Source organism: Microtus oregoni, unplaced genomic scaffold, assembly GCF_018167655.1.
Source record: "Microtus oregoni isolate MIOR12 unplaced genomic scaffold, Mior012 000011F_ref0000422, whole genome shotgun sequence".
Taxonomy (NCBI): Eukaryota; Metazoa; Chordata; class Mammalia; order Rodentia; family Cricetidae; genus Microtus; species Microtus oregoni.
The window spans coordinates 43,077,246-43,365,603 of NW_024543070.1; the positions used below are offsets into that span (position 1 = coordinate 43,077,246).

Consider the following 288,358-nt stretch of genomic DNA (forward strand, 5'->3'; position numbering starts at 1 on the left):
AAAGTGCACTGCATCCAAGTTGTAGCGTAACTGATGGTCAGTATCTCCCCGCCTCTCTTCCTCAGAAGGGTTTCGTCGATGAGACGCTCAATGACAGTAAATCTTAATCATAAGTGCCGACTGAAAGGCAGAATTTCCACAGCCAGTAAGAATACCGGGAGCTTTGGAAATTTTAACAGCAGAATCTTGCCCCTAAGTGAAAATTGTGAACAATGATGATATTTTGGGTGGTTGCAGTCTTTTTGTTTTAGCCAACAGATCATTGAAGTTTGATTTTAGGAAGGGAAAAATATTGTTTAGTTTGGAAATACACATTATTGATTGATGATAACTGATACAACAGGGTTATCATTTTGTTACAGGTGATTAATAGCCATCTAGAAGACAAGACCAAGTTGTACATACAAAAGTCTGAACAGAAAAAAATGGAGTTTATTGGCTTTCCCATAAAAAATGAGTTAAAGTTCCACTCATTTATTCAATAGACATCTCTTGGACTGTTAGTGTGCAGCCTTGGTTGAGTAAGTAAATTAGTTCACCCACATTGAACAACTCAGAATTGTCCGTGACTCCTGCTCTAGAGGTATTTGACACCTCTGGCCTCTGGCACTCATTCATATATCACCCATAAATGGACATAATTAAAAAAAAACTTTAAAAAAAGACTGGAGCTTTTTCATTATTCATGTTTATAAATGAAGGCCAAGATAGTTCAGCCCTCATAGCTATTGTAGGGCCGTATGACACTACCCTTCACTTGTCAGGCTTGCCCCCCCCCCCCCAAGCTTTTTTTTTTTTTTAAATCCAGCAAAAAAGTGATGGTATGTGACCAGAGCTGGTCTCTGAAAGTTTTATTCTGGGAGTTAGGGCTGTGGATGTAACAACATAAGAGCATTTGCCTAGAATACTCAAGGCCCTGGGATCCCATTAAATAAAATGCTGCAGATCCCCAAGTGGCTGCAGCTGCAGAAAAATGCTGCAGGTCCCCAAACATCCCAGGCAGGGATGACACAGTTCCCCAAGTGGCTGCAGTAGGCCATGAGGGGCAGCAAGTCAAGTACCACGAGGAGAAACAGACGGATGGACATGCCATGAGACCTGCAGATGTATCTCATGATCCTGAAAAGTTGTAAGTTACATTTTAAATGCCATATTCTATAACATTGGACAGGTTTGAAGGATGCCTGTCCATCTGAAATACATCTCTGTACCAATCTAACTAACATGACTACAAGCTTGACTATTATGGATGATTATCTATTAACCTATATTTCTTAATTATACATTAAATGAGTTGGGCAAACACAATACCTTAATCAAGATCAGAAATACATATACACAGTATAACAAAATTGACTTTAAATTTGGATCAATAAACCAAGATCCATACCAACGCAAATCTCTATAGCATAATCCCCTTTAAATGTTAACAAACATTTATAAACAATATTTGGGTATTTGGGCATAGTTCTCTCCAAACTGATCCCTGTTTTTTGTTGGGCGAAGTATTTTTGGGGGGTTTTCATGGAGATCTTTCATGTTGTCTTGGTCCATCAAACCACATTAGTCTGGAAGAAATCCACAGGTTCTCATCCTCTGTGGAAACAAAAGCAGAACCTCTTTTCTAAAGCAAGAGATCCTTAGACTCAAATTTTGATGTCAAGATACCTTTATGTTGGTTTAACTTAGCAGTCCATAGAATGAAATGTCTCTCTGTACTTAGATCCTTCATGTTAAAAAAACTCAAAACAGAATAATATACATAATCCAGACTCTCTGTGTATATTCCATCTTTATGCATCTTACTTTTCTTACTCTATTACTTTTTCTACAAGTTTAATATTTATTTATCTTAATTCCTTTAATCTGTGACTGTCTGTACTCTTTTATATTATATTTACTGTCTCTTTACACTGTTTCCTCTGTCTCCCAAACCTACTGTGACCCATTTAGAGTTCTTTTCCATCTGGATTTTTCTCTTTTGCATATCTGTAATTCTTTGCTGACCAGAACCACTTTTTTTTTAATGATACATGGGCGTGACTAGGGACAATGTGGCCCTGCCTGCTTGCTCTGCCTAATCCAGCATGCCTGAGGCCTGTTTGCTGCCTCTGAGAGCCAAGCACACTGCCCCAGTTTTAGGTACACAGTGGGTCTGTGTCTCCATTAAGCAAGTTGTAGAACTCTGCTCACAGACTCCATTTAAATGCTCAGCCTCCTGAAAGAGCCAGAGTTCGTGCTGGCAGCATGGCCAAGAAAGCTGCCATTTCAAAATTGTCCCCTCTTTTGCTCTGCTACCGCTGAATCATGAAAACCTCTCCTAAAGGAGCCTCGGTGTTACGCTGTGCTTAACTTTGCTTTGTTTGTTTTTTCTTGCCTGGAATTTCTTCCAAAACTCTCTCAGGTTTTAAGTAGATTTTAGTCAGATTTAGTAGAAGGGCTGCTTGTTTGTTCCTGGTTGCTCAGCCCCAAAATAATCACACAGAAACCATATTACTTGCAATACTGTTTGGCCAATAGCTTAAGCACATTTCTGGCTAACTCATGTCTTAAATTAACCCATCTCCATTAATCTGTGTATCACCACAAGGCTGTGGCTTACCCGGTAAGGTTCTGGCATCTGTCGCGGGGCGGGGCGGGGGGAATGGCTACTCCTGACTTTGCCTTCTTTCTCCTAGCATTCAGTTTAGTTTTCCCTGCCTAGCTCTGCTCTACCCTATCACAGGCCCAAAACAGCTTTTTTTATTAACCAATGGTATTCACAGCATACAGAGGAGAATCCCACACCAGGTCTGGGTTACTTTACTCAAGATTTTTTTTTCTGGTTCTGTCCCTTTGCCTGAAAATTTAAAGATGTCATTGTTTTGTTTTGTTTTTGCCAATGAGTAGTAATCCATTGTGCAAATGTACCACATTTTCTTCATCCATTCTTTGGTTGAGGGCTATCTAGGTTGTTTTCAGGTTCAGGATATTATGAATAATGCTGCTAATAACATAGTTGAACAAATGTCCTTGAGGTATGAATTGGTATGAGTATGCCACCTTTGGGTATATGCCTAAAAGTGGTATTGCTGGATATTGAGGTAGATTGAGTTCTAATTTTCTGAGAAACCACCACACTGATTTCCAAAGTGGCTGTAGAAGTTTGTACTCCCACCATCAATGGAGGAGTGTGATAGAGGAGGGTCATCTGTCTATTTGTTACTTTCATTGGTTAATAAAGAAATTGCCCTGGCCCTTTGATAGGACAGAAAATTAGCGAGGTGGAGTAAACAGAACAAAATGCTGGGAAGAAAGAAAGTGACAGACGCCATGATTCTCCGACCCGAGACAGACGTAAGCTAGAATCCTTCCTGGTAAGCCACTATCTCGTGGTGCTACACAGATTATTAGAAATGGGTTAAGCAAGATATGAGAGTTAGCCAAGAAGAGGCTAGATATAATAGGCCAAGCAGTGTTTAAAAGAATACAATTTGTGTGTTGTTATTTCGGGTATGAAGATAGCCATGTGGGAGCTGGGCGGGAACGCAGCCCGACGTTCCTTCTACAAATGGCGCCCAGATGTGGATAACTGAATCCACAGAAAGCCTGAGCAAGCTTGGGGAAGAATAGAATAAAGCATGTTTTCTTGGTAGCAGCAATTTCTCGGGTCTGCTCTGCTTGCTAGAGGCAAGCAAGCGCTCTCATCTAAGAGAGGCTTCAGCTTTAGCTGCAAAACCCTGCAGCTCTTTTAAGGGGTCCTGCCATGAAACACTTAAACGGTGTTAATGAAAAGCTGAATGCATGCTTTTCAGTTTTCAGCCGTAGCAGGAAAAAAGCTGCACTGTTTTAAAATGCCAGCTTTCTGGGCCACCTGACAGGGCAAACTCTGACTCTTTCAGGCAGGAAGTCCAACTGAGTATGGTCTGTGAGCAGAATGTTGCAGCTTGCTTGCTGGCAAGGACCTTGAAATGCCATAGAGTTGTGGCAATAAAAATGGCTCCAGTGGTACCTCAGCCATGAGGCTAGAAAGCTAAGGAATGGGCTGGATCCAGCTGTCAAAGCCACGGCTTTAATCCTCTCTATAAAGACTCATGTGGTCAGAAAAAGAGAGATATACAGTAAAGAAAGATTCAAAGACAAAGAAAAGTTCTAAATGGTTTACAGTGTGTTAAAAATATATGTAGGCTAAAGGTTAAAGTTCTTAAAGCTAAAAAAAGAGAAAGAGAGTAGTTGGGTGTGGTGGTACACACTTTTAATCCCAACACTTGATAGGCAGAGGTAGATTGACCTCTGTGACTTCAAGGTGTGGCAGGATACACCTTTAATCCCAATGCCTGGGAGGCAGAGACAGGCGGATCTCTGAGAGTTCAAGGACAGCCTGGTCTACAAAGATATTCCAGGACAAAGATACACAGAGAACCTGTCTCAAAAAATAAAAGTAAAAATAAAAGAAATAGAAGTTAAAATAAAGCCGCATAAAGATGGAAAATATACAGAGAATCTTGATACGTATGCTATTATGCTCTCTTTGAATTGTTTGAATGCTGAGGAAGGAGCAACAACTGCTAAAAGATATTTGTTTATAAATGCAGCTGAACTAATAATCCAAGATAGATATTTTGAAAATACCTTGACTTCAAAATTTGGATCTAAGGTTATGATACTTTGGAAAAATTCTTCTTTTGTTTTCACAGAGGATGAGACCCTGTGGATTGCTTCTATCCCAATATGGAATGATAGACCACACCCTCCTGAAAGGTTGCTGTGAACACCCTCAAAAAATTACTTCATTCAACTGGTGACTGAGATGTATCTACCACATAGGTTTTACCATGAAAGACCTAAATGACAGTGCCCCCATACAGCAGGAAGCAGTTTGGAGAGAAAAAACTGTGCCCATATTCCCAAATATTGTTTATAAATGTTCTTTTACATTTAAAGGGGGATATTATATAGATATGAATAATTTGCATTGGTATAGATTTTAAGGTCAATTTTGTTATATGTATTTCTGATACTGATTAAGGTATTGTGATTGTATAGTTCATTTTAAAATGTATAATTAGGAAATATAGGTTGTTAATTGATAATCATCAAACTTGTAGTCATATTAGTTAGGTTTTCTAGATATATAGAGATATATTTCAGTTAGATAGGCATTCTTCATATCTTTCAAAGACTAGAGAATATGGCATTTTAAATGTTTTAATAACTTAGGGCTTTTCATGACAATGAGACACGTCTGCTCCTGGCAGCCCCAATCTACTTCAAGAGGAAGATGGGCATCAAAGAGGCTCCTTATGGAGTTGGTTAGCCATTTGGGCAAGAAACTGCTCTTGCCTGAACTGATGCATAAACTGGACACAAAGAACCTACAGAGAGAGGACTGCTGAACTTGACTAAAGGTGAGATGGTCTTTTGGGGTTCCTGATTTATGAAAGAGTCTACGAGACATTCTGCAGGACACAGTAGATAGTGACTGAACTGTCTTTGGAATTCCTGCTTCATGGAAATGTCTGCTGGATACTATGGGCCTGTAGGCTGAAGATGGATGCCCCAAGAGTGCAGAGGAACTTTGGGTGACTGTCCAGGCAGCGAGATGTCTCTGTCATTTCTACAGTTTTAAAAGTTGCTTACTTCTTGTTTGCTTAGGTAATATTATATCCTCTGGAGTCTTTGATGGAGTTGAAGAATGGATAGTTATAGTTTTACTTAGTTATGATAAAAGATAAAATAGATATAAATATTATAATTGTAATTCTTGCTTGATAACTTTTGTTATATGTAATTTTACTATGTTAAAGTGAAAGCCTTTCTTTTTTTGTTTAAACAGAAAAAGGGGAAATGATGGAAGAGAGTCATCTGTCTATGTGTTACTTTCATTGGTTAATAAAGAAACTGCCCTGGCCCTTTGATAGGACAGAAAATTAGGTAGTCGGAGTAAACAGAACAAAATGCTGGGAAGAAGGGAAGTGAGACAGACACCATGATTCTCCGACCCAAGACGGACATAGGCTAGAATCCTTCCCGGTAAGCCACCATCTCGTGGTGCTACACAGATTATTACAAATGGGTTAAGCAAGATATGAGAGTTAGCCAAGAAGAGGCTAGATATAATGGGCCAAGCAGTGTTTAAAAGAATACAAGTTGTGTGTTGTTATTTTGGGTGTAAAGATAGCCGTGCTGGAGCTGGGCGGGAATGCAGCCCGCTGTTCCTTCTACAGGAGTGTTTCCCTTACTCCACATCCTCTCCTGCATAAGCTGTCATCATTGTTTTTTGACCTTAGGCATTCTGATCAGTGTGAGGTGGTATCTCAGAGTTGTTTTGATCTCAGAGTTGTTTTGATTTACATTTCCCTGATGATCAAGGATGTTGAGCATTTTCTTAAGTGTCTTTCAGCCATTTGAGATTTTTCTGTTAAAATTCTTTACTTAGATCTGTACCCATTTTTTTTAACACTGGATTACTTGATAATTTGGTGGCTAGTTTCTTGCATTCTTTTATACCTTGGAGATAAGACCTTTGTCAGATGTGGGGTTGGTGAAGATCTCTTCCCATTCTGTAGGAAGTCATTTTGTCTTGCTTACCATGACCTTTGCTTTACAGAAACTTCTCAGTTTCAGGAGGTCCCATTTATTAATTGCTTCTCTCAGTGTCTATGCTACTGGTGTTGTATTTAGGAAGTGTCTCCTGTGCTAATGCATTTAAGGGTACTTTCCACTTTCTCTTCTATGAGATTCAGTGTAGCTCGATTTATGCTGAGGACTTTAATCCATTTGGACTTGATTTTTGTGCATGGGGATAGATATGGATGTTTACATTTTCTACATGTCAGCATCCAGTTATACCAGCACCATGTGTTGAAGATGCTTTCTTTTTTCCATTTTATATTTTTAACTCCTCTGTTAAAAGTCAGCTATTCACAGGTGTGTAGGCTACTATCAGGGTCTTCAATTCAGTTCCATTAGTTCGCCTGTCTTTTTTTATGCCAATACAATGCTATTTTCATTACTATAGCTCTATAATAGAGCTTGAAGTTGGGGATGGCAATGCCTCCAGATGGTCCTTTACTGTAAAGGGCTGTTTTGGCCTTTACACTAGTTTCTCGTGGTGCCATAGTCCTCTTTATGTTTTTGAGTGTATTTTTGCCCTGTTGTCTACCTGTCTCTTCCTTTAATTGCTACAGGTGAAGTCTGTGCTTCAGAGGGTCCCTCTTCCTCTAATTGGTGTAGTTGTGGGCTGTGGCTCCATTGAACCCCCCTTCAGGTGCTGTCAGAGCAGAGTCTCTGGTGATTGCTCCTCCAGGTGCAAGCAGACCCAAGGCTCAGGTGGTCCCTCCTCGAGGTGCAGATGGGGCCACTGCTCTGGTGGTCACCCCTCTAGGTGGACGTGGTGCCACTGGTGTGGAACAATGGTCTGTATTCTGTCCATTATCTTTTAAATAAACCTGATTGGCCAGTAGCCAGGCAGGATGTATAGGCAGGACAACCAGACAGGAAGTAGAGGCGGGTCAATGAGAACAGGAGAATTCTGGGAAGAAGGAACTTTTAGTCTGCAGTCCTGACCCAGCCATAGAAGAAGCAAGATGTGACTGCCTCGCCTAATAAGGTACCAAGTCACATGGCTAACATAGACAAGAATAATGGGCTAATATAAATTATAAAAGTTAATAAGAAGCTTGAGCGAATGGGGCAATCTGTTTATAACTAATGTAGAACCCTGTGTGATTTCTTTGGTACTTAACGACTGCAGGAACCAGGCAGGACAGAAACCCGGATAACAGTGCCATGGTTCAGTAATTTCTTCTCTAGGTATAGAGGGGGATGAGGTTCTTGTGGTTGCTGCTGCAGCAGGGTATCTCATATTGAGAATGGCAGTGGATACTGGCTGGGGAACAGGTGCTCTTTACCAGAGGAAGTACTTATGATAACTTCTGGAAGCCACTGCTGTTGTCTCCTGGTAATTGCTTGCTGTTCCTGATGGTCACTTGGCCCTCTGATGCTCTCCTGGGCAGGTTGCTTGAGCCCCTGACACTCTGCTAGGCAGGCTACTTGGGTCTCTGATGCTCTCCTATGTGGGTTGCTTGGGCCTCTTTGTTTTTAAAATCAGTATACAAAGTAATGGTTTCATTTGGCATTTTCATACATACTTTGTCTTTTTGGTCTTCCTCTCCCACTTTCCCAGCCTCCTCCTTTGATGTGAGCATACAAGTATTATACAGTAAACATACAGCTGACTGATCTATAGTTAGATCCACGGGAGCGTACACTTCATATGGAGAACCCAATTTGCAGAGCTTCAGGAACATTTGTCTCTTAGATGGTCACTTTCAATTCTGTAGAAATCTTGTGAAATCATGACATTTTCCCCTTCTATAATAACCCAGCAGTGTATAAATCATTCTTTAAATCTGACTTTTTCTGTACTGGTAAATGGATGACTTCTCCCACACTACAGGGCTCTCTCTGGTGTGAAAGTATTCAGTCAGCCAAACATTTGTTCTCATAATCAAATCTACATAAAGCCTGTCCCTCACAAATATCCTACTGACAGGGCTAATTGACAAGGAAGGAGCCCTAACTCACTTTTACTGAGCTGAGTGACAGTAAAAGGTCTGGGTGATCCTGAATTCTCTAGCAGAAGATTCAGGAAGGTGTAATTTACTGGCCTTTTGATCTATCCTAACATGCTATTAATATTTTTGATTTACCCTTTACCTTGGTTTCAATTAACATAAGATCATAGCCCAGGAAATTAACTGTTTATGTTTTCTTTTTCTTCTCCTGGATACAGAAAAAATGCTTGAGTCACTAAAACAGCTCCAGAAGAAGAAATTTCTTCTTACCTGGGTGCTGGCAGGTACCCAACTAGAGCTGGAAACAAAGTCTCCATAGAAATTCCTTTTAACTTAGCTAGCTAGATGCTCATGCAAATCAAGTACCTTTGCCTTCCTCCCAGCCACCAGAGAAGTGCTCAGAAAGTCTAACAGCACTGCTGCATTTTCTACAATTATTAATGACAAACTTATAGCTTAATTAGTTAAACTTAAGAAATGTAGTTAGTACAAGAAAAATTCTTAAAGTTTTATATTGATTCTTAATTAACCCTCCTGGTATCTGCCTGGTATCTCACAGTCACACCCCCTCTGAGATGCAAGGCGCTTCCTTGCCAGATTCACCAGGTTTCTGTGATTCTGTGAAATGCAAGCTTGTTAACTTTGTGGGTATATAAACTAGAAATCATGTGGGTTGGAGAAGAGCAGTGAAAGAATGATGAACAGCAAGGAGGAACATCAAGAGGAAAACATCATGAGAGCATAGAAATAATAAACGAGACATGATAAAAGACTTATGTGAGCTAATTTATTTTATTTACCCTCAGATATCCGTAGCCAGTTTTCAGCTGCTATAGTGATCCTTATGAATTCTGAGAGGTTTAATGGGCTTAACCCCAACATAAACCTTGATACTTCTTCCAGCTCCTTTTGCTTCTTGTCACATAGTCAATTGCCCTTTCCCCTTCTCCTCAACCCTTCTTTAAGACTTCTTCCCCTTCCCTTAGTTCCTTCCTAGTTTAATGGTCTATACACACAAGAACACACACATAAAAATTAAAATTGAGGATTCATCTGTGTTGTGGTTTAAATGTAAAAATTTTCCTACAAGTTTGCCTGTTTGAATACTTGGTTCTCTTTTGCTATTGCTATTTTAGAAGGTTATGGAACCTTTAGGAGCTGGAGCCTCTGGAGGATGTAAGCAACTGGGTTGGACTCTGAGTACTTTGTAGGTACATTGGGACCAACTGCCTCGCATTCCTGATGTTGTCTCCCTCAATTGTTTGTCTGGCATTCCACAGCAGCAACAAGAACAGTAACTAATGCAGCGTGTGAAAGTAAATGTGCCATTTCTGACTCTAGGCTACTTTGTTTAACATAACATTTTTTTCCATTTTCCTGCAAATGTCTTATTTAAGACTGTGCTTATATTTTTCTTAGCCATTTAATAGTTGAAGGTTATCTAGTATGTGTCTTTCCTTTTTTTTTTTATTCTGAAGAGACTAGCATTAAACATGGTTGTGCAACTATTTCTGTGGCAGGACTTGGGGTCCTTTAGGTATTTACTCAGCCGTGGTACAGTTGGTCACTGACTTCCATAGTGACTGGACCTTATCCTCACCATTTTCTGTCGTCTGTTTCCTTGGGGTGGAATCTCAGTGATTTTGATATTTTTTTCAAGACAGGGCTTCTCTGTAGCTTTGGGGCCTGTCCTGGAACTAGCTCTTATAGACTAGATCTGCCTGCCTCTGCCTCCCAAGTGCTGGGATTAAAGGCATGATCCACCACCATCTGGCTCTTGATTTTCATTCCAATGATGACTAAGGATGTTGAACACTTTTAAAAATGTTCACTGGTCATTTGTGCTTCTTCTTTTGAGAGCTGTCTGTTCGTCAGCCCATTTACTGATGAAAAGATTTGAAGTTATTCGTTTTGTATTTACCTTTTGCAGGTTTTCTTTTTAAAAGATGTCCTAGATTTCAGGCCTGTCTGAAACATGGCTGGAGAGGATTTTCCTTCACTCTGCTGACTGTTTTCTCCAGTCTACTTTTTTATTTCATATATTTTTATGGGTCAATGTCTGTGGTTGTAACAGCATTCCTATTTGTTATGCAATGCAGAGTCAGGAGTGATAGAAACTAACAGGGCTTTCCCAATGATGGCATTTGACCCTTATTCCAAGTCTTCTCCTTGCAGTGCTGGGGATGAAGTGAGTCTTGTGTAGGCTCTCTGCCATTGAGCTATACCCCTGCCCAAGTAGCAAACCTTAATTAACAATTGAAAAACAGGACGTGTATAGAATTTAGTCTGTAAATATTCCTAAATGTGAAGACTGCTTGAGTCCAGTGCCTGTCTTCCATCTCAGACCTCCGCAATTTAAGTGCAGATAACACTGGGGCCTAGTAGCTTGTCTAAACCACACAGAGAGTATAGTGAGGTGTACAGATAGGTACACTGAGGATGTTTTCCCTGGCCATGGAAACAACATGATCTCAGGCATGCAACATTAGTTCATGGGGCTATATGTGTGAAATTACACTCTATGTATGTTCCACCATTTTACCAGGAAGACCTTTGGGAGGTGAGAATAATAGTAGTGGATAGAATTTAAGTTCCTCACTTGAACACTTCCACAGTGGACTCTCGAGGGGCAAGATAAGGAGTGCAAGGTAGTTTTAGGCTCACGGGGGAAGGTTCTTTGCCAGGTCAACAAATGGCCAGAAGTTTACTTTTGCATTTCATTCAGCATATGTATTAGTTATGTTTTTGGAACTGAACTTAGGAAAAACAGACTTTGCAAGTGGCATAGAGTGGGTTTCTATCTTGCATCACTTGCTGCTTTTGACTGAGGTGGCGCCTTAGCCTCATGTCTGCTCTGGTGTGGGTCTGACAGAGCCTATTCACACATCAGCCAAAAACCAGTGCCTTCCATACGTCTAGATTCAGGTGCTCTGTTCTTCCTGACAGATGTTTCTCCATCACCCTTGCTCCACAAAAACAGAACAAAAGCACATCCCGAGTCAACACTTTATATTATGTCACAGGCAGTGGCTGGTGGAGGGCTCATGGCACAGCCTACTTGAATGGCATCAAGATGTTCTCAGGCTCGAATTACAGTACCAAAATGTGCAAGGGTATTTCTAGATGCTTTTATACGATTCACTGTTCTGAATAAATAACACACACTCACACGTATGCAATGCACACGCACACATGCACCACACGCATACATACACACACGCATACATACACACACATGCACCCACACGCATACATACACACACACATGCACCCACACGCATACACACACACACACGCATACATACACACACACATACACACACACATACACACACGCATACATACACACACACGCATACATACACACACATACATACACACATACATACACATACACACACATGCACCCACATGCGTACATACACACACATGCACCCACACGCATACACACACACATACACACACATGCACCCACACGCATACACACACATACACACATGCACCCACATGCATACATACACACACATACACACACATACACCCACATGCACCCACACGCACACATACACACATGGACAGATGAAATCTAAAGAGAAACTCCATGAGATTTTATTAGTACCATTATTGTATTCTTTGGCTTTATGTATTATATAGGTAAAAATTAAAAAAGGAAAATGATTATAAGAGGGAAATATTTTGTACAAAAATACAATGTTTTAAAAGCTCTTTAAGTATATTTCATATCATTACTAAAAGGTGTCCTATATATCTTTACGTCTTCATATTCTTCCTACCTTTGGGATTTCAGAAATGCACGGTTTACACAGAGCCTGGAACTCAACAACCATGATAGTCTTTTTCTGATTGGAGCATTCCACATTCAGGAATATATAATTTTCATAAAATGTATGGTTAATGGCTGAGAAAAATCTATGTGATTCGGTCCATTTGCACACTGGAAATCAATGTATCAACTTGGGGAAGCATTTTAGCTCCCTAGTCCTTGGGTCATAGTGCAGTAGTGTGTCCATTTGTTTTCAATAACTGGTTTCAGTGTTTTCCCCATCCAATCTGGTGAGAAAGTGATGGAATTAGAAAGGAGTCTCCTTCACCTTTTGGAGGCTTCTGAAAACATGTTCCTGCTGTTACATCACACTGTGTTATAATGTGGATGACGGTACTATAAGAGAAAAATAATGATGGGTGTTAATTTGGTTTGAGGAATACATTTTTTTATCACTTAAAACAGGAGGAGTCTTTAGGAAAGACATCATTCAAAGAAGAATATTGGGAAGTTTTTCTTCAGATTAAGTAAAAGTTACATTTCATTTGAAGGGCCAAGTCTAGGGAGTACTATTCCCTACTCAACTCCCTCATGAGCAAACAAGATAAACATACAGTGCCTGGTTGTTATCGTCAACTGTAATCCTGTGTTTAGCAATCTGTGCTTCTGCCTGCAGCTAAGCAGACAGTGTGTTCCTTATTTGATTGCTATCCCTAGCACTCACACTATTTAAAACATCAAAAGTACTCAGTACCTATCTTGAATGTGTATATGAGTAATTTGAATCCCAGTACTTCCAGAAATAATGTGAACAAAGTCTAATTAGGTTTCTTTTTACCCCTAATTAGCAAAATTAGTTTTATTGAACCCTAATGCACAAATTTATGAAGATTACTGATGAAAGTAAACTTCAGTTGACCTTAGCATATTTCTTTTTAATTTTATTTTTATAATTGAATATGAGTGCTTTGCCAGCATGTATGTCTTTGCACCACAGGCCTGGTGCCTGCCAAAGCCAGAAGAGGGCATCAGATCCAGTGGAACTGGAGTTACAGATGGCTGTGAGCCACCATGTGGGTGTGCAAATCAAACCAGGGTCCTGTGCATGAGCCATCTCTATAGTCCCCTTAGTATATTTTCAAAGTTGTGTCATAAGGTCCAAAAATTGCTACCCACATTCTTAGCATTCCTTTCCCATGTCCTTCATCTGCCACCCTGCGCTCAAGAGGGTCATGTAGTAAATGAAGTTTTAGATAGCGTCTTATGAAGCCAAGGCGAATTGCCACAGAATTCTTTGACATAAGCATGTTGAAGACATGCAGACCATAGCCATCCACTGTACTAGCACAAAGAATGGCCTATACTAAATGTTCAGTTAAGTACTGTAGATTAACTGGTTCAATTCAGTTAGGTACTGTAGATTAACTGGTTGAATTCAGTTAAGCACTGTAGATTAACTGGTTGAATTGGTAGGATGTGGATGTCTACATTCCCCAAAAACATCACATTGGAGCCAAACGAATAATTAATAATAATTAATTGGCAATATTATAAACTGGTGAGTCACTGTTTCTCCATGGAGGTTGATAATCCTGCTGCTAAGGCAGCAGAAGTAGGTTGGAAACTCAGACCCGAGAGCATGTATTTAGAGACTTTCTTGCCACCTCTCCCCTTTTACAAGACCAGAGCCCTTTAGCTCCATCGTAAGCCATGAGGCTGCTTACCTGCCTCCCTTTCCTTCTCACAGATGAAGTTATTGATTTCATCACACTGGAAGTCATTCCACTGCCCAGCATAAATCAGCCCAGCACAGTCTTCTCCTGGCCCGTGGCCATTGCCCCAGTTGTCTGGCTGTCCAGCTTTCCAGTTTCTTTTAACAAAGCAGAAAAGGGGTGTTATTGACACAGTATGCAGAGGTTTTGTTTGCTTAAGAACACCAGAGGATTGCAAAAGCTTAAACCCGAAGCATACCATTTGTTGCGGAATGAACAGGCATCATTTAGAAAGCAGAGCACACTTTCATTTAGCTGTTTGCAGAGGAATGTGAAGTGTAGCTTGGCCGTAAAGACACCAACCCAGTGAGCCTCATATTATTGCAGAGGGGATGAGTCCTTTGACATAGTGGGATGAATGGCTTTTAGCTTTGTCCAGCAATGTGGATTTCTGGGCATGGATCTATAGTTGAGCAGGGATAATATGTACTCTTGGGATATCTCACACAAATGTATATGCACATAGCTCTTGTGAGACTACACAGGGACTGTGGACATTGGTGTGTCTTGTCTCTGATATGTCTAAGGGTTGGGAAGAGAAAGTGAGAGCATATTGATGCACACTTACAGAAACCACAACCACAAACAATTGGCTGTGGCTGTGGCTCAGCTGGACTTGGCTGACAGCTTCAGAAAACAGTAATTTAATATTACTGAAAATTACTCAAGCATTTCTCTACTTCTCTTGGGAAAGAACTTTTCATTTCATTTATCACACACACACACACACACACACACACAGATACTGAGAGATGCACTAGAGAGCACACACATGTGCTATAGTGTATGTGAAAGGAGAGAACAACTGGAGATAATCAGTTCTCTCCTTCCACCATGTGGGTCACAGAAACAAATTCAGGTCATCAGAATTGGTGGCTGTTCTCTTTAATATACATTTTATTCAAGTCTACCAGTAATGATGAAAGGGAACAATTCTGATTTTATTTATATGATTTGATATCTCTGATTCCCAATTGTATAATGATGTATTTGATAGTCTTGATTTTTCAGTTAATTGTAAAAACTGTATGTGTACACACACACATGCATGCATCTACACCCAAATAAACCCATGTGTATGGTTTATTTGGACTAGAGGACCTGCTTAATTCAATTCTCTTGCGTTTTCTTTTACACCATTTAAAGTCATATAGGTAAGAAGGGCTGAGAACTTACTAATTAAACAGAAAGGGAGCCTTTCTCAACTGGGTTCCTCAGATCCTCAGAATTCTTTATAGAGTTATCAAGGATTTCCTTGTGACTAAAGGCAGCACAAACTCTGTGGTGTCCAGAATAAGTGGGAGACAGTCCTATAGAATGAGCACCTGGGGTCCCAGGGCATCTCTGGAAAAGCTAAAATCCCATGGGACAGCCAGAACTATATCGAGAGACACTGTCTCAAAACAAAACAACAGCTGGGCGGCGGTGGCACACGCCTTTAATCCCAGCACTTGGGAGGCAGAGGCAGGCGGATCTCTATGAGTTCGAGACCAGCCTTGTCTACAGAGCGAGCTCCAGGACAGGCTCCAAAGCCACAGAGAAACCCTGTCTCGAAAAACAAAAAACAAAAAACAACAACAACAAAAAAAAAAAACTAAAAAAAAACAAAAGCACTTAAATAATTTCAAAAGGGCATATGCATCTGCTTTGGAGAAAAAGGGTAAAAGGAAAGTTGTGTACTAATTCCCACGCCAGGCAAGGCCTGGGATGGTACCAGAGCCACTAGCTTCTGGTACTAGAGATGTTTAAGATGAGTCGTGGCAGTCCTTCCTGTAATTTTGGTAGAACTCAGCCATGAAGCCTCTGTTCCTGGGTTGTTTCTGCTAGGAGACTTTGATGGCCATGTGAACCCCATTTGTTAGAGTCTGCTCAGCCTACCCATTTCTTCTTAAGCCTTAGTGACTTGTTTGTTTCTTGACACGAGTCCATTCTTCAGCTTTTGGTTTGTTGGTGTACAGTTGTTCATAGTAACGGTTCACAGTGGTCTCCAATGACTGTGGATCTAGAAACCACTGCTAGTGGGGGAGGAGGGGAGTGGGGGGAATGGTTCCATGCTTGAAGGCCTCATGATGCGAGACGAGGAGGGCAAAGGCTAATTCAAGTATCTGAGAAAGCATTTATATACGGTTGGGAGACCCTGATATGCTGAAGGCTCTTTCCATTCCTTTTTCTTTTCCCCTGGGACAGGACTTTTCTGTGTAACAGGCCTGGCTAGCCTAGAACTCACTCTGTAGACCAGGCTGGCCAGAACTCACAGAGATCCATCTGCCTCTGCCTCTCCAGTGCTGGGATTAAAGGTGTGTGTGTGTGCCACCACTGCCTGACAAGCCTGCTTCCATTCCTAAGCCATGACAGGGAATATTCTTGTAAGATGCTGTGTGTGGATCTCTAACTAAGATCCTGCACATTGTACAAATTCTAGGCATAATATTCCCCAACACAGTAGCATTTTACTGTGGTAACAATCACGACTGTGTCAACAACAGAAATAACACCAATACCCACAGCCAGTATTTCTCCAGTTCTTCCCAGGTGACAAGCTTTATATTAAATCCCCCCCCCCCGTGTGTGTGTGTTAGGAAATCACATTTAAGCGGTATTATCATAGTCCCTTTGTCAAATTCATTTTATACACGGGGACATGAAGATTTTATGTGACTGAGGTAACTCATAGGGTGTCAGGTCCAGGCAGGCCTGAACCCAGTGCTTATCCTGTATCTCCCCTCTGGATGGTACCAGCCCTTTCTCTAGTTTATGCAGTGTTTATTATTATTATTATGTCAAACTAAGTTACCCTTTGGTCACTGAAATCTCATAAAATGTCTGCTTAATTTATCCTTACTTTTAGAATTTGATCCTGGGGAGTTTTCCATGTATACATATATTCCTATGGGTAGAAAAGGAGACACAGAGACTTTGTAGTGGCGAGAGTACAGGAGCGCTCTCATGCCTAGAGGCTCCAGGGTGACTATGGTTGTGATGTCATACCTCTCAGGAACCAGGGACCAATACTAGTGCTTTCCTCCCTATTCACAAAGTTCTTTCTAGATCCCAGGCAAAGGAGCAAAGGGTCACCTTTGAAAGATGGAGCACTTAGCAATATTCCAGCTCAGTCAATCCCACATGAACCAATAAAGTTTAAGTTTGAATTTCGTAGTCAAACTAAATGTTTCTTCACATTTACGGCAGTGAGAAAAGTGGGGAGCATCTCTCACCTCATTAAAAAAGATATCCTGACTTTCTTGACTGCCAAAGAAAGAGCTTTGCCTTTTTCCTTACTAACCTCTGCTTCCCAGTCTTCCTCCAAGCGATCACAGCACCCAATTTACACATCAACACGCACAGCTGTGTGGAGTCTTGTATACAGCATCCCTACCACACTGGGTGCTTCCCTGAGTGCCACTGTCTCCCAGAGGCAGGCACAAGAGAGCAGACAGAGAGAAGGCTGGCAGACAAACACAGGTGTACCTACTCAGCTTTGGGGCAGACCTAAAATCCTCAGATGGTCCACTTAGGAATTTGTCCACATTTTACCCCTTTTGGAGATGGCCTTTGATTTTACCTACTTTCTCTCATGTTCTTCACGTGGAGGAGATTAAAAGTATAGAACTGTAAGGTACAGTGATGCAGTTCTGAGCTAGCACTTCAGTGCTGAAGGCAGAACATTTTAAGTTCCAGGCCAGTGTGGATCACATATGTAGTACGACCCTGCTCAGACCTGGCTGTTCCTATACATATTTGAGACTGTGTGGCCTCTCTGTCCATCATCTCAGTCCCTGTGCAACTCTTCAGCTACCTCTAGTCTTACCTCAGTGCATAGAGACTACCTCAAACTGGACTCCTCCCCCATGGCACAGTAGCTTCTTGTGATGTGCTGCTATTTGCCTGACTTCTTTGTCTCCAGCAAACTGAAGGCCCCACAGAGATTCCCGTTAATAGGTCCTTTACTTTTTCTCCAGAAGAAGCAAGCATGTTTTGAGAAAAGAGGTAAAATTTGAGTTGGTATAGTTTAGTCAGCTTTTAACCTGTCAAGGGTGAACATTATCAGATCCTCTGTGCGGTGCACTTGGATTTCCTATGATTAGGAGATCTACAACTTTGGAGGAGGTCAGAAGCCTAATCAAGGCTGGGACTTCCCAGAACTCATAAAAATGTTTGGGTGAACACTGACATTCGGAAAGGCTTTGGGCTTCATTATCCTTTCTCTTAATACTCAAAGATGACACTTTGTCAGAAGTGCCCTACTTGACAGCATAGTGACTGTCCACCAGGCTTCTCTATTGGGAATAGACAACTAGTACCAGCAACATAGGCCCTTGAGAGGATGGGATAGGATAAAAGGTCATTAAGGGAGAAGTTGTAGGAAATCAGGAAAGAGTGAACACAGTCTAGAAATTTTGAGAACTCACTTGTAGTCAACAGGCGTCCCATCTAGCCATTTCCACTCGTTTTCGTGCTCAGAGTCTGTGAGGCCGATCCAGTGGCTATCTCTCCCCACTGTCTGTTTTTTTATCCATTGCTGAAATAGAAGTCAGGAAGGTTTGTTTATTGTTAGCCCACACAAAGAAAGTCTTGTTTTTTTGGTAAAATTGACAAAAGGCAGTTCTCAGAGTTTTTAATAGCCCTTGCAGTACATTTTGTATTATGTTTATTTTGTGGGCACTGTTTTCAGGGGCTTGGACCTTCTGGGTCAAGTTTAACAAGTGATAGTAATGTCCTTAGAGTTTCTAAGGATGACTGCTGAGTGTCCTGTTTCCCAGCAACCACTCATTCATGAGCTTCTACCAAAACTGATGTATCAAAGACAAGTTGCTGAGCAGTTGTTTGGGCCCTGGCCCAACTGCTGATTTTCTTATGCTTCCTCAGTTACTAAAAAAAAAAAACCCAGATTTCAGGGTTGTGTCTGATGGAGATGGTTGTCAGTCAAGTCTTAGCTCTTCTTTTGCCTTTTGCCTTGTGAGAAGAAGCAGTGTACACACCTATATTCCCATCCTTGAGGAATGGATTCAGGGAGACAGTCATAGGTTGTAGGCCAGCTTGGCTTATACTACAAATTCCAGACCAGCTAGGATAACATAGCAAGGCTTTGTTTTAAAAAACCAAGGGGGAGAGGATGGCAATTATAAGGTTTATATTGCAGGGTTGTTATGAGGTTTAAAAGGGGGACTTGCACACAACAGGGGCTTAATAAAGGGCCACTATCATTGTCACACACAGGCCTTTACCAGTTTCTGAATCAACAAATCTGGTTTGTGGCCCTCACCACAAGCCAGCTCTCTCTCTCTCTCTCTCTCTCTCTCTCTTTCTCTCTCTCTCTCTCTCTCTTTCTTCCCCTCTTTCTCCTGTGTGTGTGTGTCTAATGGCAACTCCCCCTTCACTTTTCTACTATACTGAAATTCTCCAGAAAGCCACCAGGAGGCGCTATATATCCATAGGCTTAAGCATCCTGACAGTGCCTATGCTCTAGTCCCAGTCATGCCTGCAAACTGCAGCCTTCCTTGTTTATGAGGCCATGGATTTTGATCTCTTTGACTCCCTAGGATGCATGCAATTTCCAGGTATAACTGATCTCTAAATTATAATATTCTCCAACCAAGTGTGCAGCTAACATACCTGTTCCTCCCTTGAGTTTATGAAAGCAAGATGTGACGACTTGTCTTCACAGAAAAGCTTAGCATCCTCAAAAATTTCTTTTTCCATCGAAAAATAGTAGCATTTATTTGTGAAGTTCTTCCAGTGAGGGGGGCAGCCTAGAAATGCAAAGTTTTTACATAATTGATTTAAAAAACACAGAAAGCACTCTTCATTTCCTCAGCTGTGTTTTAAGATACCAAAGGGACAGTATCATGCCAATGGAAGCCTGGCGTCCCTGGGCGGAACCTGTAAACTGTAGAGGACACAGTAGTAAAAACTATACTACAACCTGTAAAGGTTTGACTGGGCTTTTGTTTTTTTTTTCTGCACCAGGATCAGACTTTATAATGGCAGAATGAAGAAAGTGGTATTGGCTCTGATATTGCCAGTTTTGGATCAGCTACAGCCTACAAACTAGTGCATACAAGTGTTCAGATCCAAAGTTCAAGTCCTGGGTCAGCATGGCAACGCACAAGGCTCAGTTCCTAACTAATACAGAGTTTTGCAAAAGACTTAAAGGGATGCAAAGGCACCACAACACCTTAAGTAAAACCTGAGTGTGGGCATTGCCAAAGAAACATTGTCTGCACACTGGGAGAGTTAACTGATGGACAGTCTGTTTCTAGGGAGAAAGATGGTCAGAGAGTAACCAGTGCAGGATGTCTGGAAGCAAGTGTTTGGGGTGCATGTGTCTTCTGAGGGCCTGGCTTACCTAAGTGACTAGAGACCTGATAATATCTGGGCATATACTCGGGACCTGAGTGATAGCAGTGAGGCATCAAAGGGGACACACAGGGCCCCTGATGCTAAGTGTAACTAGGGGACACATGAAGGTTAGTTTAGCCAAGCATACACACTGCCCTGTTTCTTCCCCAACACTGGCTGAAAAGGGCCATTTGGACTTACCATTGGTCTCTGATGCTGGAGTTGGCACGTTCTGCAGAGCCAAGGGTTCCATTGCTCCTAAGGGGCCTGGGGGGCCAGGTGGCCCTTTGGGCCCAGGTATGCCTGGAACCCCTGGCAAGCCTGGTAGTCCCCGAGGTCCAGGTACGCCAGGCTCGCCCACAGTACCCTGCAGTCCTTGGAAGCCAGGAGGGCCCTGGGGTCCAGGGAGTCCATCCTTGCCTGGTGGACCTGGTGGACCTGGGTCTCCATTAGGCCCTTGAGGGCCAGGCTTCCCTGGGGACCCACGGGATCCTTTGGAGCCCTGTGAGCCTTTGGATCCTTTGCTGCCACGCTCTCCAGGGGGGCCTACTGGTCCAATTGGGCCTCTCTCACCCGCAGGGCCAGGAGGACCAGGCTCTCCCTTCTCTCCTTTCTGTCCCTTGTTGCCAGTTGGTCCAGGTGGTCCCTGAGATCCTCTGTCGCCTTTTGGACCCCTGGGACCAGGAGGACCTAAAACATAAAAACGAATATATGAAGTCTGTTGTGAGGGTATATTTGCTTATATAGCCTACAATAAAAAATTTAACACATAAACATAGGCATTAAGGAGTGCTTACTATTTATAATGTATTGTTAGCCTCAAGGAGTAAGACAGAGTAAGAATCAGTTCACCCAACATCTTCCTCTGGCCTCCATATGTGTGCATAGCTGTGCATACATGTGAATACACTACACACACACTACATACATGCCTACAAAAACAAAAAGATTAAGACACAGAGATAAACCAGGTGAACACACAAGGAGGAGATGGCCATCTGCAATCTAAGGAGAGAGGCCTTGGAAGAAACCAACCTCACCAAGACCTTGACTGCAGAGCTATGAGGACAAAAATCTGTTCTGGCCGGTTTAAGTCCATGCAAAGCAATACAATGATGTACTGGTTTATTTTTGTTTTTAATTAATAAGCCTGCCCTTTCTGTTCACAGTATTTATGATGTAACTAATGGTGTTCACTGATAAGATCCACGATGATACTGGCACTAACATGCTTGTCACTAACAGAAAAGGCATGCATTTCTCTCTTTTTTTCTATGAGTTTGGTCTTTGGTTTCCTAAGCCCATCTAGACCTCACTTTATCTGGCAGCTTTACTCAGGACTTTTACCAAATGCACTTGCCTTACTGCCAAATCACAGAATTCTAACATCCTCATTCTGTGTTAGGAGACATCAGAAGTAAGAGACTTCTGGGTAATGGTGACCTGCCTTGTGTTACCTCATTCCAAGAAGTAAGACTTCCCAACCTATGTGTTAGGTGGATCCTGGGTCCATCCATGGAATGGCTGTAGAGACCTGCTTTCCTAAGTCTGACATTTAAGAGTGGGTCCACTGATCCCTTCTGCAATCTGAGTTTTCTTCTCTGAGCACATTATCCAACCCATGCCACTGAGGGATGACTAGAAAGGCCTTTTATTTCCATCTGTATCTCCTTAAAGTAAGTTAGTGCCTGTCTGGGCAAAATGGCATCATAGAGGCTTACACTGGGGAAGGTGCCAGAGAGTTCCCTGGATTGGGTGTATTATTGTAAAGTTCTAATTTAACAGGCACATAATATATAACTTCTCAACCATGTGTTTCCTTCATAATATATGTTAAACCTCAGGAAATCCACAAAATGAAGATCTGTTAGAAAATCTACTCACTTTAGTAACACTTTATTATCCTTCTTTTCTAAACTTTCATCCAGTGATTAGTTTCTCAACTCCTCACTCTAGGGTTTGATACTCTACTGTAAGCTTCAGGAAATGAGTTTATCTGCAAGGATGGTGTGGCTCTTCAGCCTTATCTCTCAGCTCAGTTAGACTTCTTTTGAGTGTTCCCCAGCTCCAAAGGCACACAGCTCATACCTAAATCTAAGATCTCACTCATATGGGGTAGCAGCTTTTTATTGCTTATTATTTCTGGGTAGGATGTTTATAGAGTCTAAATGACCCCAATTCCCCAACTGGACATGGCTGAATGTCCTCAACTAATACACACATAGACAGACACTGACTTTTTTCCCCCCAAGAGGGCATCATACATGGGTTCCAGAGCCAGCACAAAACACCAAGAGATGCTAGTTTCTAAATCACACAAAGGAAAGGAGTGGATACGGGTATGTGGTGCAAGTTTTTGCTTTTAATAAAAATCTCACTATCAATGGATTCCCAAGTAGGTTAGTATAAAACCAAGTCTTTTCTTGTAAAGCACTGCACTTATCCACAACACACAGTTTTACAGCAAAATTAAGCTTAGTATCTGTGATTATGCACAAACTGGCAGGCACAGAATAGTGATGTTCTCGATCACAGCTGCCTTCACTTTGCAAAAACTGCCTAGGAGCAGGTACTCCCCAAGATGCTGAGTTACAAGATGTGTGCTCCATTGGTAAGAGGAGTCATATGATAAACTTTGATGACTAGACAAGCTAGATGTTTACTTTGCTTGCTGATTAAAAAATTGATAAAAAGAGCCAAAGCTAATTTAAAAGACTAGCATTGGCCCAAGAGATGTTTTTCTCTGAGATGCTAGTGTCAGTGTCAGCCTCTGTAGCTGTTGAAATAAAAATAAAATAAAACAAGGAGCTGGGGACATGGCCATAGATGGCCAGCTGTGCAAGCCTGACCACCCGAGTTTGACCTCTGAAAACCATGTTCAAAGGCAGCTGCAGTGGCTTGAACGTGTGGTCACAGCTTTCGTGCACTGATGTCAGTGGCAGAGAGGCAAGCGCATCACCCGGAGGCTCACAGTCACACTAGTCAGTCATGACACAACCTCAGAGGAAAAGAGAACCCTCCTCAACAGGATGGAGAGCAGGAGCAGATTCCTGACTTCCCCGTGGAAGCTGTGGCACATTTGTACCTGTATGCAGGCACACATATATACATATAAATAAGCAAAAACTAAATGTTACCTGTTCCTACTCCCCCCCCCCACATAAAATGAGAAAGTATTGCCAGATGGTGGTGGAGCACACTTTTAATCCCAGCACTCAGGAGGCAGAGGCAGGCAGATCTCTGTGAGGTCGAGGTCAGCCTGGTCTACAAGAGCTAGTTCCAGGACAGGCTCCAAAGCTACAGAGAAATCCTGTCTCGAAAATCAAAAAATGAAAAACAAACAAGTAAACTAACTAAAAACAAAAGAAAAAGGGAAATATTTATGAGTATGTATTCAGAAACTTGAATGTCGAGTCAAGAGTGTTGTATTGTGCGGAGGCATATGGATGGCAGCGCAGAGTGCAATTTCAAGGCTGAGTGGGTTCTCTGACTTGAGATGTTGAATTGCCAGGATACAGGCAAAGCTATCACAAGCTCCCCAAGTGCATGCAGACAACTAACAGCAGGGTCTGAGCAATGCTTCATTTGCTCTGTCACTTTGTAGCTCCCAGACGTCAAAGACTTAGGGGCTTTAAGATACTGAATCCTCGGACGTTAGATTGTTTTTTATCACTGTCCCCTTTCTGCTTTGGCATATCAATTGCAGACTTTGAGAAGTGCCATCTGCTCCTGGATCCTGCTTGAGCCAGTTTTAAACATGACTTCCAACAAAACTTCTGTGTGACATGAAGTAGAGACAAGGCCTAAGTTTTGTCTGTCATCCATATTCTTGGAGACATGATGTTAAGAACCTAGGGTGACACAGTGCTTGGGGGCCGAAAGCAGGACTGCCACAAATTTGAGGCAGTGGTAGGCTACACATTTATTCCAGTTTATCCTGGGACACAGTATAAGATTCTGTCACAACAAAGAACCCTAGTAGAAGACTAGAAGATAGACTAGGTAGAAATAATAAAGATACAATAATGCAGCTTTCTTCATATAAAAAAACTACTTTGATTGTAATTAACTGAATTTATTAATCACCTATGTGTTAACTTTCTGTTACTGTAGCAAAATGCTTGAGATCATCAACTTAAAAAGAAGAAATATTTTATTTTAGCTTATGGTTTTGGAGGGTTTGGTCCATGACTAACTGGATGGATATCTTGCTTTTGGGCCTTTGGCTGGTAGCACATTAAGTTGGGAAACCTATGGAGTAAATGATTTACTTTATGGCTGAGATTAAAAAAGAAACTGGCATCTCACAACAAAATCCCTTCAAGGTCAGGGGCCAAATACTTCCTGCCAGGCCCTACCTCTTCAACATGCTACCACTTCCCCAAAACAGCGAGGACTAAGCCTTCAAAACACAGGCCACTGGGGAACATTCTGGATCTAAACTATAGCAGTGTGTAATAAGCAACTGTTGACTTAGTTTTACCAAGGTGAAAAAACATGTGAAAATTAAAAACGAAAGAAAACAGATAGTTTGGCATGGTGGCACATGTCTTTAATCGCAGCACTTGCACGCAGGTCTCCGTGAGTTAAAGGTCAGCTTGGTCTATACAGTGAGTTCCAATACAGCCAGGGCTATGTAGCAAGGCCCTGTCTCAAAACAAAACAACCACAATGACAATCCCAAAAATAAAATAATAATAAAAGTATATGATAATAATATAATAATAAATAATAAAAAAGCAATAGATACTATTTGACAATCTTTCTGAAGAATTATCCTGAACTTGAGAGTTGACTTCTAGTTCATGCTAACTTCTTGTTCACAGAGAAGGGTATATTTAACCCATGGTTTCTCACCAAGTGACAATATCTGCTTCATAAACTTCCAGCTTCCCTCAAGGATGCCGAGGACACATTCTGGCTAGGGTTAGTGTAGCATGAGGGAGAGAATAGGAAGGCCCTGTGAGAACCTAAGGCCTCATATTCCATCAGCCCTGAACGTGGCATTGTTTCCGGATCTTCCAGCCTTGCTACTTACCCTGCAGAGCTTAGTTCAAGGGTCAACTCCTTATCCAAAAATCAACTGCTGGAAGTAAATTCTTCATCTTTTCAACCTTGCCAAATGTGTTGCTCTCTGAAGTCAGCATAGGTACCAGGCTACCGTTTGGGGAAGCCTGAGCCTGGGAACTAGCACTGCTATCACTTGCCAGCTGTTTGAAGTTGGAACCGTTATTTGGGCTTTCTATGTTTTAGACCCCTCTCCTGCAAAAGGAGAACACTAATGTTTCCCACCTTAAGGAAATACAACTATGAATATGGACCATTTATTTGAAGGCCCAGCAGCATGACCAGTACCCGAGTGTGATTCACCTCCAGGTAAGGCTCCAGAAGCCAGCAGGAAGGACTTATGGACTCAATGCCACATTAACCCTGTGTGCTGTGAGACCTCTCCTTATGCACACAACACTGTTTTGTTGCCACTGAAATGTGTTGGCTGTAGGTATAGCACAGGGGAAATCTTCCCTAGAAATTGAATCCACCATCACACAGGTGCTATTTCTAACCCAAGCTAGGCACCTCACTCCATACTTGCTCCTACCTCAACTGAGTCCTCAAAGACTGAAAGGTGCACACAGATGAGGGGAAAGTTCCTGGAGAAACAATTTGGTACTCAAATGCTGTCTCATTTCATACTCATGAAACTTTACTATCTCAGGAGGGCTGAAGGGAAAACATCAGATTATGTAGAAGGTACAAATGCTACGGGCAGGGCCTAGCCTGGAGAGGAACAGCTCTGGGGAGAGCAGAAACTTCCAGTACGGCAGTGTGCATGCAAGGCCCTTTGTGTATGGAACCTGGGATAAAAATCTTCATGTTATTTGTAATCAAAGGAAAAGAGGCTCCTTAACAAGAGTTTTGGTTGATAATTGTTATTGCCAAAGGCCAATATATGACTACCTACTTTTTCCCTTTTATCATGTTATTTTATATTTTTTAATATTTATTTATTTATTTATCTATCTATTTATTTATTATGTATACAATGTTCTGTGTGTATGCCTGTAGGCCAGAAGAGGGCACCAGACCTCATTACAGATGGTTGTGAGCCACCATGTGGTTGCTGGGAATTGAACTCAGGACCTTTGGAAGAGCAGGCAATGCTCTTAACCACTGAGCCATCTCTCCAGCCCTATTTTATTTTTTAATACAGGGTCTTCCATGTAGCCTAAGATGGCCTTGAACATTCAGTCCTAACTACCTTGGCCTCCTGAATGCTGGGATTATAGACATGTACCACTTCAGTTTCTGCATCTTGTTGAGGGTGCTTCAGGTGGCTGACCAATTGGCACATGACCTCATTAAAGGCGTGTTAATAGAGTTTCTTGGAAATTATCAAAATATTTTGAACTCACAGAGGCAGAACTCACATAAAGCATAAACCAATTTAGCAGCTTCTCCATGTTTATGGAAAGAGGAAGCGGATGGGATGAAGTGGGCATGTGTAGAAGGAAGCACGTGTATCCAGAATCAGGGTGCTTTCTCAGCCTCTTGTTATCTTAGTACCTGCTTGGGACTGCTGTTCTGGAGGGCAACTGAACACAGTTAGCTATGCTGACAGAGGAGGGTTAGACTTTCAGACTTGCCTGAGCTATATAGTTAGATCCTGTCCCCCACAAAAGAGTGGGGATCTGTTTGGTCTTGTCTACCAGAGAGCAGGATCTTAGCAGATCTAACAGGCTCTGTTCCATTGGTGCCGACATGGTGCTGTTCCCAGGCTCAGTCAGGTTCTGGGTGGTTCTATCATCTTTACTTACTGTGGAAGTTTTGTGTTACTAACAGAATTGTTGAAAAGGGTCCTGCCCTCTCTCACCTGTCACAAACAGGTGCTTTTTATAGTTAATCATTCAACAAATGTGGCAGATGCTCCTTAAGGTGACCACCAGTGATGGATACTGTGGTAGTTTGAATGCAATTGGCCCCATAAGTTCATGGGGAGAGGCACTATTTGGAGGTGTGGCCTTCTGAGGGAAGGGCGTCACTGTGGAGGAAGGTTTTGAGGTCTCATATATGCTTAAGCTTCGCTCAGTGTAATACTGAGATCACTTCCTGTTGCCTGCAATATGTTAAACTCTCAGCTACTTCTCCACCACCATATCTGTCTGCATGCCACCATGCGCCTACCAGGATAATAGACTGGACCTCTGAACTCTAAGCTGCCACCTCAATTAAATGTTTTTCCTTATAAGAGTTGTTGTAGTCATGGTGTCTCTTTATAGCAACGGAAATCCTAAGACACATGCCCTAGGTGTCACTTTCTCTTTAGTATGACTTATGGGACTTGCTTCAAACCAATAATACATGGCAAAGGTGACAGAAAGTCACTTCCTTAATAGGTCATGACATTAAAGGCTCCATCTTGGTAGACTAGACAGAGACAGGCTTCTTGCTGACTTTGCAGAAACTGAGCTATTATGACATGGCTGCCTGGCCAAGAACATGTCACCTTCCAGGAGCTGAGGGTATTCCTCAGATGACAACCCTTATGTTCAAGACAACAAATAGTGCCAAGAGCCTGAGGTGACATGGAAATCTACATCTTCCCAAAACAGTTTCTGATGAAGTCACAAGTCCTTAGGGAGCTGGCAGCATGGGAAGGCCCCAAAAGATGGCCACTGCATTGCACCAAGACTCTGGCGAACAGAAACTGGGAGATGTTCTGTGTGTTTGGCTTTACCTTACTCAGGTATCTAACCAGAAAACGACTACTATCAATGTATCCACCCAAATGTGCTACAATCCACCTGTTTTTCTACATTTTTCTTAACAGTGTCAATGCCCAATGCCTTGGTAAAATCTGGACATGTTGTTTCCATTCTACAAGTTTAACTAATCTGTCAGTGTAAGGAAATAAGATTAGGCCACCTGTCTCTTTTTTAGTGGACTCATTGTGATAGCGACTTTCCTGAAAGCTCACAAATTATCTTCCTCTATTCCCTTCTTAAACTTTTCTCAGGCTTAAAAGTAGACCCAACTAAATATAGTGTGTTAAGTCTACCTTTTATACCCATTCTAAAAGTCAAGAATATGATTACTTGTCACCCATCTTTGGAGGCTTTAAAATTCTCTTGAGGTTAAGTTACCAAAGGGGAAGCATCTACCTGGTCTTCTTTGTGTGCCTTAGATAATTGAGCACAGCATCCAGTATCTGGCCTTCTTTGTAAGCCTTAGATAACTGAGCACAGCATCCAGTATCTGGCCTTCTTTGTAAGCCTTAGATAACTGAGCACAGCATCCAGTAGTACTTTTTTGCATTAAACCTATGATGGCAGTTATTGTTGGAAATCAGCCTGGATCCAAGTCATTGCTTCTACAGCATGGATGCCCGGATGACAGTAAAGTTCATTTTCTATGGTAGTGACACCTTTTCCATTTTCTGTGAACTCACAGTTACTGTGACAATTGTAGGAACCAGCCATGATAAGCTAAATAGAAACAGACCACCCAAAGGAAGTTCTTTACTTCTAACCATTATCACCTGCTAGAGTAGAACTCGGCCATCGATAAGTTTAATAGAGGCCTGAGTCTCAGTAGTTTACCCTGAAGCAGGAAGGATCATTACCTGAGCACCACCCAAGAACAGACCATCCAAAGGAAATGCATAACGTTCCAAGTTCCAACCACTGTAGATAGGATTACCTGCCAGCACACACTCACCAGGACACCCTTAGACAAATGCCAGCCAATCAGGGGTCCTGGACCTCAGAAACCCCTCACCCCTACCTTTACTACTATAAAAACCCAGTTCTAACTGAGCTCTGGGCTCTTCGTTTATTCCAATACATTGGACATGTGGAGAGATCGAGTTTACAAACTTACATAAAACAAAGACTCTTTGCTTTTATATATGGGACTGGGTCTCCTAGTTAGTTTTTGGGGGACTTCATGGATTTGGGCATAACCATAATCTTTCTACCCTTCTACTGGTGAAATGTATAAATAGGAATACCTTAGTTGTAGCCTGAAGACCTGGATGAATTAATCTTGTTTTCACAGGAGCTCAAAATATACAAGGCACTGAAATAGCTCAGATGTTGAGAAAATCCAAAATCTTTAGTACAATAAACTACTTAATCACACATATATACACCACCCTTCCAGATATGGAGCTTAGCTCTCCTCCTTCTGCTGACTTACACATCAAGAATGGAACATGGCAAAAGGAGGTGTTGTGTAACACAGGCTAGTTTCACCCTCTTAATGTGGACAAGAATGCAGACCTTCACTCCTGTTCCTCCTGTCTTTGCCTCTTTAGTGTTGGGATTGCAGGCACTACTGCTAAGAGTGTATGGCTTCTGAGGTGAAGTTACAAAGTGGTTTTCATTTTCCTCTCTTCACTGGACCACTTCAGAGAAAGGCAGCTTCCCTATTGTGACAACACTAAGAAAATTCACTTGGTGATGAACTGAGTTTCCTGCTGAGGACCATGTACGACATGTTAGAAGTAGATGTCCCACACCTACCAAGCCTTCAAATGACTGTCGCCTCAGCTAACACCTTAAGTGCAAACACACACACACACACACACACACACACACACACACACAAATAAAAGGACCAGTCAGCACCAATCTACGAAGCTGCTTCTGAATTCCCAATCCATAAAACCTGTTACATATTATATATTTGTTTTAAATTGTCAAGTTTTAGAATAATTTGTTTTGCAGCAATAGATAACTGACACAAACCCAAATTTACACTTACCTTGTAGAATTGTAAAATTTTTGATGAGCTGACCATGCTTTGAGTCAACCAGCTTCATCTCTTCCATAATCACTGATAAGTTGGCCACTTCAGTGTCTAACCTTGACCTCATCATGTCTTGCTGTGTCCTGAGAGAAACAGAATCTAAACGGATATTGACCAGTGTGTTATTCAAGGAGGTCAGGTCATCAGTGTGTTTAGTTAAGGTATCTGTGCAAGTGGTCCTGACTTCATTCAGGTTGCTGGTCAGCGTCCGCAGGTGATGGGCTGTGTAGCTAATATTGCTAATGATATTCACAATATCTGTCTCAAAGACCTGAAAGCGTTCCTCTAGTTGGCTGAACTTGATGGTTGTCCTGTTCTCTGCATCCTTGTGTAAGTCCTGAAGGTCTTTCAGGTTCTGTTCATTGGTCTGTGAGATAGTGGTGATGTTGTCCATCTGACTTGTGAATGAGCTGAGCTGGCTATTCATCTCCTCCAGGGTGTCATTGTTGGCTTTGGCTAGAACAGAGTTGTTGGCAGCCAATGTCTGCATGCTCTGCACTTTCTCCTTTAGCCAATCTGTGTCCTTCTTGGCTTGAAGGAAAACTTGCTGCAAACTTTGGAAGTCATTCTTAATTCGCTGGATGGCTTGGCTTGTGTCGTCCACAGAGCGCTGCAGATTAGTGATAAGGTTCCTCTGCTGTACTTGGGTCAGGTTCAGGTTGTTGAGGTTCATGATAACCATGCTCTGAGAATACATTTGGTTCTGCAGATTGCCCTGGAGCACACTGGTATCTTGTTGCAGATTTGTGACATAGCCATTATATGCCTGGAGGGTTTTGTTGACAGTGGTGATGAGGAAAGAATTATTCTGCAGAGTTTCTTTCAGTTGACTCTGCCTGTCCTCCAATGAATCACCACTTGCCTGTAACTTCTCCAGTGTATCTTTGTTCTTGCTTGTTTTTTCTGTGATCTCCTGAAGCTGTTGACGCAGATCCAGAATATCTGATCTGAAGGTAGAAAGTTCTGAGTTGGTGCTTATAGCTTTCTTCCCAGTTTGGTCCCCTGGAATAAGAGATGTTTGTTACTTAGACTGGTGGTAGAGAGATGTTTAGGTGAGGCCAGAGACCCAGATATCAGCCAAAGATATGGCTCAATGGATAAAGGCATTTACTGACAGATCTGACAACCTGAATTAGTTCCCTGAGCCTACATAGTGGAGGAAGAGAGAAGATGCCCATAAGTCATCGGTTCTCTGACGACTACATGCATGCTGTGACATATATATGCCTCCCACCAAACAAACAAAAATAAAAATAATCTTTTAATAAGATCCCATATACTTAAATGGTAGTACTGTCTTTTAGATGTAAAATCTGTGGTACATGCAGGTTAGGCTGAATATTACTGAGAATCTATTTAAAATGGGGCTTTAGAATCAGCAAAGGGGTTCAGCATAGGACTTACAAACTTGGGTGGACACTTTTTTCAAAGACAGAGGGCGATTTACCAGATTCTAGGATAGCAGGCAGGGTGTACTTATAAGAAAACAATCTTCCAGATTTACCAAAATTCTTTATACTCAGTGGGTATTTAATAACTTGGATGCTAGAAATTACTGAAAATTTTCAAAAGCAGAATCATATTCATAGAATCTTAAACACCATTTAAACCAAAATTCATTTTTTTAATAAGTGAAAATAAACATCAAGAGACCAAACAGGCTATGATGTGGGAGTCTTATGTTTTGAGTTGATTTCATTGGTTAATTAATAAAGAAACTGCTTGGCCTGATAGGTTAGAACATAGGTGGGTGGAATAAACAGAACAGAATGCTGGGAGGAAGTGAGGCAGATGCCATGCCTCTCCTTTCCAGGGCAGACGCGATGAAGCAAGCCGCCAGGTCAGACATGCTGAATCTTTCCCGGTAAGACTGGTGCTACACAGATTACTAAATATGGGTTAGGCAAGATGTAAGAATTAGCAATTAAGAGGCTAGAACTAATGGGCCAAGCAGTGTATAAAAGAATACAGTTTCTGTGTAATTATTTCAGGACATAAGCTAGCCAGGTGGCTGGGAGCTGGGTGTCAGGAATGTAGCCCGCAGCTCCCTTCAACAAGGCTAGAATCTTTTACATTAAAAGTTATGAGGCTGGAGAGATGGCTTAGCAGTTAAGAGCACTGGCTGATCATCCAGAGGTTCAATCCCCAGCACCCACATGGTATCTCACAACTGTCTATAACTCCAGTTCCAGGAGATCTGATACCTTCACACCAGCACACATAAATAAAAAGCTTTAAAAAAGTTAAGTCTGTGGGCATAGTTTAATCCCAGCATTCTGGAGGTAGAGGCAGGAGAATCTATGAGTTTGAGGCCTACCTGATCTACACAGAGAATTAATTCCCAACAATGTGCCTATACAGTTTAAAATAATTCAAATTAGTATTTTCTGAGCAGTTGACCAGAGAATCTCTGGTAGATGCTACTTAACGGCTCTTTTCCATCAGGATTGGATGTAGATTTTATATGATGCATGAGATTTTCAAGGTGGGAGTCCTTACCTTTAAAAATGGAAATATTCAGCCAGGCAGTGGTGGCACACACCTTTAATCCCAGCACTCGGAAGGCAGAGGCAGGCAAATCTCTGTGAGTTTGAGGCCAGCCTGGTCTACAAGAGCTAGCTCCAGGACAGGCTCCAAAGCTACAGAGAAACCCTGTCTCGAAAAATCAAAACCAACCCCCCTCATGAAAATATTAGAATTAAATGGCAAGTAAAGACACAGCATGCAGCAATAAAAACCCTAAATGCATTACCATTCTGAAAAATTGTTATCACTCATACAGATGACATACAGTGGAACCCTCCTTTCAATGGCTCTCTCTTGCTGTAGTTTACCTAATTTTTTCAGGTCACTTTCCACTGCAGTGAGCTTGTCATTGTAAGTCTGGCGAGATGTCTCCATGCCACCTGTGACATTGTCCATTTTCTCTACAACTAAGATTTGGGAAAAGAACAGATTAGTTGACTTATCTGCTCGCGCTTGTTTTTCAATTCTAAGATGAGTTAATTTCATTACAGAAGAAAGCAGATTTAAAATGAGAAGCTGAGATCAAATATGGAGGAGACTGTGTGGTAGCGTGAATATAATTGGCCCCCCATAAGCTCATGGGAAGTGGCACTACTAGGAGGTGTGGCTTTGTTGGAGTAGGTGTGGCCTTATTGGAGAAGTGTGTCACTGTGCAGGTGGGCTTGAGGTCTCCTATGCTTAAGCCATGCCCAGTGTTTCAGTTCACTTCTTGGTTGCCTGTGGATCAAGATGTATTAAGTCTCGGGTCCTTGTCCAGCACCATGTCTACTTGCATGCCACGATGTCCATCCATGGTAATAATGAACTGAACCTCCGAAACTATAAGCCACCCCAATGAAATGTTTTCCTTATAAGAGTTGCCATGGTCATGGTGTTTTTTCACAGCAATAGAAACTCTTAGACAGGCTGTTCTTTAGATAAATAGCTAGCAAAAAGCCAAGTGATATAACTTATGGCGTACAGACCTTATATCTGTAACCTTTTTTTGAAGCTGTAGAAAGGGTTTGGACTAATTTCTAAGTTTTTTATGTGCTGGAGTACTCTGTTATACACTGAATCCCCTACTGTAATGCATTTGTTATTTTCTACATGTGAAGACATATAGCACTATAATTATTCAAAAAGTTATATGACTTCTAAGCCTCCCTAATGTTCCTTGTGTGTGGGAACTCCACTGGCAAAGGACTGGCTTAGCTGGGTGTGGTGGCACATTGGAGCTCTTCTTCCATCTACAATATTCACCCGTTTTCTTCTTTGTTTTATTTTGTTTTTTAACTGAGTGTCTTTTTAAAACTTAGTCTTGCTAGCTCTTTGGGAAACCTCAGCTGAGCAGCACCTTGTGGAATTCTCTAGGACAGTAGCCCATTCCTTATTTCAGGACACTAACACTGTTTACTATGATCTTTGACAGGTCTTTATTATGACAGAATTATGTCTGACAAACCCACTGTAAGTTGAAGATATCCAAAACATTCTAGTTGAGTGACCCAGCATGCAAAGTGTCAGTCATTCAGCCTCATGCTCACAGGTGGCAGAGCTGTGGCTTCAGCTACTATCCAGTGTAATACCCATCACTAGTCTGGAAAAAAACACATTTCAAAGTACAGTTTTTCTATTGAGTGTGTATTACCTCACGTGATTATAAAGTTGACAAACTATGGTAAGTTAAGGATCATCTGCAGCTATATCCAGTTCTTAGTTTAGCATGTAGTACTTAATTAATAGTTATTGTGCCATTTATTTAAATAAGTGAGAATTTGCTAAGGTCTAGGAAATCTAGCTGAGCTAGACTGTAGAGGCCAACATACAAATCAATTAACCAGGGAGCCCCCAGTATGACATTTTATTGAATTATTATTTCTAAAACTGCCACACAGGAGCTGGAGAGATGACTCAGTGCTTACAACTGAGTACTCCTGCAGAGAACCAGAATTCAGATCCCAGCACCCATGTTAAGTGGCTCACAACTGCCTGTTCTAACTTCGGCTCCAGGAGATCTGACACCCTCTTCTGGTCTCCAAGAGAACTGCACAAATGTGCACATATCCAGCCATATAATTAAAAAACAAAAACAAAAAACAAACTACTATGTGGACACAGAGGTCCAGTTCTATCTTGAGTTTGGGATTGTGTGATAGGCATACATGCTACTGAATCCCCCCAAATCTTGTAGAACAAAATACATTTTATCAAAGCTAAATTTTTAAAAAATGTAGAAACTGAGCTTAGACTCAGTTCTGACTGTCAGATAAAAACATATGCCTCATTCTGTCCTCAAACCACACAGGATCTCAAGCCCTGCCTCCTTCCTGGAAGCCAAAGAAATCTGAAATATGCTGACAGGCGGTCGTTTCCCACCCGCCCGAATTTCCCTTCCATTTTAGTTTATAAAAACACAGAACTGTTGGGGACAGATAATTCAAGTGTACTTAGGATAAAGGGAATAATATTTTCATGAAGGAGGAGGAGAAAAAAACTGTTAGTTTGGTTTTCAATAAGGAAAGGAAATAATGTGTGCTACCCACAAGTGTTCGAGAACTAGCCCTGTGTGTGTGTGTGTGTGTGTGTGTGTGTGTGTGTGTGTCTAAAAATAGCACCCTGGTATAAAGCTGCAAGCTGTAAGACTGCAAGGCTGGCAACACGTGTTCACAGAAACTAGAGGCTGACAGGGATTCAGAGACAGCACTGCACCAGCACACACCATCTCTTCAGGTTTCCCCTAATTTATAGCACAAATTTTCAACCAGAAGCATAATGGCTGAGCTTCTGGTCTCATCCTAGAAATTCCAAGTCTATACAGATCATTGTACAATAAAAACGAGGCAGCACAAAAGGGCCATCAACATTCCGGGCGTTCATGGGGCCCCTCATCCTAATTTTCAGATAACACCAGTCTGCCAGTGCTCACACCCCAGGAACACTCACTTCCTGAGGTCTACCACAGCACACTAAACTTTGCCTCTTACTTGAGCCTAAGACAGTAACAACAGCCTCTCAGTTTTTATGGTATGAGTAAGAAACTCCTGGTTGTGTATGTGTACTGTACTGTCACTGCGGTCAGTTCCTCTCCCTCCTGGTTTACAGACTAGGAAATTGAGTTGTAGAGATATTCGAGAATAACCCAGAATCATGCAGCTTGTAAGAGAAGAAATGAAACTTCAGAGGATAGGAGATGGAACTCTAAAATCCATGTCTTCTTCAACTCCACACAGATTTTTTTTTAATATTTCTTCCTTTAGTCTGATTTCCTCTAATTAAGGAAAATCCGTAAAGGAAAGCAATCTTCATTCTATTTTTAATTATCATCAACAGATGTTTATTATGCATCTGTCATAGTATAAATATTAAAGATAAAGAGACAGGCCATGGCCTCTCCTGGAGGACGGGCTCCCACCTGTTGTTGAAAAATGCAGGAACAGAAATCAACATCAACAGTTCCTAGGAATTCTAGGATCAGCAGCTACACAGCCTTGGAACCTATCAAAGAAATTTCTACCATTAACACTACCTCAGGATTCATGACTGAGCAACACAAAGTCAGGAGGGCAGCACCCCAAGTTCTAAGGGGCTCTACAGTGTGGTTTGAGGTATTACCGCACCCCCAGTTGTCCTCAATGCTGGCAAACTTTAGCAGTCAAGTATCAGACAAACCAAGGTCAAGAACCCTGAGGGACTGGAGACTTTCTGACTCAGATTTGTGCCTTTTGTCATTCTAAGCATCTTAAGAGCCTGCTGGGCAGAGCAATGGGATAGTATTTCATGAGAAGGGAATGTTCTGGAAGGAACATGACTAACTGAAGAATTTAAGAGATGATTTAATCCCAGCATTTGGGAGACAGAGACAGGCAGACTTCTGTGAGTTCGAGGTCAGTCTGGTCTACAGAGGGTGTTCTTAAGAGCTGTTACAGAGAGAAACCCTGTCTTGAAAAACCAAAGTGAGAGGGGTTTGGGGAGGATGCCTTTCATGTAAGCTTATGATTAATGATATAGAGTCTAGGGTAGAGGATGTACCAAGTTGCGACTGTTCAAAAACACGTTTCCGCAATATAACCAACATGTTTCACGGCCCTAGCCACTATACAGACCACGTCTGAGTGACTAAGCCATCCTCCAGTTTGCTCAGCAAATTCTCTAGCTGAGTCTTCAAAAGATTCTAACACGTAGCTATGAAAATAACATAAAAGGAGAACCGAAGAACAATTTTGAGGAAAACAGTGTAAACACAGCCTTTGCCAGTCCTGCTAAGAGAGTTTCGTTTCCTTTCATGTGTCCGGAAAGACCCCTGGACTACTTTGACTGCATATTTCTTCTTTATTGAATGGAGAAGTGCTTTACTAGACATCAAAGAGGGGTCTGTGAAGAGAGAACTGGGGTTTATCTTTCTGCCTCCTACAACATTGGGGTCTTCAGAATCTTATCAGCAAGAAAGAGGAGTCAGACACATGAAGAGAAAGTACATCTGGAAAATGTTAACTTTGAGTTCTTTAAGGCTGGCTTTGGTGACCAGAAGTATATATTGTATCCTTTAGTCAGCAGAAGCCGGAGGAATGGAGGCACTGAAGGAGGGAAAAGAGTGGCAATGTCACCTTACTCCCCAGATCTCTTTCCCTTCACCCTGGAATGCTAGGTTTCTGGGTAGTGCTCTGAGGAACAACACTCCCCTACAAAGACACTGGCTCAGAGGTTCCTTGGAGTCTGTTCTTTATCTTCAAAGAAGCCAGTTCCTAACCATCATCTGACCATCCATCCAACTACCCACTCATGTAGCTAACTTTCCTGGGTGTCTAATAAAGAAGCCCTGAGTTTTAGGTACTAGTGAGAGATTTCATAAATAAAAGGCAGCTTTAGTAGAATCCTGTAGTTGGTGTTAACCCACATAAGCCAGACAGACTAGCCATAATGATATGATTTAATGGAACCTAAAGTGGAGAAAGTTAATTGTGGGAACAAACACTGTGGGAGGCTCCACTCAGGGGCTTCTGGTGAGACATGTATCAGAGACATAAGCGGCAAAGTAGTCATTTAGGTACAACACAGTCCTGGGACCACAGATCAGCGATCAAGCGCATGGATATGCTAGAGCTATTCCAATGTGGTACGGAGATGGAGTGAGACGATAGCTGGACTCTTGGCTTTCTGTGTAATTCCAAAGCCATAAATCTTATCCTTTCCAGCAGAGGTAAAATTCACAAAGTGTACCCATGAACCCCCTCTGCTCTCTCTTCTAGCAGTGAATTTTAATTCCCATGTTATCACTCTGTACTGAGCCCTGACATTCCTTAGTGAATGACTGTTTTTGATCATCTTCAGCACAGTAGGAAAGGTCATGGTCCCGGAAAAAAGGGGGCAGTTTGAATGACTGGGACATAAAACACACCGTTAGGTTCTGACCCTGCTCCTCTGTCCAGCCCTCGTGATTCAGCAGTCTTTTAAACCGCAGCCTCTGTTCCTTCATGATGAAATAAATTCATCATAAATGGATAAAGTGACCAGGCAAATTCCTAAATTCTCATCGCCCCAACTCATCAATCAATATACTCTGTATGATAACTTTTATTTTCCATAGAGATGAATAAATACAGTAAGCAATCAAGGAAGAGTGAGTAGGGAGACACTGTAGCTTGGGTCCAAACTGACATCTTTGCTCATCCCAACTAATCTGAAGAATGGCATGGTGGTTACTGCCTTACAAAATCAACCTCCAGAAGTGATGGTTTACATCTGGGCTACAGCACTAAAGGGGATGGGACTAACACAACACCTAGTGGCAGACACTTACTGGGAATTCATAATTGTATTAAAAAATAGGTATGATCATGATAACTTGGACTGATTCCTAAGTCAATTCTAATTCAGAAGCACTGAATTCAACCGGGCCCTCTCAGAAGCCACAGTGAGGGTGCTGGGGGATTTATCAACTGGGCCCTCTCAGAAGCCACAGTGAGGGTGCTGGGGATTTATCAACTGGGCCCTCTCAGAAGCCACAGTGAGGGTGCTGGGGATTTACAGTGGAAGGGAACTCGCTCCCTGACTTTATCTTTCCTAAACTGGCCCCACAAGTTAAGGACAAGGACAGTTGGTGCAGTAATTCTGCTGGGTTAATCTGTCAGTTCTGAGGTCTGTCAACAGTTGAGGAGACCGTTAAGACAATGGTTGGAAGGTGTGACCCTCGCTTGCTTCTGTGCTACAATCAGATACCATGTCTGTCTCGTGTTATTGTGACAGGCCAGGCTTCAATGTTTGCCTTCCATACAAGGGTTTATGCAGTTTGTGTTTCTTAGTTATGACTCCTTCTACCCATGATCTCTGAAAGGATCATGGCAGCAGCGGTGTGTGGTTGGGACCTAGTTTAGTAGGTCTGGAAGATTTGGAGGAAAATCTCCTCTACCTTAATCAGACATAGTAGGCCTAACAGTTTATTAAGTTGCTTATAAGTTTAATTTCTATGGGGTAATTGTTTTGTTTTCTTTACTGAAGTAAACATGCTTTAGAGAAGAAAAGTGCATCAGTTGGTCAATCTCTGTATAGCCTGTGTGCTGCTTATTCTCCTCTGTCAGCAGCACTTTCCCGGGCCTCTTAGAGACAAAGAAGATGAAAAAGAAGAAAGAAGAAGAAGAAGAAGAAGAAGAAGAAGAAGAAGAAGAAGAAGAAGAAGAAGAAGAAGAAAACAAGGAAAAGGAAATGGTTGAAAAAATAGGAAAAAGCAACATGGAAAAAAGAAAAAAATCTGCCTAACCTAGAAAGGACTGTCATGATTATGAAGTGAATCAAAACTGTCCCATCCATAGCTAATATCTCAGGACACAAAAATGGAATTCATCATGTTAGTGAGTTTTACACAGGAGTATCATAAATATAATTCAACGGTCCTTCCCAAGTTTTAGGTCCTTGGATTTAACCAACCTCACAATGGAAATACTTGGGGAAAATGTATTTGTATTGAACATATACAAATTATTTTTGGCATCATTCTCTATGTAATGAGGTATAGCAACCATCTACATAGCATTTATATTATATTGGGTATTATAAGTCATCTAGCAGTGACATAAAATATATGGGAGGATGTATACATACTAACAATGGAAGCCCTGAACTAAAGGGAAGACAGCATTAAAAGATTTTGAGATCCTTTGAGGGGACAAATGACCTAAAATTAACTCTCTATGGATACAAGGGCCAACTGTACTTCTTACTTCCAAAGGTGATGTTTTTAGCATTTAAATTTCAAATCCCTTTGCTATTTGGAAAGCAAACAGAAAGAGTGCATACTTACCTTTATATCCCAAAATGGCTACTGTGATGGTTAGCAAGGCACACAAAATGTATAATAATATGATTGAAAACTTCAGTGCCCAGTTATTTTTACATTTGGTACACTGTGTTCCTTCTTGAATACCTGTAAGAGAAGTCAGATAAAAAAACATCATTTCAAACAGTTTCTTCGCTAAAGCACATCTTAGTTACTTTTCCTGATGCTGCAAGTGTGAGCTCTGACAAAAAGAAAGCTAGAGAAGGAAAGGTCTCTTCTGACTGGCAGCTCAGGGCTACAGTCCATGGCTAGAGAAGGAAAGGTCTCTTCTGACTGGAAGCTCAGGGCTACAGTCCATGGCAAGACAGCCAGCCCCAGAGGTTGTCCCACTGCACCCAGTCAGCTCATTTTCTCCTCTTCTCACACTCCAGGACTTTCAGGATGGGTCTTCCCAATCAATGAACGTAATCAACATAATTCCCCCCCCCCCCCCCCCCGTGGGGCTAAAAGACCTCTCACTAGATATTCCGGGAAGCTTGTCTCTGAGATGACTCCAGATTCTGTCAACTTGACAACACTAGCCAGGACAATGAGTTTGGATTTAAATAACATAAGTAAGAAGAGTTTATCACATGCCTTTCTATACCATGAACATATTTTCAAATTAAACAAACTCTCCACTGCAGCAATACAAGCCCATCCAATATTATATCATATTGTCATAGTTACATCCAATACGATTTTAAAATAACACACAACTTCAAATCACACTCCACTATGATAATCAACCAGGTTTTCTTTTTTATTCTTTTTTTATGTAATAGATTCCAACTGCAGCCTCCACTTCCTCCAATCCTCCTAGCTTTCCCCCCCTCCAACGCTCCCAACTGGATCCACTGCTCCTCCATTTCCCTTCAGAAAATAGCAGCCTCCCAGAGATAGCAATCGAACATAGCCTAACAAGTTACAATAAGACTAGACTAGACAAACCCTCATGTTAAGGCTGGATAAGGCAATTCAGCAGGAGGAAAAGAGTCCCAAGAACAGGTAAAGGAGTCAGAGGTACCCCTACTCCCACAAACACTCAAGCTAAACAATTACAGCATGCACACAGAGGTCCTGGTGCAGACACGGAGAGACTCAGACTCTGTGAGCCCCTAAGAGCCTTGCTTAGTTGATTCTGTGGGTCATGTTCTCCTGGCATCCTTGACCCCTCTAGCTCCTACAATCCTTCCTCTCCCTCTTCTGCGGGGTGCCCCAACTTCCGCCTTATGTTTGGGTGTGGGTCTCTGCATCTGCTCCCATCACTGCAGGGAGAAACCTTTCTGATGATGGGTAATCAACCATTTTAAAAATTACATATGTTTACTTACTTGTATTTGTGTCTCAGTGCTGTCTCATGTCTACTGCTGCCCTAGCGATTGGATCTCCAACTTAACTAAGTACTATAATACAAACTGCTCAGGTGGTTAAACTAAAAATCTCCACAGTGTGCCTCTACTAATTCTTCAATATATGAGTCCCTGCTGATCTTCCTGTAGGGTATTTTCACTACCATCTTTATTTATCACCTAGCTTCCCGATGTTCACTGGCTTCCAACCCAGTACAAAGTTCTGAGCCGAGTCCTTTCTGGGTAGCATCTGGAATCCATAGAACAAGCTACAAGGAGGTACAGTAGTGACAGCATATGCGCCATCTGACACATACCACAGCCAGGATTATGACTTGAGCTGGCCTCTGCAAGGTACCATCTCTGCACTACACCATGATCTCTGCTCTGCACATTCTTTCCATTTTCACTGTTACTGTCTTAGTGTGAGATCTTTACCCTCCATTCCCACTGGAATCCAGCCTCACCCTCTACTAAAATATTGCTGTCTGCATGTATTTGCCAAGAAGGAAAAGACAAAAACAATTTTAATGCCCTACCCTTAACTAAAAGATGAACAAACAAATGAAGACAAACATATACAAATTTCAGCACAAAGTCTCTATAATCTGATGGTTTAAGATAAAATTGGGCTATTGCGATGGCTCAGCAAGTAAAGGCACCTGCAGTTGGACCTGATTTTGACCCAGGGACCACATGGCAGGAGACCCTACTGTGACTATTACAGCAGTCCTCTGCCCTCCACCTGTGACCGCATGGCAGGGGACCCTACTGTGACTATTACAGCAGTCCTCTGCCCTCCCCTGTGCATATGCATGTGTGCATGAACACACACATGTACACACGCACACAAGTACACACACACACAAATAAACTGAAATTACTTAAAATAAAACAAAAATCAGGAGAGAAAGAATTATAAGTAGACCTCCAAGCATGTCCCATTCCATGTTGAGGAAGAAACATTGCTTTGGTGGCAACTGTAACACAGGGGAATGACAGACAGATGGATCTCTGAAAAAAGACTGGATGCAACTGAGCTGCTAGGGGTGCTATTCCTTTGAGTTTTGGGGCTTGAGGTGTCTAAGGCTCTCAACACTTTTCCAGAACCTTAGAAGAACCTTGGGAGATTTGGTCGGGCAGAGTATGACGGACAGTGGAATCTGGGAGCTTAAGGGGGGCACAGAGGTCATTTGGCCAAGTGTCACTTTGTTATTGATAGGGAAACAAAGGCCAGCAAGGTGAAGCAAGATCAGAAGATGCATGCCCCACCCAGACACTACCACAGGCACCTGTCCCTCCTGTCCTTCTCTGTCTGTATGCACTCTGTAGCACTGTGTTGTCACTGGGCATCTTTGCATGTGGGATACATGAAGATCTGCTCCCAGACAGCTGCCACAGGTCCACATTCCAAAGAGCAGGGGCACTTCCTGGCAGTGTGCACTTCTCATTGCTGACTATCAGCGTTAATCAACAGCAGATGGCACTGCCTGGCCTCCTTTCCACTTGACCTATTCTTTAGCTTGTTTTTTCTCTCCCTCAGGAGTCTTATTTTTAATAAGAATTCTGCTTTATCTTTCCTTCTTTGCCCTTCCCTGGGATGACATCTGGCTAAACATATAGATGCCTACTACAAAGAGGCCCTGCTGGCTCCTGGAGCTAGGGGACCCCTTCCTCCTTGAACCTAGATAACCACAAAAAAACCTAAACATTTGAGAGAGATATCCCCCTGTTAACAGCCTTTGTAGTGTTTGTTTACTTAGCATTACTTTCAAGAGACTAGGGACTTTGTTCCCATGGGGGCTGGGAGAAGCGCAAGAAAAGCAAGGGGAATCAATCTACAGAATGCTGTGCATCAGAGATTTCAGTTCAGAAAGTGGAGCAAAGTTGGCCTGTAACACCAAGAAATCTAACTTCTTGAAAAACCTGGCCCAAACAGCATATTTATGATGCAGTTGCCCACAGGCAAAGGCCCTTCAGGGTCCATGCTTTCCCATTGGCTAGCTTCTTGAACTACCACCCACTGTAGTCCATTCTTGGCTTATGATTTAAATGCATTTTGCAGTGTTCAAGTTTTTATTATTCAAAAACCTTTGAGGCCCCATGAAGCCAGAATCAGTCTGGTAAACTTGAATAGCCCAACAAAGTTAAGAATAGACTGACCACACTCAAAAGTTTTCTCTGTTGCCCTGTTTCCCATAACACATATTTCAAGTAAGAACTGGATGGGGTGGGGCCAGCAAGCAGGGGGTGGTTAGCTGGTTGTAGGAATAGCTGACATGCCCCAAAAAAGCCAGTACAAAGGGCCAGAGGAATTCATCAGTAAAGAGAATTCCTTTCGGCTATGGTTCTCCATAAAGAGCCCTCCCACGTTTTGTGGTCCAGGCTCCAAACCAATCTGTTTTTCCAAACTTTTTTGGAAGTGGGGGGGGGCATTCCCTTTACTATTGTGTTTGATTGTCATGTATATCACCAAATATAGGCTTGTCCATTAAGAGGGACACACACTGATTGAGCATCTTCCACAGTGGGTGCATGTTGGCACCATGGGTATAGTGGAACATTCTGGGCCATCTTAAACACCTCAAGTGTCTATTGCTAGGCAGTGTTATCATTAAGACCATGTGCATCACATAGCTGGTAGATTGCAAAATCTCAAAGACATCAGTTTTGATCAGAGATTTGAAGTGACCCTATCACATGGTTTCTGTAGTTACTAATCTATTGCCTGGTGGCATATATTCCCATAAGCCCAGGAGAATGACTTGGCTCTAACAGTAAAATTTATGAGTCAAATAAATACCTATACATACTTATAATTGTCCTCCACAGCAACAAAACAAAGTTAACATTCTGGCTAGCTACTGCTATGAAATCACAAAAGGTTATAAACCCTACGCTTTCATCCCATAAATAATTAGCTTGTCCTTATTACACAAGCCATTTAGTATGTGGTACAATATGGATTTTGTTAGTATAATTCTTTTTATTACTAAGTGATTTACTTTAATAAATATGAATTCTAGTGCTGGACACCTTAGCATGCCAAGATTCTTAAGTGACATGAGGAATGACAAAAATGGGACAAGAATTTGTAGTGCAGTTACTTTCTGTATAAACAAGTTCTCAGTAATTCTATTCATGAAAGTATAACTAGATAGGAACAAAGAAAGATTTAGAAAATAGTTTTATGAGTAAACCATTTCACATTCATTGTGAATTTACTGTAACAGTCTATGCATTTACCAATAGTATAGTTTCTATTTTTTCATATATACATAAAAGAAGGACAGTGGTTCTAGTTTGGATTTAATTTTTTTAAAATAATCTTTTATCATTTTACATACCAATCCCAGTTTCCTCTCCCTTTCCTTCTCCCACTCCCTCTACCTCCCACCTATCCCATTCCTCATCCACTCCTCAGAGAGGGTGATACTTCCCATGGGGAGTCAACAAAGTCTGGCACATCACTCTGAGGCAAGATTAAGGCCCTCTTAATCTTGGAGGGCCTCAATTTGGAGCAAGGTATGCCTCCAAAGAAAATGGACTCCAAAAAGCCAGTTCAAGCACTAGAGATAAATCCTGGTCCCACAGCCAGTTGGCTCCATAGACTGCCCCCAGCCATATAACTGTCACCCACATTCAGAGGGCCTAATTTAATCCTAAGCAGATTTCCCCACTATCAGTACAGAGTCATTGAGCTACAAGGAGCTCAGGTCAGCTGTTTCTGTGAGTATCCCTATCATGGTCTTGACCCCTTTTGCTCATATTATTGCTCTTCCCTCTCTTTAACTGGACTCTGGGAGTTTGGTCCAGTTCTAGCTGTTGATCTCTGCAACTGCTTTTATCAGTTGCTGGATGAAGGTTCTATGATGACAATGAAGGTAGTCATCAATCTGATTACAGGGGAAAGCCAGTTCAGGTACCCTCTCCACTATTGTTAGGGACTTAGCTGGGATCATCCTTGTTCCCAAGAATTCCCCTAGTACCAGATTTCTTGCTAGCCCCATAATGGCTCTCAGAATCAAGATATTTCTTTCCATGCTCTTTCTCTCCCTGTCCTTTCCCCATCTTGACCACCCCATTCTCCCATGCTCTCCCCCCCCGTTATGATATAGATATGAATAATTTGCATTGGTATGGATCTTGGTTTATTGATACAAATATAAGGTCAATTTTGTTATATGTTTATGTATTTCTGATCTTGATTAAGGTATTGTGATTGTGTAGTTCATTTAAAAATGTCATGTATAATTTAAAAATATAGGTTAATAGATAATCATATATAATAGTCAAGCTTGCAGTCATGTTAGTTAGATTTTCTAGATGTATACAGATATATTTCAGCTAAATAGGTATTCTTCAAATCTCAGAGACCTTCAGAATATGGCATTTAAAATGTTTAAGAACTTAAGACTTTTCATGACAGTGAGATATGCAACATGGAGGGTCCTGTTTGTTGTTGGGTTTTTGTCCCGCCAGGCCCCCCAGCTGTATAGTCCCAGAGAAAATCACACATAGGCCCATAAATTATAAGCTGATTGGCCCATTAGCTCTAGCCTCTCACTGGCTAACTCTCACATCTTGATTAACCCATTTTTCTAGTCTATGTTAGCCATGTGGCTTAGTACCTTTTTTCAGTGGGGCAGATCATATCCTGCTACTTCGGTGGTCTGGGCAGGAGTGGAAAGAATCAACTTCCTCCTTCCCAGAATTGCCCTGTTCTCATTACATCATTTCTACTTCCTTTCTGGTTTTCCCGCCTATATTTCCTGCCTGGCCAATCAGTGTTTATTTGAAACATGATTGACAGAATACAGACAATTCTCCTGCACCAGAGACACATCTCCTGGAAGCACAAGCTACTTCAAGAAAAAGATGGGCATCAAAGAGATTCCTTATGGAGTTGATTAGCCATTTGGGCAAAAACCTGCTCTTGCCTGAACTGCTTTACTAGACAAGCAGGACATGTAGAGAAATGACTGCTGAACTTGCATAAAGGTGAGATGATCCTTTGGGGTTCCTGCTTCATGAATGAGTCTGTCATTTCTAGAGTTTTGGAAGTTGCTTACAATGTACTTCTTGTTTACTTAGGTAATATTATATCCTTCTGGAGTCTTTGATGGAATTGAAGGATTTATAGTTTTCTTTAGTTATAATAAAAGATAAAGTAAATATAAATATTATAACTGTAATTCTTGCTAGAATTTTACTATATTAAAGCTTTCCTTTTGTTTAAACAGTAAAGGGGAAATGATGTAGGAGGTCCTTCTTTCGTTGTGCTGCTTTCATTGGTTAATGAAATTGCTTTGGGCCTGTTGATAGGGCAGAACTTAGGTAGGCAGGGAAGGCAGAACTGAATTCTGGGAGGAAGAAAGCAGGGTAAGAGATGCCATGGACCTGCTGCCAGAAATAGACATGTTGAAACTTGGCTGGTAGGCCATGACCTCGTGGTGATACACAGTTTAATGAAAATGGGTTAATTTAATATGTAAGAGTTAGCCAATAAAAAGTTAGAGCTAATGGCCAAGCAGTGATTTAATTAATACAATTTCTGTGTGGTTATTTCAGGGCTAAGCTAGCTAGGTGGCCAGAACAAACAAGCGGGCCCTTCTCCTACACCCTTATGCTCTTGTACACTGTAAAGATTTGTCACTCATATTGGTTTAATAAAACACTGACTGGCCAGTAGCCAAGCAGGAAGTATAGGTGGGGAGACCAGACTAGGAGAATTCTGGGAAGAGGAAAGGCAGAGATGTAGTCACCAGCTAGAGAAAGAAAAATTAGAGTACCTTACTGAGAAAAGGTATCAAGCCACATGGCTAAAAATGGACAAGAATTATGGGTTAATTTAAATTGTAAAAGCTAGTTAATAATAAGCCTGAGCTAATAGGTCAAACAACTTATAATTAATATAAGCCTCTGTGTATTTCTTTGGGACTGAAGAGCTGAGGGACCAGGTGGTACACAAACTTCTGTCTACAAATAACACCCAAACATTTGGTAAGAATTTCCATATAAAGTCTGAGAAAGCTTTGTAAAGGGGGGGGGGATTCTAGACAGACACAGAATCAAGCTCAGCTTCTTGGTAACTGTCTTACTTCCATAGGCTCTATTTACTGATGGCGAGCAGAAGCATGACTCCTTTAAGAGAGGCTTCTTGACTCAGCATTAGCAGCAAAAACCTTGCAGATCTTTTAAGAGACCCTGCCACCAAACAATTAAATACCAGTATCTCCACTATGAAGCTAGACTTTCAAAAAGTTAAGGAATGTGGTGGAGCCAGTTGCCAAAGCTGCAGTTTTAATCCTAGTCATGTCTCTTAGCAGATTAAAGACTCTTGTGGTCAGAAAAAGATAGAGATATACAATAAAAATAATTCAGACAGAAAAAAACATATCAACAGTTTACAGTGTATTTAAAAATATACTTAGGCTTGGGACAGGAAAAAAAAGGAAGAGAAAGTCTTTAAAAAAGAAAAAGAAATAGAGTAGCCAGGATAGTGGTGCACACCTTTAATCCTAGCATTTGGGAAGCACAGGCAGATATATCTCTATAAGTTTGAAGCCATCCTACAGAGTGAGATCCAGGACAGCCAAAGCAACACAGAGAAACCCTGTCTCAAGAAAAAAAAGAAAAAATTTTTTAAAAGAAACAGAGTAAAAAAAAAAAGCCATATCAAGATAGAAAATACACAGAGAATCTGGATACTGTGTTGTTTTTGAGGAAGACAACTGAAGAAAGAGGTACAGTATTTTTAATTTTGATTATAAATACTGCTGGATTAATCCAATCTATATATTTTGAAAACATTTGGACTTCATAATTTAAGTCAAAAGATATGTTACTTTGGAGAAGAGGTTTGGCTATTGTTTCCATGGGAAATGAGAGGCTATGGATTCATTCTTGGTTAGGAAAAATAAGTTTTGATCAAGCAAGACCCCCTGAAAAATCTTCAATGGGAACAGATGGCCCAGATGATCCGTTTCAGAGCACCTCTTTTGTAGTTTCTTCTGATTTCTGCATCCAAAACAACTTCAATGCTGCTGGTTAAGATTGTCAAGCCTCACAAAATACTCCAGTCAGGACTTGACCATAATTCTAATATTTCTTTGGGTCCCCATAAGATTACCAGTGCTCCCAATCAGCAGGAAGTAGCCTAGAAAACCACACCCACATTCCCAGAAAATGGATTATGGCTATTTGTCTTTGTTTAGTGTGTTGGTTACAAGTTGTTATGGATAGTGGTAAGAAAAAAGCTAAACAAAGGAGATTAGATGCAGGGGTTTTGTTTTTTAAAGAAAGGAGAAGAAATGCTGTGGGACAATGCTCTTGTACACTGTAAAGATTTGTCACTCATATTGGTTTAATAAAATGCTGATTGGCCAGTAGCCAGGCAGGAAATATAGGCGGGGCGATCAGACTAGGAGAATTCTAGGAAGAGGAAAGGCAGAGATGCAGTCATCAGCCAAATGCAGAGGAAGCAAGATGAGAATGCCTTACTGAGGAAAGGTACCAAACCACGTGGCTAAACATGGACAAGAATTATGGGGTAGTTTAAACTGTAAGAGCTAGTTAATAATAAGCCTGAGCTAATAGGTCAAATAGCTTATAATTACCATAAGCCTTAGTGTGTTTCGTTTGGACTGAATAGCTTTGGGATCGGGTGGGACAGAAACTTCTGTCTATATCCTTTACTTCTCCTTTCCCCCTCCACTTCAGCCCTACTTTCTCCAAATTTCCTTAGGAGACATCAGGGAAATGCAAATCAAAATGACTGTCAGTCAGTCAGAATGGGTAAGATCATAAACACCAATGATAGCTTATGCTGGAGAGGGTGCAGAGTAAGGGGAACACTCCTCCATTGCTGATGGGAATGTAAACTTGTACAGCCACTTCGGAAATCAGTATGGCGGTTTCTCAGAAAACTGGGAATCAATCTACCTCAAGACCCAGCAATACTACTCTTGGGCATATACCCAAAGGATGCAGACCCATACCGCAAGGATTTGTTCATTTATGTTCATAGCGGCATTATTCATAATAGCCAGAACCTGAAAACATCCTAGATGCTCCTCAACCAAAGAATGGATAAAGGAAATGTGGTACATTTAAACAATGGAGTACATCTCAGTGCTAAAAAACAATGACATCTTGAAATTTGCAAGCAAATGGATAAAACTAGAAAAAAAAATCCTGAGTGAGGTAACTCAGAACCAGAAAAGACAAATAATTTGGTATGTACTCACTCATAAGTACATAGTAAATATAAGCAAAAAGCCTACAGTCTACAACACCAGAGAAGAAAGGAAACAAGGAGAACTTTAAGAGAGGTGACATGAATCTCCCTGGAAAAGGGAAATAGACGAGAACTCCAGGCTTTAATTTTTTTAAGAGTAAGTCATATTTGTTTTAAGATTTATAATTTATACCCTGTCTTTTTATAAACAATTGCTATAGGCAGAAACCAGATATAATGGTCCTTCTTAGAATATAGAGTGTCTTCCAGAATGTAGTGTCTTAAAACAACACCATTTTTTCTCTTTGTGGTTTTTACATAAATTTATCAGATGAACTATCCACAAATGTTTTCAGTTCTGAGCAGAAGACTCTGTTGGCTGCAGAGGTCAAACATTGTATCTTTGCCACACACTCTTCCTGGCTGGTTCCTCCATCTTGGCTGCATTCCTGGTTGTTTCATTCAACGGCACAGAATGAGTGGATGACAGAGTCCAGCAGTCCTGACAGCTCTGTTATCTGGACTACTATGCAGTGTCCTTCTGTGATTAAGCCCTGAATCTTTGCATGAAAAGAACCCAAAGCGATTTGGCTCCAGCTTGGGCCTTGAGAGTCTGCCACACAATTGAGACAGGCATATTCCATGCACATACTTGGATAGAAGCTCTTAGACATTTTTTTTTTGGGCTTGGTGCAGAGTTTGTGACTGTTTCAAACACAAGCAGGAATTGCTAAGAATAACTGCTATTTCTGAGGACCCGATGTGCACCAAACTCTCCCTCCTTGTTGCTTACAATTCCTCTAATACCCTACAGAGCAGGAGGATTACCCTCAGTATATACCCTTTAGAAAATTAGATGGTCAAACAAGTAGAGTTTCCCAAGTCATGTCACAGAGCTGGGATGTCACACATTATTCAAGCTTATTTATTTCTAGAAAAAAATGAAAAAAAAGAGGCAAGATTAAGGATGTCTAACTAGTTAAATTGCAGGGACTGTCAGGTTAAACGTGAATGACAAGCATTCTGTCAGAATAAAGCAGCACAGAACATTTTATGTGTTGAGAGAGAAGCTTTCTCAGACGTGAGCAAGAAAATTTAGTCCCTATTAACTATGACAGGGCCCAGGCTTCTGCAGGCTGTAATTCTATGTCATATGTTAACATACCTGAGCAGCAAGTGAGGTAATTCCACCCTAAATAAGTGCTCATTGTTCCACAAGAGTGAGGATTGGCTATGGAAGTCTATGTGGCCAAGAAGCCTTGTTGATCTCTCATAGAGAATAAGTCCCACTCCAAGGGAAGTGGTAATATGGGAACAGGGTGACCTGTGGTGGGAGAAGGTAACTCTAATTTCAAGGCCAACTATGAGGCATCTAGGGGCCTCCAGAAATTTAGCCTAGAAACCAGACCAACTCAGTTGCCTTAGCATGTTTTCTTTCAAAGTTATACTACACTGAAATAGGAATCTCAAAGAACATCCTCCAACTCCTTTATCTATGTCCATAGCATGTGCTGACGGCTCAAGGCTGCAAGAAACAAACATGCACAGTTAGCAGAGAGGTAAAGGGAGGGCTTACAACTGGTGATTAAAAGACAAATTACCTCCAGTCTCTTAATCTGAAAAAAGAAAAAATAAGAACAGGGTACATGCTGTATATCAGGCACCAATGATAAGAATGGAAGATCCTGGGCTCCCCCAACAATATGCTATTCATCTAATCTCTGGCTCTGATATTTACCCTTCTCTTCCTAAAGTATCCTTTCCATCTGCCAAATAAATCCCTTCTGACTAGTCAACTGCCTCCTCGGTGAGTCCCTTCCTAACTCACTGGCATCCAGCGCTGCTGGGTCTGAGCCCTTACCGTCAGCTGCATGTGCACATCCACACTCATTTGTGTGTCTCTCAAGTGATTTAAATGCCATCTTCAGGACCTCTCCTTTGACAGGAATGGGGACTTAATTCTTTTCTTTACTATGTTTTTTTTTTTCATTTTTCTGAAAAAACAAACAAGCATTCTCTGGCACCTTGCATAGAATGGGACTGCACTGAGTAAGACTGGAGTGAAGACAGTGAAGCAGGGGAAGGAAGATGATTCCTGTCAGTCCCACTCCACCTTTGTGCCTGTCTTTCAGGTGAGGCCTGGCAGGGTGACTTCACTGTCCTGTAGGCATCCTGGGAAACGTGCATGAAAGGGAGCATTCATTTCTTTTGTTTTGTTTTTTCAATTTTGTTTCAAACACAGTGAATAACTTAAAACATAAAATTTGCTGTGCATGATGGTACATTTCTGAGGTCCCTGCTATTTTGGAAGCAGAGGAAAGACGATAGAAAGTAGAAAATTCTCCTTTGGTATTGGGAGTTCAAGACCATTCTGAACAACTTAATGAGATCCTGTCTCCAAATGAAAGGTAAAAGAAGGGCTGGGGATATAGCTCAGTAGTAGAGCAATTGGAAAGGCAACATTCAGATACTCTGTGTGCACCAACCCCCCACCCAGCTTGGCTCCTCCACCAGAAGCTGGCTCTGTGGCGGGGTTGGGGAAGGAATGTGAAACAAGGCTGGAGACCCTTCTCAGATAATGTCAATGCGAACATCTCATTGTGACTTCATTTTCTACATTCAGCATTCGGCATTCACAAAGCTTAATCTAAGGAGGCAGAGAGGGTGACATGAAAGGCAAGGCCCCCCACTTGCTTCTAGTGTTGTTACTTTAAAAAGTGTCACTTTGGGCAGCTTAAGGACTAACAAAATTATGACAGGGCACACAGCTGAGCAGGATCAACCTGCTAATTATCCCCTAATTATGGGGGATGGAGGTGCTCACATCAAAGCCTGGAGCTGCTCTCTCACACCACTCTTGCTTTCTTTTTTGGTGTGTGTGTGTGTGTGTGTGTGTGTGTGTGTGTGTGTGTCTGTGTGTGTGTGTGTCTCTGTGTGTGTGTCTATGTGTGTAAACGGAGGCCACAGGAAGACATTGAGCATCTTGCTCCTTCCAGACAAGTGTCTCACTGATCCTTGACCTCAGCTTCACCTGGCCAGTGAGCTGCTGGAATCCACCTGTGCTGGGGTCACTGGACCAGACAGCCAGGCCTGTCTTTGCTTGAACAGCAAATGCTCTTACCCACTGAGCCATTTCTCCAGCCCTACACATGTTTCTTTGTAGACCAAGAAAAGCAGTATTTTGATGAAAGGGTAGGGGTTCAATATGAATGAAAATACAGTGATCCTGACAGACATTTCTCATTCCTCTAGGAATAGGTTTTTGGTTTCTTTCCTTCAATAGAAAGGATGCTTAAAATTGAGAAGAAAGGAGCCAAGACAGAGACAGACGCTATGGATAGTGTCCAGTCTATCCCGAACTAGACATTTCTTGGTTCAGAAACTTAACGGGAAACTAGTCAGCCAAGTTCAAATACCCAAGTGAGGAAAACTGGCTAAGCAACCATGGGGAAAGTACAGCTTTGACTCCCACAGGATGGTCGCCCAGTTCAGCCACATAACTGCTATTAAAGCTGAACAAAGGGCAGACAGAGGGAAGAAGTTTTTCATGGGACAGATAATTATGATTTTCAAGACGAAAGAATAAAACTAGAAATTAAACAAAAAGCCACTCAACAGAAACACTAGAAGGCACACAGCCAGTTGTAACGGAGTGTCAAGTAAATGAGACCAACTTGACTTACTAAATTTTTCACACCAAAGAGATTCTTCCTAATAGTTAAAATTTAGAAATGTGTTGAAAAATGAGATAAATAAAAACATGCTTTTGTATACACATACGTGACTTTCTTCAGTTAGGGGTGTGGCAGGAATTACATAATACTGAATGGTGACAACCTACTGTTTGTATGTGTTCACAGTTCCATGGTCCTGAAATTTACATACATACCTTGAAAATGGCCTCACTGAGTCTGTTTCTACCTTGGAAATGGACATACAACTTATAGGAGTGGTATGGGAAGTCCTTCTGTTTATGTGTTGCTTTTATTGGTTAGTGAGTAAAGAAACTGCCTTGGCCCATTGACAGGGCAGAACTTAGGTAGGCAGGGAAAACTGGACTAAATTCTTGGAGAAGGAAGGGGGGGGGGAGAGAGAAAGAGAGAGAGAGAGAGAGAGAGCGAGAATGGAACTGCCAGAGTCAGACATGCCAAAACTTTAAGTGAGCCACTGCCAAGTGTTGATACACAGATTAATAGAAATGGATTAAATTAAGATGTAAGAGTTAGCCAATAAGAAGTCAGAGCTAATGGGCCAAGCAGTGATTTAATTAATACAGTATCTGTGTAGTTATTTTGGTTCTGGGCGGCCGCAATGAACAAGCGGCCTTGACCTCACTGAGCATGTTTCTACCTTGGAAATGGACATACAACTTACAAGAGAGCTTTTGCTTTCTGGAGAGCTGGTTGTTAAACATTCGCCACTCAGACTAGTGCAACTGATCTATAGTCAAGAATCCCTCTGTTGGGGCTGGGAGCCAGTTCATTCTGAGCTCGATCCTCAGAGCCAACATAAAGTGTAAGTCCCAAGTCCTGGTCTCTGCCTCCATCTTTGGAGGCCCCGATCTCTGGGCCCACCAAGCCTTGACCCTCCTCGTAGCTTCCTGGTTTCCCCAAGAGTGCAGGAATCCCATTAAACCTGGATATTTTTTTAATTTGGCTTGTTGTGATTTGGCTTGATTGGGATTTTTCTTTTTTGCGTTGGCAGAGAGCTTGCGTTAGGAAAATTCCTAACATAAAAAAGCAAGTTTTATAGTGTGTGCTTGTGATTTCAGTGCTGATAGGCAGGGGAGGCAGATCCTGGAGTGTGTGGAGAGTCTGACCTGGCCTATTCAGCAAGCTCCGGGCCAGTGAGAGACCCTGTCTCAAAAAAAAAAAAAAAAAAAAAAAGGTAAATTGCACCTTAGAAATGACACTTGAGGCTGATTCTGGCCTCCACATACACGCATGTACACACACACACACACACACACACACCCTCTAAAGAAGTACTTCTTCTAAGGGGTCCTTGACAATAGGATACCCGGGGTGGCCTTGGCTTAGCAGATGTGGCTTGCCTTAGAGAACTTCCCCAATTACCCAACCCTATACTTGGAAAAGTGACTCAAGCTTAAGTCCTATTGAGGACACCAGTGGTGCTCTTTTTACAAAACAAAGACAGCACATTTTAATCTCCTGCCTTGACACACAGTGCCACAGTCTGAAGAAGAACTAAAAGAGAAGGGCTCAGAGATTCCCAGCATTTCCATTCCTAAGCAAGGGTTAAACTTAAGTCTGGACTTTACAGCTCCTGGTACTATGCAATGCTTCTTCCTCTCGGAAGGCAGTTGTGTTAACGTGAGAAAGCTAGTCAAGACAAACCAGCATGCAGAAATAAAACCTATTGGTTGTTCTACAGCTGCCTAACACCTCCAACACCACTGCAGGGAAACAGCACCCAATAGACAACACCTAGCAAAGAACATGCATTACAGTCAGAGGGAAAACCCCACTCCCCACTCTTATTATGGCAGTGCTTATAAAATTCAATGCTAGTTTACGATGGTCCACCAAGCCTACTGTGTGATCACACACTACATTTTAGCTGCAGGACTAATACACACAAGTTGAACTTTGTGGTTGTGAGCTTGGTGAAAGGCCTCCTTCCACTCTTGCTTACTTCCCAAGAGCACAGCACAGCTGGGCACAAATCATGTAAGAGATGTGTTTCCCAGGCATTGCTGGGAAAGCCAGGCTCGGGGTGGGGGGTTTTGTTTAGGAAGCTGCTATATGGGTTCAGAACAGGGTGAAAGGGGCTACAGAGACTAAAATGTTTCTTTTGGGAAAAGAGCAGTGTTGTGATTATCTAGACAGGATTTTAGGAAAGGAGAGTTGTGGCAATGAGGATGAGAGACAGGGTCACAGAAGCACTGGGATAGTTAGACTAGCTGTACACTTCTTTTCACCTTTTGGTGTTACACATGCGTGGACAGGTGTACAAGTCTCTGCAGACACACAGAGGTCAATGTTGTGTCTCCCTGTCATTCTTCTTATGTATATATGTATGTGTCTGCTTGTCTGTGTACCACATATATTCAGTGCCCACAGAGACCGGAAGAGGGTATTGGATAACTTGGAGACAGTTACAGGTGTTAGCTGACTAACATGGGTGCTGGGAACTCTAGGCATTTAGAAAATCAGTAAGTTCTCTTAATTACCTGTTTATTATTACTTTGTTTTGCAAGATAGGGCTTTTCCATGTAGCCCTGACTGTTCTGGAACTCACTCTGTAGAGCAGGCTGGCCTCGGACTCACAGAGATTCATTTACCACTGCCTCCTGAGTGCTGGGATTAAAGGCGTGCGCCACCACTGCCCTGTTGCACTTTTTTTTTTTTTTGAGACAGACTTCTCACTTGGCACTCATCAACGTGGTTGTATTGCTTGGCCAGCAAGCTCCAGGATCTTCTTGTCTCCCTTACTACGGCCCCTTCAGTGCAGACACATGCCATGATGGGTAGCTTTTACTTGGGTTCTGGGGATTGGGATTCAGGTCCTCATCCTTGTGGAGCAAGCATTTTCCTCACTGGGCATTCTCCCTAACCTCCAACAGTAACGTTTTATCCTAATAAGCCAGAGATCTATGTTTTGCTTACTGGCACATAGAAATGATGCCTACTATTTTTTGAGCCAGTTTTAAAGAGTAAAGAGGAAAGGAAAGAAATGTACCAACAGTCATGTAAAAATCCTTGGACATGCAAGGCCCAGTGAATCAAGGCAGTCAGGTATAGATATGAGTACTGACCTAGTATCTCATGGAGAATTCCAATACTAAGGTTGTACTTGCTTTTGTTTGGTGTGTGCATATCTTCTGGGAATTGAACCCATTTGCCTGTGTGTGTTGGGCAAGTGTTCTACCACTGAGCTGAAGCCCCAGCTCAGCACTAAGATTATATTTCTATTACACCCGGTTGGTGAACTGGGTAAATTTCCTCTCTCACTGTCCTTTCAGCCAGGTACCCTTTAGAAGCCTTACACAGTACCCTTCTGTTTGTGTTTCTATTCAGAGGAACTGAATTTAGACAAAACAGTATTCATTTATGGAAAAGGCATGTCCCAAGTCACCTACAGTCACTACCCTCCCTTCACTTGCCTTAAAAAATAAATACCCAGAAAATAATGAAAAGAAACCAAATAGATACCATCAACCAATTTATTCATTCATTTACTTATTGGCAGAAAAAGGGATCAACCCTCTTCCCCCAGGCTTCAGATATGTGAGGCAAACATTTAACTACTAAATCACAGCCCAGCCCTGATGTCCCTAATAACTGTTGTAGTATACTGTATTTTACAGTAACTTTAATTGCATTTGTTTTTATTAAGCCACTTACCACCATCTGGAATTTAGTTAGCAAAAGCTAGGAATGGATCATCTAAACCTAAATTGGTGAAGTAGAACGGACATGTTGGAGGATGTTCTTTTTTTTTTATTTTTTTTTCTTGGGAAAAAAAATTTCTGCCTCCTCCCATCCTCCCATTTCCCTCCCCTTCCTCCCACTCCACTCCCCTCCCCCCACTCCTTTCCCCCTCCCTCTCCAGAGCTAAGAGCAGTCAGGAAAGTCCAAGGTCCTCCCCCCTCCATCTAGGTCTAGGAAGGTGAGCATCCAAACTGACTAGGCTCCCACAAAGCCAGAACATGAAATAGGATCAAAACCCAGTGCCATTGTCTTTGGCTTCTCATCAGTCCTCATTGTTCAGAGAGTCCGGTTTTATCCCATGCTTTTTGAGTCCCAGTCCAGCTGGCCTTGGTGAGCTCCCAATAGATCAGTCCCTCTGTCTCAGTGGGTGGGTGCACCGCTCACGGTCCTGACTTCCTTGCTCATGTTCTCCCTCCTTCTGCTCCTCATTGGGACCTTGGGAGCTTATTCCGGTGCTCCAATGTGGGTCTCTGTCTATCTCCATCCATCACCCAATGAAGGTTCTATGGTGATATGCAAGATATTCATCAGTGTGGTTATAGGATAGGGCCATTTCAGGTTCCTTATCCTCAGCTGCCCAAGGCACTAACTGGGGACATCCCCCTGGGCACATGGGAGCCCCTCTAGGTTCAGGTCTCTTGCCCACCCTAAGCTGGATCCCTTAATTAAGATATATGCTTCCCTGCTCCCATATGGATCCTTCCTTAATCCCAACCATCCCAATTACCCAAGTTCCCCCCATCCTCCCCATCTCACATTTCTCTCCCCATCTCCCCTTACCCCTATCCCACCCCACCGCCAAGATCCCAATTTTTGCTCGGCAATCTTGTCTACTTCCCATATCCAGGAGGATAACTATATGTTTTTCTTTGGGTTCACCTTCTTATTTAGCTTCTTTAGGATCACAAATTATAGACTCAATGACCTTTATTTATGGCTAGAAACCAATTATGAGTGAGTACATCCCATGTTCATCTTTTTGGGTCTGGGACACCTCACTTAGGATAGTGTTTTCTATTTCCATCCATTTGCATGCAAAATTCGAGAAGTCATTGTTTTTTACCGCTGAGTAGTACTCTAATGTGTATATATTCCACACTTTCTTCATCCATTCTTCTATTGAAGGGCATCTAGGTTGTTTCCAGGTTCTGGCTATTACAAATAATGCTGCTATGAACATAGTTGAACAAATGCTCTTGTCATATGATAGGGCATCTCTTGGGTATATTCCTAAGAGTGGTATTGCTGGGTCCTGGGGCAGGTTGATCCAGAATTTACTGAGAAACCGCCACACTGATTTCCAAAGTGGTTGCACAAGTTTGCATTCCCACCAGCAATGGATGAGGGTACCCCTTTCTCCACAGCCTCTCCAGCAAAGGCTATCATTGGTGTTTTTGATTTTAGCCATTCTGACAGGTGTAAGATGATATCTCAAAGTTGTTTTGATTTGCATTTCCCTGATCGCTAAGGAGGTTGAGCATGACCTTAAGTGTCTTTTGGCCATTTGAACTTCTTCTGTTGAGAATTCTCTGTTCAGTTCAGTGCCCCATTTTTTAATTGGGTTAATTAGCCTTTTAAAGTCTAGTTTCTTGAGTTCTTTATATATTTTGGAGATCAAACCTTTGTCTGTTGTGGGGTTGGTGAAGATCTTCTCCCAGTCAGTGGGTTGCCTTTTTGTCTTAGTGACAGTGTCCTTTGCTTTACAGAAGCTTCTCAGTTTCAATAGGTCCCATTTATTCAATGTTGCCCTTAATGTCTGTGCTGCTTGGGTTATACATAGGAAGCGATCTCCTGTGCCCATATGTTGTAAGGTACTTCCCACTTTCTCTTCTATTAGGTTCAGTGTGTTCAGACTGATATTGAGGTCTTTGATCCATTTGGACTTGAGTTTTGTGCATGGTGATAGATATGGGTCTATTTTCATTCTTCTACAGGTTGACATCCAGTTGTGCCAGCACCATTTGTTGAAGATGCTTTCTTTCTTCCATTGTATACTTTTAGTTCATAGGTTTGTGGGTTAAAATCCGGGTATTCTATACGATTCCATTGGTTGACTTCTCTGTTTTTATGCCAATACCACGCTGTTTTCATTACTGTAGCTCTGTAATAGAGTTTGAAGTCAGGGATGTTAATGCCTCCAGAAGTTCCTTTATTGTATGAGATTGTTTTGGCTATCTTGGGTTTTTGGTTTTTTCATATAAAGTTGATTATTGTCCTCTCAAGATCTGTGAAGAATTTTGATGGGACCTTGATGGGGATTGCATTGAATCTATAAATTGCCTTTGGTAGAATTGCCGTTTTTACTATGTTGATCCTCCCAATCCAAGAGCAAGGGAGATCCTTCCATTTTCTGGTATCCTCTTCAATTTCTTTCTTCAATGCCTTAAAGTTTTTGTAAAATAGATCTTTCACTTCCTTGGTTAGAGTTACCCCAAGATATTTTATGCTGTTTGTGGCTATCGTGAAAGGTGAAGCTTCTCTGATTTCCCTCTCTGCTTCCATATCCTTTGTGTATAGGAGGGCAACTGATTTTTTGGAGTTGATTTCGTATCCTGCCACATTACTAATGGTGTTTATCAGCTGTAAGAGTTCTTTGGTGGAGTTTTTGGGGTCGCTTATGTACACTATCATATCATCTGCAAATAACGAAAGTTTAACTTCTTCCTTTCTAATTCGAATCCTTATTGATCCCCTTATGTTGTCTTATTGCTATTGCTAGAACTTCAAGCACTATATTGAGAGGTATGGAGAGAGTGGACAGCCTTGTCGTGTTCCTGATTTTAGTGGGATGGCTTTGAGTTTCTCTCCGTTTAATTTGATGTTAGCTGTCGGCTTGCTGTAAATAGCTTTTATTATATTTAGGTATGTCGCTTGTATCCCTAATCTCTCCAAGACTTTTATCATAAAGGGATGTTGAATTTTGTCAAATGCTTTTTCAGCATCTAATGAAATGCTCATATGGTTTTTTCTTTCAGCTTATTTATATGATGGATTACATTGATACATTTTCGTATGTTGATACATTTCGTATGTAGCTTTGAAAGGCTGCTATTTACTGACACTGATAATACAATCCATCCAAAACACAGCATGTGGCGATTCAAGGACATACTAGAGTTTGTGCCATGGGGACATTTAATATTGTGATACTGCATCTCTGGGATGAAGCCTACTTGATCAAAATGGATAATTTTTCTAATGTGTTCTTGGATTCGGTTTGCCAGCATTTTATGAAGGATTTTTGCATCGATGTTCATGAGTGAGATTGTCCTGTAATTCTCTTTCTTGGTTGAGTCTTTGTGTGGTTTTGGTATCAGAGTAATTGTAGTTTCATAAAAGGAATTTGGCAATGCCTCTTCTGTTTCTATATTGTGAAATACATTAAGGAGTATAGGTATTAAGTCTTCTTGGAAGTTCTGGTAGAATTCTGCATTGAAACCATGTGGTCCTGGGCTTTGAAAGGCTGCTATTTACTGACACTGATAATACAATCCATCCAAAACACAGCATGTGGCGATTCAAGGACATACTAGAGTTTGTGCCATGGGGACATTTAATATTGTGATACTGCAGTGTCATGCTGCTCCAGAAATTGGAGGGGAACTTACAAAGCAGCCCTCCTGGGACCAGGTCAAAGCCACATAGGAATGCAGACATTGGGAGAGCATGCACAGTCTCCCTCATTTTAAGTTTCCATTTTGATGAAAAATTTTTGTGCAGTGCTATTGAATAAATACAAATTCCTACATCATATTGATTATACGAGCCCATGTTACTTATCAAATGTAAGCTGTGTTTAATGTTACTGATTTTCATACTCTTCTTTACTCACACCACACGTGGTGACAGATTCTCAATGGCAGGGACATGTTGTGGTATCCCGACCCTTGCTTTCTGACTCTGATGTGAAGAGGAGACATCTGCAGACTAGTGTAGGTACGAAGGACCTGGCTGGACAGGGACAGAGGTAGTTCCTGGCTACACCGATGAGGAGTTACACCAGTTCTTTAATGGGGAACCAGGCCTAGAGGCCCACTATGTGTCCTTTATCGTTTACTGTATATAATTATGCACCGCAACCATGTGTGCTTTGCATTCCAGGGCATGGAATCAGTCATTCTCAGCAGATCCCTCTATTGATGTCTGTATTGATGTTCATCTATCTGAACCTTAGTAGAATGGGTTTCTATGACCCTAATCCTGAGCCCAGAGTGAACAGCAGCCCCCATGGAAAGCTGTCTCTTGTGCTCCACAGTACATCTGTAGGTGACTAACTAGCAGACATACTGGATATATATTGTTTCCACTACCATAAGATGACAACATGTGCCAACATACAGGTTGATTACTGCTTACCTGAAATGCTTAAAACCAGAAGTATTTCAATTTTTCTTTTCAGATTTTGGAATATAAGTATATATTTAATGAGATATCTTAGGTTTATGACCCAAGTCTAAACTAAAAATTCATTTATATATTTTCATACAATATTATTTTAATACATCTGTGATTGGGTCCAATACATGAGGCTAGATATGGAATGTTCTACTTGTGGCATCATGCCAGTGCTCAAAGTTTCAGAATTTGGAACATTTAGGATTTCAGGTTTTTATATGAGACATGTTAGGTGTAAATCTTTGTACACGGTGTTGCTATAAAGTTTTTGGATGTCATGTTAAATTCTCTGGTCTTCCTTGGAGTCGGAATGCCTCTTGCATGATGACTTGGAGAGTTTGGGATTCTAAATACTTAAGCCTTAGGTTATTGTCTGAACTCACTGGGCTCATATGTGTTCTTGTGAATTACAGGAATTGGGCAGTGTTCAAAGGCAATGAAAAGCCTAACACAGAGGGTGGATTCTTGATGACTTATAGCCTTTGATCAAAGAGGCTGAACAGATCTTGCATATACTACATACTCCGGTATCTTCAAACATACGCAGCATAACTTTTAGACAATAATGGTATCTATCTTGGGAATAGTATAATAATATTTGAAGAATAGGACTATACAATGTTAGGCAACTGAAGGATATCTTTAAACTCCATTTTCAAATGGGCAACTTCCCTTAGCTTTGAACAAAGGCAAACCTGCTAGTGTATCTGACATTGCAAGGACAGCCCATAACTGACCGTGACTAAAGTAATCTAAAGCAATAATCAAATGGTAGCTAGGACCTCACATTAAAAAACACCCACAGATATACATTTAGACTCAATTTCAGGAGATTCATAGGTGCCAAAAGCCACCCAAGACTCAAGGGTCAGAACTTACTTCTCAAGGAAGTTGGGGGACTATCCAAATCCTTTTCTCGTCAGCATTGACAGGTCCTAGGAGATTTGCTGGCTGCACTGACACTCCTGACATCCCACAGTTTGGGGCAATTCATTCATAAGCATTTCCTTTCTCTCCTTTCTTTCTCATAATTGCCTGGTCTAACTAATTCATGAGGCCTTGGTACCAGTAACTAGTTCAAAACAGCAGTAACTTAGACATAGCAGGTGTATGCCATGTTACCTACAATGCTAGCTAAGGAGTACTACTACAGAAACTATACAGGCCAGAGCTGCAGTCGATGACAGAACTAGCCTCTCCCCCCCCCCCCGCCTCAAAAAAGGGGAGGGAAGAGTATAGATGCAGACATGGGGGAAAGTTCATCTGTTGTTAAAATCAAAAAGCATAATTCGCTACTAGAGGCCCAGATGTTCCCTTAAGAGATGTCCTATTTAAATCATCTTAAAAAGTTGGCAACCAACAGCAGGAAGAGCAGCTATATTAACCAAATGTGTAGTGTCCCTTCTCACATCTGTCATAATCTGGATCGTGTCCCTCTTTCCAGAACTTTCTCATTCTCAGATCCAGAAGGCCCTGAACTATCTGCCACAATGCTGACCGCATCCGCTCAGTGATGTAGGAGTGTCTTCGGTTTTGTGTTGATTTTATTGGTTAAATAAAGAAACCGCCTTGGCCTTTTGATAGGACAGCAGCTTAGATAGGCAGAGTAGACAGAACAGAATGCTGGGAGAAAGAAAGCAGAGTAAGGCAGACGCCATGAAGCTCTGGCCCGAAATGAATGTAAGTTAGAATCTTCCTGGTAAGCCACGACCCTGTGGTGATACACAGATTCCTAGATACGGGTTAAAGCAAGAGGTGAGAGTTAGCCAAGAAGAGGCTAGATGTAATGGGCCAGGCAGTGTTTAAATGAAATGAATAAAGTTTCTGTGTTATTATTTCCGGGGCTAAGCTAGCTGCACGGGAGCCAGGCAGGATGAAAAGCAGGCCTACTCGCCGTATCACTACAGCTCAGCTCTTCCATTCCAACCATATCAGCTTCCTTGCTGCACCTTGAACACAGCAGACCAGTGACCATGGGACCCTTGCAGTTATAGGTTCTTTTAGTTCCTATACATCTCCTATGCAGGTATTATATACAGTTCCTGCCAGCTTTTCCCCCCAGGTTTCATTCTGATGAGATATTCTCAGACAGGCATTCCCTGGCTACTCTTTGAAGGCAGCAATCTTATTGCCTATTTTCCATTTCTTCTCCCATGTTAGTTTTCTTCATTGCTCTTACTGTTATTTAACATACTGACTATTTTATCTATTTGTCTCCCTGGCAGCAGCAGGTCTGTGCAGGCAGGATTCCTGGTATGTGCTCACTTATGTACACCTAGAGAGAGGTTACTGCATGATCAGAAATTCCATCCCACAGGACTGCTGAGTTATATATGTAACCCCCAATCCAGGAAAAAAAAAAGCACAGGATATATACTAAACACTGCTGGACATTTCTTATTCATTTACTTATCTATGTATTAATGTGTATGTGTGTATGCTGGAGGTGGGGGTGCCCATGGAAGTCAGAAGAGGGCTTCAGGAACTGAGGATATAGGTGGTTGTGATCAGCCTAGCGTGGGTGCTGTACCCAATGGGGTCCTCTGGAAGAGCAGCAAGCTCTCTCAAATACTGATTATTATTTTCAGCTTGTAATGTTTCTTATTTTGTTTCAAACTTTGTGTTAAGCCCAATGGTTATTACTACATCCAGCTGATAGACTAGGAGACTGAGGCCCAGAGTAAGTTACCTGAGAGTCCACAGTCAAGGTTGGTAGCACCACAATCCCAGTCCAGATCTGATTCCACGATCTGTGTTCTTATTCTCCTGACATTTTGTTGCAAATCCTGGGATAGGACAGGGGCAAGTTCAGCCAAAGGAGTAGGAGGTGAAGATTAAGGAGCCCAGAATGGAGCTAGCACTTACTTATAGTCATGCATGAAGTTGAAATGATGGAGGTATTCTGTTTACTTCCTAACTTGTCCAAAAAAATCTGATCAATCCTGCCAATTAAAAATGTGTTTTCTTGACCCCAGAAAATCTTTGGATTAGAGACATTTACTTGAAGCAGTCATTCCATCATAACAGGAAAGAAGCAGAGCAGGGGTTATTATAACAGCTGCTTTCATGCCCCAAACAAGGTTTGGCTGTTTTTGGCCAGTTGCACTGTCGTAAGAGTTGGCAAGAAGCTGACAGACTGCATGAGTTTCCTTTTAAAAGACGATTTTGCTTCAGAAAAAAAAAAAGAAAAGAAAAGAAAAAAGAAAGAAAGCAAGCAGGCTGTGTTATGTAGCACGCAAACCATAGTTCCTCAGCTGTTCCTCTGTTCTCCTGGGTTGTCTACCTTTATCCAGGTTTCAATTGTGACATGTTTTTGAAGAGCATAAAGAGGTCTGGAATTACAAAGACCTCAGTTAGAACCAGAATCACCTATAGGGGCTGCTTGCACATCCAAACCGCAGTGTTTGCATCTGCAGGGTTATTTATTACAAGGACTGGGGGAAGACATGTAGCAAGAGCAGAGTAGCAGGTGGCGAGAGTGTCCACTGTGATGACATGGTCATTGCAATGAAGTAAGAGATCCAAAAGCAGCAATTATGCCCCCCTTACACAGGCCTCTCCTGAGCTCATCCTCAGTCTCCATGCAGACAGCAGAGATGTTTTAAACTTGTCACTTCCCTTCAGAACCATAAAGCAGATAAGACATAGATCAAGGACAGGTGCCAGTGTCGGGTCCAATAAGAGAAGAGGACTGGGTTGGGGTCTGGAGCTTTGCTAGGCCTTAACTGAAAATCCTATAAAAATTGAAAAGTCCTTGGCTGCTGAGACCTGGCAGTGCCAAGTTGAGCCCTCCTGGAAAACCAGGGCTAAGCAAGTGCTTGAAACCATTTCACTGCTAATGGCTTCCAGATGACAGAAGAGCAACTTGTGCAGGATGTGTAAGATGCAATTGACATGTACAAGTCCAAAAGGCTGGTGCCCTTCAGCTAGGCTGCTGCCTCAATTCAGAGCCCCTGTGAATGGGAACGGGAATCCCTGCAAACTTCTACCATCACCACCCCCGCCAGCCCCCGACTGAACCTAGCAGCAGGAAGTGGGTTATGGCAGGAATGTGAGTCCCAGAAGCTGCTCTCTGACCTTCCAGCTATTCTCAGTATCCAGGTCTGAGCTATGCAGGAGCCTGAGGCCCAAGGAAGAGGAAACTCACAGAGCACAGCTGGGGTTTTGGACCCAAGAGAAGGAATTCCATGCCACTTCTGGCAGCTTTGTAGACCTATTTTTTTTTCTTTTTTAATCTGAAAAGCTTTTAATTCTGTTTCTTCAGAGCTGGAGGCTGGAGCACTTGCCTTACAACCAGAGAAAAGGAAGCTGCCATGTAGCCTAAAAAAGTCAGGACATGAGTCAAAGGGCAACCACAGCCAATTGGTAAACAGTAACACCCATGGGCTGAGCCTCGGAGGGAATAGGATGGGAAAATATAGGTAAGAGATGGGGGTACTACTGCTCCATGGTGAGGGCTGTGGTCTAATTCAGGTGCTAACACAACCCAGATTCTAAAGGCGAACTCAGCCAATGGGAGAGGGATGATTTGTATAACAATGACTAATCCAAAGGGATATTTCATATCTCTCTCTTGCTGAGTATAGGCCAAGTGTGTCCCACTAGACTGTAAACACACAGCACCACTATCAGCTGACGGGATATAAAGGAACAGCCAACTGTTCAGTGATGACTCAGAGCTTTCAGTGTCTGCTGATTTTCCCAGAGGGCATCCTGCTCAATACAGACCAGGCTACACCAAGCTGATGGTTCATTAGAATACAGTCTTTAAGTCAATATGAATTTAAAAAAGTAATAAATAAAAGTAGATGGATACATGGCTACTTTTAGTTGTTTCACTATCAGACAGGTGCCAAGGCTCCATAGAGGTGGTAGAAAATGCCCAAGTCTTTTACTTGGGGAACCAGAATCACATGCAGTTGTCACAATGGTCTTTTAGCTAACTGAACAAAGTTGTACAGGGCACAGAGCAGGAGGGAAGGACGAAAGCAAAGTAGCAACCAGCTCCTGTCCTCCAGGCAGCTGAAAAGGTCTTTGTGATTCCCTAGCAATTATTAAAAGTCAAAATCAAACCTTAAGCATAATTTGCACATCTTTCCAGAGACAATATCCGAAGTGTCAATGGTGTGCTGGGGAAGGGAAGGTGGAGAGATGGCTCAGCAGTTAGGAACACTTGCTACTTTTGCAGAGGACCTGAGAGTTCAGTTTCGAGCATGCATGTCAGAAAATTCACAATGGCCTGTAGTTCCAGCTCTAGGGGAATATGATGGCCTCTTCAGGCACCTGCACATATGTCTCTCTGTCTGTCTGACTCTCTCTCTTTCTTCTTTCTCTCATACATACATATTCTCTATCTGTCTCACATACATGAATGAAAAGAAAAATAAATCTTTTAAAATAGTGTACTAGGGTTAAAAGTTCACCTTAGTTGGGGAACACTTTGCCTAACATGCCCAAGGCCCTGAATTTGAGCCACAGCATGGCATAAAAAAAGTCACTGAGAAAATCTATTTCTGCCTATACATACCAACAACCCTAGCAACTGATGGGCTGAGGCAGGAAGATTATGAATTCCAGACTCAAAGAAACCCTTTCTCAAAGTTCCAATCATGATATGAAAACCTAGCACAGTGGAAACTTCCTAAAATATGTGAAGGTGAATCTAATGAGCTCTTCTAATAATGGGGGATACTGAGTTACAACTGGCTACCTTTTGTCACCCAGCGAGGCTTCCAATAGTGAAACTGGGTTACATTCAATTGATCTGTTGTCCAATGGGATCCTAAACAACCCAGGCTGTTGCTACAACAATGGGAAGCACTCTGCAAGCAGGAGGGCAACAATAACACAACTCACTGAACATGGAGAAGTCAAGCTGGTACCTTCGCCCCTATGTTCTAGTATCTTGGTTCAGGAAGATACTCTGCAGGCTACCAAAAGAGAAATACAAACACCAACCCAACCACAAAACCTTGACCTACAATCTGACTTGCCCGCAAGGTGTGCTGGGGCAATGGTGGCACAGAACTTGTGAGAGAAGCCAACCACTGTCTGATTTGACTTAAAGCCCACTCCAGGAGACAGAACCCATACCTGACACTGTTTTGGTAACCGAGAACCAAAGACTAGATAGCCCAGAGACCTATGGTAAAACCAAATACTACTGGTCTTAAAACTTACCAATAAAATGATTCCTCATGATATTCTGCTATGCTTATAGATCAGTGCCTTATTCATCATCAAAGAAGCTTCCTCCTGCAGCAGTCGGGAACAGGTACCAGACACTAACAGGAGACAGAATCTAAATGAGATTTCTCCGTCAAATCCCTCCCCTCAGAGCTCAAGGAACTCACAAGAGGAGTTGGAAAGAGAGAATAGAGGACACCAGGAAAACAAAGCCATCTGAATTATCTATGCAAAGTAAAAGGACACCTGAAAACAACGCCCTCTGAATTATCGAAGCCAGGTCCACAAGAACTCACAGAGACTGAAGCAGCAAGCACAGGGGCTACAGGGGTCCGGACCAGGTCCTGTGTATACATTATAGCTTTTATCTTAGTATTTTTATGGGACTCCTGAGTGTGAGAACAAGTGTATCTCTGACTCTTTTGCCTGCTCTTGAGACTCCTTTCTTCCTGTTGATTTGCCTTATCCAGTTTCGATGTGCTGGTATTTAATATATTTTGTCATGCTTGGCTGTTACCTCTAGTGAGAGACATAAAGGGAGTGGATCTGGAGGGGAAGGGAACCGGGGAGGAAAAAGGAGGGGAAATTATAGTCAGGATATATAGTTTGAAAAAGGAACCTATTTTCAATAAAATGGAGAAAAATCTCTGCTGCCTTATGTTTTCAGCACCTTTTGCTATGACATTACCTACTTAGTTCCAACTTATTGCCTCCTTCCCATCCTAGACCTTTAACCCTTGACTCTTGCCTGCCATTCCTTCACTTACTGCACATCTGCAGTCTCCTTATTCTCTGCAGTTGTATTTCTTCTTTCTGGTTTGTTCTTTTCACCCATCTCCTGAGACCCTTATACTAAATTGACAGAAATAATTCTGATGACCCTTAGTAAAGAATGGAGTGACCCTTGTGTATGTATGGAGAATTCCAAGTATGCTGTCTTGACACAGAGTCACTGGATTCTAGTCTGGAGCTGAATGGGCCAAGCAGTCTAAATACTTGAGATGTATTAGGACAAAAAGTTCAAATAGGCAGAAATAGTCACATGTACTTGAAACAGGATCTATGAAACCCAAATATTCTCCAGAAAGCAATCAAATCAGATGAAACCCACCAGAGGAGGAATTAAGGGGGAGCATTAAAAGGAACAAAGGGCGGAAGAAAAGACCCAACCCCTGAGTGATCATGGTGGATTCGGGTCAAAGTTCAAAATACTAAAACTGTTTCTAATGTTTCACAAAGCACCCTCTGGCACCTCACAAATGATTTAGAGCAAAGTGCTCTGCTCCTGAGGGGGCCCACAGATCGTCATGCAGGATGGTTCAATCCAGAGATCTGGGGTTATCTAGTAAGGAAGGCGGCAATTGAGAGGTCAGTCAGGCAGTGACGTGGGTCATTTGTCACTCTGACATGTGAGCACAGGACAAGAGCCAGCAGATTGCTTAGCTTGCAATACTAGAACAGGTAGGCATTCAGGCACCCACACAAAACCACAAAGGAGAAGAGAGAGATGTATTTTCATAGGAAAAAGCAAAGATTTCTACCCAAAGACAAGGCAAGAATATTATTATCACTTAAAAGAATACTACTTTCCTCTGACTTGGGTTATTTTTAGCAACATGACTTAGAATTGATGCCTGATACATTTTGTCAAGTCCTTCTCCAGTCTGAATATTTTTGATAGTTCCTGGTTTTTATAGTAGAATAAGGTACCTTCCTGAAGTCACCTACCTCAACTGTGTACCTTCATTTTCTTCTTGTGTCCCTCAGGTCAGCTTTGGAGACTCTGAGCTGCCAGGAGACATGCTGCTACCTTGTGCAGTATTGTCAATGCTGTCCCTAATACATGCTTGCTTAAATAAACTGTACCCATCCTCTAAAGAGCCTCTCAAAAGCCCTCACTCTGATTCTATGGGGCCCCCTCTCCTATACTCTACTGCACCTGAACACCCTCCTAATCAAGCTACTTACCTCTCATGGAAAAAGAAATTAAAGGGTGTAGTTTTCTTTCTTCCTTTGTTTTCAATTGAGCCCAACATTTTTCTCTGTTCCCCTCCCCACCTCTTTCCCCTCCCCTTCAACCTTCTCCCAAGGTCCCCATGGTCCCAATTTACTCAGGAGATCTTGTCTTTTTCTACTTCCCATGTAGATTAGATCTATGTATGTCTCTCTTAGGGTCCTCATTGTCTGGGTTCTCTGGGATTTTGATTTATGGGTGGGTTTTTCTTTACTTTATGTTTAAAAACCACTTATGAGTGAGTACATGTGAAAATTGTCTTTCTGGGTCTGGGTTGCACTACTCAAAATGATGTTTTCTAGCTCCATCCATTTTCCTGCAAAATTCAAGATGTCATTATGTTTTTCTGCTGTGTAGTACTCCATTATGTAAATGTACCAAATTTTCCTTAACCATTCTTTGGTCAAGGGCATTTAGGTTGTTTCCAGGTTCTGGCTATGACAAACAATGCTGCTATGAACATAGTTGAGCACACGTCCTTGTGGCACGATTGAGCATCCTTTGGATATACAAAAGTGGTATTACTGGGTCTTGAGGTAGGTTGTTTCCTAATTTTCTGTTAAATTGCCACACTGATATCCAAAGGGGTTTTACCAGCTTGCATTCCCACCAGCAATGCAGAAGTGTTCTCTTTAACCTACAACCTCTCCAGCATAAGTTGTCATCAGTGTTTTTGATCTTAGCCATTCTTACAGGTATAAGATGGAATCGCAGAGTTGTTTTGATTTGCATTTCTCTGATGACTAAGGATGCTGAACATTTCCGTGTCTTTCAGTCACTTTAGATTCCTCTGTTGAGAGTTCTCTGTTTAGGTCTGTACTCCATTTTTTATTGGATTATTTGTTCTTTTGATGACCAATTTCTTGATTTCTTCATGTATTTTGGAGATCAGACCTCTGTTTGATGTGGGGTTAGTGAAGACCTTTCCATTCTGTAGGCTGTTGTTTGTCTTGTTGACTGTGCCCCTTGCTTGACAGAAGCTTTGCAGTTTCAGGAGGTCCCATTTATTAATTGTTTCTCTTAGTCAGTGTCTGTGCTGCTGGGGTTCTATTTAGAAAGTGGTTCCCTGTGCCGATGCGTTCAAGTGTACTTCCCACTTTCTCTTCTATAACGTTCAGTGTGGCTAGCTTTATGTTGCGGTCTTTGATCCATTTGGACTTGAGATTTGTGCATGGTGATAGATATGGATCTATTTTCATTCTTCTACATGTTGATATCCAGTTATACCAGCATCATCTTTAAATATGCTTTCTTTTTTATTTGATATTTTTTGCTTCTTTGTCAAAAATCATGTGTTATAAGATGTGTGGATTGATATCCAAGTCCCTGATTCGGTTTCACTGGTTTTCCTGTCTGTTTTTATGCCAATACCAGGCTGTTTTCAGTAGGAGAGTTTGAAGTCAGGGACTATGATGCCTCCAGATGTTCTTTTATTATACAGGATTGTTTTGGCTATCCTGGGTTTTTTGCTTTCCGATATGAAGTTGAGTACTGTTATTTCAAGGTCTGTGAAGAATTTTGTTGGGATTTTGATGGGCATTACCTTGAATCTATAGATTGCTTTTGGTAAGATTGCCATTTTTACTATGTTAATTCTACCTACCCAAGAGCATAGGAGATCTTTCTACTTTCTGGAGTCTTCTTCAATTTCTTTCTTCAAAGATTTAAAGTTCTGGTCATACAAGTCTTGCACTTATTTGATTAGAGTTACTGCGAGATATTTTATGCTATTTGTGGCTATTGTGAAGGGCGATGTTTCTTTGATTTTTTTCTCAGCTCTTTTATCATCTGAGTTCAGGAGGGCTACTGATTTTTTTTTTTTGAGTTAATCCTGTATCCTGCTACATTACTGAAGGTGTTTATGAGTTGGAGAAGTTCCTTGGTAGAATTTTTGGGGTCGCTTATGTAAACTATCATATCATCAGCAAATAGTGAGAGTTTGACTTCTTCTTTTCCGATTTGTATCCCCTTGATCTCCTTTTGGTGTCTTATTGCTCTATCTAGGACCTCAAGAACTATATTTAATAGATATGGAAAGTCTTGTTCCTGATTTCAGTGGGATTGCTGGGAGTTTCTCTCCATTTAGTTTGATGTTGGCTGTTGGTTTGCTGTATATTGCTTTATTATGTTTAGGTATATTCCTTGTATCCCTGCTCTCTCCAAGACCTTTATCATGAAGGGATATAGTATTTTGCCAAAAGTTTTTTTGGCATCTAATGAGATGATCATGTGGATTTATCTTCAGTTTGTTTATATGGTGGATTACATTTACAGATTTTAGTATGTTTAACCATCCCTGCATCTCTGTGATGAAGCCAACTTGATCATGTTGGATAATGGTTCTGATGTATTCTTGGATTCGATTTGCCAGTGTTTTATTCAATATTTTTGCATCAATGTTCATGAGTGAGATTGGTCTTAGTAATGTCTTTCTGTGGTCTGGGTATTTGTAGCCTCATAAAAAAAAGTTTGGCAATGTTCCTTGTGTTTCTATTATGTGGAATAATTTGAGCACTATTGGTATTAGTTCTTCTTTGAAAATCTTGTAGAATTCTGAGCTGAAACCATCTGGTCCTGGTTTTGTTTTTTTGGAGACTTATAGGTCTATTTAATTTGCTTATCTGGTCTTGATTTAATTTTGATAATTGATATTTATCTAGAAAGTTGTCCATTTCCTTTGAGTTTTCCAATTTTGTGGAGTACAGGTTTTTGAAATATGACCTGATGATTCTCTGCGTTTCCTCCATGTCTGTTGTTATGTCTCCCTTTTCATTTCTGAATTTGTTAATTTGGATATTCTCTCTCTGCCTTTTGGTTAGTTTGGGTAAAGGTTTGTCTATTTTGTTGATTTTCTCAAAGAACCAATTCTTTTTCTCATTGATTCTTTGTATTATTTTCTTTGTTTCTATTTTGTTGATTTTAGCTCTCAATTTGATTATTTCCTGCCTTCTAGTTCTCTTGGGTGAGTTTGCTTCTTCTTGTTCTAAAGTTTTCAAATGTTCTGTTTATTCACTGGTGTGGGATCTTTCCAGCTTATTTATGTAGACATTTATTGCTATGAAATTTCCTCTTAACACTGCTTTCATTGTGTCCCATAAATTTGAGTATGATATGTGGTCATTTTCATTGAATTTTAGAAAGTCTTTAATTTCTCTCTTTATTTCTTCCTTGACCCATTGATGATTCAGGTGAGCATTGTTTAAATTCCATGTGTTTGTGAGTTTTCTGGAATTAGTATTGCTGTTGACTTCTAGTTTTAAAACATGGTGAACTGATAAGATACATGGAGTTATTCCATTTTTCTTTGTATTTGCTGAGGTTTGTTTTGTTTTCGAGTATGTAGTGAATTTTTGAGAATGTTCCATTAGGTGCTGAGAAGAAAGTATATTATTTTTTGTTTTAATGGAATATTCTATAGATGTCTGTTAAGTCCATTTGAGTCATAACATCTGTTAGTTCCATTATGTCAATGTTCACTTTTTAATTTGTGCATTTTTTTCCTTCTTTGGGATTTGCTGCTATGAGACCATCAATTGTCTGTGTTTTTGTTGATGTAGCCAACTTCCTTAGGTTGGAGTTTTCCTTCTAGTATTTTATGTAGGGCTGGGTTTGTGGCTAGGTGTTGGTTAAACCTGGTTTTTTCATGGAATATCTTGTTTTGTCCTTTTATGGTGTTTGAATGTTTTGCTAGGTATAGTAGTCTGGGCTGGTATCCGTGGTCTCTTCATGTCTCCATAACGCTTGACTAGGACTTTCTGGCTTTCATTGTCTCCAATGAAAAGTCAGGTATAATTCTGATAGGTCTGTCATTATATGTTACTTGGCCTTTGCAGCTCTTAATATTCTTTCTTTACTTTGTATGTTTAATGTTTTGATTATTATGTGGTGAGGGGACTTCTGTTTTTTGATCCAGTCTATTTGATGTTCTATAAGCTTCTTGTATCTTCATAGGCACGTCTTTCTGTAGGTTGAGAAAGTTATCTTCTATGGTTTCGTTAGATATATTTTCTCTGCTTTTGAGTTGAACAACTTCTTCTTCTATACCTATTAGTCTTAGGATTGGCCTATTTTGGTGTCCTCTATTTCCTAGATTTTTTGTGTTAAGCTTTTTTTAGATTTAATGTTTTCTTTGATTGATGAGTCTATTACCTCTATTGTATCTTCAGCGCTTGAGATTCTCTCTTCCATTTCTTGTATTCTGCTGTTCATGCTTGTATTTGTGGTTCCTGATCATTTTTCTCATGATTTCTGTTTGTATAATTCGCTCGGCTTGTATTTTCTTTATTGTCTCTATATCAGTTTTCAAGTCGTGAATAGTTTCTTTCATATGTTTGATTGCTTTTTATTGGTTTTCCTTAAGGGATTTGCTGATGTCTTCCAATTTTTTGTTTGTCTTTTCCTCCATTTCTTTGAGGAAATTTCTCATTTCCTCTTTAAGAGTTTCAAACATTCTCCTTACAATATTTTTTAGGTCATTTTCTTCTGGTTCATCCATATTTGGTTGTTCAAGTCTTGCTGTTGTAGGGTTTTTAGGTTTTATTGCCGTGTTGCTCTTGTGGTGTTGCATGTGTTCTTACCTTTCTACTCATCTTTTCCTCTAATAGGTATGTTTGGGGCTGTCAGTGATTATGCTGATTTATCTTCTAGGTGCTAGTGAATCCAAGGCTCAGATTATTGTTCATCATGGTACAGTTAGTGCCATAGTTCTAGTTACCCCTTCAGTCACTCTGTGTTCCTGGAGGTCGCTCAATGCTCCTGGGCTGTGCTCCAGTCCCTTGGAGTTTGCTTTCTTAGGCCTGCTCTAGTCTAGCTTGTCAGCTTTTACCTGTTTCTATGAATCCTGTTCTGTATCTGCTCCTGCAGAGGTCTCTGGCTTGGAGTTAGTCTGCAAAGATCTCTGGCTCCCATTTACTCCCTGGAGTTCCTAGGCTTGAGTGTGCCCAGACCCGCAGAGGACCTGGCTCAGGCTTACTCCCTCAGAGGTCCCAGACTCACACTTGGACCCACAGAATTGTTCCAGGTTCCTGCCCATTCCCTTTGATGTCCCAGACCAATGCCCAGACCCATAGAGGTCCTAGCTGAAGCCTACTTCCTCTGAGGTCCCAGATTCACACCCATATCCACAGGAGTCCTGGCTTAGGTCTACTCCCTTGAAGGTCCTAGATTCCCATCCAGACCCTCAGAGGTCTCTCAAAGTTGTAGCTTTCTTCATTCACTAGCACCTAACAGAGTAAATAGCCCAAATGTATGCCGGCTATTCATAAGCATTCATTTAAATTTTGAGGTTGGAGGGAAGGCACAGTGGTTAAAAGCTGTTCTTCCAAAGGACCCAGGTTCAATTCCCAGTTCACATGGCAGCTCACAACTGTCAGAAACTCTAGTGCAAGGGAATCTAACACCCTTATACAGACATACATGCAAGAAAAACACAAATGCATGTAAAATAAAAATAAATAAATCATAAAAAATTTTATGTGTAAAACAACACACACAGAGAGACACACACCACCATCATCACCACCATCACCACCTACTGTAGTAATAAGGGCAGCGGGGCTGCGTCCCCAGCACCCCAGCTTCCCACACGGCTAGCTTATGCCCGAAATAACAACACACAAACTGTATTCATTTAAACACTGCTTGGCCCATTCTCTTCTAGGCTAATTCTCACATATTAATTTAGCCCATTTCTAATCATCTGTGTGTAGCACCCCAAGGTGCGCTTACCGGGAAGATTCTAGCCTATGTCCATCCTGGGTCGGAGCTTCATCCCGGGAGCGGGACATGGCGTCTCTCTCAGGCGTCTGCTCCCGAGAGGAGAGCTGTGGAGTCTGACCTCACTTCCTCCTCCTCCCAGCGTTCTGTTCTGTTTTCTCCACCTACCCTAACTATGTCCTAACCAATAAAATGTGCCAAGGCAGTTCCTTTATTAGCCAATGACCTTCCTCCATCAACCTACCACCACCATCATGATCAACACTTGTATTTATGGAATTATAAATTCTAGTTAGGTCCCTTGCCACAAAGTTTCTGAACATGCTCAGAGTAAATACAGTAAAACGGAGTAACCTTTAGCCCAGAATTAAGTTTTGAAACTCAGCAATGGCTTTAAGTACTAACAGACATCATTCCTATTCACATCAGCTTTCAACTCAGGAAGGGATACATGTTGGCACAAGAGGACGCTTGTGATAAAAAGGAGAGGTTGGAGAAAGACGGGGGCAGAAGGCCTCCTTCAGAGGCACCTTCCTAGCTCCCTGTTTTGCCAGGCAGCTTTGTTTAAAGAAAGGTATTTTGCAGGTACTGGCATAAGAAGTGGAGCCTTTTGTAAGTAGCGAAATCAACAGAATAAGTCCTAGATGAGGACAGGGAAAGGGAGAGTATTTAATTCAGTTTTACCGAGATGTAACTTCCCAGATGATGTGGGACTCTCCTCTGCATGAATGTGTTTTATTACCATTGGTTAATGAATAAACCTGTTTTGGCCAATGGTTTAGCAGAGCAAAGCCAGGCTGGAAATCCAAACAGATAAATATATATAGAGAGAGTTGGCAGAGCCAGGGAGACACCATGTAACTGCTGAAGGAGAAGGATACTACCGCCAAAACTTTTCTGGTGAGCCATAGTCTTGTGGCAATATATGGATTAATAGAAATGGGTTAATTTAATATGTAAGAGCTATCTAGAAATACACTCAAATCACTGGCCAAGCAGTGTTGTAATTAATACAATTTCTGTCTGAGAGGCTGGGAAATGAATGAGCAGCCTGTCTACACCCAAACTTCATTTTCTAGTAAGTCCAAAGTAAAATTGACAGAGAGGAGAGGAACATCAAAATGCCACGTGTTCCATACATTCTGTATTGAACTGAAACAGTTTATATTCATTCAGAAAAGTAATCACTCAATTAAAAATGCCAAAGCCTCATTATTCAGAAGAGTTAGACAAGCATATAGGTCTGTTATTGGCTATAAACAAACAATAAACTACCCTTTCACTATGAGGAACAGATACCTAGGAACCCAGGGTCACCTGTGAAATGCCCTGGATCAAGTTAGAGTAGTATCTTGATTATCACAGACCATGGACCATGTGGGTGAGGCTGGCATTACAAATGACCAGAAAATCAGGTTTACCAGGTAAAAAAGATACTGTGTCCAGTGAAAAACGTACCCTTAAATAATTAAAATTGCCCTTATGTTTCTTACATGATTAAATACTGGCCAGACACACTGATGCCCCCTTTCTCACTTCCAGCGCACAAAGCCAAGAGCACAGGATTAACTGGCCTCATGTGTATGGTCTGACCTGCTACTTAACATAGGAAAGTATTCCAAGATGGAGCAACTGTATTCCAAATGTTCTGAATCTCACCACACTGAGAAAGTGTTCCTAGCCTGGAAACATGTGGATGAAGGACTCGAACAGGTAGAAAGGCTGGAATTCTGAAGTAACCCTTGTACAATGAGATCCAACCGTGACGACCCCCTCCTTATGTGAACGGTGACATGGTAGAAAGAATGAGGCTCTAGCTTACAAACCAACATTTCATCTCTCTTGAGTCCCGGCCTCTCTTCTTGTGATGCAGGCATCATTACAACCCTATGACCATGCTATCAAATAGGGTGGACAGACTTTCCCAAGGGTGTGTGTTGGCTCAGCGATCCTTTGCTGGGGAGGGTGCCTGCAAACAGCACACACTCTCATCTGCCGATCTGCCTCATGAAGGCAATCCTTGTACACAGATACTGTGGTTACAGCTGTGCAGGTCCTCAAGTTCAGGATTGGGAAGTTCATTGTTGGAGCACACCTTGGCTGTTAGCCTGACCTTTTATCAGCATTGAAAGTTAATTTTTAAATAAACAAGCAGTTTCCACAATATAAGATGGGAGCAGTGTTAGTGAGAAAGAAGTCATACTACAGCCAGCGTGAGTTAGAGAAACGGCATGCCTGAAACAGCTGTGAGCTAGTGCAACGCCTCCCTCAGTCATCTCGGCATTGGGAAGGATGAGAGAGTAAGGAGAGTCAGGACTACCAGAATCTGAGGCAAGCTTGGGCTACAGAGTGAGATCCTGTCAAACAACCAAAAACCAAAATAAACTAACAAAAAACTTGAGATGATCATGAATTCAAGATCAGCCTGGGCTACATGAAACCCTGTCTCAAAACAAAAAAATCCTTGATAAAATGCAAACATGAAAACACAAGCCCAGCTATCCTAGGTGTGTAACAAAAGTTATATTATATTCCATGTGAAAGGAAGTCAAGACAGAAACTAAAAACCAAGAGACAGATAAACGTTTGAGCTGCTGAGCAGATGTATGCACCCAAGTGCTAGGTTGTGGGTTCTCTGACACCATCACGTCACCTCCAAACGCCAGGGCCACATTCCATGTGCGCAGTCTACCAACTTTTGTGGCGAGAGATCCAGGCAGCATTTATAGCTCCAGTCATGCGTGTTACACATGAAGTTCTCTTTCTTATATAATGTGAGGCTGTGGTCATGCTCATGGCAAAGCTAAGATTGGGTTGTTAGACTTGTATCTGGAACCCAAAACTGAGAAAGAGAGGAAAAGACAGACACACACACACACACACACACACACACACACACAGAGAGAGAGAGAGAGAGAGAGAGAGAGAGAGAGAGAGAGAGAGAGAAATTCTTTAGAGTTGAACGATCAGAAGAGCAAGATGCCTGCCATCTGCCATCTGCCACAGGGGTAACTGACAAAGGTTGAGGCACGTAGCTTCTTCCCTGTAAATTACTTGAAGGGCTGTCTATGTCTGTTTTCTTTTGGTTTTTAGGACATAGGGTTTTGCTGTTGCCTAGGTTGACCTCAAACTTCATACTCCTGCCTCAGTCTCTCCAGGGTCAGAAGTATATGCAGACGTAGCATAATTAATAAAAACCCAGAGACAGATATTGGGATTCAAACTGAAGGTCAGAAAAGCAACAGTCAGCCACTGGTTCTTACCTCTACCTCAGTCCAAAATGGTGATCCTGCCTTCAGGAATCTCACAATAAGACCATGTCTGAGAGCTGCCTCCTCCTGTCTTATATTCATTCCTCTTTAGTTCTGGGATTAAAGGTGTGCACCATTACCACCCAGTTTCTATGACAAACTAGCGTAGCTAACTAGGATTAAAGATGTGTGTCACCACTACTTGATTTGTAAGGCTGACCAATGGGGCCGTTTTACTCTCTGATCTTCAGGTAAGCTTTATTTATTAAAATACAAATGAAATATCACTAAATGCAGGTGCCATTATACCTTGTGAGAAAGTTGTTTTCTTTGCCTTCTATTGGTTCATACATGTTCAATACTCTCTCTCACACACACACATGTATTTAGTATGTATGTATGTATGTATGTATGTATGTACTGGTGAGTTGGAGTCATGGGCACCTTTATTTCAGCAACTCCAACGCATTCCCACATATCTTGAATAAGTTTGGCTACTTCAATGTTCGAATACTTTTGTGGACCTCTGAGAACTTCACAGGATTTAATTGCCTTTGATCTCACCAAATCTTAAACAATTCAAATTTCTTAACTCTCTTTCTCATCTTCCTCTGGTGGCACTTGTGGATAGGGGCTCTGCAGCACCATGAAAAATGTCCTGAATCAGGCGAATGAGTGGCAGCTAGCTGGGATATGGGCAGCCTTCAAGCTGCCTGCCTCAATTAGCAAACAACTTTCTTATAAGATCATCATTCAGAGACATGAGGTAGGGTTGAGAGTACCAGAAACTTGTCATTGGATTCTGGAAGTATCACGAGAGAAGCTTCACAGGGCAGAGATTCTGTAAGAGTGCAGGCGACTTTGATTCCAGAGGATCAATGGCTACTAATAGGCTAAATAACAAATTCACAGAATGAAGGGAGAGATTTTGTTTAACTCGGGAAAACACATCTACAATAAATCTTACCAAATGGACAAACATGATGAGCTAGGTCACAGGAAGAAGCCAAGAAAACAAAATGTCTGTTGCCCCCAGCACCGTCTAGTTCATTATCAAAATTCAAATTGGGGAAGTAAAGGGGCAGGGAGTTCCAGTGAACACCTGGGCTGTGGCAGCTCCCAGGGAGGCTATCTGCTGATTTAAGTGGCAGGCACCTTGGAGGAGACTCTGAGTTAATTATCCCCATACTTTCTCAAATGAAGGGAGTGGTATTCTGTATGTCTAAGTAAGATAATTGGACTCTGTCCCATGACAGTCATATGAAAATGCATAGTGTTTTTGGGGGCATTATAAGCTACGGTCACATTAAAAAACAGTATCCCCGCCGGGCAGTGGTGGCACACACCTTTAATCACAGCACTTGGGAGGCAGAGGCCTGTAGATCTCTGTGAGTTTGAAGCCAGTCTGGACTGCAAGAGCTAGTTCTAGGACAGGCACCAAAGCTACAGAGAAACCTTGTCTCAAAAAAAACCAAAAAACAGCAGCAAAAAATACTATCACCTTCTTTATAGGCATAACATAGTAATAAGTCTTTATTTTTTTTATTTTTTTTTAAGATTTATTTATTTATTAAGCATACAATGTACTACTGGCAAGGAAGGTACCAGGTCTCATTACAGATGGTTGTGAGCCACCATGTGGTTGCTGGGAATTGAACTCGGGACCTCTGGAAGAGCAGCCAGTGCTCTTACCCTCTGAGCCATCTCTCCAGCCCATAAGTCTTTATTTTTAAAGCACTTTAATTAGACCGAACTCTAAACACATAGTTTAACATGACACTTTTTTATAAGATAGAAAAAGAAAAGAAACTTTAGAGGCTATTTCTTGCTTCATGATGTTCTTTCCCACCAGACCAGGCCTGAGGTAACAACCTCCACAGGAGCAGGTACTAGGGAGCGACCACTGAGGGAGCAGGACCACCAGAGACCTCTGCTGGTCCATGCACAACTCAGGGACCTCCAAGGGAGCAGGTCCGAGCCAGAGAACTGTGCAGGACTGGGCCCAAGTCAGGGACCTCTGCAGGAGCAGGCCCAGGCCAGGGACATTTACAGAAACAGGCTTGAGACAACAACCTCCACCAGAGCAGGCCAAAACCAGCAACCTCCACCAGAGCAGGCCTGAGTCAACAATCTCTGCCGGAACAGGCCCAAGGTGTAAGTGGCCCCAAGTGACCCTGTATTGCAGAGCAGCCTCAGGGAGCACCGAGTGACCTCTTGGAACCTTGAACATGGAGTGCCCTCTGGGGTGACTGTAACAGTGGGCCTGACACCATAAGGAGCAACCATTTGAGCCTGGGATCCACTGGTACCTGGAAGATTGATCAGCGATAACAATCAGAGAAAAATATGGGTAGATAAAATAAGAACACACTCAACACCACAAAGAGCAATACAGGACCAATAACAACGAGTGGCCCTACAACTGCAAGACTTGGACAATAAAATATAGATGAAGCAGAAGAAAATGACCTAAAAGTAACTTTAGGAGAATGTTTGAGGCCCTTACAAAGGAAATGAAAATTACCCTCAAAGAAATGGAGGAAAAAAACAAAGAAAAAAATTGGAAAAAAAATCAACAAATCCCTTAAAGAAAACCAAGAAAAAGCAATCAAACAGATGCAAGAAATTATTCAAGACTTGAAAACTGAAATAGAGACAATAAAGAAAATATAAACCGAATGAATTATAGAAATGGAAAGTATGAGAAAATGATCAGGAACCACAAATGCAAGCATAAACAGCAGAATACAAGAGATAGAAGAGAGAATCTCAAGCTCTGAAGATACAATAGAGGAAATAGACTCATCAGTCAAAGAAAACATTTAATCTACCACAAGCTTAACACAAAAAAATCCAGGAAATATGGGACACCATGAGAAGACCAAACCTAAGAATAATAGGTACAGAAGAAGGAGAAGAACTCCAACTCAAAGCCTGGAGAAATATACAGAAAATATATTTAACAGAATCATAGAAGAAAACTTTCCAAACCTAAAGAAAGATATGCATTTGAAGATATAAGAAGCTTACAAAATACCAAATAGACTGGATCAAAAAAAAAGTACCCTCACCACATAATAATCAAACATTAACATATAGAATATTAAGACTACAAAGGAAAAAGGCCAAGTAACATATAAAGGCAGTCCTATCAGAATTACACCTGACTTCTCAATGGAAACAATAAAAGCCAGAAAGTCCTGGTCAAGTGTTATGCAGACATTAAGAGACAACAGAAGCCAGCCCAGACTACTATACCCAGCAAAACTTTCAATCACCATAGACAGACAAAACAAAATATTTAATGACAGAACCAGATTAGACCAATACCTAGCCACAAATCCAGCCCCACACAAAGTATTAGAAGGAAAAAAACATCCACAAAAACACAGACAATAGATGATCTCACAGGAGCAAATCCCAAAGAAAAGAAACACACACATACACAATGACATTACCAACAACAAAAACTAAACCAACAGGAACTAGCAATCACTGTTAGTTAATATCCCTTAATATAAATGGACTCAACTCATCAATAAAAAGACACAAGCTAACAGATTGGATATAAAAACAGAATCCATCCTTCTGCCGCATACAAGAAACACACCTCAACCTCAAAGACAGACATCGCATCAAAGAAAAGGGTTGGGTTAAAATTTTCCAATCAAATGGACCTAAGAAACAAGCTGGTGTAGCTATCCTAATATCTAACAAAATAGACTTCAACATAAAATAAATCAAAAGAGACAAAGAAGGACATTTCATATTAGTCACAGGAAAACTCTATCAGGAGGAAATCGTAATATTGAACATCTATGCTCAAAATACAAGGGCACCCTCATATGTAAAAGAAACACTTCTAAAGCTTAAATCACACATTTAACCCAATATGCTAATAGTGGGAGACTTCAACACCACAATCTCACCACTGGACAGGTCTGTCAGACAGAAAATAAACAGAAAAATAAGGGAACTAACAGATGTTTTGACTCAAATGGACTTAACCGACACCTATAGGACATTCCATCAAAACATATAAAAGACTATACCTTCTTCTCAGCACATCATGGAGCCTCCTCAAAAACCAACCACATACTAGGTAACAAAGAAAACCTCAACAGATACAAAAATATTGGAATAACCCCACGTATCTTATTGGATCACCATGGCTTAAAATTAGAATTCAACATCCCTTCATGATAAAGGACTTGGAGAGAACAGGGATACAAGGAACATACCTAAACATAATAAAGGCAATATACAGCAAACCAACAGCCAACATCAAACTAAAGGGAGAGAAACTCCCAGCAATCCCACCGAAATCAGGAACAAGACAAGGTTGTGCATTCTCTCCAGATCTATTCAATATAGTTCTTGAGGTACTAGCTAGAGCAATAAGATAACAAAAGATCAAGGGGATACAAATTAGAAAAGTAGATGTCAAACTCTCACTATTTGCTGATGATATGATAGTTTACAAAGAGATTTCAAAAATTCTACCAAGAAACTTCTACAACTCATAAGAAATTTCTCCAACTCATAAATACCTTCAGTAATGTAGCAGGATACAAGATGAACTCAAAAAATCAGCAAATGGGCTAAGAAACATCACTTTTCACAATAGCCACTAGCAGTATAAAATATCAAACAAGTGGAAGACCTGAATGACAAGAACTTTAAATCTTTGAAAAAAGAAATTGAAGAAGACACCAGAAAATGAAAATATCTCCCATGCTCTTGGGTAGGTAGAATTAAGAGTAAAAATGGCAATCTTACCAAAAACAATCTACAGATTCAATGCAATGCCTAACAAAATCCCAACAAAATTCTTCACAGATCTTGAAAGAACAATACTCAATGTCATAAGGAAAAGCAAAAAACCCAGGATAGTCAAAACAATCCTGTGCAATAAAGGAACTCCTGGAGGCATCACAATGCCTGACTTCAAACTCTACTACAGAGCTACAGTACTGAAAACAGCCTGGTATTGGCATAAAAACAGACAGGAGGGCCAGTGGCACTGAATTGAAGATATCAATCCAACACCTACAAACACTGATTTTTGACAAAGAAGCAAAAAATATCGAATGGAAAAAAGAAAGCATATTCAACAAATGGTGCTGGCATAACTGGATATCAACATGTAGAAGAATGAAAATAGATCCATATCTATCATCATGCATAAAACTCAAGTCCAAATGGATCAAAGACCTTAATATAAAACTAACCACATTGAGCCTCACAGAAGAGAAAGTGGAAGTACACTTGAATGCATTGGCATAGGAAATCACTTCCTATATATCACCCCAGTAGCAGAGACACCAAGAGAAACAATTAATAAATGGAACCTCCTGAAACTGAAAAGCTTCTGTAAAGCCAAGAGCACGGTCAACAAGACAAAACAACAGCCTACAGAATGGAAAGAGATCTTCACTAACCCCACATCAGACAGACGCCTGATTTCCAAAATATTTAAAAAACTAAAGAAATAGGTCATCAAATGAACAAATAATCCTATTTTAAAAATGGGCTACATTCCTAAACAGAGAACTCTGAACAGAGGAATCTAAAGTGACTGAAAGACACTTAAGGAAATGTTCAGCATCCTTAGTCATCAGAGAAATGCAAATCAAAACAACTCTGAGATTCTATCTTACACCTGTCAGAATGGCCAAAATCAAAAAGTGCCAATGACAACTTATGCTGGAGAGGATGTGGGGCAAGGGGAGCACTCCTCCATTGCTGGTGGGAGTGCAAATTGATACAGCTGCTTTGGAAGTCAGTATTGTGATTTCTCAGAAAATTAGGAAACAACCTACCTCAAGACCCATCAATACCACTTTTGGGTATAAACCAAAAGGATGCTCAATTATACCACAAGGACATGTGCTCAACTATGTTCATAGCATCATTGTTTATCATAGCTATAACCTGGAAACAATCTAAATGCCCCTCATCCAAAGATGGATAAGGAAAATGTGATACATTTACATCATGGAAGTGCTACACAGTGGGAAAAAAAAACAATGACATCTTGAAATTCACAGGTAAATTGATGAATCTAGAAAACATCTAATTGAGTGAGGTGAGCCAGACTCAGAAAGACAATTATAATAAATAATCACTCACAAGTGGCTTTTAGACATAAAGCAAAGTAAACCAGCCTACAATTCACAATCCCAGAGAATCTAGACAACAGTGAGGACCCTAAGAGAGACTTACATGGATCTAAACTAAATGGGATATAGAGAAAGACAAGATGTCCTGAGTAAAATGGGGAGCCTGGGGACCATGCGAGTGGGAAGAAGGGGAGTGGAGAGGATATGAGGGGAGTGGATGAAAATGTATAGCTCAATAAAAACAATAAAAAATAAAACAGAAAGATTAAAAAACCAAACAAACCAATGCCTCTAGAGGGCAGATGGGATTTAATTTGGAAAAGAAAAAAACCTTTCAGACAGTAAGGACACATCACTTTCCCAATGTCCTCCAAGTTGATTTTATTTTTATAAAGTCAGTCTGAGTGAGCTGGAGATAGGGGTAGAGGAGAGAAAGAATTAACAAGAAACCAGATAGAAAAAAGTCAGTATTTGCCCCTTGAGGAATGGAGCTTACATGAAATTGTGTCGTCACAAGCACTGGGTAGTATATTCTTTTTTCAGGCTGTCTTTTCAAGACGCTCACTCTAACCTAGTTTTTTCAGCCTTCCTAATGCTGAAAACCTTTACCAGTGTTATAAATTATAATTTGTACATCTGTGTTTTCCAGTAGTCCGAGACAACCCTTGTGATGTGCAAGGGTTGCTTGACCCCAAAGAGGTTGCGACCCACAGATTGAGAATCACTGCTCTAGACTAACTATGTCCAAGGTGTGTACTATTACTGAGGACCAAAAATGTCAGTCATCTAAATAAATACAGGTGTACTTATTTAGACCAGAAGACTAAGATACAGTCACTGCCACCTTGGAAGCCAGAATGGTATTGGTACACAGCTTCAATACTTACAGGATGTCTGTGGACCAACACATATGTAGTCCCTAGACTCTTGTTAGATGCACAAGCTCAGGCCCCTCCCCAGACCTGCAGCTCTTGGATCTCCACTTCATCCAGTCCCATGGCTGAAAGCAGAAGGGTCATGAGGATAAGAGAGACCTCCAAGTCTCTGACCTCTCACTTTTCGAAGACACAGTCAAGGCTTAGAGAAGTCATACACTGACTTCTCAGACACAGTCGAGGCTTACAGAAGTCATACACTGACTTCTTATCAGTCACATCTGGAGTAGACATTCCATGTCACAGAAAAGCAACAGATATGGAAACCAAAAAGATTAAATTTTGACATTCCCTCCTTCTATTTCCTCAAGTGTGGAAATAAAGATGCTTATTTCCCCAGCAGTATAACTGCCATTTCAACAGGTATGTAAAGTGCCCCAAACTTTAATCTCTCACATTTTTATGCACTGCATTTGGTAACTTCTAGGTGCATATAGGTTCTAAGAGGGGCCAGGTATATACCCTATGAAGCTGGAAATGTTCTCTAATAGTGACCTAGTTAGCTGGGGAGATATAGAATAACCATATCCACTGAAGGGCAGGACACCACATAGCTGCCCAAATTCTCCAGGACTGTTGTCTATGCTTTTACGGGTCCCTGGGTGTTTCCAGCTCTGTTTGTTCACACAGTGACATGCCCATTCCAATCAGTTAACTGGAAGAGTTGTCCAGCTCGCTGCCTTTTATTGCCAATAAATTTCAGCCCCTTAAGCACTGTGGCCGTAATTATTTGTTATTTCTTTTTCCAAAGGGGTTAAAGTATGACCTGATTTTCAAAACACGTCTCTTGTATCAGGGCAAGAAACTAAATTCATTGAGGTGTTTACCGCACAGCAGCTACTGAAGGAGTGGCTGACAAAGCAGTGACTTAAACCGAGGCTGTTCACTTTTCTTTGTTTAGTCACCTCCTTTGCTCCCCTCTTTCTCTCCCCCAAAATCCATCCTAGTGGCAAAGATTCTATTTTTCTTAAGACCAGAGAATTATCTACTTGTAGGCTAAGTCTTACAATTAATCTTCCACCACTTAAATACTGCGATTTTCCCATCTCAACTGCAGAGACAGCAAAAGGCTTCAATGCCATGGACAGTGCAGCCCTTTAGTGACTTCATCCTATGCAATGTTGAGAATCAACCCATGCTGTTAGCTGACATACAACCATAGACGGCTCTTGTTCACAGCTATTAAAAATATTATGTTGCAAGAAAATTTAGATCCTTTGTCAATAGAATTGAGAAGCTGTCAAAAAACCTTTTTTTGATGACTATAAACACTGAAACTTTGGGTGAGCTTTCACCACCCTGCTAGATTTATCAGAGAGGCTCTCCTTACCTCTGACAAAACTAACACCATGTAAAGAGAATCCTGTGTAGGACATTGTTTGGTTTGTTTCTCATTGAAAAAAAGTTCATACAATATATTTTGATCATGCTTTCTTTCCTAATTTCCAGTTCTTTCCTGATCCTCTGCACATCCCTACCCACCCAACTTTATGCTCTTTTCTTTTCCTCCCTTTCTTTAAGAAACAAACACAAACCAAACAAAGCAAAATGAGACAAAAAGTTTACAAAAATAACATTGAGTCCATTTTGTATTGGCCAACTGCTCCTCTTTGGTTTTGAGGCAACCTCATTATGCAACCTAGGCTAGTCTTAAAGTCACAGCCCTTCTTGATCAGCCTCCTGAGGGCTAGCATTACAAGTGTGTGTGCCACCACTGGCTTCTGGCTTTATTTCTTATTCTACCAAGAAAGATTCAGTTCAGTCAATAATTCCCTAACATTGAAGGCAGACATATGTCTTTTAATTTTTCTCCTCCACCCTTTATTAAACATAGATTCTTTTCTCATACAATGTAATCTGAACATTTCCCCCGCCTCTACTTCCCTCAGTTCCTTCCGGCCTCCTCTCCCATTTGGATCCACTCTCTGTCTTTTATCAGAAAAGAGCAGGCTTCTAGGAGAAAACCACAAAATAAAATGAAAATTATGATATCAAAGTTAGATAAGTTAAGTTAATTTAAAAAATAAGAGCCCAAAGGAAGGCACAAGAATCAGAATCCACTCTTTCATGCATTCAGGAATTGCATAAAGTACTAAATAGAAAGCTGTGGTATATATGCAGAGGACCTGTGCAGCCCTGCGACTGTTGCTTTAGTCTCTGTGAACTCACATGAACTTTGCTCAGTTCCTTAGAGAGCCTTGTTCTCCAGGTGCCTCCACCTCATTTAACCAATTCCTTCTGCCTCCTCTTTTGGGGAGTTCCCTGAGCTTTGTACGGAGGGATTGATGGAGACATTTTGTTTAGAGCTGTATGTTCCATTGGCCTCTCTCTCTCTGTCTCTGTCTGTCTCCCTGTCTCTCTCTGTGTCTCTGTTTTGTCTCTGTCTCTCTGTCTCTTTCTGTGTCTCTGTCTTTGTCTCTGTCTCTCTGTCTCTGTCTCTGTCTCTCTCTCTCTCTCTCTCTCTCTCTCTCTGCATAACGTCTGGCTGTGACCCAGTCTCTTTCACCTCATTTTTCCTATCCTCTAGTGAAGAGACTAATAAACTGTAAAAAATGGTCCCAACAGGACAGCAGGAAGGATGAGGAACAGAAAGAATTGGTGACAGGCCATGCACACAACTGGCCCTTTGAAAAATAAAATCAATCTTAAATAATAACTTTAAAGTTCATCAGAAGTTCTCCATTTCTTCAATGACAAGATCCAGCAAACTACATATCATAGTGCTTTATTAGGGTCAAGAACTACCTCACGTTAAACACAGGCCTTGTAAAATTGAGCTAGAATAGTAATTTCCACCAGAGTTATTTATATAATGTTGGACAAAATCTGCCTAATTGGATCATCTGTAATGAATCTTTTGGCCATTAGTCTTTGGTGTGGGAGGTCCTTCTGTCCATGTGCAGCTTTCATTAGTTAATGAATAAAGAAACTGCCCTGGCCTGTTGATAGGGCAGAACTTACATAGGTGGGGAAGATGAAACTGAATTCTGAGAGGAAGAAAGCAGAGTAAAGGAGACGCCAGAGCAAGACATGCCAAAACTTAGCTGGTAAGCCACTGCCAGTGATACACAGATTAATAATGGATTAAACTAAGATTTAAGAGTTAGTCAATAAGAGGCTAGAACTAATGGGCCAAGCAGTGATTTAATTAATACAGTTTCTACGTAGTTATTTCAGGGCTAACCTAGCTGCGTGGTTGGGATGAGCAAGCAGGCCCTCCTCCTATAAGTCTTAACATGGAATCTGCAGTGGTTTGAAAGAAAATGGCTCCCAAAGGGAGTGGCACTATTGGGAGGTGTGACCTTGTTGGTGGAGTGTGTAACTGTGGGGTTGGGCTTTGAGATCTCTTTTCTCAAGCTTCACTCAGTGTGATAGTCAGTTGACTCCCTGTTGCCTATGAGTCAAGATGTAGGACTCTCAGCTCCAGCACCACATCTGTCTGCGTGCCACCACGCTCTCTGCCATGATGGTAATAAACTGAACCTCTGAACTGTAAGCAAGCCACCTTCCCCATTAAATGTTTTTTTTTTATAAGACTTGCCATGGTCATGGTGTCTCTTCACAGCAATAAATTACCCTAACTAAGACAACACTATAGTAGTGAGTAGTAGCCAACATTGGGTTCTGCTTATGTTTTTATACATGTATATGTCTCCCCCAAGTGCCAATCAAACTGTGATGCTTCTAGAGCCCAGTGCTGGTACACTGAAGAAGTTTCATTAAACACCTGTAACACTGAACCCAGAGCTCAGGGTGCAGAAATGACTAGATAACAGCTGGTGGTGTGTCAACTAATGAATGGGACAGTTAAGAAAGAGTTTACCCAGAAATTGTCACATAAAGAGGAGTAGACAGAAACATCAAGAGTAACAATGCAGCTAGAAGAGTCCACGTCTGTCCTCCCCCAGCCAGCATCAACTTAGTTACATTTTCAACAAGGGAAAGACTTTATCTCTGTCTACACTGTTCTTTATTTGCCTCCTGGACTTACTCCCCTGTACTGGAGAGGGCTCATGTTCCTGCCAGCCAACTAAAGCATCCCGCATTATACTCACATTTGAAAAGCTCTTAGTTCAAATCAGCTCCTTAAACAACACCCCACTCAGAGGACCTAAGCCAGGGGAGAAGTGAGACAACCTGGCTGCATTATTCACAGTTCAGCTTGAAGGTGTAACCACTCACCAAGGAGTCTAGACGATAAGTTTGTGGGTTATGTTAATCATGGGGTTGACAAAGGTTGGAATTTCGGCCAGTATAACTTTGAAAAGAAGTTATTTCAGTCTAGACCAGAAAAGAATGTGTGATTTTCAGGCAAAATTAGGGGAATGTTGAAAAATCAGAAGAAATAAGAGAGTTAGCCCCTTATCTCTTCGATTTGCATCTAAAGAGCCAATCAACTGCAGACTGAAAAATATTTGAAAAAAAAAAAAAGAGTACCTGTCCTGAATACATCCAGACTTTCTCTGTCATTATTTGCTACACAATATTCAGATTACTTATATTATAAGCACTCTACATGGGATGTGTTTAGGTTTTATACAAAGGTTGTTATTTTATATAAGGAACTTGAACAGTCAGATTTTGGAGGGGTCTTGTGAGGGGTCTTGCAAACAAACTGTCATGGATATTGAAGGACAACCATGTAACACTGACATACACATCACACACACACACACAGACTCAAACAATCAAACATGTTAGAGAGTACTATGAAGAATTTTTAAAAGGTTTAAAATACAAAAATGGAAACTTCAGGTACTGTAATAGCATCCTCCACTTATAAATCCAATGCCTGATTTTCTACTAGCTCAGAACGACCCCCTCCCACTTCCTGCTCCCGACATCCCCAACCTTTGAAGATCAAGCCCAACCCTAAAGACTGAAAACTGAGGAGGAGGACTGGATACTTAGTACAACACTTCTGAACAGGCCAAAGAATATGGGCATTTCACCCACGGTTAAAGCATACTCCCAGATCTGCTCACAAATGCCAATCCTAAAACCTCATCTACAGCTTTGGAATGACTGGAGCTTTTTCTCATTTCTATTCCAATCTAGAGCCCCAAATAAGATCTTTTCAGGATTTTTTTTAATATTAAAAATCACATGTCAGAAATTATGTTAATTTTCAGAAATTACAACCTGCTGTTCACTCTGGCACAACATGGGCCTGGGCCTCTCCTTCTCTGAGAAAGCACAATGCTGAACCTGAATTAAATCTTTTAAAGCAGAAAATAATCTCTGGGACTCAGATTGGCATTTATTTTTATTTTTATTTTATTTGCATTGGTGTTTTGCCTGCATGTATGTCTATCTGAGGGTGTCAGATCTTGGAGTTACCGACAGCTGTTGACTGCCATGTGGATGGTAGGAATTGAACCTGGGTCCTCTGGAAGAGCAGTCAGCACTCTTAACCACAGAGCCATCTCTCCAGCCCCCCAGATTGGCATTTTTATGATATTCCATTAACCATTTTAATGCACAATGATAGATAGTTCAGCAAACAAGTAATAGTAGAAATGGCTCACTCCTTTGGTGACTGCCCTGTTATCTTTTTCTGCTATTTTCTTATATTCTTTTTTCAAACTTTTTCTTTTATTCTTTTCTCATGTGTCGTATCCCCACATTTCCCCTCTCTTTATTCCTCCCAGCACCACCCGCTCCAGATCCACTCCAACTGTTTCCCTTAAAAAAAAAATAGAACAGGCTGCCCAGTGATGTCTATCAAACATAGCCTAACAAGTTACAATAAGACTAGGCACATCTCATTTCAAGACTGGATGAGGCAATCCAGTAGGAAGAAAGGGTCCCAAGTGTAGGTAGAAGAGGCAGAAACACCCCCTACTTCCACTGTTGGGAGTCCCACAAGATCACCAAGCTATACAACCATAGATGTATGCAGAGGATCAGAGTCCATGTTTGTGGTTTCAGTCCTGTAAGCCCCCGAGTCCTATAGGTTGTGTTTTCCTGGTGTCCTTGACCCCTCTGGCTGCTACAATCCGTCCTTCCCACTTAAGCGGGGCTCCCCAGGCTCTGCGTAGTGTTTCGCTGGGGGTCTCTGCATTTGCTTGCATCAGTTCCTGGATGACACCTCTCTGATGATGTGTAGACTGCCCTGTTTTCTAATTTCCTTTTTATAGATATAGTAGTAGGCCACAGAATGCACTGGAACACACTTGTGGGACAGCAGATGGCTGTCTGTCAAGAAGTATATACTGTGGGCAGCTGTGTGTGCACTGGGAATAGCTCCTTTTACTTTGACTTTGTTTTAAGACAGGTTCTCACTCACTGTAAACTGCCCCATCTTCCAAGTAGCTGGAAAACTTCTTCATTGAAGGTGCAACATGCATTTTTAGAAGATTTATTTATGTTTGAGTGTTATATATACATATATCTATATATATAATATATATATATATAATCATATGTGCCTGGTGCTTGTGGAGGTTAGAAGAGGAGAGATCCCCTGAACTGGAGCTATAGACGGCTGTGAACTGCCATTAGGGTGTTGGGAACTGAATGCAGGTCCTCCGGAAGAGCTCTGAACAGCTGAGCCATCTTTCCAGCCCACAATATGTTTCCATGCCAGGTATGCCTCCTGTACAGACTTTGGATCCTTTTCCAAGATATAAATCAGGGGTGGGTAATGAGTACCAGGGGCTCCCCAGTGACACGTACTCTGTTGATTGGAAGAAGCAGCCTGTCTTTGGGGACATTTGCAGTTCATCACATTGTGAGGTCAGAGGCAAGGATGTCTATTTTTAATCCCCAGTTTCCCACCTGGTCAAAGTAATCAGACACAGGTTTTAGACCTTTCCAAGTTTAATGAAAATGTAGGTGCTTGGAGATGGAAAGAGTTATTCTCTGTCTGAACACAGAGTTCAGTATCATTCTTGAGTTTATATGGAGTAAGTCCTTTGGGGGGAAGATCCTGCAACTGAGTATCAACAGGAAGGATCATTTACAGTTTCTATAGTGTGAATAAAGCTGACTTTGTATCATCAGGAGACCTATACAGAGACATATATGGAAACAAACTTGCTACACCTGGCAAGCAGAAGGTAGAAGAACAAAGAAAGCTAAGGGCCATCTCTGGCGAGAACACATTTGAGGCCTTTCATTGGGGTCTAGGGACCAAAAAGTACTGGACTTCCAGTGAGCAGAGCAGCACTGGAGCATTCCTGCCGATGGCGCAGATGTTTCTTCCGAGTCAACTACGCGGAGCGTTCCCTACCTATAATGCTCACAAGTTTCCCACAGCACAGCAGCTGTTGAGCATGTTTATAAAGACTTTCAAAATCACTGTCTCTGTATTGGGTTGTACTACAATCCAAATTTGACAATCCTGGCTTTTCAATATCCATGACAATTAGTTTAAGCTACAGTATTTCAACTGCATGACAAACTGGCACATCAGTGAAACAGTTCTGTGGGTAGGAATGCTTGCTGTGCAAGGCTTACTACCAGAGTTCAAATCCACAGTGGAAGGAACCAACACTCAAAAGTTGTCCTCTGACCTTTACATACAAGCACATATTCCTGTTCAAGTGCATATGTGTGTATGGCAGACAGACAGACACATCTCATACACATAAACACCCCGGAGTGTTTATAGGATAGAATGTAGTTTATAAACTGTACTATAATCTGATAAGATACATAGGACCTGCTATTTGTATCTGGCCAAATGTACTCTATCTTTTCAGTAACTGCCATAGCTTTTGAATCAAAATGAAGCAAAACACTGCGACACATACCCACATCAGCTTCATGTATCTAAGTTCCTGTTCACACAATGCTTTAACTCATAAAAAAGGGCCAAATTTCAAAGTATAATCAGCCCACTGCTTCCTTTTCAAACATTTGAGGGGTTTTGTGTGTCCACCTTCAGTCACAAGTTCACCGCAGATGTAGTATGCCAGGTCAGTTTTCAGTAACAGCTGGGCCCTGATGCCAAGCCAGAATGCACTTAGCCCATGGGTTACATTGCTAGTTCATCTTGATCAGTTACTTCCCTTCCAAGATTAAACAGCTTTGAAAAATATACTTTGTTACATAACCCCGGGGTTAATGCCTTTATTCCTGAGATCTCTGCCAATGAGAAGAGGGCTCAAGTTCAGCTTCTTCTGATACATTTAAGGGTCCTGTTGTGAGGAACAGTACTCATGGATGACTGCCCGAGAGATGGGAAGGACACCTATTCCTCTCCTACCCTCAGTCAAATTCCCACATTAAGCCAAACCAACCAGAGCAGCAGGCGTGGGCTGAACTGCTCTGGCTTGAGCAGAGATGTTTTTACTGAGTTACACTCTGGCAGAGTGCCATTGGCTTGCACAGGGGGACATTACAAGGAACAGGCCTATAAAGTTGCTAGTGTGTGGATACTGTTGAAGATATTTCCACTGTATCCCACAAAGAGACTCTGATGAAAACCAGGAGAACTCTCCCTTGATTCTTCCTTCTAGAAGAAGCCAGCTTCTCTGGAGCGATTGGCTTTCATCACCAAAGTGCAGTGAACTTTCTATTTCCCTTTTGGTTTTGGACTCTAGGAAGTTCAGGACTTAAGTTTCCTCTCATCTCTAACAACTGTATGTGTACCATATATGAACCATTCATGGTTTTACATATGTCTCTTCTCACTATTTCCTATACTTCAAATGTCTTTTTAAAACTATCATTGTATATACTTAAGGTATACAACACACAAATTTCTTCATATACTGTGTATTTCTATAAATTCCCTGAGATCTTTTGAAAACGTATTTATTTAATTGTTGCGCTTGGAAAAGGCTCCTACGGATCCCTCAGTTTGCTTTTCCATCCCTGTCTTTGCCACTATGTCTCATGGATCTCTGATCCCATCACAGTGACTCCTACAATTCCTAGACTAAATCAAAGGGATGCATTGGGTACTTTCATGCTGTTCTGTGCCTTCCATGAAATGTTCTCTGCCTGGAATATTGTTTGCCTGCCTTTATTCAAGGAAAATTCTGGCAGATTCAGAGCCTGAGTCTATGTCTCAGTTTGTATCTGCACTACTAATATAATGTAACACTTACTATATGCTACAAACCTCACACGCCTGGGTCCCATAGATACACAGCCAACTCACAGAACATTTGGTACTGCTGTGAGATGCAACCCTGCAGCATTAGGTATGATCCCAGAGCTGCCCGGCAGCTTTTCTTTGTGCAGAAGAATTCCTATATGCTATGAATGGGAATTGATTCTCCAAGGATGTCAACCAAGTGGAATTCCTAATTAGTATCTTCACTGAGATGCTGAAAAGTAGCTTGTGCTATACATGTAGATAGCTAGCCCCATCCTAACCTTTTCTGGATAAGCTGAAACAATGCTTTAATCTGTGATGAAGACAAAGATGATGACAAAAAGATAATTACTAGGCCTAGAGCAGCTTCCTTCTAGAAGGGAGAGCCCTATACAGCCATACCCCTATCCATTCTCACTCCTGGCACTAATAAGCTGCCCCTGGCATTGCCATCCTCTTCCCTGATTATTTGTTCTTTCCTTAGTTCTCTATAGTCCTTGTCTTTTCTGCGATGCTTCATTTACATAATGCTGGCCAATCCCAGCACTCTTGCTAATATGAACTCTATTGCTAATAAGAACTGTTTGCATAGATGTCATTTTTTTCCATTCAAAATTGCAGCGCTATCACATATGTGTACCTTTTAACAAATAATACTAAAAAATAAATGAAGTAAATAAATCAGGTGCTTTTGGTCCAGCTACCTGAAATAGCATTGATATTCTTTTCAAGAATCTTCAAGCACCTCAAAACTAGAAAGAAAGGAAGGCAACAACAACAATATCCAAGGTAGACTGTTCCTGAGGAATGAAAGACCTGAAGATAATCTCTATCATATGTGTGTGTGTGCATGCACGTGTGCGTGTGTACATGTGTATATATATATAACATATATACATACATACACACATAAAAGTTATATAGATATAGATAGATAATTATATGTACACACTTGCATGTGCATGCACCTCTCTCTCTCTCTCTCTCTCTCTCTCTCTCTCACACACACACACACACACACACACACACACACACACTGAATCTAAAATATCTGTTGCACAATGTAATGGAACATGAAAATGGCACTGAAGTGTTTTGAGGCACTGTATGAAAATGTAGTAGGGGAGCAATTGCAGAGGATGTTCATGCAGTGCGTGCAGCTCTCTGCTCTGGGTTTTGAGCATTTGTTTCTTGTGTTATTGTTTGCTTTTTCTTGAAACATCACAGAAAAATGAAAAAGGACTGTCACTGTCTCAGTAAGCAGACAAAAATCCAGCTCTTCCCATTTCCAATTGGATGTGCTATGGCCTAGTCAGACACTTTCCCTTGCTAAAGGCCACACAGTGAGTCGGCAGCAGAACCAATGTATGATCCCCAGCCATCTTGTTTCCCCCAGTGCCAGGCCAAATGCATCTTGGTAGTCATCAAACAAAATCTATTACAAATAGAAGAATATATGTCAGTCTGCTTGTTTCCATGTCGATGCTACCAACTCAGATTTAAACAAACAAACAAACAAAAAGCAAAACAAATACACATGCCACATACCAAAGGCCTAACTAATTTCACATAGGTTCAAGCAGGCGAGTAACGGGTACGGGGAGAAAGACACCAAACTTGCAAAGAAAACCTCCATCTTTAAGCATGACATCTGATATTTGCTCTGCCCAACCTGATGGAGGAGCCTCACTCCTCTTTATCATATGCTTAAAGGAAGGAGATGGAGTAAATGAAAGCCCAGCCTGGAACAAGGCAGAACAATCTTAGAGCCAGACCTGAGGCTCTGCCGAGGAATAGCAACTGGCATGTGGTGTGTAACAGCAAAAAGACACTCAAAGTTTTGTCCACGGCTCCTTAGCACTTGGATAGGAGATACTCATATTTTTGTAGTTGACTGAGGAAGGCACAAGGCCCTCCAAACGGTTGACCAGTTGGGAGTGTCATGAGAAAGACAAAAATATCAGTGCCCTAGAGTTTTAATTCTGAAACACTGGGCCTGAGCAATCTTTATTTTACCTTTCTCTCTCTCTTTCTCTTTCTCTCTCTCTCCTTCCATTTTTAGGAAGTCAAGTATATTCATGGTCCTGAGACATGCACAACGCAAGGAGACACTGGAGAGCACTCAGTGTTCTTGGGTTTATGATTGCCTTTTTAAACAATAAAAACATAGATAATAATCCTTCCCCCAAAAATGTGGGGTTAAAAGTTTAATCTGAGTTCAGGGTACATGCATTCCAAAAGGGTACTGTACTTTGGGAAATTACTCACCTAGAGTTTATATAAACTTTTGAAGAGATTAGAGTTGGCTGACAAATTGGAGCCAGAACACGTTTACATTTAAGGCTTAAAAATATAGATTCCACTTACAGAAAGAAATAAGGGGTGGAGGAATCACCCGTGATCCAGTGTTTCTTGTTAAGAGAGCAGGCCCCATTTAGTGTTAACCCATCCCCTCAAAGCATGTGGAAGATGCCAATCCCACAGTTGCCCCTCTCTCATGCCCCTCCTATCACTCTTGAAAAGCACATGTCACATCTGCTTGCTATCAGCATTTATCTCGCAGCATGAGTCTGACTCACTTGGAAAACTCAAAGCACATGTTTATCCCCACTGAGGAACCAGCCATTACTATGCAATTTACAGCCTCTGAGTCCCAGAGCTCACGATGCAACTGCAGAGCTGGCGAGTGAGGCTTGTGGCACTACAGCTGGATTAGATCACGTTTCTACCAGCTTTGTAAAAGGAGAAAGCTTCTTTTCAGCCTCTAATGATGTCTCTTGTCACCTCCCACCCAAATCACAACCAACCCTCTCCTTACCTAGGTCTGGGAAAGTGAGATGTCGCAAAGCCTTTGTATTTGGGAGGGAGAAGGCAACAACCATGGAATAAGTTCAATGCCTTTTGGAAACAAATGGCATCTGGCAGCACGCAACAAGTTCTGGTCACACCACCAAACCAGCATGCTCTTCTCTCCAAATCCCTGCAGTCTCAGGTATGGGTCTGACTTGACTTTTTCCCCCCTCTCTGAGCTTCTCTCCACCACCCAATATGACTTCAAGAAGCTTCTCTAACAGCAGTGCTAACCTAGGCTCATGTGACCTACCGATCTAGATCACTGCTTTAACAATGCAAACCTAGCTTATTAAGGGCCTAAACAGCTATGTTCCAGGTTAGAAAGAGAAAAGTCACCAATCATAACATTCTGCTTTGTTTCGAGTATACTCTGCCTAAATTCATGACCAGTCACAGTAGATGTCACAGTAGATGTCTCTGCGTGGATTAGGAAAAGCTGTATCCTTCCAATGTATCAGCTCATCAGAGGCTTTCTTCAGGACAAAACAAATGCACAAACAAAGGCACCGATTCTGGCAAAAGTCCATAGATGAGTTACTTATATACCAACCACATGGACTCTACTGTCATTCCTGTAATACAGGTAGCCCCTTAGTCAAGATTTTCTGTTCTGCAATTTTAGTTTCCTATAGTCTCAAAGTATGACATGGAAAGTTCCAGAAATGAATGTTTCCAATTGTGTAGTATGTTAAGCAGTGAGATAAACATAAGTTGTGCCCAAGACCCGGTTATCCTTTGTTCTCTGTGTCCATACTGTATATGCTACTCAATCATCAGTCATTTCATAGCCACTTCTGTTATTAGGTCATTCTGTCATATCACGATAGTGCTGTCCTCATTATTTAATAATGGCCTCAAAGTACAAGAATTAGAGGCCTGGTGTGCAGGTTTTTGTTCTTGCTTTTGTCCACTTGACAGAATTTTGGGTCATCTGAGAAGAGGGAATATCAACTGAGAAAACAGACAAGTCTGTGGAGCGTTTTCTTGACAAAGATTGATGTGTGGTGCCTCCCTAGGCAGGTAGTCCTGAGTTGTATAAGAAAGAAACCTGAACAAACCACGGAAAGCAAGAGTGGCATCTCTCCGTGCTTCTGTTTAAGTTGCTGACTGCAGGCTCCTGCTCTGACTTCCCTTCATGACGGGCTGTAAACTGTACTGTCTTCTCCAATTTGCATTTGGTCACAGTGTTTATCAGGGCAGTAGAAAGTAAACAAACAAGGACAGCTGGCAATTCAGACAAAGAGGCAACAATGTGCCTCTTTTAAGTAAAAACATGTAAGTTTTATGTACATATATAAAAATATAGTAGATATAGGATTCAGTGAAGTCCAGTTTCTGGTGTCCACTGTGGCCCTTGTGAGAAGGACTCTGCTCAGCTGCCTCTACACCATCTATGAGACAGAACTTCATACTGTGCTGAGACTGCATCCTCCCCCATCCCTCCCAGGGCCTTATTTAATTCTGTGCACCATTAAGAGACCAGGACATTTTCTACCTTTTTTTAATGTAGGGTTGGATGAATCCACAAATTGAGAAACTATAGAAGTGGAGGGATGACTGCATACCTCTAAATTCTTGATTTTATCTATTACCTTTTGAACATAAATTAGCTGTGTAGCCAATGTTGCTACACAAAGCATACTTTTGAGTGAAATTTATTAAGTAAGTTTAGATGTAAATTCTTATCCTAACTATAATTTTTAAGTGTTCTGAAGGTTGAATTATTTTTGTTTTTCCAGCTGTTCAATGAATTAAAATGTTGCTATTTCTGTCTTGTGATGATAGCTGGCCCAAGTTTGGGAGGGGTAGTTAATGTACCAACCCTGCCAAATTTTAATCAAAATCAATTTTTCTTTCTTTCTTTCTTTCTTTCTTTCTTTCTTTCTTTTCTGGAGGTCAGGATGGGGTGAAACAGTCTCATTATGTGGCCCAGGCTGGCCTGGTATTCACTATGTAGCTACCCAAACTCCTCAAACTCATGACCCTCCTGTGCCCACCTCTCATATACTGGGATTACAGGCTGCCACACTGACTTTACAGAAGTCTTTTAAAGTCACATGTCCCTCCCCTTTTTTTGCCTTAGGTTATGGCCAAATGTACCTGGTCAATTCACTTAGCCAGACAGTATACTTATACCCCGGAACTTTAGAAGTTAGAGATAAAAGAGTGAAGATTTGTCCATTTAAACAGCAACAATATCATTCCACCTAGCCAGGAAAAAGCACAGTATGTCAGGGCTTTCCAGAAACAATAGTGTCATAGTCAAATATATATATATATATATATATATATATATATATATATATATATATATATATTCTGTTTTGGGATTATTTTGGTGGATAGCTTTGAACTCACAGAGATCCACTTGTCTCTGCCTCCTGAGTACTGGAATTAAAGGTATGTGCCACCACTATTCTGGACTTAGAATAGTTTTCAAAAGGAAGAGAAAGGCCAGTGTGGTAATAACTCAGTTTAAGAAGATGTTTACTTACTGAGTCTAAACAGCACAAAAAGGAAAGAGGTAATGAAGAGCTAGTCCATATGTCTTTATCCAGACCCCAACCCTATTCTAGATCCATGCAAATCCTTTGATCTTGTCACCCATCTAATACAGCATAAGTCCAAAGCATTTTTGGGCCACCCAAATGCATCAGGCTACCCTGTTAGCAGCTAACATCATTATCTGAAAATCAAGGTCTACCAAAAACAACATGAAAAAGTCCAAACCTAAAGAACTATCCAGAAAAGGCACAGTTGCTTCTGAGGCTGGCAGGGGTAGTGGCTTTCGACTATGTGGGCCTGGACTATTATCTTGGATGACGTGGATTACCAGCCTAAAAGACACAGATGCCTAATGACAGACCTGCTGCATGAAGACCAGTTAACCTACCCGAGCAGGCACTCTTCAACCGAAGCCCGCTGCACTGCTGTTCCAGCTAGTGGGCATCTTTGCTTGTCAAATAAATCAGTCTCATACGAGGCTATGCTCTGCCTCCTACATCATGTCATCCACTAACCTACCAAAGTACCAAATACTTACTGACTTCCTTTTAAGTGTCAGACCCGGGAAACGGAATACACATGGTCTCCACCATTTCTTAAGCTTTCTATCTTAGTATCCCTTGGGATGTTATTTGCAAGAGTTTTCATTTGGGCTACAATATAGGTATTTTGAGGGGAGAACTGCACTTTGTTCTGGTATCAGCTGTTAACTTAGCAGGTCTATTAACTCTGAGTCGATGTTGAATGCTTAGGGTAACTCGGTTCATGCTTCCCCTTGACTATGAGCACAAGAAGGAGTTTTGGGACAGACGTGGGGTGAAGACAGTGATGGACACTTGGGAAATCCATTTCATCTGCTTCAGAGTACTTGGCAAAATCCCAACCTATAGCAGCCCTAATATTTGGCTCAGTGTTTAGGCTAACCTGGGCCAGAGGATGCAGCTGGGGAGTGGGTGGTGACTGGAGGCAGTAAGAATATATAGTATATAAACGATTGATCCTTTTCTCTCTATGTATCCACAGTGCCACCCAGCTAGAACAGCAAGGGAGCAATAAAGCAAGATGCCAGAGTTAATAGGTATCTAGGAGAGTGAAGGGTTAGGTAATTCTGACCTGGATAACCTCTGTGGACTGTGTAATAAAGCATTGGTGTGCTCTAAAAATAATGAAGCAAGACAGCCCAATTGCCATGATCAACAGTGCACAGGGTGAACAGGCCCCTCTAGGCTGTCAGAAGTTCATGCACTATGGATTACCAACAACATATAGTTAAACATGCAATAAAACATAAGGGCAAGAGGGTCTGGAATATGCAGGGGAAATGAGCTATTACTCCTCTGGCATGGAAAGGTTATTGTATTTCACGTATGATTTGACTATGCTTCAGAAAAGCCATGTCAGCTTTCAACGGTGCATTTCCTTTCTTTTAAAATTAGGTTTCCTGAAGGGTTATTTTACCCCAGGTACTTTCTAAGCCAGAGTACTTTTTCAGCTGCACCATTCGCACCTGAAGGACACATAGAGTTCTCGGGAACACTTTGTGCGCTGTCAGCAGTCAACAACCAGCGGTCTGAGGTGCTGCAACCCTGCAGTGCAGACCTGAATCTGTGGTGGATGCTTATGCCATCTGGAATGTGTCTTCAGCTATCATAGAAGTGCCTAAGCACATGGCTCTAGGTTATGCAACCTTAAAACATGACTGTGTATTTTAGGATGGGAATGTTTGCCATTATTTATTATTATTCTGGTAACATTTACTATTTTGGAGGTTTGGTATTTCTGTTTTAAGAAATAACAATTTGAGTGTATGTTTTGTTTTCCCCCCTTTTTAGAACTAGCCTAACCTCCTTTTCTCTGGGTTTTGGGAGAAAGCAGCATCTGGGAACATATGGTCCAGCTTCCTGAACAATAAACTTACTTTGTTAGGATGAATTCTTTATCACTAGTGAAATTAAGTCTGGACTAATTAATCAACAGTCTACTACTTTTCCCCAGCATTGTGACTTATCTCCATAAGAATACCAGTCTCACCTGTGCATGGCATTTGGTAGAATCTCATTACAGCATCAAAGTCAAGAGCCACAGGACAAGTAGACTCTGCCTTTTGTATGAGTAGCTCCTGATCAGGATCCACTAGATCATCATACACTCTTTTTAACACTCTCTGTTCTCAGAGGCACACTGCAAGCTTCTTGGGACTTAGGTATTTAAAATTAATTATCCATGAGTATAATCAAAGACTTTTATCTGCATCATGGTATCCAGCACTCAGTGTTACGGGAAAGTCTGCGGCAGCACTGTTTCCCATCCGTCCTTCCAGCCCTGCAGCATTATTGTTTCCAGAGTGGGGCTACGACCCCTTAATAAACACCTTAAGGGAATATGCCGAGAAGGGCATGGTACTAATGAACCCATATGAAGCATGGCTTGTAGCACACTCCCATCTCTTTTTCTTCAAGACATAGAAACAGAATATATAAAAATATAGCTGGGTTACATGAAGATTAGTGAAAGCCTGAGAGTAACATGGCTTATGGAGGACTTTTACCTGGCAGAAAGTGTTCTAAGACAAAAGAAAGATCAAGATGAGGCAGAAATGATGGGCTCTGGATCTGACTATGGCATCGCAACAGGTTATATTCTCTCATCTGTAAAGGAAAGCTATGGAAATAGTCGGTAACTTTCAACCCCTCTCCCAGCACTTTTGTGCCTGATCCTGTAAGTTTATTTTGCTCCACATTATATCTAGAAGAATCATGACAGAGGACAATGACCATGCAACAGTATAAAAGAAGGTACTTCTGACAGACACGGCAACCATATGAAAGGATGACTTCTATCGTCTCCTCTACTGCAGTGTGGCATCTGGCAGAGATTCAAAATATGAAGAGTCTGGCCTTGTGAGGTGTTCAGTCTTCACATAACAGCACATATAGCAGGAGCTAAAGTGGAGCTGACCCATGTCAGTCTCCCACCACCCACCTACTACTCCCTACAATACCCCTTGGCCCCATTAAGCAGTGAATGTGTGTTCTCTAAAGCACTGTAGAGGGTTGGGTGTACGCAGACAAGCAGGAGCTGGAGAAAACACAGGGTCTAAAAAGAGTAAGTAGTCATGGCTTCTCTGATGCTTTAGGATGGTTTAGTACAGTCACCGTAAGTTTCTGGCAATAAATTTTCCACACTTCTCCATCAAGAGTTAAGTTACTATGTCCTGTCAAAATGAAGGTTTAGCTTCTCAGCTGTAGTCTCAATACTCAGAAGATTGCCAGTCTCCCTGACAAGACCTTTCAATACTTGGTTTTAAAGGATGTTAAGAAATGAAGGGCAGATCTCCAACATATATAAAGAACTCAAGAAACTAGACATTAAAATTCTAAATAACCCAATTAAAAAATGGGGTACTGAACTGAACAGAGAATTCTCAACAGAAGAAGTTCAAATGACCAAAAGATACTTAAGGTCACGTTCAACTTCTTTAGCGATCAGGAAATACAAATCAAAACAACTTTGAGATATCATCTTACACCTGTCAGAATGACTAAAATCAAAAACACCAATGATACCTTTGCTGGAGAGGTTGTGGAGTAAGGGGCACACTCATCCATTGCTGGTGAGAATGCAAACTTGTCCAACCACTTTGGAAATCAGTGTGGCGGTTTCTCAGGAAATTCGGGATCAACCTGCCCCAGGACCCAGCAATGCCTCTCTTGGGAATATACCCAAGAGATGCCCTATCATATTACAAAAGCATTTGTTCAACTATGTTCATAGGAGCATTATTTGTAATAGCCAGAATCTGGAAACAACCTAGATGTCCTTCAATGGAAGAATAGATGAAGAAAGTGTGGAATATATACACATTAGAGTACTACTCAGCGGTAAAAAACAATGACTTCTCGAATTTTGCATGCAAATGGACGGAAATAGAAAGCACTATTCTGAGTGAGATAACTCAGATCCAAAAAGATGAATATGGTATGTCCTCACTCATTAGTGGACTCTAGCCATCCAAGAGAAGCTAAATACTAAGGTGAACCCAAAGAAAAACATATATAGATCCTCCTGGAAATTGGAAGCAGACAATATCACCAGGTAAAAAATGGGAACATAGGGAGGGGACAAGGGGAGAGGGGAAGAGAGAAAGGAGAAGGGAAGGACTGGGGAGAGCTTGGGGGAGTGGGATGGTTGAGATGGAGGAAGGACGGATATAGGAGCAAGGAAGAAAATATCTTAATTAAGACAGCCATTTTAGGGTTGACAACAGACTTGGCTCTAGAGGGGATCCTAGGTGTTCATGGAGATGTCCCCAGCTAGGTCCTTGGGCAGCAGAGGAAAGGGTGCCTGAACTGGCCTTGTCCCATAGCCACACTGATGAATATCTTGTGTATTCGTCTGGCAATGGATGGAGATAGAGACAGAAACCCACATTGAAGCACTGGACTGAGCTCCCAAGGTCCAGTTGAAGAGCAGAAGGAGAGAGAAAATGAGCAAGGAAGTCAGGACCACAAGGGGTTGGTCCACCCACTGAGACAGTGTGCCTGATCTAATGGGAGCTCACCAAAGTGAGCTGGACTGGGTCTGAATGAGCATGGGATCAAACTGGACACTCTGAATGTGGCTGACAATGGGGGCTGACTGAGAAGCCAATGATAATGACACTTGGATTTGTTTCTACTGCATGTACTGGCTTTTTGGGATCCTAGTCTGTTTGGATGCACATTTTCCTAGACCTGGATGTAGGGGGAAGGGCCTTGGGACTTCCCACAGGGCAGGGTACCCTGTCCTCTCTTAGGACTGGAGGGGGAGGGAGGAGGATGAGTGGGGGGTGGGAGGGAAATGGGAGGAGGGGAGGAAGTGGAAATTTTGAATGGTATTATTTATAAAGCAATTTAAAAAAAGAAATGAAGAGCAGAAGCTTTCAATGGCCAGCTTATTAAAGACCCCGAAGAAGGCAAGTGAGAATGACATCAGTGGGATGCAGTCATGATGGACTCAGCGGGCTCTCAGATGGACACGGAAGATCAGAAGCCATTTACCTGTTCATAGCTTAGTGTGTACACTTGTGAACACAAACCGTTTAAAATATGTGTGGCACATGCCTGTAATCCTAGCTCTCAGGAGGCTGGGAGAAGAGGACTGGAAATTCAAGGCCAGCCTGGGCTACACAGTAAAATCCTGCTACCCAGCTTGTAGTACATGGTGAAAAGCTGTTTCCAAACAGACAAAAAAACAAACAGCACTTGGGATACAGCTTAGTGGTAGACTTCTTGCCTAGCTAGTGCAAGATCCTAGGTACAATCCCCAGCACTCCAGCCATACGCCCTCCCTCCCTCCTCCCCTCCCTCCCTCCTCCTTAGAAATAAACAGGCTCTGACTTGGCCCCCTTTCCCACCACCTATTTGCTCCTGGATCGGCAGCACAGATGCACCTGCTTGTACCCCACTTGGGTTGATCTTTCTAATGAACACTGGGAACTATGACAAACAAAACTCTAACAGCAAAAGTGGGAAAATTGGGGTGAGTAACACCCATTAAGCTCTCTCATCACAGACTGTACTAATCTTGGAAAAGAAAAGCTAATCACACAACTTTACAACAGTGAATGAAGCAAAATGTGTCTGTTGGGAGCACTCACTTTCAGTGATTCCTTACTGTCCAGCTTTTTGAAATAACAGGTTTGACTGAAATTATATGCAATCTATTTCCTTTGGTTGTATTTTTATGTGAAAATGAAATAATAAGTAATGAATGAATGAATGAATGGAGCTGAGCATTATTAAATATTAAAGTTATAACTCTATTACTAAGCCAAAGTGAGGAAATGATTGGGGAAAAGTGAGAGAAAAATTATTCTTCCCCCAAATCATCTTTTACAGTATTTACTGTAAAAGGTCAATACTGTGTCCATGGCCAAGGTTGCCAGGTAATTAAGCAGCCTCTGAAGCTCCTGTGGCCACGTGAAGAAGGATAGGGGCTGACTGTCTGCTTGCTCTCATATATCCGAGTTATTAGAAAAGAAGTTGGGAAAAGTTTTCTTTGGATGCTTGGGAACTGGACAAACTGCAACATCTAAGCCAAGACATCTTTCTTTTTCTCAAATGTATTCTTGGTTTGTTTAATCTAATTTTAAGGCAAAATTAAGATCACTGAACTCATCAGAAAGTGAAGCATAACATAGAGTCCCTGATGCTTTCATCTTCAACATGACACCATCGCCACGTGAGTGTGATCCAGTGATGAAGAGATTGCTACTTGAGCTTCCACAATGTCTTTTGATCCCTTGAAATCTGTTTATTCTCTTCAACTTAACCGGTTCCTGTGGTTTTGGTTGTTTAGGAGAAACTGCTTTTGGGAAGATGGAGCACAAACAAAATGGTGAAGCAAGTGTATCTTTCCTGTGTCTACATATAAGATGGTAGAAATAACTGAAATTAGCAGTACAGAATTCCAAACGGCTGTTTCATATGACTGAGATATTACCAATATGGTAGCAAGAAGCAAGAGTTCCAGGGGCAAGAATGCAACAAGAGAAGGGACACAGCTGAAGAGTCAGAAGCCTCAAGGCCTTTTACAGAAGAGAACTGGATAGGCTGAGGTGAGACGGAGTTGGGGAGGCAAATCAGAACTTTCCACACTGCATATCTGTGACCCATTCTATGGCTGCCATCCCAGTGGTCATCCTAGTTGAAAAGCCATGTACTTACATAACTAATGTTTCACTCAGCTGTCCTCGCACCACTTAAAATGCATGTGTGGCCTCATCTTTTGGTTTGAATATTTACATGGTAATACAGGCAAAAAATCCTTTGTGGAAAAAGCCTTGCTTTATGATTTCCTGAACTAATTTGCCCTAAATTGCTACCACATTGGTAATATCTCAGTCATATGAAACAGCCGTTTGGAATTCTGTACTGCTAATTTCAGTTATTTCTACCATCTTATATGTAGACACAGGAAAGATACACTTGCTTCACCATTTTGTTTGTGCTCCATCTTCCCAAAAGCAGTTTCTCCTAAACAACCAAAACCACAGGAACCGGTTCAGTTGAAGAGAATAAACAGATTTCAAGGGATCAAAAGACATTGTGGAAGCTCAAGTAGCAATCTCTTCATCACTGGATCACACTCACGTGGAGATGGTGTCATGTTGAAGATGAAAGCATCAGGGACTCTATTTTATGCTTCACTTTCTGATGAGTTCAGTGATCTTAATTTTGCCTTAAAAATTAGATTAAACAAACCAGGAATACATTTGAGAAAAAGAAAGATGTCTTGGCTTAGATGTTGCAGTTTGTCCAGTTCCCAAGCATCCAAAGAAAACCTCTCCCATGCTTCCTCTTTCTCTTGTCACTTACATAATTATCTCCTTATTCATTGCTGTGCCCCAGACCCTAAAACTTCTGGATTGCACAATGAATAAACACCAGGCACTGTGAGGGACGACTGGACAAGGACAGTGAACATTGGCTAATTATACCAGTTGTGCTGATATTCATGGCCTGGGACCACTGTAGCGAAGCTACACCTTTGTAGTAAGTCTTTTGATTCCACAGATGTGGTTCCAGTCAGGCTCAAACTTGTCAAGGGAAGCATGGGTGGGGAACTTCTTGAGGCTGAGCTATACCTACCGTGTTTCAAGGTTGAGATGGGAGCCTGAGTGAGATGCTCATCCAAATTGTTTTAAAGGAACTTTTTATTTGACGATGTCCTAAGCAAATACTATAAGAGTATGGAAAACCCTCAAGAAGAGCAAAGATGTCTTGAAGAATTTTAACAAGCAAGTATATTGATCTCTAATGAAACAGAATCAATAGAATACACATCTACACAGAAGGACATTTACTATGAGGATTGGTTCATACAATTACAGAGTCCCACGAACTATATTTTGATACGTTGAAGACTAGGACAATTGTTGTTTGAGTTCCAGCCTGAAAACCAATGGACTCAAGACCTTAGAAGAACAATGTTCAATTATGGTCTGTAGACTGGGGTTGGGAAGCGGTGAGAGTTGAGGGAGTGGGGAGTGTCTCCATGTAGAGTCATTCTTACTCAGCAAGGGGAGAATGTTCTCAATAGATTGCAAGAAGCTTATCCATACTAGGGAAGGTAGTCTGCTAATTCAAAATACATACTTTATCAAATACAAGAATAATGTTCGACCATATTATCTGGGTACCCCATAACCCAGGTAAGTTGACAGAAATTTAAAGATCAGGAGAAGCAATATAAGAGATTAAGGGCATCAATGACGACAGGGTGCACCGTCATTACAGCCTTATCTAAAGACAACTACCAAATCTCGGGGGGGGGGGGGGGGGGGGCGGGGGAGTAGGGCTTGATATTATGCTTTCTGGAGAAAGTTATTCTTCTTGAATGTCTTCTGCAGTGGACAGCTCCGACTCCAGGTCAGCTCCTTTTGGCCTCGTAGGCCTTAACTTCCTACATCTTTCTATTTTTTAAAGGCTCTGGGTAACTCCTGTATGCAGTCAGAATTGCGAAACTCTGCACATAAGGAACACAATAAATAGCTGGATGAATGATGACTACGTCTCATTAACAGAAGGAATTCAGAATGGAAATGAACTTTTGATAATGCTTGATTAGAATGTCAATGGTTAAGTCAACGTCTTTGGCTTTTGACAAAATGTGACGCAGTATCCCAGGGAAAATATGGGTACAAAGCTCAGTCTCAGCTTTATCACACTTCCTTAGTACAGCAATTCCTTGGACAATATTATTAAAAGACAGTACAGGACAAAACTCCTGATAAGACTTTGACAATTCCTGTCTCTCCCTCCTGACTCAGCGGGCAGGCATGAGTAGGATCTGGGCAGAAACGGCCACCACACGTGGAGTTCCACATGAAGTTTCTGTCTCTTGCATTTCCTTAGTACTCTGTGATTGCTAGATTATAACAAAAACTCCTATGGTTCTAAACTCTCTCTCTCTCTCTCTCTCTCTCTCTCTCTCACACACACACACACACACACACACACACACACACGGATGTCATACTTCTAACTTGGAGGATTATGTGCACACACACACACACACACACGGATGTCATACTTCTAACTTGGAGTTAATTTATAGTTGTCTTAAACTTGAAACATTCCAGGAAATTCAAGTATTGTTAAATATTGAGAAAAGAAAAAAAAGGATGGGGTGGTGGAAGAGAGGGAAAAAAGAAATGTACAATTAGTTTTTAAGTCAAATTTCACTGAAAGAAAATAGGCATAAACTCATTAATGTATATAGAGCCTTTGAGGAAATAGTTTTAAAGCACAAGATACTTCGCACTGACATAGGTGTCAAAATATACAATGCAGAAATGATGGTGGCTGAGTGTGGAGGCTCATACCTGCAATCCCAGCTCTTGAGGAGTGGAGTTTGGTGGGCTGCTGTGAGTTTGAGACCTAGCAGTACTACATAGTTCAACACTGGCCAGAACTATACAGTGAGAATATTACCTTAAAAGAAAAGAAGCTGGGCATGGTGGAGCAAGCCTTTAATCCCTGCACTCAGGGAGGAAGAGGCAGGCAAATCAAAGTTCCAGATCAGCCAGGATTCCAAAGTGAGATCCTATCTCAAAAAAACAAAAACAAAACAGGGACTGGAACGGTGGCTCAGTGGTTAAGTATTGTAGAATATTAGTTTAAGATATGAACTTAAATGAAGTTACATTCATTTATGCTGTGGAATATTTAAGGATGCACAGAGCCTTTATTTCTCTGAACCTCAGTTCTTACCTCTGTAAATCAGGGGTGAAATATGCACCCCTGCCACCCTAGCATTTTTCTGAGGATATGATTCACAAGGTGCCAGGCACACCGCAAAATTCTGAAAACCATCGTTTCTGTCAGGTGTTTTGGTACTCTTCTGGCTTGTTAAGTGGCGGAGCATGTTTATAATATTTGAAAAACTGAGTTGATTAGACCTGCAAACTCTACTATTGCAAGGAGACAAGTCAATGAATTTTCTGATTACAGACAGAAAACAAACAGAAGACGGAGGAGAGAAAAGAAGGCAGCCTCAGGTAAAGACATCAAAACTGAAAGGATGATGTATAGCTGAGTTGTTCTTATGTTTGCTGCCACATCTATCCCAGACTTGCAGCTGAAGGAGCTAGCAAGCTCGGAACCCTAAGGAGCACAGGAAGGAAGAGCAGAAAGAGCAGCCAACAAGTGTGTTCTCCTTAGGGCAGCCTAGCAACAAAGGGAGAAGTGCTGACAGAGGTAAATGGATTTCTTTTAGGATGATCACATTATACATTTTTATACAGTGTGCTTTCATTTCAGAGATGGTGGGAACTAATGCACCACTAATCTAAAATTTAACTCCTAGCAGAGATGAAAAAAATCTAACTTGCTTTTAAATACCTCATAGATATCATATCAAACACACTAAACTGTTACACTTCATTCTGTTAACTGTATTTTATTAATTTAGTTACTATGCAAAGTAATGGAGTTTCATTACTTATACACACACACACACACACACACACACACACGCTTTGTGCTTGTGTCCCTTCATCTTCCCTCCCAGCTTCCTTCTGCTGGTCTTTTACTCTCTGCAAATGCTGTCTTTTAGCTAAACACCATGAATGAACTGTGGCTTTCCCTTCACCCTTGGCAGCAGAGCTCATCTGAGTGCTATGGTGAGGAGGCCACTGGGGTGTCACAGAGAAAGACCAGAGGAGACTCAGGATCTTTACTGCTGCCATAACAACACCATGCACACCCTGCTGCCAAAGGAGACCAGGAAGAGATGGACCTTTCATACCTGCTCATCAATAAAGCCACAACAAACAGACCTCAGGTAGATACCAGAGGGCACGCAGGAGAATCTGGCCTTCTGCCACCACTTATGTAGTACGTAGTAGTATTGAGATTCTGTTTCTCTCTCTTCTAATAATCTCAGGTGTAAAGGGGGATGCCACAATGCAGATTTCAAAACAATATAAAAATATTCTATTTTAGAGCTGGGCATGGTGGTCCACACTTAACCCCAAAACTTGGGAGGCAGAAGGAGGCAGATCTCTGTGAATTCTAGACCAACCTGGTCTGTATAGTGAATTCTAGGCCAAGGAAATGGGGATACAAGCTCAGGAGGTGATGTGGTGGTGTGCACCTGTAACCCATTATTTCTATGGCAAGATGGGAGGCAGAGACACACAGCAAGCTAGAAGATAATGGGCCAGTACACTACATAATGACAGAAACAAGACAGCTACTGCCTCAACAAGGTGAAAGTGGGCACTGACTCCCAAAAGTTGTTTTGTGGTCTGTACAATGCAATATTGCTGGCAACACACCCACCCACCCGTGCATGCACATACACATACACACACAAACACACACACACACACACACACACACACACACACACGTTACTAATATCAGAAATAAGACATGCGACCAGTATAGCTTACACAAAGGGGATGGTTCAGGGGCAGAGTGATGGCCTTGAATTTGTGAGGACTGGGTTCTAAACCCAGCAGTACAGGAGGGAGGTAAATATTAAGAATAACTCTATATGAAGAACTTTGAAAGTCTAAGTTGTCTTTTTTCTCAACCACAGCCCACTCACTATGAAATAAGATGAATTAGTCATTTTAAAACTGTCCAAAAAAGAAACAATCTACCCACTGACAGATGAATGGTAAATAAAATACAGTTATGTGCATATTATAGAATATTATTCTTCCTTTAAAATGGAAAATTCTGACATGCTATAAAATGGGTGAATCTTAATTATGTTAAATGAAATAAGTCAATTAAAACAGGAAAATATGTATAATTTTCCACCTGCACCATCAAATTAAGCAAAATAAGTCACCCCCCACAGAGCAGCTTATTTCCCCTTTATTATGGAAGCGAGGGGAGAGAGGAAGTAAAATAAAAAAACAAATAAAATATAACTTATATAACTATTTATAAACAGATGAGTAAATAGTATCTTATGTTTCCATAAGATCTCAATAAATGATTTTCTAGTCATTATACTAATATACAGTATAAGACAATGATCAAGTAAATGTTTTTTAACAAAAAAAAAAAAATGGGACGGGGTGCTGGAGAGATGGCCCATCAGTTAAGAGCACTGGTTGCTGGTCCAGACAACCTGAGTTTAATTCCCAGCACCCAAACAGCAGCTAATAACCACAATGCAACTCTAGTTCCAGGGGCTCTGGTGTCCTTCTCTGGCCTCTGCCAATACTGCACACATGCAGTGCCCAGATATACAGGCAATCAAAACACTCATAAGCATTGCATACAAACACGACACATAAAATAAAAATAAATATTTTTTAAAATGTTTAAAATAAATTCTCAATTTTTTTTTTTTTTTTAGGGGATGGAGATGTAGCTAAGCTGGTTGAGTACTTGCCTAGGGTGTACAGGCCCTGGGTTTGATCTCAGGTAGAACATACTCAGTGTTGTGGCCATGCCTGTGATCCGACACTTGGGAAGGGGAGGCTAGAGGATGAGAACATCATGTTCATCTGGGGCTAGGTTGTGAGGTTGAGATCAGCTGGAGACACATGCAATCTTTCCTCAAACAAACAAAACACATCGTTTGAATGAAATGTTCCCACGGTATAATCAGAACAAGCAGATCAGAACATGACAACAAAAACTCTTTTGAAAACAGTCTGGTATTGGCATAAAACAGACAGGAGGACCAATGGAAACAAATTGAAGACCCAGATATCAATCCACACACCTACGAACACCTGATTTTTGACAAAGAAGCAAAAATATAAAATGGAAAAAAGAAAGCATATTCAACAAATGGTGATGGCACAACTGGATATCAACATGTAGAAGAACGAAAATAGATCCATATCTATCCATGCACAAAGCTCAATTCCAAATGGATCAAAGACCTCAACATAAAATAAACCACACTGAATCTCACAGAAGAGAAAGTAGGAAGTACACTTGAATGCATTGGCACAGGAGACCACTTCCTAAATATAACCCCAGTAGCACAGACGTTGAAAGAAACAATTAATAAATGGGACCTCCTGAAACTGAGAAACTTCTGTAAAGCAAAGGACACAGTCAACAAGGCAAAATGGCAACCTACAGAATAGGAAAAGATCTTTACTAACCCCACATCAGACAGAGGGCTGATCTCCAAAATATACAAAGAACTCAAGAAATTGGTCATCAAAAGAATAAAAAGTGGGGTATAGACCTCAGAGAACTCTCAACAAATGAATATCAAATGGCTAAAAGACACTTAAGGAAATGCTCAACATCTTTAGCCATCAGAGAAATGCAAAACAACTCTAAGATTCCATCTTACACCTGTCAGAATGGCCAAGATCAAAAAACACTGATGACAACTTATCCTGGAGAGGATGTGTGGTAAGGGGATGTGTGGTAACACTCCTGCATTGCTGGTGGGAGTGTAAATTGATACAGCTGCTTTGGAAGTCAGTATTGCGATTTCTCAGAAAATTAGGAAACAACCCACCTCAAGACCCATCAATACTGCTTTTGCGTATATATCCAAAGGATGCTCAATTATACCACAAGGTCATGTGCTCAACTATGTTCATAACAGCATTGTTTGTCACAGTCATAACCTGGAGGCAACACAAATGCCCCTCAACCAAGGAATGGATAAAGAAGATGTGGTACATTTACACCATGGAAGTGCTAAACAGCGGGAAAAAAATGACAACTTGAAATATGCGGGCAAATGGATAAATCTGGAAAACATCATATTGAGTGAGATAACCCAGACCCAGAAAGATAAATAGAATCTGTAGTCATTAATAAGTGGCTTTTAGACATAAAGCAAAGAAAAACCAGTCTATGATTCAGAATCCCAGAGAACTTGGACAACAATGAGGATCCTAAGAGAGACATGCATCGATCTAATCTACATGGGAAGTAGAAAAAGACTAGATCTCCTAAGTAAATTGGGAGTGTGAGAGGGTAGAAGGGGAAAGGAAGGGAGGACAGCGGAGAATGATATATAGCTTAATAAAAACAATAAAAAATAAAATTTTGAAAAACAAAACAAAAAACAAAAAACACAAAGGCTGTGCAGAGAAGTCTGGCAGAGCGAGAGGACTCAGGAAGGAGGACTCATCCATCATTCCACACACACAGATCTTTCTCTTTCTGGGATCTCCTATTTCTAATTTTTTCTCAGATAAACTAGAACTCCTACAATTCAAATGTGAAACTGGCCTTTTATATACGTGTCTTCATCCCCTAAAGGGTTCCATGCAGGGATCATTTCATCAAACACAAAAACAAACAAAAAACAGTAAAGATCAAACTAGGATAGTCTGGGGAAGTAATTAACACATGGTCCTTTGAGCCAGACCACAGTTGTATAGTATCCTGAAGCTCGCTGCTGTCCCCACATCACTAGGCTGTTTTGTGCCTGGAGTGGGAAGTAGATAGGACAGAGATGCTAAAACACTGTCACAGAAGTGACTTCTGGGGATCCCTGTCATCAGCAAGTTCCAAGAAACAACTGGTCATTGCTGTAGCAATTGATCCCTCATGCATCAGGAGAAACCCCAGCAGTGTTAGATCTCCATGGAGACAGAAAAAATGAAAACTTCCTCGAAATTTGCTGGGGTACCTCCATCCTTTCATCTTTCTCTAATAACTCTAAGTCAGACTTCAGAAGTCTGCCATTTTTGTTCCTGAGGACGACGGCCCTGCCCTGCACCATGTTTGTGCTACTCAAAGCCTTTGAATGCCATGACAGCAAGGTAGGGAGAGGTGGAGATCAGAGTAAGAAATGGCAGCATTCAGAGTTTAAGTTCTGGGTTGGTCCCAGGTTTCTGCAGCCAAAGGGCCAGGTTTGCTTAACCTCTCCCATTTCCCTACTTGGAAAAACTCTGTTAATAACTATCTGTCTCACACAGCATGCAGAGCATTGGACATAGCAGGTGTGAAAGGACTTTGTAAGTATATGAGCCAAAAAGACAATAGTATTCCTCAGTATTGCCAAGGTCAAAGGACAAAAGCCTTGCCAAGTTGTATAAATTAACAGAATACATGAAGGCTAAACACCAAGTCCAAAAATACAATGGAGAGGGAAAAAACCAAAAGTCTACCATTCTAAAAGGTCCTTTAAAAGTCTTTAAGAGGAAAAGGGGGGGGGGTGAGCCATGGTGTAGAAGCAGATTGCCTGGAGTTCACTGCAAGTGTGGGCTGTATCATGAGTTCCAGGCTAGCCTAAGATAGAAAATAAAATGTCTTCGGTGGGGGGTATCCCCAAACTTTGAAAACCAAGGGAGTGAAGGGAGAAGTAGTAGTAGCTCTGGATTGCCTCCAGATGTAGAAGGTAAATGTATTAGATCTTTGTAGATTGTATAATTTAGCAAATGGCAATAAAAGAGTACCTCCACTAATTTGTACAGCATATAATTCTTACCTCCTGTATGTTCTGACAGTTTTTAGCACTTCTAGCTGGGGATAAACCAATTCTTAAAGGCAGAAAAGTCACCACTGGAAGGAAGCCTTTAATAGGCAAACTACCCACCCAAGAGCCAGACCTCTCCTATCTGGCCCTGTGACACAGGAAGCAATAATCCCTCTGTCTTTACTCCTACCACCATCAAGCATCAGGCAACTACACATCAGACTCACACTTTGGTGTCTGAGGCAATCAGACTAGATAATCCTCCATTACTTGCCCTGCCTTGCATATCTGCCTTTTTGTGAAAACCACAACTCCAAGTTGTCTAAGACTGTGTATTGTAGAAATGAGCTTGTCTCTAGAGCTGAATTATGAAAACTCTGCAATAATGCCACAAGCATATACTTTAATGAGAAACGAGATGACCTGGATTCTTTCTGCCTAGTAATAAAAACCAAGGATGTTTTATTAACAGTCCATCTTAGTAGAGAGCAGATGGGAAACATAATCAAAGGTATTCACGACTCTCCTGAAATGCTTTACTATTTCCTATGACTGTCAGAAACTAGATCCTGAAGCTTTTGGACTTTCAAACAAGGGGCTTTTGTTTCCCTTTGAGGCCAGTGGGCCCTTCTTAGATCTTCCACTACAGCTTGCTTTTAGCACAAGATCTTGTAGTTGAGGAGACAGAGGTGAATGGAAAGGAATAAAAGGAATGCAGGAGAAAAAGGGATGTGTAATTAGCAGAATTACATAGGAGTCTTCTGTGCCTTTAATTTAGGAAGTCAGTGATTTCAGTCAGCTTCTTTCCAGTATAACACACGGCATCTGCACCCCATAGACTCTGCCACCCAGACTGAGGCAAGTCTTCACTTGGTCAGAGGCTTAAGTGACTCCAATGACTGACAGCTGACTGAAGTCTCATTTAGATATTCCTGTCTCTCTACAAATTAACTCTGAGCACCTGTAAATGTTTCCAACCCCCTGCCAAATGAGGAGCCAAAAGATGGTTCCATGCTTGGGTTTTGCCAGCTGGGTGGAAGCTAATAATTCTCAGTACTCTAGCAAGCAATCCGTGGGGCAAACGGAGCTGGCTGTCCCAGGCCAAGTACAGGTGATACAGTTGTTTTCCCCTTTCCAACACAGCCCAGAAAACCCTTTAGTTCCCTTCACTTGGCTTGTGAGCACAAGACTTGTCTTTGTTATTAACTATTACTTTTATGTGTGTGGGTGTTTGACTTGCATATAAATCTGTGCATCTTGGAGGCCAGAAGAGGTCAGATTCCCTGGGACTGGAATTACATACACACCCTTGTGAGCTGCCTTGTGGGTGCTAAGCCTCAAACCTGGGTCCTCTGGAAGAACAGTCAGTGCTCTTAACCACTGAGACATCTTTCCAGCCCCCACACAGCCTTTTTGATACACATGGGCTAGTCTAGTTACTCCAGCTCGTAAGCAGGTGAACTCTGTCAGTGGCCTTTGTTCAGCCCACAGATAAAGCCTTGGGGATGGAGATGATTATTGCTCGGACTATGCGCTGTCACCAGTAGCTTTGTAGCTAATTTAGGCCAGGTTTTGTTTCATTGTGTGTGTGGTATAGAATATGTACACTTTGGTATGAGTGTGTACACATGTGCAGGTGGGTACGGGAGTGATGGGGGTGTGTAGAGGCCAAAGTCTGGTGCTGCTATCTACCTTGATCACTCTCTACCTTATTTTTTGAGACAAGACCTCTCTGAATTTGGAGCTCAACAATTTGACTAAGCCAGCTGGCTGAACAATGAGCTCCAGGGATCTCCCTGTCTTCACCTCCAGTGATAAGATTATAGATGCAGCCCCCCCCCCAAGCAACTTATCTTTACATGGTACAGTGATGCAAACTCCTGCCCTCAGGTTAAAGAGTATGAATGGGGAAGCTCTTCACCAACCCAGCCGTGACCACAGCCCCTTGAGACAAATTTTTGTTGTCATTTTAAAACTTCATTATGTATTGATTTACAAATTTATTTGGGGGATATGTATGGCATGTCAAGCTGATTCTCTCTTTTCATCTTGTGGGTCCTGGGTATTGAACTTTCAGATAGGCTGGCTTAGCAACAATCACCTTTTAACCATTTCTCTGACAATTTTTAAGATAAGATATTTAGCTTACCAGCAGCATTCAAAACTCTTGATTTCCACGGGCCTTTTCTAGAATCAGTCACAGTTCCTACTTTCCTTCCTAAGCCTTAGTTTAATTTCCTCCTCCTTATCCATCTCTTAACCCTCATAAAGTCAGATGTGTAATTCTCTGTGGGTGGAGCCACCTACCTAACACTGAATGTTTTTAGGTGCCAGGTCATGTGCCAAGAACCAGAGATAAACAATTGTATATTTTTTTTATGAGGAATTCAAACAAGGAGAAATCAGTGATGAAAATACAAAAATTCTACCTTTTCCAATTTTACTCTTCTCCTGGAAAATAACTATTGTTAAAAAAATCTATTTTCTTACTGAGTGTCACAGTGTATGACTTCAATCCTAGCACCTAGGAAACAGAGGCAGGCTGATCTCTGTGAATTCCAGGCCAGCTAATTTCTATAACTAAACAAAATATATGCAGAGACTCTCTGCATTGCATCCTACATATGCACTCATGGAAATGTGGGGTGAAGTGTGCACATTTACAAATGCCTAGGTGCCTATTAGCATATCAGAGTGGATGCTGGTCACCAGGTTCTCCCAGCACGGCAGTACTATTACAGAGTCCTGTCTCCTCTCAGCAGTTCACTCCTCACCCCTGCCCCTGCTCTAAACCTGGTTCGGGAGGATAGAGCACTGCAGAGTCTTCCAGACACAACAGTCTCTCTTCCTTGGGAGAAAATTGTGCTGCTAGAAGAGATGAAAAGATTTTGTTGCTATTGTTTCTTGTCAGTGTGTAGGTGGAATACAGGGTCTTGTGGGTAGCAGCACTGAGCTACATACCCAGACAAGAAGAATATATTCAAAGTCATGTTTAACACCATCTTATAGAAAACTACTTCTTTCATCCAAATTGTATGAAAAAGTAACGGACTTCGGAATGGCATTTATAGCTGCCACTAAAGCAATGTTCAGAACACCATCTTCTAATGAAAATATATTATGTAATGTCCTTAATCATTTTTCTATGCAAAATGAAAGTTCCATGCTAAATTTCATGGAAGATTTAAATTGTGGCATGAACTACAAGTGACCTTTTTGCCTTAAACAGTCCAGCTAGCCTGATGGCTCTCCGAGCCCTATCACAACAGATACCACATCATAGAAGAGCAGAGTTTGTAGTGGGTCTTACATCAGCCACAAGCCCGTCTCCATCCAGACCTCTGTTCACAGTAACAGTATATAATTTAGGAAGGCAGAGATGTGATCATAGCTCTTGCCCCCACACTGCTATGAAATTCCAGTTTTTATGTGCAGGAAGCTCCATGTTGATCTTGGCATCCCTATGGGTTAAAAATCTTGTTTAAATGTTGCAGCCTTAGAATAAATAGATTTGAGGTTTTTCTTATGTTGTTTCATAAAAGGTTTCTGCCTGATTATTTACAGATGCTGTTTCTGAGAAAGCTGAAAATAGTCTCACTATGAACACTGAAATTTGGGATCAAGCTTTCCTATTTGATTGAGTCCAGCTCCAGGGTTGGCCTGCTAAATATTGCGACTAGGATGTCTCCTAGTGTCTTGGGGATTGAGGTGTCTATTGATCAGTTAAAGAGAGGCAATGGGTCCACCAACAACCAGAAGTCAGTGTGGGAAATGTTATGTCATAGATGAGCAAGGCACACTGGGACCCACATTACTGGCAGAAGAAGAGGCAGAAGTAGCCAGTCTCCAGCATTCTTACTTCCCACTCCACTAACTGATGTTCTATTCATAATGAACAGCATACATCAAATAATCTATGAGTTTTCCTTTTCAAGTCTGAAGTTAGCCTTTGTCTCAAATAGAGACCTGACCTTGTTCTTCAACATCTCCAAAGACCTTTGCAAAGCCTTAAGTGTGTGGAGTACAGTGCAACCCAGAAGGCCTTACCATTTCCACAGCCCAAACCCTTCAGCTGAGGCAGACATTCTGTGCTCTGGTGCAGGCTTTCGTGGGAACTGGACTCTGGAGAAGCACTGTGTCTGATGCAAAGGGCTCTTGTTCTCATATGTGCTCCCTCTTCCTCCATCACTCAAGGAGTATGTTGTTGTAGGAGCTCTGGGCTGCTTTCCTGCCACCCAGCTCCCAGCTGCCTGGTTAGCTTATGCCCCGAAATAACAACACACAAACTGTATTCATTTAAACACTGCTTGGCCCATTAACTCTAGCCCTTACAGGCTAATTTTCATATCCTGATAAACCCATCTCTAATAATCTGTGTAGCATCAGTCTTACCGGGAAAGATTCAGCATGTCTGACCTGGCAGCTTGCTTCATGGCGTCTGCCCGGGAGAGGGGAGCATGGCCTCTGAGCTCACTTCCTCTTCCTCCCAGCATTCTGTTCTATTTACTCCTCCCACCTATGTTTTAACCTATGAGGCCAAGTCAAGCAGTTCTTTATTTTTTTAACCAATGACCTTCCTCCATCAGTATGTGGTCCAAAGAATTTTCCTTCCCATCTCTTAGGAATCTTTAATGTTTTCTTTCAAGACAAGCAGTAGTAACTGGAGTAACAGTTCTATTGGGAAGGGTTACAGAGAATGAAGTACAGTCTACACACATTTAACTAGGAACATCTTGCCCTGGTAGTCAGTGACATTACCATTTCTGACACTAACCTCTCTGGATACATCAGGACATGTGGATGAGCAACGAAGATGCACTCAGGACAAACAGCGGCCACAGATCACAGAAGGAAAGACTTTCCCATGTGATTTACAACTTACAGTAACTTTGGTCTTGTGTACGCATTCAGAAGATCGCTACCTAAATTCTTATTATATAGGTTCTTATTCTTAAAGAAAAATGAGAGTAGCATTTTTCATTTTCCAGGGCACTTCTCCATAGATTCCCTTATGCTGTTGTCATAACTTTTAACACCCAGGCTCAGGGTTAAGCAAAAGAAGGCACAGAGCAGTCAGGTCACTTGTCCAAGGTCGCATAGAAAGGAGAAAAGTATGGCCTGCCTCATCTCTTCCTTGTATACTGCCACTGTTCTTTGTAAAATATACCGTGGCTGCTATGGCATGATTTATACAGATGGTCTCTGGCTTGCCAGCAGTTCAGTTCAGGATTTGTCAACTTCATGATGTGCCCATCCAGCTATTCTGATTTGTACTTTTGATCTAGTACCCAAGAGGTTAGATAAACTTTGACGCTTTGTTATAGAATGGGCTTTGTGGTAGATAATTTTACCCAATGGTAGGTGAATGTAAGATTCTGTGTACATTTGAGATGGGTGAGGTAAAGCTGTGCTGCTTGTTAGGTAGATTAAATGCATTGTCAGTTCACGATGGGCTTATCCAGATGGAATGGCATTGTAAATAGTGCCACATCTGCCCATTATTTTATTGATTCTCAAAATATTCTGAGGATATAATTAAAGAACTAGAAATTATACAGATTGCTTAGGAATAGCTATGAAAACATTTCTAACATGGTGTGGCCAGGGTGGTTATGGAATATTATGGACACGGAGTACCTGTCTCCTTTTATACCTTTCCAAATCCTTATTCTTCGGGGTCTTGCACTTTGAGGGCTTCTGACTTTCTTTATTATTTTTATTGAGCTATATATTTTTCCCACTCCCTTCCCTTTCTACCCTCTCCCATGGTCCCCAGGTTCCCAATTTACTCAGGAGATCTTTTTCTACTTTCCATGGAGATTAGATCCATGTATGTCTCTCTGAGGGTCCTCATTGTTGTCTAGGTTCTCTGGAGGTGGTTCAATGGTTAAGAGTGCTGTCAGAGAAGGAGTTCTGGTGGCAGCACTCATACTGGGTACTTAGTAAACATTTGTGACTCCATAGCCTCAAGGCATCCAGTGTGTCCTTCTAGCCTCTGTGAATAACCGTAAGCACACTTACAAATATACACACACAAATAAAAAATTTAAAGTCAACTCTTTTACCAATAATGCATGTTCTATTAATGGTCACTAAAATGAAATTCTATTTAACTTAGAAAAAAGATGAAAAGCAAAACTCTCCTTCTCTCTTGCACACACGAACACATACACGCGCGCGCACATACACGTGTGTGTGCACAAACACTTTGTAGGCTTTTTCTGAATATTAAGATGTAAGCAAGCAAAGGATTCAGAATTCTGCCCACTTCTTAAAAAAAATCTCAGTATATTTAACATCTGGATCTTAGCATTATATTAGCAGCTCTCCACACATAAAGTTCACGTCTTGTCAAAACACAAAAAGTGTTGAAAGATAATGACTTCTCGTTTTGATGGTTCAGCCTAAAGAATGTCCTGGAAGTGCACTCTCATCCTGAAAACATACAACAGAAATTTAGAGTGGCATCTAGACTCTTCATCTTGTATGCAGCAATGTCCATTTCTGGCAGTCAGACATTGTTAATAACTGCTCACATCATCCCTCTCTTTTTCCGCATGTCAGTACTGTCTCTGGAGAGAATTTAAGTCAGAATCTGTGCCTAATGCATATGGTATGTCAGCTACAAAAAAAGTAATAATGTCTTGGCCATCAGTTCTTAACACTACTTCTTGGCTAGGTTATTTGGCTCCATTAAAGAACCCTGCTTAGATGTTAAATTTCTGTTCTATGTCACCCTGATGACCTATAGGGAAGCTAAAGCAGGGTTGAACAGCGCAAACTTGGATACCTTGATGTGGGAAACTATGATATTTGGGGGAAGCTGCAAGACGTATACTTTGGTGAGTATGTTTAGGCTGAAGGGACAAAAGTAGAACTGGTAGGCTGACTCCAGAATATCGACCACAGTACAGCATGAGGACAATGCATCGTATACAAGGAGTTGAGGCAACAAGGGAGTCCCAACTCAGTGACAGAACAAACTCACACAATAAGAACGTTATCTTAAATTAGATTATTCAGATATGCAAATTGGGAAACTGCTTAAATTTAAATCATCCCAAGTAAACAGCAATTTAAGTGCTATTGTTATTAGAATTATTATATTAGAATATTAGAAGTTGTCAGCAAATTATTTTGGTTTGAGTGTTACTATATATTTCATATATGGTGAAAGGATTACAATATGTATAATTCCAATGAATAGAAGCACATTAAAACTTTTAAAAATATGCTCAAATAAACCATCCTCTTCCTGGGGACTAGAGAGGAGGGTTTCTCAGATAGTAATCTGATAATTTTATAGGTAATAAAGGAAAACTAGTACATAAATATAAACTTGGTCTAGATATTGCATTTCTGCTCAATTGGTATTTGCAGGCTGTATGTCTAGCCCTCCAAGGAGTCATTTGAAGCAAAGGTCACTCTTAAGGGCATCCCAAGAATGCATGCCGACTTTCTTTAGACAGCCACAGAAGAACATGGTGTTGCTCTCTGATGCTTTGCTATGTGTTGTCCTCTCATCCATAGCAGGTGAAGTGTCTTCGGATGAAGGTTCATGCTTTATACTTCCGTTGTATGTCTCGTATGGCAGACAGTCACCAATTTAATTATGTAACACATATACAGGAGGTACCTGTCAATTAGTTGGCTTTGCCATAAAAAAGGTAAATAGCATCAGATATATCTTTTACATATGTCTAACACATTATTGAGGAAAAAAAAATCACAAGATGAGAGCATCTATTAGGCAACTGACAAGAAGAAACCTCAGAGGTGGAAGTGATAGAGGAAGTGGAGAGAGAGAGGCAGCAGACACTGAGGAGAAACCATGGCCCAAATCAGGGCCTCTTTTTCCAGAACCCTCTATTGTAAGAAACAGCTCCATTAAATACTGATGCTAAGAGAGTAAAGGAAATTAATTAAATTCTAATCCTGTGTTCATAGTCATTCGTCTAATATAGGCTATAAAACATAGAGATCAAGGCCTTCCATCTGAGCCAGCGCAGATGTGGTTACAGCTGGAAGGGATCACAAATGATCCAAGATAAAATATCTTCAGGGTGACCACTGCACACCACACTCTTATAGCCTCGGGGTGACCACTGCACACCACCTCCCTATAGCCTCGGAGTGACCACTGCACACCACCTCCCTATAGCCTCGGGGTGACCACTGCACACCACACTCCCTATAGCCTCGGGGTGACCACTGCACACCACCTCCCTATAGCCTCGGGTGACCACTGCACACCACACTCTTATAGCCTCGGGTGACCACTGCACACCACACTCTTATAGCCTGGGGTGACCACGGCCCACCACCTCCCTATAGCCTCGGGGAGACCACTGCACACCACACTCTTATAGCCTCGGGGTGACCACTGCACACCACCTCCCTATAGCCTCGGGGTGACCACTGCACACCACACTCTTATAGCCTCGGGTGACCACTGCACACCACACTCTTATAGCCTTGGGGTGACCACTGCACACCACCTCCCTATAGCCTCGGGGTGACCACTGCATACCACCCCCCTATAGCCTCGGGGTGACCACTGCATACCACCCCCCTATAGCCTCGGGGTGACCACTGCACACCACCTCCCTATAGCCTCGGGGTGACCACTGCACACCACCTCCCTATAGCCTTGGGGTGACCACTGCACACCACCCTCTTATAGCCTCGGAGTGACCACTGCACACCACACTCTTATAGCCTGGGGTGACCACTGCACACCACCTCACTATAGCATCGGAGTGACCACTGCACACCACCTCCCTATAGCCTCGGGGTGACCACTGCACACCACCTCCCTATAGCCTCGGGGTGACCACTGCACACCACACTCTTATAGCCTCGGGGTGACCACTGCACACCACACTCTTATAGCCTCGGGGTGACCACTGCACACCACACTCTTATAGCCTCGGGGTGACCACTGCACACCACACTCCCTATAGCCTCGGGGTGACCACTGCACACCACCTCCCTATAGCCTCGGGGTGACCACTGCACACCACACTCTTATAGCCTCGGGGTGACCACCGCACACCACACTCTTATAGCCTGGGGTGACCACTGCACACCACCTCCCTATAGCCTCGGAGTGAACACTGCACACCACACTCTTATAGCCTCGGGTGACCACTGCACACCACACTCTTATAGCCTCGGGGTGACCACTGCACACCACACTCTTATAGCCTGGGGTGACCACTGCACACCACCTCCCTATAGCCTCGGGGTGACCACTGCACACCACCTACCTATAGCCTCGGAGTGACCACTGCACACCACACTCTTATAGCCTCGGAGTGACCACTGCACACCACCTCCCTATAGCCTCGGAGTGACCACTGCACACCACACTCTTATAGCCTCGGGGTGACCACGGCACACCACCTCCCTATAGCCTCGGGGTGACCACTGCACACCACACTCTTATAGCCTGGGGTGACCACGGCACACCACCTCCCTATAGCCTCGGGGTGACCACTGCACACCACACTCTTATAGCCTCGGGGTGACCACGGCACACCACACTCTTATAGCCTGGGGTGACCACTACACACCACACTCTTATAGCCTCGGGTGACCACTGCACACCACACTCTTATAGCCTCGGGGTGACCACTGCACACCACACTCTTATAGCCTCGGGTGACCACTGCACACCACACTCTTATAGCCTTGGGGTGACCACTGCACACCACCTCCCTATAGCCTCGGGGTGACCACTGCACACCACCTCCCTATAGCCTCGGGGTGACCACTGCACACCACCTCCCTATAGCCTCGGGGTGACCACTGCACACCACACTCTTATAGCCTCGGGGTGACCACTGCACACCACACTCTTATAGCCTGGGGTGACCACTGCACACCACACTCTTATAGCCTCGGGGTGACCACTGCATACCACCTCCCTATAGCCTCGGGGTGACCACTGCATACCACCTCCCTATAGCCTCGGGGTGACCACTGCACACCACCTCCCTATAGCCTCGGGGTGACCACTGCACACCACCTCCCTATAGCCTCGGGGTGACCACTGCACACCACCTCCCTATAGCCTCGGGGTGACCACTGCACACCACACTCTTATAGCCTCGGGGTGACCACTGCACACCACACTCTTATAGCCTGGGGTGACCACTGCACACCACACTCTTATAGCCTCGGAGTGACCACTGCACACCATACTCTTATAGCCTGGGGTGACCACTGCACACCACCTCCCTATAGCCTCGGGGTGACCACTGCACACCACCTCCCTATAGCCTCGGGGTGACCACTGCACACCACACTCTTATAGCCTCGGGGTGACCACTGCACACCACACTCTTATAGCCTGGGGTGACCACTGCACACCACACTCTTATAGCCTCGGAGTGACCACTGCACACCACACTCTTATAGCCTGGGGTGACCACTGCACACCACCTCCCTATAGCCTCGGGGTGACCACTGCACACCACCTCCCTATAGCCTCGGGGTGACCACTGCACACCACACTCTTATAGCCTCGGGGTGACCACTGCACACCACACTCTTATAGCCTGGGGTGACCACTGCACACCACACTCTTATAGCCTCAGGGTGACCACTGCACACCACACTCTTATAGCCTCAGGGTGACCACTGCACACCACCTCCCTATAGCCTCGGGTGACCACTGCACACCACACTCTTATAGCCTGGGGTGACCACTGCACACCACCTCCCTATAGCCTCGGGTGACCACTGCACACCACACTCTTATAGCCTGGGGTGACCACGGCCCACCACCTCCCTATAGCCTCGGAGTGACCACTGCCCACCACCTCCCTATAGCCTCGGGTGACCACTGCACACCACACTCTCATGCCTCAGGGTGACCACTGCACACTACCTCCCTATAGCCTCGGAGTGACCACTGCACACCTGTAGCAGCGTAAATGAATGCAGACAGATTGTAAAACATATACACAGCTTTAATGGGGAAAATAGACTTACAGTACCACGGTTCCGGTGGAGAACAGGAAGCAGAAGGGGTGGCTGGGCGCACGCCCGGCAGATTTATAGGTAAACATTTGCCTGAGGCAGACACGCCCCCTAAGGCTGGGCTTACCCTACATCTCCCCCTTTTGTCTAAATAAGACAGAACTAAACCAAATACAACTATAAACAATAATAACAAATAATAAATATAACAAACAATATTGAGAACAAAAGTTTTGTTAAACATTTTATCTCAAGGAGTCTAAATAATGTAGAGAGTAACTACAATTATATAATCTTTAACTCTATCAAAGATCTGAGAAGGGAATAAATATTACTTAACAATCGAGAGATATCCAAAATGTGCAACAATTGACAGAGACAACTGACTACCTGGGCAATCATCCAAAGTCTCATTTGCAATGTTGAGTCAACCAACTTTGGCTAAGGCCTAACATAACTGACATACCATTATTAAAGGCAAGGAACTTTCTTAGAACTATCCTACCCTGTCTTGGCAGGATAAGACAATCCTGTTTTATCCATTTAGGGATATTTTGTATCTTTGTTAAAAGTTGAGGTATGGGCTTTTCTTAACCCAAAGGCCAGTTTTGCCAAGAAGACAAGCTCCCAGTGGAGTGTCTTTGGTGCTCAACGTTCTCTCGGGAGTAGAGTGGTGTCACCAGGAGTGATTGTAGCTCGTTGGCACAGAATTTTAGGTTAGATTAAAGGTCATTTTCTACAGCTCTTTGAAGAGGCTGAAGATTATACTATCTATACTAAATATAAACTCTATGTATCTAAAAGACCTGATTAACCTAAAAATAAATATGACGAACTATAATTCTCAATACCTATCTAACTTGAAGACTAAAAGAATAAACAACTGTGCAATATATGAAGACAATGATCTTCAACTGTAAACAATGTCATTACATATCAAATGTAAGCAATGTTATTACATAAATAGTATCAGAGGTAGAAATGTACATTGTGATATGGTAGATATATCAATACAATATAAGCATACTCTTGTACAAAAATAGAGGTAGGAACACTCACATTCAATATTCAATATATCAATATACAGGAAACAGTACCAATACAATTTTCTAAAAACAGTAAGTCACAAATACCAATCATCCCATCAAACCAGTTAATCCCCCCCCTTTTTTTTTAATATACCCCTAATTCCATAAAATATCTCCCCATCCCCTCAACCCTAAACCAACCACTAAAAGATGTCCCTAACCCTGCGGGCAAACTCTGTTGGGAGAGGGGACGTCATCCTCTAAGATTGCTTCTAGCTGACATGGGGGCGATGTTCTCCTTAGGGGCCCCTGTGAAAGCAAATGACGGCAAAATTCCCAAATTAACCTTTGACCTAAGAAAATTGTAACTAGTCTGACGTGACCACGGCATACCACCTCCATTCCTTAAAAGTCTCCTACCTATTCTGACCTGTCCCAATTCACAACTTAAACTGATTTGTTTTTCTCAAGTCTGCTCCTGTAGTCTCTTTGTTTGAAGGGTGATTTTCACTGTGCTGGTATGTTGTATCTGCACACAAAAATGAGGTGAAGGTAGTCATCTTCTCTGTGGATCCCTTTAGTGTATCTACTATTCCAAAGTAGATTAAAAGGAGAGGACAAGACCCCAGAGGTAAAAAGTTGTATCCTGGTACGGCTTGAGTCAACACAGATGCTAGTACTCCCCGTGAAAGCATCTGAGTTAAAAGAATGGTCTTTGGAGAAATAATAGTAATAACAGCAACATGCATTTACTACACCTTTGGCAGGTGTCAGGTACTTCTCAAACTTCTTGCATCTATTAGTTCATTTAGTAGACTCTGTGAGCTGCAAGTTCAAGGAGAGAAAAATTCTCACATTCTCCAACAGTAATAAAAAATTCAGAAAACAGGGCTTAAAGCTCTGGCCTGTCAATGCACAGCACACATATTTCTGAAGAAATACATCCTTAAAAATTTACAGTATACACACACATGTTAAATGTATATCATCTACAATTCAGCTCTAAATTCCAGCTCATATCCTGAGTTGAATCTTTTAAAACATTATGAGGGGCAAAATGAAACATGCACTATGTTGCCATTAAAATTCCACATTCAAAAAATTTTTTGAAAAAATTTTGGTCATGGTAGAGATATATTTAGAGTAGAGCTGAGTGATTTCAGATGTTGTCATATTGCCAGCACACTCATGATGTTACTGCCCAGGCTGATATATGAATTAATAATTCACCTTTCTGAATTCTTCTCTTCCATGTTGGGAGTTCAACTCAAATATAAGCGGTACTATATCATGGAGCTACAGTTCATTCCAAATTTTAATAGTCTGTATGTCTGCCAACTATTTAAGATTTTTAAATACACAAATACAAGTGAACATTAGCATTTTAGGTTCAATCCCTCGCAGATGTATATATCATACTTAGCTCACTTTATAAAAAGGAAGCCACAGAGCTACAAGAGTTTCCCAAATTCTCATTTTAGAATTTCTGATGACCCTCTTCTATATATGTTTACTAGATGCCTTAGGAGCCACAGATAAAACACAAGACAGGCCTGAAGTTAGGGGATGACGACCACAAGGCTGCAAGGAGAAGAAGGTAACAATCATAAAGCAGTTGGGAATGGTTAACTCTGGGCAGGAAGTGGCTGCTATTTGTCTACTTCATCTAGAAGAGACAGTGTGAAGAGCGAAACGCGTCTTCTGCCTTTCCTTCCCTCTGTTGGTGAGTTCAGCATTCACAGCTCAGAACTCATGGCCTGAACCTTCACAGTGGCACGCTCCTTTCGGTCATATGTTACCAACAAGGGTGGAGGCCCATGCCTGTAACCCCAGACCTCAGGAGGCTGACACAGCAGGACCATGAGTTTGAGGTCAGTCTAGGCTATATATAGAGATCCTTGTGTGTTTCCAAAAAACTGCACGCCTTAAACTTTTCTTTGTCACCTTCACGTCATTACCCATTAGCTGTGCCAACTAGTCCATTATCTTCAGTGGATGAACAAACAAGTAACAGAAAACATGGAGCACATAAACACACAAACAAGCAAACATGTGTGCACACATATACACATACACGCACTAACATGCATGCACATATATACACACACAAACATGTGTGCACACATATATACATACACGCACTAACATGTATGCACATGTATACATACATACACAAACATGTGTGCACACATATATACATACACACTAACATGTATGCACATATATGCATACACAAACATGTGTGCACACATATATACATGCACGCACTAACATGTATGCACATATATATACATACATACACAAACATGTGTGCACACATATATACATAAACGCACTAACAATTCTGCCAGACACACTTGCTATCACAGCACTCAGAGAAGGAGGCAGGAGGCCAGAGCAGTGAGTCTGAGGCCAGCCTGAGCTACATAGTAAAATTCTAGCTCAAAAAATAATGAGCAGTGGGCGGGGGGGTATGACTCTGAAGACATCACTGAAGAATATGAAGAAGTCTATCTTGGATAAAGATTTCTGAGTCAGAATCTACTATTATATTCCTCTATATTAAGAATATGGGATTCATTCTATAATGTCAGAGAGAGGTTACAGAGGTGTGAAACGGGATGGCAATTTCTTTCCTCCACTGTCTACTGTGGTTTTGTGAGATTTTTCATCTTGGTATTTATTTATGAGACAGGTCATCAATTCATGTCTTCATTTATGATATCTATGTAGGGGGCATTTCAATCTTTCTCTCGTGAATTCTTCTTGGACGCACCCAATCTTTGTGGCTAGTCATACCAATGACTTGCCTATACCTCCGAACATCTGCATCTGCCCAACACAGGCTTCTCCATATGACTCCCTGTTTTCAAGATGCACCACTGTTGTCTCCATAAATGTGTTCCAAGGTAAGCACATCTATTCCTAGAGTTTTCTCTGTCCTCTTTCCCTCATTTCACAGTCAATTTGTATGGTGACTCTCATCCCACTTCCTGACGTTGCCACTGCAGCCTCCCTACCAACAGGTCTAATGAGCTTATCTTACACAAGACAGTAAGGACTGTGTCACCAGGACAGCCGGCTCTAACCTTCCTTTCTTGCTGTCATAGTGCAATAGGACTAATGCTCCTCAGACAGAAACTAGATAGTTCAAATACTCCCTATCTAAAATGCTTAGGACAACAAGTGTTGGGGATTAGATTTAATTGTGAAATTTTAGAACAGTTGCGGATACTTAACAAGTTATCTTAATGATGAGTTCCATGTCCAAGCACAAAGTTTACTCATGCTTCAGATGCATTTATATTCATAGCCTAAAAGCAATGTTACACATGGGAGTTTAAAAGCACCATATTTTGTCAGTGACCCCTCACTTAAAGTCATATGTGGAACTGTCTATGTGTGACTTCATGTCAGTGCTCAAGAAGTTTCCAATTTTTGAAGAATCTTGAGTTTCAGATTTTTAAATCAGAAATGCTTCACCTGTGTTGGATGACAGGATAGACCAATGGCCAATGTTTCCCATCTCCAGCAGCCCTTCTAGTCTCCCCAACATTAGAGACTAAAGCAAGTCTACCTACTTGGACAAATGACTAAGCTTGCCTAATAGAGTTGCTGAAGAAGTGAAGAAGAAATCTCATATCCATGTGTAGATCTGCTTGAACACTCACCCTCAGCAAGAGAAGGTGAGCTATAAGCATATGTATTTCTATGCTTTGCTCTATGCACACAGCCCTATTCTATTTGAGTTCAAGTTTCATTCTGCTTGTGAATTTGCAGCATTCCAGTGCAGAGTGGCCTTTGCTTTCTACAAACTCATGCACTGGAACCTATCTATGAGTTTCTGTACAGTGGTTCTCAACCTTCCTGATGCTGCTATCCTTTAATACAGTTTTTCATATTGTGGTGACCCCCAACCATAAAATTATTTTGTTGCTACTTCATAATTGTAACTTTGTTGCTATTATGAATCATGATATCTGATATGTGACCCCTATGAAAGGGTAGTATGACCCCCAAAGGGTTGCAACCTACAGGTTAAGAACCACTTCTCTCCATAATCCTGGAAAGCTAGACCTCCAATGAAAATGTCTCTGCAAGGGGTTGTTTAGTCTAGACACTGATAGTACACACTCTTTAATGAAACAAGGTTAGCTCATATATAATCTTGATTGCTGACAAACTTCCCAAAATGTGGGAAATATTTGCATGTGTGCATGTATATGACTCTGTGTAAGGCCTCTTCCAAATATTTTTAAAATTCGTAAAGTACAGATTTTTCTGACTGGGAAAACAAAGTATGTACTTGAGTATCTAATGGACTTTCATTACTGAAGTTCAACTGATCAAAGTCTTCAAATCTATAAAGATGAACACACTCATTTGCTAATAGTTAAAAAAAAACACCAAAGGTCTACTACGAAAGAAAGCAAATCTGTGTCCTCATTTTCACACCTTTTTCTTAGTAAACTGAAACAACACTCAATTGTTGTTGTTTAAAAATACTCTTGGGGGCCAGGAGAACCAACATTGGGGTGAGTTTCTGACCCCGTGGCACCAGCCCGGGGACAGGGAACTCAGAAGTTCCTCAAGCCCCTATCCATCTTGGGCTCTCTGCAGGGCCTCTACTCCCTGCATACTGCCTCTTTCTTCCTATCCCACCCAGCTTGCATCCAGAACCCTCCCCACTTCTGCCCCCCTGCCCTCTTTGGGCACATAACATCACCCAGCTCAGCTTGTATGGGCGCTGGGACCGAATCCTCAGGGCAACCAAGCAGGTGAGAGTTCCTTTGTTTCAATAGCCTGCCTGCGCCAAGCAAGGTAGGCGCTTTGTTTACTAGCTACCCAACCAGCACGGAGACCTGATCTCAGCTCCAGGAGAGCCAACATTGGGGTGAGTTTCTGACCCCACAGCACCAGCCCGGGAAAGGGAACTCAGAAGTTCCTCAAGCCCTATCCATCTTGGGCTCTCTGCAGGGCCTCTACTCCCTGCATACTGCCTCTTTCTTCCTATCCCACCCAGCTTGCATCCAGAACCCTCCCCACGTCTGCCCCCCTGCCCTCTTTGGGCACATAACATCACCCAGCTCAGCTTGTATGGGCGCTGGGTCCGAATCCTCAGGGCAACCAAAGGGGTGGGAGTTCCTTTGTTTCAATAGCCTGCCTGCACCAAGCAAGGTAGGCGCTTTGTTTACGAGCTACCCAACCAGCACGGAGACCTGATCTCGGCTCCAGGAGAGCCAACATTGGGGTGAGTTTCTGACCCCACAGCACCAGCCCGGGACAGGGAACTCAGAAGTTCCTCAAGCCCCTATCCATCTTGGGATCTCTGCAGGGCCGCTACTCCCTGCATACTGCCTCTTTCTTCCTATCCCACCCAGCTTGCATCCAGAACCCTCCCCACTTCGGCCCCCTGCCTTCTTTGGGCACATAACATCACCCAGCTCAGCCTGTATGGGCACTGGGTCCGAATCCTCAGAAGAGGCATTGCCAAATTTCTTTAATGAAGCTACAGTTACTCTGATACCAAAACCACACAAAGACTCAACCAAGAAAGAGAATTACAGGCAATCTCACTCATGAACATCGACGCAAAAATTCTGAATTATATACTGGCAAACCGAATCCAAGAACACATTAGAAAAATTATCCATTATGATCAAGTAGACTTCATCCCAGAGATGCAGGGCTGGTTCAACATACGAAAATCTATCAATGTAATCCATCATATAAATAAGCTGAAAGAAAAAAAAACCCATATGATCATTTCATTAGATGCTGAAAAAGCATTTGACAAAATTCAACATCCCTTTATGATAAAAGTATTGGAGAGATTAGGGATACAAGGGTCATACCTAAAAATAATAAAAGCTATTTACAGCAAGCCAACAGCTAACATTAAATTAAACGGAGAGAAACTCAAAACCATCCCACTAAAATCAGGAACACGACAAGGCTGTAAACTCTCTCCATACCTCTCAATATAGTGCTTGAAGTTCTAACAATAACAATAAGACAACATAAGGGGATCAATAAGGATTCGAATTAGAAAGGAAGAAGTTAAACTTTCGTTATTTGCAGATGATATGATAGTGTACATAAGCGACCCCAAAAACTCCACCAAAGAACTCTTACAGCTGATAAACACCATTAGTAATGTGGCAGGATACGAAATCAACTCCAAAAAATCAGTTGCCCTCCTATACACAAAGGATATGGAAGCAGAGAGGGAAATCAGAGAAGCTTCACCTTTCACGATAGCCACAAACAGCATAAAATATCTTGGGGTAACTCTAACCAAGGAAGTGAAAGATCTATTTTACAAAAACTTTAAGGCATTGAAGAAAGAAATTGAAGAGGATACCAGAAAATGGAAGGATCTCCCTTGCTCTTGGATTGGGAGGATCAACATAGTAAAAACGGCAATTCTACCAAAGGCAATTTATAGATTCAATGCAATCCCCATCAAGGTCCCATCAAAATTCTTCACAGATCTTGAGAGGACAATAATCAACTTCATATGGAAAAACAAAATACCCAGGATAGCCAAAACAATCCTATACAATAAAGGATCTTCTGGATGCACTACCATCCCTGACTTCAAACTCTATTACCGAGCTACAGTGATGAAAACAGTGTGGTACTGGCATAAAAACAGAGAAGTCGACCAATGGAATCGTATAGAAGACCCGGATTTTAACCCACAAACCTCTGAACACCTCATTTTCGATAAAGGAGCTAAAAGTATACAATGGAAGAAAGAAAGCATCTTCAACAAATGGTGCTGGCACAACTGGATGTCAATCTGTAGAAGAATGAAAATAGACCCATATCTATCACCATGCACAAAACTCAAGTCCAAATGGATCAAAGACCTCAATATCAATCAGAACACACTGAACCTGATAGAAGAGAAAGTGGGAAGTACCCTACAACAAATGGGCACAGGAGATCGCTTCCTATGTATAACCCCAGCAGCACAGACATTAAGAACAACATTGAATAAATGGGGCCTACTAAAACTGAGAAGCTTCTGTAAAGCAAAGGACACTGTCACTAAGACAAAAAGGCAACCTACTGACTGGGAGAAGATCTTCACCAACCCCGTAACAGACAAAGGTCGGATCTCCAAAATATATAGAGAACTCAAGAAACTAGACTTTAAAAGGCTAATTAACCCAATTAAAAAATGGGGCACTGGCCGGGCAGTGGTGGCACACGCCTTTAATCCCAGCACTCGGGAGGCAGAGGCAGGCGGATCTCTATGAGTTCGAGACCAGCCTGGTCTACAGAGCGAGTTCCAGGACAGGCTCCAAAGCCACAGAGAAACCCTGTCTCGAAAAACCAAAAAAAAAAAAATAATAATAATAATAATAATAAAAAATAAAAATGGGGCACTGAACTGAACAGAGAATTCTCAACAGAAGAAGGTCAAATGGCCAAAAGACACTTAAGGTCATGCTCAACCTCCTTAGCGATCAGGGAAATGCAAATCAAAACAACTTTGAGATATCATCTTACACCTGTCAGAATGGCTAAAATCAAAAACACCAATGATAGCCTTTGCTGGAGAGGCTGTGGAGGAAGGGGTACCCTCATCCATTGCTGATGGGAATGCAATCTTAAGCAACCACTTTGGAAATCAGTGTGGCGGTTTCTCAGGAAATTCAGCATCAACCTACCCCTGGACCCAGCAATACCACTCTTGGGAATATACCCAAGAGATGCCCGATCATATGACAAGAGCATTTGTTCAATTGTGTTCATAGCAGTATTATTTGTAATAGCCAGTACCTGGAAACAACCTAGATGCCCTTCAATGGAAGAATGGATGAAGAAAGTGTGGAATATATACACATTAGAGTACTACTCAGCGGTAAAAAACAATGACTTCTCGAATTTTGCATGCAAATGGATGGAAATAGGAAACACTATACTGAGTGAGGTATCCCAGACCCAAAAAGAGGAACATGGGATGTACTCACTCATAATTGTTTTCTAGCCATAAATAAGGGACACGGAGTATACAATTGGTGAACCTAAAGAAGCTAAGTAAGAAGGTGAACCCAAGGAAAAACATATAGTTATCCTCTTGGCTCTGGGAAGTAGACAAAATTGCCGGGGAAAAAATTGGGATCTTGGGGGTGGGATGGGATGGGGGTAAGGGGAGATGGGGAGAGAAAAGGGAGAAGGGGAGGATGGGGAGAACTTGGGGAAAAAGGATGATTGGGATAAAGGACGGCTGGATAGGGGAGCACGGAAGCACAATTCTTAGTTAAGGGAGCCACCTTAGGGTTGGCAAGAGACTTGAACCTAGAGTGGCTCCCAGGTGCCCAAGGCGATGACCCCAGTTAGTTCCTTGGGCAGCTGAGGATAGGGAATCTGAAATGACCCTATCCTATACAATATTGACGAATATCTTGCATATCACCATAGTACCTTCATCTGGTGATGGATGGAGATAGAGACAGAGACCCACACTGGAGAACTGGACTGAGCTCCCAAGGTCCCAATGAGGAGCAGAAGGAGGGAGAACATGAGCAAGGAAGGCAGGACCACGAGGGGTGCACCCACCCACTGAGACAGTGGGGCTGATCTATTGGGAGCTCACCAAGGCCAGCTGGACTGGGACTGAAAAAGCATGGGATAAAACCGGACTCTCTGAACATGGCGAACAATGAGGGCTGATGAGAAGCCAAGGACAATGGCACTGGGTTTTGATCCTATGCAATGTGCTGGCTTTGTGGGAGCCTAGCCAGTTTGGATGTTCACCTTCCTAGATATGGACGGAGGGGGGAGGACCTTGGACTTTCCACAGGGCAGGGAACCCTGACTGCTCTTTGGACTGGAGAGGGAGGGGGAGAGGAGTGGGGGGAGGGGGAGAAGGGTGGGAGGAGGGGGAGGGAAATGGGAGGCTGGGAAGAGGCGGAAACTTTTTTTCCTTTTTTCAATAAAAAAAATACTGTTGGGTCTTTTATTTATATTGTGGTTAATATAGGGCTCCAAGTGTGTATTCGTACTCCTGTGTTAGGGGAATGTGTCTTTGCTTATGAGCTCTGAGGTACTCTTGGCTTCAGAGTATTCTTGCCTAATGGTGCAGGGTGAAGAAAGGGGAGAACCAGTGGTCCACACTGGGGCTACTGTAGAGATAAGGACTACGATGGGAAATAGAAGCCATAGAATAAAAGAGAGGGCTCTCCAAACTTTGATGAAGCATTGTTCTTAGAAGCAAACTGACAACTGGATATCTTTCTGAGTGTGGGTATCAATTTTTCTAAGTTGTACACATGCTGTGTTGCTCAGAGCAGTAAACAGCATTGTGACCGTCTCTGAGATAATGATGAACAAGCACATTACACCGCACGAGAGAGATCACTGACACAGAGTCTGGAATCCATAGCTAGAGGCTGGTCCAATCACAGCAAGATAAAAATGCTGATAAAGTTGAAGTTAAACCTAAAAATGATGTGCCACTTGTAGAGTCAATGGAGCTAACAAATCAAGTTTTAGGAGTTTAATAATTTTACAATGCCAATGGAAAATACAAGAAGTCTGTGATGGGACTGGAGAGGCAGCTCAGCAGTCCAGAGCACTTTCTGCTCCTGTAGAGGATCAGAGTTTGGTTCCTACATGCACATGGATGCTGCGTGTAACTCCAGAGACATACATACATAAACAACATACAGAGACAACATAGATAAAAAATTTTTAAAAATCAAATCTTTTAAGTGTTTTGAAATTAATTTTTAGACATGATATTCCCAGAGATGATTTGTAATAATATGACTCTCACCTCTTTCTGAAGCAATTACACAATGAATTACACAATGCAGGTAAGAAACTATTTTCCTCCAATAAAAAGCAAATATGGAGCCGGGCATGGTGGCACACGCCTTTAATTCCCAGCGCTTCGAGGCAGAGGCAGACGAGTCTCTTCGTTCAGGGCCAGCCTGGTCTACAGAGTGAGTTCCAGTACTGTCAAGATGACACAGAGAAACCCTGTCTCAAAAACTCAACAAAATAATAAAATAAAATAAGCAAAAAGTTAAAAAGAAAAGAAATTTTATTTGAGGGCTTTATCTATACATATAGGCACAGAATTTCCTTAAAAGCTGAAGTTTTAGAGTTGGCAGAACCAGTATCTCTGAGTCTAACAAAGCTGTGTCAGTGGCTGCAGCTTTCTCAGGCTGTATGACACACAAAAAGAATCATGTTTGTATGTTTCTTTTCTGAGGAGGAGGAAATAGACTTTGTCGGGTTTTTTTTTAAGTTTTGCATTTATTCTGTCAGCTTAAGTTATTTCTATTTATTGAGCATAATTTCTTTTGTGTTATTTTCAAATAGAGATCAAATTTAATTCCATAGCCAATGACATTCACATTTATTCCTTGAACATTCTTTGAGCATTCTTTGGCACAAAATATTCAGACGTGACCAAGACAATGGTTTTCATATAGCAAGCAGAGCAAAGTGCATGCCAGGGAGTGTAATAACACACATTAGTTCTCTCCACGTGTCACAACACGCGTGTCAGTATGTTCCATAAATGTCCCAACAGCCTGAGGATATTGCCCACATTATGATTTAAGATCATTCAGTTTTAGCCCAATGGTTTATAACTATGAAAGTTGTGTAGTGGACCTGAAATTTATCTTCTTTTGACATAATAGTTTAATTCAAATCCAATTCACACAATATACAACTCCTTACTACATATAAAAGTTCTGTATATATTCAAAGTAAGTGCAACTAACACAGTAACCAGTTTCAAACACTCTCACCTCACCAGGTGGAATCCTCTGTCAGTCAACCACTAACCTACTTTCTAGAGATCTGCCTGTCCAAGGCACTTCACAGAAATGGAGGGAGACATTTTTCTTCTTTTTCATTTCGCCTAATGGTTTGTTTTTCCCTCTATGGCACTGAGATCAACTCTGGGGCCTTTCCCATGGCAGGCAGGTATTCTACCACGGGGCTACACTCCAGCTCTAGTGCAGTACCTTTAAGGCTTGCCAACTGCGGCATGTGCCAACACTTCATTCTTTGTTATGCCCAGGGAGAATTCCACTGTATAGTTATAACACACGGTAGTTATCACTTATATTATAGCTAGTGGATATTTGGGTTAATATTTTGGGCTATTACAAATAATGTGCACATTTTATGTAAATACAAGTTGTCATTTCTTTCTTATATATACCTTTAAGTAGAATCACTAAGTCATATCTAAATCCTGTATGCAGGGGTTGGGGGTGTGGTTCAGTTGTAAAGCACTTTGTCTAACATATGAGGCCCTGAATCCAATTTCCAGTACTACAAATTTCTATATTCAACTTTAAGGAACTTCAAGACTACCCTGACATTTATTTTTTAATTGTTGAATGAAAAAAAGAAATAAAAAGGGAAGACATGATTGCTCCTAGGCATGCTGGAGGAGAGAGTAGATAAAAGGGAGCGCATGTTCGGTGGCAGAGACATCTGGGTGAGTCCAGAGTGGACGTAGCCCCTGAGCCTTGTAAAGAGAGAGGGGAGGGGATGGGAGAGGACAGAAAGGGGAACCAAGTGCAGCAGTCAAGAGGGCAAAAGGCAAAGAAAGGGCAGGTAACCACAGTGGCTGGATTATATAGGGAAGAGCCTCTGCGGGAAGGGCACCCAAGCTCCTGGGATGAAGAGGGGTGTGTGTGTGTGTGTGTGTGTGTGTGTGTGTGTGTGTGTAGAGGGTAGAGTATGCCAGCCATACCGCAACAGGTAGGGACTGAGGAATGCTGGGAGAACCTGGTGGCCAGGTCCACTTTGGTATGTTAAATAGGCACCTCAGTCATTTGTACCAGGCTTGAGGCTTAACAATTGTATGTGCAAACACTTGTGTATGTGAACAAATTCACGACATAAACAAGAAAGGAAAAATAGTATTCTGATGTTCCAAAGCAACTGCAGTTCTCCCTAAGTTCCAGCACCATGTGCTATGAAAGGAAGGATGATTGATCTTAATGTGCCCTGCAACATTCTGTCAGACATCCACTTACCACTGCATGCTCTGAAAACAAACTGAAGGCATATTCTATCCACATGTCCATCTGATTTCTCCCATTTATCATTGGAATTTCAGGGTCCTAAGGCGCATATAGCCACCAATAGGCTTTTGAAAAACATATGCACTTGTGTCTTGACAGTTTACCTGAGCTATAACTAGATGTGGGTGTCTGCTGAAGGCCCATGTGCTAAAAGCCTGATCTCAACCAACGACACTATCCAAAGTAGTGGGAACTCAAGGAGGCAGAGCCCAGAGGTCACTGGACTCCAGCCTGTTCCCCCTTCTCTCTTATCCCCCCCTTCACTCCTCCCCACTTCCTTGGTCCCTACTTCTCTCTGCTTTTACACAATTGTGAGGTGAGCACCGGGCTCCACCATGCACTCCCTGCCAGGCATTGTCTTACCACAGGCCCTAGACAACCTTGAAGTAAAAGCTCACCTTTCTTCTTTGTAAAACGATTGGTGCATTTTATTTTGTTACACGACTAGAACACTGACTTCCATGACTTTGGTATTTAGTAACTGGCCATTTGTGCTGCTTTTCCTCTCTGCTCATAGGATCCTTTTAGTTTGAGCAACTGGAGATTTCACCTGAAAATTATATGACCATTAAGAGAAATAGTCACACATTGAATTACTGTTTTTAATCTATTGTGATTTACTCTATACAATATCTCTTCCAGTGAAAGATTGTGCTGCACAGACAGCACAAGCATCCATGTTTTCCTTGGTTGTCGTTAACCAACAAGTACACAATTGTTTAGTAAATTTCCCTTTTCTATGTGTAATTTAAAGTCAAGTTGCTTATGTTGAAGAGTATGAACTCATCAGGGCCAACCAGGCAACTCGTCCATCACCACTACCCCCAACATCATGGCTCTCTTCTGTTTTTCAGGGGCTGGTGGGAAAGCAGAGCCATCTACCCTTCTGGAAATGCTGAGCAGAGGCCACCCACATGGACATCTTGATTGAATAGAATCTGACTTTATTGCCAGACCAAGGAAAACAGATCCACCAGTGAGACACTGCAAGAACAACAGTTCATAAACCAATGTGTGGGGAATTTAGCCTGCTCTTAGGAAGATACTGTAAAACACGGGATGGAGAAAGCCCTTCTCCTTCACATACACTGGACAATGTCACAAGGAGAATCTGTTTTGGTGTTTACATCTTTTAATGTAAAGACAAACCTAAACTAAAGGTGTTGCCCTCTCTTATTTTACTAAATATAAAGCTATGGGATTTTTTTTCTACTATAGCAAAATATACCAAGCATGTAATCATATGGAAAGAAAAACTACAATGGTCATTTTTGCAATGGTCAAACACTTTCAGGCTTCTTCAAAAGCAGTCAACCATCAAAGAAAACAGTAACATGCTTTGATTTGATTGCCAAGGGAGTCTGAATCTTAGAACAGTGGCATGAAAATATGTATTCAAAGGGCCTGTGAAGAGATGCAGAGGTCCTGAGACTGCACTTCTGGTGCTTACAACACCCAAATGGAGGCCACAAAGTCTGTCTTTCTCGCAAGTCAGTCAGGGTCAGTGTCTGTGTGTCTCTCTGGAAAAGACTGTTTTTTTCTTAATTTTTATTTCTTTCTTTATATAGATTTTGTAGCGGTCTTTTTTAACCACTTTTCCGTCATCCTGGAATAACAAGTGTGAGCTTCCAAATTGAAAGTTAGGGAGATGGGAGCAAAGAAATATCCACGTCTGGTGTGCTAACAGGTCTGGTGTGCTAACAGGTCTGGTGTGCTAACAGGTCTGGTGTGCTAACTGGTGTGCTAACAGGTCTGGTGTGCTAACTGGTACAAGTGGAGCATGCCTGCAGCAGAGTCTACTGGGTCAACTGTGTGCAGAGGCCCTTGACACAACAGTGTGGACACACTGCCTTCCTACAGCCAGCACTGGGGATGTGCTGAGCAAATACTGCGACACAGTCTCTGCTTTGTCAAAACTCTCAGCGCTGTGCTTGCTCTCTCTTAACACTTTCTATAACACATAGACAGCTCAACCTCCTACAAACTTCACAGCTATTGTCCACGTTCTTAGGGAGTTCAAAGAGAAGGTGGTATTTGAAAAGATCTACTTCATGGGCTCTGAGTGAGATGCCTGTGGGGCCTATTAGACAATCAGTAGACAAAATAGCCCCAATTAAGGCAACTGAGTAAATAAAAATGGCTATGGAATTGGGAAGAGCAAGGAGAATTTTACAGAATCTTTTCCATTACATAGGTACAAAGATGATTTGTAATGTCTTCTTGACTACAGTACCCCAAGTCTTAAATAAAAAAAGCAACATATTTTTTTTTGTGCTAAAGTATGTGGCTGAGAGAATTAACATGTTTATTTTAAAAGCTATTGTCATGGAAGGAATATTACACATTCAGTATATTCACAAGCCTTATTAAAGGAGACTGTCTGGACTCTAGCAAAGCCTTTAAGGTTCCCTGTTCTGATTGGTTTCAAAGAAGTTGCAGGACCTCGACACTAATCCCGACTTAGCTCAAGCAGGAAGCAGTCTTTTTGAAGACAAACACCTTCAGAGACTGCAGAAAATTTTGGAAATAATACCATTATTAATGATGATGTTATTTTACATTTTTTTTCCTTGGATAGTTCCTATCATTTAAAAATGAATTTCATAATTTCATTTAATCTTTTTTAGTGCCTCTTTTATATGCTACAAAATTATTTAACAGAATAATAAAAAAATTAAAAGCAGATTGCATTCATTTTTTGCATTTATTTGTAGACATCCAGAGTACATAAAGGACAACAGTGACAGAGCAAAATTATTCAATTATAAGACCATTCTGAACAGGCCTTAAAGGGTGAGACGACATGGGCCATGAGAGTGGGGTATGCAGTATACAGAAGCAAAAGTTTAAGTAGGGATATAAGCAGGGGGATAGAGAAAAGGAAGGGTTGGAAGTGGGCTAGCCCAAACTAAGGATGTATGACAAACCCTTATGAAAACCCATTCTTTATAAGCTAACAATAATTAAAAAGGAGTTTGAACATAGGTACTCTGCATGGGTAGACAATGGTCCCCTAAGAAGTCATGGGTTACTAAATGAAAAAAAAAAAAAAAAAAAAACAGCAACTTAGTGCTAGGCATAGGTTTTATCTTCCTATATGTTATTGGCCAGGGAAGTTCCAGACCCACTCCACCACCCAGCCCCCGTTTCGAAAAAAAAAAGGAAAACAGCACAGGCTACAGCCACTGTTATTGGTTGCCCTTCAAAGTTAGACGTAAGACTATACTGTTGAAGATGCAACATGTTTTGGTTGCAGGACACATCACAATCAAGTTGGAACTGATCTGACATGTTTTGGTTGCAGGACACATCACAATCAAGTTGGAACTGATCTGATAACTTCCTCCCTGCTGACTAGCTTTCACAGTGCTAGAATGTGCTATGAAAGCTGCTGGAGGAGAAAAGATATCATTGTTATTATCCTGGCAGCCATCTCTGTGTGCTGCAGTACTAACCTGCCAGACAAATATACTCACTGAGGAGACAGTAACATGGGCTATGGTAGCAGACAGCCACTTTCTGACTCATTTGGAGCCTGCTGCTCCATAGTAAGGAATTCATCTCTGGTATTTCAAACCCGGTAAAAACCCCATGGCTCATGTTACAGGCTCTAGAGGGAAGCCTACTTTGGCCGTTTTCCTGAATAGGAATATTCTCAGAGTATCTTCCAAGTGTTTGTATCTAAGAGTACTACTGTTCTCAACTCTTATCAGACATGCTTCTTTAGTGGGTAGTAGTTAATGGAAATATTTGAAACTGATCAAAGTACTAAAAATAAGCAACCCTTGAAGGCGTAGCCCTAAGTGGGACTTCTGTATCAACACCCGCCCAGGCTCAAGGGATATCACAGAAAAGAATAAGACAAGGAGCTGTGAATTGCTATCTTTTAGCACTTACAAACCCACCCCAACTATTGTTACCTACACAAAGACCTACATAAAATCAAGCCAAATCAAATCAACATTCCAGCAGGCACAGAGACTCAGTGGGTTACAAAAAAATATTAATAAGGCCGAATCCCGAAGGCAACCGAGCAGGCAGGAGCTCCTTTGTTTCAATAGCCTGCCTGCAGCAAGCAAGGTAGGCACTTTGTTTAGGAGCTACCCAACCAGCACAGAGATCTGATCTCGGCACCAGGAGAGACATCACTGGAGCACCAGGAGAGCCATCACTGGGGAGTGCCATCATTGGGAAGGTACATCAGTAGGCAAGGAGACCTGATCTTGTAAAAGAAGAGCCATGGGGAGCATTCGGAGGAAGAGATGGGCAGGCGCCAATGCAAGAATTCACCCAACAATCTGAAAAATAACATGATACCACCAGAACCCAGCGACCTCACAACAGGAGGACATGAACACCTTAATCAAGAAGACGTAGAAAAAATTGACATTATGACAGTGATTTATGCCCTTAAATAGCATGTAAAAAATGACCTTATAGAAATGGATGAGAAGTATAACAGAAAGTTTGAAGAATTGAATAAATCAGTGAATGATACCCTAGGAAACCAAGGAAAAACAATCAAACAGATAATGGAAACAGTTCAAACTTGAAAACTGAAATGGAGGCAAAAAAGAAAACACAAACAGAGTGCCGGCTGGACATGGAAAGTCTAGGTAAACAAATAGAGACTACAGAAACAAGCATAACCAACCGAATACAAGAGATAGAAGAAAGAATCTCAGATTCTGAAGATACCATAGAGAAAATAAACGCATTGATCAAAGAAAACAGCAAATCCAACAAGCTCTCATCACAAAACATTCAGGAAATCTGGGACACAATAAAAAGACCAAACCTAAGAATAATAGGAGTAGAAGAAGAAGTACAGCACAATGGTCCAAAAAATATATTTAATAAAATTATAGAAGAAAACTTTCCCAACCTAAACAAAGATGTACCTATGAAGGTTCAAGAAGCATACAGAACACCGAATAGGCTGGATCAAAAAAAAAAAAAAAAACAAAAAAAAAAAAAACAAAAAAAAACAAAAAAAACCATTCCCTCGCCATATAATAATCAAAACACAAAGCATACAGAATAAAGAAAGAATATTAAGAGCTGCAAAGGAAAAAGGCCAAGTTACTTATAAAGGTAAACCTATCAGACTTACACCTGACTTCTCCATGGAAAACATGAAAGCCAAAAGGTCTTGGATAGATGTACTGTAGAAACTAAGAGACCATGGATACAAGCCCAGACTACAATACCCAGCCAAGCTTTCGTTCACTATAAATGGAGAAAACAAAATTTTCCAGGATAAAAACAAATTTAAACAATGCATAGCCACAAATCCAGCCTTACAGAAAGTAATAGAAGGAAAATCACTAACCAAGGAGTCCAACAATGACCACAATAACTCAGACATATAGAGACCCTTCACCAGCGCAACTCAAAGAAGGGAAACACACAAACTCTACTACTAAAAAAGTGACCGGAGTTAACAACCACTGGTCATTAATATCACTTAATGTCAATGGACTCAACTCACCTATAAAAAGGCACAGGCTAAGAGATTGGATAAGAAAACAGGATCCAGGACTAAAGAGATGGCTCAGAGGTTAAGAGCATTGCCTGCTCTTCCAAAGGTCCTGAGTTCAATTCCCAGCAACCACATGGTGGCTCACAACCGTCTGTAATGGGGTCTGGTGCCCTCTTCTGGCCTGCAGGCATACACACAGACATAATATTGTATACATAATAAATAAATAAATATTTAAAAAAAAAGAAAAGAAAACAGGATCCAAAATTCTGCTATTTACATGAAACACACCTCAACCAAAGACAGGCACCTACTCAGAGTAAAGGGCTGGGAAAAGGCTTATCAAGGAAATGAACCTAAGAAACAAGCAGGTGTGGCCATACTAATTTATAACAAAGTTGACTTCAAACTTAAATCAATCAGAAGAGATGGAGAGGGACATTTTATACTCATAACAGGAACAATTCATCAGGATGAAGTCTCAATCCTGAATATCTATGCCCCTAATATAAAAGCACCCATGTACGTAAAAGAAACATTGCTAAAACTCAAGGCAGCCATCAAACCGCACACACTAATAGTAGGAGACTTCAACACTCCTCTCTCACCAATGGATAGGTCAATAAGACAGAAACCTAACAGAGAAATTAGAGAATTAATGGAGGTAATGAAGCAAATGGACTTAACAGACATCTATAGATTATTCCACCCAAAAAGGAAAGAATATACCTTCTTCTATGCAGGTCATGGAACCTTCTCGAAAATTGACCACATACTCGATAACAAAGCAAATATCCACAGTTACAAAAAAATATTAGTAACCACCTGTGTCTTATCAGATCACCATGGATTAAAGATAGAATTCAACAACAATGCTACCCCCAGAAAGCCTACAAACTCATGGAAACTGAACAGTCAACTACTGACCATACCTGGATTAAGAAAGAAATTAAAGTCTTCCTGGAATTCAATGAAAATAAAGAAACAACATACTCAAACTTATGGGACACTAGGAAAGCAGTTCTAATGGGAAAGTTCATAGCACTAAGTGCCCACTTAAAGAAAACAGAGAAAGCACACATTGGAGACTAAACAGCCCACCTGAAAGCTCTAGAAAAAAAAAAGAAGCAGACTCACCCAGGAGGAGTAGAAGACTGGAAAAAATCAAACTGAGGGCTGAAATCAACAAAATAGAAACACAGAAAACAATCCAAAGAATCAATGAATCAAAAAGCTGGTTCCTGGAGAAAATCAACAAGATTGACAAACCCCTATCCAAACTAATCAAATGGCAGAGAGAGAATATGCAAATTAATAAGATCAGAAACGAAAAGGGAGACATAACCACAGACACAGAGGAAATTCAGAGAATCATTAGATCTTACTACAAAAGCCTGTATGCCACAAAACTGGAAAATGTAAAGGAAATGGACACTTTTTTAGATAAATACCATATACCAAAGTTAAACCAGGACCAGGTGAACATTCTAAATAAACCTGTTAGTCGCGAAGAATTAGAAGCGGTTATCAAAAACCTCCCTACCAAAAAAGCCCAGGACCAGATGGTTTCAATGCAGAATTCTACCAGAACTTCCAAGAAGACCTAATAACTATACTCCTTAATGTATTTCACAATATAGAAACAGAAGAGGCATTGCCAAATTCCTTTTATGAAGCTACAGTTACTCTGATACAAAACCATACAAAGACTCAACCAAGAAAGAAAATTACAGATCAATCTCACTCATGAACATCGACACAAAAATCCTCAACAAAATACTGGCAAACCGAATCCAAGAACACATTAGAAAAATTACCAATTATGATCAAGTAGGCTTCATCCCAGAGATGCAGGGCTGGTTCAACATACAAAAATCTATCAATGTAATCAACCATATAAATAAACTGAAAGAAAAAAAGCATAGGATCATTTCATTAGATGCTGAAAAAGCATTTGACAAAATTCAACATCCCTTTATGATAAAAGTATTGGAGAGATTAGGGATATAAGGGTCATACCTAAATATAATAAAAGCTATTTACAGCAAGCCGACAGCTAACATCAAATTAAACGGAGAGAAACTCAAAGCCATCCCACTAAAATCAGGAACACGACAAGGCTGTCCACTCTCTCCATACCTCTTCAATATAGTGCTTGAAGTTCTAGCAATAGCAATAAGACAACATAAGGGGATCAAGGGGATCGAATTGGAAAGGAAGAAGTTAAACTTTCATTATTTGCAGATGATATGATAGTGTACATAAGCGACCCCAAAAACTCCACCAAAGAACTTTTACAGCTGATAAACACCTTTAGTAATGTGGCAGGATACAAGATCAACTCCAAAAAATCAATCGCCCTCTTATACACAAAGGATATGGAAGCAGAGAGGGAAATCAGAGAAGCTTCACCTTTCACGATAGCCACAAATAGCATAAAATATCTTGGGGTAACTCTGACCAAAGAAGTGAAAGATCTATTTGACAAGAACTTAAAGTCTTTGAAGAAAGAAATTGAAGAGGACACCAGAAAATGGAAGGATCTCCCTTGCTCTTGGATTGGGAGGATCAACATAGTAAAAACGGCAATTCTACCAAAGGCAATTTATAGATTCAATGCAATCCCCATCAAGGTCCCATCAAAATTCTTCACAGATCTTGAGAGGACAATAATCAACTTCATATGGAAAAACAAAAAACCCAGGATAGCCAAAACAATCCTATACAATAAAGGATCGTCTGGATGCATTACCATCCCTGACTTCAAACTCTATTACAGAGCTATAGTGATGAAAACAGTGTGGTACTGGCATAAAAACAGAGAAGTCGACCAATGGAATCGTATAGAATACCCGGATTTTAACCCACAAACCTCTGAACACCTCATTTTCGATAAAGGAGCTAAAAGTATACAATGGAAGAAAGAAAGCATCTTCAACAAATGGTGCTGGCACAACTGGATGTCAATCTGTAGAAGAATGAAAATAGACCCATATCTATCACCATGCACAAAACTCAAGTCCAAATGGATCAAAGACCTCAATATTAATCTGAACACACTGAACCTGATAGAAGAGAAAGTGGGAAGTACCCTACAAAAGATGGGCACAGGAGATCGCTTCCTATGTATAACCCCAGCAGCGCAGACATTAAGGGCAACATTGAATAAATATGACCTACTAAAACCGAGAAGCTTCTGTAAAGCAAAGGACACTGTCACTAAGACAAAAAGGCAACCTACTGACTGGGAGAAGATCTTCACCAACCCCGTAACAGACAAAGGTCTGATCTCCAAAATATATAGAGAACTCAAGAAACTATTTAAAAGGCTAATTAACCCAATTAAAAAATGGGGCACTGAACTGAACAGAGAATTCTCAACAGAAGAAGTTCAAATGGCCAAAAGACACTTAAGGTCATGCTCAACCTCCTTAGCGATCAGGGAAATGCAAATCAAAACAACTTTGAGATATCATCTTACACTTGTCAGATTGGCTAAAATCAAAAACTCCAATGATAGCCTTTGCTGGAGAGGCTGTGGAGGAAGGGGTACCCTCATCCATTGCTGGTGGGAATGCAATCTTAAGCAACCACTTTGGAAATCAGTGTGGCGGTTTCTCAGGAAATTCGGGATCAACCTGCCCCTGGACCCAGCAATACCACTCTTGGGAATATACCCAAGAGATGCCCTATCATATGACAAGAGCATTTGTTCAACTATGTTCATAGCAGCATTATTTGTAATAGCCAGAACCTGGAAACAACCTAGATGCCCTTCAATGGAAGAATGGATGAAGAAAGTGGAATATATGCACATTAGAGTACTACGCTGCAGTAAAAAACAATGACTTCTTGAATTTTGCATGCAAATGGATGGAAATAGAAAACACTATCCTGAGTGAGGTAACCCAGACCCAAAAAGATGAACATGGGATGTACTCACTCATAACTGGTTTCTAGCCATAAATAAAGGTCATTGAGTCTATAATTTGTGATCCTAAACAAGCTAAATAAGAAGGTGAACCCAAAGAAAAACATATGTTATCCTCCTGGCTATGGGAAGTAGACAAAATTGCCGGGGGAAAAATTGGGATCTTGGGGGTGGGGTGGGATGGGGGTAAGGGGAGATGGGGAGAGAAAAGGGAGAAGGGGAGGATGGGGAGAACTTGGGGGAAAAAGGAGGACTGGGATAAAGAAAGGTTGGATAGGGGAGCACGGAACCACAATTCTTAGTTAAGGGAGCCACCTTAGGGTTGGCAAGAGACTTGAACCTAGATTGGCTCCCAGGTGCCCAAGGTGATGACCCCAGTTAGTTCCTTGGGCAGATGAGGATAGGGAACCTGAAATGACCCTATCCTATAGCAATACTGACAAATATCTTGCATATCACCATAGTACCTTCATCTGGCAATCGATGGAGATAGAGACAGAGACCCACACTGTAGCACTGGACTGAGCTCCCAAGGTCCCAATGAGGAGCAGAAGGAGGGAGAACATGAGCACGGAAGTCAGGACCACGAGGGGTGCACTCACCCATTGAGACAGTGGGGCTGATCTATTGGGAGCTCACCAAGGCCAGCTGGACTGGGACTGAAAAAGCATGGGATAAAACCGGACTCTCTGAACATGGCGAACAATGAGGGCTGATGAGAAGCCAAGGACAATGGCACTGGGTTTTGATCCTACTTAATGTTCTGGCTTTGTGGGAGCCTAGCCAGTTTGGATGTTCACCTTCCTAGACATGGACGGAGGGGGGAGGACCTTGGACTTTCCACAGGGCAGGGAACCCTGACTGCTCTTTGGACTGGAGAGTGAGGGGGAGCGGAGTGGGGAGAGAGGGAGAAGGGCGGGAGGAGGGGGAGGGAAATGGGAAGCTGGGAGGAGGCGGAAACTTTTTTTTTCTCAATAAAAAATTTTAAAAAAACGAAAGAAAAAGAAAAAAATATTAGTAAAAGAAAAGGACATGATGCTGGGAAGGGAACTTTTGGTGGGTGACCCTAGGAATTGGAGAGGGAAGCTGAAGTGCAAAGGATCAAGACACTTTGTAAACATATTGCATAAATGAATGAAATTATCAGAAGAACAAATAAAACATGTTCTTTAAAGAGAATGACTTTCTTTCTTAAAACTCTTCTCTTGTTCTGTTTTTTTTCAACCCTCTTCCAATTCTCTTCCTTCATTTAAAATGCTATGAATATGGTTTGTCCCCAGCAAAGCACACCTTGGTGTTCATTCCTATAGTGGTGTGGTGTGTTTGGAATGGAACCTTAGGGTGTGGTTGGGGTTCAACAGGTCATCCTGGTAGAGCTTCCAAGATTAAATAACTGGCAGCTTCCTAAGAAGAAGGCCAGAAGAGACAGACACAGGTGCTCAGTGTAGCCAAGGGATTCTTGGGCTACTTTCTGTCCTGACAACAAGAAGGTCATCATCAGATGCAGCCCTTTGTACCTGTACCTCCAAAACGGTGAGCCAAAATAAGCTTTTCTTATAAAACCTCCCAGCCTTAGGCATTTTGTTATGGTATTAGAAAACTAGTTAGTATAAGGATTTCTTTTCAGTCATGTCAAAGAATTCCTTTCCTTTTCTGTATCCTTCAGGTAGTCATTGACTCCTTCTGTCTCTTGCATATTCCCAAAAGATGGTACCCCCCACCTCAAGCTTTTGTTGTTTGGTTGGTTGGTTGGTTGGTTTTTCGAGACAGAGTTTCTATGTAGCTCTGGCTCTCCTGAAACTCGATTTGTAGAGCAAGCTGGCCTTGAACTCACAGAGTTCACCTACCTCTGCCACCCAATTGCTGGAATTCAAGGAGTACACTATCACCATCTGACTCCCCCTCACAGTTTTCACTCTCATGTGCATTCTGACTGTTTTCCACTCCTGCTAATGTAGAACCATCTTATTGATCACTGACCAGTTCAATTTACATATCAGAGTACCTGAGATAGGCTGGTGGAAATCTAGAGGAGACATCAGTTCCTAATCCGTAGAACTAGAAATTTTATGCATTTGGAAAAAGTGTCTCTACAGACATTGTAAAGCTAAGCATGGCAAGGTTATCATCCTAGTTATCATCCTAGTTATCTTGTGGGCCCTAAGCAGACACCCTCCAGAGAAGAGGTAGAGAGGTGTAGCAAACACAGAGGGAAGGGTGGTAGGTCCACAGAGGCAGCTACTGGAATTAGGAGCCAGAAGCTGAGGGTACCAGCAGCCACTAGATGCTCAAGAGATCAGCTCTGCCAACTCTGGGTTTGGCACAACGAAACTGATTTTGTACTTCTGGCTTCCAGAACTGTGAGACTATACCACTGAGCTTATGGTGAACTTGTTAACAAAAGCCAACAATAAAATGATAAAATGTAGCATCCACTTCCTGGAACAGCAGTGACAAAGCACCCCAAACAACAGAAATCTAATCACTTGCAGTTCTGGTGCTGTAACTGAAAGATCAGGCATTGGCAGGGTTGAACCCTTCTGAGCTCTGGAGAAGACAGCTTATTCCACGATCCTCCTCCAGTTGCTGATTGTTTGTGGCAATCTTTGGCACAACGATTTTTTCCCACCTAACCCAGCTCTCCCCTCATCTTCCCACATGTACATGACTCCAAGTCTTACCCTATATAAATTTATGACTTCATTACAATCTCATCACCTGCAAAGATTCTCTTTTCATAGATATCTGGGGAGATAGTTCAGTCAATAAAGCACTTCCCGTGTAAGCATGAAGACCGGAGTCTAACTCCAGAACAAAAAACCAGATGTTGGGGTCCAGGCTCACAAACCAGTGGTGGAGAAGCACAGGCTCACAAACCAGCAGTGGGGAAGCAGAGACAGGCAATGGCCAGCTGGCCTAGTCTACTAATTGACTTCCAGGCCAGTAAGAGAACTTGTCTTAAAAAAAAAAAAAAGAAAAGAAAAGAAAGATGCATACCACCTATGGAATGACAGACAAGGTTATTCTCTGACTTCAGTATGCATATGCACGGGCGCACACGCATGTGCGCGCACACACACACACACACACACACACACACACAATGATGCCCCCATATCCATTGCTACTGGTGGTTAGAACTATAACAACTCTTGGGGGACATAATTTAACTGTAACTCTAAATCTAATAAGCACACACACACACAAAAAACCCTACTTATCTTCCTTTTAAAAGCATGCTGCTTTCTTTTCTTCTATGGGTGAGAAGAAAGTACTGACCTTACTGGTCCAGGCGAGCCTTGACGGTGTGTCCAACACCCAGCTCTCTTCTGTACTGTGCTCCCTATCCTGCTGATTTCCTCTCTTCCTCCTGGCTATCGTGGCCTTTCCCCATCTCTCCAAAGAATACAAATCCCTGTAGTTTGGCTATTGTCATTGACTGTTACCTGGTTTTTCACACACCACTGGCCTCATCCTTCTCACATGTCCTCTTGCCTTCATCTGAGCTCTGAGATCACTGCTTGTGTCTTATTTGTCTTGGAATCTTACACAGTACCTATCACATGGAAGATAGTAAATATTCACAGATTCATTTGGAAGTTGCATTACTATACACACACACACACACACACACACACACACACACACATACATATATACGCATACACATTTTTCTACCCACAGTGGAAAAAGTACCAAACGAAAAGCAACTTAAAAGAGAAAAAAAAATTTTGATCACAATTTGAGGGGATACAGTCCACAGTGGTGACCAAAGCATGCCAGTCAGTCACACTGCATCTGTCCACCATAGACATGCCCAGAGCTCTTAAGTGATTCTAAATCAACTTGACGATCAAAATTAATACTACCTAAGAGCAAAATTATGTCACATGGAATGGGGACTTAAAAGAAATGTTACGATATTTCTTAGAATTAAATTTTAGCAACAAATGTGCCTTTTGGGTACAAGGTACTTTGTTTTATATGCTTTTAGTTAATGAACAATTATATCACAGAGAGAAGGTGCCACCTTGATCCTGTGACTCATGCTACCTTTGTCTCATCTAAGCATTTATAATTTTTACTGCACTCAATTAGTTATTTTGCTATATACTTACTTATTCTTGTCTCTACTTTTTTAAAGGTGGTATTATGTCTGACCTAGATTTTAAACTGCTTGCGGGGGGAAAAAAGTCAAAGTCTCTTTAAATGCCCTGCTCCACATGATCAAGCCTGAGTGGAACAGGTACTGAATAAACTCTTGGTTCAATGATTACTTATGACCTGTCAGAAGAAACTTTGGGCTAGTGCTGTTCTGTTGAATATTTGTGATTTGGATTAAATAAGAGTTTAAGTTCTGAAAGCAGACAGACTTGGTTTCTAATTTCTACTCCCTGCTGGACTGTGGACAACTCACAAAGGTCTTTATATCTTTCTTCATCAGTCGAATGGAATACTCCCCTATTAGAGCATCCCTTGTAAGATTATAGTAAGAATTAAGTGAGATGACAGGCAAAGCACTTCAAAGTGTCTAAACATGCACTAGCCAAAGGCTATTGTCATCACTACTGTGTGTGTGTGTGTGTGTGTGTGTGCACATGTATGAAGAAGACAGAATAAACATTAGGTGTCTGTCTGTATTGCTCTCAGCCTCAGTTTTCTCAGTTTTCCTCCTGTTTCTACTTCCTCAATATCAGTTACTTACATGTACTACAGCACTATACTTTGTTGGAGAGGCAGGTTTCCAGCCACCCAGCTAGCTTAGACTCAAAATAATCACACAGAAACTGTATTAATTAAATCACTGCTTGGCCCATTAGCTCTTGCTTCTTATTGGCTAACTCTTACATTAATCTAAAGCATTTCTATTAATCTGTATATCACCCTGAGGCCGTGGCCTACCAGCAAAGTTTCAGCACATCTATCTTCAACGGCTCCATGGAGGCTCCCCTACTCTGCCTTCTTTCTCCCAGTATTCAGTCTAGCTTTTCCTGCCTGCCTAAGTTCTGCCTTGCTATAGGTCCAAAGCAGTTTCTTTATTTATTAATGGTAATGACAGCACACAAAGGGGATTCCCACTTCAGTACTTTATATGTGGGTACTGGGGAACTACATTCTGATTCTCATATTTGTGTGGTAAGTACTTTATTGATGGAGTCATGTTCTCAGCTCCTTTCGTTATTATTTGTTTAAGGCAGCGTCTCACAGAGTCTCAGTTGATCTCAAACTTTCTATGAAGATGAGGCTATCCTGATCTTCCTGCCTTCACTTGCCAAATCCTCAGTGTACAGAAATGCACTGTCATGATGGCTGTCATCACCTTCAATACTCTGTCTCTGCTTCTGGGAGTTCCCTCCTTAGTAGCAGCAGCATCTTCAATCTCACCATCACCAGACAAAAACATTTTCTGAGGACCCTGGATGGACTGCGTTCTGGTCCTGGCTTCAGCAGCACTACCAGGAGTGTACCAGTCAAAGCCAGAACCCAAACATGACTGTCTAGGACTGGTATGTTTATTTTTGTAAGCTTTTACATTTTCCATCTGTTCACCTTGCAACATAAGCACCTAAGAGCCTTGGCCACATGTACTTCCCAGTGGAGCTCAGGATACTGAAGGAAGATGGGATGATGCTCTGCTGAGGACAACGTCAGAAGGTCTTAACCCATGGGAATGCCAAGTTAATAGGTAATAAGCTAAAAGAAAGTGGCCAAAGACAGAAGCCTAGACTTAGAAGTACCTCAGTGGTAAGAACACTTGCCTAGCATGCACAAATCCTTGCATTCAATCATAAATACCTTGGGAAGGGGAAGGGGAAAGAGATACATAATCTTAGATGCCAAATATGTTTTATGATAAAGGAAACTTCCAGACAGCAAGGGGCTTATGGGGTTTGGTTTCCTCTGAGCTTACTAAACTTCTTCTAGTAAGAGGTGACAGGAAATTTAAGGAGCAAGAATTGTGAATTGCTGCTATATGATCAATGTTGCAGAGTTACTTCAGATACTGGCAAAGACAAATGTGCAGGACACATAAAGACAGGACTCACTCTATGCCAAGATAGAATCTCTAGAATTTCATAATCAATCACAAAAGAAAAGATTTTTAAAAAGGAAAGAAGAAAAAACATGGAGGGAGTAAAAAGATGAGGAGGAAAAAGCCACCAGTCTTTGCCTCCTCTCCCACAACAAAAGAAAGCAGAACAGAGCTTTTCTAGCCGTAAAGGAGATGGCAGGACTCCAGCTTCTCAGGCTAAATCTGTCACAGTAGGAGGCCCACGGTTCATGCCTTAGAACTCATCTTTTCCATTTTAACTCTCCACTTATGTGATCTTAGTGATCCCTGAGTTCTACAATATGGACTCAAATGTTCTCAGCAACTGTGCTTCCCCTGAGCAGTAGATACTCTCAACTCTGTATTCCACAGGTTATAGAAGCATCTCAAACTTGGTGTGTTTAAAGTTCAAACTCTGCTACTGAGACTGCACAAAACCATAGATACACACATCACTGTTCAGATCCTGCTCCACTTTCCCTCACACTAACACTGGCAAGCGGGTCAGTTCTGCCTTTAAATAACGCATCCCAAATCCCATCTCTTCCTGTTATCATCACATCATTAGACCTCTCTGGGTCAAAGCCATCATCACCTTCCATCTACTCTTGAGGTATAATGTCCTACAAGTCTCTCCTTGTTTATCTAACCTCCTCACCCTGGCCATTCTCTACAGAGCAGGCAGAGTCACATATGTTAGACCTGTCCTATGTGTGATGTCTCTACTTGACCCCTATGAAGGCTTTTCATACATCCCAAGGTCTTCTCCAAAGATATCTTCGTCTGAACACTCCTACTCCTCCTACTCATTAATATTATCTCTTCTATTCCTCCTTTCATGCTATTAGAGCAACAGCCCTTTAGGTTTTCACATCAAGGATTTTATATTGATCACATTGCAAAGCTATAATGTAGATCCCCTCCCTCTTCTCTGGCTCCTAATAAGACCTAAGCTATTCTCTATCACATTTTGGTCCTCAGTCTTGAGTTCTCTCCACAGTACTTATCACTGTCTGACTTACGTTTTGAAATAATTTCACTGCTTGCTTCCCCATCTGCTACAACGGCAGGTACTTTCTGTCTATGTTCCCCAGAGCCTAGACAGTATGACAAGTCATAGTTACTCAATAAGTAGCAGAACAACAAATGTTGAGCTACTGGGGCTGAGCAGGAAGAGCTTCCTTAATTCCACTTTGAGGCTTTTCTTTCTCCCAAAGAAAGGGGAACTTTGTATGGGATCACAATTGACCATCACTGATGGTCCTGACTTTATTGCCATCTCAAGCACTCCTGTCCCATATTAGGACCATTTTTTTAAAAAAAGATTACTTATATTAAAGTGCATTTGTGTTTTTCCCACATGAATATCTGTGCAAGAGTGCCAGATTCTCTGAAATTGGAGTTACAGACAGTTGTGAGTTGCCAAGTGGATGCTTGGAATTGAACCCCAGTTCTTTGGAAGTCAGCCAGTGCTCTCAACTACTGAACCATCTCTCCAGTCCTTGAGGACAATTTTTATAAGCATGAAACTTGTGAGCCAGATATTACTGGTTTCCACTCTATGAGTGTGGCATAGCTGAGTGGCAAGCCACACTGAAAATAAGTGGAAACAAAAGGGACCATGATGCTACAACATTATAGAAACAGCACAGTGTATTTTAAGATATAATACTTAAGCATATCAGGCACAGCTCTGGCAGGGTGTGAAAGCAAATCACATGGGAGTTTTCAGGTGGGACTACACAGCACATGGTTAGGGCCTGGGTGGCTTAAGACTACCTTGCAACTCATTTTATGGAACATTTTACTACATTTCTGCATTGAACATGAACACTAAATTGAGAAGAACCACCTGACTTCTGAGGAAGGTAAAAATGACAACGTTAGAATCTGACTGGCCTACTGCAGCAGTGCTTGTTTTGAGGTCTTCCCCTCTCTGGCTTTGTGAGATAAGGTCTCAAGTAGTTCAAGCCAGCCTCAAAGTGGCCTTGAACTCCTGATCGTCTTTCCTCCACTTCTGAAGGATAGGATCACAGGCATGCACTTCCCCACCAAGGTGGAGTTCTTAATGAAGATTGCAAACAGTTTTTGGTATTGTGCTTTTCTTAAGAGTCTACGTGAGCTGGGGAATGGTGGCGCACACCTTTAATCCCAGCACTCATGAGGCAAAGGCAGGAGGATCTCTGTGAGTTCTAGATCAGCCTGGTCTACAAGAGATAGTTACAGGACAGGCTCCTAAGCTACAGAGAATCCCTGTCTTGAAAAATCAAAAAAAAAAGGAGATCTTTATCTATTTCCCCTTCCCAAGGGCATAAATGCAGGACTCTCTTAATGTCTTCCTTGTTACCTAGCCTCTCAGGGGTTGTGGATTGTACCTTGGCTATCCTCAGAAAGGGAATTTTTATTTTATTTTTATTTTTTATTTTTATTTTTAATTTTTATTTATTTGTTTATTAAAGATTTCTGCCTCCTCCCCGCCACCGCCTCCCATTTCCCTCCCTCTCCCCCGATCAAGTCCCTTGACCCAAGCTAATAAGAGCTCACTAACTAGGGATTGACAGCTACAGAACCTGCATAGGAGCAAACTAGGCTCTCTAAATGTGGGTGACAGTTCTTTGACTTGGCCAGTCTGTGCAACCACTGGCAGTGCAATCAGGATTTATCCCCTATGCATGAACTGGCTTTTTGGAGACCATTTCCTATGGAGGGATACCTTGTTCAGCCTAGATACAGGGGGAAGAGCTTTTTCCTGCCTCAACTTGATATGCCAGACTTTGTAGCCTTACCCTTTCTGAGGAGTGGTAGGGGATGGCTTGGGGAAATGTGGAGAGAAGCAGGAGGAGGGGAAAGAGGGGGAACTGTAGTTGGTACATAAAATGAATTAAAAAAATCAAAATTAAATCAAAATTTATAATTCTCAAAAAAAGAAAGAAAAGAAGAAAAGAGTCTATATGAGCGTGGTGGTGGTGCACACCTTTAATCCCAGCACTCGGAGGCAAAGGCAGGCGGATGTCTATGAATTCGAGGCCAGCATGTTCTACACAGCAAGTTCCAGGCTCCAGGAAAGTCAAAACTACATAGAGAAACCCTGTCTTGAAAAAAACAAAAACCAAAAAAAATGAGTCTAAATGATATAATACACTGTTAATTTCCATTGTGCACATTGTTTAATTCTTCCAACTTTATATAAATCCAAACTTCTTGCTGGGTGGGTGCCAGGAAGCACCGTGGAGTTTGAACCAATCCTAAGAACAACCTGAGATTAGAAATCAGGTCTATCCAGATGAACAGCATGATGTGCAGTGAGAAAAGCCCTGAGCCAGGCTCTAGAGAATCACACATTTGGCAGGTTCTCCCTTCTGTGCCAGGTCAACAGAGGTCAGAGTACCAACAATGTGCTTTCTACCCTCTACGGAGCCTCCTTAATACTTCCATGCAAGAAGTTCACAAACCTACTTTGGGTTAAACACCGTCAAAGCTCACTGGAAGCCCAATGGCAGCTGATGCTGTTTGGGGAATAAACGATGATATCTGCAAGGTTTCCAAAAGCTGCATTTTCTCCTCCAACAAGGAGCAGTGTGCTGAGTTAGCCTGTAGGCAAGAGGGACTCCTTGCTGCTCGATGTCTAGAGAGATAGCACGTGCAGATCAAAGCTGTTTGGAGGGCAGTAAGCTATCTGTCCTCAAAGCAAAAGAATGACACAACAAGTGTGAGGAGAGAGTCTGACAGGCGCAGCCACGCACCTACTGGTCCTGTCCCTGGTAAGTGCTCAGCACTCAGCTTGCCAGCTTCAAAGTCTGGGAGATTTTGCTGCTTTCCTGCAGTGTTTTTATAGCCTTTTGTTACGATGGTGATTTGTTTGCATTCCTGTGAGATTTTGTCTTGGCAGAGCCCTGTGCAGCTAGGTAACCACTCTCCCTCTTAATTCATCTTAATTAGATTACACAGAACCTCATGAATGGCACAGAGAGGCCTGCAGATATGCAGACAGGGAGCAGCTAACCCTGTAAACGAATAGGTCTAACTGGAGTTCTGGAAGCTGGCTGTGTAAATGAGAATGTGGCTTCCAAAGCCAGCAGTCCTTGGCCTGCTGACACAGCTGCACATAGTACTCGCTTGCTGGACTCTGAAGGATATCCAGTTACAGTGAAGAAACCATAACAAAGACAGGAAACAGATCAGCATACTCTGGATCTAACACCCTCCCTGGGGAACTCGCTGGTTCCTGGGCTGCAGATGTTTGTAACCCTGACTTGAAGAATGTCCCTGTCACATGCTGGGGCAGATGATGCTGAGTACAGGATCTACGCAAGGCAAAATTATTTAGAAAATGGACTACAACTATGTTAGAGCTCCATTTTTTTTTAAAAAAAAAAAAGGTATGGAAAGGGCAGGAGAGATGGCTGAGAGGTTAAGAGCACTTACTATATTTACAGAGAACCAGATTCAGTTCCCAGCACCCACACTAGGTAGCTCACAACCACATCTAACTCCAGCTCCAAAGGATGGAGAAATCTGATACTCTGGCCTCCATGATCTCTTGTGCACATTCATACTTGTCTACACACACACACACACACACACACACACAGTGGGTTGGGGGAAAATATAAATAAATCTTTTTAAAGAAGAAGAGTTCCCTCTCTTATAAGGAAAGGGATAGAAAAATGTCCACCAAGCCCCATTTTTGCTCACTTAAAATAAAGTATGAATGGCATCCCCTAGACTCTCCATGAAAGAGCTGCTCAGCTGGCCCCTACTTAATGAGAGTCTCAGTATTCTCCTCGTTGTGGAAAAGAACCAAGTCTTCTTCATTGAGCATTGGTGAGCATCACTGCCAACAAAAACTGCATCCTTGAATATTCCTGATAAAGGAGGTGGCATATCAGGTTGGTAGGACATGGATCTTTTTTTCTTTAGTTACAATAAGTTCACAAAGTTGAAATTTTCTATGTTTAAATTCTTCTGACTGAGTTACAGAAATATGTTTAGTTCTACATGAAGCTGTGGTTTGCCAAAGGCACAGTGTTTTCTTTGTGGCAGAGGGACCGGTAGATTCTGCCAGAGAAAAATTCAGGCAAATGGAAGGCCCTAAGTATTAGAGTAAACCCAAAGCCCAAATGTTGGAAAGAGAAACCCATTAGACTTGTCGGTGATCTGTTTTTGTTTCCATCTGCAATAATTTTACGTTTTTGAGTCCCTGTATCAACTGAGTCATTTTAATTTAAGAAAGTCCTGGGAAGATCCTACCAAGAACTAACTTTTGTCACCAGTTTTCCAGTTTAGCATTGAACAGCTCCTTGAGGATGCTCCATATCTGGTGCTAGTGAAGTAAACCCCCTGTTTGAACAAACACAGGCTTCTGGTAACTGTGAGGAATTCTTTCCCCATTGAGCTTGAGCGGGCTGATGAGGTAGAAGAGGGGTGACTTCCAGGAACAACAGGCAAACCTTCTCTTCTCTTGCCACAGGCATGGGACCTGCTATTCCTGACAGTGCACACCACTTTTCCAAAACTGATCTTCACTTGGGTGAATTAGCAACAAACTAGGCCCTAAGAGCCAATGAGGACAAATAGGCAGTCTTTGCCTCTGCTGGAAAGGCCCATCTCTTCATCTTGGACCTCCTTTGCCTCGTGATTCTGTCCATCTGATCACACACTCCAAGAGTTCTCTCTCCAGAGAAGTCTTTCCCAGTTTTCACATTGTCCCAACACCATACCCGCTGAATGCTACTCACTATGGAGTAATCTCCAGATAGAAAAGACTTCCCAGACTCTGAGGAAGTATTCTGACTGATTCAGGACAGAGTGGCTCTTCTGTATGGATAGAGAAACTCTCCTTGTCTTAGAATTTGAAGGATGCCATGATGTGGGAGTGATTTCTTATTAATAAAGAAACTGCCTAGACCCATTTGATAGGCCAACCCTTAGGTAGGCGGAGTAAACAGAATGGAATGCTGGGAGAAAGAAGCTAAGTCAGGGAGTCGCCATGGTTCTCCCACTCCAGACAGACGCAGGTTAAGATCATTCCTGGTAAGCCAGCTCGTGGGCTACACAGATTAATAAAAATGGGTTAGATCAATATGTAAAAGCTAGCCAATAAGAAACTAAAACTAATGGGTCAGGCAGTGTTTAAAAGAATACAGTTTCCGTGTAATTATTTCGGGTAAAGCTAGCCGGGTGGTGGGACACAGCCCGCTGCTCCGTATTTCAACAGAGTGGCACCCAACATGCTAATGAAATCCACGTAAAACCTGAAAGGGCTTAAAAAGGAGAGAGAGAGAATTTAAGACAGCTTTTTGCTGTTTGTGGGTTCCGTGGCGCAAAGAAATTGTCCTGACTCAGCAGCAGGAAAAAAACTGGCTGTTTTAAAATGCCGGCTTTCTGGGCTGTGCCGCCATTGCGATCTCTGTCCGGCTCCTGTGGGAGACAGAGCTTTTGAATGGAGCATTTGGAGTAAAGCTCTACGGCTTGCTTGATGGCAATGTGGACTGCTGTGTGCCTGGAACTGTGTGTGGCTCAGGGGCACCAAATGGCTCTGAGGCAGGAGTGGCTAGGCTCTGCCATGCTGAACTATGCTGGTCTCAGGCAGGAACTACCGTAATTACCATAAAAACAGCGCAGTTAAGGTTTCAACTGGGCAGGACACAGGCGGTACCATATTACCTGTACATGGCGCAACTTAAGTTTTTAAGAACTGCTTAACATTTTAAGAAATGTTCCTGGATAGTAAAAAAATGTTACAGATTCACAATAAAACAGATTCAGACATAAAAGACCACACTGTTGGATGAATGTACGTAGGCTTGAGAGAGAGAAGAAAAAAAATATAGAGAATAAAGTTAATGGTTTAAAAAAAAAAGGTAAAGTCTTTAAAGAGACAGAGTACAGATAGTTAAGAGATTAAAAGAAATAAAGAAAAATAAGCCACGTAAAAATGGAAAATTCACAGAGAGTCTGGATTATGTACATTGTGTTTTCTTTAGAATTTTTGACTGTGAAGGAGCTAAGTACAGAGAGACATTTCATTCTATGGGCTGCCAAGTGGAACCAAAACGGATATCATGAGGGTATGACTTCAGAATTTGGGTCTAAGGATATGATGCTTTGGAAAGGGTCTTCTTTTGTTTTCACAGAGGACCAGACCCTATGGATTGCATCTATCCCGATATGGTATGATAGACCACGACCTCCCGAAAAGTTCCTGTGAACACCCTCAAAAAATTACTTCACTCAACTGACAACTGAGATAAACCTGACACACAGGTTACACCCTAAATGATCTGATTAACAGCGCCCCCATTCAGCAGGAAGCAGTTTGGAGAGAAAAAACTGCGCCCATGTTCCCAAAATATTGTTTGTAAATGTTCTTTTACATTTAAAGGGGGAAATGATATAGGTATGAATAATTTGCATTGGTATGGATTTTAAGGTCAATTTTGTTATATGTATTTTTGATCTTGAATAAGGTGTGATTGTGTAGTTCATTTTTAAAATGTAATGTATAATTAGGAAATATAGGTTGTTGATGGATAATCATAATAGTCAAGTTTGTAGTCATGTTACTTAGATTTTCTAGATATATAGAGATATATTTCAGATAGGCATTCTTCATATCTCTCAAAGGCTACAGAATATGGCATTTAAAATATTTTAATAACTTAGGACTTTTTCATGACAATGAGACACGTCTGCTCCTGGCAGCACCAATCTACTTCGAGAGGAAGATGGGCATCGAAGAGGATCCTTATGGAGTTTGATAGCCATTTGGGCAAGAAACTGCTCTTGCCTGGACTGTTGCATAAAATGGACACAGAGAACCCGCAGAGAGAGGACTGCTAAACTTGCCTAAAGGTGAGATGGTCTTTCGGGGTTCATGACTCATGAAAGAGTCTGCGAGACATTCTGCAGGACACAGCAGATAGTGACTGAACTGTCTTTGGAATTTCCTGCTTCATGGAAATGTCTGCTGGATACTATGGGCCTGAAGGCTGAAGATGGATGCCCCAACCATACAAAAGAACTTTGGGTGACTGTCCAGGCAGCAAGATGTCTCTGTCATTTCTAGAGTTTTCTTATTTCTTGTTTACTTAGGTAGTATTATATCCTTCTGGAGTCTTTGATGGAGTTAAAGAATAAATAGATAGTTATAGTTTTCCTTAGTTATGATAAAAGATAAAATAGATATAAATATTGTAACTGTAATTCTTGCTTGATAACTGTTTTGCTATATGTAATTTTACTATGTTAAAGTTAAAGCCTTTCTTTTTTGTTTAAACAGAAAAAGGGGAAATGATGTGGGAGTGATTTCTTATTAATAAAGAAACTGCCTAGACCCATTTGATAGGCCAACCCTTAGGTAGGCGGAGTAAACAGAATGGAATGCTGGGAGAAAGAAGCTGAGTCAGGGAGTCGCCATGGTTCTCCCACTCCAGACAGACGCAGGTTAAGATCATTCCTGGTAAGCCAGCTCGTGGGCTACACAGATTAATAAAAATGGGTTAGATCAATATGTAAAAGCTAGCCAATAAGAAACTAAAACTAATGGGTCAGGCAGTGTTTAAAAGAATACAGTTTCCGTGTAATTATTTCGGGTAAAGCTAGCCGGGTGGTGGGACACAGCCCGCTGCTCCGTATTTCAACAATGCCAAGCTGTGTGTAGTGGCATAAGCCTGTAATCCCAATCTGAGTTCCATAGTAAGGCCAAAGCCTGCCTGTACTATTTAAGACCCTATATCAAAACCAACCAAATAAAAATATCTGAAGGATTTCTCTGTCAGTCAACCTACTATAAGTATGACAAGACATTTGTGCTGTGTTCTCTGGAGTTAAATACTGCCCCATTGCAAGTTCTATTTGTGCACATATGTGACCATTTCAAAGAATCAGCAAGCACAGAACCTGGAAGGAACTCTCTCATGGATAAATTTTTATGTAAAACCAGACAGCTTTCCTTACTAGGAGACTTTGAAGGAAGGAAAAGGCTGTATTCCTGGAGAGCACAGTTGAGATGCAGTTAGCAAAATGTTTCTATGTTGTTAAAGTATCTCTCCTGGAATTCCTGTACAGATACAGACTCCCTGTGGTGAGATACTATGATGGAAGAAATCATCTGACTGATAGCTAGGGGGTCCTTGGAGATTATTAGAGTTAATTAATCTCATGGCAGGGGTTAGGGAAGAGCAGGGTAGGATAGGACTGAATCCTGGAAGTTGTTTACAAAAGACCAGAAAAAATAGACATATGGGGCTGGAGCAATGGCTCAGTGGTTAAGAGCACTGCCTGCTCTTCCAAAGGTCCTGAGTTCAATTCCTGGCAACCACATGGTGGCTCACAACCATCTGTAATGAGGTCTGGTGTCCTCTTCTAGCCTGAAGGCATACACACAGACAGAATATTGTATACATAGTAAATAAATAAATATTAAACAAGAATAGACATATGTGTGCATATTCTGCCCATGTAACAGATACCCTATGCTATCTTTGGACTCTGCAAGCAAGAAAATTATCAACTTCAGGCTTCCAGAACTATGGACCAATATTAATCTCTTTTCTCTATAAGACACTCATTCTCAAGTTTTCCATTACAGAAAAGAAAGAAAAGAAAGAAAGAAAGAAAGAAAGATTACAGAGTATTTTAAAATTGAAGAATAAATACAGCAAGGTATTCAGGGCCTTTTTTCTCAACCTCAAAAATTCCATTAAAGCACAGTTTATGCCATATCTCATAAACATACCCAAGATAGCATATACATCATCTGAATGTTAGAGAGTTATTATCTGACCTGTTTATGTATTCTAGAAGCTTCTATGATGGACATGGAGCCAAGGTCAGATAAATTTCCTGAGTTTCCCATGCTTCACCTCTAAGGTATGAGACTAGAGAAGGAAACAGGACCTTCTGAAAGGTGCACTATTGATCTTAAAGGAGGCCTGCAGCTGGCCTGGAGAAATCAATAAAACATTTTCACACACATTAGTTTATTAAGATTGTCCTGTCTCTCAATTACCCCATTTTAAGTACACAATGACCTCTTGGGAATCCCTGGGGGTACTTCTATGCTGCTACTTTAAAATGAGGAGATGACATACAATGAGACCATCTGGAGATAGAAGAAAAGGACTCTACTATTTGGACTGGGCTGTCAGCACACCAGCACAGCATCAATGAGAACGGAAGAAGGCTTCTAACATGAGGTTATTTACAAGTTGTGGAGTCCCTTTGCTGTCACCCATGAATACAATCCCAGCAGCCTAACTTCTACTTTTGTTTTCTTCTGTTGTGGTCATTTGGGCTGTAAGAGAAATGCATATTCTGTTTCCTATGTGCCTTGGGCTTCATGGGTTCCATTTCACCTGGAGAGTCCCCCCACATGTCCTGACCCCAGGTTTCAATTTATGTATTGATGAAAAAAATCCCCAGTCAAGAAGTTGTTTTCCCAACTAAACAGAATTTAGGAATGTATCTTGTCATACGGTCTTGAGTCAAGCTAAATTATTTTACCTAGGATGTTGTCAAACAACAACAAAGAATGTATGTGCTCTGTTTTGAATCAAGCAGCCAGTAATCAAGCAGTGCTCACAGTAGCTGAATAATGGTGCAATGGACATGCACCTCGCAATCTCCTCAGTATCTGCCCACATGTGCTCCCTCCTGTTTTCTTCTGGGTCCACTGTCACTTCCACAAAGGAGAGGAGATGGTTCCTTAGACAGCTCTTACAGTAACAGATACTGTAATGATCTGTCCTATTCCTTTAAGATACAAGCTCTGCCCCTCCCACCTCTCCAATGAGGCAAGTAGATTTCCTTCTGCTTCCAGCCTGAGCTCCTTTCTTTCTTTCTCTCACCCAAGGAGGCAGTTTCTGCCTCTCTCCCTTCTCCCCACTTCTCCAGTCCCACCTGTTACTCTTTCTTGTAGGGATAAGTCCTGCCCCTTAGGGGGCGTGTTCACCTCGGGCTAATGTTTACCTATAAATCTGGTGAGCCTGCTCGCAGTGCTTGCTTCTGCTTTCCTGGTCTCCGCGGGAACGGTGGTTCTGTAAATCTATTTCTCCATTAAAGCTGTATATATATTTTTACAATCTGTCTGCATTCGTTTACGCCGTTACACTTTCTCACTCTCCCTCCTTCTTCCCTTCCCTTTTTCCCTTATCTTCCATAACCCACTAAATAAATATCCAATCTCACTCTGCATGGCATACCTAATAGGTCTCTGTGTCTCACCCACCGCCATGGAGCTCCCTACCGAGACTGGCTGCCCTCGTGGCCTGCAGTGGTCTTGTGGCCCACTGCCCATTGCCCACTGCCGCCACTCGGGGACCTGCATTTTGCCATAACAGATACACAGGATACCAAAGGGAAAGAACCCATGAAGAACTGTATTTAAGCATCACAGGACCTTGCTTTGCCATCTTGCTAGGCATATTTCTATTTGATGAAACTTCTAATTCTACTTGGCTGGTGTGCTAGCTAGTTTTATGTCAACTTGACAAAAGCTGGAGTCATTTTGGAAGAAGGAACTCAATTGAGAAAATGTCATAAGACTGGCTTAGAGAGAAGCCTGTGGTGCATTTACTTGGTTGACACCTGATGTGGAAAGACTCTGTTCTATGGTGGTGCTATCCCTGGGCTGGGTCCTAGGTGCTATAAGAAAGCAGGCTGAGCAAGCCATAAGGGACAAGCCAGTAAGCAGCTCCTGTCCATGGCCTCAGCATCAGTTCCTGCCTCCAGATTCCTGTCTTGTGTTCCTTCCCTGGCCTCCTTTGATGATAACTATTTTAGAGAGTTGTGAGCCAGAATAAATCTGTTCCTTCTTGTCATGACATTTATCACAGCAATAGAAACCCTGACTAGGTGGTGTGTGGGCTGAATGAAAAAAGGGCTTGGGAGATCACCAAGGCCACTGTAAGACCAATTAGCATTCCATTTGTTTTAAAAGGTTACTTCCCCCACAAGAATAATTTAATTTTGTATGTTATGTGCACAGGTGCTTTGTCTGCACAGCAGCAGATGAAATCAGATTCTATTATAGGCAGTTGTGAGCTGCCATATTAGCTGCTAGGAGTTGACTTCAGGAGTTCTAGAAGAGCAGCCAAGATCCTTAGCACCTCACCTTGCATTCTTTTGATTCTCATTCAGGGAACAGATTCCTAGCCTTTCTTCAGTGATTCAAAGAGAAAAAAAAAATGTTGACAATTATCTTGAGCTTGCCAAAATATTTTATATTAACTGATTTTTTTTCTTTTCCAGTAGTTCAAAATTGAACTGTTGAGTATATATATATTCAAAGGTTACTCAATTGTGCCACAAGGACATGTACTCAACACTTCAATTTTGAACTGCTGGAAAAGAAAAAAAAATCAGTTAATATAAAATATTTTTTGGCAAGCTCAAGATAATTGTCAACATTTTTTTGTCATACATATTTTTTGTATGTATGTATTACTAGGTCTTGAGGAAGGTTGTTTCCTAATTTTTTGAGAAACCACCACACTGACATCCAAAGGTGCTGTACCAGCTTGCATTCCCACCAGCAACGCAGGAGTGTTCTCTTTAACCTACAACCTCATCACAAGTTGTCATCAGTATTTTTGATCTTGGCCATTCTTACAGGTGTAAGATGAATCTCAGAGTTGTTTTGATTTGCATTTTTTCTGATGACTAAGGATGTTGAATATTTTCTTAAGTGTCTTTCAGCCATTTTAGATTCCTCTGTTGAGAGTTCTCTGTTTAAGTCTGTGCTCCATTTTTCTTATTGGATTATGTGTTCTTTTGATGACCAATTTCTCCAGTTCTTTGTATATTTTGGAGATCACCCTCTGTCTGATGTGGGGTTAGTAAAGATCTTTTTCCATTCTGTAGGCTGTTGTTTGTTTTGTTGACAGTGTCTTTTGCTTTACAGAAGCTTTTCAGTTTCAGGAGGTCCTATTTATTAATTTTTTTTCTTATTGTCTGTGCTGATAGGTTTATATTTAGGAAGTGATCTCCTGTGCCAATGCATTCAAGTGTACTTTCCACTTTCTCTTCTATAAGGTTCCGTGTGGCTGGCTTTATGTTGAGGCCTTTGATCCATTTGGATTTGAGTTTTGTGCATGGTGATAGATATGGATCTATTTTGATTCTTCTACATGTTGATGTCCAGTTATGCCAGCACCATTGTTAAATATACTTTCTTTTCTCCATTTGATATTTTTTGCTTCTTTGTGAAAAATCAGGTGTTCGAAGGTGTGTGGATTTATATCCAGGTCTTCTATTCGGTTCCATTGGTCCTCCTGTCTGTTTTTATGCCAGTACCAGGAAGTATTGTAGCTCTGTAGTAGAGTTTGAAGTCAGGGATTGTGATGCCTCCAGAAGTTCTTTTATTGTACAGGCTTGTTTTGGTTATCCTGGGTGTTTTGCTTTTCCATACAAGTTGATGGGATGAAGCCAAATTGATCATTGTTTGTCATAGCTAGAACCTGGAAACAACCTAAATGCCCCTGGACCGAAGAATGGAAAAGGAAAATGTGGTACATTGACATAACGGAGTACTACACAGCAGAAAAAAATAACGACATCTTCAATTTTGCAGGAAAATGGATGGAGCTAAAAAACATCGTTTTGAGTGAGTTAACCCAGACACAGAAAGACAATTATCACATGTACTCACTTATAGGTGGTTTTTAAACATAAAGCAAGGAAAACCATCCCACAAATCACAATCCCAGAGAACTTAGACAACAATGAGGACTCTAAGAGAGACATACATAGATCTAATCTACATGGGAAGTAGAAAAAGACAAGATCTCCTGAGTAAATTGGGAGCATGGGGACCTTGGAAAGGGTTGAAGGGGAGAAGAAAGGCAGGGAGGGGAGCAAAGAAAAATGTAGAGCTCATTAAAAATCAATTTTAAAAAAGAAATTAAATATAAAAAACCAAAATTGAAGTGTTGGGCTGAAGAGATGGCTCAGCACTTGCTGTTCTTCTAGAAGACCAGAGTTCAATTATCAGTGCCCACGTTGGGTGGCTCACAACTGCCTATAACTCTAACTCTAAGGCCCTCCTTTGGCTTCTGTGGGTATGCACACACACACACACACACACACACACACACACACACATTTCCATTGTATTCTGTTTTAGTTAACTTACATCATCTCTGTACTGTAACAAAATAACAAGTTAGACTCACCCTAGCCCTTTTGGGGTAAAGAGAATGAGTCACACAATTTAAAAACAAAGCATTGTGCCCATTCTGAAATATTTTGGAATTTCTTCAGGAGTGAAACACACAGTTATTATACAATACAGAAACTCCACTCTAAGGTACCTACCCAAGAGAAATGAAAACATGGAATTCACACAGAAACATATATGCAAGTGTCTATATTATTCATAACAGTTAAGAGGAGCAACAATCCATGAATCTCTGAGATGATAATAAATGAAATGTGGTATATCTACAGAGTAGAATGTTACTTAGTAATACAAAACAGAATGAACTTATCATATATACTACAGCATGAATGAACCTTAAAGACAATGAACTACGTGAAATAGGCCAGACACAAAGACAACAAATTATAGGATTACATGTCTATGAAATGCCCAAACAAGCAAATTTACTGAGTCAGAAATCAGTTCAGTGGTCCCAAATGAGGGGAGTGTGGTGCTAAACTCAAAAATATTCTGAATGATTTATGGAAATGACTGCATAAATCTGAAATATACTTAATGGAACTGAATGACAAGGAATCTAAATTTCTCTGTATAATTTATAAAATGACAAAGACTTGCACTGTTATCTGAGGCTCCCACATAGCTTCTGTGCTCAGGTTTGTGGGACCACAAGGTTGGTAATGTGACAGATGACTAGATCTCGAAGCCTCTTTAATGTCAGAAGGCAGAACAAAGCAGTTACTCCCTCTCGGTTTCTCCCTGTCCATACTGACTACCTCAGATGTAGCCCTCACCCAAGCAACAAACAAAGAATCAAATCTTCTGGGAGAATGAGGAAAGGGTCCAAGGCCTGCAGAAGCCAGGTTCAAACTTAAAGGACTCCCTTGCTCTCGCCATCCCCACTGGCTAGCAAAGCTCCTTTACCACATCCTCTTCCTCAGATGTGGGTACCAAAATGAGCCTCCAACTTAAAGCGGCCTTCAGTGTCACTCTTCCACACAGCAATTTATTTCAGCAGCTTAACTGGAAGTGGGTACTTGGGGTGTCGCTAAGTGATACATTACTTGGTTCAGTATGTGTGAGGTCTCCAGCACCACCAAAAAGTAAATGAAAACTATTTCTTGTATGTTCCCAACTGTAAATTAATACACTTAAGATACATATGGCAACTTCAAACAAACAGAAAGATGTAGATTAAAATCAAGCAATAAAGCATAGGTGGGAGGAGAGCGGTCATCTCAGTGAAGTGAAGGGTGGATGCTGTCCACCATTGTGTTTCGCCAACAGGTAGCAAACAGCTCACAGTGCAGGCCAGAGATCTGGGGCCCTGCAGATGTCATCTTCCATCTCTCTCCCACTTTGTTCCTGCTGTCACACATCCATCACCAACTTATTTGCTGCTGACAGTTAAAGTGCTGTGTCCCCACCAGCTCCTATTTCTACTTTCTTCTGGTTAGTAGTCATTCCACATCTGATGCTGTAAGCTTCTCTGCCAGAGATCATTCCCTAAAAACCCCTTCCAAGATCAGTCATCTTAATTGGATGTAATGGAATCAAAATCCTTATGTCCATTTTCCCAGTCCCCACACTGGCCCCTATCTGGGGTCTTCAGCTCCATCCCTGAAGGCTGCCTGACATAACTCCTGCCTTCTTGGGCTTAACTAGTAGCCCTTCCTTTCCCCTTTCTGATTTTCTCTTGTAAGAATTCATCTTCACTCTAGACTTCCACCAACAAACTAAATTGTTTCATATGAATAACTTGAATTTTCTGAACTTAGTTGGTTTATTTTTTTTTAGAATAAATTTACTCTTTTAAACTACAGAGCACCTAGTACACAGTGGGTGCCTAATAAATGCAGTGTTCCATGTTATCATATGATGTTGACCAGGAGATGGGTATGTATATTTCCCTTTCATATATAGACCCCAGGCTTTTTCCTATGAAGATAGGTTAGTTGCCCTTCTATGATCATGGGTACTGGGCTCCATGACACCCTGAAGATACTAAAGTCTACAGATATTCAAATCATTCATACAAAACTGGGACATGTTTATACTATAACCTAAGTACCTCCTTCCCCACACTATGAGCCATCTCTAGGATCATTTGCGATAACTGATATGATAAATGCTTCTATGATCCGGAGAAAGGATCCATTTGTCCAAGATCAGGACAGATGCTATTTCTTTCTAACATTTTTCTATCCACACCGGTTGAACTGGGATGTCGAACTCACAGATATAAAGCCCAGCATACTTACCTGCTCAGTGATGCCAGTCACATGGTTTCATTCTGGCCTGACTTTTGGGGGACTTTCTAGAGTTGATGTCCCTTCCCTGAGACAGTCCTACCTCTCTCTTGTTTCTTCCAACCTCTTCAGTTCAGATTCTAACTATTCACTAATGTTTCCCCTAGTCTTCACACCATAGCACAGTGATGTTGACCTTACTGCTATAAAAGTTGCTGGTGTAGATGAGCAGTAGAGTGTGCTTGGTGTGCCCAAAGCCCTTGTTGCTTCAGTCCCCCTAAAAGTCATTAATTTTTAATTAAAAAATAAACATTCATTTGTGTGTGATTTGGGGGGTGGGTACATGATATTACATGCATGTGGAGACCAGAGGACAACACGTGGGTTCTCTCCTTCCACCATGTTGGCTCCTAGGGTCACAGATCACTAGGCTAGCTGGCAAGTGTCTTTACTACTGAGCCATTTACTGGTACATTAAAATAAATAGTCATATGCCTTAAAAATCCATCTAGGACTGTAATGATTGTTCTGTCTCTTTAAGAGACAAGCCACACCCACTCCCTCCCCCATCTGCTGAGGCAGGCAGGTCTTCCTTCCTGCTTGCAGCCTTAGTCTCTCTATCTCTTTTCTGGCTCCCTCTCAGAGAGGCAACTTCAGTCTCCCTCTCCTCTCCTCTCCTCTCCTCTCCTCTCCTCTCCTCTCCTCTCCTCCCCCCTCTCTCTTTCTCTCTCTGCCTCTCTGTTCTTCTCCCCTTCTCCCTCCCCTTCCATAACCACTAAATAAATATCCAGCCTCACTCTGATGGTGTGCCTATCCATCTGTCTCTCGCCCGTTGCCACCTGGGACTGGCTGCTCTTGGGACCTGCTGCTCCCTGCCTGCCACCACATGGGCTGCTGCCTTTTATATCTTGGGGACCTGCAGCATTTCTGCTGCCTGCCGCCATCAGGGATCCTGCAGAAGTTTTTATTAATCCATTACAAGGACCCTACATGAAAACCAGAAGGTACATTCTCCTGTGTATTCTCTAACACAATCTCTCACCAAGCCAAAGATTTGTGCACAAGATAATTAATTTTTAGCTGGGAAGGCTCCTCACCAAGACCTAGGGAAGCTCATTTAATTCTCATCTCTCTAAAGCTAGGCTCTAGGTACCTTTGTCACTGTGGAGAATAGTATAACAGAAGCTTCTTCTAGGTTCATATTTACTCTCAAGTCCCTGTGAAGATAAAGCTCCACTTACTTAGGTTGGAAACATGCCTAAGTAAAACAGGTAATGTTGGGAAGGTTGCTGGACATGGTCCTGCCTACGAGTCTGCCCTGCAACTGAAAATGTTTCTGGATCATGGTCATTCTAATGTGAAGCTACTTGAATTTTCCATCTTCCTGAAACATTAGTCTCTCGATGATATCTTTACTGATTTCACAAAAGAAGAGAAGAAAAGCAATGTAATGGAATAGCTCATGCTGAGTTACAGGTGACAGGAAACCCTCACCATTTTTAAGGCTGATTAGTGTATCTGTACTTCAAAACTGGGACTTTTCTCTTTTAAGATGGTGAGGACCAAACTTGAAGCCTTGTACCTTCCAGGGAAGGAAGACTTATTTATTTTAATCAAGCTTAAGCAAACAATAAAATCAAGTCCTGTTTTGAATCCAAAGGACCTTTGGTCTTTCAGAAGAGGCCTACCTTATCTGGAGCTATCTCGTACCTACTGAGCAGTTTCTAGTTCCTTTGTCTCTATCCCTCTGCCCACTTTCCTAGGAGTTTGCCTTCTCCTTTCACAGACATAACTCTAACGCTTGTCACTTTTCCTGGAATCAGTATGCTGGGTCTCACTGATAGCCAGTCTTGGAATCTCTCTGCCCCGATGTCACACATGATCTCAGTCCAACATAAATGCTTTCAAAAAAGAGGCCCAGCAGATCATGAGCTTTGTTAAGTCTTAACAAAATTTTTTCATTTTGTTTTTTAAGACAGGGTTTCTCTGTGTTATAGCTTTGGCTGTTCTGGAACTAGCTCTGTAGATCAAGTTAGCCACAAACTCACTGCGATCCATCTGCCTCTGCCTCCCAAGTACTGGGATTAAAGGCCTGAGCCACCACCACCTGAATACCTTATGGAATTTTTTAAGTGGGGCGTGTGGCTCAGTTAAAGAGTGCTTGCCTATTTTGGGGACAATGTTCTGGGTCCTATTCATAGGACTGTATAAATAAGGCAGTGTGCTCATGAGATGAGAATATGAACACATACAAGATGGAGAACTAAACTCTTTCTTCAGGTTTTAGTTGCATTTTTTTTTTTAATTTACTTCTCTTTCCTCTCTTGACCAATAAAGAGCATCGATGGAATCCCTTTAAGGACCAGACATTGAGTTAAGTCCTTCATTGGCATTAATTAATCCTTACAATGCCCCTGCTACTTTGACCTGCTAACTCTCACTCCATAGCAAGAACACTAAGACTTAGTGGTGTCAATTTACTTCCTTGAGGTCCCTAAGGCTTTCTGAAATCCTTATTTGTGGGCTTCAGTGTTTACAGAGCTACACTTTGGTCTAGACGGCTCAGTAGGTAAAGGTGCTTGCTGCCAAGCCTGACAGTCTGAGTTCAATTTAGAACAACTTGATGGAAGAGCCAAATCATCCCCCATGCTGCCCTCTTACACATGCGCCATGGCTTACCTCCGCTACGATGCACACAATAAAAAATAAATGTAGTCCTTTTTAGGCTTCACCAATAGCAAGGGTCTCTAAACCAAGTTCTTTTCCTACCCAACTTGTGACTTGCTTTATAAACACATCTGTGGACCCAAATGGCAGCAATTTCGTGATAGTTGTGGCTGTGGTGCGCACTGCATAGGGAGACCAATTTCCTTTCAACCTTCTTTCACAGACTTACACCAAACAGATTCTCACACCTCATCTCCAAAGTTAGCCATGGGGCAGAGGACAAGGTCTCCGTGTTCTCTTCCCCTGTACAGATGAAGCCTCAATGGCAGAAGGGGGAGATGATTCATCTGGCATGTGATACCCCTATTGTGCATTCTGGGATTCTATGGGAGGGAAGGGGTAATTTGTAGGGTGGCTGATAGTTTTCTTTTATACAAATGCACATTTTCAAACCTCTTTTTATTAAATGTGAAATTCCTAGAGGCAAAATGCCATGCCTTCCTTCTTTTGTGTCTGATGCATGACATATTATGGATGGTTAATAAAGATCACATCGTTTCCACACTGAACTGTCCCCTGGAGTCTTGCCCGCTTTCATGTTTCAGTAAGTACAGATGTTTCCCAAGAAAAGGGCCCTTCAAAAGCATGCCCACAAATGTCAGTCCCTTTTTCCCTGGGCGGGGTGGATTCACTTCAGCCCTCTCTTACTTTGCCCCCAAACCCCAATTGTAGAGTATGTATGTGAGCCTCTGGCTCCTGTTCCTATAACTTCTAACATGAAATGGCAGCTCCCAACTCTCCACATAATTAGATTCCCTCTGGGGGAGACTCTGAAGACCATTATTGGCTATTTTCTTTGTTTTATTCTTTTGAGATAGAGACGTACTATGTAGCCAAGTTAACCTGAAACTCACAATCCTCCTGTCTCTGCCACCTGTGTGCTGGGATTACAGGCATGGAACACCACATTCAGCTGAAGATGTAAATTAAAGCAAAAAGATTTGTCCCTGTGGAGCATGCTTTTTTTTTTTTTTAACTTTTTAAATGTGCATTGATATGAGGGTTTCGGATCCCTGAAACTGGAGGTGTAGACAGTTGTGAACAGCCATGAAACAGAATTCAGATCCTCTGGAAGAGCAGTCACTTAACCACTGAGCCATCTTTCCAGTCCCTGGAGCATGCCTTTAATCTCAGCACCAGGGAGGTAGAAGCAGGCAGAGCTCTATGAGTTTAAGGCTAACATGGCTTACATAGAAAGTTCCAGCCTGGCTAGTGCCACTGAGCGAGACCCTGTCAAGAAAGAAAGAAAGGAAGAAAGAAAGAACGAGAGAGAGAGAGAAAGAAAGAAAAGAAAAGAAAAGAAAAGAAAAGAAAAGAAAGAATTTTGTTTCTGTGAAATTTTTTTTTTTACTTTTACTTACTGAGAAATAGAGGCAAAGGGAATTCTTTTTATGTATATAATGTTTGCTTGCAAGTATGTTTGTGTACTACATGCTACCTGGTGCCTTTAGAAGTCAAAAAAATCACTGGATCCATGAAACTGGAGTCGTAGACAGTTTTGAACCACCATGTGGGCATTGGGAATTGAAACTGAGTCCTCTGGGAGAGCAGTCAGAGTTCTTAACCACTGAGCCATCTCTCCATCTAGACAGGGGAAATTCTAAGTGTTGGACAGTTAAAGAGGCAGAACTTCGTTTTCTCTATCTTTGCACCCAGTTTACAGCACATGGAAAGTGCTCAGTGAATATATACCAGAATTCTAAGTGTTTATGCTTCCCCTCAGTTACCTGCATAAACAATTTAACAAAATTACGTATTTGTTAAACACAGGTTTATCTAATATTATTCATCAAATGAATATGAAATGAGAGATATCAGCAACTAGAAAGATGGTGCTATAAAATGCATGCCACAAAAAACACGAGGCCTCGAGTTCAATTTCCAGAACCTATATAAAAAGTCAGGCACAGTGACAGGTGTGTGGAGTTCCGGTGTCAGTGAAACAGACAGATCCCTGGAGCTACCTGGCCAGCACGCCTAGCCCACTTTATGATTCCCAGGCCAGCTAAAGACTCTGTGAAAAATAAAGGGGGTTGAGGGAGGGGTTGGCGAGAGGCTCAGTGGTTAAGAGCACATACTGCTCTTGCAGAGGACAGGAGTTCTGTTCCTGGAACCCGAGTTGGGCAGCTCATACCTGGCTGTAACTCCAACTCCAGGGGCATCAGATGTCTCTGGCCTTCACTGGCTCCTGCATGCATGTGCACATATCTGTACTCAGACACATACACATAATTAAATATATCTTAAAAATAAAAAGATGGTGGCTATCTTTTTAACAATTTATTTTTTATGTGCACTGGTGTTTTGCCTACATATATGTCTGTGTGAGGGTTTCTGGTCCCCTGCAACTGAAGTTACAGACAGTGTGAACCACTGTGTGCGTGTTGGGAATTGAACTCAGGTCCTCTGAAAGGGCAGTTAGTGCTTCTAACCTCTGAACCATCTCCGCAGCCCCAATGGTGGTATTTTATAGCCAGGCATGTGTACGTGCATGTGCAGGCACACACACACACACACACACACACACACACACACACACACTCTGACATGTGCAACTGCATATATAGGACCCAGCCATGATAAGCTTAATAGAGGCCTGAGTCTCAGTAGTTTTCCCTAAGGCAATACCTGGTTGCAAGAAAGACTACCCAGGAACCACCCAGGAACAGACCATCCAAAGAAAATTTCTAATATTCCAAATATTGTAGATAGGATCACCTGCCAGCACACACCCATGGCTTTTCACCAGGACACCTCTAGACAAATGTCAGCCAATCAGGGGTCCTGAACCTTAGAAACCCCTAACCCCCACCTTTGCTACTACAAAAAACCCAACCCCAACTGAGCTTGGGGCTCTCTGATCACTCCAATACCTTGGACACATGAAAAGACAAGTTTGCAAGCTTGTGTAAGAATAAAGGCTCATGGCTTTTATATACAGGACTCGGTTTCCTAGTTGGTTTTGAGGGGACTCTGTGATCTGGGCATAACACTACCCCCCATACCAAAAGAAATAAAAGTCAATGAAAATAAAACAGCAGCAATGGCTTTGCTTCCATTGAACAAAGAGAACAGCTTAGAAAGATCATCTCCAATGTTAGAGGCTGCAAGACGTCTCCAAGCTCTGCACGTTCCAGTGCAGCCAGAGTTTCTGCCAGAACTTTTATAGACTTTGGAGTCTCTCACTTTCCTGACAAGCCCAGAGTCTTCCATCCTCTATAGCACATGAAAGAACTGATCTTTCAGTCAAGAGCAATGAAAACATTCGTGCTCATGAGAAATAACTATTCAAGTGAAAAAGAGAAGTTTGTATCAACCCAGGCCAAATACTAGTATTCAAACCTATAAAGGATCAAAACAAAGCATCAGAAGGGGTAGAAAGTGAAGACTCTGGAGGACAATTTCATAATATTTCATGTGGCAAGAGTTGTATCCACTGATATTTAGGATTTTGTAAGTTCCTCTTCTGAAAAAAAAATGCTCCTTAAAAAATCTGCTTAAAATAACAGACAATATCAAGTTCCTGAAAACAAAATAACATTAATTCAATGATTTGCTCCACCATCACCTGACTCTTGTTTTTAAGGTTTCTCTTCTTACATATAACACTTGTGTTTTGAGAGTTTGACACCTTCTAGAATCATTTCTAGAAAAAATTAAATTTCCAAGTCAATTTGTAATTATTTTTGAATAAACTGAATTTTTCACTGCACTATATAAAACATGATCTATTGCTGGTATTGTTGGTACAGTCCCCTGTGACCCCAGCACTAAAGACATACAGGCAGAAGAATCATGAGTTCAAGGCCATCTTCAGCTACCTAGAGAGCCTAAAGTTAGCCTGGGCTCTATGAAACACTGTCTTAAAAACAAAGATAATTTTACAAGTAGAAAAAAATTATAAAGTACCCACTTATAATGAAATTGTTCTATAATGATCACTCTGTGGTGTGGTATTAAGTTCTCAATATGATGATCATATTTAGTTACAGTTATAACTAACAGTGGCCAGAGGATTTTAATAACTCACCCTGTATTCCATCCCACAGATTAGCTCAAGCTAAACACAACCTTTGTTCTACCTAATTTAGGATGGCAATTCTGCAGAGCAGTGAGATACCTAAGGGGAAGCATGCTCAGGCCTTTCCAGGACAGTGTCTATGCTCCCCAGAAGAAACACAGAAACAATGACTTCCTCACCCACTAGAACTGCAGCAGTGACATTCTGACCATTTCCACAGGTCTTTCTAACACAAGATATCGTTCTTAGTGTCACCGCAGAGGATGTGGTGCAACAGAGGGGTTAACTCATCCAAGCCGATCTCTGCTTCCTGGTAGGTTAGAAACTGCAGTCAGTCGGGCTCCATCCCGTGCTGGGTCTTAGTTGAGATGCTCTTCCCACGCTTCAAGGGAGCTGCTCAGATCTGTTGGCACACCACCTTTCTCAAAAAGCACAGGACAAGAGAGCAGTTTCACGGTATTTCATGTTTCCACAAAGCCTTAAAGGAAGGCGGAGGGCAGAGCCGGCAGGTAGAGAAGGTTTCTCTGCTCTAAAGCCTGGCTTCCTTACCTCAAAGACACTGGGGAAAAGTGACAGAGAGAGTCACTTTGGTACACTGAAAGCTCTGTGGTCTACTCTCAAATCCTCAGTTCAAGACAGCACTCTTTCCTCAAGAGACCTCCAAACGATCAGCTTTAAAAGGAAAGTTCCAGAGTTTTCCATTTTAATTTGCTTAGTCACTACCTACAGAATAACTCTTTCCCACCCCACCCCCACAACCAAATGCTGGAAACAACCTAATATCTTCATGCTTTCTTAGTTAAAAAAAAAAAAAAAAAAAAAAACAGTTGAGAAGATGCTTTCTCTCTAATTTTTCAAAAAATAAAAACAAGCCATGTTCAACTTTGACTTAATTGTTGGAAAAACAAATAATTATTCCTACTCTTCTCTACACTCCCTGTGATTTATCTGTGAACAAAAGTGGGGGTGGGGGCATTGTGTGAGGCTGAGGCTGAAACTGGAAACTTCAGGGCCACTACTCCATATACAATGACACTACAACATAGAAAACCAGCTGTAAAGGGTGGCTGAGTCCACATGCACATACCATTATCACTTATCCCCAGAATCTTGGGGTGCTCAGTGAATCTTGAAGTGTCTGAGTTCAGGTGTCACCTCGGTTCTGTCAGGTCAGTTCAGGTGTCAGTGGAAGGAAAATGGGGTTCTGAGTTCAAACGCTGCCTTTCCTTTTGGGATTCCTTGTGATTCTTTGGATTCACTGAACCCAGAGCCTCCTTCATGCTAAGTGCACACTCTCTACCACTGAGCTACAGTCTGGGTCACACTTGACCCACGAGCTTCAGTCCCTCCTTTATAAACCTCAAGTAACCTTTTGAAGGATACTGGGGAGAATTAAATGAATGAAAGAGTTGAAATTGCATGGCATACAAAAGATATTCAAGAGAGGCTATGCCACCCTTTCTTTCATATGAAAATGATTAAAAAAGAAAGTAAGAAAAAGAAAAATCAGTGCCTTAATCACATGGAAATGCACTGACCAACATTTACTTGTCAAAAAAAAAAATGCTTGGCAGGGATCTTGCCTGACCAATGAATACTCTGTAAGAGAGAAGTGGGGGGGGGGGGTACTGGGGTACATTCTGTTGGCAAATGAGGCTGTGAATACCATTGATGGTACAAAAAATATGAAATCGCCTCAAATTATTTTAAAAAAAAAAGCAACAGCCAGGAAACTCCTGGAGTTTTAGGAACCCCACTGCCTGCCTGAGAGCCCTTCCCTTCCAGGCAGTACAGTCTGAAAACCTACTTGGCGTCCTCTTCTCCACATGCCAGCCAACACCAAATTCTTATAAAATCAGAAACATGAATCAATAACCCCTCCCACTAAGTGTTGCAAAAGGCTTTGAACATTTCAAAGCAGCCCTTCAAAGAGCACCAAGGCAAACCTTGTTCCCTTGCCCTCTGCTTATCTCCCCCGGTTAGCTTTTCTCCTCCCCAGAGTCCCCTTCCCACTCAGAGATGCTTGGGAGTGGTGCAGCTGAAAGGACAGCCTCACGCTGGGCTCATTTAGATGCTCCCCACAGGAAACAAGGACTTTCCTGGATTCCTGGCATTCCCATCACTGCCCAGCTAATCACTCCAGGAATGGAATGGGGGTAGGGTCAGGGGAGCTTGTGTCACACAACACCCTCTACAAATTCAAAAATGAATCCAAGCTTCTTGAAGAGTCTCAGATGTGGAGAAACAGGCCAAGCAGCCAAGTGTCCATTCTGAGTAGCTTTACAAAGAAAGTTCAGTGTCCTCTTGTCAAAACCTAGAGGAACACTTTGCACTGGACTGGAAGTGTGGCTGATGACAAGGCCTAGCACAAGATAGGCCTTAGAGTCAAGCCCCAGGAACACACACACACACACACACACACCACACCACACCACACCACACCACACCAAATTTTTTTTTTTTTTGGTTTTTCGAGACAGGGTTTCTCTGTGGTTTTGGAGCCTGTCCTGGAACTAGCTCTTGTAGACCAGGCTGGTCTCGAACTCACAGAGATCCGCCTGCCTCTGCCTCCCGAGTGCTGGGATTAAAGGCGTGCGCCACCGCCGCCCGGCTACCACACATAATTTTTGAAGTGAAAACAGAAACTTACCAAGTGCTTACAATCACTGTCTTTCCAGGTGTGTAGCCAAGCATATATATGTGGTGATCTTCCAGAAGTCTAAGTGGTCCTTTATGCCTTTATATACTTATTTTTAAAGAGTTTTATTTTTATTTTATGTAACGGTGTTTTGCCTGTGTGCACATCTGTGCACCATATGCACACAGTGCCCACAAAGGTTAGAAGAGGATGTTAGATCCCTGGCTGAGAGCCACTATGTGGGTCTGGGATCCAAGCCCTGGTCCTCTACAAGAGAAACAAGTACTCTTAACTGCTGAGCCATGTTTTCAGTCCCCGCTCTATGCTTTTTTAGTTCCTGAAGCCAGATATGGCGGGCACCTGGAATCCCAGCACTGTGGAGGCTGGGAAAGGAGGATCCTAAGTTTAAGGCCCATAATAAGAATCTGTCCCAAAATAAAGAGAAGAAAGAAATAATATATTGCATTACATAAACCTCTTAACTAAAGGAAGCTCAAACTTGAAGTTTATCCCTTTCGAGGATGGCCTCAAAGGAGGGGATGGCAAACATGAGGAGGAAATTCAGAGTGACAGCTTGCTTCTCTATTCAGTACCTACTTAAGGTGCTTCAAGTGCTATTCACCTTGTGGGCTAAATTGTTAGAGGATTCTTGCTGAGAGGACTGTAGTGGGTGGCTGAGGCCGGAAGGTTCCTTGAAGCCAAGGGTTCAAAAGTGAGCCTGGGCCATATAGCAAGTACCTTAGCTCTTAAAAAATGATAGTAATAATAATAACAACAGTTCAATCTAAAATTATTTTTCTTCTTAAAGAACTTTTGTTGTTGAGACAGGGTTTCACTGTGTAGCCCTGGCTGTCCTGGAACTAGTTCTGTAGACTAGGCTGGCCTAGAACTTAGAGATCTCCCTATCCTGTCTCTGCCTCTGCTGAGATTAACAGTGCATACCATCACTGCCCAGCTCATAATTATTTTTCTACGGAAAGGAAAAGCCAAGCTTATTTTGAAACTATAGTTCTAAGAGACCCATGAAGTTTTGGATAAGCAAAATGATTCAAGGACATTCTTTATGTCATCTTCAATTGTACACCTCTTTTAGACTATAACCCTAAGTAATTTTCATTGGTTCCTTTGGATTATTTTCACCAAATCCTCTAGTTCTCCTTAGCAAGCTACTTTCCATTTCACTTTTGCTACTATTTCAGTTTGTGATTTTCCAGATTTCTTTTTTATAGTCATTAATAACATTCCTCCCAACATGCAACATGCCCCCTTCACAAAAGCAATTTTGTCCCAGTTTGGTTTGTCAAACACAAACAGTAAATGTTTCCAGCTGCCCACACTACTCAATATAAACCTTAAATCTGCCCTTGCTCACATAGGCCGAACCATGTAGCTATTGTTCCTTCATCATTCCAATATGGACATCTATAACCAAATCGGGCCACCATCCAAAAGTAACACGATGAACCCACTGCAAGCAATCAATAAGATGTCTTTAGTCTGCTGATCTCCCAACACAGACAGGTGCCAAGTAGGTTTGGTGAAGTGGGGGTGGGGTGGGGGAGTTGCATCTATGACAATCAGGGAGACACCAGTGGGATAATAAGGGATTCCAGAGTCATGGGAAGATTTTCTTTGTTTCTGTAACTACTGTTTGATGGTGCTGGGAACTGAACTCTAGGACTTGGCAAATGACACGGGCAAGTTCTCGACCACTAAACTACATCCTCAGTCCTTTCATATATGACTTTTATTTAAAATAGAGTGTTGGGATGGAAAACTTAGTCAACAAATGGCGCCCACGTGGACAACTGCATCCACATAAAGCCTGAGAGCTTGGGAAGTAATTCTAGGCATAAAATAATAGAGTTAAGCACAGTTTGTTGATAGTAGCACTTTCTAGGGTAGACACTCTGCTTGCTAGAGGCAAGCAAGCACTCTCATTTAAGAAGAGAGGCTTCCTGACTCAGCATTAGCTGCAAAACCCTGGAGCTCTTTTAAGAGGTCCTGTCACGAAACACTTAATGGTGTTGATGAAAGCTTGTTGATTGCCTTTGGGTGGGCTACTCAGTCTAGAGGTTGTAACCCACCCTGCAGTCAGTTATTCCAGGGTCCCAGAGAGGCACTATCTGGAAGATATGACCTGAGAGAGAGGAAGGAGGCCATGCTAGGTTTGCCAGAGCCTCCGTTTATTAGAGATGGGGTACAGCTTATATAGGATAAGGAGTTGGGGGATGGGTACAGGGGCCTGGGCTCCTGCTGCGTGGTTCACGTTGGTCAAGTGGTTCTCATTGGTCATGTAGGCCAGGAAGTCACAACTAGGAGATGACACACCTAGTTCTCTAGATAGTTTGGAATGTGGGGCGGGTTCCGCTAACAGATAGCTCTCCATTAACAGCCAATTTGGGTGTGGGGTAGGCTCTGTCAATAGAACGATTCCTAACACAATTAGGGGTGTGGGGTTCTCTGCAGACTCCCCAGGGTGATGGTTCCTGCAATAATTTTAGGAGGAAATTGGCTCCTGACAAAAGCTGACCACATGCTCTTTGGTGGTAGCAGGCACCTTAAAACACCATAGAGCTGTGGTAACAAACATGGTTCCAGCTGGTACCTCCGCCATGAGGCCAAAAGCTAAAGAATGGGCAGTGGCTTTAATCTTAGCCATGTTGCCTAGCAAATTAAAGACTCATGTGGTCAGAAAAAGAGATATACAGTAAAGAGAGACTCAAAGACGAAAACCTCTAAATGGTTTACAGTGTATTAAAAATATATGCAGGCTTGGGAGAGAAAAAAAAGGTTAAAGTCCTTCAAATAAAAAAGAAAGAACGAGAGTAGTTGGGTGTGGTGGCACACACGTTCAATCCCAATACTTGGGAGACAGAGGCAGGCAGACCTCTGTGAATTCAAGGTGTGGTGCACACCTTTAATACCAGCACTTGGAGGACAGAGGCAGGCAGATCTCTGTGAGTTCAAGGACAGCCTGGTTTACAGAATGGGTTCCAGGACAGCCAAAGATACATGGAGAAACCCTGTCTAAAAAAGCTAAAAATAAAAAAATAAAAATCAAAGAAATAGAGGTTAAAATAAAGCCATGTAAAGATGAAAAATACACAAGAGAGTCTGGATACTATATGTTATTATGGTCCCTTTGAATTGTTTGAATGCTGAGGAAGGAACAACAGCTGCTAAGAGTCATTTAAATATAAATGCTGTTGGATTAATAAAACACAAATATTTTGTAAATGCCTTGACTTCAAAATTGAAGTCAAAAGATATGTTACTTTGGAGAAGTGATTTTGCTTTTGTTTCCACAGAAAATGAGAGGCTATGGATTTATTCTGAGTTAGGAAAAATCAGGTTTTATCAAGGAAGACCAGCTGAGAAATCTTCAGTAGGAACAGATGGCCCCGATGTCCGAGTTCTACATCCAGAACAGATTCAAGACTGCTGCCTGAGATGATCAAGCCTCACAGGATACTCCAGTCAAGACTTAATCATAATTCTACATTTTCTTTAGATCCCCATAAGATTATCAGTGCCCCAACCACAGGAAGTAGCCTGGTAAACTATGCCCACATTCCCAGAAAAATAGACTATGGATATTTTCCTTTGTTTAGAATGTTGCTTACAAGTTGTTATGGATAATGGTCAGGAGAAAATCTAAACAAAAGATATTAGTTTCAGAGTTCTTGTTCCTTAAAAAATAAAAGGGGGCGAAGTGCTGTGGGACAATGGTTTATACCCTGTCAATTGTATTTTAATAAAACGCTGATTGGCCAGTTGCCAGGGAGGAAGTATAGGCGACTCAACCAGACAGGAAGTAGAGGCAGGTCAATGAGAACAGGAGAATTCTGGGAAGAAGGAAGTCCTAGTCTGTAGTTGTGACCTAGCCACAGAAGAAGCAAGATGTGACTACCGCACCAAATAAGGTACAGAGTCACGTGGCTAACACAGACAAGAAATAATGGGCTAATAAAAGTTATAAGAGTTAAAAAGAAGTCTGAGCTACTATGCCTATCAGTTTTTAACTAATGTAGACCTCTGTGTGATTTCTTTGGGACTTAACAACTGTGGGAATCAGGCAGGACAAGTGTCGGGTGGGACAGAAAACCTCGGTCAACAATAGAGACTATGAAATAAATAAAAAGGTATCTTTAGAGGAAATAGCATATTCTATGCAAAGAAAATAAAAATAGACAGACCCAGAAGTAACAATGTATTCCTGTAATGCCACAAATAGGAGACCAAGGCAGGAAGATCCCCAACCTGGACTATACAATGAGACTGTGTACACACATGTCTACTGCACACACCACACTTTATACCGCATGCAGGCACATATGCACAACAATAGATTGGTACCTCATGTCTCAAGAAAGGCCCTCTGTCAAGTTGTAACCATAGTTACACCTCAATTTGCTTTGCAGACTAAGGCCAAGAGATGTTGACCCACAAAGCCTGATTAAAATCTGAGAATGTCCATTTCATTAACTCTTCAAAGATTCCCCTTGTTGAAAGTTTATGTTGTGGAACAAATTAGTGGCACAATCATCAGGCTTCACCGGTCTCATTTTTAGACACCTTTCAGAACTCTCAGAATGGGGTTAAACAACTTTGACATACATAAAGGAAAACAGACCTAGTTGAGAGTAAAATGTAACAATTAGTCTCTAAATGAAAAATAAATGACTACAAAAAATTAATATAGTATATACTAGATCAGACATTTTTTCCTTATTATAATCTGTGCTAAATCTGGAAAATGACCAATATTATGATATAAATAACCTTGACCTTGTACAGCAAATGATTCTGAATAACTATGATGGATAACTTAGGAAAAGCCTACTCAGTGATGATTTGCTCTAACAATGGCCCCTTTGCTCTAAGGATAATTAACCCTGGCTCATCTGCATGTCAAATTCAAGCTGTTTTTATTCTATTTGTATATATAAAACATCTCTAAAATTAAACAATAACATAACTCCTATAGTATTCAGCTTCCTTTTGCAAAGATAAAAGCCAACACAACAGCCATGTTTAGAGGCAAGTCATACCTTTCCCAAACCCTTAGGAATGAGGATTCACACTTGGATATTCTGAAGTGACTATATACAAATGCCAAGAGTCTGCTGCCCCAAATCTCTAGTAGGTGACAGTATAGCTCCTGTTTTTACAACACAGTGCCTACCCAGCCCCTTTCTACCTAGGACCCTGCTCATTGCACCAAAGTCCAGCATGTTAGACTGTTCTACCTTGCTGGCGTCAACAGCTTATGGAATAAGGGTGGATGGTGAGGCTCATAAGTGTCATCAACTGATTCCCAGTGAGGAGAGTCAGCAGGAGCAGGGCCTATCAGACTGTTCCACCTATACACACTGTCTACTTTTTAGACCACCAACGACTGACTGGAAAGGGGCTGCTCAGGCTTGCTCACACCTGAAGGAATAGGCTCTGTGGCTCTGAGTCAGGAACTGGCTGAAAACCTACTGACCTTAAGAATTTGGCCAGAGTGCTAGGCCCTACAAAAGCACCTAGGCCTCCCCAGTAGGCCTAGATAGTGATGTTAGGCCCACATTTCGGTTCTGAGCTAAGGGTGCTGCCCTTCCCAGGCACAGAAGTTGAAAGGTCACCTCAATCTAATGTAAGAGCCTATCCCCAGACACTAATCAAATAGAGAGCTTATCTTCTAACCCCAGATCCAGTTAACTCATTTGACCAGGAACTCATTCTACCCACATCTCACCTCCCGCATCTGCAGCCCTGTGAAAGAAGGTATCTCTGCTTAGAAACACAGTCCAGCCTCCCACCAGCAGAATTCTCTTGCTTTTCCTTTTGTTGGTTGATTGGTTTTGAGATAGGGTCTTATGGAACAGGCCTGAAACTCAGTATGTAGCTGAGGACGGCCCTGAGCTCCTGGTCCTCCTGCCTCCACCTCCCCAGCACTGGGATAATATGCGTGTGCCACCATGCCAGGCTCAGGAACCCAAGGGTTTTCAGAATTGCATCAGCCTAATTTTCTGAGATGCTTGGTAGCATTCATTCTCTTCCTTCTCTGTTTATGCTCTCTGGACAGTTATCAGTTCATTGCATGAGGAGACTCTGAGTCACCAGTTGGCAATCCCCATGTATAATTTAGCCCCATAAATTAAAATCTTTTTCAAAATGTGCTAATTTTTATTTTTGCACCAGCTCCCCACCCACTGAACTAATAATGCAGTCATAAAATTAACTGAATGTTTTCTGTGTCACCCTTTTGATTCTGTAACCTTCATTTTTGGCTGTTTATTTAATGTATCTATTCTGTAGAATGAGGGAATGGACCAGATCTTCACACTGCTAGTCAAGCGCTCTGACACTGACCTGCATCCCCACACCTTTTTCAGGTTTTATACACAGAGGCAAGGTCTTACTAAGCTGTCCAGGCAGGCCATGAACTTCTGGCTCATCCTCGGGAACTATTAGAATTACAGGTATACACCCAATTTGGTCACTGCTTTTAAAGAAATGTTTCCTCAGTCAGCCATGTTGGCAGACATGTGTTAACCCCACTTGTTAGACCGAGGCAAGAGGATATACTAGGCTATATGGCAAGTTTGAGGACAGCCTGGGTTATAAGAGATCATCTAAAAATATCTTTCAGTTCTTTACACGACTACTGATTTCCAAAATATACAGCCATTTTAATATTTATTTTCCAGTGGTTTCTAGTCCGTGTGTTTTTGTAATTCTCAGTTTCACCTTCAATTCCATTACCATTCTTCTTAGAGACTCTCTCCCAAGGGAATCAGAATAACACGCGGTATGGACCCAGAAATCTGTTGCTATGCGGAGGAGGTAGGGAAAGCTGGGATTCAGGTTGCTCTGACAAAGCCTGAGTTGAAAATTATGGGCCTCATGTGGCTGAATAACTATAGTAAAGCCCCATTTCTTTCCCCAAAAAGAAACACAGAAATGTTGGTTCCAGACAGAAAAAAAAAAAAATGCTACAACAATTATGGAGCCAAAGCAGCTGGGGACTGTTAACTTTAACCAAAGTCCAGCCAAGATGTTTCAAGTAATAGGAAGTAGATTTAGGTTCTTTATATTCATATTCTCCCTCTCCACCCCACCCATCCTTCTCTATTTTTTAGGACCAAGGCACAAAAACAAGCTGTTCCCTTCATTCCCTTGAACTGTGGTTGGAACAGCAATGCTTTACTGATGGTTTTCAGATACACTGAAGAGCCTGAGAAGCTGGGTCCACGTGGAGCTGAGGAGGTGTGTGGGGGGGGTGAATGTTAGTTCCCTGTGGCTGCTGGAACAGGGTACTGCTCACATCACACATTTCTTCCCTTGCGGTTCTGGCAAATCTAAATGAAGTTGTGCTGGACAAAGCAGAGCTTGTGTGAAAACTCAGCACTTGGGATGCAGAAGCAGGATTTCAGTTTGAGACCAGTCTGAGCTTCACGGAGAAATCCTGTATCATACTGACAAGATGGAGTGGCCTGTGTCAGTCTCCTAAAAGCCAAGAGGTCATGAAAACTGGTTCTTATGCATGGGCACCTGGCACTAACTAAACGTGTTCTGACTTTGGTTTCTATTTGCATTTTGTTTATTATATTGTTGCAGGCATAGACACAGTCCACCTTAGGATGGAAGTGCTAAAACAGAAAGAGGAGGACTGTAACAGGCCTGGCAGAAATAAAGATATTCTAAGGGCACACTGTGCCTCTGTGTCTTTCTGCCAGCCTGCCTGCCTGTCTGTCTCTCTGAATGCAACTATCAGATTACTAAGATAATGAAGCCTAAAGAAATGGGAATTCACCCAGGAATATCAGGCTGGGAGAAGGAAGAGACTTCACATGGTTCTAACAACGTGTCAGATCACCTTACAGGATGAGACAGAAGCTCATAGGATAATGGGCAAGTGGGTGGGACCACATTTTGGCTGGAACTACTTAGATGCACATATCCTTGGCCTTCTATTAAAGTTTGATCTCACATCATGACACTGGAGGAGGACTTAAGGGGTTCGAAGATTCTCTATATCTTTTTGACCCCAAAGTGGCTACACTGAATAGATATTTTTCTCCTTTTTCCTTTTAGTTTGACTCTTTTTAATTGGCTTATTGAGAACAGGTGGCTGGACATGGCTTGAGGCAGAGAGCGACCCTCAAACTCAAGCTCTGTAACAAGAGCATAGACCACAGTGCAGCAGTGCAGAGACAGCGGGTGAGTGGTAATTCCCTGTGGCTCTGTAACAGATGACACAAACAGGGAGGCTTGAAGGCCACACATTTCTTCTCTTACAGTCCTGGAAGTCAAATTCTGAAGTCAGCTTCAGCTGCCTCAAATAAACTGTTCTCACTCTGGAGGCCCTGGGGGAAGAAATCATTTCCTTGCCTTTAAGATGCTTAAGAGCATCTAGAAGCTACCAAAATTCCTTGACTTAAGCACCCTCCCAATCCTGCTTCAGTCAGTGGGACACACCTCTCTTGTGTCAAATTTTATCATAAGGACACGTTGTGGCAGTTAAGGCCCAGTAGTAACTCAATATAATCTCCCCATTCCAAACTCTTCAGTCCAGTAGTGGCTTGTCTTTTTTGCCATGTAACCATTCAGGTTCCAGGAGCGCAGACGCAGATACCTTTGCAGGCCATTATTTCCATAGCGCACATACACAGTGAGGTCCCTGGAAGAAGTCTCCCTCCCATTCATCTAATACTAAATTTAGAAGCATAAGACCTAGGAACAGGCAAGACACAGAGAAACTGGTGTGAATGCAGCAGAGGGACTTCCACGGACTCTGCTCCTTGCTGGCCACATACTTCCCTTTCCCAATAGATTGGCAGCTGACACATAAACATCACATCGCTTCCCTTTGCTTGGATGCAGCTCTTGTTCCACACACCCTCGGACTTGTACATCCACCTGTCACATAGAAGCTCAATTTTCCACCACAATGGGACTTCGAAGTCCCAAATGTTTACCTGTGTCAAAGTCTATTACATTACCGTCACTAAGAGTCTGTTATTGAGTTCTATACCGAGTGAGGGAAAGGAACCAAGCTTTGTCAGGACTCACCAAACCTCTTGTAACCGAAGGACTGCACCTCCTCTTCTTCTACAAAGTCGTCTGTAGAAGAAAACACAAGTGTTAGCCCAGGCAAGGGCACAGTAGCACACAGTTAGGACAGGATGCAACTGCCCTGACCCCAACCAACTACACTTTCCCTTCCCTCAGGATGCTCCTGGACCTCTGCCAGCCTTGTGAGGAGGATCATTAGCCCTCTGCACTGGCTAGAGGCTTTTCCTTACAACCCAGGCCCTAGTTAAATGTGATTCTCTGAAGATGCATTCCTGGACCACTCAGCCTCTTTCTGTCATACCTGTTCATTTCAGATTACTCTCTGATGTCACCCTCATTTGTTTACATATGTACATGCATGTACACATGTATGTTCACTGTTGTCATTGTGTTTCCTATCTAGACTGACATAAATAAACCACCATTGCTTAGAATGGGGCTTGTTAAAGACCAGAGGCTTATTGTTAGTGAATGAATGGCAGAATTAACCAACTATCTAAGCTATTTGTTCAAGCTGTTCCTTTTAGATGTTCCTATCAACTACTGCAGCATCTCAGAACTCCAGGATTTCTCTTGAAATGATAACTAGAGTCTTCCCCACTCCTCTGTAAGATAACTGAGGTCAACAGATGGTCCTCAGCGTGTCAAGAGGCAGTGTTTCTGTGGAGTTTCTAGACACAGAATCACAATGGTGGCAAGAGATGTATCAGCCAAGTTTCCTACCAAGAGGCATCAAGTTATCTGAACTGAAACATGACAAGGGACCAAACATTGTTCACTGTGTGTTTCTACCAAACATAGGGACACACAATGGGTCAACAGAGAGCAGGCACTGTGCAGACAGTGTCAGGCCAGGTCATTTCCAGAGACCCTGATCAAATATACACTCCTCCATTTACAACAAATGGGCTATATCCTAATAAATTCATCATGTATTAAAATTATTATAAGTTTAAGATATCCTATGTTGGAAGCAACCCAATATAATAGCTTCAAAATACAGTAGGCAGTTAAGAAACGGCTCAGCAGTTACAAGCACTTAATGCTCTTATAAAAGACCAAAGACCAAGCTTTATTTCTAGCACCCACATTAGTGGCTTACAAGTGCTTATAACTCAGCATACTGTAGTGACTGTTTTCCTTGTGATGGTGGGGCTGATGGTGCTGTCCAGCCTCACCAAAAGGACTTGACTGTCTATCATTATCTTAGGAAAAAACCCAAAGTCAAAATTAAAATACAATTTCTGGGGATGGAGAGAAAGAGCTCAGTTTGTCAAGTGGTTGTTCTAGAAGCACGAGGACCTGAGTTCAAACCCAGAACCCACATTTTTAAAAAGCCAGGCATGGAGACACACATTTGGAATCCTAGCACTATTGAAGAAGAGATGGGTAGATCCTCTGGGGCTCACCGGCCAGCTAGCCTAACCTATTCAGTGAGCCTCCGGATAGAGAGAGAGACATAGCACAAAAGGGTAGAAAGCAGTCAAGGACCAAACCAATGGTGGCCTCTGACTTCCAAATGTACACATGCATATGCACCTATATGCAGGTACACAAAATGAATAAATAAATTAAAAGTATAGCTTCTGTTGAATATGTATCTTTTCACCATTATCAAGTTTAACAATTTGAAGCTGGGGCTCTTTGTTCTTGAGCTGGTCAGCAAGGCACTGATTCAGCAGAGTCTGCAATGCCAAGCTTACATTAAGTCAGCATCCTTCTTTCAAGATGACTGGCTTTCAAGGCATCTCACAGGGGAGGAGACAAGGTTTCTAGGATCGTCTTTTTCAACCCAGCAGGACACAACCAGGATGTTTCTAAGTACTGCAGGATTCCTGGGAACCTGAGTCAACTCAGAGGGCTGCTTTGTTGTAATGTGTTTATAATGCCTAGGTAAGATGATATTTGAGCATGTTACTGCTATCCACTTACCACCTAGGCTAGGGAATTTGGTTTGGACTCCAGAAACCAGGTATTTATAAGCAAAGGATCCATCCCACAGCAAGGTTTATCACTTCAGTTCTTTCCTCATAGGTTGTCAACAAACAGAACACCTATGCTAGGGAATTTGGTTTGGACTCCAGAAACCAGGTATTTATAAGCAAAGGATCCATCCCACAGCAAGGTTTATCACTTCAGTTCTTTCCTCATAGGTTGTCAACAAACAGAACAGGGTCAGCCAATACCAAGACTTTACTCTGTCTTGACTAAGTAATCTTTTATTAAAATTTTTTTAAAATCATTTTACATACCAACCACAGTTCCCCCTACCTACCCTCCTCCCATTCCCACCTCAACTTCCCCCACAGAACCCCCAAACCACTCTTTAGAAAGGGTATGATCTCTCATTAGGAGTCAAGAAAGTCTGGCACATTCAATTAAGACAGGACTAAGACTCTTTCCCCCCTGCACCGCAACTGAGCAAGGCATCCCACCATATGGAATGGGCTCCAAAAAGCCAGCTCATGCACCAGAGATAGATCCTGGTCCCACTGCCAGGGGTTCCACACACAGACCAGGCTACATAACTGTCATCCACATGCAGTGGGCCTAGTTCAGACCCATGCAGGCTCCCTAGGTCTGGAGTCAGTGATTTCTCACAAGTCAGGTCAGCTGTCTTTGTGGGTTTCCCCATCGTGCTCTTGACCCACCACCCTTGCTTATACAATCCCTCCTCCCTCACTTCGACTGGACTCCTGGAGCTGAGTCTTGGCTGTGGATCTCTGCATCTGCTTCCATCAGTTACCAGAGGAAGGTTCTATGAATGACAGTTAGTCACCAATGTGATTACAGGGGAAGACCAGTTCAGACACCCTTTCCACTACTGCTAGGAGTCTTAGCTGGGGTCATCCTTGCGGATTCCTGGAAATTTCCCTAGTACCAGGTTTATCCTTAGTACCATAATGGCTCCCTCTATCTAGATAATCTCTTTCATTGCCCTCCCACTTCATCTCTCCCCCAACTAGGCCATCCCATTCCCTCATGTTCCCAGGGCCCATTTCTTCCTCTTTACCGCTCCTTACCCCCAGTTTACCCAGGAGATCTCATCTATTTCCTCTTCCCAGGGCGATCCGTGTGACCCTCTTAGAGTCCTCCTTGTTACCTAGCTTCTCTGGGGCTGTGGATTGTGGTCTGGTTGTCCTTTGCTTTAACATCTAGTACCCACTTATGAGTGAGTACATACCATGTTTCTCTTTTTGGGTTTGGGTTATCTTACTCAGGATGAGTTTTTCTAGTTCCAGCCAGTTGCCTGCAAATTTCATTATGTCATTGTTTTTTACAGCTGAGTAATACTCCACTGTGTAAATGCACCATATTTTCTTTATCCATTCTTTGATTGAGGGGCATCTAGGTTGTTTCCAGGTTCTGGCTATTACAAATAATGCTGCTATAAACATAGCTGAGGAAGTATCCTTATGGTATAATTGAGCATCCTTTCTTGAGGTTGATGGGGGAGAGTCTTCTGTTTTGTGTTAATTTCATTGGTTAAATAAAGAGACTGCCTTGGCCCTTTAATAGGACATAAAATTAGGTAGGCGGAGTAAACAGAACAGAATGCTGGGAGAAAGAAGCTGAGTCAGGGAGTCGCCATGATTCTCCTGCCAGACACAGACGCAGGTTAAGATCTTCCCTGGTAAGACACCTCGTGGTGTTACAGGGATATTAGAAATGGGTTAGATCGATATGTAAGAGCTAGCCAATAAGAGGCTGGAACTAATGGGCCAGGCAGTGTTTAAAGGAATACAGTTTCCATGTAATTATTTCGGGGTAAAGCTAGCCGGGTGGAGGAACTTAGCCCGCCGCTCCTAATACAACATGAGGTAGATTGATTCCCAACTTTCTGAGAAACTATAATGCTGATTTCCAAAATGCCTGTACAAGACTGCATTCCCACCAACAGTAGAGGAGTGTTTCCCTTAATCCACCTCCGCTCCAACATAGGCTGTCATTAGTGTTTTGGTCTTGAAGATATTAGAAAATGGGAAAATCTCTCAGGCTCTTGGATAGGTAGGATCAGTATAATAAAAATGACAAACTTGCCAAAAGCCATCCACAGATTCAGTGCAATCCCCATCAAAAGCCCAACACAATTCTTCACAGACCTCAAAAGAACTATCTTCAACTTCATATGAAAAAACAAAAAAAAATCCAGGATAGCTTAAACAATCCTGTACAATAAAGGAACTTCTGGAGGTATCACCATTCCTGACTGCAAGCTCTACTACAGAGCTAAAATAATAACAACAACAATAATAAAACAGCTTGGTATTGGCATAAAAACAGACATGTGAATCAACGGAATTGAATTGAAGACCTTGACATAAATCCACACCTATGAACACCTGATTTTTGACAAAGAAGCCGAAACTATGCAGTAGAAAAAAGAAAGCATCTTCAACAAATGATGTTGGCATAACTGGATGTCAACATGTAGAAGAATACAAACACACATCTATTCCTATGCACAACACTCAAGCCCAAATGGATCAAAGACCTCAGTATAAATTCAACCACCCTGAACCTGATAGAAGAGAAAGTGAGAAGAAGTAGCCTTCAATAAATGGGCACAACAGACCATTCCCTAAATATAATGCCAGTAGCACAGACTCTTGGGAGTAACAATAAATAAATGGGACCTCCTGAAACTGAGAAGCTTCTGTAAAGCAAAGGATACAGTCAATAAGACAAAAAGACAGCCTACAGAATGGGAAAAGATCTTCACCAACCCCACATTGGACAGAGTGCTGATCTACAAAATATATAAAGAGCTCAAGAAACTAGATTATCAAAATACTATATAATCCAATTAAAGAATGCGGTACTGATCTAAACAGAGAAATCTCACCAGAAGAATCTCAAACAGTGGAATGAACTTAAGAAACTGAGTAATGTCCTTAGTCATGGGAGAAACACAAATCAAAATGACTCAAAAGAACTCTGAGATCAGTAATCTTTCATATCAACCTCTGAGGTTTCTCAAAGAGAAAGCTTTATTTACTGATTCTAATTAGAAAGCCATTTATTGATTTGTTTATTCAATAAAGTTGCTCCTAGATGTAGTGACAGATGTAATTCCAGCATCTTAGAGGTGGGAATACAAGAATTAGTAACTCAGGGAAAGTCCAGACTACCTAAGAGTCTATCTCAAAACAGACAGACAGACAGACATACAGACAGGCAGGCAGGCAGGCAGGCAGGGACAGAGAGATGGTTCCACAATTAAGAGCACTTGTTGGAATGGATTAAGTAAAATGCTGTGGATCCCTGAGTGGCTGCAGCAGCAGAAATGCTGCAGGTTCCTAAGTGGTGGCAGTAGGCAGCCAGTCTGACAGCAGCCAGTCCCAGGCAGGGATGGCCCAGTTCCCAAGTGGCTGCAGTGAGCCACAAGGGGCAGTGAGTCCCACGAGGAGAGACAAACAGGCACACCATGAGACCATGCCACAGGTCTCCAAAGGTGGCTGATCCTGGGCAGGGAGCCACGCGGTATAAGAAACAGAGACATGGATAGGAATGCCATGCAGAGTGAGGTTGGATATTTATTTAGTGGGTTATGGAAGGTAAGGGGAGAAGGAGAGAGAGAGAGAGAGAGAGAGAGAGAGAGAGAGAGAAACAGAAGGGAGGAAGGGGAGAAGTGAGAAGAGACAGAAGCTGCCTCTTCAAGAGGGAGACGAAAAGGAAGGGACTCAGGCTAGAAGCTGAAGATCCCCTTGCCTCAGAGAATGGAGGAGTGGGCATGGCTTGACAGAGTAGATCATTACATTTGTTGCTCTTTTGGGGAACCTGGGTTCAGTTCTCAGTACCCACATGGTGGTTCACAACCATCTGCAACTCTAGTTCTAAGAAGTCAGAACTCTCTTCTGGTCTTCGCAGGCACCAGGCATGCAGGTGGTTCACATATACACATGTATGTAGACACTCAGATACCAGACATGCACATGATACACATATACACATGTATGTAGACAGATACTCATACACACCAAATAAATCTTTTTTAAAAGTCTCTCGCTATCCTGTATCTATAAATATGATTCTCTTCTATAAAATGGTGTAGAATTTGTATATAATCTACACACATCCTTAAACACTTCAAATCATCTCTAGATGACTTTAATACCTAATATTACACAAATTTATATAAATAGTTGCCTCTTTGAAGAGTTTAGGGAAAGGTGACAAGAGAAGTCAAAATATGTTCCATACAGATGCAGCTTTTGTCTGGAATATTGATCTAACTTTGGTTGAGGCCAACAATGCAGAATGAGACCATGAAAGGCTGACTGCACATGCCTATGGCATAACTGTTAAGATGTACTAATGATGTCACATTGGCTCTCACTGCCAGTTGCAGCCCTTCTGCCACAAGATCCACTCTTCATCAACACTCAGACACTGAAGAGCAAGGAAACACAACAATAAAACACAACTACAGTGTAACACTGCCCCCACCCCAACAGTAAAGGGCTTCGGGCTTCCAGTTGGGCCTTTCTATTCCCCACCACCGCTGCTCAGGTCTACTCCTGCTGTTTGTCTGCTGTTCCTTGTTGGATGCTTCCTATTCCAGGGAAACAGTCCTATTTTAGCAGAACTCCTCTTTCCTGAATTAAACCTGAGAACCTCAAATTCTCACAAGTTTTGTTATCAGTTTTCAGTTCTCCTCCAAGTTAATATGCTGAAACAGTGAAGGGCCAAAGAATGGAGTGAGGGGCTAAAAGATAGAGTGGGGAGGGCCTGAAGGAAGCAGTGGGGGGAGGGGGCTGAAAAAAACAGTAGGGGGGGGATGAAGGAAGCAATGTGGGGGGGGGGGATGAAGGACTCAGTGGGCTGACAGAGAGGGCCAGAGGACACAGTGAGAAGCTGAAGGACACAATAAAGGTGAGGAGTGGAAGGACACAGGGAGGGGCTGAAGGATGCAATGAGGGACTGAGAGTTGCAGTGAGGAGACAAAGGAATCATTGAGAGGCTGCAGGATGCAGAGAGGGCTAGAAAAAGCAAAAGCCTAAGAAAAGACCCATCACACTTCAGCTCAGGTAGGGTATTCTGCTTCTGGTCTTAACTCTCATACCAAAGGATTCACTATTCTTCCAACATCTGTTTATCTTATTGCACTCTGATGAAAGTTGTCCTATTGGACATGAAGAGTTCCACAAAGTACTGTAGTACTGGGATTATCAAGAATAATCTTTGTACAGAAGCATCTAAATCAGTCTTTTTTTCTGTTTTTTTCTTTGTGAGAAAAAAGGGTTTGGAAATGACACCTGCTAGACCCCAAGGCTGGGCCTGGGGGTGAGACACAGGACATTGTTTGTCTTCCTCCATGTTTTTAAAAGTTGACTCTAGAATTTTCTTTTCTTCCTTTAACATTTAACAAATGCTAAAGTTAAGCATTTGCTTTTGCAGAAGACCAGAGTTTGGTAACTCTGGCATGGGGGAATCTTGTGCCCTCTTCGGCTCTCTTTAGGGACCACATTCATTCATATGCACAAACCCACACACAGATACACAAACAAATAAAGACAAAAAAAAAAACAAAGAAGGAAGGTGAACCATGTGTGGTTATATACTTGTACCCAACACTCAGAAAGCAAAGGAGGAAAAGCCACTGCAAATTCCAGGTCAGCCTGGTCTATGTAGATAGTTCCAAGCTGATCAGAGCTGCAGAGGTTCTAGGCTGCCCATAACTGGCCCTGGGTAGCGAGACACACATCACAGTTATGGGAGAAGGGGGTCTATAGGGACACAAAACTGCCCCCTTCAGAAACGAACAGTGATAGAATAAAACAAATACATTTCTGAGAGTGGCAAGCAGCTAAGGAGATTAGGCTGCCAAGACTACCTGGCTTTTATGTATCACCTTTGCGGGCCCTGCAGTATTAAGACAATCTAGGACAAATAGTTTGCTCTATAAAGAATGAGCGAAAAGTCTGAAAACAGAACATAATGCTGTACATATTGTTAACTGTTTGTGGTCCTGGGCATCCAACTAAAGCCCAGTTGTGCTAAGTGAGTGCTTTTCCATTGAGCTATGCCCCTTCCTGCTAGCCCAGGCTGTCCTCGAATTCACTCTATAGCCCAGAATGGCCTTGAATTTACTCTGTAGCCCAGGCTGGCCTTGAATTCACCCTGTAGTCCAGGCTGGCCTTGAATTCACTCTGTAGCCCAGGCTGGCCTTGCACTTGAGATTCCCTTGCCTCATCCTTCTGAGATTCAGTTCCTGTTCCCTGCTCGTACAGAGGAATCTGTGATTTTGCCCCATAAATAAAGAACCCTTTATTATACTCAATTCTGAGGTCATATGAGGACTACTTTATTTATGTTCACCTACAGACGTGTCCATGTAGATGTAAAAATTTTCACAGGGCCCCATCCCTAGTTAAGAGCTACACACAATTGATGGCTATTAAGAAAGGGAAAATGTAGGGCCCGGGTCTACCCTTGTTCCTGGGGTGCGAGGACAGTTTCTGGTCAGCTGACAAAGCATTCTGTTTGTTACTGTGCTTCCCCTGCCCCGCCTGGTGATTAGCTGTAGGGCATTGACTCCATTGTTGGTATGGTAATTTCCCACCTGCCTGGGTAGAGGTCCTCATGGAGCAGTTAGGTTTGAATAAACAGCATTCAGCTGATCTCCTTACTTTCCTTAGGAATGACCCAGGTCTCTTTGTGTGTTCTTTCAATCTCCAGGCCCTTGCCGACTTGCGTATGGTACAGTGATGCGCCGAACTGTACCGAGGGTGTAACACAGAATCGGGTGTTACAGGAAAACCAATTTTTTCCAGGGATGAGTCCCAAGGGGCCAGCCCTAAACACATTCCCATACGAGCAACACTACATGGAGTATTGTATGTGTGTGTGTATGTGTCAACAATAATAATTAAAGAAGATATTATGATTTGAGTGGGGGCAGGAAGAGGTGAGAGAAGTTGGATGGGGAAAGGGGAAATGGTATATAAATGTTTATATATGAAATCCTAAAAAGAGTACCGCTTGCCAAAAGTACTTATTTTTGTTTTGAAATTAAAGTTTAGATTACTTAAAATTATATTAAAGCAATATTCTAAGTAATATCCTAAATAATTACCAAAGAGAGGGTTTTTTTTTGGGGGGGGGGGGGAGACCACCTCACAACTCCTCTTACTACCACGCCTGTGCTTAGCCTCTGCAAGTAGAAATGTAGCTCATCCCGCTTTACTAAGTTCCAGGTTGGCCTTGAACTTGTGTCCTCTCTCAGCCTAGTAGTTGGGACCACAATGTCTGTGCCATTAGAACCTGGGGTAACTTTAAATTTGATCTTCTTATGCCTAGAATATCACATTTGACTTCACAGTGGCCCAATTATGCCCTCTGCTTTTCTTTTAAGACATTTTTCTTCAGTGCAATTGTGTTAGCTGTTTTTTTCATCACTGACAAAAGCTTAAGGATTGAGTCACAGCTTGAGGGTACAGTCCACCAAGGTGGAAAGGCATGGCAGGAGGCACTGCTCCAGTTGTGGTAGTTGGCACTCGGAGGTGGACCCTGGCACTCAGCGTGTTTCCTCCTTATTCATTCATTCATTCATTCATTCGGGGTGTGTGTGTGTGTGTGTGAAAGAGAGAGAGAGAGAGAGAGAGAGAGAGTGAGTCCTACTGAGCTGGCACCATAGGATTAGCAAGCTACCCTCACTAATCACAACCCCGCTGGGCGACACCTGGCCTAGTTCCAGAGTCAACTCCCAGCCCTAATCCATCCTTTGTGCTACAGATATCTCTTGTTGCCCTATGTGAATCTTGTCTGAGAGTTTCCCATGGATACAAGGGCCATGCAAAACTTGGTTAGGGAGAAACCTGGAATACTGTAGTACCTCATGAACAGGTTGTTTTAAGATATGGAAATCTACCTGGTAAAGTATAAACACAGGGAAAAATAAAAATGCCAAGAGGCAAAGGAAAGGGGCTTCAGTCCACAGAGGTTGAGCCCCCTGTAGCCAAAAGGCTAAGTTCATTCTCAAGGTGTCTCTGAGTCTCCATTTCCTGGACTTGCATGAACCCACACACTTACACCACGATAGCCACGACATAGTGATTGGTTGATTGATTGATTGACTGATTGACTGATTTTCAGACAGGGTCTCTCTAAGTAGCCCTGGCTTTCCTGGAACTCACTTGTAGACCAGGGAAGCCTTGAACTAACAGAGTCTGTTGTTGGTTGTGTTTTTCTCTTTTATTCTTTGGTCTTTTTAGCTCTTTGGGGGGCCTGTCACCCAGCACACAGAGGCTTAATTCTCACTTATAAATGCCTTTTGATTTGCTTGTTTCTTGCCAGCTCTTCTCAACTTAAACTATACCGCCTATCTTTTGCCTCTGGGCTTTTACAGTTCTCTTACTTTTGTAAATCCTATTTTCACTCTTATTCTGTGGTTGCTATGTGGCCCCTGACATCCTCCTCCCCTTCTTCTCTTGCTCCTTCTTCTCTTCCCAGATTTTTCCTCCTATTTATTCTCTCTGCTTGCCAGCCCCAAAATTATCCTTCCTCCTGCCTTGCTATTGGCTGTCCATCAGGTGTTTTAGACAGGCAAAGAATCACAGCTTCACAGAGTTAAATGCATCATTAAACAAACGTTCCACAGCATAAAGACATTTAACACACCTTAAAATAATATTCCACAACTGAGATCTGCTGGCTTCTCCCTTCCAAGTGCTGGGGTAAAGGTATGTACTACCATGCCCAGCTTTTTCCTTCATTTTATTTAGTTCATGTCCCCAGCCCATGGAACAGAATCAGGACATTCAGTGTAGGTTTTCCCCAATCAGTTAAACCTTTTGGGAAACTTTGTCACAACTTCATTCAAAATAGTTTCTTATAAATAATTCCAAAACTTGTCAAGTTCCAAACCAACCAACAGAGACATACTCTAATAGGGTAACCTGAAATATAATAGAATTAAAGATAATAAACCAGTTCAAAAGAAAATATCCCTGTCCCCAACCTGACTACCTACTCCTCACCCCAGACATGTTCCATCTGCTACCCATAATTCCAGTTGTTTATGCATTGTCTTAATCTTGCCCACAAGTTCCTTGGAGAGAAACATCATTCATGGCAAGTGATGTTTCTATAATGTCATGCATTAAAAGTACATACCAAATATTTGTTCAGACAAAAAACTGGGGCTAGGAGTGGAGTTCAGTGGTAGAACATTTGCCTAGCACACTGCAGGCTTCTCAGTTTGATCCCAAGTACCAGCAAAAACAAACAAAAACTGAAAACCAGTTAAGACATGGTCGCTCAATTATAAATAATAAATAGAATATGATAGGAGTTTTTGTTGGATTTTGTTGTTGTTTTGTTTTATTTTGGCCATCCTGAAACTCACTCTGTTGACCAGGCTGGCCTCAAACTTGTAGAGATCTGCTGCCTGCCTCTGCCTCTGGAGTGCTGGGATGAAAGGCATGTGTCACCATACCTGGCTAAATATGATAGTTTAATGGGTAATTAACACTACTAATGAAATAGACATGATGTCAGATGGTTAAAATCTTATTAGACAAATCTGTCCTGATACTTAGAAATAAGTTTCTTGCTGTGATTTCTTGGCTGCCTTATTGCTGTAACAGAATACCTGACAGAAGCACCATCAGGAAGGAAGGTGGTGGTCTGAAAGAGAATAGATTTGAATAGTTAGTCCCTTGTTGGAACTGTTTTGAAAGGATTAGGAGGTATGGCCTTGTTGGAAGAATTCTATCATTTGGGGCTGGTTTTGAGGTTTCAAAGGACAAGCACCATTCCCAGTGTTCTCTCTGCATCCTGCTTCGGAATCAAGATGTGAACTCCCAGCTGTTCCTATCAGCACACTGTTGCTCTGACAGCCCAACTAAATGTTTTTTTTTGTTTTTTTGTTTTTTTTTTTTTTCAAGATAGGGTTTCTCTGTGTAGCCCTGGCTGTCCTGGAATTTGCTCTATAGACCCGGCTGGTCTTGAACTCAGAGATCTGCCTGCCTCTGCTTCCCAAGTAAATGCTTTCTTTTATCATTTGCCTTTGTCAAGGTGCTTTGTCATAACAATAGAAAAGTACTGAAGACAGGAAGGATAAAACTGGACACAGGATTGAGACACCTGTCTTTAAAACTATTCTGACATCAAGTCAATGAGACAACTAAATGGATAAAGGTGCCTAATCACTGAACCTGATAACCCGAGTTCTAAAATTGTCAGGTTCAGCTGTTGGGTTCGCTAAGCTCTACCTAGATTGTAGAAGGAGAGAACTGAGTCCCATAGTTGCCCTGATTTTGACATGTGTGCCATGGCATGAATGTCACACACAGGGAAGGAGGGAAGGAAAGAAGGGAGGAAGGAAGGAAATTTAAAACTTTGAAAATATATATTCTGTCATTACCAACAGACCCAAGGAAAACTTTGGTTCTTGGGTAAATTAAATGTATCTTCTACCACTGTTTTAGCAAGGAGGAAAATTATACCATTACTACAATGACAAGTTCCTAGTATGACCCTGTATTTTGGGTAGGGCTAATTCTGATACCATCACAAGAATGACAGTGAAAAGAGCTACTGCTCTGGACAGGGCCAAATAAACACAGCTCTCCACAGACAGCTCACTCCTACCCTAGAGCAGTTTCAACACATTTATAATTTGAAAATTTACTTTAATTGCAAAAACTGAGGACTTGCCGTCAAGGTCCTAACTGTATCCCTTGATTAAATTAACATAACTATTTCATAACGGGAATCAAGTTACTGCCTGAAGATTGTAATAAAACAGTCTTAGATTACAGTGACTATAAAAGCTGAGTTCTGAACACTAGACACTATTCTGAACAACAGATTTATACTGACATACTTCATCTTCAAAACAGGTCTCAGGTAGACAGTCATTATTACTGCTCTCATTTCACAAGGAAATTGAGGCTCTAGATGGTTAAATACTTTTCCTGTGATCATCAGGCACTCTGGTTTCTGAGCCCACACTCTTGTGGCCATGCAAAAATTGTCCAGTTAAACTCTTGCCCACCATATTTATATTTTGTGAACTGGTAAACTATTAAAGCATGTATTATCTATTTTCAAGTTGGTTGGCTTAACCCTTGAATAATAAACTATTTATAAATAGCCAGTGTCCTAAGAAAAGAAAGTTCATATTGTTCAGTATGAACAATACTGTGGTAGACCCAAATGCTGACGACTTTTCACACAAGATGTCAAACAGTAAACCTCTAAGGTGAAGAACATTGTTTTCTGAGACACTGAGTTAGGAAGAAAAAAAAAAAAAACAGTTAGTTATAATATCAAGTCTTTTAGGAAACATGGGGGGGTCATGTTTAAAATACCAAGTTCAATAAATGTGCTTCATTAAAACCTCTCTCCATGTTGAATACCACAATACTATTTTTAAAAGTAGTGATTAAATCCTTTTATGATAATTCAGAGGCTAAGAGAGTCCCCAGAACCCTTCAGATCTTAAAGGTGGAATTACTCATTTCTGCTTACCCTGGCTTCCAATGCTGTGTAATTAAGAATGTCCCTTAAGCAATCAGCAGATTCTTTTCAGGTTACTATATTGGCTTTGGCTCTTCAAATGATACCTGTTTAAGTAGAAATCAAATCACCGCTTGACTGAAAGTGTTGGGTGGATGGTGTACTTAGAGACCAAAGAATGAGGCTTTCTACACAGAATGTCCATAGTTCCTGCAAATCTGTCCTTTCAGGGACCACTGAGCCAGTTCAGTGGGAAAAGGCCACTAAGCCTGTCAACTTGAGTTCAATGCTTGAAGATCTATAAAGTAGAAGCAAATAAATGACCAACATAAAACCTTGAAAGTAGAAAGAAGAGAATATAGAGCACTAGTTAAAAAAATGTTAAGGTCCTGGGTTTGTTGCCCAGTACCACATTAAGAAAGAAAGAAAGAAAGAAAGAGAAAGGAGAAAGAAAGAAAGAAAGAAAGAAGAGGAGGAAGAGGAAGGGAAAACAGAAAGGACATCTCTAGACTAAAGCTGTACTGAGGATGTGTGGAGTCTGCATTCAGGCTATGAATTTGAATATTCATTTCCGCTGACCACCTGGGCCCCTTGGCCCCCGTCTATCTGAAAATAATATATGAGAATAATTATTAACCTGCCAATAATAAGCAACAAATAATAATTACTGGCAAGGTAAGAGTCCAAGAAACAAAAGGTATTACTAAAGGGAAAAATAAAAACCCTTTAGTTTTTATTTAAATTATTTATTTAGATAAAAAAAAAAGGTGGTGGTGCACACCTTAAATCAGCACTTAGGAGGCAGAGGCAGGTGAATCTCTGTGCGTTTGAGGCCAGACTGGCCTACAGAGCAAGTTCCAGAACAGCCAAGGCTAAGAAATTCTGTCCTCCCCAGAAAACAAAAACAAAAACAAACAAAAGCTGGGGAATATCGGGTATTACATGGCCCACCAAAATGAGTAAGAAAGGGCAGCATCCTTAGCATTTACTTTCCAACCCAAGACCCTGTTCCCTTTCCTCCTATATGGTAGCTACCGCCAAATCTCTGGAAGCTAAGACAGACTGTGCCTTGTGACAACACAAACTGCCTGGCAGGAGGGTTGGTTTGCCACCACTCTGAGCTTCTTCTCCAGAAACCTTACCCCTTCCTCCCAAGCCTTTAAGAGGGATGACCTAAATTTACTTTTTTAAATCACTAAACTTGAATCTGTTTTCCCATCTGAAATCTAGTATTTGAAGGACTGTGTAAATACCCTGGCATTGGAGGTTTAGAAATAACACTATAATGAGAATAAGCATTTATTAGAAAATTAGACACCCAGTTAAAGCCCAGCAGGGAAATCTACCATATGCCAGCTTTTCCTGCCATACCGTCATTGGTTATGAGCCACCATGGCAAAGAGCTAGGGGCCCAGGAACAGCGTGGGAAATTCTGAGAAACTGTATGGTAAACCACAGGGAAGATCTATACTTAACAATAATTAAGCCAAGGCTTAAGAATGCCAAGTATCCCTAAACTAATGAAAAGTCAAAAGCATAATTAAGTTGTAAATTAGCCCTGCAAAGGAATGGCAGCTGAGATGCCCACCAGCAGAGAAGAGGCCTCCCTGCGTTTCCACTTCCCTGCAGAAAACAGGTCACTAGGTGTTCCGATACCCGAAGTTTACTTATCCCACTCAGTACAAGAACCTTAAGGAATCACTGAGAAAGCAAGCTGATTGGGTGTGTGAGAAAACAGAGGGTGGAAGAAACAGATTGCTGACTAGTGTGTAGTTATTCACAAATGTTATATACAGAAGTACAGAAAGGCTGCTGTTGCCTTTTGTCCCCCCAACAAGGTCTCAGTAGCCCAAGCTGGCCCCAAACTGGCTGAATAGCTTACGGTGACCTTGAACCTGCAATCTTCTGCTTCCATCTTGGGAGCCATCATGTGCCCAGTTTTGCCTTACAGGAGATTAAACACAGGGTTTTGTGCATTCTAGGCAAGCATTTTACTGGCTGGGCTACATCCTAGCCCCTAAACACTCTTTAGACTGCCTCCTTTTGGCAAATGAGAATCATGGTTTTGACCTCTGTAGTCCCATGTGGTGCTAGCTATTTTCAATCATCTCTCAGGCAACAAGTGTAGTAATAGGAGCAGCAGGGCCGCGTCCTCAGCACCCCGGCCGCCTGGCTAGCTTATGCCCCGAAATAATTACACGGACACTGTATTCTTTTAAACACTGCTTGGCCCATTTCTATCTAGCCTCTTCTAGGCTAATTCTCACATATTAATTTAGCCCATTTCTAATCATCTGTGTTGCACCCCAAGGTGCGCTTAACAGGAAGATTCTAGCCTACGTCCATCCTGGGTCAGAGCTGAATTGCGTCTGTCTGCTCGGGAGCAGGGAGCATGGAGTCTCTCCTGAGGCGACTGCTCCCGAGAGGAGAGCTGTCGAGTCTGAGCTCACTTCCTCTTCCTCCCAGCATTCTGTTCTATTTTCTCCACCCACCTGTGTTCTAACCTATAAGGGCCAGCCAAGCAGTTTCTTTATTTTTTTAACCAAGGACCTTCCTCCATCAAACAAGTGATTCTGTTCTGAAGCTCACCAATTATTCTCAGCATTGAGAACCAGGAATGTGATTCAGTAATGACACACCTAACTCCAAAGGAGTCAAATTCCTTCTTTAAAGAATGTAACTATGAAAACCATGAGATTTATGGTGTCATGAGATAATTGAAAATGAAACTGTAAATAAACTAAAACAAACTATATTTTGTTCAGCTTGGGAGATGGCCACCATGGAATAAGATATTTTTTTCTGGAAATATAGAATGGTGTCATTATTTTGCCATGTGAGACCTCAGGGATGAAGGGAAGAGCAGATACAGATGTTTGCTCAATACAACAAGCAGGTGGTGCTCTGGGGCAGAGCAGATGGGAACCATACAGAATATACAGAATGGGGTTACTAGCCAGGCAGTGGTGGCACACACCTTTAATCCCAGCAGTCTGGGAGGCAGAGGCATAAGCAGGCGGATCTCTGTGTGTTCGAGGCCAGCCTGGAGCTAGTTCTAGGACAGATGCCAAAGCTACAGAGAAAACTTGTCTCGGAAAAAAAAAAAAAAAAAAAACTTGTCTCTGGTTGCTGCAGAGATCTGACCAAGGTTTAAGCATTAGAATTAGAAAACTGTATATTCTAAAGAGCCTTGCCTCAGCAAGAAAAGCTCTGTGATTCTGACAGCATCCAGAGTTTCCGTTTAACTAAAGAACGCTAAAGATGAGTTTCTCATTGGCCAGAGATTGGTTCCAAAGACTCAAACCCCACAGAGCACCAAATTACAGGGTGTTTACAACCCTCATACAAAATGGTTCTAGGCTGGGGCTGAGGCTAACACAGAGAAGAGGTTTAAAATGTGGGAGGTATTGGGTTCAAGTCCTAACAGCTCAATAAATAAATAATACACCAGGCGTGGCGGGGCATCCCTATAACCCTATCATTCTCAAGGCTGAAGTGGGAGAACGAGGACAACTTGGACTAGAGTGAGATCCTGTCTCAAAACAAACAAACAAACAAACCAGGCACAGCACTGTCTGTAACTAATATGCGTACTTCATGCACTTTGAACCAGCTTTAAAAGACTTACAATGCCTAGTACAAGATCAATATTTTGTACCTAGTTCCTACACTGTGTCTTTAGACAATGATAAAGATAAAAGTTTGCACACGTTCAACACAGCCATGTTTTTCTTTTTCACTTATTTTCAATCCCCAGTTGAGTCTTCAGATGTAGAAACTGTGAGTAGAGAAGGCTGATCACAGTCTTCACTACTTTCACCAATTAGGAAATTTTAGGGGGAAAAAAAAGGTAGTACTGACCAGTAAAGTTCTCACTGGAATTAATACCAATCCTCATGCCTCAAACAAATGAAGTTAAATGAATTAATCACATGGCATAATTAGGATCCCAAGGAGTCCGTTGTTGGGTTACTCACTTGTGGCTAAGTGTCAGAAGATTACACTGGCTGGGGAGGGACTGAAGTCAACCCACAACACTGTCAAAAAGTATAGTATGGGTGTCAACATTTTAGCTAAGCCTGGTGTCTCAGGCACAGCACCTGAAACCCTAGAATTCAGGAGGTGAAGGGAGGCAGATAAAAGCTACAGCAGACGGAGCTACATAATAAGACCCTGTTGCTACTAATTAAATGAAGTCTTCAAGTTGGGGATGCTGGCACACACCTGTTATCTTAGCACTGGAGAGGCTGAGGTAAAAGGATCAGGAGCTAGCTTGGGCTATGGAGTAAGGCCTCTCTAATTAATTAACCAATTAATTAAAACAAAACAGGCTTTCAAAATGGCTAGCCTACATCTGGATTCACCAGTCCCTGGACCCAGTCTCCCTAACAGAGGCAGAAAGTGATTGGGGTGTGTGGAGGGGAGTGTTAATGGGCTCAGACCACAAGATAAAACATGAGCCATCTCCAGGGCTTCCAACCTAGACTCACCCAAAATGTGTTGAAAACCTGTAGTTGTGTTTTGCATTCCAGAGCTGCGCCTGCTGAAGACCCAAATTGCAATTACTACACCAAGATGGAACTGATGAGAGCTCAGAAGGACAGAGGTGGGGTTGTCTCGCAGGAGTTGAGAAACTGCTATAGACTTAATGACTGGCAAAAAGATTGCCCTGGGAGTCAGTCAGATGGCACAACTGTAACCCAAGGTTCTCGGAGGCTGAGACAGGAGGTTCTCAAGTTCACTTCCTTGCGGTCTCTAGACCAATCTGAACAATTTAGTGAAACCCTGTCTTCCTGTCTTAAACTAAAAAGCAGAGAGGAGTAATGTATGTAGTTCAGGAGAGGGTCTAATTTCAGTTCCCGCTTTGAGGGGTAGGGGAACCCTAGCTAAGAAACACAAACATTTTCTAAGTTGTAAATAAGGCGAGAGAAATGGAGGCGGAGCGAGAAAGCATGTCCCAGCGTTTTCAAGTTCTCTCTGGAGTTTGCTCTGAGTATCCTATTCTTCGGACAAGGCTCTTAGCACCTGGAGTGCAGATCTGTTTCTTGCCGGGGTCCCGAGTCCCCTCCAATGAAGATACAACTCCTTTGGAGAGCGATTGAATTCACTGGACGGATCTCCATGTAGTTCAGCATAAACTGCATTTCACAGAAACCTTCCGGAGCAAAGTTACTTTCTGAGCTCCTGGGGCTCCCCTCAGCTAAAGCGATCAATCGCAACGCTGCCCGGAGAAGCTGGAAGGCATTTCACACCCAGCTCGGGACCATGCTGGGGGGAAAAAAAACGTGTAACACTCCAGTCCCAAACCGGGAACTCCTGCCTTGCATAAACACCACGCCCACCCCCTTCCTTAACGACCCCCGCGGTCGTCCCGACTGTAATTATTTATCTCCCACATAAATCAAGGTTCTGTTGACAAATCCGCACGTTTCCACTCCACTGAAGGCTGTCCCCCAAGGCCGTCCTCTCCAGATTCTTTTAAAAAGCAAGATAACTTCTGACACTTCCAAAAACCTGCCTGTAGAGGATACCACCTAGGGGATCAATACCCGCAAGATCTCTGGCACCCGCTGGGAACACGTGGGGACAACTATCCCTCGGGCGGGCGCAGGGAATGGGCGCAGAACTGGGAGCAGTTATTTTCCAGTCAGTAGATCCGAGAGAGAATGATGCCAAATGCACTTTCCGAGCCAGCTGAACTCCGCGGGCACCTAATCATTGCCAGATGCGCGACGCGCGCAACGAGGACGTCCAGACTCCCGGGAAAACAGCCGGCCTGTGGCACTGCGACGGCTGGGACAGCAGAAGGGTCACCGGGAAAGTGGCAAGAGCCGCAAACCCACCCGGAAGAATGACGATGCCTAGCTGTCCTCCGCATGTTTTTTCAATTACAAAGTTGGAAACCGAAATCCGTAAACAACGGCTTGGGACTTCCAAACAAGTCCGCGGAGACCGAGGTTGAGGAGAGCGCCTGAGGGAGTCCCAACCCTAGCCTCGAGGGCTTTAGCTGTGCGGCACAGCGTCCCGGTGTCTGTGCGTGAACTGGGCGCTCGGCTCCCTCCGCCCCTCACCCCCTGACTGCACCTCGGCCGACCTCCCACGAGCCCCGAAGCCGGCAGCCGCCCTACCTTTCATGGTGACCGAGGACACGCACCGCCCGGAGAAGTCGCACCAGGGTCGTTCACTGCACGCCCATGGCAGTCGTACGCGCTCCAACCCTCGCGCCCACCTCCACACTCTGCCGCCGCGGGGCTGCCGCGCGCCTCTCACCCGGGTTGGGAGGCGCCGCTCCCCCTTGCGCCCCTCCCCCTGGCTGCCTTAGCGGCCGCGCCCACGTCCCTCAGCAACCTCCGCCCCGCCCTCGTCCGGGCTCCTGGCCCTCCGGGACTACCCCGCTACCCTCGCGGATCCCCCTTCTTCCAACCAGACCTGCATCCCGGAGAAATACAGAGAACAGCCGCTCTCCGGGAGGCCCGTGCTTCAACCTCGGCGTGTATGGAAGGCGCTACTTTCTAAACTTGTTACTGGAACGTAGACCATCTGTTGGGCAGAAAGTTGGGGTGGCGGGGAAAGGCTGTCCTTTTGTCAAAGGGCTCTGGGGGCATGGAGGTCCAGGAGGTTCAAGTTTGCAAGTGCCTATATACAACGGTATTGGCGGCAAAATCCCGCTGTACGGTCTCACTAAGCGCCCAGATACTGTCCCTACTGAACTCGGGACAAGATTACAACTTTAAAACCTTAGGATCTTCCAGAGGTTTTTTTTGTTCGTTTAATTTTTCTTTAAAAAAAAAAAAAACAAAGAAACCTTCTTTTTTCCTGGAAAAGCTACACGACCCCATGCCCAACTATCAGGTTGACTCCTGTTTCAGCATCACAAAAAGAGACCTAAATGTGAGACTTCCTAAATTCCCTTAACAGTCACCAATCATGTGGAAGAGGGGCAGAGGAACTATCCTCAGCCATTCAAATGATACAGTTATCTGTTAGCTTACAAAATACTTGCTGGGCAGGGACTGAAGCTATTCAGACTGCTTAGACCTGGTAGCTCTAGATAGCCAACCATTAGTGTAAGCCCCTCCAAAGATGGAGGCCCCATCCCTGTTACCCACCAAATCTTGACCCCTCCCTGGAGGAGGGTCAAGACTAACCGCCAAAATCTTGACCACGCCCTCAGTCTATTTAAACTGGTTCCCTGGAAAGTTTCATTCTGGTCTCTTTTCTTTCCTCCTGGTTAGCGGCCTCCTGGTTCCCTCTCAGGGCCACCCGGAAGCGCAGGAATCCCATTAAACCTGGATATTTTTTAATTTGGCTTGCTGTGATTTGGCTTGATTGGGATTTTTGCATCTGTAGAGAGCTCGCGTTAGGAAAAATTCCTAACAGTTAGTTCATTATAAGCAGGGGAGGCCTTGCTCTAGTAAAAGGCGGTACCCAGAAATTAAACAATGGGCAAAAACATCTCATACTTACTCTTCATTCTAAAGTCTTTCTTTAACATAAGGGAGAAACTTGTACATTTCTAAAGAAGAAAAAAAAACACACATACGCTTTGAAGGCTATTCTTAAAGCCTCTCAATATCTCACCTGCCTTGTCTACTTGTAGGACAAGTGAAGGTCTAGGAGCGAGCCATGGACTTGGGTTGTCAGGCAGTGGTTCTTAAGCTCCCCTATGCTACGACTGACTGAAATGGATTAAATAAAAAACGCAGCAGGATCCCCTGCGGCGGCAGGCAGCAGGCCATGCATGGTGGCAGGCAGTGGGCAAGGGATTCCAAGAGCAGCCAGTCCCTGGCAGGGAGGGCTGCAGGTCCCCAAGCGGTGGCAGGAAGACACCACAACAGGCAAGAGACAGAGACATGGTAGGCATGCAGGGTGAGGTTGGATATTTAGTAGGTTATGGAGGGGGAAGGAAGAAGAGAAGAAGAAGAAGAAGAAGAAGAAGAAGAAGAAGAAGAAGAAGAAGAGAGAGAAGCTGTCTCTTCAAGGGAGACAGAAAAGGAAGAAAGACTCAGGCTGCAAGCAGGAAGGAAGATCTGCTTCCTTCAGGGGAGTGAGTGGGCATGGCTTGTCTCTTAAAGGGACAGAACAGATCATTACAACGACCCTTTAAGACAGTTCCACCCACCAACCATAAAATTATTTTCGTTGCTACTTCATAACTGTAATTTTGTTCCTGTTTTGAATAGTAATTATCTGTTTTCCAATGCTCTTAGCCAATTCCTGTGTAAGGGTCATTGGACCCCCAAAAGCATCTCAATCCACAGGTTGAGAATCGGTCTCATGTTTACTAACTAGTGTTGTACTGAGAAAGCCTATCAACTTCTTTGTTCAATTGATTTCCAGAAGTAATATGAAAAGGTTCTTGGCTCTGGTTTCAATTATTTATTTTCAATTAATAAGTTGTTTTTAAATTTCAAATTATGACTGTTAGGAAAAAATACTAAGAGGGCAGCTCCACCAGCACAAAGAAATCTAATTAGATCAGATCAAATCAAATTAAAATGTCCATCGTTTTATTAGGTAAGGTGCTCTCAGGTGGCCGAGCGTGTGGAAAGTGGGCAGCACATGCAAACCCGAAACCACATGTTTCCCCTCTGGGAGCCCACTTAAATACTCTGTGGGTGTGGTACTGACCCCCCTCCCAAGGCATGCTGGGATTTGGAGTCCAGAGCAATATACTCCCAGGCCAGCAGGCTGGGATGGATGCCAGGGGCTGGGGCTAAGCTCCAGACTTAACAATGACCATAATACCAAAAAGCATCAATAACACAAGAGAAAAAAAAATCAGTAAATTGTACTTAAAAGTTAACTTGTATGCCCCAAAGGACTATCAATCAGAACCAATGTAGCCCAGTCAGTAGAGTGCCTGCTCAGTGAAGTGCCAGCACTCAAAGAGGTGGAAGCAGAAGGTTCAGAACTTTGTGGTCATTTCAGCTACCCAGTTCAAGGCTGCCTGGGCATTGTCTCAAAAAAGAGAAGTATATACAAATCTGGATGGATTACTATCCAGAATATATGAAGATCTCTTGTCAAAGTTGGAGAGATGGATTAAGAGCAAGTACAGGATTTAGATGCTCTGGTTTTGGCCATGTACCCACATTCCAGTGTACATACCCACATAGAGAAACATGCATACACATAATTAAAAAGAAACTAAACCTTTAAAGATGACAAAACCACCACCAACAAAGAATTCTCAACAGTCCAGAGATGCAGGTCTGCATTCCCAATTACACTGGAGCCCAAGGCTAAGGCTAAGGCAGGAGAATTATGAGCTCAAATTCAACTTGAGCTTTATAGTGAGGCCCTGTCTCAAAGGAATAACTAAAAACAAGCAAGCAAACAAACAAATACATGAGGTCAAATATAGTGGTTAACACCTTCAATCCCAGCAAACTGAGGGAGGATGATTGCCATGAATTCAATCAAAACCAGAATTAAAAATCTGAACAAGATCTGCCCTCACATCAGGCAGCCTTGGAATTTCAGTTCCATGGTATCCCTCTTCTGGCCTCTCCTGGAACTGCATGCATATGGTGCACTTACAAAAACACATAAAAATAAATGTTAAAAAATTAAAGTGAGAGACTGGGGGTGTAAAGCTTCTGCATTTTTACTTAGTCAGGCTCTGGGTTCAACCATTCATACTAGAAAAAGAACGAAAAAAGGTATGTAAATTGAGAGACTAAGGATATGGCACAGTAGGTAAAAGCACTTGCTGAACACATCTAGTGACCTGAGTTTGACCCCAAACCCCAAATCCAGTTTAACCCAAACTGGATGCCACAGTGAGAATCTGTGGTTCCCAACAAGCTTATAGGAAAGAGAATTGCCTGCTATCCTGGCATAAACAGTCACACAAACAAAAGACTCTGTCTGAAAGACAAGGTGGGTCCTAGTCTTTCCTCAGACTGACTTCTGAGAGCTGTCCTTGGCTTCCACATAAGTGCCTTGGCATATATACACACACCCACACACAAATGGTCAAATGACCAAGAAAGGGACCACACCATCACTTGTTAAAGAAATATAAATAAAAACTTCAACAATATACAGCCCTAGCTTATGTCTGCCCATATTTTTTAAAAGTATCAAGAGGATGTAGAGATATTGAAAGCCTTGTGCATTGCCGGTACAAAGGATAAATGGTATGATCACTGAGGAAAACAGTAATTTGCAAAAAGTGAAACACAGCTGGGCGATGGTGGCACATGAGGCAGGGGAACTCTCTGTGAGTTTGAGGCCAGCCTGGTCTTCAGAATGACTTCCAGGATAGGTTGCTATACAGAGAAACCCATCTTGAAAAACCAAAAAAAAAAAAAAGTGAAACCCAAAATTAGCATAGACACCATGAGCTCTACTTCTGGGTTATCCCCAAAGAACTGAAAAACAGAAACCCAGATAGCTGTGTCCCATTGTCATGGCATCTTTATTTATAATAGTCAAAAGATAGAACCAGGCTGGCAAGAGGGCTCAGCAGGTAAAAAAAAAAAAAAAAATAAAAAAAAAAAAAAAATAAGCATTTGACACTAAACTGGAAATCCAAGTTAAATTCCTCAAATCCACAGAAAAGTTGAAGAAGACAGCTGACTCCTGCAAGCAGTGTTCTGACCTCTACATATGCACCATGCAAATGTGTACAATGGCATGTGCAGCCTGCACACATATTATGCATGCACACAATAATAATTAATACATTTTGAAAGGTAGGACAGTCCTCTGAGTATTTGCACTCATGTGGCCAACTGTTCCTTTGTGATTATATTCTGACCTTTTCTATTGCTTTGCTTTAAAGTTTCCTTACTACTAATTTAAGACAGAACCATAGATGACCGACTGGATAAACAAAATTTGGTGTGTACATATAGTGGGATATTATTAACTCTTAAAAAGAAAAAAATTCTGGTACATGCTATGCCATGGATGAACTTTGATGCTAGTATGGTAAATGATCAAAGCAGGATGCAAAATGACAAACAGAATTTCATTTATATGAGGCATTTAGATTAATCCAATCCATAATGACTAAATGGAGTTGCCCAGAGCTAGGGGTAGGGAAGCTGTTTAATGAAAACAGAGCCTCTATTTGGTAACATGAAGAATTATGATGATATATGGTAGGAATTGTAAATTACTTTATACCACTGAACTGCATGCTTCAAAAAGTTAAGATGGTTAATTTTGCCATATGTGGTAGCTCAGGACTATAATCCTCAGAGGAAATCACTATGGATTTGAGGCCAATCTGAGCTACAGATTCAGGCCCTGTCTCAAAAACAAAACACAACAAAAAGTAAATTCATGCTATGTATATTTAAACACATACGTTCTAAACCCAGGATAGGTGACTCATGCTTGTAATCCCAGTATTCTGGAGATAAAGGCAAGAGACAAGAAGTCTGCTAGCTTGGGAATAACGTAGGTTATTTGGTGAATTTAAGCACAGCTTGGGCTGCAGAGTGATAATTATGTCTCAAAACTCAAAACAAAAATTTTAAGAGAAGTATTTCAAAGTCAAAAACAATTAAGCAGTGATGGTGGTGAGCAAACAGGTTTAGAAACTGTTTCAAGGATGACTTTCTTAGATGACTTTCTCCCCAGCCTCATGGATTTGACACGTAATGAGCTTGACCCAAAGTAGGGTCCTGCATCTTCCTGACTGAGACTTCTCTGTCTCCCCACTCAGCTGGGTTCAAGGACTAAGATTGTGGTCAAACACAGAACATAAATTAACCAAGATTTTTCTTGTCAAACACTGGGGGGTGGGGGGGAAGCTGACCATTGAGTTGGACCTCAGGGAGAGAAGGAAACGCAGTAAAGAGAATGATGTGATTGGAAAGGACTGGAGCATAGAACTGAAGATGATCTGAAGCCCTTAGAGTAAGAGGGTTGCGGGTCTCCAGGATGTTCATAAGCTTCCCCTCCTCCAGCGGCAGCAACTAACCCCTGCAATCATGCTGCATTCCTAGAATCTGAAGGATGCATCTTCTTACTCTACCTGGTACTGATATCTACTATTTACAGCTAAAAAAGTCTACTCACCCTTGATTCCTCCATTTTACTCAAGCTTTACATCCCAACTGGGCTCTGCTTCTACCTTTAAAGTGTTTCTCAAGTTGTTGGGTGTGGTGGTTGACACATATAATCAATCCCAACAGAAGACTTTAGAGTTCAAGGCAACCTGGGCTTCAAGAGTGAGTCTGAGCATAGCCTGTATGTAGTAGTTACATAGCAAGAGCCTGTCTACAAATACATCCTCATCTTAAACTTCACTTCTTCCCTTTTTAGCCCTTCTGCCACCCAAACAGACCACTACAGCACATGTGGATTGTAGTACAAATGTTTTCCTCATGCCCACCCATACACTCCTTTTTGGCCCCTGGCTCCACAAAGGGCAGATAAGAAACCAGAAAACTGCATCTCCTCAGCGTTTTGTGTAGCCAAGTCTGTAGATTCTGAGGAAGAAGAACCCACTGATGGGACATATAGAGTACAGAAGCTGAGAGCCCAGATCCAGCAAACAGAGTATAAAGTAAAGGAGAGAGCACCTTCAGGGATCACTACAATCCCTTCAACTATGTCAGTTTGTGCTTCCTTCCAGCTGGTAGTCAGTGGTACAACTGCTGTTATGGTTCTCATTCCCTTTCATTCACCACTCATTTTCATTCTCTCCTTATGCAGCAATTTCCCCCTCTATCTCAGCTAGGCCACTTAGGCCTCCCCATACACTTCCATATATATGGCTCTTTGAGCCTAGCATTTCGTCTCCCAGAACGGCCTCCTTTCTCCATTGTGTTAGTGTAATAATGATCTGTTCTGTCTCTTTGAGAAACAAGCCACACATACTCCCTCCCCCATACGTTGAGGCAGACCTTCCTGCCTGCAATGTGAGTCTCTTCCTTTTCCATCTCCCTCTCAAAGAGGCAGCTTCTGTCTTCTCCACTTCTCCCCTCCCCCTTTCTCTCTCTCTGTCTGTCTCTCTCTCTCTCTGCCTTTCTCTCTGCTCTTCTCCTTCTCCCTCTTCCCTTCCATACTTCCATAACCCACTAAATAAATATCCAACTCCACTCTGCATGGCATGCCTATCCATGTCTCTGTCTTTTGCCTGCCATGCGGCTCCCTGCCCAGGACCAGCCACCTTGAGAGACCTGCAGCATGATCTCATGCACCATGCCTGCCTGGGACCCACTGCCTACTGACTGCTTCAGCTCGGGAACCTGCAGCGTGGTCTCATGGCCTGCTGCCCGCTGCAGCCACTCGGGATCTGCAGCATTTTATTTTTACTGTTATATTGGTGCTGAGGCTCGGAGGGCTCTCCCGCCCCGAGCCCCTCTCCTGGGGTCAGGAGCGGAACCAGGTATTTTTTTCCACAACAACCACGTGTTTCTTATGCCTGACTGAGAATTGGTAAGTGTCCCCAATTCTGGTCAACTTAATTGACCGGTGAGCTCCTGGCAATCTTCTGGTGTTCCTAGAAATGGGGGGACTGCCTCCTACCATGGTCTTTAAGGCTATGGTTGAGGCCTTCGCTGACATTCATCTCTGGATTGCTTCCCTTAGCTAAAATCATGACCAGACAGACATGGGGTCAGTCCTCCCATGCCAGCACTGCACACTCTGTGTGGTGCATTTGACTGGGGGCCCAGGGTCCCTCAGTTTTTCTTCTCTTTTTTTTTCTTTTCTTTTCTTTGCTTTTTTTCCCCTCACCATAAAAGGCCACTCAGAGTAGCCTCTGGCCTCTCTGGATTCCGAGTCACCCCGACTGAGTCCAGTTAGGCTGTAGCACCCCACCCAGGGACAGAGGATGCTCTCTCATGGGTCTTGCCGTGGTTGCCCCACCTAAAGCGGGAAACACACCACCTATAGGGAGAGATGTCCCATTATAGGCCTTGTAATGTCATCATTTTGGGGGGTTTTCATGATTTCAGTTATGTGCTCCATGTCCGCCCCTCCCTGGGATGGAAGCCTTTTAGAGGTCCTAAAACCCCAGGCCTTAATGCCCTACTTCTTCAGCTCCTACCCTCACTCCATCAGTGTTCTGCCAGCTCCACTTTTATGGGAGCTTTCTAACTACTGTCAGTGCACGGGCAAATGGAAGGAGTTTCCTCAAATTGTCCCTGTCACCACTACTGCTGTCAATAAGATTGGTTGGATCCACGAGGTAGCTGTTTTCAATTCCAGCCTTTTGCTCCCCTCTGAAGCTTGTGGCATGGGGCTCAGTGACAGGGCAGATCACACCTCTAGGTCTCTCTTATTATTAACCTTAAAATCCCTGGAGCTCAAAAATTGTGGTTTTTCCATCTCTTATTAAGCTTAAAATCCCTGCAGCTCAAAAATTGTGACTTTTCCATACAACATGTGACTCCTGCCATTTTGCATGAGGTCACTTGACTTTGCTGCCGTCTTGGCTGAGAGCCAGGTCAGATGACCATGTTCAGCTGTCATTTAGTGAGGTATTCCCTGACTGGTTCTGTTAACTCTGTTACATGGGTGACCTTACCACCATCTTAACTGAGGTCAGGTGACTTCATCGCCATCTTTAACCCCCTGATTTACTTATGGTTTTTTCTCTAAATTCCTCTTGCTGACTCTGTTGCATGTGTATTTTGAACAGTGGCATGCCTTTGGTATGGCCCACCAAGAGCATCCACTTCACCCAATTCCTGTTTACTCTGTGTATGTGTGTTCATACACATGTAACTTAAATGCACCTATGTTTATTATTAAATGTTATAATTGTCTGTTCATTGCATCTCATTTCAGACTACAGAAACAATAAGTCTCATGTTTTAAACTGATATGTACTTTTAATTCTCTTACAAAATACTTTATATTTTTTTATCCAACCTCATTTAAAATATATTAAGATGTTCTATACTATTGTCAGTTCTGCCATTAACCTTCTGTTCCAAGCAGTTTTCTCTCCAGACAGAGTCTATACTATAGTTACACCTGATAAATAGCCCTCAACTGCTCAGAGATTTGGGGAATATGGCATTTAAATATTTAATAATTAAAAGACTTTTCATAACAAAAAGACACAGGTTGGCTCCTTAGCAGCAGCACTCTAATTCCTCCAAAGATGACAGAAGACAAATGGGCACAAAACAACATCCATCTGCAATGTTTTGAATTGAGAGAGAGAGAGAGAGAGAGAGAGAGAGAGAGAGAGAGACCGACCCCAGGTCTTTGGAAGCTGGTTGATTTTTTTTTCTTCTGGGTCACTTGGTACTTCTATTTCTTTGGTTTGTTTTAAAACTTAGTGTGCCCAGCCAGCTCAGTCAGTAGGGCATGAGTCTGTTAAGACAAACTCGAGAAAGGCAGCTTGAATGAGAGCTGCAGTTCCTGATTGTCTGAAAAGCCAGTTATGCCATTCCTGGATATCTGCCAAAGACTGGCTCCAGGGATTTCTGTGACCCCTGATAAACCATGTCCTCCCTGTATTTTGCTTGTTGGTTGGTTTGAGACAGGCTTGTAGGACCCCAATAACTCTCTCTGGGTTTTTATTAATCATACTGCACAGTGTCTTACTATGTAGACCAATCTGGCTTTGAATGTGCTATCCTCCTGCCTCTGCCTCCTAAGTGCTAGAGTTCCATGAGTGCAGTTTATACCCAGCTTCCCTGTATTCATTTTTCCTTCCTTCCTTCCTTCCTTCCTTCCTTCCTTCCTTCCTTCCTCTCTTAACTCTCCAGGTTTTATTTGTTTATTTTTGTAATAGGTCTCATTTAGACAGGCTGGCAATGCATTTGCTATGTAGCTTTACTGCATACTTTCCTATTGTAACAAACACCATTGCCAAAAGTAACTTAAAGAAGAAAGTTTACTTCGGCTTACAGTTCCAGAGTGGGAATTCATAATGTTGAGGAAAGAATGGTAGCAAGTGGCCAGATTAAGTTGAGAGTTCATACTTCCATCCACATGCAGGAAGCAGAGGGACTGAACTTTGCAAACCAACCCCCAGTGACTTGCGCCCTCCAGCAAGGTTCCTAAAAGTTTCAAAACCTTCCCAACGAGCTGGGGACCAAGTATACAACTACATGGCCTACGGCCTACGGAGGATACAAAAAAACCTCAACATTTCTCATTCAAACCACTACAGTAGTCAAGGACTATGAAGCATCAGAATGATGCTCCTGCCTCTGTCTCCTGAATGCTGTTATGACAAGTGTGCACCACTGTAACCTATAGATTTATGTGTTTTATGGGGTTTGAACTGAGGTGCATACTAGCTAGGTGTGTTAGGGGTTTTTATTGCTGTGACCATGGCAACTCTTATAAAGAAAAACATTTAATTAGGATTTGTTTACAATTTTGAAGGTTTAATTCATTATTATCATGTTGGGACATGGCAGCATGCAGGCAGACATGGTGCTGGAGAAAGAGTTGAGGGTTCTACATCTTGATCTGCAGGCTTCAGAAACGGAACTGTGTTCTATACTGGGCATAGCTTGAGTATAGGAGACCTCAGAACCATCCACACAGTGACACACTTCTTCCAAAAAGGCCACACCTACTCCAACAAAACTACACCTCCTAATAGTGCTCCTCCTTATGGGGATTATTTTCTTTCAAAGCACACTAGGTGAACAGTCTATTAATTAAGCTACATCCTAAGCCCTCCCCCTTTTTTTAATTCTCTCTAGGTTACTTATAATGCTTAAGTCATGGTTCCTGTACACTACTTCATTCCTGCAACTTCAGTACTCTTCTGAACAAATTCAAGTTTTGATTTCTGGAAATCTTTTTCTGAATACTTTTGTTCTGTGGCTGGTTGACTGACCCTATGGAGTTAGGGCCTATGGATATGGAGAGCTATCTATACTTTATTCTACTTGATGAATCCCAGTTCTGAGGGGTCATGTGAAACAGCTTTTCTAGCCCACTGCAGGAATTGGTGTGAGAGAGCCTTTGTTTAAGTGCCTTTGTTTAAGTTCACCGGGAAGGCATGGAGCAGAGAAAACAGCAATGTTGCCCTTAACTGTCAGGTTGGAGATAAAGGAATCTCCTTTGCTGTCTTTGATCACAACTTTCGCGCATGAGAGGAAACTCATAGACAGTGAAAAAGTTTGTTCCAACTCCAAAATTTTCATGACTGTTTTTCTGTGAGGCCTTAGCTGTATCACATTCAGACACATCAGGCCAATGGCCTACCTATATTCACTAGGCTTCTTAGATTGGCAGGTGTGGAGTTTTTCTTTTTTAACTTCACCTTTAATTTGGTGTTGTTACTCATTTGTTCTGTGGGGGTGAAGCATATCAACTAGAACTAGACCACACTCTGGTGGTCAGTAGAACTTGTCTTTGGGTCTTGCCCTCTGAAGGTCCTCTTCCATGCAGGGCAGGCTTCTCGTGGCTAAGTGTGAGTATTCCCATCTCATTTCCACAAATAGGCGACCTACCAGGATCTGTTACAGAGCAAAAGCTTCAACATGAAAACCCCCAAACACTATGTAGTACAGAATAAACCCACAGAAAATGTGACTGTTGGAATTTCAGACATGTTTTGGACACACAGTTAGTTCTTTCTGTCCATTGGCTCTACCTCTGAAGAATTCACCAACCTAGAATAAAATTTTTCCTTTTCCTTTTTCCCTTTGCTGGGCTGTGGTGGCACACGCCTTTAATCCCAGCACTCGTGAAGCAGTGGCAGGTAGTTCTCTGTGAGTTCAAGGCCAGCTTGGTCCACAAATGAATTCCAGGACAGCTAGGGCTGTTACACAGAGAAACTGTCTTGAAAACCAAAAAAAAAAAAAAAAAAAAAAAAAAGAAAAGAAAAGAAAAGAAAAGAAATGACCTCATGTATCTCCCAGGCTGATCTGATCCCACTTCAATATGTAATAGGGATGACTTTAAATTTCTAATCCTATTTTGAACACATCACCCTCTCGTCCTCATGCTTCTGTCTCTGGATTGTGAGGATTACAGATGTGTGCTCCAGCATCTGGGTTACCTAGTGCTAGGGATTCGACCCACGGCTATTTCCTGAATGATTGGCAACAAACACTCTACCAACCAAAGCGACAGCCTTGCCCATACTTTGTTTTGTTTGTTTGTTTGTTGTTGAGACAGGGCCTGTAGCCCAGGTTGACCTTGAACTCATAGCAGTCTTTCAACTTTGTTTTCCTTTTTTAAACCCAAACCCAGGGTTCCTCACATGCTAAGCAGTTCTACCACTGAGATACATTACCTACTGATTATCATTTTTCAAAAAATAAAAAGTAGGGGTTGGAGAAATGGCTCAATTGTTGTTCTTGCCAAGAACATGGGTTCAGTTTCTAGCACACACTTGTTGGCTCGCAACCACCCACAACTTCAGTTCTAGAGGATTTGACATCCTCTTTTGACCTTTAAGGACACAGGATGCATGCATGGACATACATCCAAGAAAAACACTCATAGACATAAAATAAAAACATGTAAATATATAAATCTTAAAAAAAAACAAAATAAAATTAAACCCAAAAAGTAAATATGTATGGCTGTATTGAACATCTACAAACTACCTGTCAGTTTTCCAAACAATACAGCATAATAACTATTTACATTTACATTGGGTGTTATAAGTACCCAGAGAAGATTTAAAGTAAACCAAAAATTATCTGTAGGTTAAATCAAAGACCAAGGAATTCTCTACAAAGGGCATCACGTTAGTACCTGGAGTTAGAGACAGGAACCATGATGTGGATACCCGGAAATGAATGAGTTCTCTAAAAGTACAGTAAGTGCTCTTAATAGATGAGCCATCCCTCCAGTCATCTATTCTTTCTTTTGAGATAGATCTAGGGATGTATCTCAATCCCAACTAGAGGGTGGAAGGATTCTTTGTGAGTTAGCTGGAGCCTAAAAGTTCCACAATAATTCTCTGCAGCGGTGACTGGGGAATGGGTGAGGCAGACAGTGCCCAGGATTCCTCAGGATTCCTGAGTACCCTACTTAGCCCCCATCCTCTCAGTCTCAGCAATGACCTCATCTCCTCTTCTTTTGTGGCAGGAATCCCCTACTCCACTCTATCACTATCTCTTCCAATCACCTGGCCTGGAGCTTCCTGTTGTTTCCAAAGGGAGAGGCCACTTGTCTTTCAGGGCTCTTTATCCAGGGTGAAGTCAGTCCCCACGTCTCTGGCTTGTCATAACCATCTCCACTTGTGTGATATGTTTCCTTCCTATGCTCTTTTCTGCACATGTGCAGACTGCCAGCAACTCTTAAACACCAGCAGCATGTCTACCACTACATGATGGCACTAACCCTGCTTACAAAAAAAACATTTGCCACAGGCAGACTGCCAAATCCACTGGGGCTTTGCATTCTTTGCTTGACTCCCTAGGAGCCTTTGAGACCCTAGAAGTTCTCTTCTCTCTGATGTGGTCACCATGTTGCTCTCATTCTAATGCTAACCCTGTCACCACTTAACTCTGAGAAGTTTCTGTTGTTCTTGACTTATTTTATTTTTAAATTTGTATTTCATGTATGAGTGTTTTGCCCACATATATGTCTGTGTGCCATGTGCATACAGTGTCCATTGAGGCCAGGAAAGGGCATTGGATACCCTGGAATTGGACTTACAGAGGTTGTGAGCTGCCATGTGGATTCTGGAAATGGAAACTGGGCTAACTAGAGCAGTCAGTGCTTTTAACTGCTGCCCTGTCTCTTGAGAGAGGCTTTTGCTATGAAGCTATGGCCACTTTCCTTCTTTAGCCTGCTGGGTGCTTGGCTCTCAGCAGCACCTCCATGCCCTACTCATCATTTTTCCTTTCGGCCTCCTCTTCAGCTACCTTACTTCCATTTAATGAATATTTCAGGGCAGGGTTGTAAGTCTATGGAAGAGTTCTTGCCTAGTATGTAAGGAAAGGCCCTGTATTCTATCCCCAGCAGTACATATTCAAAACTGAATAATATCAAAAATAATACACCTCTGAAGCTGTAGCTTTAGGCCTTAATAAGTGTCCCTTTCTCATTGCTTGGATTTCCCACCTGTAATTTACTAGCTTCAGGCACAAATATCCAGTTCCTTTCTAGATCTAAACTTTCCCATTCCACCTAGTTTTCTCAAACTCACTGGCATGGAGATCAGTGGTTGCTTATGATTAGGACAAAGCACCAGTCTCATCACTGGACATGTGACTTCCTGTCTGACATGGGAGCACTGCCCTTTTCTGCTGTTTCAGACTGCTTGGTTTCTACATTCTGCTCCTGGTCTTAGCTGTCACACATTTTCTTTCTTTGGTTTTATGTATTGTTTTTCTGGGTTTTATGAGTTACTCACTCACTAGTAACTTTCTTACTATTTTGTTATTGGGGTGAAGGATGGCCGCAGGCATTTGGTTCTGTGTGGAGGTGTCTGACATCTGAAAGCCTGCTTTGTTAGAGAATTTCTCACCTTGTGAGTTTCACTTCTACTGGAGAAGTAAACAAGACAGACATTTGCTGTTTTCTTTTGTTAAAATACATAATTCTAAATTTATTGTTATTCCTACTCGACCAATTTTATCTCTCTGCATCAGATTCTGGATATGTTCCTCAATGTGATCCTCAATTTGTCTTTTCTAACTAGATGTTCCTTCTTGTATCAATTTTTCAAAATTGTACTGAAATCTTATTTATCTTCAATATTTCTAATTTTTTATATTTACTTATTCTTGTTTTATTTCTCTATTTTTATTTACAATGTTTCATTCTTTTTATAGCTATCATCTATTTATCCTTTCAAATATTCTAGGGAATTTTAAAAAGTAAATTAATTTATAATATATATATACACACACTGATTATATATATGTATTTATATTAGTGTTTTGCCTGTCGGTGTACTGTTATCATTTATAAACATAACACAGGTGACCTGAGGCCAGTCCCACGAGAGGCAGTGACAGGTCACCCAAGGCCTCGGTGGATCCTCTTGGCAGGTGGGAGACTGCTGTGGGTGACAGACAGTTACATATGCCATGCAAAGAGATTTGGGATTTAGAGTTTATTTAGTGGATTATGGAAGGTGAAGAGAAGAGGAGAAGAGAAGAAGGGGAAGGGAGAGAGGAGAGAGAGGGGCAGACAGAGAAGGGAAGCAGTTGGGAGCGGGCAGAGCTTGTCTCTTAAAAGGGACAGGGTACACAGGTGACAGACCAGGCCAGCAGATTACAACATGTAGCACATGTGTGCATTGCATATGGAGGCCAGAAGTTAGCACCACATCCTCTGTGACTGGAGTTATAGATGGTTGTGAGCCTCCATATGGGTGCTGGGAATTGAATAAAAAAGCAGCCAGTACTCTTAAACCACTAAATTATCTCTTCCACCCACTAAGCTACTTTAAAAGATTTATCATTATTATTTGTAATTATCTGTCTTTGTGCTGCTATATGCACACATGTGTTAATGTCCTCAAGGCAGAGGTATCAAATACCCCTGGATCTGGAGATACAGGTGGTTATGAACTGCACCACATGGGTGCTGGGAACTGGCTAGGGTCTTTGGAAAAAGCAATATTCAGTCATAACTACTGAGCCATCTGTCCAGCCTCCTTAAGTTACTTTAAAAAATACGTTTTATTTTATTATTTTATGTGTATGGGTGTTTTGCCTGTATGTACAACTGTGCACCACATGCACACCTTGTACCCAGGGAAACCAGAAGAGAGCATTGAATCCCTTGGATAAGAGCAGTAGTATTGATAATAAAGAGGTATCAAACACACACCTTCTAGGAGTTTAACCCTGGTGGGGAGAGTTAGTATTTTCTGACCAGGTATTAAAAGCATAAATACTACTGACTGCTCATTGAGTATGACTTTTCTCGTCCCCTTTGTACAGAGGAGGTAATTGGGGCTCTGAGTTCAGAGAGTTGTTCAAGATGATCAGGGTTAGAACAAGGCTTGGATGCACAGCTGACCTCAGAGAGTCTGATGTTAACCCTGTGTATGGGTCTGAGATGCAGAGACTCACTGTGGGGTTTGTGAACTGCAGGCAGGGGAACAAACTTCAGTGACTGCCAGAATAGTTTTTTTGTTTGCTTATTTGTGTTTTTATTATTGTTGTTTATTGATTATTTCTGAGAAACGATCTTACTCTAGAGCCCAGGTTGGCTACAGAAGGTCATGGCAATCCTGCTGTCTCAGTGTCCTGAATGCTAATATGAAGGTTAAAGTTATGTTTCAAGTTTTAATTTACTGTACTTAAGAGATCTATAGAATGAAAATGTCTCTAACCTGTAAGCCCCATTTGCCAAAGACAGATAGACCACTGAGTACTGTTCCTATAAGTCACATGTTTTCACTTTCATAAGTAAGGTTGGTTTACCCAACTGCATCACATATAGGTTGGAGATATGTAGACAGGAAGTATGTCAGGATGTATGCTTGCCTCTGATTGGACAAAGGCAGGAAGTATGTTACTTTGTGGGTTTTGCCTTTGCAAGCACCTGATTAATGTAATGGCGCCATTTTCTGGGAATTGGGTATGACCTGGCCAATGTCCATTGTCCTGGCCAGTACTAAGTAAAGTTTGCTTCAAATTTGGTTCAAAAATTGTGGTAGCAGTTTTATTCTCACCAGGTGGTATTAACACTGGGATAGGATTATAGATTTGAGCTGCCATACCTGGTTCAAAATAGATCATTTGCTGTATCATTTTGTGTCTATTGTTCTCAAAGCCTTTCAAGATTTGATTAATTTCGTGGTGAAACTCTGACTTTTCTCTTTCAAAAGCATAACACTAGGCTTGGGAGAAGACCCAGTGGCTAAGAGCTCTGCTCTTCCAGAGGATCCAGATTCAATTTTTAGCACCCATATGGCAGCTCACAACAACATGTAACTTCAGTTCTAGAGACCCTGTATGGAAAAAAATTTGTGGAAGAAATAGAAAATGAGGAAGATTTTCTCATTGAATTTCCCCACCCCTTTGCTGAGGGAGGGTCTTATGCTAGCCGAGGCTGGCCTGAAATTCACTATAAAGCTAAGGTTGGCCTCAACTTGCAGAGGATCCTTCTGCCCCGACCTCTCCAGTAGCTGGGGGTGAAGGTATAAGACACCATGACCATGACTGACAAAAAGACCATTTTAAATCTCCAGGCCCAACTGAATGAATATTTTTTAGTTTTTATTACATTTTATTTATTTATTATTAATTTGAATAACTGTATGTGTGCAGGTATATAAATGGAGGCTTTTTTGTCCCATCCAGTCCTATAGCCACTTTTAAAATAATCACTCAGAGGCTTAAGATTCATTACAAACCATTTAACCTATTGTTCAAGCTTATTACTAACTAGCTCTTACAACCTAAATTAATCCATTTCTATTAATGTATATTTTTCCAGGGGGCTTCATGGCATTGCCTGTTTTTTCAGTACATCTTGTTGCTCCAGAAGCTCACTGGCATCTGCTCCTGATTCTTTCTATCCTCTACCTGTATCTCTGCTTGGATTTCCTGCCTGGCTCTATCCTGCCTTGCTATAGGCCAAAGCAGCTTTTTTATTAACCAATGGTTAACAAAAAAACCATATTCACAGCATATAGAGGGGCTATCCGACAACATTACTCCTTTCTGTCTAATCAAAAAGTAAAATTTTAACTTTAACATGGTAAAATTACATATAACAAAACAGTTATTAAGCAATAATTACAATTACAAAATCTAGTCTATTTGTATTTGACAAAATTAGAGAAAATATGTAATTATCCATATTATCTTGATGAGTTTAAAGGTTTAGATTTAAATTACTTTTTTATTATAGCTAAGAAAAATTATAATTATAACTATCTAGTCTTCAACTCTGCCAAAGACTTGAGAAGAAAATAATATTACCCGAGTAAGCAGGAAGTGCAAGCAAGCAATTTCCAAAAAATATAAGAAATGACACAAACAGCTGGCTGCCTGGACAGTCACCCAAGGTTTCTCTGTGATGTTGGGGCATCCATTTTTGGCTTATTTGACAGACCATTTTCAGAAGGAGGGAAATTTGAATTACTGTTCTATCTTCTCTTAGTAAAATTCAGCAGTCACTTTTCTTTGTATCTTGCTTGTATGGATTGGACAGCGTACTTACTGTTAGGAGATGAGGCAAAGACAGTTTTTTTGCCCAATAGGCTAGTTTTACCAAGAAGAAAACAAGCTCTATATGTAGTATCTTCAGTGCCCATCACCCTCTTAGGAATAGATTGGTGCTGCCAGGAGAAAATGTCTCATTGTCATAAAAAGACCTTATATTAATTAAACATCTTAAATGCCATATTATGTAGATCTCTGGAGTGTTTGAAGAGAAACCTGTATATCTACAATATATCTGTTTGACCTTGAAAGCACACCTAACATGACTACAAGTTTGATTAGAATAGGTGACTACTAACCTACATTTCTTTATTATCCCAAATAGTTTGTAATAATAACTTTCAAGGACTTAAAATTTATATTATATTATTAAATGAACTGTATAGGTAAAATACCTTAAAGAAGAACAGAAATTTATGTACAGTATGTTCTAACAAAAACCCCTCAAATTTGTGTCAATATACAATATTTAAGACTAATAGTCCTTTTTGGTTTAAAAGTAGATTTGGTAATCTATCCTTTTATCCTACCATTTCTATAGCCACCTTTTTTTCTTGCCAGGACAAGATTCTTGAATCAATTTTCCTTTGTTCAGTTTTTTTTCCTGATCATTACCAATAACAACTTATAACCAATCCCCAAATGATGACAAACATTTATAATCCATTGAATGACCAAAAACCACCCACTTCACCTCTTGGGAATGTGGTCATAGTGTTCTTAAAATACTTCCTGTTGTTTGGGGATAGCAACATCTTTAGGGGATCCTGAAAAAGTTTGGGACAATTGTCAAGTCCTGGAAGAGCTAGCTGTATCATTTGTTGTTCAGTCCTGCAATGGGAAAGCGCAGGACTTATGTCAAGTCTTGTAGAGTCTGTGAGCCTGGACCATCTTAGTGAGCCACCTTGAAATTGTTCTGAGCATCCAAAGCCAATCTTTAGATGGTGTTTGTCAGTTTAGTGGCATTACCATACTTGTCCTAGATAGAGGGTTAGGGTGAAAACTATGTTTGTTAAAAAAAAAAAGAGGGATAGTAATAGTGGGTAATAGAGTGAATACTTGTGAGCTATTATTCATGGATAACTTACATTGGTATAGTTTTTGTATATTGAAACAGGTTCAAATTATATTTGTTACTTTTGTTTACATTATTTGTATACCTATACAAAGTTATTTTGTCAGATTGTAGATATATATGTTATTATCTCTGTTTAGGACATTTTGTATATTGATACAACTTTTAGGATATATTTTCATATTGCAGTATATATTACTCCTACCTCTGATTAAGATGCTTATATATTATTTACATTTTGAGGTCATTGTCCTCATTTGTTGCACATTTGTTTACAGGTTATTTAATATTCTGACATGAAATTTTAGTCTTTAAGTTATACAGGTATTAATTATTATAAGTCAATAGTTGTTCATTCTTGCTGTACATATAGTCAGATCAATTAGGTTTTTTTAGATACATAGAGAATGTATTCTGTCTGGATAGGTAATCTTCAACCACTTCAAGGATCTGTGGAACACGGCATTTAAATAACTTAGGGTTCTGTTAACATGAGACATCACTGCTCTGACAGCACCAATCTATTCCTGAGAGAATGTTGAGCACCAAAGACACTCTACTTGGTGCTTGTTTTCTTCTTGGCAAAACTGGCCTTTGGGGAAGGAACTGACAATGCCTCAACCACTGACAAGTTATATGATATCTGGAAATGGATAAGCAGGACCATCAAATCTTGCCAAGACAGCATAAGACGGTTTTGAAAAATTTCCTGCCTCTGAAACTGGTCTGTCAATTACACTAGGCCATAGCCAAAGTTGGTTGCTTCAATGTTGCAAAATGAGACTTTGGGTGATTGCTCAGGTAGCTAATTGTCTCTGTCATATACTGCTCACTTTGGAAGTATTGATTATACTTCCTGCCTGCTCAAGTAATATTATCTCCCTTCTCAGGCCTTCAATAGGGTTGAAGATTAGATAGTCATAGTTACTGTCCTCTTATGATCTAACCAAGCCATTTCCAATACAAGACTTAGACTCCTTAAAATAAAATGTTTATTAAAACATTTAGCATATGTTCCTTGCTTAATATTGTTTATGCTGATTTTAATTCTAGTCTTATACTTGATATCTGTTCCTAGGTTATATTGTTTTGTATTGGGTTTGTAACTCTCTTACTAAAACAAAGGGGAAGTGCTGTGGGAGCTCCTTCTGCTCTTTCTCCCAATAGCCTTTAAGATACTAGCCCACTTGGGTGTAGTCTCTTTTGCTTTAAAAAGCAGTGGTAGCCCTGCTCTCTTTCTCTTGCTTCTGGCTCTGATTCTGGCTACTAGACTCTGTTCCTGGTCACACAGAGGGCTGTTGTCTAGGACAGTGATCTGTAAGTTTTCCCCTTAAATAAATAACCCTTTTATTAATCATAATTCCAAACTGGTGTGGGATTGTTTTGTGACTCACGGTGACACACTTTCAGCAAACGGTGGTAGTATAACTGGATATTGACATGTACAAGAATGCAAATAGATCTATATCTATTGCCATGCACAAAACTCAAGTCCAAATGGATCAAAGATCTCAACATAAATGTAGCTACATTGAACCTCACAAAAGAGAAAGTGGGAAGTAGCCTTGAATGCATTTGCACAGGAGACCACTTCCTAAATATAACCCCAGTAGCACAGACACTGAGAGAAACAATTAATAAATGGGACCTCCTGAAACTGGGAAGCTTCTGTAAGGCAAAGGACACAGTCAATAAGACAAAATGGCTGCCTACAGAATGGGAAAAGATGTTTACCAACCCCACATCAAACAGAGAACTTATCTTCAAAATATGTAAAGAACTCAAGGTCAAAATATCAAATAAGCCAATCAAAAATGGGGTACAAATCTAAACAGGGAATTCTCCACAGAAGAATTGCACATGGCCAAACGAAACTTAAGGAATTGCTCAGTATCCATAGTCATCAGAGAAATACAAATAAAATTGACTCTGAGATACCATCTTACAACCATCAGAATGGTTTATATTAAAAACACCAATGATGGTTTATGCAGGAAAGGATGCAGAGTAAGGGGATTGCTCTTCTGTTGTTGGTTGAAGTGCAAACTTGTACAACCACTTTGTAAATCAGTATAGCAGTTTCTCAGAGATATGAAAATGAATCTACCTTAAGACCTAGCAATACCACTTTTGGCCATATACCCCAAAGATGCATACTCATTTCACAAGGACATTTGCTCAGCTGTGTTCATAGAACATCATTTGTAAAATCAAGAATCTGGAAACAACCTATGTGCCCCTCAACCAAAGAATGATTAAAGAAAATGTGGTGTATTTACACAATGAAATACTGCTCAGTGGTAAAAAACAATGACAGCTTGAAATTTGCAGGCAAGTGAATGGAACTAGAAAAAAAATCCTAAGTGAGGTAACCTAGATTCAGAAAGACAAACATGGTATGTACTCACTCATAAATAGATATTAGATGTAAAGCAAAGGACAACCACCCAATAGCCACGAGAGAAGCTAGGCAACAAGGAGAACTCTTAGAGAGACATACATGGATCCCCCTGGGAAGGGGAATTAGAAAATATCTCCTGAGAAAACTGGTGGGGGGAGAAAAAGGAGGGTGTAAGAGGAGGAGGGAAGAAAGGAGAGGAAGGAGGAGAACATGAAGGAAGAAGATGACTGAGATGGGGAAAAGAACAGAGAGAGCAAGGAAAAAGCTATCTTGATTAAGGGAGGCATTATGGGGCAAGTAAGAAATCTGGCACTATGGAAATTCTCAGGAATTCTCAAGAATGACTCCAGCTAAGACCCTAAACAATAGAGGAGAGGGTGCCTGAACTGGCCTTCCCCAGCAATCAGATTGATGACTACTTTAATTGTCATCGTAGAACCTTCATCCAGCAACTGATAATGGCAGGCTCAGAGATCTAAGCACTGGGCTGAGCTTCTGGAGACCAGTCCAAGAGAGGGAGGAGTGATAATACAAGCAAAGGGGTCATGATCATAATGAGGATACACATAGAAACAGTTGATCTGAGTTAGTAGGAGCTCTTTGACTCTGGACTGATAGCAGGGGAACCTGAATAGGATTAAACTAGGCTCACTGAATGCGGGTGACATCTGTGTGTCTTGGGCATGCTGTGGGGCCAATGGCAAGTGGGACCAGGATTTAACCCTAGTGCTGGTGTTTTAGAGCCCACCCTTTTTGGAGGGATACCTTGCTCACCCTAGATATAGTGGGGGGGGGGCTCAGTCCTGCCTGAAAGTGATGTGCCAGACTTTATTGACCCCCCCCCTTGGGAAGCCTTACTAAGGAGTGGATGGGGACTTGGGGGAAAGTGGAGGGAGCAGGAGGAGGGGCGAGAGTAGGAACTGGTATAGGGATGTAAAATGAGAAAATATTGTTTTAAAAATTAATTTAAAAAGATGGAATAAGACTAGGCACAAATGTTTATATTAAATCTGGATGAGGCAACTTAGTAGGAAAGGGTCCCAAGAGCCAGCAAAGAGTGAAGGACACTCCTACTCCCACTGTTAGGAGTCCCACAAGAACTCTATGCTATACTGTCCGAGATTTTTGAGTAGAGTCTTTACAGAATGTTTGTAGTGCAGGCTGATCTGGAGCTCACAATGTAACCCAGAATTATTGAGAATTTGATGATTCTTCTGCCTTAGCCTCCTGAGTAATAGAATTAGTATTTTTAAAATTTTTATTTTGAGACATGGTTTCATGTAACTTACACTAGCCTTGACCTCTCTATGTAACTGAGGATTACTCTAAACTCCTGCTTCCATATCCCAAGTTCTGGGATTACAGGTATATGCTAGCTGGAGACCAAATCCAGGGCATTGTGTATGCTAAGCAAGCATTCTATCAACTGAACTATATCCTCAAGCCAGATTTTTTCCCCACAATTTTTGTTTTTGAGACAAGATCTCATTGTGTAGGCCTGACTGGGCTGGAACTCTGTTTGTAGATTATTCTGACTCTTAATTCAAAGACATCCACTTGCTCCTACATGCTGGTAGTGGAGGCCTGTGCTACCTCATTGAGTTTATGCTGTGCTGGGATTCAAACCCAGGGCTACTAGGTCAGCACTCTTCCAACTGAGCTATAACTGTAGTCTTTCAAGAATCTTAAGGTTAGGAAAGCCTCTGAAATAACCAAGTTTCCCTAAAGGTTTATGTTAAAATTCTAAGGCACTACAAGGACATGTGCTCAACAATGTTCATAGCAGCTTTGTTTGTCATAGCCAGAACCTGGAAACAACCTAAATGCCCCTCAACTGAAGAATGGATAAGAAAATGTGGTACATTTACACAGTGGAGTACTACACAGCAGAAAAAAAATAACGACATCTTGAATTTTGCAGGAAAATGGATAGGGCTAAGAAACATTATTTTGAGTGAGGTAACCCACACACAGAAAGACAGTTATCAACTGTACTCACTCATAGGTGGTTTTTAACATAAAGCAAAGAAAACCAGCCTACAAATCACAATCCCATAGAACCTAGACAACAATGAGGACCCTAAAAGAGACATACGTAGATATAATCTACATGGAAAGTAGAAAAAGACAAGATATCCTGAGTAAATTGGGAGCATGGGGACATTGGGAGAATTTTGAAGGGAAAGGGAGAGGCAGGGAGGGGAGCAGAGGAAAATGTAGAGCTCAATAAAAATCAATAAAAAAAATCTTAGGCACTAATAAAACTAGGCATTTATCAGGGAGACAAAAAATGAGTTCAATGAATTGATACATATTCTTGGAAGAGATAGGAAAAAGAACACACAAGTGTCCTGTAGGTGTAAATCAGAGAAGGCACTAGACAGAACTTAATGGGGAAAGGGAAGGGTAAAGAGTATAGGAGTTGTGGAGCCCAGTGAAGAATGCAGTGAGACTCCTGGAATTCAGGAGCTTTTGGACCAGACATAGCTGAATATTACATCCAACAGAAGGTGCAAGTCTTTGAGGTTATCCCCGTAGGCTAACACTGCCCTTCCTCTCCACAGGTGCTGCAGCCTTCCTTCTGTGTCTGAAAAGCACCCTCTACTTTCCAGTGCTCATAAGTATAATAGGCTTTACAGGGCAACTGATGTGGGAATCCTCTCTGTTTGCTGTGATTACCATTAATGAATAAAGAAACTGCCTTGGCCTGGTGATAGGGCAGAACTTAGGTAGGTGAGGAAGATGGAACTGAATGCTGGGAGAAAGAAGGGCAGAGTCAGAGGGACGCCATGGATCCACCGCCAGATATAGATGTGCTGAAACTTTCTTGTTAGGTCACGACCTTGTGATACACAGATTAATAGAAATGGGCTAAATTAAGATGTATGAGTTAGCCAATAAGAAACTAGAGCTAATGGACCAAGCAGTGATTTAATGAATACAGTTTCTGTGTGATTATTTTGGGGCTAAGGTAGCCATGTGGCTGGGAAGAACAAGCCATCTCTCCCCTGCAACAGGCAACCAAGGACATTATTCAAACCAGGCTCAGTGGGTTACAACTATAATCCCAGCATCCAGGAATCTGGAACACCAAGTACAAAACTAGTCTAGGCTACATAGTAATTTCTAGGCCATGCTCTGGAGTGCAATCCTGTCTCAAAAATAAAAGAAATGATAGACCATCAATATGATCTAGTGAGTAAAGGCATTTGCTGTCATCACTGTCCACCTGATCCTTGAAACCCACATGGTGAAAAGGAAAGAACCGGCTTCCACAAGTTGTCCCTTGAGCTTAACATATGCTCTGTGGCATGTGCGGGTATGCACATGTACTGACACACACACACACACACACACACACACACACACACACAAACATGCACACGCACACACAAAATACCATGAATAAAATAAAAGACCCAGAAAATGGGTGAGGGTATAAGGGCAGTTATAGGCTCATGGGCCACACTGACGGGAAGTCCGGCTTCTATGGTCCCTTTCTCTAAGTGGTTTGCTGGAGCCTGTTTAAAAACCTTCAGGTAAGAATGAAGTAAAACTGTGTGCGCCATATCCCTCCCAAATTCTTCATAGCAAAAAGTATGCAGTTAAACAGTTTGGAGTACTACTATAGAAGTCCAAGCCATCCCACATACCCTGTAGTACTTGGGCTTCACTGTGCTCTCTGAAATATTTAGGTTAAAACCTTGTCCTTTAAGACTTCTTTGGATGGAAGGCACAGAAATGTATGGGACAGGGTGATAAAGAGGGCATTCATATCCCCCACAAGGCTGAGGATGGAGCCCAGAGCCATATGCACATTAGGAATGTGTTCCTGCTCCATTGAGCTATTCCCCCAGCTTGAATCCTACTTTCTTGACTTAATGCTGTCTTTTTAGCTGTGTGTTTTAGTGAGTTGCAGATCTTTCTAGGTTTCCAGTGACCTTGGAAAATATCCATGAGTTTGGATTATCTCAGCTTTTGAGTCTTTTCCTGTGAAGGAAGAGAAAAATCTAAGCACATTTTTTTTTTTTAAAAAAAACAAAGGTGTTGAGGGAAGATAGCCTAAGGAAAAAGGAAAGACTGTGCTTGGGGGACAAAGATTTTGTTCACTGACATAAACAATGAAATACCCAGGGAGAATGAATCATGTCCAGGAAACCAGAGAAGACAAGACTGAGATAATTAGCTAGTAAGCATGTTGAGGTGGTGGGCCAGGGAATTGAAGTGTGTTGAAGGCCACATTCTTGGCTTCATGCAATATATAAGGAAAGAGAAGGAGAGAGGAAGAAAGGCTGCATGAGCTACAGACTGTAATTTCAGCTTCCAAGAGGTTATTATAAACAACTGGAAAGAAAGTTGTTTTCAATTGTGTTTTATGTGTTTCCTTGTTGGCAATGGTCAGTGTTCCCTATAAATACCACTTACATCCTTCTTATGGAATGGAGCTATGTCATGTGATGTGTAAAAGGAGGAGGCGAAGGAAATGTGGAGAGAGAAGCCCTGAGTCAGAGTAAGGGCTAGAAAGTTGGGAAGATGAAGTTAGTTCCCCTCCCTTTGGTACCAACGGTGGAAAGTCTGCTGGATGGCTGATCTTATTAACACACATCTTTGCCTCAGTTCAAATAGCATTTCAATTTCTGCCTTAATTAATACCAAGTTTCAATCAAACTGCAGTTTCACACTGATGATACATAAATAGAATGTAGGGTGGAGCTGAGCTTTGAAGCCAGAGTGACCCTGATGCAGGTCCCTCTGCCCACTTGTTGGGCTACCCTAGGCATGTTATCAGAAGCCACGACACAGAATACCCTAGGTATGTTATCAGAAGCCATGACATAGAATACTCTAAGCATGTTATCAGAAGCCAGGTTGCTTCGAAGGTACCTTCTTTATTATAAGAATTGATATAAGGATTAAATATGAGACAAACACCTAACAGTGTTGATACATTGTAGGAACTTTATAAACACCAGCAATTCTTCCTCACCCCCCTCTCTCCAAGGAGAGCATGTGACATAGGTGGTCTGATGTAGGTAGGTTGATACTCATAAAATGACAGTTATTCTTCAAAGAAAATGAAAAAAAACTGGGTTTTGATCCTACTGCATGTATTGTGCTCTTTTGAGGCAGGGTCTCACATTTCCCATACCGACCTGGAAGTTATGTAGCTGAGGATCAGTTTGAACTCCCCATCCTCCTCCTGAGTCCTGGATTATAGGTATGTCACATCATACTTTGCTTATTTGGTTCTGAGAATTGACCCTAGGACTTTATGCATGCTAGATAAGCACCCTACCAATGGAACTACTTACCCAACCCCTAAAAATGATTTATTCAGAGCCAAATATAAGTGACTATGGACCTGGAAACCTAGATCAGGGGTGTTTGATCAGTGGTTTGCTTGAGATGTCTCTTGTAGTATCAGCCATTTGACTATTTGTTCCCCAGTTGGTGGTACTGTTTGAGCAGATTTAGGATCTGTATCCTTGCTGGAGGAGTATGTCCTTGGAAGCAGGCTTTGAGAGTTTACAGCTTTACCCCACTTTCAGCTCACTCATTCTGCTTCCTTTAGGTGGAAAAAGGTGAGATCAATGAGCTTCTTCCTTTGGCTGCCTGCTGTCATGCCTCCTCCATCAAGATAAACTCTTCCATTTCTTGATTTTGGCCATAGTGTTTTATTATAGCAACAGAAAAGCAACTACTACAAGTGCTAAGCCTGATTGCTCTCACATTCATTCCAGCTGGAAGCTAATGCAGAACTCTTCCCTGGTCCCTGAAGCTGCGAGTCCTCTCAGAAGTCGCTGTACACATTATAATAAATCCCCCTTGCTTCACTGTGCTGCCAACATCTCTTTAGTTGTATTTCCTCTGTTTGCTCTGTGTGACCTGAGGACAGCATCATGGCACTTGGTATGACAAACACATGCCACCTACAGAAACAAAGAATAAAAATGGTCTTTTTAAAAAGGATCTTTTCTTTAACGTTTTGCTTCATTTTGGCTTTCTGTTTTGGATCTGACCCAGTTCACCCAGAAGTACTCTCTGAAGCCCTTAGCAAAGCTTCTCTCATTTTCTAACATTCCTGGTGACAATTCCTGGCCTGGAGTGGTGGCTGGAGGTTATGTATCCAGATATCACTGGGCACGGTGGTAGACGCTGATAAACCCAGCATGCAGAAAGTTAAGGTAGGAGGATTGTTGCAAGCTCAAGAGGCTGAGGCAGGAGACACGACACAATATCCTATCTCAAAGATGGTGGTGTGGACAAATAGGCCTGAATTTGGTGGATATTTAAATTAAAAATAGGATAGGTCCAAAGTAAATGGGAATAGATATGTGAAGATAAGCATGTTACTCAGAATATCCATGAGAACTACCTGGGAGTGATACATTTTTAACTTTGTCTTGGAATGTTGTTGCTCCATGTCCATGTTCGATACAGCACATTTATACCATTTTGTCTGGTCTTGATCTATGAAGCTGAAACTGGAGAAAGCAAATGGACCCCAACCAATGACCTGGTGCCAAGAGTTAGGAGTACTGGTTCCATACTTGACCTAATTTGAGACGTGAAGCTAAAGAATCAAACATTCCTGAAGGGGAGCCTACAGATGCAAACATTCCTGAAGGGGAGCCCACAGATGCAAACATTGGGGGAAAGGACAACACTGAGCTTAGTCCCTTTCCCCATCACTTCCCACACTGATGAGAGGCTCATCTGAAAACAGACAGACATTAGGGAGTGAAGTACAAGTGATGCTTTGCCATACTGCTTCGTACACTTAAAACACTGCCTTGATGATACCTGATACCATGGAATTAAGGTTCTTCATTTCAGATTACCTCTACTGATAAAGAGGAAGAGAAATAAATTTTCACTTCTGCTTAAAACTGTATAATAGACCCTGCCCCCAAATCATTGTCCTTATTATTGGCTGTTGCACACCCCAAATCTCAGTTCAATAATCATATGCTGCTCTACCCTCTATCACCCTTTATCCTAACCATGATAACTAACACTTCTAAGTAAGCAAATGATGGGCTTGAGCATGCCAAGTAAGCACTCTAGCACTGGCCTGCATCAGAGCCTATTTATTCATTTATTCAAATTTGGAGGCAAGGACTCTGTGCTGGAGAGTTTTGTGTTAGCAACACAAGCTAAAGTTATCAGATAGGAGGAAACCTCAACTGAGAAAATGCCTTCATAGGATTGGACTTTATGTAAGCACGTGGGTATTTTCTTGACTGATGGGAGAGGGCCAGCCCATTGTGACTGGTGCCATCCCTGGCTGGTCGTCCTGGATTCTATAATAAGATAGGTTGAGCAAGCCATGGGAAACAAGTCAGTAAGCAACACCCCTCCATGGTCTCTTCATCAGCTCCTGTCTCCAGGTTCCTGCCTAAAGTTTCTCTCTTGTGATGTGGAGGTGTAAGTCAAATAAACCCATTCCACCTTAAGTGGCTTTCAGTTATGGTGTTTCATCACAGCAATAGTAACCCTAAGACAGTCTCACTAAATTTCCTAGACTGTTCTTGAAATTGCTCTGTAGCCCATGCAGGTCTTGACTTTGTGTTCCTTCTGCAGCTGAGATGACATCTGAGCCCCCAGGCTTTCCTCAGCCATTCTTTTTTCCATGTCACAGCAAACATGCCCTTCCTCTTGCAAATCTCCCCAATCCTATGGCCTAAAGTGCCCTCTCCTCCTTTGCAAACCCCCCTTTTTCTGTGGTGTATCAGTTGCTTAATATACAGAGGGAGACAAGTCCCTTGTTGCATCTAGATACTATCTTTCCATTATTGCAGATTATCTTTCTCATGGAAAAAAAATAGGAATTTTATCTCCATAGAAACAAGAACAGTTTTTTTTTTTGGTGGGGGGGAGGAACCTGCTTTATGCTTGAAAAAGGCTGACAAGATTTTTGTGAACCCGTGTAACATTCAAGCATTGAGCATATGCTACACAACCACAGTCCCAGTCAATGGGAGGTTGAGGCAGGAGAATCATGAATTTAAGCTGGCCTGAGTTAAGAAAACCCTGTTTCAAAAAAAAAAATATAGTTACTCTGTTAGAGCATATTCTTAGCAGAGAGCAATAATCAAGGTCCAAGCTTGTTTTCTACTTCATTTCATGTTTTTTTTTCCTTTTACCATATTGGAAGATGCAAATGTCATTGTGTGGAGAACAGTGCTCTTTTAGATGTAAAAAAATGAGGAACTGATACCATGTGTTGATAAACTGGAAAACACTTCTAGCCCCTTTTCCCTTTTCTTATGCCCCCTTCTATCTTTTCTTTTTGACTTGGCATGGTAATGTGGTGTTTCTGACAAATGAGTATGTTGATGTACCTTTTTCCCCCAGCCAGAAGAAGTATCCATGTTGATCTGCAGAGAAATCAATGCTAAGATGTGTCCCAGTGGGCCCTATCACAAGAAAAGCATGGAGAGTGTGTTGGGTATGGGCAGAATCCAGCAGGAGGGGTTGGATGGCTTGATAGCTTCAATAAATGTGCTTACTTGAAATGATCTGAAAATGATTGTCTTTCCAAACAAAGCAAGTGCCAGTCTGCGACCCTGACAGTACAGCAAGTTCTAAGACTGTTCTCAATTTCCAGGGTTAGCTGAGGATGTGGGCAGAGTTATTCACATAGACACAGTCACCATGCCCACACATGCATACACATACACACACACACACACACACACACACACTCACGCACACACGCATACACACACACGCGTGCAGAAATGTAGTGTGGGAGCTGTGGGCTGCTTCCCGCCATGCCACTGGCTAGCTTTACCTGAAATAATTACATGGAAACTGTATTCTTTTAAACACTGCTCGGCCCATTAGTTTTAGACTCTTATTGGCTAACTCTCATATCTTGATTAACCCATTTCTAATAATCTGTGTAGCACCATGAGGTGATGGCTTACCGGGAAGGATCTTAGCCTGCGTCCATCTCAGAGAGGAGAGCTATTATGTCTGTCTGAATCTGCTTCTTTCTCCCAGCATTCTGTTCTGTCTACTCCACCTACCTAATTTTCTGTCCTATCAAAGGGCCAAGGCAGTTTCTTTATTAACCAATGAAAGTAACACATAGACACATGACCCTCCTCCATCAGAGAGAGAGAGAGAGAGAGAGAGAGAGAGAGAGAGAGAGAGAGAGAATAATAAAACACATACAATACCATAAAAAGAAATAGCTCAGGCTAGGGATGGAGAGATTGGTTGGTAGGGAACATGTATAAAGTGTTGCGTTTGATTCCCAACACCTCATAAACCAGGTTTGGTGGCACAGCCTGTGGGAGCAGGAGGATCAGAAATTCAAGGTCATCTTCAGATTCACAGTGATTTCCAGGAAAAAATGGTCTTTAAAAACAGAAGAGAACAAGAAACAAAAAATAAAAACCTTATGGTCAGTAAGATGCCACATTATCACATCAGGAAAGGAGCTTGCGGCTAAGCCTCCTGACCCTTGTTTGATCTTGAGACTCACATGGTGGGAGAGAACCAACTCTCTTAAGTTGTCCTTTCATGTTCACACATGTGCTCCCCATCCACAAATAAATAAATATAATGTAAAAATAAAGCAAATCTTGGAAGTCAAGTTTGGTGGCTCACAATGTAATCCTAGTTCTGGGGATTCCTGCCTCAGCATTATATTACAACACAAATTATAAAATTAATACATATAAACTGATATTAATATAATTTGTTTACATTTGTTTTTTTATTTTTATTCTTTTGAGACTAGACTGACCCTGAATTTGCTATGAAGTTTAGGCTTCTTCCTGATATTCCTGTTTCTGCTGGCCAAATACTGGGATCACAGGCGTGGGCCACCTCACCAGTAACAAGATTTCTTCATAGATTTCTAAGCAGTGTGCAGATATTTCTTGTTGTTTGCTTGTTGTAACAGCGTCTCATGTGGTCCAGGCTGGTCATGAGCTCCTAATCCTCCTGCCACAGCTCTTGGAATGCTGGAATTTCAGGCTTGCACACTGCTCTTGGTATAAGTAATTAAGTCCTCTCCAAAAGTCTTAGCTCAATTCCCAAACTGTCTTCTCTACCTTGAGAGAGTCCAAAGAACACATCAGAAAATAAAAATATCTACCGTAGTGGAGAAGCCTGCCCACACCTTCAGCGTGTAGTTACTGATGTCTTGCACTCTATCAGGAGGCTACCAAGAAGCCTTTGTGGGATCACACAGGGACAGAACCCCAGGCTAGAGGTGGGAAAAGAATCAAACAAGTAGACAGAAAGGCATTTTGCCGGCAATTTGGCTAGCCTTTCTCAAGACTTTCAAGGTCATAAAAAGCAAGAAAAGGTGAGAAACCATGACAGATAAGAGTAGAGACAAAAGCAAACATTGCAAACAAATGCAATATGAAGGTCCTGGAAGGACAGGGGGACAAAATGGAGAAATACAAAGATATCTAGAATTTGGTTATCAACAATTCCTCAGTGTCAATTCTGTGGTTCCAAACATGACTCAGTCTTTTAAGACATTAACAAAGTGAAGCACTGCATGAGCAGGAGACCCAGTTCTGTACTTTATAGCATGGTATGTAGTCTAAGTTGGACCTATTAGCTGAGACTATCCTCAAACTTTGGATGCCCCTGCTGTAGCATCTCAGTGCATTGCACTCACAGCTTTCTTTGCAGGGTCTTATAAATCCAAAACTTGAAAAAACAATTTACTTTGAAAATAATATCAAAGTTCATTGAACTGAGAACCAAACTTTGTTTTTATTTTTGAGCCAGACTCTGCCCTGTAGCTCAGGCTGACCTAGAACTCACTATGCAGTCCACATTGGCCCTTAACCTGCTGTGATCCTCCTGCCTTAGATTCCCGAGTGCTGGGATTACAGTCATGAGCCAACAAAACCAACCTTGTTTAAAAGCTCTAAAATTAATATTACCAATAACTGCATAAAGACTAAAAACAGTTTAGCTAACATATTATAAATTTTACCTATTCCAGTCTGGGCTGCAGTGTGGAGACTGTCTCAACAAAGAGAAACCTGGGAATGGAGAGAGCACTCAGTTGTGCATACTGCTTGAGCACGGGACCGGCTCCAGGAAACCAGCACCTCCTCTAGCTGTGAGGCTACAGAGGTCACCTTGTTTTCTGAATCTCAGCTCCATTCATAAAATGAGGATAGTGGTGCTATCACTGCTCAGCCTCACATTGTTGGCTGAGCAACATCAGGAATGTGAGAGCTTCCCCTAGCAGTCTAATGTCCAATACATGAGAAGGAATATAGAGCCACAAATGTCAGATGTCAGCCATAGATTTCTTTGATTTTCTTACACTTCTAATCTAATAAAATTTTATGTGACACCAAGCAGGTAAAACTGATACACAAATCAAAAAACCTTTACTGAGTCTAAATCATAAATAAATTTTTCTTAAAACAATTCTTTATTTTATATATATAAATTTTTATATATAATATATTTATATATAAAATTCATAATATTTATTTTATATATATAATTTTGCTATGAAATAGGGCCATATTATGTCTGGTTTACATGGTACTGAACTCAAACCCAGGGCTTTGGCAAATATTCTCAGCTGCCAAGTCCCAATACGTGATTGATACTTTGATACTTTGATTTTTATAAGCATTAGTGCTGAAAGCACCATTTTTCTTAAATAAACAACAAAATATGTTTGAAGTATTTGATAAATTATTGGAAATCCTGCTTTTTGTTTCCTGGTTTTTCGAGACAGGGTCTCTCTGTAACTTTGGAGCCTGTCCTGGAACTAACTCTTGTAGTCCAGGCTGGCCTCGAACTCACAGAGATCCGCCCACCTCTGCCTCCCGAGTGCTGGGATTAAAGGCGTGTGCCACCACCGCCCGGTGAAATCCTGCATTTTTTAAGGACAGAAAATTTCACATGTACAGTAAAAACTGCAATTCACACCATACTGAGGTCTTCATTCTGAGGCAGCATTTGCTGACACCGTGTGAGTGATAGCATACCTGGTGCCTATTTGTATACCAAGGCTGCCGGGCAACCATTCAACTCACGCTGCTGTCAGAATCACCTTGGATTTGTTATTTGGTTCTGAGTTAATTTGTGGTGGTTATGAGTTCAGAGACCTTTTTCATTGGCATGTTTTCCCACCTTCACATCCAGGACCCCATATAGGGTCCTCTCACACCCTCTTATCAGCTGTGTTCTATGGAACCAATGCCTAAAGCTGAAACCCATGTCACAAAGGATGCAGAGTGCAGAACTAACTGCTGCAGTAACACAGTAGTTTAACATACCAACCCTCACATCCCCCCGTATTTATGATAAGGGTGGAAGTCAGCCTCTTCACCCTCCCAGTCAGTTGGGACTTCATCAATAACTGAGGTTACAAAGTCACTGAGGCCTGGCAGCGGAGGGGATCAGATTTTATCTTCAGATTTAATTAACTCATTCAGGAGTGTTGGAGCCTGGGGTAATGTTTATACTAGCCTGTCTTGGAAATTAATTTAGGAAGTGTTAGTATTCCCCATTATGATCACCAATGCACCCGCTGTGCTTATACTGCTCTTGGCCAACTGGTCTGGCTTCCTAAGGAATGTCATTACTTGACTGTTTCTTCTGCTCTGTCTCCGGAACCTCCTGTCACACAAATCAGAGTTCCTCTTTTAGGCTTCCCAGTGACTACTTTCTGTTGTCATGACAGCACTCGAGCTTCTCCATATCATCCTGTCTTCGCTGTGGGTGAAAATCTAGGGAGAAAGCATTAACAGAGAAGGTGCCCATTGCTTTGTTAGCCACAAAAGCATGGCGATCTGATCAGAAGTGCTCGAGCCCTACAACAGGGCCCTTGCATTCTGAAAGGACTTCAGGTCTTTGGACTTGTGGGAGTGAATTTCAATATTTTGATCTCAGGAGTACTGATGATGTGGAAGTTTTCCCCAGAGGTGGCCCTTTCTGTATTTGGGTGCTGTATTTTCTTTTGGCTTTCTTTTGGCCCTTTCTGTATTTGGGTGCTATATTTTCTTTTGGCTTCCCCTGCAGATGTGTCCCATCGCAGAGCTCTTTGCTTGACAGGCTATTCTTATTTCCTCCACAGTGAGAAAGGTATGGTGATCCCCCCCCACCACCCCGCCCCCGAGATGTTTCTCTCCTCACTGATCTTCAGAGATTTGAGCCTGAAACTCACTTGCTGAAACTTCCTGACCAATGACTTTCTGTGTAAACAAAACAGCTCGTCCAAACCCCAGTGAAAACAGCAAACATCTCCCATGCCCTGTACTATTCACTCTTTCTGAGAGAAATTAGAATATTCCCACTAGACAATGAGCCCCCTAATCTATAATTATTAAAATTCTTATCACATAAGCTTTTGAACCAAGTTTAGCCTCATTGAAAAAAATAAAAAGGAAAAAATAAACAAGAAAAGAAAAGATTACTGGTGCCACACAAACATGACCATCTCTTTTATCTACATGTTTTGAAAGACAAGCAAAGAAGTTATGGATTCCACAGTCAGGAGGAGCCTCCTTTGATAGTGGAATGTTTTTAATTATTTGAATACTTTCACAGTGGGATGGTTTCTTAAAGTATTACTGAAGTCTCCCTGCAGGTAACCTTGTAACTGTGTGAAAGCCACTGATTAAACAACCTGGCATGAAGTGAAATGCATGTTCCCCACTTAGGGATGCTACACTGAATACTTGAAGCATCATTTCCTCTCACTTCTGAGAAATAGAAGTGCTCTTCTGTGCTACCCCAGTCCCACCACAAGGCTTCAGAGTCGAGGTAGGAGGTGCATACACCAAGTGCAAATCTCTGCTACATCTTTATATTTTTAAAAGATAGTTAAAGAAAGTGTTTTCCAGCTCAGAAACAATTAGGAGAAGCTTCAAGACTCCATGGAAATAGAATTCACTATTTCTCCTGTCCCTTGGGAAAACATTCTCACATACAGACAGGCAATGACTATTATAGGACTCTTTTTAAGGATTAGTTATTTAAGTAAGTAAATAAATAAATAAGAAAACAAAGGCTTAAAATAAGGTCAAAGTGGAGATGGCCAAGCTCACCAGGCATTCCTTTCAATTTAGACTGGAGATAAGAGCATACTCAACTCTCTGTTTCTTCTTTTTGCCTGTTTTTTTCCCCTTTTCGTCTTTCCTTCTTGCCCAATATGTTTAGCAGCTACTATGTGCAATATTTATATTAAATATTTGGGGTAGTTTCTTCAGACCACAGTGTGTGGGAAGAACAAATAATTAAGTTAGTCACTTATTCATTCATTGCGTCATTACCTATGGAATGCATGTGTCCTGCCTTGTAACTACAATAAACCCTTTGCTACCTAGGACCCTAAGTGCATGTTGGTACTGTGGGGTCAAAAATAAAAAAGGGTGATATTCGGGTCCTCCTTTTCTCTACTTGACTATGATTTGAAATACATGATACTAAATAAAATGTTTAATGATCTCTGCCATCTTTATGACTAAAGACCATATGTAATGAAGTGCTCATAAGACATTGTCCCTAATTTTTATCCTTTTGCTGTGATGAAATACCATGAACAAAGCAATTTAGGTAGGAATGACTTGTTTTGGCTTATAATTCCTGGTTACAATCTGTTACTGTGGAGAAATCAAGGCAGGAACTTAAAGTATCACGTCACAGTTACAAGCAAAGAAAGAATAAATGTTTCTGTGGTTGCTGTCATCCTATTTCTCCGTTCTTACATTGTTTAGGACTCCTTGCCTAGAGAATGGTGCTGCCCACAATTGGTTGGGTCTTCCTACACCAATTAGTAAGACAATTTCTCCTCCTTACATATGTTTACAGACCAATCTGAGAAAGGTATTTCCTCAGCTGAGGCTCTCTTCTCAGGTGAATATACAGATTGTCAAATTGTCACGTAGAACCAATCAGCATGGGCATGGCATATTATCAGTTGAATGTATACTTAATGGGATGTTTTATGTCAAAGACAAAAAATTTAAAAGTTTCTACAAGAATATTTAGAAATATTTCAATTATTATACAACTTTCTTGCCTGAGAGATACATGCAATATTAGAATTTCTATATCTACCTGTTTACATTAATTTTTAACTCTTCCCAATTCAGAATGCCAGTAGATTTTTGACACATTTGTTATAAGTATATAAGGAAAGCTGGGGAGCACAGGGTTTTTTGTTTGTTTTGAGACAGGTATGGAATTCACTATGTAGGCAGGAATCCCACTCACAGAAATCCTTCTGTCTTAGCTTCCCCAGGGCTGGAATCACAGGTGTGATTTTTTATTTACTTCTGTGGAGTATATATTATTTTCTGTTATGCTACCCACTAAATCAAGTATATAGAAATAAACTGATTAGAACCAGATTCACCAAGTAGTTATTAAAACAAGATTGAATTTATTTTGCTTCTCAATACTTACCCACTGGTCCTTCACTCCTAAACCAAGATGTCAAAGTTCAATGAAGTATTGAATGTTTCATTAAAGTAAGAAGAAAGATTTTTAACAGTAATAACTGTTAAAATATTAAATGCTAATTAATATTAATTATTCAAACATTTCAATGTGCTTGAAGTATTTTTAGGGTTCCAGAGAGAAAATGTGAGATAATGACCAAGTTGGGAAGACCAGTTATAATCTTTGTTGATAGATATCTTAAGCTTACACACATTGTATTTCAGGAGGTCTCCTTTGATCAGACCAGATCCAAATCAACCTGGAACGAATTCACAGCCTTGTTTCCTATGGAAACAGAAGCAAAACCTCTTCTCCAAAGCATTTTTGATTTCCACTTGACAAATACATGTTTTGAGTTTATTAAAGTTAAGGCATTCACAAAATATCTAGGCTGGTTTATTTCAACAGTCCCCCTTTCAATTTCAGGTTTCTTAGCAGCTGACCATTGCTTCCCAGCAATCAAAAAACTCAAAATCAACACAATAGCATACAGGATCCAAACTTCCTATATATTTCCCATCTTTATGTGGCTTTTTATTTTATATTACTTTTACTGTCTCTTTAAAGACTTTACTTTTTAAAAATTGACTTCTTTCTTTCTATGACTGCCTATATACATTTTCTTTCTTTCTTAAGCCTATACACATTGTAAAACACATTGGAACCTGTTTACAGTTTTCTTTTCCATCAGGACCTTCTTTTCTGCTTATCTTTTAGCCTTTTTTGACGACATGAACAAACTTTAGACTTAAATTGCACCTGAGTCCTCCACGTACTCTAGCAGCTAGCTCTAGAAAGCCAAGCCTAAAGCTTGCAGCCAGGAGGTATGTGACCAAGAACTGTATTTTTCAATTTTCCTAGAGCTGTAGAATGCCAATGCTTGTGCTGTGTCAGGCATTTTTACTTCATTTTTTGTTCCTACCTAACATATTGACTCATATTGAGCTCAAGGGCTCGCTAGCATGCAGAAACTCTTAAAGGAGCTTTTTTATTTTATTTTTTTTCAGCTTTCTCAGGCTCTAGATTCATTTTCCAAGCCCCACGATGGAACATCAAAATATTGTGTATGTTTTATTCTTTGACCCTTTTGTGAGGCCCACCACCCAGTTCCCAAATAAATCACACATGGAGGCTTATTCTTAGTTCCAAGGGAGTCAAAGCTTCCAACTGCTCCTGAAACTTCAGTGAAACTCTGAAACACAGCTTGCTCCAATACTGAGGGGACTTAAGAGGTAAGTGAACAGCCATAGGGTAGGACACCCCACTCGCTAGGTCCTCCCCAGTGGGACAAAACCTCTTGTCCCTCCCCCAATTCCCTCGGCTATTCTAGCCAGCCAGCAGGGAGTTTCCTGTGCTTAGGCTTCCCCCCAAACCCAAACCCATCCACTGGACCCCCCAAGCTACTAACCACACCCTGCCTAAGAGCTGAGAGCTTGCTACAATACTGAGGGGATTAAGAGCACAAAGAGAGCAAACAAAGAGAGAAAACCAAGAGAGCAGGTTTATAGAGACCTCAGAGGCTTTCTGAACAGATAGTGACAGTACAGAGCAGACTAAGAAAAACTCTCAAACACTCAAACAGCCATTGCAAAGATTGGACCAAGATACGAAGACACTTCAGGCCTTATCTGAAGGAAGAGATGGGTAGGTGCCAATGCAAGAATTCCTACAACATAAAAAGCAACATGGTAACACCAGAACCCAGTGGTCACACAACAGGAAGACTTGATCATGCTAACCCAGAAGAAGCAGAAGAAAACAACTTTAAACATAACTTTATAAAAATGATGGAGACCTTTAAAGAGGAAATGAAAAACTCCCTTAAAGAAATGGAGAAGACAAACAAAAAATTGGAAGAAATTAAAAAATCCCTCAAAGAAACCCAAGAAAACCAAGAAAAAAAACCCCAATCAAACAGGTAAAGGAAACAGTTCAAGACTTGGAGGCCAAAATAGAGGTAATAAAGAAAACACAACAGAAGAAATTCTGGATATGGAAAGTCAGGGTAAATGAACAGGAACTACAGAGACAAGTAGAATACAATAGACTACAAGAGATAGAAGAAAGAATCTCAGGTGCTGAAGATACTATAGAGGAAATAGACCCATTGTTCAAAGAAAACGCTAAATCCAACAAATTCTTAACACAACACATCCAGGAAATCTGGGACACCATGAAAAGACCAAACCTAAGAATAATAGGGGTACAGCAGCACAGACATTAAGGGCCTCATTGAATAAATGGGACCTCCTGAGACTGAGAATCTTTTGTAAAGCAAAGGACACTGACACTAAGACACAAAGGCAACCCACTGACTGGGAGAAGATCTTCTCCAACCCAGCAACTGACAAAGGTCTGATCTCCAAAATATATCAAGAACTCAAGAAACTAGACCGTAAAAGGCTAATCAACCCAATTATAAAATGGGGCACTGACCTGAACAGAGAATTCTCAACAGAAGAACTTCAAATGGCCAAAGACACTTAAGGTCATGCTCAACTTCCTTAGCGATCAGGGAAATGCAAATCAAGACAACTTTGAGATACCATCTTACACCTGTCAGAATGGCTAAAATAAAAAACACCAATGATAGCCTTTGCTGGAGAGGTTGTGGAGAAAGGGGTACACTCATCCATTGCTGGTGGGAATGCAAATTTGTGCAACCACTCTGGAAAGCAGTGTGGCGGTTTCTCAGAAAATTTGGGATCAACCTACCCCTGGACCCAGCAATACCACTCTTGGGAATATATCCAAGAGATGCCCTATCATACAACAAAAGTATATGCTCAACTATGTTCATAGCAGCATTGTTTGTAATAGCCAGAACCTGGAAACAACCTAGATGCCCTTCAATGGAAGAATGAAGAAAGTATGGAATATATACATATTAGAGTACTACTCAGCAGTAAAAAACAAGGACTTCTTGAATTTTGCATGCAAGTGGATGGAAATAGAAAACACTATCCTGAGTGAGGTAAGCCAGACCCAAAAAGAGGAACATGGGATGTACTCACTCATATTTGGTTTCTAGCCATAAATAAAGGACACCGAGCCTATAATTCACAATTTTAGAGAAGCTAAATAAGAAGGAGAACCCAAAGAAAAACATAAAGTCATCTTCCTGGATATTAACCTTCATCAGGCAATGAAAGGAGACAGAGACAGACACCCACATTGGAGCACTGGACTGAAATCCCAAGGTCCAAATCAGGAGCAGAAGGAGAGAGAGCATGAGCAAGGAACTCAGGACTGCGAGGGGTGCACCCACACACTGAGACAATGGGGATGTTCTATCGGGAACTCACCAAGGCCAACTGGCCTGGGTCTGAAAAAGCATGGGATAAAACTGGACTTGCTGAATATAGTGGACAATGAGGACTACTGAGAACTCAAGAACAATGGCAATGGGTTTTTGATCCTACTGCACGTACTGGCTTTGGGGGCGCCTAGGCAGTTTGGATGCTCACCTTACTAGACCTGGATGGAGGTGGGTGGTCCTTGGACTTCTCACAGGCCAGGGAACCCTGATTGCTCTTTGGGCTGATGAGGGAGGGGGACTTGATCAGGGGAGGGGGAGGGAAATGGGAGGCGGTGGCGGGGAGGAGGCAGAAATCTTTAATAAATAAATAAATTAAAAAAAAAGAATAATAGGGGTAGAAAGGGGAGAAGAACTCCAGCTTAAAGGCACAGAAAATATATTCAACAAAATCATAGAAGAAAACTTTCCCAACCTAAAAAAGGATATCCTTATGCAGGTACAAGAAGCTTACAGAATACCAAATAGACTGGATCAAAAAAAAATCCCCTCACCATATAATAATCAAAACACAAAACATGCAGAATAAAGACAGAATATTAAGAGCTGCAAAGGAAAAAGGTCAAGTAACGTATAAAGGTAAACCTATCAGAATTACACCCAACTTCTCAATGGAAACCATGAAGGCCAGAAGGTCCTGGATAGATGTGCTGCAGAGACTAAGAGACCATGGATGCAAGCCCAGAGACTACTATACCCAGCAAAGCTTTCATTCACCATCAATGGAGAAAATGAGATATTCTATGACAAAAACAGATTTAAACAATACATACCCACAAACCCAGCCTTACAGAAAGTACTAGAAGGAAAACCCAAACCCAAGGAAGTTAACTGCACCCACAAAAACAAATGCATCTGATAACCCCCCAACAGCATAACCCAAAGAAGAGAAACACACAAATACTATTACTGAAAAATATCCAGAATTAGCAACCACTGGTCATTAATATCGCTTAATATCAATTCATCTATAAAAAGACACAAAGAGTGGATACAAAAACAGGATCCAGCATTCCACTGTTTATAAGGAACACACCTCAACCTCGAAGACAGACACTATCTCAGAGTAAGGGGTTGGGAAAAGGTTTTCCAATCAAATAAACCTAAGAAACAAGTGGATGCAGCTATCATAATATCTAAGAACATTTTATTTCAAATTAAAATGATGCAGAAGAGATGGAGAAGGACACTTTTTACTCATAACAGGAAGAATTCATGAAGATGTAGTCTTAGTCCTGAACATCTATGTCCCTAATACAAGAGCACCCACATATGTAAAAGAAACATTACTAAAACTTAATTCACACATCAAACCCCACACACTAGTAGTAGGAGGCTCCAACACTCCACCCTCGCCAATGGACAGGTCAACCAGACAGAACCTTAACAGAGAAATAAGAGAACTAACAGATGTCATGAATCAAATAAACTTAACAAACATCTATAGAACATTAGAACCAAACAGAAAAGAATATACCTTCTTCTCAGCACCTCATGGAACCCTCCCTAAAATTGATCACATACTCGGTAACAAAGCAAACCTCTACAGATATAAAAAAATTTGGAGTAACCCCTGGTGTCTTATTGGATCACCATGGAGTAAAGCTAGAATTTAACAAGAAGACTATTCTCAGAAAGCCTACAAACTCATGGAAATCGAACAGTCAAGTAGTGAACCACCCCTGGGTTAAGGAACAAATAAAGAAAGGAATTAAAGTATTCCTTGAATTCAGTGAGGATGAAGGCAAAACATATCCAAACCTATGGGACACTATGATAGCAGTGCTAAGAGGAAAGTTCATAGCACTAAGTGCCCACATAAAGAAAATGAAGAAAGCTCGTATTAGTGACTTAACAGCACACCTGAAAGCTCTAGAATAAAAAGAAGCAGACTCACACAGGAGTAGCAGAAGACAGAATATAATCAAATTGAGTGCTGAAATAAAAAAAATAGAAACAAGGAAAACAATACAAAGAATCAATGAAACAAAGAGCTGGTTCTTAGAGAAAGTCAACAAGATAGACAAACCCTTATCAAAATTAATCAAAAGGCAGAAAGAGAATATCCAAATTAACAAAATCAGAAATGAAGAGGAGGACATAACAACAGACACTGAGGAAATACAGAGAATCATTAGGTCATACTACAAAAAGCTGTACTCTACAAAATTGGAAAATGTAAAAGAAATGGACAATTTTTTAGATAGATACCATATACAAAATTAAATCAAGACCAGGTCAGCAATTTAAATAAATCTATAAGCTGCAAGAAAAAAGAATCTGTCATAAAAACCTCCCAACCAAAAAAAAGCCCAGGTTTGGATGGTTTTAGTGCAGAATTCTATCAGAATTTCCAAGAAGAGCTAATACCTATACTCCTCAAAGTGTTCCACATAATAGAAACAGAAGGAATATTACCAAACTCTTTTTTATGAGGCTACAGTTACCCTGACACCAAAACCACACAAAGACTCAACCAAGAAAGAGAATTACAGACAAATCTCACTCATGAACCTGGATGCAAAAAATACTCAATAAAATACTGGCAAACAGAATTGAAAAATACATTTAAAAAAACCATCCACTGTGATCAAGTCAGCTTTAACCTAGAGATGCAGGGCTGGTTCAACATATGAAAATCTATCAATGTAATCCATATAAATAAATTGAAAGAAAAAAACATATGATCATTGCATTAGATGCTGAAAAAGCATTTGACAAAATCTAACACCCTTTCATAATAAAGGTCTTGGAGAGATCAGGGATACAAGGAACATATCTAAATATAATAACAGCAATATATAGCAAGCCGACAGCTAACATCAAATTAAATGGAAACTCAAAATGATTCCTCTAAAATCAGGAACAAGACAAGGCTGTCCACTCTCTCCATATTGCTTCAACATAGTTCTTGAGGTTTTAGCAATAGCAATAAGACAACAAAAGGAGGGCAAGGGGATTCAAATTGTAAAGGAAGAAGTCAAACTTTTGTTATTTGCAGATGATATGATAGTGTACATAAGTCAATTCAAAAACTCTACCAGAGAATTCCTATGGCTGATAAATACCTTCAGTGATGTGGCAGGATACAAGATCAACTCAAAAAAACCAATAGCCCTCCTATACACAAATGATAAATATGCTGAGAGGGTAATCAGAGAAGCATCACCTTTCAAAATAGCCACAAATAACATAAAATATCTTGGGGTAACATTTACCAAAGAAGTGAAAGAATATTTGACAAGAACTTTAAGTCTTTGAAGAAAGAAACTGAAAAAAGATACCAGAAAATGGAAAGATCTCCCATGCTCTTGGATAAGAAGAATCAACATAGTAAAAACGGCAATCCTACCAAAAGCAATCTATTGATTCAACGCAACCCCCATCAAAATCCCAACACAATTCTTCACAGACCTTGAAAGAACAATAATCAACTTCATATGGAAAAACAAAAAACTCAGGATAGCCAAAACAACCCTGTACAATAAAGGAACTTCCAGAGGAATCACCATCCCTGACATCAAGCTCTATTACAGAGCTACAGTACTGAAAACAGCCTGGCATTGCATAAAAACAGAGACGCTGACTAATGGAATTGAATTGAAGACCCAGATATTAACCCACATACCTATAAATACCTGATTTTTGACAAAGAAGCTAATATTATACAATGGAGAAAAGAAAGCACCTTCAACAAATGGTGCTGACATAAGTGGGTGTCAACATGTAGAAGAATGAAAATAGATCCATATCTATTGCCATGCACAAAACTCAAGTCCAAATGGATTAAAGACCTCAATATAAATTCTACCACACTGAACCTAATAGAAGAGAAAGTGGGAAGCAGTCCTTAATGCATGAGCACAGGAGACCACTTTTTAAATATAACCCCAGAAGCACAGTCACTACGAGCAAATATAAATAAATGGGACATCCTGAAACTGAGAAGCTTCTGTAAAGCAAAGGACACAGTCAACAAGACAAAAAGACAACCTACTGAATGGGAAAAGATCTTCACCAACCCCACATCAGACAAAGGTCTGATCTCCAAAATATATAAATGTTGTTTGAGGATTTCTGTCCTGCACGGTTCCTGCAGTCATTAAGTCCCAAAGAAATCACACAGAGGTCTACTTTAACTATAAACTGATTGGCTCATTAGCTCAGGCTTCTTATTAACTCTTATAAATTATATTATTCTTGTCTACGTTAGCCACATGGCTCGGTATATTATTCAGTGAGGCAGTCACATCTTGCTTCTTCTGTGGCTGGGTCAGGACTGCAGAGGAATAGGCTTTCCTCTTCCCAGCATTCTCCTATTCTCGTCACCCCACCTCTACTTCCTGCCTGGTTGTCCAGCTTATACTTCCTGCCTGGCTCCTGATCAATCAGCATTTATTTAAAACATAATTGACAAGGAAACAAGCTCCACTGGGAGCAGAATCCAGGAGCAAATCCAGCCCTGGGAGCCAGCCCAGTCCTGGGACACTGACAGACCAGGGTTGAGCCAATGACATGACTCAGAGTCTGCAACCTCCACCGGAACCAGAATGGGACCGAACCAGTTACCTAAGACACCGAGAGAACAAGCTCCAATAGGAGCAGAAGCCAGGAGGAAACCCAGTCCCGGGACACAAGTGGATCAGGACTAACCCACTGACCAGATCCACAGCCAAAGATCTCCACCAGAACAGGTCTATCTCCAAGCCAGGGACTTCTCCAAGAGGAGATCCAGACTAAGATTTATAGAAACAGATCAAAGCCAGCAGACTAGGCCAAAGTAGACCCGAGACAGCAAAATCCAAGGGAACAGACCAAAGCACAGGAGCACTGAGCTACCTCCAGGAACAGGAATAACCAACAGGGTAACTAGAGCTGTGACACTGACTGCACCACGAGGAAAACCATCTTAGCTTTGGATTTACTGGCACCTAGAAGATTGTTCAACAGACCCTCAGACAGCTCCAACCATACCTATTAGAGGAAAAGATGAGTAGAAAAGGTAAGATCACATGCTATACCACAAAGAGCAACACAATACCATTAAAACCTAAAGACCCTACAAAAGTAAGACCAGAACAACCAACTATGGATGAACCAGAAGAAAATGATCTAAAAAATAACCTCAAGAGAATGTTTGAAGTTATTAAAGACGAAATGAGAAATTACCTTAAAGAAATGGAGGAAAAAACAAACAAAACATTGGAAGATATAAGCAAATCACTAAAAGAACACCAAGAAAAAGAAATCAAACATCTAACAGAAACTATTCAGGACTTAAAAAAACTGAGATAGAAACAATAAAGAAAACACAAACTGAAGTAATTATAGAAACAGAAATCATGAGGAAAAGAGCAGGAACCACAACTGCAAATATGAACAACACAATACAAGAAATTCTAGAGAGAATCTCAAGTGCTAAAGATACAATAGATGAAATGGACTCATCAGTTAAAGAAAACATTAAATCTAACAAAAGCTTAACCCGAAATATCCATGAAATATGAGACACCATAAAAAGGCCAAATCTTAGAATTGGTATAGAAGAAGGAGAAGAAGTTCAACTCAAAGGCACAGAAAATTTGTTTAACAAAATCATAGAAGAAAACTTTCCCTACTTAAAGAAAGATATGCCTATGAAGATACAAGAAGCTTACAGAAAACAAAATAGACTGGATCCAAAAAAAAAAAAGTTCTCTCGCCACATAATAATCAAAACACTAAACATATAGAGTAAAGAAAGAATATTAAGAGCTGCAAAGGAAATAGGCCAAGTAACATATAAAGGTAGACATATCAGAATTACACCTGACTTCTCAGTGGAGACAATGAAAGCCAGAAGGTCATGGTCAAGCATTATGCAGACATTAAGAAACCATGGATGCCAGCCCAGTCTACTATACCCAGCAAAACTGTCAATCACCATAGAAGGACAAAACAAGATATTCCATGACAAATCTAGATTTCACCAATACCTAGCCACAAACCCAGCCCTACGCAAAATACTAAAAGGAAAATTTCAACCCAAGAAAGATGGCTACTCCAACAAAAACACAGACAATTGATGATTTTATTACAGCAAATCCTCAATTAGAGAATAACATACAAATTAACATCACCAAAAATGAAAACTAAATTAACAGGAGATAGCAACCAATGGTCATTAATATCCCTTAATGTAAATGGGCTCAACTCATCCATAAAAAGGCATAGGCTAACAGATTGGATATGACAACAGAATCCATCCCTCTTCTGCATACAAGAAATGCATCTCAACCTCAAAAACAGACATCGTCTCAGGGTAAAGGATTAGGAAAAAAATATATCAATCAAATGGACCTAAGAAACAAACAGGTGTAGCTATCCTAATATCTAACAAAATAGACTTCAAGCTAAAATCAGTCAAAAGAGACAAAGAAGGACATTTCATATTGGTCACAGGAAAAATCCATCAAGAGAAAATTTCAATACTGAACATCTATGCCCCAAATACAAGGGTACCCTCATATGTCAAAGAAACACTTATAAAGCTTAAATCATATATTAAACCCCACACACTAGTAGTGGGAGACTTCAACAATACCTCTCACCACTGAACAGGTCAATCAGACAAAAAATGAACAGAGAAATAAGAGAACTAATAGATGTTATGACTTAAATGGGCTTAACAGACATCTATAGAATATTCCATGCAAACAGAAACGAATATACCTTCTTCTCAGCACTTCATGGAACCTTCTCAAAAATTGACCACATACTTGGTAACAAAACAAGCCTCAACAAATACAAAAAATTGGAATAACCCAGTGTACCTTATCAGATCACCATGCTTTAAAACTAGAAGTCAGGGGCTGGAGAGATGGCTCAATGGTTAAGAGCACTGACTGCTCTTCCAGAGGTCCTGAATTTAATTCCCAGCAACCACATGGTGGCTCACAGTCATGTGTAATGAGATCTGGTGCCCTCTTCTGGCCAGCAAGACTGTATACATAATAAACAAAGAAATAAATAAATCTTAAAAAAATAAAGTAAAACTAAAGTCAACAGCAAAACCAATTCCAGAAAACCCACAAACACATGAAAATTAAACAATGATCACCTGAATCATCAATGGGTCAAGGAAGAAATAAAGGGGGAAATCAAAGACTTCCTAAAATTCAATGAAAATGACCACACAACATACCCAAATTTATGGGACACAATGAAAACAATGTTAAGAGGCAAGTTCATAGCACTAAATGCCTACATAAAGAAGTTGGAAAAATCCCTCACTAGTGAATTAACAGAATATTTGAAAACTTTAGAACAAAAAGAAGTAAATTCACCTAAGAGAACTAGATGGCAGGAAATAATTAAACTGAGAGCTGAAATCAACAAAATATAAACAAAGAAAACAATACAAAGAATCAATGAGACAAAGAGTTGGTTCTTTGAGAAAATCGACAAAATATACAAACCTTTATCCAAACTAACCAAAAGGCAGAGAGAGAATAATCAAATTAACAAAATCAGAAATGAAAAGGGGAATATAATAAACAGACATGGAAGAAATACAAAGGATCATCAAATCATATTTTGAAAACCTGTACTCCACAAAATGAAAAATTTAAAGGAAATGGACAACTTTCTGGATAAAAATCACTTACCAAAATTAAATCAAGACCAAATAAACAAATTAAACAGACCTAATACTGCTAAAGAAATAGAAACAGTCATCAAAAGTCTCCCAACCAAAACAAGCCCAGGACCAGATGGTTTCAGCTCAAAATTCTACAAGACTTTCAAAGAGGAACTAATACCAATACTCCTCAAATTATTCCACACAATAGAAACAGAGGGAACATTGCCAAACTCTTTTTATGAGGATACAATTACCCTGATACCTAAACCACAGAAAGAAAATACTAAGAAAGATAATTACAGACCAATCTCACTCATGAACATTGAAGCAAAAATACTAAATAAAATACTAGCAAATTGAATCAAAGGACACATCAGAAATGGGGAGGGGAGAGGCAGGGAGGGAAGCATTGAAGAACTCAAGATCATGGAAAAAAATAAAAATAAATAAAATATAATTGCCAGAATACAGACCATTGTCCCACACCATATAAAGAAATTAGAGAGTAAAATTCTAAATAACACAATTAAAAAATGGGGTACTGAACTAAACAGAGAATTCTCAACAGAAGAATTTTGTATGGTCAAAAGATACTTAAGGAAATGTTCAACTTCCTTAGCTATCAGGGAAATGCAAATCAAAACAACTCTGAGATACCATCTTACACCTGTAAGAATGACTAAGATCAAAAACACTAATGATAGCTTATGCTGGAGAGGATGTGAAGTAAGGGAAACATTCATCCATTGCTGGTGGGAATGCAAACTTGTACAACCACTTTGGAAATCAGTATGGTCATTTCTTAGAAAATTGGGAATCAACCTACCTCAGAATCCAGCAATATCACTCTTGGGCATATACCCCAAAGATGCTCAATAATACTATAAAAACATTTCTTCAACTATGTTCATAGCAGTATTATTTAGAATAGTCATAACCTGGAAACAACCTAGATGCCCCTCAACTGAAGAATGGATTTTGCATGCAAATGGTGGAATTAGAGAACACTATCCTGAGTGAGGTAACCCAGACCCCCCCAAAAATGAATATGGTATGTACTCACTCATAAGTGGATACTAGCTATAAACAGAGGACATTGAGCCTATAGTTCATGATCCTAGAGAAACTAAGTAAAAGGTGAACCCCCCCCCCCAAAAAAAAAACATATATAGACCCACTTGGAAATTAGAAACAGACAAGATTAGCTGAAAAAATTGAGAGCATGGGGGTGGGGGGAGAAGAGAGAATACAAGGGGAAGAGGTGGGGAGAAGGGGAGGGTTGGGGAGAACTTGAGGGAATGGGATAGTTGAGATGGAGTAAGGACAGAGATGAGAGCAAGGAAAGAGCTATTTTGATTGAGGGAGAACCTGGCTCTAGAAAATTTCCCAGGAATCCACAAGGATGACCCCAGCTAAGACCCTAAGCAATAGAGGAGAGGGGGCCCAATCTTGACTTGCCCTGTAGTCAGACTGATGTTTATCTTAAATATTACCATAGAACCTTTGTCCAACAGCAGATGGAAACAGAGGCAGAGACATACATCAGAGCACTAGGCTGAGCTCCCAAGGTCTAGTTGAAGTGTGAAAGTAATGAGAACATGAGCAGAAGAGTCAAGACCATGATGACTTCATCCACTAAAACAGTTTACTTGAGCTAATGGGAGCTCACCAACTCCAGCTGGACTGGGAAGGAACAAGCATAGACCCAAACAAGTTGCTCTGAATGTGCCTGACAGTTGCATGGCTGGGGAAGACTGAGGGGCCACTGGCAGTGGCACTGGGATTTATCTCTACTGCATCTACTGGTTTTTTGGGATTCCATTCTCTTTGGATGGATACCTAGCTCAGCCTAGATATAGGAGGGAGGGCCTTGGACCTTCCACAAAGCAATGCACCTTACTATCTCTTAGGATTAGATGGGGGTGAGGTGGGAGGGTGTGTGGAGGGAATAGGAGGAGAGGAGGGAGTGGGAATTTGGATTGGTATTTTTTTTAAAAGATCTAATAAATTTAAAAAAAAAGCTTCCAACCTTGGTGAACAGCAGCACTCATGTGCATATACTTTCCCCTCCCCGACACATAAGAAAAATTAATGAAAATCTTGAAAGAGATATTTGGTTCATCAAACAATACTCTATTATCAAAAAAGTTACCAGTTGTAGTGGCATACACCTGAATTCCAGCAGTCAGAGGCTGCAGAAGGAAGAATCATCTTGAATTCTGAAATTACCTGGCGGGAGTGAGAAGGAAACACGGAACACGCAACAAACCCGCTTAGGAGTTTATTAGAGGAGGGTGTTTAGGCCTGGGAAGTCAGTGTGCAGAGAAAGGGAGGGAGATGGTACATCCAGCTTTTTAAAGTGGCTTAGCGCACGCACACAGGAGGTCAACATGGCTAGGTCATATGTGGATGATGTAATCCATACCACGCGTGGGTCACATGGGTCCCATTAGGCACTTCTGCCTGAGGGCTTGTCTGCACATGCATGACCCCTAGAACCCAGAAGTATCAGCCTTATGTGGCTGAAATCATTACAAGTTCAAGAGCTAAATAGTTCTAGGCCAACCTGAGCTATGGTATGAGACTCTATCTCAAAAATACAGGAAAAAAAATATATATATAACAAGTTTGTTCCAGTTTAGAGAGCTCATGCTTATTTTCTCTGGAAGAACCAAGAAGCCAGCCAGAGCTAATTTTGTCAATTTCAATGTCTGTACCAATCACAGTGCCTGTTTTTATTTTTATATAGGAGTACTAGCTATATATTTTATTCAACATTGCTTTTACATATGACACTTGAGGACATGTGCAGTGTCTATGATTTTCGCTATTATATAGAGGATGATTATTTTAATTTATGAAAGATTCCAATTGTCATTTCCCCCAAATGGCAATGGAATTTTTCAATATCCTCAAATTAAATGCCTCCCTCTGGAGCAGGGAACATAATACGACAGTGTGTCAACCACAGATTTGTCTTGAGATTATTTGCTTACAGTTTAACAGTGCTGGCCCAAGAAGTGTACTGTCAGCAAAAATTGCAGTGTTTGAAGTTGCTGGGAGAAGCAGAGGAAACAGCCAGGGTTCAGAATGCAAAGAATGCAAAAAATGCCTCAGGATTAAAAGATACTATAGAACTAGGAAATTTGCTCTTTAAGTAAGTCCTAGAGGATTCCCTATTTCTGTCCAAAGTTTAAATTACTGATGGAGAGAGGTAATGTACTTTTTGTCTTTTGGACTCATGTAATGAGAATCAAGAATCACACACACACACACACACACACACACACACACACACACACTGAGAATATATGTAATTCTTAATGAGAATATATAATGAGACTATATTACTAATATAATGAGCATCAAGACAATCACAGAATCGATGTCTTTTTTTTTTTGTTTTAAGACAGAGTCTTATTGTGTGTGTCCCTAGCTTGCCTAAAACTTGCTATGTAGACCAGGCTGACCTCAAACTCATAGATTATCTTTCCTCTCTTTCCAAAAACTTGGATTAAAGATAATCACAGAATTGATTTATATATAAAATCTGTTTCAGAAGTTTTATTTGTAAATGCAATTTTTTTCCCAAAGGTCTAAGTTCCTTCTGTCTTTCCTGAGTCTCTTTATTTTTGTAAAATCCTTGTGAGCTGGAAGCAGACTTCTGAAGACATAGTTGAGAAGGACAATCAAGAGAGAGTCCTAACCTCCTGATGTCTGTCTGTTCACTGTGCTATACACAGGTCTTTGTGAATGACCTAGGAGATTGTACCTAGATCAGCCCCATGTCCAGTAATAGGGGCTTATAGGAACAAGGAGGTCCAAGAAGAAAGGACACATGGATGAACATAGAGGTCAGGGTGTGTTCCTCTCTCTTCAAGCTGCTTCAAGGGTGAAAACCAAATAGAGTAATTTCTATGCCTGAATAGTTTACTTTCCCCTTTAACTGGCCCCAGTATGGCCTATCTTTTAAGGAAGATATTTTTGAGCAACAACGAGTCTAAGCACTCATGCACTTTAAGCAAAAATTGCAGTGTTTGAAGTTGATGGAAGAAACAGAGGAAACAGCCAGGGTTCAGAATGCAAAGAATGCAAAAAATGTCTCAGGATTACAAGATACTACATATTATATATATTACCCTGTTTATAGCCTTGTTTCTGAGAGCTGTCATCACTAACTGAACCATAGCAGAAGTGAGCACCACAAAGACTGGACAAACACACACCGACAGGCCCAATTCAGCCTGCCTTGTTTTCCTGTCTGCACAGAGCTTTCCTTTAGGTTTTTAAATTTGAATTTCCAAAGTCTTTAAAAAGGTCACATACACTCTCCAGGTCACTGCTAATCCCTAAAAATGTCCTTATCAGCAAGTTACAAGGCTTCTTCTACGTTACCTGACCCCCTGTGTGCCTCTGACCTTTCAACCTCTGCTAAGTGAAAATTCTCTTCTATTAACAGCCCCAGTCAGGTTTCTAAGATGAAGTCCTAACGCTCTTAGAGAATTAAAGCAAGTCACAACAGCTTGCAATAAAATAAAATAAACAAAATAAAATAAAAATCCAACCTAGACACTTTGGGACCTTTCATTTTATTTCTGACCTTGTCTTAGTTTGGGCTGATCTGAGATTCTGTTCAAGAATTGAAGAGGAAGGGATGGGTGTGGTGGCCCAAGCCTTTAATCCCACCACTCAAGAGGAAGAGGCAGGCCTTGATGCAAAAAACACATCTCTGACCTCAAAGGGAATAAGAGAGAGTTTATTCTAGTGCTATAGAAATGAATATTTTGCACTGGTATGGATCTTGGTCAATTGACACAATTTTAAGGTCAATTTTGTTATATGTATATTTCTGCTCTTGATTAAGGTATTATGTTTGTGCAGCTCATAAAAAATGTTGTGTGTAATAGGAAATACAGTTAATAGATAGTCATCTATAATAGTGAAGCTTGTAGTCATGTTAGTTAGGTTTTCTACATGTATAGAGATGTATTTCAAATGGATAGGCATTCTTCAAGTCTTTCAAAGACTATAGAATATGGCATTTAAAATGTTTAAGAACTTGGGACTTTTCATGACGATTTGCTCATGACTCATTTGCTCCTGGCAGCACCAATCTATTTCAAAAGAATCATGGGCATCAAAGAGGCTTCTTAATGGAGTTTGTTGGCCATTTGGGCAAGAAACTGTTCTTGCCTGGACTGCCTGATGAACTGGACATGCAGGACCCACAGAAAAATGACTGCTGAACTTGCTAAAGGTGTGATGATCCTTCGAGGTTCCTGCTTTATGAAAGACATTCTGCAGGATACAGAAGAAGGCAACTGATGGGCTTTGCCATTACAAGGTAGAAGAGATCTTCAGATTTCCTGCTTCATGGAAAAGTCTGATGCATACTATGGGTCTGTAGTCTGAAGATTGGATGCCCCCATGTTACAAAAGAACTTTGGGTGACTGACCAGGCAGCAAGATGTCTCTGTCAATTCTAGAGTTTTAGAAGTTGCTTACAATGCACTTTCTGTTTACTTAGGTAATATTATATCCTTCTGGTAGTCTTTGATGGAGCTGAAGAATAAATAGTTATAGTTTTCTTTAGTTATGATAAAAGACAAAGTAGATATAAATATTGTAACTGTAATTCCTACTTGATACCTGTGTTATATGTAATTTTACTATGTTAAAGTTAAAACATTCCTTTTTACTTAAACAAAAAAGGGGTAATGGTTTGGAAGTCTTTCTGTCTATGTTTTGCTTTTACTGGTTAATGAATAAAGTTGTTTCAGCCAGTGGTTTAGCAGAATAGAGCTAGATGGGAAAACTAAACCGAATGCTGAGAGAAAGAGGTAGAGTCAATGAGAAGCCATGTAACTGCTGCTGGGGACTGATGCCTGAACTGGAACCCACCAAAACTTTGCCAGTAGGCCACAGCCACGTGGCAATACACAGATTAATAGAAATGGGTTAATTTTAGGTGTAAGAACTAGCAAGCCATACACTTAAGTAAGTGGCCAAGCAATGATTTAAATAATATATTTTCTGTGTGATTATTTCAAGTCAGGACAGTAGGGAAACAAACGAGCACCTTCCCCCAACATTCTAGAGCCAAATTTCAAGTGACCATGGCCCAGGAAATGTGAAGCCAGTTCATCCCAGGCTCTAATGTAGAAGAATTCTATAGAGTTTTATAGTAGCAGGGCAAAGAAAGTCATGAAACAAGGCATTTAAAAAATAAACACACACAGAACCATTGAAAATATGAGATGTGGGTCACAGCAAGATGGAGGAATTTCTCCTATAGGCCTCAGATGATATTTGATGACATTGTTAACTTTTGCATTGGTGGAACTTAGTAACCTATTAACAGATTCCAAAAGACTTTCAATCTATTGGTCACAGGATACTAGTTCTGACAGAGGTTGACAAGGAATGGCTCTTCATGGGGCTAAAGCTAGCTCTAGATGAGGCAATCAAGTCCGGACCTGCAGGATCCCAACCTCTGCGTTCATCACTGCAGCTCTAATCAGCCACCCTATCTTTGAGACAAAACATCTTTCCAGAAATTTTTGTTCACCCAGGTGATTTCAATACTAGCTTGATATACATAGTGAATTCCAGGTCAGTCAAGGTTATGCTGTGAGATTCAAGAAAGAAAGGAAGGAAGGAAGCAAGGAAGAAAGAAAGTTAGAAACATTTAATTAATTGAGATTTTATTTTTATTTTTGAGACTGGGTCTCATTATATAGCCCAAACTGGGCTGAAACTTGCAATCCTCCTGCCTTGCTTCAGCTCCCCAGATGCTGAGATGTCAGGTGCACACCCATATCCACCTATCACATTTAAAATGCTTTGGATTATCATTTATCTTCCTTCTTTTCTTCACTCTGAAACCCCAATGGCGTATACAGTGGAGACTTTGGTTGGTAGATTTATATTGTAGATCAGGCTTCAATTAAATACCATCTTCGTGTTTCCTTGTTTGCTAAAACATACACGTTTTCATAGGCCTTAGTCCCATCCTTTGAAAGTCACAGAAGAAGATAGACAGTTTTTGTGGGTTGTCGGTTTGTTTTGGGGGACAGATTGTGTTTGTGACTATGTGTTGTTTGTTTGTGAGGGAATTAAGTTTGCTCAATAGTTACTTAAAACTATAATAACAGGATGGGGTGAAGCTTAATGATACAATACTCACCTACCATTCCTAAGGATCTGGGAGCTGTGACTCCAGCACTGAAAGGGGGACAGAAGGAGGCCACAATAGAACTGGCAAAACATGCTGAGGATCACAAAGTAAAATTCGCTTTTTGAAAAGACAAAACAGAGTATGCTAAAGTCATTTCATGCTGCTGTAGGCTTCTTCCACATGCTTCCTTGGTTCCCAGGGAACTGGCAGCCTCAATCTCTCCTTTGGTACTGGGAATATTTGGGTGACAGTTACAGTAACTGTGAAAGTCTGGCAAATTCTTTTTATAAATACAGCCTGTATCTGAAAGGAATACTTTATTATTCTTGGGGTTTACAGAAGGAGAACTCATGTAGCCCTTGGCTGGATAATAAATTTTGTTACTGAGCTTTCCAAAAGGATTGAGGTTGAGTCACTCTGGACTTGACTTCAAAGTCCCACTTAAGAGACAACTGGGACTATAAACGGTTGCTGCTGAATCTATTTCTTGCAAATAACTCCACATATCAGAAGCACAGTTTAGTTCAATGTTGCTGGTTTGGAGTGCACCGTCAGGCACAGTCTCCCTTCTTGTTTTCTTGTCTGCACTTGTAGGGAAGTAAGCAGGCAGCCCCTAGGCACTTTACAATGCATGTTTTCTTTTTTTGGGTGCCACTAGATTCATTTGATCTGCAGAGTGAACTTAAAATTGAGAAGGCCCTAGAACCTTACTTTTATCATACCATGAAAGTTCACTGGAAACCACGTAGTTAGTGGAGCAGGTTGCATGGCTCTTTGAACTTGGTCTCAGCTGACTGCAGAGCCTGTGGTTGAATTCTAATGATTCTTTTCTCTCCTCCCAGATCTTAAATTTCCATGGCTATATTTAAACAACCATCTCCTATCTTCTTCTCAGAGAACCACAACTGATTTTTCATATTATCCAGGACATCCCTGAATATACACGCACACACGCACGCATGCTCAGCAGGGCAAAAACTACAAACAAACATGGGAAAACAAACTGATTATTATCCGTTAGCTTCTGAGTATATCATTTAGTTTCTACTAGTTTAAATAAAGCTTGGCACTGACTTCAACATAAATAAGAATGAAACTCGGTTGAGCATACATTGTAGCCCTACACCAATGCCAACAAAAGGCGGTGGTGTGTAATACTAACTAGTATATAGAATTGAAAGCATGTAATAAACTTCATAAGGAAGAATTGAAAAAGAACAAAGGTAGGGACTCTGACATGACTCAGTGGGTAAAGGTACTTGCTATCTAAGCTTGGTCACCTGAATTTGATTCCTGCAACCAATATAAAAGCAGACACACTCCATGCTTGTATGTATGAGCACATACACTCACATACATACTGTCTTAGGGTTTCTATTGCTGTGAAGAGACACCATGACTATGGTAACTCTTATAAAGCAAAACATTTAATTGGGGCTGGCTAACAGTTTCAGAGGTTTAGCTGTTGCAGGATATTTGATCACACTGTGAGCCCCAAGACTGCATTATTTACTGGAAAAAACTGTTTCTAGTTGTGGTGTGACTCAGCCCTAGCACACACCTTTAATCTAGGCACTTTCTGCTTATTGTAGACAGGATTAAATAAAAACAACATCCCACAGCCATGCAAGAGGCCAAGCAAGCAACAAGTTGACAGAGTAACCATAGAGAGCCAGGAGGACAGTTGGAGAGAAGCACAGGAAATAGAAGGGACACCGAGACAGAGGAAACTTGTTTGAAACAGCGCAAGAGGGAAGCCTTTTTTTGGGACTCTAATGGAGGAGGAAGGTCAGCTGGCTGCTTTCTCTGCCTCTCTGAGTTAGCAGGTTTTTACTACAGCATCTGGCTCCTAAGTCTTTATTGGTAAAAATTGAGATTTTGTTTAAAAAAGAACATAGTTCATGATAGTCATAGTGTCATGCAGGCACTGAGCTGAGAGTTCTACATCTTGACCTGCAGGCATTAAGAAGGAGACTGCCACACTAGGCCTACACTTCTTCCAACAAGGCCACACTTCCTAATAGGGCCACTCTCTATGGGCCAAGCATTCAGACAATTGAATCTGTGAGGGCCATTCCTTTTCAAAATACCACACATATAAATTCTATACTTTTTCTAATGACAAAGGTTAACACCAAACATATGGGCACTGTCCTAGCTAGTTTTATGTCAACTTGACATGGAGTTATCGGAAACAAAGGAACCTCAATTGAGAAAATGCCTCTGTAAGATCCACCTGTAAGGCATTTTTAAAATTTATGATTATGTGGGAAGGCTCAGCCCATTTTTGTGGTGCCATCCCTGGTCTGGTGATCCTGGGTTCTATAAGAAGGAAGGCTGAGAAAGCTAGGGGAGCACACCAGTAAGCCACACCTTCTCTGGTGGCTTCTGCATCAGCTCTTACCTCCAGATTCCTACCTTGCTTGAGTGTCTGTCCTGACTTCCTTCAATGATGGGATACGATGTGGACTTATAAGGCAAATAAACTCTTCCTTCCCAACTTGTTTTTTGGTCAGATGTTTCATCCCATCAATAAAACCCTGAATAAGACAGGTGCTTTCTTTAGTGATTGTGCAACTGAGCCCAATCGGCTGACTGGAAAGCTTACTATCCTTAAATAAAGATTAAGAGGAGATTTTTTTACAGGGAAACACACACACACACACACACACACACACAATACATACAAAAACACAGCTCTCGCCTTAAAGGGAATAAGGATTGATTCTTGAGCAAGAAATGTGGCAATGCATCAATTTAGATTGTTTACAATGACATATTCCAGTGTGGAAATGGTTTAATGAGGCTTCTATAGCTATAGAACAAAACAGATTCAGAAATCAAGGTATTTTCAAATACAATGGAAGTAGGTAGAAAGGTTACAGTGAACCAGAGAACTATCTGGATATAGGCTTCAGATACCACCTGATGGCACTTTTAGCTCTTGGGTTGGTAGACGTTAGTTGTCTGTTAATGCATCCCAGAAGGTTTTAGCTGATAGTCACAGGATGTTTAAACACAAAGGTGGCCAATGATTAGCTATTAAGGGTATTGTGATGCTTAGTTCTGTCAGCTTGGCACAATCTAGAGCCACCTGGGAAGAGTTTCAAGGAGGGGCTATCTAGATAAGGTAGGCCCCTAGACATGTTGTAAGGGATTGTGTAATACACCATTTGAGGTAGAAAGACCTGACCATTGTGGGCAGCAGCCATTTCCTGGGTGTGCATCCTGCACTATATGAGAGTGGAAAAGGCAAACTGAGCACTAGTAAGCATGCATATATTCATCCTTTCTCTTCTTTTGACTATGGACGTGACTAGCTGTTTCAAGTTTTTGAAGTTTTAACCTCCCTGAAATGGTGGACTGTAACCTGGAATGAGGAGAAAAACCTTTCCCTGCAACTTTTTTTTTTTTTTTTTTTTTTTTTTGGTTAGGGTATTTTATCACAAGAATAGATGTGAAATGAGAATAGATGCTAAAAAGAACCCAAGATACTTTGGTCATAGATCTGCTATATTCCAACTCTCTAACAACATAAACTTCCAATCAGTCAACCAGCTGTGTGGAATCTTTAACAATACAGGTGTGGCATTTTTTTTTTCAGGGAATTTTACTTCATAATGTTCATGTAAGAAAGCACATTTCTGAAGAGATACCTCAGTGGTAAAGAACATTTGTTGGGTTCAGTTCCTAGCACCACATGGTGACACTCTGTAGCTCCACTTCCAGGGATCTGACACCCTCCATGGATACCAGGCATGCATGTGATGCACACATGCAGGCTTTCTTAGTTTAGATGTACATTTCTGAGCATGCTCCACTCAGGCCATTTATCACATATTCAAAAAAAAAAAAAAAAGAAGCAGAAGTTAATACTTCTGGGTAGAGAATTTAGTATCAGAATGAGAAAAGTTTATTCTAGATCACCTAAAAGAATGAGTCTGAGTGACTTGGTGGCCTCTAATGCTTCCTTATGAATTTTTTCAAAGAGCTCTAGTTTGAAACAAAAACAAGAACAACTTTGAAGGTACATTAAGGATTTTGGGGTGGGAAGGATTATTTTTATGTAGTTCAAACTGGTACCAAACTTCTAATTTTCTTGCCTTAGCCTTCAGAACACTGGGATTACAGACACTCAGCACATGCCAAGACCACCCTCACCCCACCCCACCCACTGCCCATACATTTTGCAGTTTGTCCCTTCCTCATTTAGCTACTAGGAAAGTGCCCCAGATTCAGAAAAATTCCTGTTGAATATTTCTAGGAAAGTTGCTTACTTACTGTGAGGTCCATATAAGATGATCAGCAGCCTATCTTTCCAGCCTTGCTATGTTTTACTAATAATCTCAATTCTGGGAGAAGGCAGTACGGTATAATTAGCAATGCCTAAGTGTTGGGCTCAGATAAGGCCACGGTGTAACTCAAAATACATTTATTGGCTGTATTCTATTAAATATGCATTGCAGATCTCTTCCATTCCGTTTTTTGTTTGTTCATTTCCACGTACAAGATGGGAAATGCATGCAGGGATCAAACGAGGCAAGACTGGGAGCCTAGGCCCAACACTGGCACACAATGAATGTCTCCTTTCTAAATTAGGGGTGAGACTATGGACGTAGAATGTTCATCAAGTACTGACTTTAAGGGAGCTGTTTTCTATGAAGAGAGCTCTTGGTGGTCCTTTGTTGTGACTGCTGATTGCACACATCTGGAAACTATGACAACCAGTTTGCTTTGAGTTCAACTTGGCCCCAATATTGCTTTATACAGGGCAGCTTCTAGCCTTTAGTTTTCCTCAACACATTGTCTTGAATTTGGGCATAGGGGTGGCTGTCAAAGGAAATGCAAACATGGGAGGAACTGAGGTCTGTCTGGTTGGTACCCCATCCTGTATGATCCCATTAGAGAACTATCCCTGGAGGTCTTAGGGCTTTTTAATTGAAAATACATTAGGGAATTTTAGTATGGTACTTTAAATGAGAGGGGGTATATGTGTGTCCTTGGGGAGGGGGTGGTGAGCTGATTTCCCCAAATCCATGAAGATAATAAGATGTAGAATTGGAAAAAGATATAATAAGTGCAAGAAAAAGGAGAGGGGAGGGACCATATAAGTTTCATTTGCCTTCAAAATCTCATACCTAAGCCCTCTGTACATTGTCACTGAGACATGTAGTAAGATTTAGCCAACTGAACATGCCACGAGAGAGAAGTTCAGTGGAGAGTACTTTTATAGCATGGGTGCAACCCTGGATTGGATTCCAGGAAAGCCAGATAACTAAACAAATTTTCCAAAAACTCCATATAATCAGTAATGAATCATAATTTAAAAATACAACAAAACACAGTTTGTAAAATACTCCTAGTATTACTGAATCTTTTGACGACTTAGAAGGTATTTAGGATCAATATTAACCATCATGCATTAAATCAATGAATATCAATATTCCTTCAATGTGTCAAGCATTGTTCTGGGTGCCTGAGATACGCTTGCACAGATTAAAGACTGGTAAATATAGATTGGGAGGGTGCTAAAAATTAAAAGTTGGCTACTTGTATTTGCTTACTTAGTAACCTTTTTTCCTTCCTCCCCCCCACCTTAAAAGCTTCCATTTTTCTCTTGTTTCTTTGGTTCATAGAAGAACCCCTTTATTTCCAAAAGACAATTGTATATCCTCCCATGTGTTGCATAATTCCCTCCCATGTCCATAGCCAAAGAGGAACTACAGTAACTGAATATAATGGGCTCTTCTCTAGATGAGTGTGAAACCAACTAATACAACCAAATGAAAGTTGCAGAAAGATTTATTCCTTGCAGCACCTAAGGAGAGCATTGGCATTATCTACAAAACAACGCTCTCACCAAATAAAGTGTGGGAGTTTTATTTTAGAATCCTACACATACTCATATAGGACATATTGGAGGCACTTCTGAGTTTGCTTGGTGTAAGTATACTGGCCATGTTCAATTTAAGGTCATGTATCATGGGCTTAAAAGGAAAGATGGTAGACATGAAACTCCTAGGCATCTGTGTTTAGGATTTTAAGAGCAGAGTTACCTTTAAGTGACCTTGACTGTTTCCTTAGAGGTTTTTCCTATGAGTTTTCAGGTAGACCTAAAAGTAAGAACAACTTTGAAAGTGAACTCATGGTCTTCTAACAGGGCAGTAGATTTCTCCTTTGTAAAGACAGTTTGACCCTAAATCTATCTTCTTTCTTAGTGGCTTTTATACCAGAGTGTGGATTTCTGTACAGTCCTGAGAGTATGATAAGCAGTAGGAGTAAACATACTGCTAGGGTTTCTAAAATACATGCCAGAATAGCAGAATACAAATACTTCACCCTCATCTGTTCAAGTCAAAATTACATCAAATACTTCAAATCCAGGTACTAGACGTGAATTCTACTGGCATTACATTTCATATTTGAGAAACTGATAGAAAACTTCTATGGTGGTTAAACATATGTCAGGAGACAAACTTCCTCAAATTTTACTCATAATTGCTTCCTTCTAACCTGTTTTGTAGAACACAGGGTGTGACCTGAGTATTCTTTCCTACTTTTTAAAATTTTAATATCAAGTGATCAAACTCAATCTTGATTACCCTACATTTGTCCTTGGGTAGCCTCAGGCTAAGGAAGTTCTTTTAATTAATATGGAAACGGAGCCTAGGACTTTCAAATAAATATACACAAGCTGCTGCAGAAGTGAAAAAAAAAATAGGGGCTCGGAAAGAACTGCATGTTCCGAAGAATTGTAGAGACAATAGCAGCAGCTACAACAAGGTTCTGGACAGCAGGTATCAACTTGTGGAAAGTGAATGACAAACTGAGGAAACTGTGCATTATAATGTAAATAAGATCTCACTGATGGAGGTGGGGGGGTTCTGTGGTCCAGACAGAAAGTGCATAGGGGCTGGCGCAAGCGCAATAGCAGGGGCACCTACCACGTGCAGTGGCAGGGCGCCGTTAAGGACCCAATCGTGGAGGACAATGGCGTCCAACTTAAGGAAGTCAAACGTGGCCTCCACCAGCTACAAGAGAAAGGTGGGTCCTAAGCCTGAACTCACAGAAGACCAAAAGCAAGAAGTCCGGGAAGCCTTTGACCTCTTTGATTCTGACGGGAGCGGGACCATCGATGTGAAGGAATTGAAGGTGGCCATGAGAGCACTAGGCTTTGAACCCAGGAAGGAAGAGATGAAGAAGATGATTTCGGAAGTAGACAAAGAGGCAACAGGAAAGATCAGCTTCAATGACTTCTTGGCTGTGATGACTCAGAAGATGGCCGAGAAAGACACCAAAGAAGAAATTTTGAAGGCTTTCAGGTTGTTTGATGATGATGAAACCGGGAAAATCTCATTCAAAAACCTCAAGCGTGTGGCCAATGAGCTGGGGGAAAGTCTCACGGACGAGGAGCTGCAGGAAATGATCGATGAAGCTGATCGTGACGGCGATGGAGAAGTGAATGAGGAAGAGTTTCTTAAGATCATGAAAAAGACCAACCTTTATTAAGTGACTAGCTGGGATCCCTGCTTCCGCTTTTGTGAAAGTAGAACAGTTTTGGTCAGTTCCCTCTTCCTGCCTCATTTGTCTTAGTTGGCTTCTAAGCCTCTAGAGCAATTATAAATTTTAAAGATAATTCTATGTGAGTTCTGTTGTTTAATTCTCAAGAGCAAACCTCAATTAAAGGTGCTCGAAGCTGGAGCCCACTCACAGCCATTCATGAACTGAATACAAGACAGCTTCCTAGGACAAACAAAACTGTGGTTCTCTGGTCACTTATGCGATTTTAAATAACATGCGCAGACTGGTGATTCCTTCAAGTCAGTGTTCTAGTATGGTGAGTTAGAGCTCAGATCACTCCAGCCATTGCTTTTCACTTAAATGGATACTGTTCTGAAGGATAATAATGTGACTACTTAAGAATTATTTAAAAGGGGCTGGGGAGATGGCTCAGCGATTAAGAGCAATGGCTGCTCTTCCTGAGTTTAATTCCCAGCAACCACAAGATGGCTCACAGCCATCCATAATGAGATCTGGTCCCCCTTTCTGCCCTCCAGGCATACATGCAGGCAGAACATTGTATACATAATAAATAAATCTTAAAAAAAGAAAAGAAAAACTCTTAAAAAAAAGTACTACTTAAATTAAGGGAGGATTATTTATTTGAACTATGGAAAGATACTCCTCAATAAAACCTTGCTGATCCTTCAAAATTAAAAAAAATAAATAAAAGGTAGGTTTTCTGAGTGTGGTAACACACAGCTATAATCCCAACACTTGGGAGGTATAAAGCCAGCCTAGGCTACATAGCTCTACGTCATTTGGAAATTCATAGAGAGAAATCCTGCCTCAAAAACCAGAAGGGGAGATAGCTCACATAGCAAGGTATTTACTGTGCAAGCTTGGAAACCTGAGTTTGGATCTCAAAAATCCATGTAAAGTTCAGTGCTATCTCCAAAGCTTGGAGATGGAGGAGTAGATTAGGGAGAGATTTCTCTTTAATCCCAGCACTAGGGAGGCAGATACAGAGGAGCTCTGTGAGTTCAAGGCTAACCTGGTTTATATAATGAGTTTCAGGTCATCCTGGGCTGCATATTGAGAACCTTGTCTCAAAAGAAAAAAGGTGGTGAACACACGTGTACACACATGTAAGTGGGTACCTGCTCACACACATGTGTACACACATGTAAGCGGGTACCTGATCACACACATGCACATATCTACACAAACATATCTCACATACACACAAAGCTGGGACTGTAGCTCTGTATTGCATTATTTGTATATAGTCTTCCCTTTGGGAGGTGGTTAACTACAATGGTCACTGTTTCCTAGCTTTACTGCATGCCAGTGAGTCTTCCTTACCTATTGAGGAGTATGGAGGGACGATATGCAGACTTAGCACAGGATAAACATGTAATTTTATTGTGGCCTAAGCAAAGTATAACTTTTTAAGAAATTAAACTTTCTATTCCCCTTGTTTTTTGAGACAGGATTACTTTGTCCCAGATTGATCCTATATTCAATATGTTGCCAAAAATGACCTTGAATTTCTAGTCTTCCTGCCTCTACCTTCCAAATGCTGGGATTATAGGAGTTCACTACGACAAAAGCCAGTTTGTGCAGTGCTGGGGCTAAACTCGGGGACTCCTTCATCTAGTCAAGCACTCTACCAACTGAGCCATATACCGTTGGGTTTGTTGAAACAAAGTTTCACTTGTATCCCAGGCTATCCTCAAATTTCTCCTGCTTTGGTCTTCTTAGTACTGGGGATCAACATCACGTTTGGCTTTTTAAAATGAATATTTTAAAATGACTTTTTAAAATGAATATTTACAAATGACATGATCTTAGTTCGGGTTTTTTTTTTTTTTTGATTTTTAGAATATATCTGATATATGGGTCTGAGGACATGGTAGACTATTTGCTGCTCAACCATGAGGACCCGAGTCTGGGTCCCCATAACCTACATAAGAGGCCTCTATACTTATATACATATAGACCAAGAGCTAGGAGTTGGGGAAGAAATGGTGTAAGACTTTAAGACAATCTTGAAGCCATTTTTGACAATTCTGAATCCTCTCAGCCTCTGTGCCATAGTGCTTCCTCTCCTCGCCTGGGAACCAAGGACCTAACAGCTACACTTGCACGTACTCAGTTCCTGAACCATATACGTATATTTTGGTTCGGTCCCCTGGGAAACGGGGTCAAAATGACCTCTTACCTCATCTGATCTGGCAACAGTTCTCCAGTCAATTATTGGTAATAGCCCTTTCGAATAAGCCAATCAGAATAGTCAAAGAACAACTCCCCTAGCTTCTGTGGCCACTTTAAAAGTAGCCTGTGCCAGCTATTTGAGGTCCCTCGGCTTCCCGAATGCTGGGGGACCCTGTCATGACAGAATTAATAAAATCCTCATGCTTTTGCATCGGCTGTGGTGTATGAGGTGGTCTCTGGGGGTGACTCCTCCTCGGTGTTTGGACTCTAGAGTCCAACATTGGGAGAGGCAGATTCCAAGCTTACTGGCTAACCAATGCACCCAGTCTTCAGACTATTGAAAGAAATTAGGCTCACCAGTTCAAAGTCATTTACTGTTTCACATCACAGATGACAATATCCAACTTTTCAAGCCATTCTCTTCAGCAGATTAGACCATAAGCAACTTGAGCTTGTCTTTTTTAAAAAAAAAAAATTAAGCTTAGTTTCAATGGAAAAAACTTGTCTCTTCATAATGTTCAGAAGAAATTTTTAGAACGAGGAAGGGAGTAGCTGGACAATAGGATCTTTGGGATAGTCTCTGATCACCAAGGCCAGTACCAGTTTTGAAGGAATGACTTTAATAACTGGTGATACTCTTTTATTTCTGCCCTTTTTGGGGGGGGAGGGAGAACAGTTTGGGGTTTTGGTTTTGAGATTGGATCTCATGTAGTACAGGCTAGCCTCTAACTCAAGAATAGTTCTGAACTCCCTCCTGTTTTGTCCCAGCCTTCAATATGCTGGGATTGCACCCATGCCTGGGTGGTGATGTTTTTCCAAGTTTTATACAAATGTAGCATTTCTGCATAGAAGAACTGCAGATGCATTTCTTTCTTTCTTTTTCTTTTTTTTATAAATGTACATTTTATTGCTGTTTTATTCTAAACTTCCCAGCCGGCGGTTTCTTCTCTTGCTCTTGGTATATCTACCACCAGACTTCACTTCCTGCCATCTGCATTTCTCATATCTCCTGACTTTCTTATTGTTTATTTACTTTATTTTATGTGCACTGGGGTGAAGGTGTCAGATTCTCTGGAACTGGATCTTCAGACAGTTGTGAGCTGCAATGTGGGTGCTGGGAACTGAACCTGGGTCCTCTGGAAGAGCAGTCAGTGCTCTTAACCGCTGAGCCATCTCTGCAGCCCCTGCAGATGCATTTCTAAAGAAGTTACCTGAGGCAGAGAGAAGGCTAACCAATAGAAGATTCTCCTGTGTATATGCTCAACAAAAGCCCTTGGTTGGAAGAGCCATAGATTTTGCCTTTCCAGGTATAACAGTGAACTGCTGTGTAATGAGGGAGACTCATGCTAAGTTACCCACAGCTATTTTTCTGGCTAAACTTGGGGAAAATTACTTATTTGAGCCTCATTGTCTTTGAAATAAAAAACCATTACTTTGCCAAGATAGTGTCAGAATTAGAAACAACTTAAATAAATTAACCTGTACAAATATATAAGGGGATATTAAAAAATAAGTGAAATGTAGCAAAATGGAGAAGGCCAGAGAACAAGCACATCCCTCCCCATACAGAGCGCAGGAGACTCAGGACATTTTTCAAAATAAGCAAACCTCTTCACCTGCATTCACCAACACTACAAAATAAACACACATCCTTGCCAGCATTCACTCCAAAATAAGCACATGTCCTTACCCTCATTCACCAACACTTCAAAATAAGCACACGTCCTCACCTGTATTCATCCACAAAGGAAAAAAAAAGTTTGGGATCCAGTAGGGGAGACTTAAAATGTTTGGCTGGTAGTGGTAGGCTTGCAATTTATCCTGACTTCCCGTCTCTCAAGCTACATCTTTCATCATGAGGAATTTGTGAGCCTGAGGTCCAGGGACAGAATCTGGCTTGTACAGAATCACTTGACAGCTATATCAGGGTTCCAGCTGAGCAGGTGTCCATATCTGAAATGTGCAGCCCAACCACAAGTGGAGGCTGAAATCCTGTCACGGCCAGGACTCTGCATAAGGGCCTGCTAAGGTTTCATTTGGTACTGTTCCTAGCCCTCTTTGCTCTGCCTGCCCAGGGAAGTATTTTTCCCTAATCATGCATCTTTCTGGAGGTCTTGCCATAACACTGTTGTATGTTTTTCTTTTATTTTTGGTTTAAATTTTGAGGCGCTGGGGATGGAACAGCAGAGCCTCACACATGCTTGACAAGTGCTTTACTACTTAGCTTCATTCCAAGTCCTTTTTTTAAAAATTGAGTTAGGTTGTATACCAGTCACCTTTGAGTTACTAAAATAAAATACCTGAGGTAGGCTGCTGAGACAATGTTCATTTAGCTCAGGGGTATGTCATTGGCATTAACTCCATTCTCCATTGTACCACATCAGGAAAGAGCAATGGTATCAGTACAGGAGCTGGCAAGATAGTATTTCTCTGACCAGAATCAGGCAGAGGTAGAATTCTCCAGTATCTTTTGAGGACTGCTGTCAATGACTGGAGGCCCCATCCTCCAGCTCACTAGACCTTACCCCTAGTGTTTTACCACAAATGGCTCCATCCTGGGGGCCAATCCTTTAACACAGAACATTTGGGTAACACTTCTTCAGATCATAGAAGACATCCAATTTCACATGCATATCTATATTTCTGGTTTAACAACAACTGGATATTGGGTTGTTGAAAAGCACAGCAAGATAATTGAAGACAATATCACCATCCAGATATATATCCAATATATATATTGGTTTTTCAAGACAGGGCTTCTCTGTAGTTTGGAGCCTTTCCTGGAACTAGCTCTTGTAGACCAGGCTGGTCTCGAACTCACAGAGATCTGCCTGCCTCTGTCTCCCAAGTGCTGGAATTAAAGGTGTGTGCCACCACCACCCAGCATATCTTTACATTTTTAAAGGAGCTAGAAGAGGCTGATGCAAGAAGATGCACCATCCATACAAAACCACTGGCAAAAATCACACAGTCAAAGAATGAACAGCATGTCCAAATAAAACTGCAGAGTACAGGGAATTCTCAGCTTGCCTCCTTTTTCAAGCCAGGAGACCAAACACACCAATTGCTGCTAGTATTCTGATAAGTTCTGAATACCCAAGCTACTGAAACTCTACATAGTACTTCCGGGTACATTAAGTGGCTTAGTCTACTTTTGATACTCAGTGTTCATCAGTGCCCAGCAATGATGTTCTCTCTTTCTGCTTCTTGGGACCTTTCTCTCCACAATGAAACCACAAACGCAAGCATAAGGCCATTCTCACTTGCCTTGTAGCAGGATTTTCAAACTCCTCTCTAAACATTGATGCACCCCTTCAGTGATAGGTGGGAAAGTTTCCAGAAATATATGGCATCACTGTGACCAAGAAGAAATCAGACATTGTTGCCTAATAAAAATACCGTAAGTGTAGAATGATGAACTACATGGGAAATGAGCTGATAGGGAAGGACACTCAGGAATGTGGAAGAGTATATCTGACTTCAACTTTGTATGACCTTGAAAAAGTCAGAGTGATCTATTTTCCCAAATCCCCCAACTAACAAATTGAGCTATGGTTGTCTCCCTAGTCTTTCTGTTGGCTGAAGACCCCACCTTAGCTGTCATCCTTCCTGGGAGTCTTCAGCCCTTCCTATCAGCTTCCTGGACCTTTAGCACCCTTCTTGGAATAGGGTAACTCCTTTCATTAAATCACCTCCTAGGTGGTAGTAGGTACAGAAATGACTCTCTGTCATAATTCCAAACAGTGGAGGGCAGAGGGTCAGGTCACCAAAACAAGCTATAACACAAAATTCCGGGCTTGTTTTCTACAGCTGCTCCAAAATTTCCATGGGCTCACCTTTAAATTAAAAGAATTACCTGTACTTTTAAGAATTTGGAAAAAGCCATATGTGAGACTATGAGATCTACTTTTATGCCCTTGTTGCTTGCATTCCCTTTTCCACACTATAACAAAAAGCCAAAAACCAAAACAAACAAAAACTCCCAACAACTATTTTTTCATGCCACCCCAGAATGCCATATATGTAAATTATTCCAAATTAATCTTTAGCATGTGCAGAAATATGGGCCTACAAGATTTATTACATTTTAAAATATATCCATTGTTCTCTCTCTCTCTCTCCTTTGATTTTTCGAGACAGGGTTTCTCTGTAGCTTTGGAGCCTGTCTTGGCTCTTGTAGACCAGGCTGGTTTTGATCTCACAGAGATCTACCTGATTCTGCTTCCTGAGTGCTGGGATTAAAGGCATGTGCCACCACGACCCGGCTCCCATTGTTCTCTTTTAACAGCTTTTGGCAACTATTTTAGAATTTGAAATGTATTAGCAAAATAAGTACAATTAACAAGTATCATTCAACAAGTGCTAATGGCATAAATATTCCAACAATATACAAATAACATGAAAGGCTTTGTGATGCTGCAAAAAGGTTCTTCTTTCTCTCTCTGTCTCTCTCTTTGGTATATCTGTGTATGGTCTAATCCTATGTGTAAGGGGTGGTATTGTTTGTGGAGAGGATCAGAAGAGAATGTCCCTGTCTTGCTTTCTTTCTCTCTCTACCTTAGTCCTTTAAGAAAGGATCATTTACTGAATCTGAAGCTAGGCTGGCATTTGGCAAGCCCCAGGAATCCTGTCTCTACTGCCCTCAGCACTGAGGTTATAGGCCAACAAAGCAATGCCCAGATTTTTATGTGGGTGCTGAGATCCAAACTCACATCCTTATATGTGTGCAGCAAGTGCTGTTCCCTACTGAGCCATCTCCCTGTCCACATCTGCATTCTTTTTAACTTAAAAAATGTATATATTTAGTATGCATGCGTAGGCACAAATGGTGTGTACAGAGATGACAGGATTTATGGGAGTCAGTTCTCTCATTCCATCATGTGAACTCCAGGAACTGAACTCAAGTCAGCAGCCTCTGTGGTACGTTCCCTTACCACTTAAGTGAGCAATCTCACTGACGCCCCTAATATCTCTTAACCAGCAAAGTACAATGAAACTATATATAGAGAGAATCAACAGTTATCAAATTCGCTTTTAAATGCCTCGAAATGTTTTTGTGTTAAAGGTGTGTGTGATAGAATTAGCAAAATCATCAGAGTCAGGTAGGGTTCTGTGTCTCATCCTTAATCATCAGTTAGGTAGGGTTCTGTGTCTCATCCTTAACAGCTTTGTCATATTGGATAGATTAACTTCTTTGATCCTTGGTTATTTATTAAATTGTTTATTTTTATTTTACTCCATTTGGTATTTGAGGGAGTGGAGCCAGCACAAACCATGATTTTGATATGTCAGCTCCTACACCACTACAGTACCCTCCCCCAAGGTTCCAGCACTCTAATAACTGATGTATTAATTCCACCCATCACTGAAAATAGTCTTTTGATAAAATTATTTGCCTAATTTTCTCTGAATGTATTTTCTATTTCCTGAGCAGGAGACTCTGATTGTTCCAGTAGGAAAATAAATCATTGAAATCAAAAGTAAGTATGAAAGTGAAAGAAGTGTCTACAAGTAGAGTGATGCAATAACCTGGACTTATAGCACTATTAAGACTGCCTAGAGAGTGTAGATAAATAGGTTCTTCTTGAGCTGAAGACTGAGGGACAAGTGACCAGTGAAGACTTGGAAGGTGGATGTTTGGCATGGAGAGGGAGTGAGCCTTGCAACTGCCAGCTGTTTTCATCTGAAGCATCAAGTATAGATGCTCCTTGACTTATGCTGAGGTAGATTCTAACAAACCATTGTCAATTGAAACTACCATGAGGCACATATATTTAATGAACCTACCCAATATCAAAGCTTAAGTCAGCCTGCCTAGAATGTTCTCAGAACACTTACATTTGGCTATAGCTCGGCAAAATCATGTAACACAAAGCCTGTTGCATAATAAAGCTGATGATTCTCTCATGTATTTTGTTGAAATAATTGGAAGTAAAAAATAATTTCGTATAATACAAAATACAAGGCCAGGCATTAAAGGAGTGCAAGACTGCAATCCTAATGCTTGTGTGGTGGTGGGAGCAGGAGTAGGATCAGGAGTTTGAGGTCAGTATCAGTAACTTAGTGAGTTCAAGGCCAACCTGTGCTAAATGAAATCCTATTTCAAGAAATAAAACATTGGGCTTAAGAGATGGCTCAGTGGTTAAGAGCACTGCCTGTTCTTCCAAAGATCCTGAGTTCAATTCCCAGCAAACACATGGTGGCTCACAACCATCTGTAATGTGATCTGGTGTCTTCTTCTGGACTTCGGGCACATGTGCAGGCAGAACACTGTATACATAGTAGATAAATCTTTAAAACAACAAAATCCCAAGCAAACAAAAAATAAAAAAGTAGCTATTTTGGGAAATATGTTAGGAACTTGGTTTTTGTCACTGTGACAAAATACCTGAACAAAACAATTGGAGAGAGGTCAGATTTATTTGGTGTCATGGTTTCAGAATCTTCAATTAACCATGGTGAAGAGATAGTCACTTTACTGTGCTAGGAAATGGAGGCAGAGAGAAAGATAGGCAATAAAAGGTTTTATTTATTTATTTTTTTTTTTACAATGTATCCATCTGAGCACCTAGGCCTGCTATATACTAAGCCCCAGGCTTCAGCAGCATTGTTAGGGCTCTATTAATCCAGTCAAGTGGACCAACACAAGACCCACCTGTATGTGGATAGAAGTTGTGAAAGGCAGTAGGGAGAAGTGGGCCAGGCTTAGGCATGTATGAATTTTGTTCATCTTATGTATATACAGATGAGCATTTGCATACAAACAAAGCATACACTCTAGGCTAACCATTGTTCTAGGCACTGAGAGTCATTAGTTACACCTGTCTTAGGGGTTCTATTGATGTGAAGAGACACCATGACCACAGAAACTTTTATAAAGGAAAAAATTTAAATGGGGCTGCCTTACAGTTTCAGAGGTTTAGTTCATTATCATCATGGAGAGAAGCAGGTGCCATGCAGGAAGATACAGTGCTGGAGGAGCTGAGAATTCTACATCTTGATCTGTAGACAGCAGGAGACTGCCATATTAGGCCTAGCTTAAGCATATGAGACCTCAAAGCTTGCCTCCACAGTAACACACTCCCTCCAACAAGGTCACATATCCTAATAGTGCTACTCCCTATGGGTCAAGCAATCACATGTATCTATGGGGGTTATTACTATTCAAACCACCACAATGATGATATGAACACACAAATAATAATCAATAGATTTAAGATATAGATGAATCTTCTTACAATGTTTAAGAAGGTGGTACACTTATGGTAATGAAAATGTTAAGAGAAGAAAAGGGAGAAGTTGGGTGACAGATGACTGTGCTCTTAGAGAAGAAACGGGCCTTATTGCAGAGACCACACTGAGAAGTTGACTTGCTTGGCGTTGAAGTAATTGAAGGAGACAAAGATATAATCACTCTAGGCAGGAGTTAACTAATGCATAGGCACCACAAGAAAACATGTCTGGTGAATTTTACCATATTATTAATAAAATCAGAAAAGCTAGAGCTGGAGTGGAAAAGGAGAAAGTAGTAGAGGAAATCAGTTTCAGGATAGTGAAGATGTTAGTGGGCCTGTGGGTCTTTGTGAAGTCTTACTCTGAGGTCACAGGGAGCCACAGGAGACTTCTTTCTGACCAACCAAAGAGATACACTCTGGACAAACTTTATTCTGTAGACAATGAAAATCAACTAAAAAGATTAAGTTTGGGTACAAACAAATAAGAAAGTACTAAGATCCTTGTGTGATATTTTATTTGCTTTCTGACAAAGTTTGCCTGATGATCAGAGGGCAGAGCTAGTTACTCGTTAACCATAGAAGCCGGGCAGTGGTGGCTCACACCTTTAATTTCAGCACTTGGAACATGGAGACAGGAAGTGAAAAGGTGGAATGGAGACAGGATCTCGGAACTTTTGGATGGAGGAAGGAGACAGGTAGAAATCAACTGATGGGTGCTCCCAGTTTTCTGATCTTTCAGGTTTTTACTTTCCAATATCTGACTCCTGGCTTTTATTAAGTGAAGGCGTAAGTCACAAACAATGCCACACCAGTTTGGAATTATGATTAATAGGGTGGTATTTATTTAAAGGGGAAAAAACTTACAGATCTCCGTCCCAGACAACATCCCTCTACGCAACCAGGAAGGGAGTCTAGTCACTGGCAGAGCAGGAAGTGAAGAGAGAGAGGAGAGGGAAGTGGCCGCTTTTTTAAAGGGAGAGGGACCACGCCCCAATGGGCTGGTATCTCAGAGACTATAGGCTGGAGGAGGGGGAGGACCCCCCCACAACACCTCCCCCTTTTGTTTAAATAAGAGAGTTCTAAACCTACTATGAAATTATATACAATAAGTACAAATATCCTATTCTAACTAGCTTAGGTCTTGTATAATAAATAACTTGGCCAAGTCATGAGAGAAAGTAACTACATTTATATAGTCTTCAACCCCATCGAAGATCTGAGAAGGGAAATAATGTTACCTGGGTAATTAGGAAGTTCAGTAAAACAACTTCCAAAACATGCAAAAAATCACAGAGACAACTAGCTACCTGGGCAATCACCCAAAGTCACGTTAGCAGCGTTGAAGCAACCAACTTTGGCGAAGGCCTAACATAACTGACATACCAGTTTCAAAGGCAAGCAACTTTTCAAAACTATCTTACCCTTATCATATCTTGGCAGGATATGACAGTCCTGTTTTATCCATTGATGTATGCTCTGTATCTCTGTCAGTGGTTGAGGTATGGGCATTTCTTTGCCCAAAGGCCAGTTCTGCCAAAAAGAAAGGCTCCAGGTGGAGTGTATTTGGTGCTCAACATTCTCTCGGGAATAGAGTGGTGCTGCCAGGAGCAATTGTGTCTCACTACCACAAAACTCTGAGTTAGATTAAAGGCCATTTTCTACAGCTCTTTGAAGAAGTTGAAGATTATCTATCTATACTGAATATAATCTCTATATATCTAAAGAACCTGATTAGTCTAATTATAAATGACAAACTTAGATGACTATTAATCTATATAATTCTCAATATATATCTAACTTAAAGACTAAGACAATAAACAACTGTGAAACAAATGAGGACAATGACCTCCAAATATAAACAATGTACAAATATACATTGCAGTAGGTAAATATATACAATACACAAACATTATATAAGTATCTTAATCAGAGGTAGAAATGTACACTGCAATATGGTAAATAATTACTATATATATATATCAATACAATATATGTCAATACATAAAAAATGTTTTAAACAGAGGTAGAAACATGCATGCATGCAATAGTCAATATAATTTAACTTTGTATCAATATACAAGAATCTATACCAATATATTTGTCTAAAAACAGTAACTCACAATTACAAATGTATTATCCCATCATCCCTCTTTTTTTTTTTCAAAATGATCCCTGAGCTTATAAAATTCCTCCCCCAACCCTCAATCAACCCCTAAATGATGTCCCTAAACCCAAGGGCAAACTTTACTGGGAGAGGGGACGTCGTCCACTAGAATTACTTCCAGCTGTCAAGGGGGCGACGTTCTTTCTGGGGTATCCTGTGAAAGTAAAATGATGGTTAAATTTCAAGATCAATGTCTTTTAAAATTGCAAATAGTCTCTGAGTATTTTGTGCAGGTCTGGCCAAAATGTTGTATAAGATGTGCACCATTTCAGCTAACCAAGTTGGAACTGTCTTGTGCAGCTGGTACCCAAAGCAGGTCTTGTAGTAGCGCTATCAGTATCATGACGTCATATCAACCAGGTGGAGTTGTTGTTATGGGACCCTATCTTCTTCCTGGAAACTTCAAATGTCACTTCAGGAAAAACTCATTGTTCATTATGAAAAACTTAAACATTAATCATATATATATATATATTCACTGAAAGGCATGATAGATATATTCAATGAAAAGTATGATAGATATGAAGAAAAGCAAAGATGTTTTCTAAACTCATATTTCTTTCTGTCCCATATCATGGCTCTTGACATGAGACAGAAACTCCAAAAACTCTGGGTTTTTCTTTTACTAACAGGCTTGGAATTGGAGAGGGACTGAGCCAGAGTCCAACTTCAAAACCAGCTTTATAAATTTAGAAATATGGTTTAATAGATTTTACTTACACAACTCATTCAGTTTTCTTGATATTTCCTATTGGGCAGGTATTTTTCCATTTGTCAGTATCCAAACATCCAGGAACCCTTGAATTTTTCAAAGATGAGTGTTTTCCTGTGGAGATAAGAGCAGAACCCTGCCCCCATTCCATATGTTTTTCTTACCACCTGTATGAATATCATTATTGTGGATGAGTTGTCATTTCTCCTTTCCAAGAGGTTTCTCCTCTTCAAATCGAAACTTTATTAATTTTGATGGTATCCACAATTTTTTTTCTCCTGTGGAAACAAGAGCAAAACCCCTTCCCCAACGTAGCACATCTCCTGGCTTCCATTGAGAGGTCAGCACATCTTTGAAATAAATCGGTTGATTTAGTTAAGCAGACTTTTCCATTACCCAATGTCTTTCTGCTGCTGTCGTTCCTTTCTCATTAGCGTTAAGAAAATTCAAGGTTAATAAAGCATTATGTAATCTATTTCTGGGGGTATTTTTGGTCCCTTTCTGTTTGTTCAGCATATCCTTTATAGTACGATTTGATCTTTCTATAACTGCCTGACCTGTAGGATTATTTGGTATACCTGTAATGTGTTTTATATTATAATAATCAAAAAAGCGTTTCATTTTCTTAGATACATATGCTGGACCATTATCTGTCTTTATTTGTGCAGGTATACCCATGATGGCCATAACTTCCAATAAATGTGTGATTACTGAATCAGCCTTTTCTGAGCTCAGGGCAGTAGCCCATTGAAAACCTGAATACGTATCTATGGTATGGTGTACATATTTTAATTTACCAAATTCCATAAAGTGGAACACATCCATCTGCCAGATTTCATTTCTCTTAGTACCCTTTGGGTTACTCCCTGCAGGCAACGGTGTTTGATTATAGAAAGAACAAGTAGGACATCTCTTTATAATGTCCTTAGCTTGTTGCCAAGTAATGGAAAATTCTTTCTTTAGGCCTTTACTATTGACATGATGCTTCTTATGAAATTCTGAGGCCTGCAACATGCTTCCAATCAATAATTGATCAATCTCAGCATTGCCTTGGGCTAGAGGACCAGGCAGACCTGTATGGGACCGGATGTGTGTTATGTACATCAGACAAAGCCTGTTCCTGATTATGTCTTGTACCTGGATAAACAATGAAGTCAACTCTGTGTCATCTGGTATAAATTCAGCAGTTTCAATATGCAAGATAACTCTTTCTGCATATTGTGAATCTGTAATTATATTAAGAGGTTCTTTAAAATCCCTTAGCACCATAAGAATGACATATAATTCTGCCTTCTAGACAGAATTATAAGGGCTTTGTTCCACCTTACTCAATTCATCTGACTTGTAACCTGCTTTCCCTGATTTATTTGCATCAGTATAGAATGTACGGCCTCCAGTTATTGGAGCATCACGTACAATTCTAGGAAGAATCCAAGAAGTTCTTTTTATGAGGTTAAGTCTACCACTTTTGGGATAGTTGCTATTAATCTCTCCCAAAAAATTAGCACAAGCTCTTTGCCACGGTTCATTGTCTTCCCATAACTTTTTTATTTCTTCAGTAGTAAAAGGCACTATAATTTCTGCTGGGTCTATATCTGCTAGTTGACAAAGTCTCAGCTTACCTTTTATAATTAATTCAGAGACTTTTTCCACATAAGTTTTTAATTTTTTACTTGGTTTATTAGGTATAAATATCCACTCTAAAATAATATCTTCTCTCTGCATTAGAATCCCTGTAGGAGAAATTCTGGAAGGCAATATGACTAGGATGCGGCTAAGATTTGGGTTCACCCTATCCACATGTGCCTCCTGTAATTTTTCCTCAATCATTGTCAGTTCCTTTTTTGCTTCAGCTGTCAATTTTCTTGGACTATTCAAATCTTTATCACCATCTAAGGTTTTGTTTAAACGAACTATTAGATCAGGTGTTATCCCAACAGCTGGTCGTAGACTGGAAATGTCTCCTAACAATCTTTGGAAGTCATTAAGAGTCTTTAACCGGTCTCTCCTAATTTGTGCCTTTTGCATTTTAATTTTCTCTAATCCTATTCTGTAACCTAGATAATTAATAGAATTTCCTCTTTGAATCTTTTCAGGGGCAATTTGTAATCCCCACCTAGTCAAGACTTTCTTTACTTCTTCAAACATCCTTTCTAAAATATCTTTATTTGAATCAGATAACAAGATGTCATCCATGTAATGATAAATTATGGACTTGGGGAATTTTTTATGAATTATTTCCAATGGCTTACTTACAAAATATTGGCACAATGTAGGACTATTGAGCATACCCTATGGAAGGATAGTCCATTGATATCTCCTATTAGGCTGAGCATTATTATAAGTAGGTACTGTGAAGGCAAATTTTTCTCTATCCTTTTCTTGTAACGGTATAGTGAAAAAAAAACAATCTTTCAAATCAATAACTATAAGAGGCCATCCTTTTGGTAACAGAGAAGGCAAAGGAATTCGAGATTGTAGTGGGCCCATAGGTTGAATTACCTTGTTGACAGCTCTTAAATCTGTCACCATTCTCCATTTACCCGATTTCTTTTTTACAACAAACATAGGAGAATTCCAAGGACTGGTTGATTCTTCAATATGGTGAGCATCTAGTTGCTCTTACACCAGCTGTTCCAATGCCTGTAATTTATCTTCAGCTAGAAGCCACAGTTTGATCCATATTGGCTTCTCAGTTAGCCATTTTAAAGGTAGGGCTGTTGGTACCTCTAAAGGTTTGGTATTTGCTGTATGTTCTTATACAGCCTGAATGGCTGGTGACCTTTTTCCATATTACCTCATCATATCTTTCCCAGAATTATGAGTTCCTGGAACTACAGGAATGTTAATCTGGGTATTCCATTGCTGTAGCAGGTCACGGCCCCATAAATTTATGGCAATATTGGCTATATATGGCCTTAGTCTTCCTATTTGCCCTTTGGGCCCTAGGCATTCAACCCATCTTGTGCTTTGTTTTACACGAGATAGGGTTCCAATTCCCAGGAACTGAACATCTACCTCTTCTAGAGGCCAATTCGGATGCCAAGATTCTGGGGTAATGATACTTACATCCGCACCTGTGTCTAATAAGCCTTCAATAAAAGTGCCATTTATACAGACTCTTAGCTTTGGTCTTTGATCATTAATAGAAGTCTGCCAAAGTATACGTTTACCCTGTCCTACTGGGTTTTTTGACTCATCCTCCAGACGTAATTCATCATTTAGACCAGTATTACTTTTTACAGCAGAAATTGGAGCTTTTAATTTTCTTGGAGAGGCATGTTCTCCACTGTGACTGGGAATGACTGGGCCACTGTTGGCTTGGGGGACTGCGAGAGGCCCCTCAAGGAATTTCCCGATGATATCGGATTGCCCCGTCTGTCTGTTGTTGACCTACATTCGTTGGACAAATGCCGGCCTTTACCGCATCTCCTACCTATACCTGAAGGCCGAGGTCTCCTATTTTTGTCATTCCCAGAAGAGATATTATTCCTAGAAATTCTTTGCCTGCAATCCCTTTGCAAACATCCTAATTTACCACAATTAAAAACCTGGCAGTATGATGTCTCCTCATTGCTTTGGAAATCGCTTCTCCTACCCAAGATTCATCATTATGGCTAAATGTCTCAACATTCATCATATGCTGAATCCATTCATCCATAGGTGCTGATCTAGACTTTAAAGGCCCAATTATCTTTTTGCATTCTATGTTTGCATTCTCAAAAGCTAGAGATTCAAGAAGTATTCGTCTAGCTTCTGGGTCTGTTATCCCTATGTCCAGAGCCTTAATTAATCTTTGCAAAAAGTCAATAAAGGGTTCTCTCTGTCCCTGCCTAATAATGGTATATGATTCAACCCTTTTTGCTGGATCTTATATCCCATTCCAAGCATTTAAAGCTGCTTGGTGACATAGACACAGTACTTCATCATCATAAAGAGCTTGGACCTGTGGATCAGCATATTCTCCTGCACCAAGAAATTGATCTTGGGAAACCTCAACACCTTTTGC

General features: G+C 41.4%; 2 protein-coding genes across 2 annotated transcripts; one reads left to right on the forward strand and one right to left on the reverse strand.

The window, feature by feature from the left end:
* Positions 1-12,179: 12,179 nt before the first annotated feature.
* On the reverse strand, positions 12,180-209,692 carry LOC121453373 (collectin-12). Its single transcript, XM_041660108.1, has 10 exons — positions 209,569-209,692; positions 189,971-190,021; positions 40,063-40,185; positions 33,095-33,193; positions 30,216-31,262; positions 20,655-21,143; positions 19,728-19,864; positions 18,524-18,633; positions 14,067-14,212; positions 12,180-12,738 (listed from the first exon to the last, which is right to left on the reverse strand). Exons 1-10 carry the CDS (start codon positions 209,573-209,575, stop codon positions 12,719-12,721), a joined length of 2,229 nt encoding a protein of 742 aa, XP_041516042.1. The 5' UTR covers positions 209,576-209,692; the 3' UTR covers positions 12,180-12,718.
* A 61,819-nt stretch (positions 209,693-271,511) lies between these two features.
* Positions 271,512-272,030, forward strand: LOC121453711 (centrin-1). Its single transcript, XM_041660650.1, has one exon. It carries the CDS (start codon positions 271,512-271,514, stop codon positions 272,028-272,030), a length of 519 nt encoding a protein of 172 aa, XP_041516584.1.
* Positions 272,031-288,358: the final 16,328 nt, after the last annotated feature.

Excerpts from the sequence above, each read along its gene's own strand:
- LOC121453373 (XM_041660108.1), bottom strand. Across the intron at positions 40,186-189,970 it reads CTTCGGTTACAAGAGGTTTG|GTATTCAAGAAGGAACACAG; the intron begins GTGAGTCCTGAC and ends CTTCTCTTACAG. Across the intron at positions 21,144-30,215 it reads AAATTTTACAATTCTACAAG|GTCCTCCTGGTCCCAGGGGT; the intron begins GTAAGTGTAAAT and ends TTTATGTTTTAG.
- LOC121453711 (XM_041660650.1), top strand. The coding sequence starts at position 271,512 with ATGGCGTCCAACTTAAGGAAGTCAAACGTGGCCTCCACCAGCTACAAG.